This window comes from Rhinoraja longicauda, chromosome 10, assembly GCF_053455715.1.
Source record: "Rhinoraja longicauda isolate Sanriku21f chromosome 10, sRhiLon1.1, whole genome shotgun sequence".
In the NCBI taxonomy this organism is placed as follows: Eukaryota; Metazoa; Chordata; class Chondrichthyes; order Rajiformes; family Arhynchobatidae; genus Rhinoraja; species Rhinoraja longicauda.
In genome coordinates this window covers 41,464,459-41,752,816 of record NC_135962.1, presented here as the reverse complement: position 1 = coordinate 41,752,816, position 288,358 = coordinate 41,464,459, and the positions used below count along the sequence as shown (strand labels likewise).

Sequence of the window (288,358 nt, the reverse complement as noted above, 5' to 3'; positions counted from 1 at the left end):
AGTGTGATTTTGTCTTTTATTTTTTGTGAGCAAATTGTAAACTATAGATGGCAATTCATGACAGATTTTATTTTCTGCTCAGTTCATGTTACATAATTGAACTTAAAGCCTACTTTTTTAAAAAACATTTTGTCATTGTTGTCGCCTCTACTGTTTTTTTGGTGGGTTAACTTGACAAATTTGATGTTACCTGAGGATTAACTGTTTAAAAAAAGATTGCTTGCATCATTTAAGTGTTTTTGTCCATCAGGCAAGGGTGCAATGAAAATTTACGAGAATGTTGTCAGGACTCGTGGGTAGAGGTTGAGCAGGTTAGGGCGTTATTTCTTGGAGCATGGATGACTGAGTGATGATTAGTAGTTTATAAAATCAAGAAGGGGCAGAGAAAAGGGAATGTTTAGTCTTTTTCCCTGGGGTTTGGAATCAAAAACCAGAGCACGTCGGTTAAAGATCAGAGTGGAAAGATTTGAAAGAGACCTAAAGGGCAACTTATTCACAGAGTTTATAGGGAAAGAGATGCCAGAGAATGTGGTTGAGGTAGGTACATTAACAATATTTAAAAGGCATTTGGACAGGAACATGGATGTGAAAGGTTTAGGGAAGTACAGGGCTAGCTTTGATGGGTGGCATGGACTAGCTGGGCCAAAAGGCCTGTTTGAATGCTGCATGACTGATTCTATGTTTAATAGTATATTCTACACTCGAACAATGTGGTATGTGTGAATTTCCTAGTCATGCTATTCGGAATGCAAAAAAAAGTGATCTTCCAAACCTGTCTATAAATTATTTAAATTTTCTCTTGTAACATACTTAAATATTATAGCAAGTCTTTTTGAATTCAAATTAGGTCATTTTCCTTTCTGATTAGATTACCCGCTGCAAATTGAGCGAATAATAACTTGACCTAACTAAAAATAAACAAGGTGATAACACTTTCCTGAAAGATCAATTTAGTAATTTATTTTTAATTAAATGGCTGCTTAGAAAGCATGGATTTTTGTACAGATATGGGTTGTACATTTGAAATTGTAAAGTAAAGGTAGAGGACCCATCAAGCAAGGCTGGGATAGATTCTTGATTAATTTCACATGCTGCACACAATATACAAGCCTAACCTGTGCTTGTTGGAAATGTAGTAGGTCGTCATTCCATTAGTGAGTTTCATAAAGGCCTCTTTTTGTGGAATCTTTTGAGGCCTTCATATGCTCCCTCTGTGCAATGCATAAATAATCTGAACTGCATCAATTTTTTATGGCTAAAAGTTTTGCAAAACATTATTCAACTTGTATTTTGCTTCTATTCATAAAAGCACAGCTTTTCTTTGCCTTTTTAGTTGCCTTTTCAGTTTGTTCTCCCGCCTGCAAATACTTATGTACATACTTCACTTCATGGTGTCCTCCTCGCTGTTTACAACGGTATGAAGTTTTGGTTCAAGCTTTGAAATTCTGCACTGTCTGTCCAAGATCAAGTAATTAACATTATAGCATCGACTCCACTGAAAAGGAAACAGAAAATCAGATAGCGCTGCTACATGGTCTAATGTTCTGCTTCTGCCAAAGATGCATTTAGTGTTTTTGTGATTTTTGTTTGGCCATTGTTCATAGAGTTGTACAGCATGGAAACAGGTCAATCAGCCTAACATGCCAACCAGTGGGCATCTATCTACATAAATCCTATCTTCCAGCACTCAGCATAGAGCCTTCTATACCTAAACAATTCAAGTGCTAGCCTAGACTATGTGCTCGCCTAGCTAAACTAAAGCTATCTAATCAAAATATTAACTATAAAAAAGGTCTGTCGAAGGGTTCCAATTCAAAATGTTGTTTATTCATTCCCTCCACAGGTGCTGCCTGATTCGCTGAGTTTCTTATGCACTTCATATATTGCAAAATAATCTAAAATTTAAATGCCCTATTTCCTGTTGTCTCTAGCAGTATTTTCGAAAGAAAATAGTGTTTTAAAAAAATTGTGTTGTACAGTTTTGATACATTCATGATTGTGGTTTAATGTACAGTGCTTAAAATATCTATTTGTTTCTGGTCAATTTTAGCAAATAAATATTTGATATGAGCACCTAAGGTGTAGACAAGAGTGCAATATTTATAATGCTGGAAAGGCTAGAGCTTCACGCTTGCGCTACAACTCTGATCTTCTCACCAGCTGGATATCATCTAACCCTCAAATTATCAAATCGATATCATGGTTTACACAGTACTTGCTAATAGATTTATTTAAGTTATGGCTGAACTTGAATATTGGAGTTAAAACATTATAGTTCAATAACTGGTTGTTTAAAATATTAATCATCATTGAATTGGAAATTATTGAGATATCTGCAAAAGGCAGGACTATTACAGGTCTGTGTATACAATCTTTAATTGTTTGTTTTCTGAAGATATTTACTTTTCCTAATAAAAAATATATAATTTTTTCTTTTTTCTTCATAAATACCTATTTAAATGCAGCAACTGGCTATTCCGATGAGTAACCAATTCCACTTCATTGTTCAATAATAAAGATATACTTATCAGAAACTTTTACCCGAGCTTAAATTTGTTTTGAAACTGCACCTTCGGACAGAGTAAAGATTATCTTGAATGAAAATTCTGATTAACATTATGAAAAAGCAATATTTTGTCATCAATGCACTGAATTGACTTTATCAATTCACTGAATTGTTACCATTGCCAATATGAGCATTTTCATGGTGGAATATTCTCATTCCGCAATCATAAAACACTTTCAAGCCACGTTCTGTTTTTCCTTCACCGTGTACCACAACTGTGCTATAATCTTTAAAGCAAGTTCGAATAGGGAAGTTTTGGTGATTTTTTTTGTTGTATTTTGGGAAATGTAACACTAACAAAATGTGGTCAGCTTATAAATTATAAAATATATAATTATAAAATTTAACAGATAATTACAACAGAATCATTTTTATCCTACAATGATTGTGCAGCAAGAGTAAGGTCCTGTGATACTCTCCAGTATCATTGGCGTATTCCCATTTTGTAGATAACAAATGCAAATTTAATGCTAGCTTTTTAAAATTATGGTCGGTATTTATATTAAGCGCTCAATCTAGCCATGAAATTAAAATTTCCCAAAATAATCTTGGATGTGCTAAATATGATGAAAGATTAATCTTTACATTAGTTAGGAATCCAGGTTGCAGTTGAATAACCTTTGCCATAACTCGTGCCACCCAATTTTCCTAGTTTCTAATTTTACAAACATACATGTTGTAAAATAAGTTGAGGTACATAATGAAGTTACCATGTCTGCAAGAGAATATGGAAATTCAAAGTTTCTCTGTTACATGAATGATTAAATGCTCACTCCAGTTTAGCTAGTCTTCTGACTACAGAAGCTACAAAGGCATTTGTGAGACTCTGGTCACTTTTTTATTTATGTGAAGCACCTTCTGCTTGGGGTACTTTTTAAACATAACCATTACTGGTTGTGTCTTGGCTTGGATTCCCAAAGGTTTAGGCTAATATTATTCAGAAATTGATTGCAAATGTAGGTCAGAGGCTTCAATTTAATGAGCCTGAATCCTTTGGGCATATCATATTGCCAAATCTTCACTGCTAATATCATTCTCTCCCTATTTCCCATATCCTGCAACCTAGCTATGTTGATGTATTTATACCCATAAGAAAAATAATTGAATTGGATGGAGTATTGTTTTCTGACCTGGCGTATTATGACCATCATCAGTGGGGGTCTGGCAAGATAAACTAAACCTGACAAACTATACAATTTTTTTACACTAGTTATTTATATGTAGTACATTCACTGGCTTTGATTGTTGGTCTGTCAGATAAAAATGGTTTGACAACACATTACAAGTATTTTTTTGGATTTCTTTCGGTTCAGAAACATGTCTAAGTAACCTGTTAGTAATATTGATGAGGGTTATAAAGCGTGTTTGGCAATTTGTAGCAGTTTAACTGGAAAGACATAATTCACATTGTGTTTACATAATTTCTGAACATGTTTAGTTTATTTTTTCCAACTGGAAAATGACTGTTTTCTGCATCCTTCACTGTTGGGATGGTAGGAAATGTTTTTGTGGTTTGTCAACCCTTGAATTTGCAGTGAAGTTTTAAAGTGGTCATTTTTTTACCATCTAAAAGGTACAACCTGGATCTACTTGATATTTTATGCAGTTGTAATCTTCACTTTAACTAGGTTAAGCATTCTACTTGGAAACAAATTTAAGCAGCAGGGATTCCAGACTCAATATTTTTTCACAAATAATAAATAGAAATGTTTTGCTGACTGTCTATCTCCACCTTTTTCAGTTGGGCATCCTTTCCTGAATCAGAATCTAGCTGACAAAGGTAAGCACTAATTTTCACTACAATACGAATGCTGTTTTGTAAATGTTTTACTATGTGTTTTTACATTAATGAAATAAACAAATGTTACATTTCTTTATTTTCTTTGATAATGATCAACAATTCCAAAGAGCCCAGTTTTCTGAGAAATATAAATTATGCATGTGTAAATCAGTAATTCTCTCAAATCTTTGTAATGAGTAATAACCTGTATTGAACAGTGTCAATGTGCCTGGAACAAGACTAGCTAATGTGGTGATAGCATCTAAATTGAATCAATTTGCTTGAGAGCCAGTTTAAATCCGGTAACTAAAGCTTAGAAAATCTTGTGGAATTCTGCATCTGCTGGAGTTAAATTTCGGCAATCTCTCAAGACTGCATGGGCACCAAGATATGATTGCCTGCTGAAACCATTTGTGGTGTGGAGATGGTGCTAATCAAGCTGTTCAATAGTTGGATGCTTCATCAGAGACCCTAACCTTGACTGGCTAGCATCAGTTAAGGCTCAGAAACAAAGAACTGCAGATGCTGGGTAATTCATCACGACACAGTGCTGGAGTAACTCAGCAGGTCAGGAGCATCTCTGTAGAACATAAGTTTTGGGTCGAGAGATTTGGAAAAAGGGTCTTGAACCAAAATGTCACCTATCCATGTTCTCCAAAGATGCTGTCTGACCTACTGAGCTACTCCAGCAGTTTGTGTCCTTATCAGTTAAAGCTTAACTGTAGCACCTTAAAGTGAAGGTTTATCACTGGAGCAAATGCTGACAGATGTTCTACAGTGGAAGCTGACTTATGAAACTGTGAAGCAGACCACACAGAACAGCTTCGCCGTTTATATACATGGAACTACAGACCTTGGCTGAGGTGGTGGAGAAGATATATCCTGAATTCATAGAGACCTTGAGGGTCTCCAGACAGAAGATCAGTAAGCAGAATTTGGTACAAAGCAAAGAGTCTGGGCTGAGAACCTGGATATGATTATATATGTGCATATAAAGTCAGTCTCTTTTTGGGTGGGTAAGATCAGTGAATGCTATATCCTAACAACGGCACTTCTACCTTCAGTCACCACGTAATTCGCCACACTCCCAATACTCGCCTACCAACAGTCTCTCTCATGACTAGCATGGATGCATCTTTCCCCTCTCACCTTAAACCTGTGTCCTCTGGATCTTGCAAATCAAAACCTGCAGATTTGTTTTTCCACAATTCTGCCTGCATTTTATTTTGCGTTCCAGATTCCAGCATCTGTAGTCTCTTGTGTCCCGATGACCTTTCGTTTTTTAACTTTGTCATTAATCCAACCATTCCTACAATGGCAGTCATAGTTATAGAATCATACAGCACATAAAACAAGCCCATTGGCTCAATTCATTGATAATGAACAAGATGACCTAGTTCCATTTGCCCGTGTTTGGCCTTTATCCCTTTAAACCTTTTCCGATCCATGCATCCATCCATCTTTTAAATGTTGTTAGTGCACCGGCCTCAACTACTTCCTCTAGCAGGTTGTTCCATATTTCCACCACCCCCCTACTAAATCTTTCCCATCTTCCTTTAAACCCTCTTGTTCCTGATTTCACTTTGCTGAGAAAAAGACTGCTTCCCTATGTCTTTTATTTTAATGAAGGAATACATTTTTTCTCTCCGTGAATCTGTATAATGTTAAACTGTGAAGCAGCAGAACATGAGAGCTTGAGGCCCAAAGACTTTCTGACGGTGGAAATCATGATGCACAAATAGGAAAGAGATCTTGCAGGGAGTTGAAAGCCCTTTAGACATGGTCCAGGGATGATGGGAAGAATTAACAAGAGGGAGGGGATGATGGACATTTAGAACATGGATATAAAGCCAAGGTGTTGCAGATACTCAAAGCATTAAATGGAGACACAAAATGCTGGACATTTTCACCAGGTTAGATACCATCTATAGAACAAACACAGACTTTATGTTTTGTGTTGATGACATTTCATCAGAATGTAAAATACCTTTTGCAGTATTAATTTAAATTTTAAGTTCTACAAAGAAGAGGGAGGTGCATAGATAACATAAGAGAAGTCTATGATTGAGTGGACACTAGGAAAGATTGAATAACATAAGTATTGGTGGTGATGCCAGCTCGATGGGGGTAAAAGATTGTGAATGGCCCCAACAGCGAAACATTGTAGGCAATCTTGCCTCTTTCCTGCAAGAGAAGATGGCACACGATGACACCACATATTTTACATCTCATGGAGGGGAAATTACACTGACCTTTGAAAAAAGGCATTGCTGAAGCCATAACCAATGGTGATGCTGAAGCAAAGTGTGATGACAGCTCTATATCCAGTCATCTTCTTCTTTCCCTACACATCACATAAGCTATGACTTATAAGCTACAGATGGTATTTCTTTCTTCGCCCTTCTAATATCGGCACAAACCAATTATTTTTCTAATCTGGTACTGTAAAGCGGGAAGACGGTGAAGATATATTTGTGTGAAAAGTTGCTGTCACTCAAACTTGTATTCAAAGTGGCCAGCTCAGAGCAAAATGTGGAAATTATGCATAGCCTAAGATTTAAAACAAATCACTAACACAACAGAACAGGATCAAGAGGATTGGGAGAACACCAGTTCACTTGACAGTGAGATCACACACCAGTTCTGCTGCTGAAGAATCGGATGAGAACTTTGGGGTTGGTTACACATATTAGTTTAAACTGCCATATTGGTGCATTGGAAAATTTGCTCAGTGAGGAGCATGGAAGCAACTTGGCTTGAGACTGCACAGAACTTGTAGCACAAATTGCTTGTGTCAGATGCTGTGATTAGAAGCTGTTGCTTTCCGTGTATAAATTCAGACTGCTGCATTTATGTCTCTGGATACCAAAGGGTGTGTGCCATTGCATCACTGCAGTTCATTAATCTGTTTACCAGCAAATCAGTTGAACTGCCAAAGAGCCACCCAAGGAGACCAGCAATGATCTCATGAAACGCAAGTCTCCTATCTCGTCTTAGAATGACATAATTCTTGTGCCACTGCTGTTGCCTACCAACCAGCTAGTTTAGTTCTCAAACTAAAATGAAGCAGCATTGAGATCTAGAGCTTCAGGAGGGACTTTCATAAAGGCCATTTGTCGGTTTCTTAAGTGGTTGTTGAATGACAAGAGGAGTACCACTGGAATTCTGGGATGGATGCAGGGGCATTGAAGCAAAAAGGGAATGCCCAAAGGCGAGGAATTGATTCATGCATGCATCATGTAATAATTGGATTAGATTATGCAATCTCTGGTAATTTCTATTTTTTTACATTCTGTCTAAAAGTAGATGGTGTGATAGTAATAGGAAGGAGGTTATGTGGTGGAGAGGAATTAATGAAGGGGCATCTTTAGCTAAGAAAAGGGATATCTAGATTACCCCCTCTTTCCCAATTTCTAATCCTAATTACATTTCCTCCTTGGAGACATGCCTGGTAGGGAGGGAGGGGCTGTGGCCTTATTAGTATAGATTTTGTGCATTTGTCTCTGGTGTTGCACATAAACTCTCAAACCTCTGACTCAGAGTGTTGAGCTGTGGTTGATAGTTGAAATTTCTAAAGAAAGTGAATTAAAAAATATGAATAACAGCTAATGTCTTAAGGAAGGTCTTTTGAGTAGGAGATAGTGTGGCAGGAGTTTGAAGAGGGAATTGCAAAGCATATGACTTGGATGGCTGAAGAAAAGCCACTTAATATATAATAACTTGGTGTTTAGCACAAACATCACAGCCATTTACACATGAATACAGCTGCATGAAGATGCTTCTGTTTCCCCGGTTAGCTCGTTCCCTCCTGCTTGGAGTGTAATCATATTGCATTCATTATATATTCAAACAAAACAGCTATGAATCACGATTTGGATAACACTGAATCTGAATAATGAGCCAGAGGCAGCCCACCATGTATAATCAGAGATTTGGCAAACATTAGATGATACGGAGTGAAAATTTAAACCGAGAGAATTGAAGCATGGAAGCACATTCACCCCATCAAGCGCCCAGAAACATCTTCTACTTTTATCCCATTTTTAAAAATTCTCCCCATGTTCCTGTTAACTCTTTCCAGTGTTTACTACCACTTATCTACACACCTGGGGCAATTTACAGTGACCAATTGACCTACCATATTACATGTCTTTGGGATGTGGAATGGAACTGGAATATCTAATTTTGTTGCAGTGAACGCTAACACATCGGAATGCATTGCGTGGAGGGATATTGATAATGGATTCAATGAGAATCTTCTAAACTGAATTCGATAAATGCTTATAGAAAATATTGCAGAGATATGGGGCTAATGGGCAGAGTGGGTTGCACTTCAGAAGAACAGGCATAGATTCAAAGGGACGAATGTCTTATTTCTGTGCTGTCATACATCTTTAAGCATTACCCCCAAAACTATATAATGGGCTTCAGTCTAGACTGTAAGATTTGTAGACTCTTGCAAAAACTTGCAATAGTGAGTAATACCACTATGCCATCTGAAGGGCAGCGTATCTGGTGATGCAGTAAAATACCTCCCTCGGTTAAGTGATGGAGCTCTGGCTTGACAGCCTTGTGGCCACCAGGTGAGAATCAAAGCAGATTGAACAAGCTGTTACAGATACATGGTTTAATCTTTGAATGTGCAACACTGTGCTATATTTTCCTGAGGTTCTTGTTATTTAAACTCAGAGACTTCCTGGAGAGTTGGCTACTACATCAGCTTTCTGTAGTCTTGTTAACATTTTCCAGATGATAAATCCTTTCCACAAAATGTTGCAGCAGAGGTTTAAAAAAATAGTGGGATATATTATTGTTATTTTAATTTGGAGTAAAGCCATGAAGTCCCTTGTTTTTAAAGAATAATTTCTTTTCACTCTGGTCATTAACTCTAATGTTGACCAGATCCTTTACTAAAAATAACTCTAACATTTAAAAAAAAACTTTTACATTGCTGACGGCACAGATTTTTCACTTGTATTATGTAGCCCAATTAAATACCGAGCTACACTTGGTTATGAAGAATTAAACCATCAGGTCCAATTAACTATTTTAATTGTAACAGACATGTACAAGATCATGGGAGGAATAGATAGGGTAAATGTACAGAGTTTGTTACCCAGAGTAGGGGAATCAAGAACCAGAGGACATAGGTTTAAGGCGAGGGGAGGAGGAGGACGAGGGGTAGGGGGGGTGGAATTTAATAGGATCCTGAGGGGCTTGGATGGACAGGTTTAGAGGGATATGGGCCAAATGTAGGCAGGTGGATCTAGTGTGGATGGGGCATGTTGGTCAACGTAGGCAAGTTGGGTTGAAGGGCCTGTTTCCATGGTGTATGACTCCATGACTCTGCTATTGAACAGGAGACAAACTAAATCCATGTGAAGGCCTGTAATCAAAGGAGTGGGTTGAAGATATGCAATCAGTGTTCTGCTCTATTACACCAGAAATCATATACACAATTGATCTTGTTGTATAAGAAGTTGTGAGTAAATGGAGACCAGCGAGACCAACAAGAGAATTGTTTTAATTAGTTTTTACCGAATATTCACTTTTTTGGATCCTGCTTGATAATTGGATTTAGAAATGTCTACTAATGAACAAAGTTAGCCATCTGTTCAGTTCTGATGTTTGGCTTTCAGTCAGAAGACCTATCTTGTCTGAACTTTGCTAAGGTGGCTCAGGCCTGCTTGGGTATTTGGTATTTTATTTGAAAATAAAAACAAATTTCAAGAAGAGAGTTGGGTAATTTCCCGTTACAATAACTAAAATCCATCAGTAACTGGTAAATTTGTTTTAGGTTTGAACTGTCCATCCACATTGATTAAAAATGCAAACATAAATATTTATTTGAAACTGAAAAATTCTTAAATGGATCATGATTGCCCTCTCAGCATTTGTCCTTCAAAAAGAATTCAGTTTCATAATGGAAATGTTTGTATTTATATATCTTGGGAACATATTTAAGCAAAGTAGATGGGCAGTTAGAAATCTAACAATATTTGCAATTTTCATTGAATCATTGAAAGATTCAGTGTGGAAATAGGCCAATTATCCCACTGACTCGCATGTTTATAAAGGCCAATTATCCTACTGACTCGCATGTTTTTGGGATGTGGGCAGAAGCTGGATCACCTAGATGAAACCTACATTGACACAGGCGAAAGTGTGAACTCCACACAGACAGCACCCAAGGTCAGGATTGAAACTGGCACTGACAGAAGCCCTACCAGCGGTGCATTGGAATATAATGGCAGTACACTGGGTTATTAATAATGATCTAATTTTCCCTACAGATCCATAATTCAGGAAGTGCCATTTGTGCCATTTGTCTTGTTATTTATTAATGTCTCAGTTATTTCTAGCTGAGATTGATGTTTCTCAGTAACTATTGTTTTAACACACCTGGCCCACACACACCTGGCCCACAGCCCCCACCAGGCAGAGCCCCTCAGCACTGCTGGGTCCTACTGCCCACCCCCTGCTACAGGTAACTGCAGCAGGGGTTCCACTGGGTCTCCCCCGTCCCCCTCCAGCCAGTTGACCCCCAGTACTCCCCACATCGGTCCTCATGCCCCCCTCTGCCCAGCTAACCCACCACCCCCCCACCATACATCCCCTCCATCTGCCCCCCTGCCTCCATCCGACCACAACCCCCACCATTGCCGGGTGTTCACCATCCCCCCTGACCTCCCCCTTTCAGACACCGAACGGTCGGTCCTCAGCAGAGGCCTTACCTTTGTTCCCCTCCGCCCCCACATCAACGAGTTCCGCGTTCACCATGACATGGAGCTCTTCTTCCGCCGCCTCCGCCTCCGAGCCTTTTACCATGGCAAGGAGTCCCGACCCCGCACTGATGACCCCTTCTCCCGTCTCCAACGGACCCCCTCCACTTTTACCCCCCAGTATGGCCTACTACCCTCACTAGAACTTTTTATCTCAAACTGCCGGCGTGACATCAGCCGCCTCAAATTTTCCACTCCCCTGACTAACTCCAACCTCTCCCCTCCTGAACGTGCAGCCCTCCACTCACTCCGCAACAACCCGGACTTAATAATTAAACCCGCTGACAAGGGAGGGGCTGTGGTAGTCTGGCGTGCTGACCTCTACCGCACCGAGGCCAGACGACAACTATCAGACACCTCTTCCTACCTATCCCTAGACCATGACCCCACCGATAAACACCAGACCTTCATCAGCAGCACCATCACCGACCTCACCAACTCCGGCGATCTACCCCTCAGTGCCTCCAATCTCATAGTTCCCCAGCCCCGCACGGCCCGATTCTACCTCCTACCCAAAATCCACAAACACAACTGTCCCGGCAGACCCATTGTCTCTGCCTGCTCATGCCCCACCGAACTTATCTCTACCTACCTCGACTCCATCCTATCCCCCCTGGTTAAATCCCTTCCCACCTACGTCCAAGACACCTCACACGCTCTCCATCTCCTGGATAACTTCCGGTTCCCAGGCCCCCACTCCCTCATTTTCACCATGGATGTCCAGTCACTCTACACTTCCATCCCCCACAAGGATGGTCTTGAAGCCCTCCGTTTCTTCCTCGACCGTAGAACCAGCCAATCCCCATCGACCAACACTCTCCTCCGCCTAGCAGAGCTGGTTCTTACCCTCAACAACTTCTCCTTTGACTCCTCCCACTTCCTCCAAACCAGAGGCGTAGCTATGGGCACTCGCATGGGCCCTAGCTACGCCAGCCTCTTTGTCGGGTACGTCGAACAATCCCTGTTCCAGACGTACACTGGCCCCATCCCCGAACTCTACCTCCGCTACATCGACGACTGCATTGGTGCTACCATGCAGAACTCACTGACTTCATACACTTCACCTCCAATTTCCATCCTGCCCTTAAATATACCTGGACTATCTCTGACATCTCCCTCCCGTTTCTGGACCTCACCATCTCCATCACAGGAGAAAAACTAGTGACGGACATTTACTACAAGCCCACCGACTCGCACAGCTATCTGGACTACACTTCTTCCCACCCGGTCCCCTGCAAAAAGTCTATCCCCTACTCCCAATTCCTCCGTCTGCGCCGCATCTGCGCCCGGGATGAGGTGTTTCAGACTAGGGCTTCCGAGATGTCCTCGTTTTTCAGAAAACCAGCATCTGCAGTTATTTTCTTATACTAGTGAAAGTACAGCATTCTTTTCTCTCAAAGTGAATGTATTTTGGATCGATTGAAGTTTTCCAGATTAAGATTGGCAAAATTGGAACAATAGACAATAGACAATAGGTGCAGGAGTAGGCCATTCAGCCCTTCGAGCCAGCACCGCCATTCAATGCGATCATGGCTGATCACTCTCAATCAGTACCCCGTTCCTGCCTTCTCCCCATACCCCCTCACTCCGCTATCCTTAAGAGCTCTATCCAGCTCTCTCTTGAAAGCATCCAACGAACTGGCCTCCACTGCCTTCTGAGGCAGAGAATTCCACACCTTCACCACTCTCTGACTGAAAAAGTTCTTCCTCATCTCCGTTCTAAATGGCCTACCCCTTATTCTTAAACTGTGGCCCCTTGTTCTGGACTCCCCCAACATTGGGAACATGTTTCCTGCCTCTAATGTGTCCAATCCCCTAATTATCTTATATGTTTCAATAAGATCCCCACTCATCCTTCTAAATTCCAGTGTATACAAGCCTAATTGCTCCAGCCTTTCAACATACGACAGTCCCGCCATTCCGGGAATCAACCTAGTGAACCTACGCTGCACGCCCTCAATAGCAAGAATATCCTTCCTCAAATTTGGAGACCAAAACTGCACACAGTACTCCAGGTGCGGTCTCACCAGGGCCGGGTACAACTGTAGAAGGACCTCTTTGCCCCTATACTCAACTCCTCTTGTTATGAAGGCCAACATTCCATTGGCTTTCTTCACTGCCTGCTGTACCTGCATGCTTCCTTTCAGTGACTGATGCACTAGGACACCCAGATCTCGTTGAACATCCCCTCTTCCTAACTTGACACCATTCAGATAATAATCTGCCTTTCTATTCTTACTTCCAAAGTGAATAACCTCACACTTATCTACATTAAACTGCATCTGCCATGTATCCGCCCACTCACACAACCTGTCCAAGTCACCCTGCAGCCTTATTGTATCTTCCTCACAATTCACACTACCCCCCAGCTTAGTATCATCTGCTAATGGTACTTTTAATCCCATCATCTAAGTCATTAATGTATATCGTAAATAGCTGGGGTCCCAGCACCGAACCTTGCGGTACCCCACTGGTCACTGCCTGCCATTCCGAAAGGGACCCATTTATCCCCACTCTTTGCTTTCTGTCTGTCAACCAATTTTCTATCCATGTCAGTACCCTACCCCCAATACCATGTGCTCTAATTTTGCCCACTAATCTCCTATGTGGGACCTTGTCGAAGGCTTTCTGAAAGTCGAGGTACACCACATCCACTGACTCTCCCCTGTCAATTTTCCTAGTTACATCCTCCAAAAATTCCAGTAGATGTGAAAGCTAACAATAGAGGTGAGATAGAGGTCAGGCATGATCTATCGGAATAATCTAAGATGTTGCTGTCACTCATTGAATTAAAAACCTGACTTTAAAATGGGAAACGTTTCGGGTTGAGACCCATCTTCAATGAGGTTAGTGTAAATGGCTGCTCAATGGTCCTCAGAAACTTGGACTGAAGAGTCTGTTTTTTGTGCAGAATTAAGTGAGAGGGGAAAGATTTAAGAGGAACCTGAGGGGCAACATTTTCACATAGAGTGGTGGGTATACGAGCTGCCAGAGGAGATAGTAAAAACAGGTACAATAACAACATTTTAAGACATTTCGACAGAAACATACACAAGAAAGGTTTAGAGAGATGTGGCCTAAAAGTGGGCAGGTGGAACTAGTGGAGATGGGACATCTTTGTCGCATTGTACAAGTTGGGCTAAAGGGCCTGAATCCGTGAGATGTAACACTATGACCAATCTCTTTGACTCTGTATATCTGGAGTGCAATTTTGTCTCCATATCTCTGCTTCAGAGTCAGTGCAGCACAAATTTATTTGATTAATTGATTGTTGCGGAAAATTGTAGTGTTTCATTGAAGATATTTCGATTGAGATGCTGAGAGATCGTTTCCTTTTGATTGTCCAGCTGGAACAGGCTAGAACAACTTGGAATAAATTGGGGGGGGGGGGGGGGGAGGGAGGGAATATCTAGTATTGTGATCACAATTTTTTTTTTTAATGCAGAAGGCTGCAAGTGTCTCAAATTCCTTATCTCAGACCATCTAATAATGTTCACATCAGAGTACCTTCAAGGTTCAATTATTGTTTTGGATATCCATTGTCTGGGCATGTGCAGTAGGACATGACAAGACAAGACTCAATGACACCTGATCTTTTGGAAAGATGGAGTACAGGGCCATTCAGCAATAATTCTGTTTCCTCTTGTGTCCTTGTCAATGTGACTATCACATAATGCTATATCAAATTAATGATGTAATAAATGAATAATTAGGTCATCCATTTATTCTCAAACTAAAGATTTGATCATGACCGAATCCAACCAAGAGAATGCTATTTGGCATGGTACTAATTGACATTACTTGAAATGTTTGGTAATCTGCTTGCACAGTGTGACAGCCTTATTTTTAGAAAAAGGCACAGCTAGATTGGCCATGAAGAGCTACAACTGATAATATTCACTTGCCGGTTGATGTTTTTCATGGGCATGTCTTGGTGCCAATCTCAGGTAGGATACAATTCATTTTTTTGTTTGAAGATCGGTACAAATTGAGACCATTTATCTCATTGTAGACAATAATGGGAGTTCACATAAGCTGATTGGTTGTAGTAGAGCCGTTAATAATGTTGGATCAAATCACATTTGATGTATCTTTGGCAAATTACTTCATTGTCGCTCTAGGGACATTTGGATCCTAATTCCCAAGGAGCAGTTGCTACAGCTTCAGCTGGAGTTCCAATTAAGGGTTTCAATGAGGAACATCTATTCATAAGTAGAATAACAAATGCTTTCCCCCCACCCCCCCCCCCCCCCCCCCCCAAAAAAACATACACATATGTGGGCGCACACACACACCCTATCTGTTTACCATCATTAAGCCATGCACATGGTGCTCAATGCTGACTTTAATAGCAGTGGCATACAGTCTAACCAGCAGATGTCCTGGCATTAATACAAGTACATTATTATTAATGATAAAGTAGACAATGCCCCAGCTGTGTAATATTTGCTTTGGCTGAGGAACCATTCTTCAGGGTGTTAATGGTAAAGTGTATAAGGGAACATTCAACTGTTAAACAAAGATTTATGACTTTTTACTTTTTTTTAGCAATGAAAGTTGGAAGAAAAATACCTGAGAAGGTAGAATTATGACATGTTAATTTTTTAGAAATTCAGTTTATATTTTGAATGCCAGTAAACCTTCAAGAGTCTCATCAGGCACCTGAGCAAAATGGCAACCCACAATTATTTACACAAAATACAGATGTGCATCATGGCATCAATAATGATCTAAAAGTAATGTATATCAAGTTTCTATGATCAGAAAATATTGCAAACCTATTGAGAAAACAATATGCTTCAATGATATACTGTGAACTGCAAAACATTGACTGCCAAAGCCATTAATTACTGGAGCATGTGATCAACATAATAGAAAGCACACATTTTTAAAAAGGGGACATTTTAATTATAAGCCCTGCTTTAAACCTTCCAACTCATTATAAGCCTTGTTGGTGATGATTATGAAAATTATGAAAAGCTGATTGTAATGTAGGCAGATGTGAGGTCACCCATTTTTGAACAAAGAACTTGCTAAGTGGAACAGTGGAAATCAAAAGCAGCTTGTGAATCCTGGTACAAAGATCATTGAAACAGCTTCAAGGTATAGAAAAAAAAATCAATAAAGCTAATAGATTGCTGGCTTTGCCTCTCAGGAGACTGGAACACACGAGGTTAAAAGTTATTTTGCTATTGTACAGATTGAACCCGAGCATTGTAAGAAATTCTAGGCACCACATGTTTAAAAACTCTGTATTGTCCTCTGAGGGAATGTAGTGTAGATTTATCACAATGATCCTTGAACTTCACAGACTATATTTCAAGTGATGATACAAAGTAGTATTGACCCTCCTGGATATAAGAGGGTTGAGCAATACTTTGATTAAGATTTTATGATCTTAAAGAGAACTTGTTGGGGAAATGGGGGGAACAAATATATTTCCATTGGCAAGGGAATGTAGGTGAGGAATCATAAATTTAAATTAAATATAGAACTAGGCTTTTTAGGACTGATGTTAGGAAACACTACTTAAGGCAAAGAATGGCTGACATTTAAAAAAATGTCCGCCATTGGCAATGGATGGTATGGCAGTCTTCGATTTAAAATGAACAATTTAATACATTTGGGCAACACCAGATGTGGTCATAGGTTAACCATGATTTTATTAAAATTCCATAATTCGAGCCACTGAATAATTTGTATAATTTCCCACATTTCCAATGTGTATTGCAGTAGAATTAATATGCATTTATTCCAAGGTGCAATATCCACCAGGACGTGAAATCCATAGACACTGCAACCCAGGTTACCTTAACTAACATTTATTTTTAATAGTGTGATGATCAGCTTTTACATTAGAAGAAGATGGAATGCGTTTGATAAACACTACGAGACCAGCATACATTAATAGAATACAGAATAGGAAGAAGTCACACACCATCTTGGCTTAGAAATATATTATTTTTCTGTTATCGTTGGGTTTAAATCCTGGATCCCTCTACAAACAGCATAGCAACAATTCCGAGAGGCTCTTCAATTCCTTGAGGGTAATTATGGATGGGAATGAATACTGGTTTTGCCAGGGACATCCATGAACCATAAATTCAAGACCAGGAATATTCCTGCAATTTATTGTTAAATTCTTCATTTGATACTTTTTATGGATTGCTTTTAAGAATCTTCCTCTTAAGTAACTCTCAAGAATGCAGCAAAGTCGTGAAGGGTGCAACTTTTACATTTTCTCATTTATATTTTAAAAGTTAAGTAGATTAATATGTTTTATTCACAAGTCTGGGAGTCTATGGTTTCTGTGGTTATCCAGTGATGTGTTTTGCTACAGATTAGTGACATTTTGAATCGATCCAAAATAGTTTTAGATGGATATTGATGTGAAAGATCCAATGTAACTTCAGAAATTCTGATCACTCATGCTCAGAACTTCACCCCTGGGGAAGACATGTTTTAAAATTGCCCAGTCAGATCACCTGACTATGTCTCCCCTATGTAAAAAATCAGGTTTCGTAATTGATTTTAAAAATTGGCACTGATTTGTACATCCTCGAGCAAATTAATTGAATCGTATATACTCTGATATAACAAATGAATATACATGTTGCAGGGCTACCTTTTATCTATTTTCATCGCAATATTATGGCATAGAACATTGAACAGTACAGCACAAGAAGGGGTCCTTCGGCCCACAATGACTGTGCTGAACATAATCTTAAAACCTTTACTTTTCTACCTGGACATAACCCATATTCCGCATTTCCTGCATATCCATAGGCCTATCCAAAAGCTTCTAAAATGTTTTCCTCGATCACTATCCCTGACAGTGCTTTCAAATTTCTTCCCCCTTAACCCTCTCACCCCAAGTCTATGATCTCTAGTTTTGGAATCCTCTACACTGGGAAGAAGACTGAGTGTTCACTTTATCCATGTCCCTCATGATAGAATTCAATAAGATCATTCCTCAGCCTCCTAAGCTCCAAAGTAAAATCGCCCAGGCCTATCTAAACTCTCCCTACAACTCAAGCCCGCAATCCCAAGTAACATCCTGGTGAATCTCTCTTGCACCCTTTCCAACATAATGACATTCCCCCTTTTGTTAGGCAACCAGCATACAGAACTCCAAGTGTGGTTTCATCAACGACTTATATAACTACTTATATAATCATGATGTGCCAGCCTTTGCACCCAATACCCTTCCCAATAAAGACAAGCAAGCCAAAGGCCAACCACCACACTGTCCAGCTCACTCGCCACTTTCAGGAAACCATCTACCTGTACCCCTGGATCTCTCTAACATTGTGTAACAATGTCACATTCTGATCGGTGATCTGAACCATTCAAACAGTAATTCTGTCATATTTACTGTTGAAGTCCAGCCTTTGTTTGATTTACCAAATTTCAACACCTCACATGTCATTTGCCATTCCTTGATAACATAACATAACATAACAAAACTTTATTGTCACTCGGCACAACACCGAACGAAATTTCAGCAGTCACAGCAAAAAAAGAAAAGAACAGGACACACGACCCCAACACAAACATCCATCACAGTGACTCCAAACACCCCCTCACTGTGATGGAGGCAACAAAACTTCCCCTCTCCTCCCCCCGCATCCACGGACAGACAGCTCGACCCCTACCGAGGCAACCGACACGCACAGCCCCCGCAAGGGGATGGAAGGCCCCCCGGCCGAGCCGCCCCGGGCACTGAAACGTCCCGTGGCCGCACCGGGCGATGTTAAGTCCAGCGGCCGAGCCGCACCGGGCACCGAAACGTCCCGCGGCCGAGCCGCACCGGGCACCGAAACGTCCCACGGCCGAGCCGCACCGGGCACTGAAACGTCCCGCAGCCGAGCCGCGCCGGGCACTGAAACGTCCCGCAGCCGAGCCGCACCGGGCACTGAAACGTCCCGCAGCCGAGCCGCGCCGGCGATGTTAAGTCCCGCAGCCGAGCTGCACCGGGCACTGAAACGTCCCGCGTCCGAGCCGCACCGGCGATGTTAAGTCCAGCGGCCGAGCCGCGCCGGGCGATGGAAGGCCCCGCGGGTGAGCTGCGCCCCGGGGAAGAGACCTAATAAAAGAAAGGTTTCCCCCGCCCCACCCCCCCCCCCCCCCCCCCAACACACCCACCCCCCCCACACATACACAGCCAAAAACAGAAACAAAAAACCATCCCAACACCGACACAAACAAAAAAAAACAAAAAAAAGACAAACAGACTGCCAGAGAGCCGCAGCCGTTAGGGGCAGCCAACTCCTCCCATGTGCAAAGATCCACCTTTCCATCTAATCTACCATAGTAAACTTGGATACCCTGCCTCAGTATCCATTATACCACCAATTTTGGCATCAACTGCAAATTTAGTAACATTGTTAATTACATTATCAATGTAAATAACCAACAACAGCACTCATCCCTGCGGAACTGGTCACAGGTCTCCAATTAGAAAAGCAACCCTTTAACTCCTTTCTCCGAGCCAACTTTAAATCCAGCAAGCTAACTCACCTAGCATTCCATGCAAACTGGAATCTGGGGTGGCAGAGTGCCTGGCATCTCCTTACACAATTCCAATTTGAGACAGGATAATGTCATTTTGATGATATGTATTTAGAGTTTAAGGGGTTATTGTGTGTCGCTGTTCAGGCTCATAAAAATGTTAGAATAACCAATGGAAAGCTAGATATTACACTAGCTTGTTAGGGAGGATTAGGCTGATGATGTAAATCATAATCATTATATTAAAGAGCTATACATTGGCTCAGTAATTTAATATTGAGGACTATTATGAGTATTCGGGAAAAACACAATTGGTGATGAGAGATGCAAAAGACTGCGGATGCTGGAATTTTGAGCAAAAATATGCCGGAAGAACTTGGCGTGCCAGACAGACTGTTCTCCAGTCTGAAGAAGGACCCCAATCTGAAATGTCATCTGTCCATTTCCTTCTGTCGATGCTGCTTGGCCTACTGTGTTCTTCCAGAACTTTGTTTTTTGGTGCTAGTTAGTGGTGAATATTTCATGGATGATGAACACTGTCATGATCCAGCTGAGGCAAAGGGTAATCATTTGTTGCCATGTGGTAGGATGAATAATGAAGTAAGTGACTGTTTCAGCATTTGAAGGGGGGGGTGGGGAGGGCGATGAAAGCCAATAGACTGAGTTGGACAAAGTGAAGACTTCTGGGCTTATTCGTCCTTTTAAGGAATCAGCATGAAATCGGGCTGCTGTTCATCTTACATTGGCCATAACAGGCCTTCTTTTCATCAAGGGTGTGTTGTCATTCTTCCTTAATGACAGCGTAGTGAAGAGCAATCTGGCCATCTGATCCCAGCATTTTAAACCCCTCCAGACCTGTCAAGGCAGCAAGAGCTTCCCACATTAATCAGATGCTGCCAGCTGCTTTGCATTCATGCAGATTTCACACACATGATATTCCCTTTTAATATTTAGTTCATGTCACTAAACATTTGCAAGTAATCCATTTTGCCAGCCTTTTGGTAACTATCGACTGATGGGCAATTGTTAGTCCTTTATTCTTGTGTATTTTCCTGTTAATATTCAAGTATATATTTTCCAATAAATTATTCACTTAAATTATAATTTAACTTTCAGCTTTTTGCTAACCAAATTTTGTTTTAAAAATCTCTTGCCCATAGCCATATCAAGAGCTTCTTTTTGTACACAATGCAATTCTGAGTTGGTATTTTATTACTAATGACTCTTTTCCTATGATAAATGAGACTTTAAGTAAATTGATTTATGTGAGTATTCAAGTGATAAATGATTTCATGCTAAAAATATGATGTTTGAAATTTGGTGTGTGCTGTCAGGTTAAACGAGCTATTGCCATGCAAGTTTATATTGCATTATATTTTTACCAGTAAGGCATGGACGTCAGAATAAAATGAAATATATAATAAACCATCACTTATTAATCTCAGTGAAGGAGAGCAATAGTTATTGAGGCTCATTCCATACATTTCAAGAATGAATTGCGAGCAAATTAACAGGAGGTGAACAAAAAAATGATATTCTCCTTTTGTAAACCAGCATCTGCAGTTCCTTGTGGCTCCTGATGATATTCCAATTTCTTTTACGAGCTTGGTAATTGAATGTACAGAGAAAGAAAGTAAAATGAAATAAAATATATTGAAATAATTGGGGCTATAGGATGATAAATCATACATCTTAAATTAACAATTAGAACTTAAAAATCAAGGAAAATCTATATAATAATGAAAACTAGAAATAGAATTGGAAGAACATTCTTACTTTAGTGTTACAGCTGATCACTGGAGAAACTCTTTAAGATGTAGAAATGTTGATGAGCTACTGATTTATTTAAGTCGTTCTAAAATCCTTTGTGACAAACTGAGTAATGAAAAGTTTTGCATATATTATACATTGAATTTTATCTGTGCACTCCTAGTTTGGATATATACACAGCACAGTATTGCCCTTATAATATTCTGACATGCAATGACTAGGCTGGTTTCCAAAATTATATCAGCTATTGTGTTGTCATGTGTGGCTTTTTCTCCTTCTTTTCTTTGCTTACATCTATATATGTTGATTTCAGTGAAGTGGAATAGAGTTCCCTGAACAACAATCAGTTTATTTTGAGGAGAAATGTTGGTATATAAAATTATAAGAGACATAGAGTAGATGGTCATAATCCTTTGCCCAAGACAGGAGTATCAAAAACAAGAGGCCATAATTTTAAGTGAGAAGAAAGAGTTTCACAAGAGATTTAGGGGAGGGATTTTTTGTACAGAGTTTTGATATTTGCAACTTGCTGCCAGTGCTGGTGGAGTCAGATACAATCACTACGTTTAACCACCAGCTAGATATTTTAATATCCACGTCATGAAAGAATACAGGCAAATGAGAAAGGGCCCCTTTCTATGCTGTACAACTTTAGACTACACTGTGACCCACTTTGAGAATAACTGAGAACTTCTCTCAGGATAAAATCTGTCTTTGGAAATTTTCTGTCGCATTATCAATTCCCCACTGACCTGATGATTTATTTCAAATGCTACTCCCAACAACTTCATCTAGGAGAGATTCCTGTGAATCTAGAGGATCGACACTTCAAAGAAACCTCAATACCCACATTTACTTTTAAACTCTGCTTAAGAGGCCATTTGAACAAAATGTCAATGTTGGATTAAGTGCGGAATTGAAAATCATAATCACTTTTGTCACTGTTCCATGTTTTTCGCTTTCTTTATAGAAGTTACAGAAGGAATGCGTATTAGCTCAACAGGTTTTGAAGAGTATAATCCCGATATGTTCGCAGCAAGAGGAATTCCAAGCTTTGAGCCTCATTGTATGATCAGCTCAGATTCAGGAATAGAGATGACACCTGGGGATACTATTGATTTGGCCAAAACATTTGTGGATCCCATAAGATCAGAGAAGGTAGAATTCCAAAACTATATTGATCTATGCCATTCTGGTGAATCAAAAGCTCAGGACTTAGACAAGGCATACTGGGAAGAAAAGATGATCCCTTTTGTAGATGACACAGAAGCCTCCTCGGAAATTATGAAAAAGTCAACAGAGGAGGCAAAATTAATAGAAGAAATAAGCCCCAGCTTGAGCCCTGAGGAACCAACAACAGCGCCATATGTGGAAGAACCTTCAGATGAAGATATTTCAGAGAAGTGGGAAATGGGGGACACCCAACAGAGTACTCGCATGACTGTTGAATGCTCGGTGGCAGCCCAAGTTATGCTCACTGAGATAGAAACCATAGTAGATCCCAATAGTTGGAACAAATCACAGCATGAACAAGAGACTAAACCAAAGCAAGGATCCGACCTAGTACCAACTGTGACTGTATCAGAACCTGATGACGACAGCCCAATCTCACAAACACCTACTCCCTCAAGTTCAGGTAACAATTGGTTACGTGAGTTACAACAATAGGTTGGCAATGTTCATATACTTGTGTGTATCATTTGTCTTTTCATTATATTATAGTAATTGTATTGTCTGTATATTTAACATTCCATTCGGTTGCTTTTCTTTTATTTGCCAAATTGATGTCGAAAACTTTTGAGTTGGTGTCATCCTGTAGCCTTTACATATAATTTGCAGCAGGGTTTCTGTTTCTGAATTACCCGCCCAATTAATGCAGTTTTACCAGCAGGATGGAAAAGGAATTGTAATAAAATTTGTCTCTGACAGCCAAATGCGAAAAAAAGCATGTCAATTGTGAATTTCTAGAGGGAAGACTATATTCATATTTGTACTTTAGAAAATTGGCTTGTAGTGTTTGATGCACGGCTGGTGAAAGTACAGTTTTAAACTGCACGTTATGGATCTCAGTCAATAATTTGTTGTTCACCCATTCTTGCTTTTTCTTATCTTTTCCTCATGATGATTTCCCATTATTTATAAAGAGGGATTATATTGAATAATTAATAAAACCTACCTGTCTGCCTTTCTCCCTATCTTCTCTTATTCTGTTACTCTCAGTCTCAGGGGTGTCTGAATAGATCAGTTAACTGCCATCAAACCACTGACCATAATTTATATTTGGGCATACTAGTGGATTTAACCTATTAAAATTATTTGGTTAATCTCTGACACAATCATATTTAATTCTGCTGTTGCATCTCAGCAAGGCTACCAAATTAATTCCTCCTTTACCAATACTCGTCATCAGAACCATCAGAAAGACAAGTGCTTCTAAAAAACTTATGAGAACTTAGCTATCTTGAGTCAAATTGTTAATATAAAATGCAGTATAGAAATTATTTTATTTTGAACAGGCCAGAATGTGTCCGGATTTTCCATCTTTGCAAAGATTTATGTTCTTAGCCCTTCTTTATAGTTTATCCATCATTTTGCCATTTCAATATGATCTATTTTCTCCAGCAACAATGTTCCACCAGACTGTGTATTGACATCCACAATCCCAAGCAAATAGTTAGAAGTTTTACATGTAATCGTATCAAAAATCAACATAGTTTGTTTCAGGCCTTTTTGTTTCAAGATAATGTGCACTAATCTAATTTTCGCTGATTGAACGAGGAAGATTGTGATTAGGTGAATAAATAGCTTCATCTTTTATTTAGTTGCATACGGGAATGTATGCAACATTTTATTTGGAAAAAAAACATTCATCACATTGCTTCTTTCTGATTGCACTTTTTCAGACTGTAAAAACTCAATTCTCTGATTTTCTTTTTCAATCTGGTCTCTTTTCCCTGTGATTCTTGTGTGAGGTGTGATGGTTATTGGCAGAAATTTGAATCCTGCAGTGGTCCACCAGCTTGCTTGCCCATTTCATAGTTCACGGCAAATTTTAGGTCACGCTCTGGTCTGTTCATAATATATAGCATTATTTATTGTGATGGGCCTTGCATCTTTGATTTATAAATAGTGTTATTTATGTGGTGCTACAATGAATCCAATGTTATTTTAGCTTTCATTTCCCTTCATTATTTGGTGGCAGTTTGTAAATGAGAAAATGATCATTTCTTGATTTATATCACTACTGGTCACTCTGCAGCCTACTGCTGGCATTAATAGCGACCCTGTCAATTTATATGTAATTTTATGAGTAATCAAAATCATGCCTGCAATATCTGGTAGGACACCACTAAATAAGATCTAAGATCGTAGTCAATTAGGTATTTAAGTTTTTACAGGCTGAAGAACTGTAAATAAACAATAAGATTACAGAGAAAGTCACATTTGGAATAACCAGTAGGTGATGTCCTACTGTGGGGGAAAAAAAAGGCACAAAGTGTTGGAGTAACTCAGCAGTGAAGAAAAAGAAGAGTGGTGGATTTTTGGAAATGTGTTCAGGATAACTTCCTTAACCAATGTGTTAATGGCTCAGCTGGGAAGAAGAGAAATTAGAATGAGGAGAGCTGGATCTGGTGTTGGAGAATGAAGTAGGCCAAATGTTACTGGATGAATATTTGCTGAGAGTGATCATTGTATTATATAGGAAAAATAACTGCAGATGCTGGTACAAATCGAAGGTATCACAAAATGCTGGTGTAACTCAGCAGGTCAGGCAGCATCTAGGAGAGAGGGGATGGGTGACTTTTCGGGTCGAGACCCTTCTTCTATTATATGTTTTAGGTTAGCATTGGAGTGGAGCATGGCACAATTTGAAGTACATGATAGAGGGATGGAAGAGAAAGTAGCTGGGTTGACAGAATCTCAAATATAACCATGAGATCTTTGTGATCAATGAGGAAGAAAATAAAGCTGCTGGCCTAGTCTGAGGAGGTAGAGTATAAGTTGAGACAAAATAAGATGTTTGATGAATGTCAGGTCAATTCCTTAAGCGAGAACCTAATTAAATGCAGTTAATTGGAAGGAGAAAATGTTGGGAAAGAGAGGACACGAAAACTGAATGCAATTAACATAAAAGGGAACTTGAAAATCAGAATGCATATGGAAAGCAACATGAAAAGGAGAATGAGATTTATTGGAGGCAAAAAATAAAATATTTGCTTCTAAAGATGCATGGTAAGACTCAAATGCTTCTTGAACACTTTCCATCTCAGTTTTCTGAGGAAGGATATGTTAATAAAATGTCAATAGGAGCAGCACTGGCAGTGGTAATGGATGGAGTGAGATTGGATAGGGCGGTTTTACTGTATAGACTGGTTATACTTGACTATGTACTGTAAGTCACAGGGCTTTTATCACAGTTTGCTAAAGAACATGGGTTTAAAGACAGTGGAATAGTTTGGAATAGTCTTTCAATTTTCGTGGGTATGGATGGGTACCAGAAAATTGAAATAAACTGAGTGAGAATATTTTTAACTAAATGCAGTCAGTTCAACATCCAATGCTGAGGAAGCTTTTAGGAATAGTAACTTGGGAAAAAGTAACAGGTATTTTAATTCATAACAGAGAGCCAGCACAAATTAATAACTGGCAGATTATATTTGACAAACCTAATTGTATTTTTTAATGAATTAATATGGCTAATGTAGGACAATAGTGGATATTATCTATACATTACAATGTAAAAGATTGATTAATAAAATTGTCATTGTTAGCTAAAATCAAATTGGCATAGGGACAGAACAGTGGGTCACGGTAACTCATTTTTCAAACTAGGTGCAGTGTACAGTAGCGTTCCCTAGCCGCCAATGTGGGATCGCATCAGACATCCATCAGACAAGTTACAGGGATGCAGGGATTTTAGTAGCAAGGATAGTTACAGGGATTTTAGTAGCAAGGATAGATCTGAAAAACTATTTCATTTTTCCTTACAGCTGTGGTCATCAAGTCACAGAGCATGGACATGGGTTATTTCACCCAACTCATCCTTGCCAAGCAAGATGCTCCATCCAAGCTAGTCCCATTTACGTGCATTCAGCCCATAGCCCTCTAAACCTGTCCTATCCATCCACCTGTTCAAATGTTTTTACTGTTCCCACCTCAACTACTGGCAACTCATTTCATATACTCACCGGCCTCTGTTTGAAATGATTGCCCCTCAGGTTCCTGTTAAATCTTTCCCCTGTAACCTATGTCTTCAAGTTCATGAAACCCCTTCCTCGGGATAAAAGCTGTATTTACCATACCTATTCCCTTTATGATTTTTTTACATCTCTATAATAACACCCCTCAGTCTCCTGTTCTTCAAGGAATAAAGTCATATCCAGCTGAAACTCACCCTCTAGTTCAGTCCCTCGTCCTGGAAACATCATCGTAAATCTTCTCTGCACTCTTTCCAGCTTAATGACCAAAGCTGAACGTGATAAATAATATTGGGGTTTAAGATTATGACAGGATTATTGGAGGTATAGGCGATGGTACAAAAATTGGGAGCAAAGATTTAAGGAGACCCAAGGCTGCAGATGTTGGTATTTGTAGCAAAAACAGACTGCTGGAGGAACTCAGTGGGTCAGGCAGCATTAATGGAGGGAAATTGACAGTCAATACGTTGGGTCAAGAGTTATGACCTCGGGTAAGAGATACATTGGAGATGTTAGAAAGGACATTTTTGGAGTGGTAATCTCCGGTGATGATCAATGCGTTTAGAAGGAAGCTGAAGGTAAATTTACCTTGAGGTAAATAAACTTAGAACTGCAGAGCTAGACAATAGAATTATCTGGATGGCTTTCTGAATGGCATTGAGTTCTATTATTTTGATGGCAACAATTTGAAGTGCAATGGAAATAAAAGACGGGTTTACCACCCCTCTGATCTAGTTTTACTATCTCTAGTCTAGTATTCTGTCAATATTCAATGGAGTTTTAGTAATATCATTTTGATTGTGTGATAATATGCTTTTGAAACAAGTTAAAGCAACAATGCTCACGGAGCATATTTTCTGTCCGCATTTATTATTGCAGAAGAATCTGATTCGCAGATTGAAGCTGCTTACCATTTTCTGGAGGACGAACATCCCTCTACTCGCAAGACTTCAGAGCAAATGCAGTGTTTTACTTCAAATGCATCATCTGAAAAGACATCCACAAGTGATACCTTAGAGAAACTAGATGAGTTTGATCAGAATTTGCCTCAACTACCGACAACAACCTTAGACCTTGATGCCAGCAGTGCTGAATCTGGAGATTCTGAAATAGAGGTAGTGCCAGATGAGTTGCTCTCAGTTGAAGAAGCTGAAGCTTGCAGCTATATGACATTCAGACAGGTTGGTGGAGCTTCACCTTCTTCTGTTTCTTCCGTCCAGTACAGCATTCTGAGGGAGGAACGTGAAGCTGAGCTTGACAGCGAGCTTATCATAGATCCATATGATGCATCATCAGCATCTGAAGAAAGTGTCCAAAGGGAACAAGACTCCCCATTGAAAATTGATATTATGGGAAGAGGATCTGACGAGAAGGCCCTAAAAATGGACGAACAGCAAGAATCAGAGTTTCAATTGAGTCAGTCAGTTGAGTATGCTGTGTCCCAAGTTTTCAAAGGTACAAATGGAAAAGATACAGCCACAACTGAACCCCCCAGCCCTCCAAATTACTCAGCATCCTTCGTTACACCTGAGGTTGTGGTTGAAGAGCTATATCCTGAGGAGGTCTCTGAAGAAACAGCAAGAAAAATAATTGCTAGCAAATCCACAGATGGAGACGAGGCAAGAAAGGATTTGTGGAGCAGCCAGCCCATTCCTTCTGAACCGTTTCTGCTGGTATTAAATAAGAAAACAGGTAATTTAAGACATCACATTTATATTATTTAATTTTTAATTATCTGCAATTTCCATTAATTTGAAACTCTGTTTACCACTTTCATTTTTCTTGTAGAGATATTAAGAAATATTACTGCTTGATTTTGGGTTCCAGGTTGAATTAATTAATATCTTTTATTTACCGTTATTTTCGTTGACTGGAGATTGGATAGGAATCCACTCTAACCACCAACCATCTATGTCTATTTTCTTGACTGACTGGTTGCCATCCAGTTAAGTGAAATGGAACATTTTTAATATTTTGAGATGATGAGCTCTTCCATTTGCCAAGCAGCAGTTTGTTCCCTGAAAAAATATATTTTTTATAAGGTACACCTCTGGGCAGACATCATGTTATGCAGTTTTATTATTCTTTGCCGCTATGTGCCCCCTATTAAGGCGAGCTGGAATAACTGTTACTTCCTTTGCATTGGCACTAATCTCCAGAATTAATGTAGATTTATTCAATGTAGATGACCAAGGATCATTTGTATAAATAATTGGATACATGTATTATCTTAATCTGCAGTATGTGAAATTTACTTAAAAGATTATTTTGAAGTATGATTCATCTTTAACAACATTAACAAAATAAATGGGACCTTCCTTTCCACCCCTTGGTATTGTTGGAATCAGACCATTCAGCGGTTCAAGTCTGTTTGCCATTCCGTGAATCTATACCCCTCCTCATTTACATGGCACTTTATCATTTACGTAACAAATTATACATTGTGGGCAGGCAAACACAGACTGCAGATGCATGAATCTCTAGCGAAAAAAGGGAAAGCAGCTAGAAGAATTCAGCAGGTCGGGCAGCATTTTTAGATAGAAAATAGACAGTCAACTGAGTCGTCCCTTAAACTAGATGGAAAGAATAGGGGAAGTAGCCAGCATGAAGAGATGGGGGCAGTGGTGAAACAAGAGCTGGCAAGTGATAGTTAGATATAGGTTAGGAGAGGTCGATTAGCAGATAAGTCAGGTGGGGAGAGAAGGGTGGAGAATATGTGGAGAACAAAAGGCCGCAGACACTGAAATCTGTTAAGAAAGGAAAGTGAAGACTGGAACTGAATGAGGGGTGGTGGCAGATGGGAACAACAGAGGGAAGGGTGAGCAATTGGGGATGGGAAGGGGATCCAGTGGGAGGGGTGTGTGGGGGGAGACTATAATCTATTGCATTTGGTGTTCTCTGTGGGCCCCTCTACATGATGAGACCAGAGTAGATTACGTGATCACTTTACTAAGCACCTGCACTCTGTCTGCCATGGCCGTCTGGACCTCCTTGTTGCCAGACATTTTAATTCCCTTATGCACTCCCACACCAACTTGTCTGTCCTCGGCCTCCACAGGGAGGTCAAAGGTAAACTAGAGGAACAGCATTGCAGATTCAACCTGTCATCCACAGCCCAAATACATGAACAATGAACAATGAATTCTCCAATTTCAGGTGACTGGCACCCATCTGTACACTTCTCTCTACTCCTATCCATCTTGGTTCTCACTCACACTCCTATATCTCATGTAAACCGCCACCCCACCCCTTCCCCAGCCTTCCATTACCTTGTTTTCTTTCCCCTTCCTCGGGCATGTGAATTTTCCACGTTTCCGCAGATTTCCGCGTTTTTTCATCCATTTTCCACGCTTTTTGCATGATTTCCGCGTTTTTCATTTTGCCAAAATCGCGTTTACCAACGGAGAAATCAGATTAAAAAAAAGAAAATAAACTATGTATAGCAGCGTTTCTCAACTGGGGTTCCCCGGAACACTAGGGTTCTGCTAGGGTTTCCCTGAGAAATAGCCGCTAATCATTCAAATCTGGACAAAATTCCAAAAGCCCACTTGAAATCCCCCCGCCCTGAAAGTCTCTCCAAAAATGTGGCACCTAGGCTGGGCAAGGCAGCCAATCTCGATCTCATCGGGACTTCCACGGCCGATCGGTGGGTTGAATTGGCAACCTATGGCGGGGCTCTGGAACTCCAGCCCAGCTGGAGCCAGCACATCTATCCCCATAGCTGATGTCCTTGGCCAGCTGGATAAACCAGCAAAGTGGAACTGTAATGAGTAAATATTAAATTTACGTGCAAGATTATATAACTAACTTAATTAAAATAATAAAAATGTTATCAGTATACAGTGACATATTCACATTATTTTATAATGTCCGTTTTTGCTTTGAAATGCACTAAAAGAGGCTTGAAACTGGTAATTTTGTGTAAATTTTCAAAGATTTTCCAATTTTTTGGCCCCCGCTGTACGCCTCGCGCAAGCGTTCAGCTCTTTTCCTCTTTTTTCACCTCACTCACATGCCTGCTTTCTCCACACACACATTGAGTTGAGAGTAATGCAGTGTGGAAGTAAGCCATGCTATCCAATGCATCCATACTGACCAAGATGCCCTACCCAAGCTGGTCTGTTGAAAATATTTCCTCTTTGCTTCCTTTTCACTCTTTCCCACTCACCTTAAACCTACACCCTCTAGTTCTTGACTCATCAATTCTGGGCAAAAGACTGTGTGCATTCACCTTTTCTATTCTGTTCAAGAAGCTCCTATGCATCAAGAAATAAAGTCCTAGCCCACTCAACCTCTCCCGGGAACTCAGTCCTTAGAACATTGTTGTAGTTCTTTTCTGCTCTCTTTCCAGCTTAATGGGACTTTTCCTGCAATGGGTGGCCAAAACTGAACACAGTACTCCTCCCTCTACTGTTTCCATTTGCCACCTCCCCATCTCATTTATTTCCATTCTTCACCTTCCTTTTCTGTCAGTGCAGAATCTGCAGCCTTTTGTTCTCCACTTATCACCTCCCAGCTTCTGTTGCTATATCCACGCTCCTTCCCCTACCTGACTGCTATCTTCCAATTAATCACTCCTCACCTGTATCCATCCATATCTCTCATTTCCTTTTCCCCTGACTCTGTCTGAAGAATGGTCTCGACCCGAAACATCCCCTATTCGTTTTATCCAGAGATGCTGCCTACCCCGCTAGGTTACTCCAACTTTTTGTGCCTATCTATTGCTTGCCAAATCTTGTCCCATCTCATTCCCACCTCATTATGCTGGCTGCTTTCCCTCTACTCTTTCAGTGAAGATAAAAGGTCTTGAATCTAAATGTCAACTGTCCATAATATATTGTAGTCTGATTGAGGATTTGCATCCCACCACCAGTACATGTTTATCTTAAGTTAGCTTATCTACTCCTTTTCAATAATCATTAAAATCCTCAGTAAAACAGTCCTGTAATCCTCTGCATTCTGAGAAACAAACATCTAGTTAATGTATTCTTTAATCTTAATTCAACACTTAGATTGTAATGCTGATCACTTTCTCATGAATTTATACTATAAAGTTAATACCCGTTTCAAAGCATGACCAAATCTGTACACTGTGCGGAAGATATGCCATAACATGAACAGTGTACACCTGTACCAAACTTCATCCTCTTTGTATTCCAGTACTCTAGTTATAATTGCTACATTCTATGAGCCCTTTATTTCTTTTTAAAATCTAACTTCAACACATTTTAGTGATCTGTGAATGTAGATTACCTCATAACATTCAAATTGAAATCTGCCAGAGCTTTGCCTATTCGCTTAAAATATCAATCCTTTGCTATAATTTTACATTCGTATTTGCATGCCGTACTATGCTACTAATCACTACGCCATTGGTAAACATGAATGTGATTGCCTCTGTTGTCTAATCTAGTTTGTTTAAATTGGTGATGCTTTAGGCCTGTACAGATCCTAAGAAGATACCTTTTTTTTAATGTTGTTGTAATTTGAGTACATTACCCATTATCCTTGTGCTGTGACCTCTGCCAGCTAACTAATCTTCTGACCACCTTGCAATTTCATAAGTGGTACACTGTTAAATGCCTTTTGGAAATGCATTTAAACCCTATCCCTACACATTCTTCTGTCCTCCTTCATCACTTTTTCACAAAACTGTTATTTATTTCTAAAACCAAAATTTCTCTTAACTTAGGGTGGAGGCTGGAGAGAGTGCCCTTGATAAAGCTAACATCAGCTTGAAGTTCTAGAAGGACTCATGGGTAGGAAAGTGTTCAAGAGCATTACATTTTGTCTCCCTTCCATCCATACATTCTGGAAATTTAGCAGGTGCAGACTCCTCTTTCTCCATCTTTTAGAAAGGCCCAGGATATCAAGATCATATGATCGCGAAGTGATACAAATTCAAAGCATTACACAAGTGGAATGCATGTTCCCTGGGAGCAAGAGGCACTAAAATAAATATTTAGTTATTGTTTACAATGTGTCTGTTCTCTTTGGAAACAATATTATTGCCCCTTCATTTTAGAGCATAACACACAAATACTCAATACAAATAACCCCGACTTCATCAAACCAATCTAACCAATCTAAGGAATGTTGCAGTAGGATAGGTTGATTTTTAAAATTACATTGTTAGAAACCTGCAAATACTTCTGCATGGCATAACTTTGCTATCAGTGTCCTTATTTTTGTTTAAGCCATTAGGTCAACATACATTTGAGATCTTATCAAAATACAACTTTAAGTGTTCTTTTTCCATTGATTTAACTGCTGATCTTTCTGACAAAAAGCATTGCAATGTATTTCTTCAGAGTAAAAATTTGTTTAACAATTTGTTTAACAATTTAATTTTAGTAAGCCCTGTTCATCAGGATATTTCAATATCACGATCTCTGTGCCCTAGTACAAATGCTTGACAAGAATACTAGTGGACCCAATACCTGCCTTTGGGATAAATTGTTTCTTGAGCTTCTGCAGTCCAATTACTCCATTAAAATACATGGTTATGGACTCGGCAACCACTCAACTCAGCAACTAATTCAGCCAACAAAGCAATTTCCTGATGAAGTTGCAATTTAAAAAAAAAAAAAATGTCTTTAGGCTAGATAAATGTTGACATGAAAATGTACACAAGGCATCTATCAAAGTATGGAAATGGAGACTGAAAGTAAGTAAGAGTTGTTTTTTTTTGCTTGAGAAAAATGGATATTGTTCTACCATGCAGCATTAATGTTTTTCATTAACCTTTAATTCTGTGTGTTTGTGCCAAGCAAATGCACCAAAAACAAGTTAGAGTGATTGCATTATCATTGGAAGTCATATTGCTTTGGACGTCACATGCAAAATCCAAAGAAAATAAAAAAGAGCAGATCCAGAAATGTTGGTTTAAAAGCAGAAGACATTTTTCTTTTCCATTGGATTGAATAACCTTGAAATGAAGTTCTGCAGGGCGTATGTTGCATTTTGTGGAAGTCTTTTATTTCTAAGCAGATGGAACAAGAGTCAGTTCAGATCTCAAGGAAAAGGACCGCAGATGCTGGAGATTTCTTTGAGAGAGAGTAAATAGAGGTAGATGAATAAAGGCAGTAGAGAGAAAAAAATGCATGCTGAAAATATGTGAAGCAGAACACAGAATTTTCTGGAAACCCAAAACGAAATAGAATGTCAGATATACTCAGCAAATTAGGCAGCATCGTGGAAGGGGGGGGGGGGGGGGAAGTGTTAATGTTACAAATGGATGATCTTGTATCAGAACTGTCCTGTTTTGATACAAACAGGAAAGGTTGAATACTTTGGTTCAGTATCAAATCCTTAAGGTTGCAATATGCCTTGGCACAAGGTAAGATATTGTTCATCGATATTATATTGGGTTTCATAAACTAACATAATAGGTCAAATACAAATAAGTCAGAGTGGGAGTGGGATGGTGTGTTGAATTATCGTGACTGGAAGTTCAAGATCACTCTTGTAGATGAAAAGTTCTGCACCTGTGTTTGGTTTCGACAATGTAGAGGATGTTACATGGTGCGTCTTCAAATGCATTACAGGTGTTCTTCAATTTGTGAAGCATGTTTCTTTTGGTGGGAGGGGGAGCAAACATTAAACTACTATCTTATCCATGCCCTTCATGTGTGTACCTTCTTCAGAAATGACAGATGTAAGGGGAAAATATGCAATTAATGGCATAATCCTTAACAGCATTTATGTATACAGGGATCTTAGGGCCCAAGTCCATAACTCCCTGAAAGTGGCAAACACAAGTTGATAGTGGTAATGAAGGCTTATGGTAAGCTTCCCTTCATTGGACGGGGCATTGAGTGTACGAGTCAGGAAGTCATGATGCAACTTTATAGGACTTTGGTTAGGCCGTGGTTAGTTCTGGTTGCCTGCCCCAGTATAGGAAGGAACTGGAGGCATTGGATAGAATGCAAAGAAGGTTCACCAGAATGAAGCCTGAATTAGAGGATATTAGCTACAGGGAGAGGTTGGTCAGACTTGAATTGTTTTCCCTGGAAGGCCAGGAGATTTGATAGAAATATAAAAAATTATAAATAGTGTAGACAGAACCTTTATCCCAAGAGAAAAGGTCAAATACTATTGGCCTAACTTTAAGGTGAGACAGACAAAGTTTAAAGGAAATATGCGGAGCAAGATTTTTACACAGAGGGTGGTGAGTGCCTGGAAAGTGCTGCTAAATAAGGATGGTGGTGGAGGCAGATACTGTGTTCTGGATTTCAAGCAACCACTGTGTCCTGCATCTGACTATTCCAGTATGTTGCAACTTTTAAGAATTCCCATTAATCTCTCTATTCCTCTTCTGTATAAATTAAGCACCATTATTTGCACACTTTACCAGTTCTGATGAAAGTTTATCAGCCTAAAATTTTAGGTCTGTTTACGTCTCCATAGATGCTGCCTGATCTGTTCAATACCCCCAACAAATTTTGTTATTTGTTCCATTAAGATTGCCTTCTTATACTATTTAGAGATAATTTGTTCGCTGCTTAAAACTGGGTAGAAGCCGGGTGCATGTTTTCAGTTAGTGTATCGGTGGATATCTATGAATGATACATGGATTTTTTTTAAAATATTGCTATTCGTATTTGATGGCAGTGGGCTACTTTCATGGGGCAAATTTATTTTGAACCTGGTGATGCCTTAATTGTACACTTTGGATCCTATTTTGTTTAAGTGAATTTGTGAAGATAGATTTTAATGTGAATAGATCTTGTCATTTTTACATGACAAATATGTTGGTGCCACCTAGAGGATTTGCAGAGGTTTCCTTTAATTTTGGATAGGTATTGTTCCAGATTTCTATACCAGGTATCCACAGTTTGAATACATACAGGATTCCTGCCAAAATGGATCATGAGTTGTTGCTCAGTTTTCAAGGATTTCATCTTATAAACACCATAAATGTTTTAAATATTTTATAGAATGTATTTATAAACAGACTATAACAGAAATGCAATATGAATTATATTAAATATTCAAAAGTGTCATTTGACAATTAACAAAGATATCTATAATCTCCATTTTTATCTAAAATACTGCTTGGTCCTAAGGTGTTCAGATTTAAATGTTCAAATACCAAAGTATGTTCAGCCAAGAAACATTACTTGTTTCATCTTGCTTAAAAACTGTTGGAAATATCAGAGTACTATACAAATCATTTAAATAATTTTATTAGTTTAGTTTGTTGAAACATATTGCAAGGTCAAACATGAATTCAAGTGCTATATTTCCATGGCTGAGTTCTGTCCCCTTACAATGTATTCATGTCCACATTATAACCACCCATTCTTGGTTCAGATTTTATTTTTGCACAGATAAATTCTCTTAACCTTCTTGCCATAGCATAAATATCTTTAATTGTAATTGCCATATATTTGTAATTTTGATATGGGCTCCTGCTCCTCCATTAAGCAATTAACTTAAGTAGGTTGCTTAATATAAGAAAATAACTGCAGATGCTGGTACAAATCGAAGGTATTTATTCACAAAATGCTGGAGTAACTCAGCAGGTCAGGCAGCATCTCGGGAGAGAAGGAATGGGTGATGTTTCGGGTCGAGACCCTTCTTCAGACTGATGTCAGGGGGGCAGGACAAAGGAAGGATATAGGTGGAGACAGGAAGATAGAGGGAGATCTGGAAAGGAGGAGGGGAAGAGAGGGACAGAGGAACTATCTAAAGTTGGAGAAGTCGATGTTCATGAGCGAGTCTGGGTCAAAATGTGGTCGTAGAGTAGGAGGGCAGGAGAAATCACAGAGGGGAGCAGCGAGAGAGCATGTTGCTAAACTCTCGTCGAAGAGAGGAGGAGAACTTCTTCAAAGTGGACATACCTTGAGGAGAAATCGCAGTGGAGCAACAAGTAGTATAAGAAAATAACTGCAGATGCTGGTACAAATTGAAGGTATTTATTCACAAAATGCTGGAGTAACTCAGCAGGTCAGGCAGCATCTCGGGAGAGAAGGAATGGGTGACGTTTCAGGTCGAGACCTTCTTCAGACTGAACATCGACTTCTCCAACTTTAGATAGTTCCTCTGTCCCGCTCTTCCCCTCCTGCTTCCCAGATCTCCCTCTATCTTCCTGTCTCCACCTATATCCTTCCTTTGTCCCGCCCCCCTGACATCAGTCTGAAGAAGGGTCTTGATCCGAAACGTCACCCATTCCTTTTCTCCCGAGATGCTGCCTGACCTGCTGAGTTACTCCAGCATTTTGTGAGTAGGTTGCTGATTATTTTGAAAATGTTGCAGTGATCAGCACTAATAAATATGAAGGAAACACCATCTCCTTCAGACTTCTTTCCAAGTCACACACCATTCTGGCCATGAAATATAATGCTGCTCCTTCAATGTATTGGGTCTACTGTTGGAATACCCAACAACATTGTGGAAATATTTCCACCAGAAGAACTACAACAGCTTCAAGGGTCTCACCTCAACACCTTCCCCAGAGCACTTGGAGATAAACAGTCAATGCTATCTCTGCCAACGACATCCACATCCTGTCAATGATGTAAAAGTTACCAATATTTGATTTAATTGAAATGTTCCTATAGCTGCCATATAGAGAAGGCCAAGGTAGCATAAAATAGTCCTATTGCAACAAAATAGAATTTTGCATTATCTCTTTGGTAGTTATCTTTTGCAGGTGAAAGGTTTGCATTTGATGGGTGTATTGTATGAATATTGAAAATGATAATCCTGAACCAAATAGAATACAGAAAAAAAATCCTACAGCTCTGAGGATCTTTTCAAGGTTTCAAGGTTAGTTTATTGTCACATGTACCAATTAAGGTACAGTGAAATTTGAGTTACCATACATCCATACTAAGTGAAAAGCAACAAGACACACAACTACATAAAAGTTAACATAAACATCCATCACAGTGGATTCCACATTCCTCACTGTGATGGAAGGCAATAAAGTTCAATCTTCTTCCTCATGTTCTCCCGCGGTCAGGGCAGTCAAACCATCCGCAGCCGACGAACGAAGCCCCCGTCGGGGTGATCGAAACTCCCGCGTCGGGGCGGTTGAAACACTCTCCGCGGCTTGGAGCACCCGAGTCGGCCTCTTCTTACCAAAGACCTCTGGCTTCACGATATTAAAGTCCACAGGCCCCGCAGTTGGAGCTTCGATCCCTGGCAAAAGGGATCGCAAGCTCCGCGATGTTAAAGTCCCACTGACCCCTGCGGCTTGGAGCGCCCGTTGGTCTCCAGGAAAGGCCGCCAATTCCACTGCTGGTGGCGCCACCCAGTGTTTTCAGACCATTATAAGCATATGCGTCCAAAATTAGCTAATCCTGGCCCTTGATCTGTGGCACACTGTTTCAGTTGCAGCACTTAGAAATGCAATTAATTGAGGCACTGCTGATTTTCATCAGTGTAAAAGCAAATTATGAGCCTTGTTTAAAAAATTACTTGGGAAAATGGTTAGAAATCATACAAATCAATGTTGGCATTGCAAGCCAGAATCAGATTTACAGAGAGTGATTGATTATTAAAACTGCCATCTTGTGGCTGCACAGTTGAATTGCACCCAGGATCTATCATCAGTGCTGATTGATTCGCAAAACATATGAAAAAGGAGCAAAACGAGGACATCTGGCCTCATGCGTCTGCTCTGCCATTGATCAATATTTTGACTGATCTTTCTCAAGGCTATTTTTCTGCATGATCCCCAAATCCCTAGATTCCCTGAATTTCCAGAAATCTATTAATCCCTGTATTGAATGTTCCCAGCAATGGATCCTCCATAGCCAAATGAGGTCAAAGTGAATGGCGTATCTCTCCATTTCACTTAACTTTGTCACTCACCATCAGGTGTAATTGAAATGTCTAAGTGAGTCTTCTCAGTAATTTGCATCTAACTCACATCAGATTTAGAATGAAGATAGACACAAAATGCTGGAGTACCTCAGCGGGACAGGCAGCATCTCTGGAGAGAAGGAATGGGTGACGTTTCGGGTCGAGACCCTTCAGACTGGTTAGGGATAAGGGAAACGAGAGATATAGATGGTGATATGGAGAGATAAAGAACAATGAATGAAAGATGTGCAAAAAAGTAACGATGATAAAGGAAACAGGCCATTGTTAGCTGTTTGTAGGATGAAAATGAGAAGCTAGTGCGAATTGGGTGGGGGAAGGGATAGAGAGAAGGAATGCCGGGGCTACCTGAAACGAGAGAAATCAATATTCATACCACTGGGCTGCAAGCTGCCCAAGCGAAATATGAGATGCTGTTCCTTCAATTTGCGTTTAGCCTCACTCTGACAATGGAGGAGACCGAGGACAGAAAGGTCTGTGTGGCAATGGGAAAGAGAATTAAAGTGTCCAGCAACCGGAAGATCAGGTTGGTTCAAGCAGCCTGAGCGAAGGTGTTCCGTGAAACGATCGCCCAGTCTGCGTTTGGTCTTGCCAATAGACAATAGGTGCAGTAGTAGGCCATTCGGCCCTTTGAGCCAGCACCACCATTCAATGTGATCATGGCTGATCATTCTCAATCAGTACCCCGTTCCTGCCTTCTCCCCATATCCCCTGACTCCACTATCCTTGAGAGCTCTATCTCGCTCTCTCTTGAATGCATTCGGAGAATTGGCCTCCAATTCGCCGATGTACAAGAGTCCACAACTTGAACAATGGATACAGTAGATGGAGTTAGAGGAGGTGCAAGTGAACCTCTACCTAACCTGAAAGGACTGTCTGGGTCCCTGGACAGAGTCGAGGGAGGAGGTATAGCGGCAGGTGTTGCATCTTCTGCGGTTGCAGGGGAAGGTACCTGGGCAGGGGGTGATTTGGGTGGGAAGGGATGAGTTAACCAGGGAGTTGTAGATGAAACAGTCTCTGCGGAAGGCGGAACAGGGTGGAGATGGGAAAATGTAGCTAGTGGTGGGATCCCGTTGGAGGTGGCGGAAATTTTGGAGGATTATGTGTTGTATGCGATGGCTGATGGAGTGGAACGTAAGGGGGACTCTGTCTCTGTTGCGACTCGGGGGAGCAGGGGCGGAGCTGCTGGGTACTGAGGAAACACAAGTGAGGGCCTCATCTATGATGGGAGAGGCGAACCCCCGTCCCCTAAAGAATGAGAACATCTCAGATGTTCTCGTATGGAACACCTCATCTTGGGCGCAGATGTGGTATCGATGGAGGAATTGGGAGTTGGGGATAGTCTTTGCAGGAAGCAGGGTGAGAAGAAGTTTAGTCGAGATAGTTGTGGAAGTCAGGGGTTTGTAATAGATGTCAATTGTCTATTTCCTGTGATGGAGACTGAGATCAAGAAAGGGGAAGGAGGTGCAAGTAAATTTTAAGTGCAGGATGAAAATTAGTGAAACTCTTCCATAGCCTCAAGTCTCCACTTCCTTCCTGTAATGCTGCAACTAGAACTGCACAAAATAAATCAGTAATATAATAATTTAACATCATCCTTTAACTGTGATATCCTGCTGTATTTTTGTATTTAGTGCTGTATTTTAGCTCTTTGATCTATTTCCTCCTTTTTGGCCTTATTTCTAATTGTTTCATATTTCCTTTTCATTCTTTGAAAATATATATACATTTGTCTGTATATTTCTCCATGTGGCCATGTTTAGGTTTGGATTTTGCATCCATCTTTAAAAAAATGTGGGTAGGTTTCTGCTTGCAATTGGAGCAGAAATTTATTACACCATATTACTTTCCTTTCAGTTTCCATCTTGCTTTCAAAATGATTCATGCTGTAAAATGGAAAGAATAATATTAAAAATGCAATATTGACTTGAAGCTGTGATTGGATTTTCTATCATCATTGCCTCATTTGTTGTCCTGAACTTTAATGCTGTGGGTTGTTTCCCAGCCACCTACAGTCAGAATAGCCAAACAGCTGGACAAATGCAGATAGAAGCTTTGAGGCAGTGCACAATAACTCAGTTTCCTCACTCTCTGCCTCCTATGCTTTGGGGAACAAGGCCACAGGCTGTCCAGTCATTCCATGTAACTCAAACCAACTAGTTCTAGTAACGATCTTGTGACGCTTTTCTCATCCCTTTCCAGCTTATTGATGTTGTTCCTATAACTAGGTGACTTGAATTGCACTGAATGCTCCAAGTGCAGTTTCATTAATGTCTTGTACAGATGACATCCCAACACTTCAACACAATGCTCTGTCCAATGTAAGCAAGCATTCCAAATTCCTCACTCACCCTATGTCGCCACTTTCATGAATCAATGTACTTGTAACCTGAGGTTTCTCTGTTCCACTCTAGAAGCCTGACATTTACATTATAAGGTTTGCTATAGTTGAGCCTTGCTAAAGTCCATGTGGTCACTGTCTACTGCCCTGGCCTTGTCAATTCCCTTGGACATTTCTTCAAAAATGCAATAATTTGTATTTGTCCAAGTTAAATTCCATCGGCCATTTGCAGATCCAGTTTCCAAGTTGATCAAGATCCTGTTGTAATCTTGGATCTTCACTCCATTATGCCACCAATTTTGGTGCCATCTGCAAACTTACTGATCATGCTAACTACGTTCTCATTCAAATTGTTAATATATATGACAAACAGCAGGGGACCCAGCACCGATCCCTGCAGCACACCACTGGTCACATGCTTCCAATCTGATCAACAACCCTCCACTACCACCCTCTTACTCCCATCATCGGGCCAATTTTGTATCCAATTGGTGAGCTCATCCTGGATCCCATGCAATTTTGCCTTTTGCATCAGCCTGTTACATTGGATCTTGACAAAGGCCTTGCTAAAGTCCATGTAGTCAATGTCTACTGCCCTGGCCTTGTCAATCCCCTCCGACTTTTCTTCAAAAAAATCGATCAAGTCCACAGGACACAATTTCCCATGCACAAAGCTGCACTGACTATCTTTGCCTTTTCAAATGCAGAGATCCTGTCTTGTAGAGTTCCCTTCAGTAACTTTCCCACCACTGATGTTGGTCTCACTGGTCTGTAAGTCCCAAGTTTTACCGTGCACCTCTTCTTAAATAAAGGCACATCATTAGCCGCCTGCCATGCTTCAGGTACCATGCCCATGTCTAACAATGATACAAATATCTTGGCCAAAGCCCCTGCAATTTCTAGGATCCATTTGGTCAGGCTCTGAGGATTTATCTACCTTTATGTGTTTCAAAATGACCAGGATCACCACTTTCATTATACGGATTGGTTCCAATACGTTACCATTCATTTCCCTTAACTTCCATGAGCTTCTCCACAGTAAATACAGGCGAGCAATATTTCTGTAAGACCTTTTTCCCCTCTCTGATTTCCCTTTTAAGTCTATGTTTACACCTGTTGCAGTCATCAAGGGATCGGCTTGATCCTTGCTGCATTCACTGGACATTTGCCTCTTTTTCCTCGTTAGAGCCTCAATGTCCCTCATCAGCCGGACTTCCCTAATACTGCCAATCCTGCCCTTCACTCCAACAGCAATATATTATCCAGTACTCTCTTTCATACTTCGAAAAGCCTCCCACTTGCGAGACATCCCTTTACCTGCACAGCCACTCCCAATCAACCTTTGAAGGTTCCCATCTAATGCCATCAAAATTAGTCCTGCCCCAATCTGAGACTTTAACTTGTGGACCAGTCTTAACATATTTACATAACTACTTTAAACCACTGATATTCTGCATTTTATGGTGATTAGCACCCTGGAGTCAGTGGATCAAATGGTTTCTATAAATTAGCCGAAATATTGATTGGTGGTAGGAGAATATGGATGGAGCATGTGAGAATGAATACTTTGCAGGGAAATAAGTGAGGCTCGATGGGTTAAATAGATTGCTTCTCTGCCCTCAGAAATGCAAAATACAAAAGATGCGTGAAACACAAAACAGGTCTGTCGTTTGTCAAAGCCCATCATACTACCCACGTGGAAACAACAACATCAAAGCACTTTAATGCAGTCTAATGGAAAAGCTTCATTTTCCAAAATTCAAATAGACTCTCGTGAATGTACCATTCATCAGGAAAGGATTTCACCTTCTCACTCGGCATCTTGCTCACACTGTGATAATGCTGACTTCATGCTTTAATTTTAAAGCTGCCCACTATGTTTATATTCTATCAACCAAAATAAAGTGATCTGTACATCAATTTGGTTGGGTTCTTCAAGTTTCAATCCTGATAACCTTGCGTTAAAATGAGACAAAGTCCATAACGATGGAAGACTCCAAAGGATAACTAAAGAATCCTTGTGTTTCCACCCAGCCTCTCTCAGCATTCCCCCTCCTCTACTTGGCTCCATCTGGCCATCATTTTCCCACCCACCCACCCCCTTCCCCCTTCACATACACATCTGGTTTCACCTATCGCATACCAGCTTGTTTCCCCCTCTCTTCCCCTTTAATATCCTGGCTATCTTTCCTCACCATTATCATTATTTTAGGCTGGCTGGTTCATGGCATTTACTAGCAGGCATTTCTTAGACACAACCCCGAAAAAGGATAACTAAATAGCCTTGGTAGGAATATGTACACCAGAATCCTTTCAATGCAATGGAGTCATACATCATGGAAATGGGCCTTTTGGTCCAACTTGCCCATACAGACCAATGTGTCCCATCTACACTAGTCCCACCTGCCTGCTTTTGGCCCATACCTCTCTAAACCTGTCCTGTCCAAATGTTTCTTAAACATTGCGATAGTAAATACAATAGAACAGTCTACAATAGAAGCAATTTATTTTCAAATGCCACAAAATGTTTTGGAAATCTGTCCTGTGAGTGAGAAGGCATAACATTTGAGTCAGAAATGTGTATTGTACGACATTGTATCTCATATTAATTTGGTTCTCGGAGAGGTATTGTACAGTTTACTTGTCAATTAAATAACGCAATAATAAATAGCATTAAGTAAGACTTAAAGAAGCATTTGATTACCACAACAATATTCTGGTAAGCAATTTGATTTGCTAAATATTGTATAGGCAATATTGATGATCTGTAATTTGTGCATCAAGCCATTTTCTATTTTTTCCTAAGCACATAATCTTGGTTAATAAATGCTTGGATCAGCTCCAGCACTTTGACATGTTGTTCTGCACCGAACTTGGCAAAGGGAAAATGTCTAATGTTATTACTCCCAACAATGAATTTATGATAGCAGAAAATTGCTATTCAGGATCAATACTGCTGACCATGAGAAAAAGTTGTGCTCGACTGTATTGTGTGGATAATTCTTAGAAAATGGAAGACTGAAATTATTTTGCGTACAAAGAGGATGTAAGGTATGCGGAAACTTCAGAGTTAAATGCAAACTGTCACCATGTCCACTGATCATCAGCTGGCATCTGCTTCACCCATCCAACCCTCATTATTAGAAACATAGAAAATAGGTGCAGGAGGAGGCTATTCGGCCCTATCGAGCCAGCACCGCCATTCATTGTGATCATGGCTGATCGGCCCCAATCAATAACCCATGCCTGCCTTCTCCCAATATCCCTTGATTCCACTAGCCCCTAGAGCTCTATCCAACGCTCTCTTAAATCCATCCAGTGATTTGGCTTCCACTGCCCTCTGTGGCAGAGAATTCCACAAATTCACAACTCTCTGGGTGAAAAAGTTTTTTCGCACCTCAGTTTTAAATGGCCTCCCCTTTATTCGAAGGGGCCCCTGATTCTGGACTCGTGGCCCCTGATTCTGGACTCGCCCAACATTGGGAACATTTTTCCTGCATCTAGCTTATCCAGTCCTTTTATAATTTTATATGTTTCTATAAGATCCCCTCTCATCCTTCTAAACTCCAGTGAATACAAGCCTAGTCTTTTCAATCTTTCCTCATATGTCAGTCCCGCCATCCCAGGGATCAATCTCGTGAACCTACGCTGCACTGCCTCAATTACAAGGATGTCCTTCCTCAAATTAGGAGACCAAAACTGTACACAATACTCCAGATGTGGTCTTACCAGGGTCCTATACAACTGCAGAAGAACCTCTACTCCTATACTGAAATCCTCTTGTTATGAAGGCCAACATTCCATTAACTTTCTTCACTGCCTGCTGTACCTGCACGCCAACTTTCAATGACTGGTGTACAAGGACACCCAGGTCTCGCTGCACCTCCCAATTCTGGCCATCTACCCTCTCCACTCAGACCTGATGCTGCCATTGCCAATTACTCCTCCTTTTCTGCCTCTCTCTTCTCTCTTCTTTCCCCCGCGCCCCCCCCCCCCCCCCCCCCCCCACATCCATACCAGAGATGCTGCTTGACTTGCTGAGTTCCTCCAGTAGATTGTTTGCTACTTATCATCTGTATTCACCAAGGCTAAGTGGTGAGATCAGGAACAGGTATGTGGATAGTTAGGAGGAGGATGTGTTATGTTTCATGGATGCGCAAGGGTTCATCCCCAGGGCTGGCTGAGATCTATCCCAAGTCACTATGGAATGCAAAGTTGAAGATAGATGGAGCACTGATTGAGATTTTGCATCTTAGTTAGCCACGTATGGGTGTCAGAAGACTTGAAAGCAGTTAACGTTGGTCCTTCCTTCAAGAAGTGCAATGGGCATAAGCCAGATAGGCTTATATAGGCTAGTGAGCTTTGCATTAGTCGTAGGAAAACTTTTGATGAAAATCCTAAGAAATTGGATTTATATACATTGGGAAAGGCAAGCCCAGATTGGGCACAATCAGCATGGCATGGGTTTGTGCGGGGCAATTTCGCCTTATTAATTTGATTATGTTTTTTTGAGGAGGTAATTAAGAAGATCAATGAAGGTCAGGACTTTGTCTACGTGGACTTTGATGAGGCATATGACAAGGTCCTACAGGTTAGGCTGCTCTTGAACGTTAAGCCAAATGGATTCCAGGGTGAACCCATGCATCAGTCACTGAAAGGAAGCATGCAGGTACAGCAGGCAATGAAGAAAGCCAATGGAATGTTGGCCTTCATAACAAGAGGAGTTGAGTATAGGAGCAAAGAGGTCCTTCTGCAGTTGTACAGGGCCCTAGTGAGGCCGCACCTGGAGTACTGTGTGCAGTTTTGGTCTCCAAATTTGAGGAAGGATATTCTTGCTATTGAGGGCGTGCAGCGTAGGTTTACTAGGTTAATTCCCGGAATGGCAGGACTGTCATATGTTGAAAGACTGGAGCGACTAGGCTTGTATACACTGGAATTTAGAAGGATGAGAGGGGATCTTATCGAAACGTATGATTATTAAGGGGTTGGACACATTAGAGGCAGGAAACATGTTCCCAATGTTGGGGGAGTCCAGAACCAGGGGCCACAGTTTAAGAATAAGGGGTAGGCCATTTAGAACAGAGATGAGGAAAAACTTTTTTAGTCAGAGAGTTGTGAATCTGTGGAATTCTCTGCCTCAGAGGGCAGTGGAGGCCAATTCTCTGAATACATTCAAGAGGGAGCTAGATAGAGCTCTTAAGGATAGCGGAGTCAGGGGGTATGGGGAGAAAGCAGGAACGGGGTACTGATTGTGAATGATCAGCCATGATCACATTGAATGGCGGTGCTGGCTCGAAGGGCCGAATGGCCTACTCCTGCACCTATTGTCTATTGTCTATAAATTGGATCTCAAATTAGCTTGTTGATAGCAGGCAAAGGATGCTACTGGAGGGTTGTTTATCAGATTGGAGACCGGTGACCAGTGTTATGCCGCAGGGATTGATGTTGGGCCCACTGTTGTTTGTCATATAAATCAACATTTTAAATGAGAATGTATTTGGCATAGAGACATGGAATTTAACGATGTGGAAACAGGCCCTTCGGCCCAAAGGAAGGCATTAAGCTTGAAAGGTTGTTGCATTTTGATTGTTGCATTTTGAGAATGACAAAACATGCACTATGAATGTCAGGGCTCTGGGGAACAGAGAAACCTCGGGTTACAAGTACATAGTTCCATGAAAGTAGCAACTTAGGGTGAACAAGGAGTTTGGCATGCTTGCTTTCATTAGTCAGAGCATTGAGCACAGAAGTTAGGATGTCATGTAGTGATTGAAGGATGCTTTTAGATTGGAAGTGTGAGACCAGTGGTATACCATATGAATTGGTGTGGCACCCTTATTTGTAATATACATCACAATTTTGATGTGAATGTAGGTGGCATGATAAGTTAATTTGCAGATGCCACAAAAGTTGATGTGTGGATAGCAAGGAAGGTTGACTAGAGTAGGATATAGATAAGCAGGATATAGATCAGATGGATGGTGGTCAGAGCATTAGCAGACAAAATTTAATCCAGACAATTGCGAGGTGATGTATTTTGAGAAGACAAATAGGAGTATGTTATATATCGTAAATGGTTGGGCACTAATGAAGGGAGAGATTTTTTGGGTTTAAATCCATATGATCCAAAAAGTAACGACACGGGCTGATATGGTGATGAAGAAGTCATATGGCATGCTTGCCATAGGTCAGGGCATAAAAGTTGGGATAGTGTTGTTCGAAGGAAATGCAGATGCTGGTTTACACCAAAGATAAACACAAAATGCTTGAGTATCTCAGGCAGCATCTCTGGAGAAAAGGAATAGGTGACATTTCAGGTCGAGACCCTTCGTCAGACTGGAAGAGAGCCTTCTGCAGCCTGAAGAAGGGTCTCAACTCAAAATGTCAAGTATTCCTTTTCATAAAGGTTGGGATGTTATGTTACAACTTTATGGAATTTAGACCACTTTTGGAGTATCATGTGCAATTCTGGTCAGCTCACCAGAAGGATGTGCTTGTGCAGGAGAGAGTGCAAAGAAGATGATGTGGCTGTAATTGGAGGTGCCAAATGGTTAATATCTTGAACATGCTGCGAGACAAGATGGTACAATCGGGTTTAGCAACATGCTCTCTCGCTGCTCCCCCTCGGGCAAAAAGGTCAGCATTGGACGTGGCGGGTCAAAGGGCTTTTTCTGTGCCGTACACCTCTATGACTATCGCTGACTCTATGCATACATTCAAATCCAAATTTGAATCAAAATAATGTTCTAATACCCTGGAACATCTGTGATATCCAGGGAATCTTGGTAGATTACAACCACACATTGCCATCTCTGCAGCCAAGTAAGGTATTTTCAATGTTTATCAATTTGTTCACAATCAGAACTGATCAAATGTAATAACCCACAACAGTAATAATATTTCATACATGTTTAGGGAGTTTAAAGCAATCACAAGGTCTTGATCATAAATATTGCTTTATAAATGAAAATTCTTTCTTTTAGTCTCTCCGAAGAGATAACACCATTTTCAGTAAGATGGTGAATGTGCATAATGTCACGTGGCATAATTCTATTGGAGGCTGGAAGAACCTTTCATATTATCTACTTCTAGGGAGAAGGAGTGAGGGGCAGGTCAAAGAACTTTGTAATAGGTTTATTGGGGACATGCAGAAGTGTTCATGAAGAGGGATTCCAACAATGTTCTGTCAAGATCTGAGAGAAGATCAGATAGAAACCAGAGATGTATCTAATTTTAAAGGATGGATGGGAAAAAAATGGGATGTGAGCAAAGGGAAGTGGCTGTAGAGATGGGGATGTGTTGTAATCTACCAGGATTCCCTGAATACAACAGATGTTCCAAGGAATTCCAAAGACGTACAGGTATGTAGGTTAATTGACTGGGTAAATGTTAAAAAAAATGTTTAAAAAAAAATTGTCCCTAGTGTGTGTAGGATAGTGTTAATGTGCGGGGATCGCTGGGCGGCGCGGACTTGGTGGGCCGAAAAGGCCTGTTTCCGCGCTGTATCTCAAATATAATGAAAATAAATATGAATTAGAAAACTATAAATGAAATACCACAATTGTAGAGCATCTTTAATTGTAAAAATACTGGAATTTATTGTGAAGGTGGCAAGGAAAGAATATTTAGAAATATGTTTGGCAATCGAGCAGAGTCAGTGAAGCATAATAAAGAAAAGTCTTGTTGATGACTTCTTTGAGGATATACCATGCATAGTAAATTAAGGGAAATCTGTGGTTGTGCTGTATCTAGATTTCCAAAAGGCATTTGATGAGGTGCCTAATGAAAGGTTACTGCACAAGATGAGCATACAGGGCTGGGGTGATACTTTGAAATAAATAAGGGAATTATTAACTTGCAGATACAGGGAATTGAGATAAATTGTTTGTTTTTGGATTGGTAAACAATAATTAGTGGGGTGTGATGAGAATCCTTGCTGAAACATTTAACAATCTATGTTAATGACCTGGGTAAAAGGACCAGTTGTACAAGTCGGGGAAATGAAGGCTCTTAATGAGAACTATGGCATTAAATCCATAGAAACATAGTCTGGTCTAGTCTTTTCAATCCTAGTCTGTGCCTAGTCTTTTCAATCTTTCCTCGTATATCAGCCCCGCCATCCCAGGGATCCATCTCGTGAACCTACGCTGCACTGCCTCAATTACAAGGATGTCCTTCCTCAAATTAGGAGACCTAAACAGTACACAATACTGCAGATGTGGTCTTACCAAGGCCCTATACACTGCAGAAGAACCTCTTTACTCCTATACTGAAATCCTCTTGTTATAAAGGCCAACATTCCATTAGCTTTCTTCACTGCCTGCTGTACCTGCACGCCAACTTTCAGTGACTGGTGTACAAGGACACCCAGGTCTCGCTGCACCTCCCCCTTACCTAATCTAACTCCATTGAGATAATAATCTGCCTCCTTGTTTCTGCCGCCAAAGCGGATAACCTCACATTTATCTATACTATACTGCATCTGCCACACATCTGCCCACTCACTCAACCTGTCCAGGTCACCCTGCAACCTCCTAACATCCTCTTCACAGTTTACACTGCCACCCAGCTTTGTGTCATCTGCAAACTTGCTAGTGTTGCTTCTAATTCCCTCTTCCAAATCATTAATAAATATGGTAAAGAGTTGCGGCCCCAACACCGAGCCTTGCGGCACTCCACTCGCCACTGCCTGCCATTCTGAAGAGGACCCGTTTACTCCTACTCTTTGCTTCCTGTCTGCCAACCAATTTTCTATCCATGTCAACACTACCTCTAATTTTGGTCACCAATCTCCCATGCGGGACCTTATCAAAGGCTTTCTGAAATTCTAGACACACTACATCCACTGGCTCCCCTTCATCCATTTTACTTGTCACGTCCTCAAAAAATTCCAGAAGACTAGTCAAGCATGATTTCCCTTTCATAAATCCATGCCGACTTGGACTTATCTTTTTACTGCTATCCAAATGCACCAGAGGCAAGGATATGAATCGGCAGATTGATAGCAAGGTGTGTATCATGAGAATCAGGTTAGAGCTAACTTCATGAGGGGCAAAAAAATATCCGCAGTGTATGAGAAAATTGAAAGCAACCATAGGCTAGAATCAATTCAACCCAATATGATTCCGCATTTATATTTATTGTGAGGAAGGTCATGGAAGTTGTGGAATTCAGTGAAGGGAACAACGATGCTCCTGAAACATATCAATATTACGAAAAAGGAGGTGTTGGCGATCATGAGGCCTTAAAAGTGTAAAAGGCCTTAAAAATTCCTGAGCCTGAAAAAGTGTTTCCTAAGATGTTGTGGAAAGTAAGGAAAAGAATTGCTGGGCCCTGGCAAAGATTTATTTTTCTTCCTTAGCCACAGGTGGAGTTCTGGAAAGTGGCTTATAGGGTCATACAGCATGAAACGGGCCCCACAGCCCAACTTGACCAGGCTGACCAACATGCCCATCTACACTAGTCCCACCTGCATTTGCCACATATCCTTCTAAACCTATCCTATCCATATACTTGTCTAAATGTTTTTAAACATCCAGGTTGGTACCTCTGCCTCAACTACCTCCTCTGGCAGCTCGTTTCTCTGGCAGCTATGTTGTCCTTTTATTTAAGAAGGCTGCAGGGACAAGCCAGGGAACTAAAGACTAGTGAGTCCAACATCTTTGGTGGGTAGGTTACTACAGGGGATAGGATGGTTTGAGATGGTCAAACGTGAGCAATTGGGCCAAGTATAGACAGGCAATGCAAAAAAGAGAAAGAAAACTGAGTACAAAATATGGTGTTACAATTACAGAGAAAGAAAAAGTCAAGGCAGCGTGAAGTCTATGAAGTCTATATGGAATTGATTGAGGGGGGGAAGGGGAAGGCTGGTTTGAGTGATGTACTAGGCTGCATCCACATCTCTGTCATTTCTTGTGGTCTTGGAAAGAGCAATTGCCTGACCAAGCTGTGATGCATGGGATACTTTCTATGGTGCATGTTAGGAATTTAGTGTTGGAGATGCCAAATTTCCTTTGTCTTCTGAGGAAGTCGTTGATGTACTTTCTTGGCCTTGGTGTGAATGTGGTTGGACCAGGTCAAATTGTTGGTAGTATTTATGACACCAAAGTGGGTGGCATCGTAGACAGCGAAGATGGTTATCACAAATTACAACAGGATAATGGTCAGTTGATCAGCAAGTGGCTAAGGAATGGTTAATGGAGTGATAAGTGTAAGATTATGAGGTGTTGCATTTTGTGTGTGTCGTAGAACAGAAGAATCTAGGAGTGCAGATACATAGTTCCTTGAAAGTGGCGTCACAGGTAAATAGGGTGGTCAAGAATGCTTTCTGTACATGGCCCTCATCAGTCACGGTATTGAAAAGAGATATTGGGAAGTTATATTACAGTTGTATAAAATGTTGGTGAGTCTGCATTTGGAGCATTATGTTCAGTTTTGGTCACCCTGTTAAAGGATGTTATTAAGCTGGAAAGAGTGCAGAGAAGATTTACGAGATGTTGTCAGGACGTGGGTGTGACATTTAGGGAGAGGATGGACAGACATGGACTTTATTCCTTGGAGTGCAGGACGCTGAGGGGTGATCTTGTAGAGGTGCACAGTGCATTCAGAAAGTACTCAACCCCTTCACTTTTTCCACATTTTGTTACGTTACAGCCTTATTTTAAAATGGATTAAATTATTTTTTTATCATTAATCTACACACAATACCCCATAGTAAAAAAAGCGAAAACAGGTGTTTCAAAATTTTTGCAAAGTAATTAAAAAGAAATAACTGAAATATCGCATTTACATAAGTATTCAGACCCTATACTCAGTACTTTGTTGAGGCACCTTTGGCAGCGATTACAGCCTCAAGTCTTCTTGGGTATGACGCTACTAGGTTGGCACACCTGTGTTTGGGAAATTTCTCCCATTCCTCTCTGCAGATCCACTCAAGCTCTGTCAGGTTGGATGGGGAGCGTCGATGCACACCAATTTTCAGGTCTCTCCAGAGATGTTCGATTGGGTTCACGTCCGGGCTCTGGCTGGGCCACTCAAGGACATTCACAGACTTGTCACAAAGCCACTCCTGCATTGTCTTGCCTGTTTGCTTAGGGTCGTTGTCCTGTTGGAAGGTGAACCTCCACCTTAGTTTGAGGTCAAGAAAGCTCTGGAGCAGGTTTTCATCAAGGATCTCTCTGTACTTTGCTCCATTCATCTTTCGCTCAATCCTGACTAGTCTCCCAGTTCTTGCCGCTGAAAAACAACCCCAAAGCATGATGCTGCCACCACCATGCTTCACCGTAGGTATGTTATTGGCCAAGTGATGAGCAGTGCCGCTTGGCATTCAGGCCAAAGAGTTCAATCTTGGTTTCATCAGACCAGAGAATCTTGTTTCTCATGGTCTGAGAGTCCTTTAGGTGCCTTTTGGCAAACCAAGCAGGCTGTCATGGGCCTTTTACTGAGGAGTGGCTTCCATCTGGCCACTCTACCATAAAGGCCTGATTGGTGGAGTGCTGCAGATATAGTTGTCCTTCTGGAAGGTTCTCCCATCTTCAAAGAGGAACTCTAGAGCTCTGTCAGAGTGACCATCGGGTTCGGTCACCTCCCTGACCAAGGCCCATCTCCCTCGATTGCTCAGTTTGGCCGGGCGGCCAGCTGTGTGAAGAGTCCTGGTGGTTCCAAAGTTCTTCCATTTAAGAATGACGGAGGCCACTGTGCTCTTCGGGTCCTGCAATGCTGCAGAAATTGTTTTATACCCTTCCCCAGATCTGTGTCTTGACACAATCCTGTCTCGGACGTCTACGGCCAATTCCTTCGTCTTCATGGCTTGGTTTTTGCTGTGACGTGCGCTGTCAACTGTGGGACCTTATATGGACAGGTGTGTGCCTTTCCAAATCATGTCCAATCAATTTAATTTTCCACTGATGGACTCCAATCAAGTTGTACAAACATCTCAAGGATAATCAATGGAAACAAGATGATCATAAGCTTAATTTTGAGTGTCTTGGAAAGGGTCTGAATACTTATGTAAATTTCATATTTCAGTTATTTATTTTTAATTACTTTGAAAAATTTCTAAACACCTGTTTTTGCTTTTTTATTATAGGGTATTGTGTGTGGATTGATGATTAAAAAATAATAATTTAATCCATTTTAAAATAAGGCTGTAACATAGCAAAATGTGGGAAAAGTGAAGGGGTCTGAATACTTTCTGAACGCACTGTATAAGTTAATGAGGGGAATATTTTGAGTGAATACACAAGTCTTTTACCCAGAGTAGGGGAATAAAGAACCAGAGGGCATAAGTTTGTGAGAGGGGAAAGATTTAATAGGAACCTGAGGGGCAACTTTGTCACACACACAGTGGTAGGTATATGGAACGCACTGCCTGAGGAGATAATTGAGGCAGGTACTATACCAATATTTTAAAAGACATTTGGACAGGTACATGGATAGGAAAGGTTTAGAGGAACATATGGGCCAAATGCAGGCAGTGTACTGTAGTGTAGGGACTAGTGTAGATCGTGCATTTTGGTCGACATGGGGAAGTTGGGCCAATGGGTTTGTTTCCATGCTGTATGACTCTGATTATTTATGAGACTAGCTCAGGAAAGCGCCTTTGCCAGCATTGACATTTTGTGCTGAGAGCTTGTGGTGTTCTGTATAACTCTGCACTACGATATACAGTATGATCTCTGTGGAAAATGGCATTAATGGTTGAGGGCCAGAGCAGCAAAATAAAATGGATTTCTGCCCATGATTCTTTTAATGCTAATCTAGATGGTTCCAGCACCAAATAAGACTGGTGAAGACATGGCTATGTTCCTTGGAGCAAAGAAAGTTAAGAGAAGAATGGTTGGATGTGTACAAGATTGTAGGCAGTTAAGATACAAGGAGAATTTGAGGAAAAACATATTCTACCCAAAGTTGTTATAATCTTAAATTCATAGAATCAATCAGTAACTTCAAAAGAAAAGTGGGTAACCACTTGAGAGAGAATGACTACCTCCTATACTAAAAGAACAATGATTTGGTGACCAGAAAAATGAAGGAATTGCATATTTGAACCCAAGGTCTCTCTGTTCTTCCAGGTCACATGGTGTATTTCCATTCTCTCTGTAATCTCATTTCTGACTTTTCTTCCACCTCTCCTCACCTTGCCAAGCATAAAATTACAGCTGCAACTTACCTATCCTTAATTTGTTCATTAAAAGGACACAAAGTGCTGGAGTAATTCAGGGGGGCAGGCAGACTCCCTGGAGAATGTGGATAGATAATAATTTGGGTTGGGATCCTTCTTCAGACTGTTTGTGTTGGGGAGCGGGAAGCAAAGCTGGAAGAGATGAGGGGCAGGACAAAGTCTGGCGAGTGATGGGTGGATACAGGTGAGGGAGGGTTGATAGGCGGATGGTTTAACAAAAGCCAAGGATGAAAAAATAAAAGGTGTGAGGTAAGAATAGAGGAGATGTGAATTGTGAAACCAGAGAAAGGATGGTGCAAGTCCAGGTTGTGGTAAAAGGGTGGGGGAGAGAAGATTGGGGTGGGGGTTTGTCAGTAGTTACCTAAAATAGAAGAAATCAATGTTCATACCGTTATGGTATCAGCTTCCCAAGCGGAATGTAAGATGTTGTTCCTGAAGTTTGCATGCGGCCTCATTCTGGCAAGGGACGAGCCCCAGGAAAGAGAGGTTAGTATGGGAATGGGAAGGGGAGTTAAAATGGTCGGCAACAGGGAGATTCTGCAGGCAAATTGAGCACGCGGTCAGTGAAATGGTCGCCAAGTCCATGCTTGGTCTCGCCGATGTAAAGGAGACCACATTGGGAACACCGAATGCAAGAGATGAAGTTAGAGGAGGTGCATGTGAACCTCTGTCTCACTTGAATTAATTGCTGGGGTTGGCTATTATTTTTAAGCTACTTGGAATATAGAGCCACCTATGGACATTGTATGTGTAATAGTTTTTACAGTTTTTAATAGGTTTTACATTTAAAATAAAATGGTAACTACATCTCGTTTGAATTTTACATTTTTGCTTTGCGCTCTTTCTAGCTTAAAAACTACAAAGTAATAATGAAAGTTGTATTCCAATAATATATTGTTCAATCTGTTAATTAACAAAAAAAAGAGTATGCTGCATCATCCAGTAAGAATTTAGATGGAACAGATTAGTGTAATGTGATTATATTATTGTGTTTTCTGGAATGCTGGAAAGCTATTGTGATTCATGAATTCTGTCTCGCTGTTTTGTGGCGCTGGACAGTTGATTTAGAAATTGATTTCGTGATAAAAGTCAGATTGTATGATGCAATCCATGTTGTACAGGTGGTTGATGTGAGCAGAAAGATAATTGTTTGCAAAATTGAGCTGTTAATTCCAATTACTTGGTGATTGCAATTGACGTGCTTTTTAAATGTGGAAGCCAGAAATCACAACTCCTAAATATGGATGCATCAGGTCTATGCAATTTTTAATTACCCATGTTCTTGTACCATGAGGTTGATTACTTGAGTAGCTTATCCCAAGTCTTGGTGGAACGAGCTGGGCTGCTTTTAATTTGAAAAGAGATTTGCATTCTGTTTCAGAAGAAGAGCATTCCCTAGAGCAATTACATCGCAGTGCTGATTTGCTGCAGTGGAGACTGCAGCGTTTACATATTGCCCTCCCCTTTCCCCGCTCTGCTTACTACACCAGTCTCCTACCAGTATATTACTTCACCCCATAAATGCATTGGAATGCCTAACTGAAATATCCGGTGGCTGTAAAATCAGTGAGATTTTTGATGTCCCAAGATGCAGACCAGTGTGGATTCAGCGAAGATGGAATGCTTGTGGAGTTGCTGGAAGAAGCAGGGTACTCGATTATTTTTCATGTTTTGAAAGCAGTGAATCAGGAACGGTTATGACTGTACTAAAATGTGCTTTGTTCACCTGTAGCCCTTTCACTTGCTTTTTATTGCAGCAATGAAGTAACTTGTTGTGTAGGATACTGCTGTGGTTAGGTGCGGCGCAGACTAAAAATGCTGATAGAAAGCATAAACAATTTCCATTGCTTTGTGTATGACTGCACAATCTTTTCAGAGTGACTGGTTATTTAATCATCTGTGCTTCTAAATTGTGCGTGGATATTCTTGCTAAATAAGTAACAGGGTAATGCTAGAATGAATGAGGATTATATATGTTATTGTCATTCTCTTTCTGAGCAGCATTTAACAGTAGAGCTGTCGAGCATCATTTATCAAAGGGACACACCCATGGTGAAAGCAGTATTTTTCTCAAGGCTGACTATCTGTTATGTAGGACAAAGATTAGTTTCATCTTTAGTTATATTGTTTAAAATTAAGAATTTTATATTTTGTTTGTGCCTCACAGGCATCTGACAAGATATCAGCAATGATGATTGTGCTTGAAACAAAATGAAAATGAACATACTCTAGTTATGAAATATACTGTAGTGTGACTCTTACTAAAATAATTTTTACAGAGATGAGCGGAAGCATCTATTTGTATATCTATTTCAAAAGGATCTAAAATCAGCATTGGGTGTGGCATCTGCCTCTGATTCAGTGCAAAGAGGGCCTTGCAGCCATTTTTTTTCTCAGCATCATTCTGAATTCTGTCTAGACATGTTTGCAGCTGAGGTGAGCAGTAATTAAGATATCTAATAATCCTCCCAAATAGGAAATTATTTGGACTCTCAGCATAATTGTCAGCATTCTGTTTTTGAACCATATCTTATTGGGACAAATTTTATTGACAGATTTCTTTTTATGATCCAAAGCCTTCCAGCATTTTCCATACTTAACATGTCACATTTTTCAAAACAGGATAAATCTGCAGAAGCCCCCTCCCATCTTGTTCCAGTCCAGAAGTTCAAAATATAGTTAGAATTCTTAAAGGATTGAAATGCTGTTGTCGAGCCATTTTGTTGCAACATCACAGTGTATTATTCACATAAATCACTCTGTTCCAGAACAGAGTGTTTCAACAACCACATTCATAAAATGATTATGTTCTCCTTTCATCATTTTACAGAAGAAGTTGTCAGCCACTTAATTATGAATACTGTTATTGTTCGCATGCAAACAGTACAGTTTTTCTTTTAAATTTTGTGATTCTTCCTTCTCTATGTGGAACAAGTTGTCCTCATTTTGTTCTCAGTAAAATCCTATTGATGATCAATCCTGGAAAAGTAGGCTATGTGTAAAAATAAAATGCAAACTTAAAAATAAGAAAAAACCTTGTATCATAAATTGAACATGTTTGCAGATTCGATGGAAAAATTTGTTGTCCATATTAATTCTGCAAATAATCTGCGTCGCAAGGTGTACCATGGAAAGAATCTGTTGAATCAGGGCGCAATGCTTTAACAGAATGATGACATCATAAATGTTAATCTAGGTGTAAACAAAAAGAAAGCCATTTCCCACAAATCATCCGGATCCTGATGTGATGCTGCTGACTGCTTGAGATTTGATGCTACACCTATCTTTTTTTAAAAATGAGTGGCCTATAAGAAGTTGCTGAAAATTCAACTCTTTTTTTGACGGGTGATACCTTAGGATTCTTTGCAATAAATCTATTTCATAATCTTCACACAGTAAGCGACATGTGTAAGGGATTGCATAATAATGCTTTACATTTTGAGTCCAAGTTGAAGCTTTAAATAACATGAAAATGCAGAGGAAACTTGCAAGGGTATTTTGAGGGTATTATGGTAATAAGGCCGTAGATGTCATTTGACAAGGCTGGCTCTTCTCATTCAGCAGGCGAAGGCTGTATTCATCGTTTCACAAGCCAGCAGGAAGTAGAAAGTCTGACTCTTTGTTTAGAATTCTATTCAGCTGTATGAATTCATAATGGCTTCACTCGGTTTGTATATGCTTGATTCGCTTATTATTTTGGAAAACAAAGAATGAAATATCAAATTATATCTTGTGCAGTTTCTATATTTAGCAATGCTGAAGTGCAGTGGAGGATGTGCATATATGTAGTAAAGTGCAATGGCTGTTAACGGTTGCTGTCTTGGGTGCTGGAATCATCTTGGAACTTGTTCAAGAAAGCAGATTCATAACATGCATAAAGCAGATGCCGCAGTTGTTTCTCATGGGGCCAGAAATGGGGTTTTTTCCAGGTTCTTTACGATTTAAACCAATTTAAATTGAAAGAAAATAATATTGACTTAGAGATTCATGTCTTGACCTTGAGCAAAGAAACGCAATACCCTTGGTGTAATTTGATGCAAAGAAGATAGCTGAGCCATGGTTTAATGCAGGAGAAGCCTATTGGATCTTTAAATGTGACTGATTAGCATTCCTAATTTTAGACGTTGATCAGTAGGAATGACCAGATTTTTTTTCAGCATTCTGCTTTATCCACTGATCTCTGAAGAATCATGCTACAGATTTCAGACAGAAGTACAAGAATAGAATATCTTGCTACAATTGTAGGCATTTGTGGAGGCCACATCTGGAGGAAGGTGTGCCATTCTGGCAATGTGGATGCTTAGTCATTAAGAATATTCTGGATTGAGACCAATAGATTTTTTTAAACCCAGGTAACTCATGAAATAAGGATTAAGCAGGAAAGTAGAGTTGAGGGCAAAAATTGACTAATTTTGCTGAATGGTATAGAAGGCTTAGAGTCACGTGGCCTTCTCCTGCTCCTTGCATTCTCATGTCCTCAATAACCCATGTTGGTTACGCCCTAGAATTAGCTCACTTTAAAAAAAGAATTGCCCACATCTTTTCCTCTTCATAAGGTTTTAAGGACTTCCAATTCTTTCTTTTACCAAATTTATGGAATGGCTATTAGCTGCTGGATTATGAGTTTTTAAGATAAATGCTAGTGGTTACACACAGCTTGCTTAACTTGCATTTTTCTAACACATTTGTCCGCCCTCATGACATATTGCTTCAGTGGTTCCCGCTAACCACAAATAAAGCTATGGGACTTTCTCTGTGGTCGTGTAGGTATGAGCGAACATTCCACAGTTGCATGGCAGTGTGCCACCACTGCTGTCACTCTATCTTCCTCACCCTTTTTTTTCTCTTAACTTATCGGCTTGGCATTTATTCATTGAAATTGTTGAGGTAGAAGCTTTAATAGGCGACAAGTAGTAACTCGAACATCCAGTATATTTTTAGATTAAAGTTAAAGACAATAGCAATATTTTGGAGAAGAGCTAGAAGCCGAAGGAATGTTCATTGGAATTTTTTCCAACAACATCTCCATTAGATGAGCAGCAACAATTCAAGAAGGCAACCCTTCTCAAATTCACCTCTTCGGTGATAATTGCCAGCCTTAGTGACTAAAGCAACTTTCTAAGATTTTAATTCAATACATGGGAATGCAGGCGGCAGTTTGCAGATGACATAAAAATTGGTGTATGTGGACCATGAAGGAGTTTGTCTTGGGTTGAAGCAGGATACAGATCAATGGGGGGGAAAAGGGCAAGGGAAGAGCAGATGGAATTTAACCTGGACATGTGCAAAGTGATGCATTTTGGGAAATAAACAAGGGTAGAACATACACAGTGAATGGCTGGGCATTGGGGAGTGTTGTTGAACAGAGAGACTTGGAAGTCCAGGTACATAGTTCCATAAAAGTGAAACACAGGGTTGACAAGCTGATGCCATTCATCAGCCATTGCGTTGGAACAGGATACTACAGCTGTACAAAATTTTAGTTTGCACACATTAATTATTGGCATTCTGGTCACGACACTCTTGGAAAGATGTGATTATATCAGAGATTTAAGGATGTGATTAAATCAGAGATCAGCATTTGGGAGGTGACTTGACAGTTACCTAAATGAGTAGGGCAAAGAGGGATATGGAATTATGCAAGTGGGATTAATAAGATGAGCATGATTGTCAGCATAGACTGTAGACTGAAGGTCCTGATTTTATGCTGGACAACTCTATGACTCGATGTATGCCTAGAAATTAGATTGTGCAGCACTATTTATTAGAGCCCCATGTGATTAAAAATTAACTTTTCACAGAGTGAGATGCTACTGTAGCCATTGCCAGATTGTTCTGAGCCACTCTGGAAATTTGAGCATTTTCCAGAGTATATCACATGCGGGTCTGTTGTGATTTTTGCATCATATGCTCATCAAATTATGCTATTCCCTTGTGAAATTAGGCATGCCACACTGTGGGAAACATGGGAGAATTGGTTTTTTTCTCTACAGTGCTGCAATGGAATAGGACCCCAACGAGGTATATTTAATAGTCATACAGCAGGGAAACAGTCCAACTCTTCCATGCTGGCTAAGATGCCACATTTTAGCTAGTCTCATTTACCTGCATTTGGCCCTTATCCCTCTAGACGTTTCCTATCCATATATCTTTAACTTTGTGTAAACACCTTTTCAAATCCCTGTAGGGTGAAGAGTCCTACCCTACATCAGGCCCAGATCCCAATCCTCCAATTATGGGCACAGCTTAGCTGTGTTCATCTTGCACGCCTATTTGGTGGATTCGAATTACCTGGCATGAATATTTGGTGCATTCGAATTACCTGGCACACCTGTTTGGTGCATTAGCACTTCTGGACTGTGAAGCCTATATGGTCATCATAAGATCATAGGCACAGCTTTTGTTGTCAGTGCTAGTTATAATCATTTTAAAGTGTGAAACGGCAGATTATAATTACCGATTGGAAAGTGGACAAGGAGGAGATGGTGTATCAGCTGGTAGACACAAAATGCTGGAGTAACTCAGCGGGACAGGCAGCATCTTTGGAGAGAAGGAATGGGTGACGTTTCGGGTCGAGACTGATGTCAGGGGAGTTGGGGGTTAAGTGCCTGCAATATCAATGGTCCAGAATTTGGTCAGAGGAGTACTTCCGCTGCACTTGGTCGCAACAAGGTATGTGTTTTTCATATTTCTTAGTGTCATGTGGTTGGAGTCTGTGATTGTGGCATTATTTGCATTTATTAATTAGTTTTTCACTGGAGTATCACTAGATTGTAGCACCAGCATTTAACTGGGGTATTGGAAAGATATGGATGGCTCTATCGTAACTATTCCCTCCTCTTTTTCCATCAATCGGAAACTGAATATTCGTCTTAAAACTTTTTAACTACACTGATCGAATCAGCCTGTTGTTTTACATGTTATTTGGTTTTCCTTCCTGTTAAGCTTGATAGAAAATCAGCTTAGAACATAGAACAGTACAGCACAGGAATGGGCCCTTCAGCTCACAATGTCTGTGCCAAACATAATGCCTAGCTGAACTGAAGTTACCTGCCTGCACATGATCCATATCGCTCAATTCCCTGCACTTACTTCTGTATGCCTTAAAGCTTCTGGAACATCACTCTCGTATTTACCTCCACCACCACCCCGGGTAATGCTTTCCAGGCCCTGACCACCCTCTGTGTAAAATAAAAATTGCCCCGCACACATCCATTAACCTTTCCCCCTCATCTTATAGTTATGCCCTCTAGTATTGGATATTTCCACCCTGGGGAAAAAGGTTCTGGTTGTTTACTCTATCTACTCCTCTCATAATTGTATATACTTCTATCAAGTCACCCCACAACCACCATTCTCGAGAAAACAGTCCAAGTCCATCCAATCTCCCCCTGTCGCTGAAGTCCTCTAATAGACAATAGACAATAGGTGCAGGAGTAGGCCATTCGGCCCTTCGAGCCAGCACCGCCATTCAATGTGATCATGGCTGATCATTCTCAATCAGTACCCCGTTCCTGCTTTCTCCCCATACCCCCTGACTCCGCTATCCTTAAGAGTTCTATCTAGCTCTCTCTTGAATGTATTCAGAGAATTGGCCTCCACTGCCCTCTGAGGCAGAGAATTCCACAGATTCACAACTCTCTGACTGAAAAAGTTTTTCCTCATCTCTGAATTCTGGTAAGCCACCTCTGCACCCTCTCCAACGCTTCCGAGCCTTTCCTGTAATGAAGCGACCAGACCATGCACAATACTCCATTAGCAATTTCTTGTTTGGAATATGAATGGGGTACCTAATCAGATCCTTCCAGTTTCCCCATTACGAAGTTTACATCGAAATTATGCCCTCACCAACATTATTTTGTAAGTGATTTCCAGAAAGTGGATTTAAAGTAGAAGTGAAGTTCTTGGTTTGTTTATTGTATAGAATTAACAATTGTAAAAGTTTAAGCCGTGAAGAAACATTGACAACTGGCATACAACATCAGCCCAATGATCCTCCCTGCTGAATAACAACAGTAATGTGGAAATGGAATACACCTTGCAGCTCCTTGGGCCATTTAACGAGAACATGGCTGATTCCATGCATCAAATCCACTCATTCCCAATCCCCACATTCCTCGATTTCCATACATTCCAGATATCTGTCATCGAGAGGGTGGGGAATTCCAAATATTTATAAACTTTAGATTTTTTTCCTCATCTGTATCCTCTATAAAAGAAACCTTGCATTGAGAATATGGCACCTGATTTACTTTTACCATCCACTTGTTGGAGGCTGGTAAACAGATGATACAGTGGACTGCATGTTATGGTCCGTTCTCGCATTCTGTAATGCAAGGAACCTCTCTGTAACCTCCTGACCATCTTTCTTTGTGTTCTGCATTTTGGGTCACTTCCAGACAGCGACAAAAGAAAATGACATGTGAGTGTACTGAAGAGAAGAGAGCACACTTGCAGTAGAACTGCAGTGTAAAGTTGCAGCATAATATATTTCTGCCCTTTTTTCTCTGCATCTCCCCATGGAAAGTGAGTGCACTTGGCACAAAGCAGTTGCTTCGGTGCAATTCTCTTCTCTTTATCTGACATCCTTGTGTCTCCTTTTCATCTCTAGCCTTTTTTCCCTCCTCACATGTATTCACCTGTCACTTTGTCCCTCCCCCCCCCACCTCTTTTCCATCTTTCTCCCCCCCCCCCCCCCGCCCTCCCCAAAACCAGTCTGAAGAAGAGTTCCGACCTGAAACGTCATCTATCCGAGTGTTCCAGTGATGCTGAGTTACTCCAGCATTTTGTGTCTACCTTCGAGTTACTCCAACACTTTGCTTCATATTCAAGATTCCAGCATCTGCTTCTAACACTAGTTCCTTGTGACTCAGTGGAATTGTTTACCACTTGGTGTGATGTTTTCACTGCCTGCTCTGTCCAGAACCAGATTATAAATTTTAAGGGGGCCAGCTATTCTAGACTGGAGTAAAAAATGATTTCTGCACCTAGAAGCATTTGATCTAGTGGATTGTTTGCATAAGAAAGCGGTGGCCGCTCTGTCGCTGTATATATTCAAGTTGGAGATTAATAGATCTTTTGATATCAAGAAATCCAGAGACTTGGGGTTGGTCAGCAAAGTGCCTACAGGCTGAAATATTAGCAAAGATCTTAGTGCTATCAGTTTGTACTTTTTATCATTTAATATTTAAGGAGAAAAAATGTCCACCAATTGTGGACTTCGACAACTAGCTCGGCAAAACAATCTTGCTTATTTGGAAATGTTCAATGACTGTTCCTGACACTCAGAAATTATATAAAAACTAACTATGTAGTTTGGTTTAAAAAAGGAAAATGGTGCAATTCCTACTTAATCATTTGAGAGGACTGGTCACACCAATATCAGGCTTGGGTAATTTGACAAGGACCAGCCTACCTACACTTCAGGAATGTCCCTTTGATGGTGCAGGCAACCAAAGGTGTTGCTGGAAAGCGAATCATTGCTGCAGAAATAAATTAAAATTGTCCTGTTGAGAGCCCAAGGAGCCTGAAATAGATCAGGGTCACCAGCTTCAGGGCCTTGCTTCTGCTGTAAATCAACATTAGCCAGAAGACCAGCAGCCAGTAATCCTTCCTGCTGAAAAGCAGGCCACTACCAATTTTAAATCATAATAATCGAAGCAGGAACCCCTCAGGCCTTTCAATTAAGTCAGAGCTCTTACTGCATGCCAAATGAGAGCAGATCCGTGTATCCCTTGATTCCCCTAGTATCCAGATATCCCTCAATCTCCATGTTAAATTCATTCAATGGCTAAACACTGATGCCCCAATTCCAAATTTTAAATATTCCTGTGGATGTTGAACATCTCCTATCCCTAGATTGCGTGTAGTTTAAAAATAGTCTGAGTCCCAATGCATCCATACAATGGAACACATAATTTAGCTCAGTCCCAACTCAGATAGCAGAATTCAGCTGCTCTGTACCCATTAATGGGTACTTTAGATGCAGGCACACGTTTGACATTGTTTCACAATGGCTAAAATATTGGGAAGGGCATTAATACAGGCAGTGCCACAGCCACTGTTACTTGGAAGAATCAGCAGATCAGGTCAATGTACATTGTGGACTTGGTGCCAGCCCTGCCACATTGGTGCTCAATGCTCCAGACTATGCCATGTATGCCCTTTCCACAGTTGACCATGCACTCAGAGCAGGGAAAAGTCACTATTCACCCCTTTGCTGCCCCACCATTAAACCCTTAAACACCATTTTTTAAAGGCATGATGGATTACTTGCTGGTTAGTTGCTGAATGATTTCTACGGAATTTTGCTTTAATTCAGCAAGTGGTTAAAGCATTTCAAATTGTTGTCTCTAAATGGGGCAGCAACAGCCCCAAATATTTTCTTGGCTCTGAGACTTTTGCAAATAATCAGATATGGTTTATTGTTTATTCCTTTCGGAGAACAGCATCACATGGAGAATGGGCTAATGGCTTAGAGCATGGGACATATTGCTGGAACAGAGGGAGTGTGAGAAGAGATCTTGACATGCAGCCTTATGGTGTCAAGGAACAAATCTCTTAACTGAACCTCAGCAAGGAATAATGTGTGACATGCGTGTAATTCAATGAAGAATCCTCATAGCGCGACAATTTTAGGACCACCTTACTCACCTTTGACCTGTGGACACTTTCATCCTAGTTCCATTCAAATTGGTCTTATATTTTTAAAATTAGAGAGATTTTAAAGTATAAAAATTATCTTATTAAACTGAAGCTTGGCAATATGCAGCGTATGATGTCACAATGGGACCTGCCCGAGTGACGGCCAATGGGGGGGGGGCACGATGACCACCGGGGGCGGGACCCGTCAGAGTGATGGAAGTGGCGGCCAATGAGGGGGATGGGGCTGTAGGCCGACAAGCTGCTGCTAACTCACCAACTCCTTCGTCCCCTCACCCCCACTCCTTCCCCACACAATCCCCCTCGTCCCCTCCCCCTATTCACCCACTCCATCCCCTCTCAAGCACCCCTTATCCCTCAACCCCCCCCCCCCCTCCATCACCTGCTCCCCCCGCCGGGAGGACGAGCTTCATTTTCGACGTCAGTCCGCGGCGACCTACGATATTTCAACTTTGCGCAGGACCCGCCAGAGTGACAGGAATGGTGGCCAATGGGGGGGGGGGGGCTGTGGGGGACGGGGGGGGCGTGCTACATCAATGCAGGAGAGGTTTAATACGATGGGGTGCTACATCACAGCAGCTAGTACATTATAGAATTCAGCAATTTCAGATAACTCATTTTCGCTAATTCAGCTACCAATCTTCCCCTCCTAACTTGAATCCAACTATCATTGCCAGTTATTGCCCTTTCCCTTTCCCTCATTTCTCTCTACCAGCTTTCTTCCATCTACTTGCACAATCCAGTCCATCGTCCTTTTTCTCCAGCCTTTCCCATCAAAGTCATCTGTGTCCTTTTCTGCAGCAAAACTAGCTTGCAAACTCCATTTTGGTGATGTGACAACTCTGCAGATCCTGCCTTAAACACAGTGATTACTGTGGTGATTACTGTGAGCACTAAATCAAGTAAGAGTGTGTTAGTAGCTCCATTCTCTTGCTCTTGTATCATTGACGATTCAGGTTGGGGTTGTCAGCTGTTTTAAAGAAAGATATGGTTTTATTGAATGACAAAATAATTAAATTGAAGCATCTATATACCAGCTGCTGTTTGTAAGTCTGAAGAAGTTGTAGTGAAGAGGAATATAATAAGGGGAGGGGGTGTGGGAGGATAGATATTAACCATCTTCCGTAATATCTGTCATTGTAATTGACTTTGTTACTGCTACTCCAAAAATGCCATGCACTTTCTTCTGAGTTAAGATGACAAAGCAATCGGTGCCATGCGTCCGCTTGAGTACAGTTGATTGCTATTTGCACCTTTTAAATGACATAATATGTTATTAATACGTGTTGTACATTATGTATGGGTGCAGTACTTTTCATTGATGAACCATTGTCAGTTTCCAATTTTAATTGAGCTGTGTTGTATTGAGAAGGGTCAGACTAGAAGTAAGGTTGGTAAAAGATAAGACATTTTAGGCTCCATTCACAGATCTTGACTGCGTAAAAAAAATGTTCACTAATGTGCACCATTTTTAACACTTTTGCTCTGATATCTTGCCATTTTGCAGTCTTTTGCATTTTGCTGTCATGCAGAATTTATGTGTAATATATGTATAATTTGTGTTTGTGTATGTTGTCTGAGTCTGCTTGTGATGTTGTTGCAAGCAAGATTTTCATTGTACCTGTACCTCACCGGACATATAACATATGACAATAAACTTGATTAGACTTTCAACATTGTGTCCAGATACGTTATGCATCACATCTTTAGATGTATTTTGGTTTAGCAAGTGTGATATCTTTAAGTAACTTCCCATTTAAAGTGCAAATGGTAACTCTCTAAAGGGACAAATCTCCAACACCTCAGGTTTAAAGAAAACCTCAAATTGCGTGGGTAAGCTGGTAACTGTAAAATAAATGGTAATTTATAGACTGTGTTGTAGTGTACATTTGATTGAATATAAGGCAGGTTTCTAAATGATACAAGCACTTCAAATAATGTCTCAGAGTGAGCAAAATATTTTAGATATTTGCATTTTTCTTTCAAAGTATTAAACTGTCTGCCACCAATCTTGTAAACAAGTTCAGCAGCCATTTTGTAAAGGGAATTCATAGCTGTGTTCCATTGTTCCTGTTAAGTGTTTTCTTAACATGGGAGGTTATTAATATTTATGGTGTTACGGGCATTTGTTAAGCCCTTAAATTCATGATTTCTGGTTTATTTGTAGCAGGAAGCCTTCATTTCAAAGATCCTAGTTTAATAATTTTTCCTCCATGATGCACAGAATGATCTGAGTACTTTGTATTGCATCTGCTGCACTAAGATAAGGCAATTATAAAGAATGTTTGCCAAAATAAAAATTCCCCTTTGCACACTTTGTACAATATTCTTAATTGACTGTCCTGCAGTTTAGTTGATTCCACAGACAACAGATGTCCATGCATACTTACCATGGGTAATTAGCTAGAATACAATAATTTTGTTTTATTAGATGAGCTGACAGCTTCAAGACATACAATATAATTGGAAGGTAATGTTTCTGTAACATTAGGTGTATATTCCTGATTTTAGCTATGTTTCAATAAAATACCAGGTTTTGCCTTTCATGTAGGTCGTTTTTCCCCCCGAAATATCATCATGAAATGGTGAGAGAGTACAGTTACTAGCATTTTTTAAACAGTATCACAAAAAGCTGGAATAACTCAGCGGGCGAGGCAGCATCTCAGGAGAGAAGGAATGGGTGATGTTTCGGGTCGAGACCCTTCTTCAGACTGATGTCGGGGAGGGGGCGGGACAAAGAAAGTTGGAGACAGGAAGACAGTGGGTGAACTGGGAAGGGGGAGTCAAGTCAAGTCAAGTCAATTTTATTTGTATAACACATTTAAAAACAACCCACGTTGACCAAAGTGCTGCACATCTGATTAGGTACTAAGGAAAAAAATGAAACATACAGTAGCATGCAAACAGTTCACAGCGCCTCCTCAATGAGCCTCAAACGCGAGGGAGTAGAAATAGGGAAAGAGAGGGACAGAGCTGTCTAAAGTTAGAGAAGTCAATGTTCATACCGCTTGGGTGTAAGCTGCCCAAGCGAAATATGAGGTGCTGTTCCTCCAATAAATGTTGCCTCTCAACTAGCATTTTTTAACATGTATGTTAGAAATTGGAGCCTTGAAAAGGCATTAGGATGTTTGAGGACAAATTTGAGTTTATAGTGTTTTGCTGCACAAAATGGGTGCAGTCCATTGTCAAATTGGAATTTCCCCCCCAAAAATCTAAAAATTGGAACAACCATGCTTTAACAAAAATGAACTGTTGTCGTTTTCTCTCCTTTAAGAGTGTTAATTCCAGATCTGCTCATTTCACACTTGGCAGTTGCCGTATTTTTCATGTACTGATTCATGGGAAGTGGGTGAATGCTTTTAAAGTGACCTCTCCGCGGCGACCTGTCGCTGCCATGAAGATGAGGGACAACAAGGTGGAGGGAGTGTGAGGGCTGGAGATGTGGCTGAAGTAATGGTGCATGGGTTTTCTGGGAGTGAACCCGTGGACTTGCATAGAGCCCAATGGTCATGGATAGTCCTGAATCCCTGCGATCAGTGCTTCATAAAAGGCTGTAGAGAGATTTGCCAGCCCTGTTTAATTAAAAATTCTAAGCGATACTTTTTCCGTATATGAAAGCAATTGACTTCATTTTGATCAGAATTAATTACAAAGGCCGTAATTGTCAAAATTTCGATGAAATTTATTTGTTAATTATTTAACTGCATGAAGTTTCTTGTAAATGCAAGCATTTCATATAACAAGAATGGGTGCAAAACAGATTTATGTGCAACTCGTGCATAAAAAGACATGTGCATTTAGTTCCTGTTTTTCATCCTCAGTTTTGTTCCTCAGCTTTGGAAAGATGTGTTGTTCAGTCTACAGTTCTATCATCCTGGAATGAAATAGTTTATCATCATTGCAGCATTCCGTGTAATTAAATAAGATAAATGTATTCCATTTTGTTTGCCCTACCAGATCTCACATCTGTATTCATTGGGATTAAAATTAATTTATCTATTAAACCTATTAAATGCATAATGTAACTTGTGCCTTTGTATTTAGTTCTATTGACACCAGTGGAATAGCGTTTCAGCAGCCACATGTGTTGCTATATTATTTTTAGATTAAAACAATTTGGTTATCCAATTGTGTGCATTTTCTATGATGTTTCCTTCCTGATTATGGTTTTAGAACCCCATCAGATTCAGCTGCTGATGGTATAAAAAAACAAAAGGCTCTGCAAATTTCCAGCATTGCCCAGCCAATATATTGAAACAAAAGCTTTTTCAGTGTTAATGTTGTTTACTTAATTTTGGTTCTGCTGTTTAATTGAAGACACTAATTGGTGCGTCTTTGGCTCCTACTCCAGGAGGACCTTTTGTACACAATAATAGAGTGTAAACCAGAACAGATATACTCCTGTGGATGAGGTAGACTTGTTCCACTGGTACTGGCATTCATTAAAAATCCCTTGGTGTTATTCAAAAGAAAGTGTGTTGAGTTCGCTTGGACCCTGACTGTTCCCTCAAATAAATCTGATTAATCTCCACTTTTGAAATCTTATGTGTCTGGCACTTTTTGCCTTTAAAGTTGCTGTATTTCAATGTAATTTATCATGTTTCATGAGACATCTGAAATATGCAATAATCAAGAAGTGATGGATATGTTTCAAAAGCATAAAAGGAAAACTTGATTGACAGTATAATTCCAGGAGACTGAAGGGTGATATTATAGCAGTGTATAAAATCATGAGGGGCATAGGTAAGTAAATATTTTGTATATTTGCTAATTACTGAGTTTTCGTTTAAGAGCATGGAACATAGAGCAGTACAGTACAGCAAAAGGACCTTCATCCCTTATGTCTGCACCAACATTAACTGTTTTTCTCTGCCTGCACGTGATCCATATCCCTCCATTCTCTGCATACCCATATGCCTATCCAAAAAGCCTCTTAAATGCCACTGTCGCATCTGCCTCCACCATCACCTCTGGCGGTGCATTATAAACACCCACCACTCCCTGTGTGGGGAAAAAAACTTGCACCGCTGACCTCCCTTAAATGTTTCCCCTCCCACCTTAAACTGTGTGCTCCAATCTTTGACATTTCCACCCTGGGGAAAAAGGGTTTGTTTGAAATCGGTTATCCGAGTAACAGCGGTGAATTAACTGATAACTAAATACATCAATCAGGATTGGATGCATAAAACAAAAAAGCATCAGAGTAATAGATGAATGTAACAACAGTGGTTATAACTGTTTAAACCATATTTATTGCATTGAGAAACTTACCAGGACACAGAATGCTTGATGATATGGCAATGAGCTAAATGGATTTACATTATTTTCAGTTCTGCTGGTCCCAGTAGTTCAGACCTATTTTTCTTTAATAGAATTTGCTGCTACAGTTGAGCTGTTCCAATCTGATAGGACAGATTAATTCAATTTCCCGAGAGTCCTTAAAGAAATGGGGACGATGTGCTAAACACACAAATTCAGCAAGGCTGATGTCTGGTGCAGTTAAGGTGTGGAAAGCAATTTATAATCATGTGGAGAGTAACATTGTTATTAGGCATGCATTGAATGGATAAGGGGAACGTGTTAGTATAAATTATCTCTTTGGGAAACGGATGGCATTGACAAGTGTGTTAATGTAAGCGCAGTAAATATATACGAGAAAATGCAGAGGAGGCCGACCATGATGTCCATTAGTCTGTAACTAGATTGAAACAAGTTCCACCAATTTGAGTAATGTAACTGGCATTCTTGCAACCTTGCACAGGTATAGGCATAATCTGCAAAACAAAGACGGCGCACCAACCCTATCCAAAGGGATCAAAAATGACGTGTTAGCTGCAGATTGATTTCATCTGGATGATTCTACAATTGTACCAGTGTTTTTAAGTTGTAAAGGTTTACACTGATGTTATGTTGTAGTCATACTGCGATATCGTTTGTTTTTGGTACAATTTATATCTCGGTTAAATCATGCCATACATGAGTACATCAGGCAGTGCAAAAGAGAAAATAAACAAAGTGCAAAAGGTAGTGTTACAATTACGAAGAAAGTGCAGATACTAAAAGTGCAAGGGCCACAGCGCAGCCAATATAAGTTGAGTTTATTGACTTATGCACAAGTACAGTGAAGAACAGATGAAATGAAAATCCTGCAGGCATATGGACTGAATAGAGAAAAGAACGGGAGGATAGCAAGATACACATGCAGAATCAAATTATACATAAATATATTTTGCAAAATTTCAAAAAGAAAGGAAATGACAAAATATAAGACGAGTGCAAAATCATAATTGGAAGGAAAACAAGATTGGAAGATCAGGATTTCATCCTTCACATAGGAGAGTTGTGTACAAGAGTCTGATTACAGCAGGAATGAAGCAATTTTTGAATCTGGTAGTACATGCTTTCAAGCTTGAGATCTCGGCTTACCATTACTGAAACCAAAAGGGATACCACTCTCTGTTTCCAATCAGTGAGTGACCATTTCATCATCTTGATTCACTGCTGTTCCATCTGAATGGGGGAAATAAAGAACACTTCATGCCTGAATGGGACGATAGGAAGATATACATTCCCACAACACCTACTGCTTGTAATTGGAAGAGATGGAGGATGTGAGAAAAAGGATTAGAGATGAAGATTTGGTTTCAGTCATTTACTACACCACAAGCTCAGCAAGGACTATCCCTCTCATGGAGATTAACCTCTGGATATCCACCATTGTGTCCTGTCTGATTGAGGACATTTAAATACCATGTAGTTGTTATCGAGTGATACAGCGTGGAAACAGGCCCTTTGGGCCCAACATGCCCACACTGGCAAACATGTCCCAGCTACACTAGTCCCCCCTGGTCCATATCCCTCCAAACCTGTCCTATCCATGTACCTGACTTAACTGTTTTTTAAATGTGGGGATAGTCCCCGCCTCAAACTACCTCATGGGCAGCTTGTTGCATACACCCTTTGTGTGAAAAAGATAGCCCTCAGATTCCTATTAAATCTTTCACCTTAAACCCATGTCCTCTGGTCCTTGATTCACCTACTCTGGGCAAGAGGCAGTGTGCACCTACCTGATCTATTCCTCTCATGATTTTATACACCTCTATGAGATCACCATCATTAGATTATGATTGAATAGTTTTCAGCACATGCAGGTCATGAGATATTGGATGAACTTGCCACGGTGTTAAGTTTGCGAGGATGAGTTGAAGCACATGACCGTTAGCTAGGAGTTGAGATTTGATGGACATTGATTTTAGAGGAATAGTGGGTGGTGGTTAATTGAGGAGAATCTGAAACCAGAGGTACAGCTGAAGGAACCTGGAGCCTGTTCTTTCAACTGTTATACACTCCATCTCAGACAGGTTTCGCAGGTTTGCTTCTTTAACTGGAGCTGGCTGTTCATTATATTAATGACATGATAATGCACAAACTAATCAATTATGTATCGGTGCGGGCCAGTACTGAACTCATTGAAATGAACAGGCAACATAAAGTTGATACACTGCATCCATTTCATCAGTGGGTTTGGTCACGATAATCTTCACACCCTGTTTTAAGAAGTTCTGGAATTTAGTCTCCAGAGTTCCTGCAGTGCTAAATTGATGAATTATTTTGAGGAAGAGTAGAGATTTACTATTCCTCAGGAATAAATTTGCATTTCCTGATTTCCAAGAAAAACTCTGCAAAGCATCATATATGAGGCTGTTAAATAAGAGTGGTTTATATATCCTGCTTGGACAGATGTACTGGAAATGTAATCAATTAAAATTTTATAGGCATAAAATTGTCATTAATATAATCGAATGTGGCTAAGGTGTGATGTGGCTAATATGATTGAATGGAGCCTCATAACATTTGTTAATCAGGCTGCTACTGCTTCCATTTGAATTAGGATATAAAGGAAACTGCAGTTAAATTAGTATATGACACATAGAGATAAATAATTGACTCAATATTAGAAGTTTTACATGGATAAGAACAAAAATTTGGAGAATGCATCTTTTGAGCAGGATTCCTTTAATATCCCAGACATGGTGTATGATTACCATCTAACAAAGCTCAGTAATAGATATTGAGGATTATGTATCTAAACTATTTACTCTGATTGGTAAGTAGAAGCAAGGAACTGCAGGTGCTGGTTCACACAAAAAGGAGTAACGGAGTTAAGTAGAATCTTTGGAGAACATGAATAGGTGACGTTTCGAGTTGGGACCCTCCTTCAGAACATCACCTACCCATGTTCTCCAGAGATACTGCCTGACCCGTTGAGTTACTTTAGCACTTTCCATAGTTTTAGTCTGACATGACTTTGAAACAAAAAAGTGCAGAAACAAGTACGGTGGAAGTACACTTGTGGTTTAGAAGAATGACAATCTAATTTGAGGGAGGTTGTCTGTCGGGGTGAATACTGAAAGGGTGTTCACCTAAGTGAAGCTATCTGGAAATCAGGGCATCTAGTTTCAGAGAAAGGGGTTGGCCATTTAAAACAGATGATGAATTTCTCCTCTCAGAGCATCATAAACTTCTAGAATTGTCTATGGTAAAGAGCTAGGTTATTGATCCGCAAGGAATAAGAGGAAGGCAAGGGACTGTGGTGTTGCGACTAGGTTAGATCAGGGTTATATCAATGAGATTTATTGGCACACTCCAACTCCTGTTTCTGATGTTCTCATGCAAGTCGGGGAACCAGGTTTAGGTACTGTGCAGAGGCAATGAAGGGGAATCTTGACACAACCTCTCTGTAGTTCCCATCGTCAGACTTGTCCCCTTTTTTGAAGATGGTCACAATCACATAATCTCTGCGGTCCCCAGACATATCTGCCTCTTTTCTGGTAAAAGAGATGTGATTACAAATTTGTGACCAAAGTTTCTCGAAGCCATGTTTTAAAAATTCAGCACAGATACCATAGATAAGGCCTTGCTGTTTTTCAGTGTTTGTATTTTCATTGACATTGATATTTATAAATAATTATATTTTTCATTTCTATCCCTATCAATTCATCCTGATGGTTAATCTCTGAATGTGAGTGATAAATGTCTAAATCTGCACAATATTTTAAAGGTTCAAAGGTCAAAGGTCTACAGGCCCCCAAACAGTAGCCTGGATACAGGGTGCAAGTTGAATCAAGTTAAAATTGCCATGTAGCAAAGGTAATGCTACAGTTGTTATGGAAAATTTCAACATGCAGGTAGACTGGGAAAATCAGGTTGGTACTGAACCCCCAGATAAGGAGTTTGTGGAGTGCCTCCGAGATGGATACTTAGAGCAGCTTGTACTGGAGCCTACCAGGGAGAAGGCAATTCTGGATTTAGTGTTGAGTAATGAACCGGATTTGATAAGGGAACTCGAGGTAAAGGAGCCATTAGGGGGTAATAATCATAATATGATAAGTTTTAACCTATAATTTGAGAGGGAAAAGGGAAAATCGGAAGTGTCAGCATTACCGTTGAGCAAAAGGGGAGGAATGAGGGACAAGCTGGCCAAAGTTGACTAGAAAGAGACCCTAGCAGGGTTGACAGTGGAACAACAATGGCAGGTAATGCTGGGAATAATACAAGAGGTGCCTGATCAGTTCATTCCAAAGAGGAAGAAAGATTCTAAATGGAGTAAGAGGCGATCGTGGCTGACAAGGGAAGTCAAGGACAGTATAAAAATAAAAGAGAAGAAGTATAACATAGCAAAGATGAGCGGGAAGCCAGAGGATTGGGAAACTTAAAGAGCAACAGAAAATAACTAAAAAGGCAATACGGGGAGAAAAGATGAGGTATGAAGGTAAGCTAGCTAAGAATACAAAGGAGGATAGTAAAAGCTTCTATAGGTATGTTAAGACATGTGGGTCCCTTGAAGACAGAAACAGGTGAATTTATTATGGGGATCAAGGAAATGGCAGATGAGTTGAACAGGCACTTTGGATCTGTCTTCACTAAGGTAGACACAAATAATCTCCCAGATGTACTAGTAGTCAGAGGACCTAGGGTGACGGAGGAACTGAAGGAAATTCACAATAGGCAGGAAATGGTGTTGGGTAGACTGATGGGACAGAAGGCTGATAAATCCCTAGGGCCAGATGGTCAGCATCCCAGGGTACTCAAGGAGGTGGCTCCAGAGATCGTGGACACATTAGTGATCATTTTCCAATGTTTTATAGATTCTGGATCAGTTCCTATGGATTGGAGGATAGCTAATGTTATCCCACTTTTCAAGAAAGGAGGGAGAGAGAAAGCAGGGAATTATAGACCAGTTAGCCTGCCAACAGTGGTGGGGAAGATGCTGGAGTAGATTATCAAAGATGTAATAGCGATGCATTTGGATAGCAGCAACAGGGTCGGTCCAAGTCAGCATGGATTTACAAAGGGGAAATCATGCTTGACAAATCTTCTGGAATTTTTTGAGGATGTAACAAGTGAAATGGACAAGGGAGAGCCGGTGGATGTCGTGTACCTTGACTTTGATAAGATCTCACACAGGGGATCAGTGGGCAAAATTAGAGCACATGGTATTGGGAGTAGGATATTGACATGGATAGAAAATTGGTTGGCAGACAGAAAACAAAGAGTAGGGATTGACAGGTCCCTTTCAGAATGGCAGGCAGTGACTAGTGGGGTACCGCAAGGCTCGATGCTGGGACCGCAGCTATTTACAATATACATTAATTATTTAGATGAAGGGATTAAAAGTAACATTAGCAAATTTGCAGATGACACAAAGCTGGGTGGCTGTGTGAACTGTGAGGAGAATGCTATGAGGTTGCAGGGTGACTTGGACAGGTTGGGGGAGTGGGCAGATGCCTGGCAGATGCAGTTTAATGTGGATAAATGTGAGGTTATCCACCTTGGTGGCAAGAACAGGCAGGCAGATTATTATCTGAATGGTGTCAAGTTAGGAAAAGGGGAAATACAATGAGATCTGGGTGTCCTTGTACATCAGTCACTGAAAGTAAGCATGCAGGTACAGCAGGCAGTGAAGAAAACTAATGGCATGTTGGCCTTCATTACAAGAGGAGTTGAGTATGGGAGCAGAGGCCCTGCAGTTGTACAGGGCCCTGGTGAGACCACACCTGGAGTATTGTGTGCAGTTTTGGTCTCCTAATTTGAGGAAGGACATTCTTGCTATTGAGGGAGTGCAACATAGGTTCATGAGGTTAATTTCCGGGATGGCTGGACTGGCGTATGTTGAAAGAATGGAGCGACTGAACGTGTAAACACTGGAATTTAGAAGGATGAGAGGGGATCTTATTGAAACATATGATTATTAAGGGATTGGACACGCTAGAGGCAGGAAACATGTTTCCGATGTTGGGGGAGTCAAGAACCAGGGCCACAGATTAAGAATAAGGAGTAGGCCATTCAGAACAGAGATGAGGAAAAACTTTTTCACCCAGAGAGTTATGAATGTGGAATTCTCTGCCTCAGAAGGCAGTGGAGGCCGATTCAACAAGACACACAAAAACTGCATTAAAGTTAACATTAACATCCACCACATCGGATTCCTCACTGTGATGGAAGGCAATTAGTGAGTTAATATTGGAAAATAATACATTTGTTGGTTGCTATCTTCTTGAAACAAATGTCATGTTAATTTGATACTGGCATCTGCAAATCCTATCCTACATTTCCTAATAGATGTCTTGTACACTGTTCACATTTTCCCCCACTTATTATGTATCTACCTCTTCTCAAGCCATGTCACCACTTGGGTGAAAAAATTACTTTGTGGCCCTCTGAAGAAGGGTCTCGACCCGAAACGTCACCCATTCCTTCTCTCCTGAGATGCTGCCTGACCTGCTGAGTTACTCCAGCATTTCGTGAATAAATGCCTTCGATTTGTACCAGCATCTGCAGTTATTTTCTTACACTTTGTGGCCCTAACATACACATACTCCATTTTTTCTTCATTTCAACTTTAACTTCCATACTTATCAATGGACCTAGAACTTGTTCTCCACAAGGAGATTTTCATCTTTGGTTCTTTAATGTTAACAAAAGCACCTGGAATTTCTTATGATTTCTTTAATTTGTCTCTATTTTCTTTTTGCAGGTATAATTTGTAATATGCATTTAAAAAGTTGTATTTTCTCCATTTTATTTTCTCCCTACATTATGGGTGGAATGGGTCATGGTATTGAACTCAATTTAATATTTCCTTTTGGAGTATCGTCCAGTAACATGATTATTATATTTAGCCTTGAATTAGATTTTTTCTGATTTTATGTTTTTTTTCCTTTGCAGTTATTGACCTGCTGTACTGGCATGACATCAAACAGACAGGAATTGTCTTTGGAAGTGTGCTTCTCCTGTTATTTTCACTGACCCAGTTCAGTGTTGTGAGTGTGATTGCCTACCTGGCACTTGCTGCCCTCTCGGCCACAATCAGCTTCAGAATTTATAAGTCAGTGTTACAGGCGGTGCAGAAGACCGATGAAGGACATCCTTTTAAGTAAGTGCACGTTCCTTTCCTTTTTCTCCACTCCATTTGCCTATAATGTTACAACAAATAATCCTTTTGATGTGTCCAATAAAAACATTTCCTGTGGAATTCACAAATGTTATAATTGTAATTTACAAAGACTCTTATCAGGCTGTTAACGTGAGGACAGTGGCAGTGAGGCAATATTTGTAGTTCCATAATGAAGAAAACACATGAAGAAATCTCAAAGGGTCAAAATCTCAATACACCTAAGAATGGCAACCACTTTGTAAGGTAATGCAGTTATATCTCACTGAGAGACATATTTGAAACAATCATTTAATTGAATGATGACCTGTTTAACTTATTTTGTGATTTTAATTTTATTGAAGATGATAGGATACCCAGACACCATCCTATTTGTATGTCGACTGAAGAAAAGAACATTTCTCTCAGTCTTAATATGTCACATCATGAGATTTTTCTTGGCATTTAATCCACTGCTACTTCAATATAATTCTTCAAAATAAAGGTGTCAAAAGGATATAAATTCTGAATAATGATTGGGGTTATTTGGAACATTCTCTATTTCTGGTTGCTTATTATTCTTCCAGAATTTTGCCTTTGAGACTTCAATTCTACCTTTTGATCATTTTAAACAAGCCCATTTGGAAGATTACATATAATCTTTAAAAAGTGTTTGCTGGGCTAAGTAATGTTGAAAACTCTATCTTTATTTCTCATCTAACACCTGTGTTTTTTAAAAAGAGTGCAACAGAGAAAATTTTCATTTGATTTGCCATTTCTGAACATATTGGGTGTGATTATATAATTTGTGGGGGATTTCTGTGCTGAATAATATGAGGCTGTTTACTTTTGGCAAGTTTAAAGGTTTATTAAGTTACAAAAAGCTTTAATCTGTTAAAATAAAATAAATAAATTGAATTGCTTGGAATTCTTGTCCAAAAGATTCTTCTTATTACCAAAACTTTACTTTATGAATATCATTGCTAAGGAGAAAGGTTGGGTTGGTCTGAGCAAGACCTCAGAGACCAGAATGTTGCTACATCGCTTTGAAAACTCACCTATGATTTGGACGCGTGTGGAGGAAAAAACCCAATATTGTATAGCTCAATATTTTTCAAAAATTGGTTGTAGAAGAAATAATATTGCAATACTGAATGGAAAATTGCATCAGCCATAGTTAGGGATGTTAGGGATGGAATAAAACTAAAGGAAAAGATCTATAACACAGCAAAGAGTAGCCGGAAGCCGGAGGATTGGGAAACATTCATAGGACTACAGAAGGTAACAGGCTGAAAAGATGAAGTACGAGGGGAAGCTGGCCAAGAATATAAAGAAGGACAGTAAAAGCTTCTTTAGATATGTTAAGAGAAAAAGAGTAGCAAAGTCAAATGTGGGTCCCTTTAAGGCAGACACGGGTGAAATTATTATTGGTAACAAGGAAATGGCAGAAGAGTTGAACAGGTACTTCGGATCTGTCTTCACTAAGGAAGACACAAACAATCTCCCAGATGTACTGGAGGACAGAGGATCTAAGGGGGTAGAGGAACTGAAAGAAAATTTTATTAGGCGAGAAATAGTATTGGGTAGACTGATGGGACTGAAGGCTGATAAATCCCCAGGGCCTGATGGTCTGCATCCCAGGGTCCTCAGGGAGGTGGCTCTAGAAATAGTGGACGCATTGGTGATCATTTTCCAATGTTCAATAGATTCAGGATCAGTTCCTGTGGATTGGAGGATAGCTAATGTTATCCCACTTTTCAAGAAAGGAGCGAGAGAGAAAACGGGGAATTCTCTGCCACGGAGGGCAGTGGAAGCCAAATCACTGGATGGATTTAAGAGAGAATTAGATAGAGCTCTCGGGGCTAGTGGAATCAAGGGATATAGGGAGAAGGCAGGCATGGGTTATTGATTGGGGACGATCAGCCATGATTACAATGAATGGCGGTGCTGGCTCAAAGGGCCGAATAGCCTCCTTCTGCACCTATTTTCTATGTTTCTATGTAGTTTCAGATTTGTCCTTGCTACAGTTGTAGTGAACTTATTTATAAATAACAAATAAACACAGATTTAACTATGAATACATTTGTGATGATGCAGGTTTTTACTGTTTCGATATGTGATAATATAAAATATGTTGTAGTGATATTTGGGCCTAACATGTTTAATTATGGCTTAAGTGGTAAAAAGATGGCTTGAATCTTCAAGAATGTATGAATAATAATGTCTCGCCATCTCCGGACCACAACTGCCTCCCCCCACCGCTGTTAAAGTTTGTTGGTCTATTTTTTAAAAATTAAGGTTATTTTTACATTGGCAGAGCTTACTTGGATTTGGATACTACCCTCTCTGAAGAGCAGATTCAAAAGTATGCTGATTCTGCGCTGGTGTATGTAAACAGTACGGTCAAAGAACTGCGACGGCTGTTCCTTGTGCAGGACCTTGTGGATTCTCTGAAAGTAAGAGCAAAATGTTTTTCTGTTTTAAGACTCAAATGGGAAGACCCATTGGTTGAATTTCCTGTCATTTTAAATCTGGGAAGAGATTTAGCGTTACCATTTTGCCATTGCGGGATGCTCATTATCTCTCACCAAGAGCATCATTTAAAAAAAAATCTACATTCATTTGAATTCTAATCATTATTTTAATGAAATAAATTAACTAAGTGACGCATTCCCGTGTCTGTTGTTGTTATAGGACAAAGCTCCAGATATTTAGTTCATAGTGCTAAAAACTAGCAATTTGTTTTTCCATCAAATCAAAGGCTACATCTCCTGTAGAAACAACGTTTACTTGTGATTTTCAATAATGGTCCCATCATCCAAATGATACCACTTCTGGGCCTACCTGAAATACTTGTAAATAATTCTTCAGATGCGAAATGGTCATTTCAAAAATAAATTGATTCAACTGAGTAGAGTGCAGGAAATATTTTAATATTTGAGCTATTGTATTGGTATTCTTTCCCTAATCCAACCTTACTGGAAACTTATAAATTTATCATTCCAAAATTCTTTAGAGAAAGAACAATATTTCCCTACATACACTTTAAAGATTAAAGAAAATCATTTTTGGCTGAAATTGATTTTTGATCTGTGTTAAAAATAACACTAATAATTAATTTATCTAACATCTTAAATGATGCAAGACATCCTAGTGCACTTCATAGGAGCATCACCATAAACAATGTCACCACCAACCCACATAAAGAACTAATAAGGCAGATGATTCCCACCTGTCACATATCCCTATAAACCTTTCCTATCCATGAAACTCCCAAATATCTTTTAAATGTTCTTTTTGCACCTGCTTCAACTACCTCTTCTGAAATATCAGAAAATAAAAATTGTTTGGGTCTCCCATGGCTGCATAGGAGAGTGGTGTGGGAAGAAGACAGGTTGGTGGAGGTGAAAGAGCAGACAAGGGAGTTGTCAAAGGGTACAGTCCTTGTCCCTGGTCATGAAGGAAATGCTGAAAGAAGAGTGTAGAGGAAGATATTTCTGGTGTTGGAATACCATATTTTGCAAGAGTACAGGAAATGATCTGGACTACTTTTAAAAAGGAACAAAACAAATCGCAGAATTTGTAGTTCAGGAGCAGAAATGATAAATTTTAAGACATCAGAAAAATGGCTGTTGCCTCCAAATCTCTGACCTTAATTTGACACTTGTTCCATGCCAGTGGGATCGCAGAAGGTTCAGCAGACAGAACTGAACTGGAGAACATGCCTGCTGGCTATTTATACTCGTTAACCTCCTTGAAGGGCAATCTGCAACATCGAGATAATGTACTTGAAGAAAGCAGACTGTTTTTGTAGCCTTTGTACACAAAGAAGTAACTGAACAATATTTGTTTGAATGGTCTACATTAGGGCAATTTCCCATTGATAGATGGTTCAAAATTTATTTTACAATGTGAAGCCTTGATGAATCTGGACAGAAGCCCCCTTTTAAAAATAACATAAACCATTTACTATTTATGTTTTGCTATCAAAATATTTTTTGAGTTAAGAATATATTACCTGGAGTACTGTGGAGTACCTGGAGTACGGTGTGCAGTTTTGGTCTCCAAATTTGAGGAAGGACATTCTTGCTATTGAGGTTCACTGGTTAATTCCCGGAATGGCGGGACTGTCGTATGTTGAAAGACTGGAGCGGCTAGGCTTGTATACACTGGAATTTAGAAGGATGAGAGGGGATCTTATTGCGACATATAAGATTATTAAGGGATTGGACACATTAGAGGCAGGAAACATGTTCCCAATGTTGGGGGAGTCCAGAACCAGGGGCCACAGTTTAAGAATAAGGGGTAGGCCATTTAGAATGGAGATGAGGAAAAACTTTTTCAGTCAGAGAGTTGTGAATCTGTGGAATTCTCTGCCTCAGAAGGCAGTGGGGGGCAATTTTCTGGATGCTTTCGAGAGAGAGGTAGATAGAGCTCTTAAGGATAGCGGAGTCAGGGGGTATGGGGAGAAGGCAGGAACGGGGTACTGATTGTGAATGATCAGCCATGATCACATTGAATGCCGGTGCTGGCTCGAAGGGCCGAATGGCCTACTCCTGCACCTATTGTCTATATTTTATACTATAATCCATTAGAATATATAAGATTACTTTTTATTGAAACCATCAAAGAATGAAAGCAGAAAGGATTTATAAGGATCCTGCCAGAACTTGATGGACAGAATTATAGGGAGAGGCTGGGCAGGCTAGGGCAATAATTACTTGGAGTCTAGGAAACTGAGGTGTGATGTTGTGCAAGTGTATACAATTATGAGGAACAGAGATTGGGTAAATGCATAGTGAACTGTATTGTGAATGTGGGAGAACAGTGGGACCTTAGAATACAAGTATATACTTCCCTGAAAGTGATCACGGGTGGACATGTGGTGAAGAAGGCTTTTTATCACGTTGGCCTTCATCAATAAGTCATGGAGTATAGAAGTCAGGATGGTGTGTTACAATTACACAAGAAATTGGCGAGACTGCAGTTGTTGCATTGTGTTCAGTTTTGGTCAGAGTACAGAAAGGATTTACCAGGATGTTGTCAAAACTCAAGGAACTGAGTTCTAGCGAGAGGTAGGGCAGTCTCGGACACGGGGCAGAGGAGGCTGATGGATGGTCTCATAGAGGTGTGTAAAATCACAGTCTTTTTCCCAGCGTTGGGAAGTAAAGAACTGGAGGACATAGGTTTATGGTGAGAGGGGAAAGACTTAAACAGAACCCGAGGCACTAGATGGAAGCAGAGAATGGTAAAAATAAAGTAATTTAGATTGGTGAGCAATAAAAAAGTTGATGATAATCAGCTCAGGCAACAGAGCTGCTAATTTATTATTAGAAATTTCATTGCTGCTTTGCACTTGATGTTGGGTGCGAATGTAGAGTGTGAAGGCCAAAGGTCATTGTCAGTCAGTAAAGAATCTGGGTTAACTGTAGTTTCTTGGGTGATCTAAAAATAAAAGACGTTTCAACACTCTTTGAGAGGAAGAGCTTACCATCTTACTGCAATTCACAAAGGAACCAGAGTTGTGCATTATTTTCAGCAAAATAACATTGTTCATAAGTTATCACCGGGTCTCATACTTTTTTCAAACCTAACAAAATTGTGGGAAAGGATTGTATCTTTGATATGTATGACACTGCAGGTAAATAAAAATAATGTGACATTTTCAGTAGCTATCAATTAATGGAAATTGTTCATCAAAAATGTATTCAGATATTTGTTTTTGGATTGAAAGATTGGAGAAGACCTATTGGCAATAATTTAAAGATGAACATGATTGGTATTTGTGATTCAGCCTTGTGTTCTCATATTCACTTTAATTTCCATTTTCAAGTTTGCTGTACTGATGTGGCTGCTGACCTATGTTGGAGCTATCTTCAATGGCTTGACTTTGATGATAATGGGTAATTATATTCTAATATAACAGTTAATTGATTCATTTTGTTGCTCTGCTTGTTTCAAGTAAAGGATAAAATAGCAGCATTTGCTCAGGTTGTACTTTATTTAGCAACCTCGTAGGTCTTGACCTTCTAATGCCAGTGTTAAAATATCCGAACAGCAAGGTCAATCGGAGAACAGAATATATATCAGATGTTAGTAAATTGGAGTTAGGAATTCAATCTCCTCATCTCTACCTGCATCTCTGGAAAAAAGAAATAGGTGACATTTCGGGTCTCGAGCCTTCTTTAGACCCGAAACGTCACCTTTTTCTTTTCTCCAGAGATGCCGCCTGTCTTTTGTGTATATCTTTGGTGTAAACCAGCATCTGCAGTTCCTTCGTACACACTTCTCATCTCTACTTGTTCTGTTGGGTCTAATGGCTCTAAGGTTTGGCAAAAATGACTGAGTGCTTAAATATAAAGATGTAAATCAAATGTAGTGCTCTAAACTATGATTAGCCATGATCTTCAGTGGGCTTCTTTATAACACTGCTTTCATGTGCAAGTTGCCCACAGTGGATTCACCAACTGCAGGATGTCATTGGTGATATGCAAGTAGCTCTGCTGGGTCACTCTGCACAGCCTCTGCCCTTCCATCCATTATGCACATATGCTATCAAGCCAGTTCAGGTAAATCTTGTTTGCCTTGTAGCAATCTTGGAATCATTCAGAAATAATGCATTGTGCCAAATTATTTAATTGAGGGGAAGACTACCTAGGTGGTTGCTCTGAGATCCAAGCCAAGTTTTTCAGCCCTGGTTGTTGAGCTCATGGGTGCCCTTGAGCAGAAATGGAATGTGGATAGATAGCCCCATGTAGCCATCAAGAACATTTCATGCCCACTCTGTGGCCAAGATTAGTGAACCCTGCCTGACAGTTTCTCGGTGAGATCCTTTAGTATTTTTCACATGCCATAGTTCCATTCTTGCATATCAGCTTTGAAATACCTTCGGGAAGTGGGTGTGCTGTCGACGAGTTTAAGGTATTTATAAATAGTCTTAATCTAGACAACCACTTACTCTATGTCTGTCTGTGTACTGTGAAACTCCAATGAAGGGATTTACTGAAAATTAGATTACTCTCAATGTCCAATTTGATTCTAACACCATGTTGATGAGCAGAATCTACTACCAATGATGGTAGATCATTGGTAAACGGATCTAATGGTAAACGGATCATGCACAGTGGCTTAAAAAACTGTATAGTTGATCAATTATATGTGGTTCCTCTAGCAAGGCTTGTAACCCGAATCTTACTTTTTTTGTTCTGGTTCCTATCACATACTTGTGCAGAATTCCTTAAAATCTAGTTGATTACACTAGATGTATAGGGGCAAAGATATTTTGGTCATATTTGATGATTGATACAGACATTAGTGATCTGTTCTCATGGGCCTCATATCCCTTAGCTAAAAGAAACCTGATTTTATTGTTAACTTAGTACTTATAAATTACTTGCACCAGCTTTTCTCTCCTCCCCCGGAAAAGATCAGTTTCATATTCTATCTCAGCTGTCTCATTGCCTGACTAAAACCTTTTCTTATCTATCGATCTTCATACCTGTAATTTTTAATGTCGTGCATTGATCCATTATAGGAGCTCTTCAGCCCATTCTTGCATGGTTATTTATCCAGTTTCTTTTGGATAAAGTTAACTAAAATATAATCAACTGCTTCCTAAAGGGTGAAAGAAGGAGAAAAAATAAAAGTTTTCGCCTGACTTGAAATCTCCCAGTGTTATCCTCTTGTCATTCAGTTCAGCGATTATTGTCCTACATGTGCTGTCTTCCTCCTGCCTTTCAGCACATTGCTTTTCAATTATATCCTTTACTTTAAACTTTAGTGTAGCATCTAATGCAGAGAATTTTCTAGATTATTGGGTGTAATTGTGTAAGATTGGATCAATCGCCATCAATGCAACAATTAACTTGTTAATTTTTCTTTCTAGCTGTTGTTTCTATGTTTACCTTGCCTGTTGTATATGAGAAATACCAGGTAAATCTATATTTATTTTCATATGATCAAACATTAAAATTCCAAATAACAGTATTACGATAATATATTTATTTTAGTAACATATGCTTTATTTCTATCTTTGCAGGCACAAATTGACCAGTATTTGGGACTGGTGAGGACTCATGTTAACTCTGTAGTGGCAAAGTAAGTTTGACATTGGTATTAAATGTATTGAGTACAAAAATGAGAGGAAGTCGATTATGTTTTCCATCACTAAATTTGCAATCTTCCACTGTTAATTCCACTGTTAATTATTAATCTTCCACAGAACCCAAATATATCTCTGTTATCTACTCTATGGGATGTACCTCAGTTCAATACAAAAGGCAGTCAGGCATATTGAACATCCTGTACAGGGACCATATTCAGATTCTGTGTAAATAATGCAGCAATATTGTAGGCTCAAAACATTGATTCTGTGATGAACTGGGATGAAAGTAAAATTGCATCATCCAACAACGAGGATTCAACAACCTAGAGTGCAGATATTGGCACTATGACCCACCATTTCCTTGCTGACCATCAAATACCTATCTATACTCATGCCATTTCCAGCACTTGGCCCATGGCAATCTATGACATGCAATTCAAGTGCTGACCTAGGCACTAAAATCTTGTAAGAATACCTGGTTCCGCCACACACTCAGGCTGTGCATTTTAGATTCAAGCCACCCTGTGGATGAAAAATATTTTCTCAGATCCCCGCAGAACCTCTTACTCATGAAACATAAAAATCTTCAACACAGAAATGGGCCCTTTGACCCACGATGTCTGTGCCGAACATAATTTCAGGTTAAACTAATCTCCTCTGCCTGCACAATATGATAAGTTTTACTCTACAAATTGAGAGGGAGAAGGGAAAATCGGAAGTGTCAGTATTACAGTATAGCAAAGGGGATTACAGAGGCATGAGGAAGGAGCTGGCCAGAATTGACTGGAAGGAGACCCTAGCAGAGAAGACGGTGGAACAGCAATGGCAGGTATTCTTGGGAATAATGCAGAAGTTGCAGGATCAATTTATTGCAAAGAGGAGGAAAGATTCTAGGGGGAGTAAGAGGCACCCGTGGCTGACAAGGGAAGTCAAGGGCAGCATAAAAATAAAAGAGAAGAAGTACAACAAAGCAAAGAAGAGTGGGAAGCCAGAGGATTGGGACTCTTTTAAAGAGCAACAGAAGATGACTAAGAAGGCAATACGGGGAGAAAAGGTGAGGTACGAGGGTAAACTAGCCAATAATATAAAGGAGGATAGTAAAAGCTTTTTTAGTTATGTAAAGAGGAAAAAAATAGTCAAGGCAAATGTGGGTCCCTTGAAGACAGAAGCAGGGGAATTTATTATGGGGAACAAGGAAATGGCAGACGAGTTGAACCGGTACTTTGGATCTGTCTTCACTAAGGAAGATACAAGCAATCTCCCAAATGTTCTAGTGGCCAGAGATCCTAGGGTGACGGAGGAACTGGAGGAAATCCACATTAGGCAGGAAATAGTGTTGGGTAGACTGATGGGACTGAAGGCTGATAAATCCCCAGGGCCTGATAGTCTGCATCCCAGAGTATTTAAGGAGGTGGCGCTAGAAATTGTGGATGCATTGGTGATCATTTTCCAATGTTCTATAGATTCAGGATCAGTTCCTGTGGATTGGAGGGCAGCTAATGTTATCCCACTTTTTAAGAAAGGAGGGAGAGAGAAAACGGGAAATTATAGACCAGTTAGTCTTACATCAGTGGTGGGGAAGATGCTGGAGTCAATTATAAGAGACGAAATTGCAGAGCATTTGGATAGTAGTAACAGGATCGTTCCGATTCAGCATGGATTTACGAAAGGGAAATCATGCTTGACTAATCTTCTGGAATTCTTTGAGGATGTAACTAGGAAAATTGACAGGGGAGAGCCGGTGGATGTGGTGTACCTTGACTTTCAGAAAGCCTTCGACAAGGTTCCACAAAGGAGATTAGTGGGCAAAATTAGAGCACATGGTATTGGAGGTAGGGTACTGACATGGATAGAAAATTGGTTGACAGACAGAAAGCAAAGAGTGGGGATAAATGGGTCCCTTTCAGAATGGCAGTCAGTAACTAGTGGGGTACCGCAAGGCTCGGTGCTGGGACCGCAGCTATTTACAATATACATTAATGATTTGGATGAAGGGATTAAAAGTACCATTAGCAAATTTGCAGATGATACAAAGCTGGGTGGTAGTGTGAACTGTGAGGAAGATGCTATGAGGTTGCAGGGTGACTTGGACAGGTTGTGTCAGTGGGCGGATGCATGGCAGATGCAGTTTAATGTGGATAAGTGTGAGGTTATCCACTTTGGTGGTAAGAATAGGAAGGCAGAGTATTATCTGAATGGTGTCAAGTTAGGAAAAGGGGATGTACAACGAGATCTGGGTGTCCTAGTGCATCAGTCATTGAAAGGAAGCATGCAGGTACAGCAGGCAGTGAAGAAAGCCAATGGAATGTTGGCCTTCATAACAAGAGGAGTTGAGTATAGGAGCAAAGAGGTCCTTCTGCAGTTGTACAGGGCCCTAGTGAGACCGCACCTGGAGTACTGTGTGCAGTTTTGTTCTCCAAATTTGAGGAAGGATATTCTTGCTATTGAGGGCGTGCAGCGTAGGTTTACTAGGTTAATTTCCGGAATGGCGGGACTGCCATATGTTGAAAGACTGGAGCGACTAGGCTTGTATACACTGGAATTTAGAAGGATGAGAGGGGGTCTTATTGAAACGTATAAGATTATTAAGGGGTTGGACACGTTAGAGGCAGGAAACATGTTCCCAATGTTGGGGGAGTTCAGAACAAGGGGCCACAGTTTAAGAACTGAGATGAGGAAAAGCTTTTTCAGTCAGAGTTGTGAATCTGTGGAATTCTGCCTCAGAAGGTAGTGGAGACCAATTCTCTGAATGCATTCAAGAGAGAGCTCGATAGAGCTCTTAAGGATAGCAGAGTCAGGGGGTATGGGGAGAAGGCAGGAACGGGGTATTGATTGAGAATGATCAGCCATGATCACATTGAATGGCGGTGCTGGCTCGAAGGGCCGAATTGTCTATTGTCTAACCTATAATTAAACCAGGCCATTTGACACAAGCATTCAGGTTTCTCTGCAAGGTGCAATGATGTGCCACAAACTGTGTTCCCACACCGCAGAAGATGCCTGCAGCCCCACAGCACCTGATAAATCCATCCCACTGTCAAAATCCCAGTGGTATGAATATTGATTTCTCTAACTTCAAGTAACCCTTGCATTCCCTCTCTCTCCATCCCTCCCACACCCAAGTCGTACCAGCTTCAAAGTTGTCTTGTTGAGTCTCATTGTCTGTACTTGTTCTCACCTCGTGCACAGCTAACAATGGCCTGTTTCCTTTATCATCGTTACTTTTTTGCATATCTTTAATTCATTTGTTCTATATCTCTCTACATCACCGTCCTGCGTCACCGTCTATATCTCTCATTTCCCTTTCCCCTGACTCTGTCTGAAGAAGGGTCTCGACCCGAAAAGTCACCTATTCCTTTTCTCCAGAGATACTACCTGACCCACTCCAGCTTTTTATGCCTATGCTCTGTACATTAGTTGGGCATTCACTCCAGCTCATCTCATGGCTCTCACCTGAGTCGCATGATTTTAAGAATTTGTTTGCTTTCCAATTCCACTCAAACCCTGTATTTTTTTTCATTGTTCACTCAGGATTCAAGCCAAAATCCCAGGTGCAAAAAGAAAGACCGAGTAAACGGAACAGGAAGGGAGACTGTGGGCACAAGAGAGGGTGCCTGAAGCAGAAGCAGTTCTGTGTTTGTCAAATTAATTCGACATGCCTTGGAGAGTTGTTGTCCCATTTGTCAGCATCATGATTTTAGAAACGTGCAGCACGAGACAGTCCTCCCTGCTGTTTCCAAATGGTTAGAATATCTGCAATCACTTGTGTTGAGCACTAAGTATAGTAAGAAAAATTAAGTAACAATAATTGTAATAGATGTGTTTTTGTGTTGCTTCTAAACAAATGCATGACATTAAGAGTCTTAATTCCATTTACCTTTCTAGTGTTTTCTGCTGCTATAGCAGTGCTTATAACTTTTAATGTTACTTGTGGCTAGGGCATTTCTGCTTTAGTGCACTTCTGCAATAGTCTAATTGCTCCAAAGTCACTAAGTCAGTTTGGCTTTATTGAGTAAAACAATAGAACAGTGGATTGATGTTTTGGTGTTTATCCAGCACAAAAGTTCTAAGGATTCTGTACTGTTATTGTGGCATCTGGTTTTGTAAACTAAAGAAATATAAAGCTCATGTTTTTCGAACTATTGTCATACTATTAAAGGAGTATGGAAACATGAGAAGTTTCTGACTTTTTTTCCCGCCATGTTGCAGTTTCTGTTTATTTAAATGACCAATGTTTATTCATACTAGGGATGAATAACAAACCCCGTAAAAGAGATTGGCTTGAAAGATAGGCAGATTTTAACTTTAAACCCTCATTCAATAAACGTAGTCAACTGCTTGATCGTTTGTGTCAAAGTGGCCATTGCTTGAAGAAAAGGTCACAGTTTGCCCAAATGTGAAGAAAGCCCTGTGTCGCAAGGTAACTTCTGAAACCTGGAGGCTTTTAAAGTCGTTTTATACTAGTGAGGTTGCGTGCAGAAGGGAGCACTCATGTGAGCCTTTTTAAAATGAGCAAGAATGAGCTCCAGATACATCATTCATTTCCTAACAGCCTAACAGTGCAACCTTGCATGTGTCCCATTCAGATGCGAGTAAAAATACCATCGGGGCCCAACGTCCGAAAAGACAGATCAAAGTTTGGCCCAAATAATTGTTTACACAAAAATGTAAAGAGAGGAAATAAAAAGAAGGAAGATCTAATGGGTGGAATTATATAATTGAGAAAACCTTAGGAGTGAGAGGATGAGAGAAGATCTTATCGAGACGTACAAGTTTATTAAGGGGTTGGACACGTTAGAGGCAGGAAACATGTTCCCAATGTTGGGGGAGTCCAGAACAAGGGGCCACAGTTTAAGAATAAGGGGTAAGCCATTTAGAACTGAGATGAGGAAAAACTTTTCCAGTCAGAGAGTTGTGAATCTGCCTCCCTCTCATTCTAAACAAATAACCTCATGTATGTTCACAAATTGCTTTATTTAAATTGCCAATTTTCCTAATTAAGTTGTTACGACGCAGAAGAACAAAGTTTATCAGCACCTCATTTTTCTGTTGATGTGATTCTAACTCTGCAGATAGAAGTTCTAAGGTGAAGGCAGATTAGGCAATTGTACCTTGGGTTGGTCTTGGTTGTGTATAAACAATTCCTTTTGCAGATCCTCAACTTGCCGTCTGTTTCAAATGTTTATTTTACAAACGTTCAGTCACTCTTCAGTGGTTTAGGTTAAATTTTCAGCAGTGTTGATTTGGTATAGGTTCTCCAGGATTTCAATGCCTGTTGAAAAGTGATATGGGGGAGCGTCTGAGAAGGAAGATTAATGCACGGTCAGGGATGGAAAAAAATTGAAAGGAGCAACGATAGCTGCTAGAATAATTAATGTGACTAAGAAGGGCAGCATTTTTTATACATTTCCAATTGCTTTTCCGAAGGTAGTGCTGGCCTGTCTTTACAAACTGTTACAGACCTTGTGGGGAAGGTATTTTCGTATTGCTGTTGAGTACAGAGTTCCTTATAACTGATTTAGTCAGTTATAAGGAAGACACAGCAATATATTTCTAAGTCCATTTCATGTCTGATTCAGGCGGGAACTTGAAAGTGGTAGTGCTAGCATGTTAATGTTTCCATTGTCCTTCTAGATGGTAGCAGTCACAGATTTGCAAAAGTTGCCCTGGTGAATGATTCCAGTGCACCTTGTAAATAATACAATCCGTGCACCAGTGCAAGAAGTGGGTGAATGTTGGTATACTGATTTGTTTTCGTGTACTATTGAGTTTCCAGAGGTTTTTAAATCTCATATTCCACTGCACACCTGACTTCTTCCCTGAAAAATTCATGTTCATAAGTTGTATGAGCCGAATTTGGCCATTCGGCCCATCGCGTATACTCCGCCATTCCATCATGGCTGATCAACCTTTTCCCTCTCAACCCCATTCCCCTGCTTTCTCCCCATAACCCCGAACACCCATACTAATCAAGAATCTATCCACCTCCACCTTAAAAATATCCATTGACGGCCTCCACAGCCTTCTGTGGCATTGAATTCCAGATTCACCAACCTCTGACTAAAGAAATCGCTTCTCATCTAATCTCTGAAAGTGCGTCGTTTTATTCTGAAGATATGTCCTAGACTCTCCCATAAATGGAAACATCCTCTTCACATCCACTCTATCCAGGCCTTTCACTAATGATGGAAAGTGAGGAGTCATGAGGTTTGTCACTTGCCACAAAAAACACACACAAACTCTGATCTCATTGAGACTATTTACATGGCTGGCCCAGTTAAGTTTATGGTCAATGGTAACCTCCACATGGCAGGGGATTAATGATGATAATGAGTTTTAGAGACGAGGCTCCCTCTGGATCAACATGTGCTGTAGTGGCATAGGTCCTTGCGGTTAACAATTCACTGTGCGCACACTGGGTATTGTGTGGAGGAAGTAATGTTGTATCACTGGTACTGGTTGCCTTTATTTTTGCCTGAACAGTTTCTGGACCATTGAGTAATAAATATTTTATGCAATGGCATCAATTGTGGAAAACAGTTATTGCAATATTGGGGAACTAATAACAACATTAGAAATTGTGACTATTGAACACACGCACGCGCACACACACACCTGCTGTATTAGCATAGTGATATGATTTTAAAAACAAATGTTAAAGGAAGAAAAATTCATAAATATGTAAGTTACCTGTGCAAATTGACAAGCTTTACTTTAGTCTTACTGAGTTTAGTTTAGAGATACAGCATGGAAACAGGTCCTTCAGCCCACCGAATCTTCATCAACCAGTGATCACCCATACACTAGTTCTATCCTACACACTAGGGACAATTTACAGAGGCCAATCAACCTACAAACCTGCCGCCTTTGGAATGTGGGAGCAAACCCATGTGGTCACAGGGAGAACATACAAACTCCATACAGAGAGCACCCATAGTCAGGATTGAACCTGGGTCTCTGGCGCTGTAGGGCAGCAACTCCACCATGTACCATTGTGCCATCTCACTATTTGAAAGTAGAGTAAGGGTATTCTGCACTAAATCACAATGGTTATTTTGAGCCATAGAGTCATACAGCACAGAAACAGGCCCTTGGCCCAACCTTCCCATGTCGACTAAAATGCCCCATCTACAGTAGTTCCACCTGCTTGTGTTTGGCCCATATCCCTCTAAACCTTTCCTATTCATGAACCCTTCCAGATGGCTTTTAAATGCAGTTAAGGAACCTGCCTCAACTACCTTCTCTGGCAGCTCATTCCATTTACCTACCACCCTCTATGTGGAAAAAGTTACTCCTTAGGTTCAATGCAAGTTGGCGACCCATCATAAGAAAGAAAAATAGGCAAACAAAAATGTTTTCAGTTTCTGAAAAGGAGAGAACAAAAAAAAGTCTGTGGTAGAATGGAAACCAACAGATGCACAAGACACTGATGCTGCAGGTGAAAGAGTGATGACTGCTTGGCAAATGTCGCTAATCTGTCTGGACGATTATAATGAGAAGGAGGTGAATGAGGACATAGGAAAAAAAGAATGAATGCTGGAGCTCTGAGATGCAATAACATTGCAGTTGTTAAAAATTGTAAATAGAAGAACATATTTGAAATGCACAGCAGGCCATACAGCATCTGCAAAGAAAGAAAAAAGTTAATATTATTCACTATTTCAGATCATCAGCCTTTCCAGTTTGTGCCAAAACTAGCAGTTCTGATGAAATGTCATCAATCTGTAACATTAACTTAGTTTTTTCACTCTTCACTGGTATTTACCAAGTGCTGATAGGGCTCAAAACAAAAAATCAGCCTGACCTCTGGCCTTGTAGTTGATTTGGAACATAAAAACTAGTCACAATCAACTTCCAATCCATTATGTTGCTTTTTGAAATGTATTTGTTTCTATTTGAGAATATGTAAAAGAATAAGATTGGATAGGATTTAAGTAGGAAGGAACTGCAGATGCTAGTTTAAACTGAAGAGAGACTCAAAAGGTTGGAGAAACTCAGCGGGACAGGCAGCATCTCTGGAGAGAAGGAATGGATGATGTTTCGGGTCGAGACCCTTCTTCAGAGTGAGGGTCTCGACTCAAAACGTCACCCATTCTTTCTTTCCAGAGATGCTGCCTGTCCCGCTGAGTTCCTCCAGCATTTTGTGTTCATCTTGGATAGGATTTAGTTCTCTTGTCCAGCCACAGGGGGATGCTGTGTCCTCACATATCATAAAGCCTGGCTACCAGGCAATTCATCCCCACACTACATAGCTGCCTCAGTTGCCATACTCAGCCTCCAAAACCCATTCCGTTGACTTCGGCAGATACAGCTTGGAGGTGGAGTACCACACGTAAGCATTACTACAGAGCGTGTTCAGGAATAAATGGGTGATTATTTAAGCATCACTAATGCATTGAAATTAAATATCTTCAAATTTTATGATCATGAAGTTGAACACTGACGTAATGGCTGATCATATTTATCCCAGGATAATGTTGTAACTTAATATTAGATTTCACTATCGATCTTACAAATGGTACAAAGTGTACTTGTGTTATTTTTTTAAATGTCAGCTCAATGGTTCATTGTAACACAAAGTGCTGAGGTAAATCAATAGGTCAGGCAGCATTTCTGGAGAACATGGATAAGTGACTTTTGGGTCAGGACTGATTGCAGGGTGGGGGGTGGGAGAAAGTTGGGAGAGAAGAGAGGCAGGACAGAGCATGGCAGGTAATAGGTGGACACAGGTGAGGGGGTTTTGATAGGCAGATGGTTGGAACAAAGGCCAAAGATTAAAACTGAAGGTGTGAGACAGAAGGATTGAAGAGTTGGAAATTGTGAAGCCAAAGAAAGGAATGTCGGAGGAGGGGAACGGGAGAAAACACTCCAAAGACGTACAGGTATGTAGGTTAATTGACTGGGTAAATGTAAAAATTGTCCCTAGTGTGTGTAGGATAGTGTTAATGTGTGGGGATCACTGGGCGGCGCGGATTTGGTGGGCCGAAAGGGCCTGTTTCCGCGCTGTAGAATCTAAATCTAAAAAATAAAATAAAAATCTTTTTAAAAATAGGTGCGAGTTTAGGAGTGGGAGAAAGCGGGGGGGGGGGGGGGGGGGGGGGTATTGTTGGAGGTTACCTAAAATTGAAGAAATCAAATTTCATACCGTTGAGCTGTAATCTACCCAAGCAGAATTTGATGAGTTGTTCCTCCAACTTGTGTGTGGCCTTACTGGCAATGGAGGAGGCCAAGGACAGAGAGGTCAGTGCATGAATGGGAAGGAGAGTTAAAATGGTTCACAACTGGGAGATCCATATGGTATGTAGTCTGTGTGAGCTCAATGAGCCAAATGAGCTATTCATATTTCATTTTCTCATGATACTTCCCTGAGCTCCTGACAGGAGTCTGAAATATCCAACTGTCAATAGAAATGCTAGCAACCAGAAATTACACTCACTATTTTAATTATTTTCTGCAGCTAATGGAGGAGGTGGGCAAGTCAGTGCAGTATTTTTTGCCCTATTGCTTGGCCATGGAATGTGGAAACAGGGTCTTTGGCCATCTTTTTCATGCTGACAAGGTTGGCGCTGTGCTGGTCCCATTTGCCTACATTTGGCACAAAAATCCCTCTAAACCCTTCCTACCCATCCCTGTCCAAATGACTTTTGAAAGTCATGATCTGCTTTTAGTTTCCTCTACCAGCTCATTCCAGATTCCAAAGACCCTCTGAGTGAAAAAGATATCCCGAGGTACCTCTAAATTCTCTCCTCTCTCACCACACCTAGTTTTAGAATCCTCTACTCTGAGAAAAACACTGAGTGTTCTCTTTAGCCATGTCCCTCATGATTTTGTATACTTCAATAGGGATTGTTATTGAAATAATAACTGCCTCCTACACTCCAAAGACACATTATTTCTGTGAATCCATATTTAGGCAAGGATGGCAGATCGGTCAACCAAATCTGGTGCTTTCACTGTAGTATACTAGTGAAAATTCTAACTTTTTATTGCAGATTTATTTAATTAATTTAACTTCCCCAGCTGCTAAAGTAGAATTCAAACTGAAGCCTACGGATAATTAAATCAAGGCTTCTGGATGCAATTCCTTGCATTTAATCACTGTGCCAGTGTGATTAAATTCATGGACCTGTGTTCAGAATGGCCCCTATAATTCAAGGAAAGTACCATTTAGGGTGTCACAATGGTGCAGCAGTAGAGTTGCTGCCGTACAGTGCCAGAGACGCTGCTGTCTGTATGAAGTTTGTACAGTCAACCTGTGACCTCAGTGTGTAGGATAAAACGAGTATATGGGTGATCGTTGGCTAGCGTGGACTCGATGGGCCAAAGGGCCTGTTTCCATGCTGTATTTCTGATCTAAACTAAATAACCTGTGTCTTCTGCCATTGTGTGACTCAAGGTGTTGAACTTATTTAGGTACAGTATATAGACAGAGACCTTATAGCAAACAAAGTTAATTTAGTCAAAGGGAAAAGATTATTTAGAGTGGAGGGAAGAGAATTTATGACAGAAATCAAAGTAACATATCCAAACAAAAGCAAGATCAATTCTCTAGAAAAATACAGCGCCTATAGTTACGAATGATGTGCTTAAATCATAGTCAGCCGTTGACAGCAGCGTGCTCTCAACAATGGCTGGGAACACATTGCCCTAAAATGAGACCCGAAATAATAGCACAGGTGTTTATATCCAGGAAACCTCGGCTGCTGTAAATGCACTATTCAATGCAAGCACTGCTGATCTTCTTAATACTATATTTCTGCTCTCTCCCCCGACCTTGATGCATTTTGTGTCTAAAAATCTCCTGTATATTATATGAGATTCCAGATTCATTACCCTTTTTGGTGAAGAAATTTACCATCTTGGACCTAAATGTCTTACCCCATCTTCTGAGACTGTGACCCCTTGTACAGTCCTAACCTCATCATACCCACTCCTCCCCATTCAGGGGAAACATCTTCCCTGCATTCAGCCTGTCAAGTCCCATCAAAAATTTGCACATTTCAACGAGATCGCCTCTCATTTTTCTGCTCTAGAATAATCAAACAAGCCAGCTAAGGAATCAGTCTATTTGTATCTTCTGGTGCTCCTTTAATGGAGAGTACATTTTTGCTTAGGTTGATTATGCAAAGTATTCCAGGTGCATTCTCATTAAAGACTGTGTAATTGTAGCAAGACATCCTTGTTCCTGTACGCAAAGCCTCTTACAATTATGGTCAAGATACCACATCTGCGAGGTGGCTTTCAGTGACTGATGTGCAAGAATACCCAAATTTCCAAATCTCTCATCTATCTATTTCTATATATCTATATACACCGATCAGCCAAAGCATTATGACCACCTGCCTAACATGCTGTTGGTCCTCAGTGTGCAGCTCCATACGCAGCAGGGTGCGATGCACTGTGTATTGTGACACATTCCTCTCGTGACCACCATTAACATTTTCTGTGACTTGTGCCACAGTAGACCTTCTGTCGGTTCGGACCTGACGGGATAGCCTTCGTTGCCCTCGGGCATCGATGACCCTTGGTTGCCCAACACCCTGTCCCCGTTTTGTCCCTCCTCGGATCACTGTCGGCATGTACTCATCACTGCTGACCGGGAGCACCCCACAAGCCTTACCACTTCAGAGATGCTCTGATCCAGTCGTCTGGCCATAACAATTTGGCCCTTGTCAAAGTCGCTCCTGCCCATTTCTCCTGCATCCAACACATCAACTTCAAGACCTGACTGTTCACTTGCTGCCTAATATAACCCACCCCTTGACAGGTGCCATTGTAACAAGATAATCAAAGTTATTCACTCCGCCTGTCTGTGGTCATAATGTTTTGGCCGCTTGGTATATATATATATATATATATATATCCAAAACTCTCATCTTGTTGGTTTGTTAGTTTGCTTGATCCTGAAATACAGCCAAAACAGTACACTATAATCGCAACAATTTTAGGCCCACCTTACTCACTATTGTCCTGGGGTGGGCTGGAGGAAGTTTCATTCAATCAAATTGATGTTATATTTTTAAAGTTATTCACATTTTAAAGTTTTTAAAATCATTTTTCCATCTCCCCTGGCCCTCAGACGCGTTTGACGCCACAACGGAACCCAACAGGTCTGTGCATGCACAGTTGGGGCTCGTTGATCTGATACTAACATAAGATGGCCACCGGATCCGTGCATGCACAGAACAAACGGGTCCGTGCCTGTGCAGTTGGGGCCTGTTGATCTGATACTTATGTAAGATGGCCACCGGGTCCGTGCATGCGCATTTGGGGCCCGTTGATGTTGAGGGGGGTTGGAGTGGGTTAGTGGGGGGGGATGGAGTGGGTGAGTGGGGGGGGAGGGGAAGGAGGGGGGTGGGGGGTAATGCCAGAGAGCCCCTAAGAGTGGAGGGGGGGGGGGGTGAGGGGAGGAGAAAGGATAAGGGGGGCTGAGGGGGGATGGAGTGAGTGAGGGGGGGGGGGGTGGGGCAGGGGAGGAGGGGGGCAGAGGAGGAGGGGGGGCAGAGGAGGAGGGGGGCAGGGGAGGAGGGGGGCAGGGGAGGAGGGGGGCAGGGGAGGAGGGGGGTTGAGGGCGGATGGAGTGGGTGAGTGTCGTCAGTTGGGGGAGGGTTGCCGTGTCCGCAGAAGTTTGGATGGGATGGCCGCTCAGGGCCGGGACAGGGGTGAGTGGCTCCCTCAGGAGAGGTTTGGACCCAATGGGTCCACCCTATTCTAGTCATTTAAATAATACTGCATTTCTGGTTTACCTTGTCTACTGGCCTCATCAATCTTATGATCCTTTAAAACTTGTCATTCATTGTCAGGTTTGTTGCACCACTGCTATTTCATTTCAGCTTTTGAATACAAAATGTGCCACACTGAATAATGCTCAGAATCTTTTCCTTTCATACTATGTTGAAAGTAATTAGACCCATACAAGAACAGCTCAAAGGAATCTCAAATTAATGTATGAGCAGTTTATGGTTGAATGAGCCCACAAATTATTAATTTCATAAGTAAATATTTTTCTCTCCTAAATAAATGAATGGATGCAAATTCAACTGTCTGTCTGACACCTGACCTGACTCAATAATTACACTTTATGTGATTTTTTTTCACCCCAGTTGGTTTTATGAATTATTTTTAACCCTACTTCTGTAATTTATTTAAAAATCACTCATCATAAGCAGGCTAGCCAGTGATCCCAGAAGATTTCACCATTAAGCAGCAGCTGGTGGAGGACTGAGCAACTATATATCTTTTGTTGCACTTGCATGCAAGTCTCCCTGTGCACAATCCAATTACAGTAATCTGGATAAACAAAATGCAATCAGGCATACAGCCAACACCAGCTGGTGATCATTGAAAATATAAAAACCCACTCCCAAATATTCTTCCAAGAGAAAAAAAATACATGTGTTAAATTTAGGTACTGTGTATGAGGTTGATTTTGCACATCATATTTTATTCCTGATAAAAAGCAAGTGAATTTTAACATCTAACACTTTTGGCCTTTCATAAAGATTTACAAAATAAAACCAAGTCACGTTTTATAGGCTATAGCTTTGAAAAAATGTCTACAATTTTCCAAGTTAAATAAACTATCCAACACTGGATTTATACTTTGTATCTTCTTTAATAAATTTCAAATCTCAATGATTGCAAAACCAAAAATTCACAGCATTCTCATTTCTGCTTTAATATTCTGAACAATATGTATTAACATTAAATTCTTAAACATGGCTGGTGCCTTCACTTTAGATTAGATTGCGCAGGTTCCACCATCAGTGTTCAATATGTGCCTTGTAGCTCTGGCTTTTACCAGTTAGTTCTAGAAAATAATCTATGTTAGTGCTGTGCAATCTACTTAGGTGATGGACTAGTTGAAGTGGGGAAAACAAAAAACAGGGCAATTGGGTACTGAATTGAGTACTGACTTTAACCTTATGCAGAACACAACATTTTTGTAAATTATAATCACAGAGATCTTAACTGCTTAAGCAAATCTATTGTGTATAGTCCTCTAGATAACTAGTACTATGGTTTACTCACCTGCAAATACATCACTTCATCACCAATGCCACCAAGAAAAATAAGAGTTGCTCATTCCCATCCTTCAGTTTCAAATTCACTGCTTGGAAGAGTGTTTCAACAATATACCTTTCATTCAAGGAGGTACAGCCTGCTTTAGCAGTGCAGATTCGCTTCAGCTTGAGCTAGTTACACAATATTGTTTTCTGCTGTGTCCAGCTACTGAAACACAGGCCAAGAGATGACTGGGCACTTACTTGTGTTGTCAAAACAAGAGAGCAGCATAAAATCGCTAAAAATAAAAAAATGTTAGAAATACTATCTGTCATTTTAATACAGGTGGCACCTCATTTAAAATAGAGGAATATATTATATGACCGCACTATCAAAAATAATTTCTGCTTACGCATTTGTGTTAATCCTTTACCAGTGGATAAAATAATTCCTTGGTAATATTTGAGAGATGCAGGTAATTTCTTGTCAACATAATCACTCAACCAACAGCTAGTGGATTTTGCTTTGCATAAATTAACTGTCATGTTTATTTAAATTATGCAATTATGCACAGTTTAAAAAAAATTTAAGAGGGGCAATACAGATAACAATGTAAAATAACAATGGTAGTGATAAATTCAAATCAATTTTAAAATTGGGCATAAGGATTATTAATGCAGACATAAGTTGCATGCTAGACCATAAAATATAAGTTCAAAAGCAATTTTTTAGATATACAAAAGAAAGCACTGACACATCAAAATACAATAAACATACTTAAATATTTGGAAAGCAATGCATAAAGCAGTAACTGTTAAATTTGGTGATAATTTGTAGTGAAGATTCTATAATACAGTTGAAATATCACAGAAATACTAAACATTTACCTTTTAAATAAATAATTAATGAAATACAACTTGAATATTAAATGTAGCTATTAAAAATGCTACAATTACAAAGCATTGCTTCTAATTTTAAACTTGTTATTTTTCATTGTTTCACAAGTTTTCACCTTTCCAAGACCCTCAATTTTTAGATCTACTTTCAGTTAACTCCCACACCTGCTGGTCTTACCATCAGTGCCTGCAAGCCATTTTTCAAGATACACACAGTAGGGCTTTTAAGAAACTTTGTGTTATAGAAATACTTGTTATAAAAATAATTGCATCAATGAGGAAAAAGTGGTTAAGAGCTAGTGTTTCAGACTCAAAACGTTATTTTTCCTGTAGGATTTTTGAAAATTAGGTCTTTTTAATAGCAACAAGTTTATTTTTGTCACTGCAAGCTAAAAATACTAAAGACTGCGTGTTACATTATTTAATAGAGTTTAGTTGCACGGGTGTCAATACAAGCAACTCTAATGACCACCCACAGGGAAACTGAGTGTGTTCTTAAGAAACAATGGTGCAATAGAAACAGTATTTTTTCATGTAAAATTGTTTTTTCCAAGACAGCTTCTTTATATTAATTTTTTTTTTTAATCAATTTTTTTGAAAATGTTGTACAGAGAAATTCAATGAAATTACCAATGTTTATACAGAATGGGAGAAGTTGACTCCATTCAGACATTGATTCACATGCACAATGAACTAACTTATTGTCCATTAAACTACCCTCAGATTTGTCATTGCAGGATAATATTGGTCTTAGTGTTTAGTAACAATTTTAAACTGTAGTAAAATACAAAAATGAAATTATGTTGTTTTCCTCACAACAATATTATACGATCATTAGAGATTGGTTAGTTAAAGCATGGCAAAATGTTGCTGCAGTTGTTTGATTAATTGTTGAGTGTCAACATGATCTGGAAATGCATTTGCTGATTTCTGTGCAGCTATATAACTGCTCTGAAGATCTCCGAGCTGCAGGAAACAAATATAAGACCATAAGACATAGGAGCGGTTAGAACATTCGGTCCATTGAGTCTGCTCTGTCATTCAAACGTGGCTTATCTATTTCTCCCTCCCAACCCCAATCTCCTGCCTTGTCCCCAACAGACACTAATGTTCTGTAGATCATCCACTGAATGGTACACACCTCTACATTTTACTTAGCAGATCAGAAGCTTCAACGTTAAACTTTTAGATTTCAGATTTAGATGCTCATCAGGCAAATTTCCATGTTGCAGAGAACACGATTGCTTTGCGAAGCACCTCAAACCCAACTAAAAGTGCTTTCTGTCCGTTTTCACCAACCAGTGATGTTTGTGTTGAAAAACCCATTTTGCCACTAGCAGAATATAGAGACCCTGATTTTAACTTCCAGTCTGACAAAAAAGAGCCAGAAATTAAAATGGTGGCAAAAATATAATTTCTTTGCAGCTGCCAGCTGCCTTCTTTGATGCTATTATCAAGCAACTAAGAAGAGAAAGTGGACATCAAAGGAAAGGATCCATACATTTCCTAAGTTCAGATATCTACAAATATTTTCCTATAATTTTTGAAGCTCCATTATTAATTTTAAAAATTCAAGAATTTAGATGATAAAACTCCCCGGCTGAACATGTTTGTATTTATAAACACCCTTTACCTCCAGCACTTTTTAAACGACATGGGGTTCCCATGTCGTTTAAAAAGTGCTGGAGGTAAAGGGTGTTTATACACGTGTTATAGCCACACTTATCGTTTTGTGAGATAAATGGAACATTCTTTGTTCTAACCCAACTCTGCCATATATGTATGAGAAAGATAACCTGCTTTAATTACATTTCTTCCTCTCCATCTGAACGTACATTTTTATCTCTGCTTTCAATTTCTGCCATTTATTCACCTCTTCCTTCTCCTTCAACATTTCGGAATGTAATTATTCAATATTTACCATAAGATCCTAACTTTCACTAACGTTCTTTTCTTTCAGCAGCGGATTTCCCTCCGGCAGGGTTCTGTGCTTTATTTACGTGTAAACTATTTTTCTAATTTCTGTGAGCCTATTGCCCAAATCACACTTCGGTTCAATTTAATCTCATCTTCCTGCCCACAACCTCCACATACAATGGATCATAAATTGATTTTTTTGCATTTATCGTTTCTTGATCATTCTCCAGTCTGAAAAATACAAATTCTTGTTTGGGTGTAGTTATGACAATGTTATAGGTATGGCAAGGTGCTGATAACTTGCTCAAATGACAATCTGGAGAGAGCGCATTTGAGATTACAAACATAAATCAGCATCATAGGTGAATTTGATGTCAATCTCAAAATGTTTCTACATATCCTGCAGCTACTGAGAATCACCCATTTATCACCTCTGCAACTGAAGGTGCTGTAGCCATTTGCAGAGGGGCTACTACTAAATCAGAGTAGGTAATTGACTGTTGACCAAGGACAAAAAATAGCATCAAGTCTTTTTTTTTAGAATGGCGATGCATAAATTAATTTCACAATACCACCAGAACTTCTGAAATTAAATTCTCATAAATACAGAATTCACAGAGGTTGTCAGGAAAACCGAATCACCTGTATAATATCCCTACCCAAAACATGCAAGTATGCACTCCTGGTGGCAGGCATCAGTTAGCTATATATTGCAAAATTAGTGATTAAATCTCTTCAGAGAGTCATTTATTTTTCATATTCATTACCTTATCTGAAAGTGCAGCAAAATTATAATGTGGCTCGTACATGTGAAGAGCCAGAGCAGCAGCCGTCTGCAGAAGTCCCCGGGCCTTGAGATACAAATAAAGAATTAGATACTTGGAATAAATGCAATGCTTTGTTTCCAAGATAAAACAATGTTTTCCTGCATATTGCATGAAAATTCAGGTTGCTCACCTGCTCATGATGCCCTTTGCGCATCTCCAGGACTGCTAAATTGTTATAAGCTTCAGCATGATCATTGTTGTTAGCCAGTGCCAGCTTAAAACATTGATGGGCCAAATTTATATCCCCAGTTCCCTAAAATATAACAATGTCTATTTACAAATTCCATATATACTGAGGCCATAATCACTCCAAATGACAACAAATGATCAAAAATATACTTTCCTTATATATCACCTGGACATATTTTTAGGATTGGCACATACTTTAGCACTTAAAATAATTCATGGGATGTTTTAAAAATGTTGGTGTGCATTTTTGTGAGGTGTAAAAAACCCAACACATTGTGTTAAATGGGCTTTCCAAAGAATTCAATAGCAAATTCTGCTTTGATATTTAATTCATGGTTCTACATGGAATACATTGGCACATGGTAATTCTGTTTAGTGCAATCTCCTAAACCAATAATCTCTGTTTTCTAGCAGATGTGGACAGCAAGAGCACAAGGTGACAACCATATGCAAGTCCTCCTCCAAATCATATATCACCACCTTAACTTAAAAATGTAGCACTGCTCCCTATTAATTACTGGGTCAAAATTCTGGAACTCCCAGTCAACAGCGGTTCACCACTTCTCAAGGACAATTAGATAAGAATATATTCTAGTTTTGCCAGTTATGTCTAGATTCCCAAATAGAATAAAAGTATTTCCATTGATGCCCACAAGGTTATTGAACCTCTTTCTACATTGGCAAGACTTGGGGGTCAATGTTGCTAATGTAAAGTTCCTAGCTGTTGAATCATGTCTATGTATAAATGCCAAGTCACATTTCTAGACAGCGAGGACTAGCTCCCACCTTGCCCTTTTACCTTTACCAAAAGGCTGCCTGCAAGTTTGAGGACCACCTTGCAATCCATTTGAGAGAGTCCCCACTTTGTGGCCATATAGTATGGGAGAATATTATTTTATGCATGATATTATTTGCTAGTATTTTATACATTAGACATTGTTACGGCATTATTTTATACATTGTTGTTTAAGGTTTGTAACTGCTTAGGCATTAGGCGCCTGTCTGTAACTAATTAAGGCGCTCTAGACATTCCGTACCCTTGACACGTCTCTGTAACATAACACTCCTTTGTATAACACTCCTTTGCTTTAGCTTGTACCTTTGCTTTAGCCTTGATGATAAGGGTAGCAGAATCCGAAGGGATGGGGAGAATCCGAAGGGACGCATCTCTGTAACACTCCTTTGTATAACACTCCTTTGCAGCTTGTACCTTTGCTTTAGCCTTGATGATAAGGGTAGCAGAATCCGAAGGGATGCAGACATTCATCAATGAGTAGGATTTAATGGTGGCAAGAGAAGAGATAAGGAAAAACATAGGCCTTGGGGCGATGGATGGATGTGAGGGATGAACTAGCAGGAAATAAGGGAGGCAAAATATGAAGGGATGTGAGCATTGAGATAAGGATATATTACTAAATGGGATTTAATGGTGGCGGGACAAACAGGTACTACAAAGCAATGAAGGACTGAAGAAAGGAGTGTGGGTATGAGGTAATGCAAAGGAGATAAGGTTTAGAATAATCCTATAAAAATAGGCTGCCCGGTGTACTAAGTGGGCAGTCAGATGGTTGACATCCTGATTGTTCCAGCCGTTGTTTGCAAATAAAGGCTTTTAACTTCTTGAAGAATTCTCCGTGTCATCTGCTTCATTTTGAACACCGGTAACCACGATAAAATCAACAAAGTTTGTGCATGTAGAATATTATATCACTTTAGCAATGTTTTATTGTTTTAAACAGGCTTTCGGTGCCACAAACATGGGATGGCAGTTTTCTGAAGCGATAAGGAAAATAGTTAGCAAAAATTACATTGAAATAATATCCGGGAGTCATAATTGTCAGTTGTAATCAACAAAGCTCAGGGGTTAATCTCTCATCTATCTTCACACTCAGCTCACCTGGCCAAATCTGATCCACTGAAAATCTGGACAATAAATTAGTATTTAATTTGATGGTATTTGAAAATCACTTAACAATATCCATAACATACAAACAATCGAATTGCAGGTCAATATTTATTTAAGTGCATTTTAGTAATTAGGATTAAAAGAGAATTTGCAAATTCATTAGAAGGTCCTCACTGACAGTCATACAACATAATCTTCAGTAACTATGTTATAAATAAATTAATAACCATGTTAAATGTAATGATATGATGAAAAAGTTATCAATCGATAAAGAACATTGTCCATTACCATTTAGAGATTTATTGAAGAAAATATATATTTAATCGCGTTTCTTAAATTTTATGGCAAAGCTATATCACCATTGTTTCTGATTCAATTTTATTTTCCTTTCATTTTTCAGGAATTACTGTAGATCATGGGCAGTGGTGTAGCGGTAGAGCTAAAGCTTTACAGCAGTTGAGACCCGGGTACGATCCTGACTACGGTGCTTGTCTGTACAAAGTTTGTACATTCTCCCCGTGAGTTTTTTAAAAGATCATTGGTTTCCTCCCACACTAATTGGCTTAGTATAAATGTAGAATTGTCCCTAGTGTGTGTAGGGGTAGTGTTAATGTGCGAAGATCGCTGGTCGGTGCGGTCGCGGCGGGCGGAAGAGCCTGTTTCCATGCTGTATGTCTAAACAAAACTAAAATCACACTGATATTCAGTTTAACAAAGGCAATGAAAAAATGGTGTAGCACATACATACCACTGCGACATGGCCAAGGTTATACCATACATCTGCAACTTCCTCGTCATTCACAGCTAGGGAGAGTGCTCTTTCAAATGAACTCAGAGTCATGTCATACTGTTGTGCATAAAAACAGCAGAGCCCCAGGTTGTTGAAGAGCTGACAATTATAAACACCCATTTGGAGGAGTCGCCTGTGGAGAACAAGATTTTTTTAACCATAATTTTAAAGATAATAATTGGTCCATTTTGTAATTAAAAAATTGCTTCATCCGATACAATAAAAACAGCAGCATTCCCAATATTTTAAGTTTTAATATTCCAGATCGTGGATCATTACACTGCAATTACAATGCTTAATCTGAAGGATTACTGCAATGTTTCTTTGATGTGGATTTGTCAAGGAAAGAACTGATAATTACATATTTAAATATTGTTTTTATTTTCTCATTTCTATTTTAATATTATCAGATCAATGCCCACTACTTTTACGTGGCCTAACTAAAATGAGGCTTGATACTAAGAAATGTTCAGCAGAGTTTAAAGGCAATTTCCTTTTTTTCCTGCATGGGCAAATGTCATCAGAATCTTGATCTAAACCTGGAACTAGAGTGGGCAGCAATAGTTTTTTTTTTAACCACGCCAAACTTGCATGCCAACACAAGGCAGCACAAACATAAAATGTAATTAGTTTCACCAATGGCTTGGTTGGCAAAGGTTGACGATCATATTCATGAGCATAGCAATTAATATTATCTCAGGTTTTCATGTTCTCAGATTATAATGCTCACTTAGATGTGCTCCTGTCAAGAAGTTTCAGTTAATTCCAAAATAAAATAAATGGGATGGAGAGGGTGAATTCAATAAATGAAGAGGGAGGGACCTGTACTGTCAGATACCACTCAGGTGTTGAACGTGAAAATTATCCTCCATATATCAGAAGTCTAACATATCTTTTGGATGATAGACAAAGTGTTGGAGTAACTCAGCAGTCCAGGTATCATCTCTGGAGAAAAAGGATGAATGATATTTCGGGTCGGGATCCTTCTTCAGACTAAAGTATAATAGAATTCTCTTTCAGTTACTTCAGTAAGTGACCAAATAGCCATTATTTATCTCGGTATAACAAATAGTTGCAGGCTATTAAATTTGTTCAGTCTAAGTCCATAACAGCCGTCATTCGGTGCCCAGCTGGAAATCAGAATGATAATGTTAAGGAATGTGACCAATTTGTAACTATACTTGTTTATTAAAGACTGCATTTAGTGAGGGCAATAACTTGGATCATTTCCAGGTCAATAATATTTGACAACATGGCTAAACGAATGAAATCAATTTTATTCACAGAACTTGTATACCTACTGCCAAAGCAGTGCTTTTTTTCCTGGAGAATTGATCCCACCTTGGAGGGTTGATATAATTTGTGTTTCTTTTCCTCTTTCAACAGACTAAACCAAGTCAATTGGTTGGAAGTCAAGAAGGATCTCAACCCGAAACGTCTCCCATTCCTTCTCCAGAGATACTGCCTGTCCTGCTGAGTTACTCCAGCATTTTGCATCTATCCAAATTAATTGACTTTGTTTACTGAACAAAATAGTGCTTGCTACGAGACTGTGCCTTCACCTCATTTAATGAACACACTGTACCAGTGTGTCTACTTATTAAAACTGTTTTGCATCACAACCTGTAATCATTTCTATAATTAACACATGTTCTGATCTCACCTATAGAATCGTAGTGCAATCTCTGGTTGGTCGGAATAAAAATGGTTACTCCCTATGCAGGCAATGGATTCTACATTAGTATTATCTTGTTTTAAAACTTCCTTATAATATTCAGTTGCTGATACGATGTTGTTCATTTCCTGTTAAATTCAAGAATATCAATCTGTTATTATGTGGCAAAATTAAGAAAAAGCACAAGCTGGTTTATGTTGGATAGATTTTCTAAACTCTTGTATAGATATATTATCTTCATTACATCATATATGCGAGCTATTCCTGTAAGCAGTGTGACCTCCCCTGGGAAACGGTCCAGCCCTTGCTTGAAAAGGCTTAAAGCTGTCAATGGCTGGTCTAAACGAATGTAGACCTATAATAATAAATTGAAAAATATTTAAATAAGTACAAAAATTTCAAGACATTGCATTCATTTTATCCCAGAATTGACTGGGGAACAAAAATGATGAATCTTAATACTATATGGAAGCAGAATTTGCTGCCTATGTAGTAATAGTAGTTACTGTTACTTATATGCAAATGATTATAGTCAAAATATGAATATCTAATAACTGTTGTCTGATTTTCATCATTAGCTTCACAAAGACCATCTTTTATGATCACTGGCAAGTATAGAATACCATCACATTGCTGCATTTGCAAGGCAAATTGCAAGCTTTACACACCACAGATATTATGGTCTTGTAATTTGTAGTGTAAGTGGTCTTAGTTAATATTTGTCGATCACCATCTCTATTAAAATAAGAGATTTCATTTGTTCAAATTATGAAATTTTCCAGAAATTAAAAGGCATAACATTTAATTTTCTTGTACTTCCTTTATCTTTTTTTCCTCTCGATCGCTTTTATTCCATTTTTGTGCACACACAATTTCTCTGTGCGTAACTGGTTTTACTTTGATTTCATTCCTTCCCATACCTAGTGATTGTTTCCTAATCCTCAAAAGAGATTCCTCAGTGTTGGCATTGTTCACTTGGGTCTAAGACAGCCCTTTCTTTCACTGCTCATGCTTTCAGCAACTCTACAGCCAAGCATTTTGTGAGCTGAAAAAGTACTGGATGTCGCACCAGACATCTTTATGTGCTTTGATATAGCAAATACTACATCATGTAATGCTAAGTAGTGCTTGGAAGGTAGTGACTCCGATGTATACTAGCTGCTTACCTTTGCCAGATAAAGTATTGTATCAACCATTTCCTGTTGTTTCATTGCAGATTTAAATTGTTTCTCTGCTTCACGATACAAACCTAATCTTTAAAAAACAGAAATGGAAAACAGTTTGCAAAATGTAGAAAAAATGTTTAAAGTTTGCTTTAATATATCATTCTTTTTGGACACAGCTTCCAAAAATTACATTGGTTCAAATTCTGCATAGAATGGAAAAATAACAGTGCTCCCCACTGACCAACCAGATTCAGTGAAGCCTCGGAGTAAATGCCCTCTCTCCCAGAGTTTCAATTTAGTACCTTATTCATGGATTGAGCAGTGCCCAACAACAGATTTTACAGTTTGCAGGTCAATCAACCCAAAAGATAAATTCCCAAATTCAGCAAAGGAATGAAAATTGCTGAAAATGAACTGTTAGAGACATCAGTTAAACCTTAGGCGTACCAAAATCAACTGTTTGGAACATCATTGAGAAGAAAGGTGCACTCATCATTGAGCACTGGTGAGCTTGCTAATCGCAAAGGGGGATCTTATAGAAACATATAAAATTCTTAAGGGGTTGGAGAGGCTAGATGCGGGAAGATTGTTCCCGATGTTGGGGAAGTCCAGAACCAGGGGGTCACAGCTTAAGGATAAGGGGGAAGTCTTTTAGGACCGAGATGAGAAAACATTTCTTCACACAGAGAGTGGTGAGTCTGTGGAATTCTCTGCCACAGAAGGTAGTTGAGGCCAGTTCATTGGCTATATTTAAGAGGGAGTTAGATGTGGCCCTTGTGGCTAAAGGGATCAGGGGGTATGGAGAGAAGGCAGGTACAGGTTACTGAGCTGGATGATAAGCCATGATCATATTGAATGGCGGTGCAGGCTTGAAGGGCCGAATGGCCTACTCCTGCACCTATTTTCTATGTTTCTAAAGGGACTGGCAGGCCAAGGAAGACCTCCACAGCTGATGACAGAAGAATTCTCTCTATAATCCCCAAACAACTGTCCAACAGATCAGAAACACTTCAGGAGTCAGGTGTGGATTTGTCAATGACCAATGTGCGCAGAAGACGTCATGAACAGAAACATAAAGGCTACCCTACAAGATGCAAACCATTGGTTAGCCGCAAAAAATAGGATGGCCAGGTTACAGTTTGCCAAGAAGTACTTAAAAGAACAACCACAGTTCTGGAAAAAGGTCTTGTGGACAGATGAGACAAAGATTCACTTATTTCAGAGTGATGGCAAGCGCAAACTATGGATGAGAGAAGGAACTGCCCAAGAACAAAAGCATACCACCTCATCTGTGAAACACAATTGTGGGGGTGTTATGGCCTGGGCATGTATGGCTGCTGAAGGTACTGGCTCACCTATCTTCACTGATGATACAATTGCTGATGGTAGTAGCATAATGAATTCTGAAGTGTATAGTCACATCCTATCTGCTCAAGTTCAAACAAATGCCTCAAAACTCATTGGCCGGCGGTTCATTCTACAGCAAGGCAATGATCCCAACCATACAGCTAAAGCAACAAAGGAGTTTTGCAAAGCTAAAAAATGGTCAATTCGTGAGTGTCAATCACCCGATCTGAACCCAATTGAGCATGCCTTTTATATGCTGATGAGAAAACTGAAGGGGACTACCTCCCAAAACAAGCATAAGCTAAAGATGACTACAATACAGGCCTGGCAGAGCATCACCAGAGAAGACACCCAGCAACTGGTGATGTCCATGAATCGCAGACTTAAAGCAGTCATTGCATGCAAAGGAAATGCAACGAAATACTAAACATGACCACTTTCATTTACATGACATTGCTGTCCCAAACATTATGGTGCCCTGAAATGGGGGGACTATGCATAAACACTGCTGTAATTTCTACATGGTGAAACCAAAATGTTAAAAAAATGGCCTTTGTTAAAATCTGATAATGTGCACTTTAACCACGTGTCTTTTTTCTATTACAAATCTCAAATTGTGGCGTACAAGAGGCAAATAAATAAATGATGGGTCTTTGTCCCAAACATTATGGAGGGCACTGTAAATACTTAGAGCTTGTTTTAAATGTTTTAATTGTTTAAATATGCTCAAGTGTTTCTGTGTTTAAAAAATGCAAATGTTTAATTGATTCTGGTAGCTTTTAAATAAATCTGAAGGTTAGATTTTTTCAAAAGTATTCAGTCTTGATAGTTTTTCTGGGGACATGCCACTGACAGTTGTCAAAAAAAAATTTAAACAGTCATTTCATGGATAGTAATTGTTCTGGCCCATTCATCTTCCATTGTACAAGATTTGCCATTTATGATCATGATATTATGAATCAGCAAGTTGATAATGGGATACACAAAGCACAAATCCATATTTTTTCCATTATGCCCAAATTTTCTGCATTTTTAAATCTGAAAGCATTGAAGTGCAATGTAGCCATGAATTAATGATATCTTCTTGTCAACAAGAATCTTGAATAAACTTAATGTAAATCTAGCTCTCTTTACCTGTAATAACATTTTCCAATTTGTACCTTCCACCACCAGTCCTTAAATTGAGACTGCTCAGTAGCAAGTGCTGCTAAATCTAACGCCTGTTAGAAATAAAAGTATTCATTTATTATTGACAAATTATACAGAGTTAATAATGGTGGAATGGGGAAAAAATGACTGCCGATTCCAGAATCAGGAGCAAAAAACAAATTGCTGAGGGAACATGGCAGGTCAGCAACATCGGTGGAGGGAAAGGTCGGCAGACATGCTTGGCAATAGTTCCAGCCTTTCGAATACAACACACCATGAAGGTGGACTGAATGCCTTCTATGGACTGGACTGTGTTCACCACTCTGCAGATTCAGGCAGTCATGAGCAGAGCAGGTGCTATACCAGGCTGGGATGCATGTTTTTAGTGCATCTGTAGATGTTTGAGTAAATCCTCAAGGACATGCCAAATCTTCTCAGATCCTTAAAAATTTGAATACACTGAGACGCTTTCTTAATGGCTATAAATCTATAAATGACTTCAAACATTAACTCTGTATTTTGAGTCTATTAAATTAGGATGGGATAGACTTTTCAAATTTGCATGAGCGAGTATATAGAAGATTTTTATTTTAGGGTTAATTAACTCCATGCTGGTATTTGTGGCATGCACTCTTAGGACTCAAGTTCCATAGAAACATAGAAGCATAGAAAATAGGTGCAAGAGGAGGCCATTTGGCCATTCGAGCCAGCACCACCATTCATTGTGATCATGGCTGATCATCCACAATCAGTAACCCGTGCCTGCCTTCTCCCCTTATCCCTTGAATTCCACTAGCCCCGAGTGTTCTAACTCTCTTTTAAATTCATCCAGTGAATTGGCCTCCACTGCCTTCTGTGACAAAGAATTCCACAAATTCACAACTCTCTGAGTGAAAAAGTATCTTCTCACCTCAGTTTTAAAAGGCCTCCACTTTATTCTTAGACTGTGGCGCCTGGTTCTGGACTCCCCCAACATTGGGACATTTTTCCTGCATCTAGCCTGTCCAGTCCTTTTATAATTGTATACATCTCTATAAGATCCTCTCTCATCCTTCTAAACTCCAGTGAGTACAAGCCCAGTCTTTCCAATCTTTCCTCATATGACAGTCCTGCCATCCCAGGGATTAACCTCGTGAACCTACGCTGCACTGCCTCAATAGCAAGGATGTCCTTCCTCAAATTAGGGGACCAAAACTGCACACACTACTCCAGATGTGGTCTCACCGGGGCCCTGTACAACCTTTTACTCCTATTCTCAAATCCTCTTGTTATGAAGGCCAACATGCCATTAGCTTTCTTCACTGCCTGCTGTACCTGCACGCTTACTTTCAGTGACTGGTGTACAAGGACACCCAGGTCTCGTTGCACTCCCCCTTTTACCTAATCTGACACCATAGAGATAATAAACTGCCTCCTTGTTTTTGCTGCCAAAGTGGATAACCTCACATTTATCTACATTATACTGCATCTGCCATGCATCTGCCCACTCACTCAACCTATCCAGGTCACCCTGCAACCTCCTAACATCCTCTTTGCAGTGTACACTGCTACCCAGCATTGTGTCATCTGCAAACTTGCTGGTGTTACTTCTAATTCCATCATCCAAATCATTAATACATATTGTAAATAGTTGCGGCCCCAGCACCGAGCCTTGTGACACTCCACTTGTCACTGCCTGCCATTCTGAAAAGGACCCGTTTATTCCTACTCTTTGCTTCCTGTCTGCCAACCAAATCTCTATCCATGTCAATACCCTACCCCCAATACCATGTGCTTTCCATGTTAAGAAAAGCAAATCAGAACTTTTCTTTCATATATAAAATCATCTGACCTCAGATTCTTTACATTCATCGTCTGCATGCATATATTCCAACATTCAAGAGAAATTTACTCATGGCAGAAACTATATACTCTATATCGGGTAGACACAAGATGCTGGAGTAACTCAGCGGGTCAGGTAGCATCTCTGGAGAGAAGGAATGGGTGATGTTTCAGATCGAGACCCTTCTTCAGACTGATGTCAGGGGATGGAGCGGGACTAAAGGACCCAAACAATCTTTCCAGGTGAGGCAGAGGTTCATCTGCACCTCCTCCAACCTCATCTACTGTATCTGCTGTTCCAGGTGTCAACTTCTCTACATCGGCGAGACTAAGCGCAGGCTCGGCGATCGTTTCGCTCAACACCTCCGCTCAGTCTGCCTTAACCAACTTGATCTCCTGGTGGCTCAGCACTTCAACTCCCCCTCCCATTCCCAATCTGACCTTTCTGTCCTGGGCCTCCTCCATTGCCAAAGTGAGGCCCAGTGCAAATTGGAGGAACAGCACCTCATATTTCGCTTGGGTAATTTACACCCAGCATACCAATATTGATTTCTCTAACTTCAGATAGTCCCTGCTTTCCCTCTCTATGCCCTCCCCCTTCCCAGTTCTCCCACCAGTCTTCCTGTCTCCGACTGCATCCTATCTTTGTCCTGCCCCATCCCCTGACATTAGTCTGAAGAAGGGTCTCGACCCGAAATGTCACCCATTCCTTCTCTCCAGAGACACTTCCTGACCTGCTGAGTTACTCCAGCATCTTGTGTCTACCTTTGATTTAAACCAGCATCTGCAGTTTTCTTTCCTACCACTCTATATCGGGGATTTGTTAATAACTTACAGTTTTGACATCATTTTCATGGTGAAATATATATTCAAATAATGTCTGAAACATAAAATATACATACATATTAACATTAGTATACCGTTTCAAAGATAGATCACTAAAAAATAATATAACGCATCCAAAATCCACTTTCATAATAAAAAAATTACTTCCACTTGGTCTGATTGCTTGAATAAATGTTGAAGAAATCCAGGAGGAAGCCTATTCCTTTACATGTCTGAGAACCTCACCAATTTGTGGCGAGTATTTCTGACACCTCAAACCCAAAAATTAAACTACTGCTGGGTGAGAGTGATCCAAGTCACAGCTCTGAAAGTATTGGCCTGAATAGACATAAAATTCCAAAATATAGGTTCAATCTTAACTGCAGAAGCAGCATAAATGAAATATTCCTTAAGCTATTACTAACAAAACTTCTTAAAAATAAGCTGGTCCCGAAAGGCAATATGACAAGTCAATATTATGGCCTTGAGTTCCCATTTTGAGTACAATCAAAAATCTAAATCAGAGGTTCAAAGGTCAGTTTATTGTCACATGTACCAATTAAGGTACAGTGAAACTTGACTTAAACTAATGAAATGCAAACTACATTACAAATTGCACCAGTTTTGCAGTGTTTTTTTTGTTCAAATTTCATCTCAATTTACATTTAGCCAAAATTTTCCAAGAAGTGATGGATAATTATACATTTTTGTAAGCAAAATAATCTCACGTTGTTTGATCAATACAGCTAAAATTGGGCTTAAGAAAATGAGGTTAATGTGAACTTTTTATATATGAGCATTTAAAATTTGACACAAACCTTAGCTAAATTTGCTTTCCCTGCATATTTGGCTAGATTTAATCTGGATATGTTAATAAAGGGTCCATCAGGGTTCGTAAGCATGGAAGCCTGTAGAAAAAAGAATTTTGTGGTAATTATAAAATAATTTTATTCATAAAACTGAAAAATACCAGAAATTTAAAAGAAAATGTTCTTGCAGAAAGAAATATTACCGTTCCTAGCCTAACAAATCTACCAGAAGCACTTGTCACTGGTTGGGCTGTATACGCTGTTCTTGGAGTCTTGATAGCTTGCTCCATGGTGCTAGGTCTGCCAGATTGGGTGCCTGGTCTCACAAACCCAGTGATGGGTCTTCCAGACTGAGATATGGGTCTGTGAGAAGAGATAAAGTGTTTTAGCATAAATACAGGAAAACTAATGGCATAGGGGAATAACACTATCAAAGATTCGTCCAATTCTCTTTAGTGAAGCCTTACAATTTAATGCGCTTTACCAAAACTGGTAAAGTTTTGCATAAATATGTAAAGTTTGCATAAATATGCTCTTTCCTTTGGAATTTTTTGTTGGAAAGCTTGGTCCCTCCAGAAGTCTAGGTAATGTTATGTTATTTCCAGTGAAATGTTTTGGATTCTGGTACAATCAGCATGTTAGGATAGCAACAGATTATGTACTCCAGTTTTGGAGATACATTTTACTATTTGGTTTAGCGATACTACATGGAAACAGGCCCTTCAGCCCACACTGTTCATATTAGATTCATGTTATCCCACTTTCAAGTCCACTTGCTAAACACCAAGGGAAATTTACAAAGGCCAGTTATCCGGCAAATCCACACATTTTTGGGACGTGGGAGGAAACTGGAGCACCCAGAGGTAACCCAACCTTCCTGATGAGTTTGTTGATGAGTTTGTTGATTCTGTTGGCGTTCACGGCCTTCGCCCGGCTAGCCCAGCACAAGACAGCGGAGAAGATGGCACTGGCCACCACCGATTAATAGAACATCTGCAGCATCTTACTGCAGATGTTGAAAGAGTGAAGCCTTTCATTAATTAAAAATAAATAATTTTATTACCAAGTGACCATGCTTTATTTTTGTTTACTGCAGTTCGTCGGCACGATTAAAATGCTGTTAATGTACCGACATAAATAAAATTATTGTTTCCTTCCTTCTAGCAGGATGGTGAACCCTTGGGTAATCTTTCCCTATCCTTGACTACATTTTTTTTTAGAAGCTATTTCACTCCAGTTGAGATCAGCCAATGCAGTGCACATGTGAATTCAAAATGGAGCATCTCTCAGCACACCACAACATCTGGTGCATTTACTAAGTCATGAAGGGGATTCATAGTTAAACCACAATACCTGACTGCCAGGCTAGGACCACCTCCTTGATTGACTCCTGGAAGTTTTAAAGAGGTTCCTGGACCTGAAAATAATATAAATCTTCAAATCAATTCAAAACCCAAAAACTGCTTCACCAGGCAAATTGCACTTTGGACAAATTGAAATAAAAATGAATCACATTTTTGTACATTTTGATTACTGTTACATTAAACAGATATGAACAGAATATGTCACTTATAGGTTAACAGCAGTGAAGGATAACATGTAACAGTTTTACTGATTTACTTGTATCTGATTTACTTGTATCTCCGAGTATTTCAAGTCCCATTTCAGACAACCGTACAACTGATCTAAGCAAATACTTATGTGTATGATGGCATCCTGATAAAATATTCAATTATAATTGATTTTAAATATAAAACAGCATTTTTACCACAGAAAGATGTGATTTTCCTTCCTATGTCTGTTCCGCTGCATTGCTAGATCAACCTAACTCCAATTCTTTGGTAAAGCTATCGCTGCAACTTTGCGTGTTAAACAATTACTATTATTTTTAGAGAATAATTACATTGGTCCTACATAAACCACTGACTTTGCCAAATAAGCATTAATTTCTCACGTTCAGTGACAACTTTAAATTGATTTTCCTTCTTGAATAGCATTCAAACAAAACAAAATCTTCTTATTAGTTTGATTATTTTTTCGCATTATATTCCAAGAGAATCTCAATCTTCATTCTAAACAATGGTTGCTTGCCTCCAATATCAAACTCAGGACTCAGTGCTTTAACATTTTCTGTTGTTTCCAATAAGGACGGCAAGGTAAGGGAATCGGGAATGACCGAGGTTGTAACCTTGGTCCGGAAGAAAAAGGAAGCGTATGCCAAGTTCAAGAAGGTGGCATTAAACAAGGATTATGAGGAATATAAAGCAAGTAGGAAAGAACTGAAGTGGACAATATGAAGGGCAAGAAAGGGTCATGAAATGTCATTGGCAAGTTGCATTAAAGAATATGGTATGGCTTTTTATACGTACGTTAAAAATAACAGGGTGACCAGAGAGAAGGTGGACTGCTCAAAGATAAAGAAGGGAATCTATGCTTGAAGTTGAAGGATGTAGGTGAGGTACTAAACAAATACTTTACATTTGTATTCACCGAGAAGGACTTGGAGGACAGCGAGGTCCATGTGCAGAATATAAATATGGTAAGGCAGTTTTAGATCGAGAAAAAGGTGGTGCTGAGGCTCTTGAAGAATATGAAGTTAGATGTTCCCAGGGCCCAACGGAATCTACCCAAGGATATTGAGGGAGGCAAGAGTTGTGGTAATTGAAGTGAATTGAAATGGATCCAGGTCATTTCTGAGGCAGAAGTTGATTTTCAGAATAATCAACTTCTCAAAGTACTTCATTAGATGCAAGTGTTACCAGTCGGTCATCATTCAGGCGGGTCACCATGCTTTTCTTGGGCACTGGTAAAATAGATGCCTTTTTAAAGCAGGTAGTAACCTCAGGCCACAGCTAGTTGGTCTTTACCACTCAGCCAAGTATGCATTCTGGACCACTTAGCCGAGATTCATACTCTTGATGGATGCTCTGACATCATCGGGTCGTCGGAGGCTGAGGGGGCTTATGATGGTGTCATTGTTCTCCCTTTCAAAGCATGCAGAAAAGGCATTGAGCTCATCCGGAACTGATGCAGTGTTGCCACTTAATATTTTGTGTGTACACTCACATTTCCTCTCAAAAGAGTGGTGAATCTATAGAACGGCTGAGGAGGCTGCCATTGGGTATTTTTAAACCAGAGATTGATAGATTCTTGATTAGTAAGGGCGTCAAAGGTTGTGAGGAGAAGGCAGCAGAATGGGGTTGAGGGAGAAAATATAGATCAGCCATGACTGAATGGTGGTGTAGATTTGATGGGCTAAATGACCTAATTCTCCTCATATGTCTTGTAGTTTTATGGTCTTAAAAGCACCATCTTACAACTTCACATGAATTGAATGCACATTTCACTAATTTGTTATTTCTCTAACTGTCTTTTCGTCTGTCTCCTGTTTGCCAAACATCCTATAATATTGCTGTCGGCAAGTTTCAGTATCAAGACCTGATTAAATTAAAACATGACCAAAGGTAGTTATGCAACAAAATTGGTTTACTGAAGTACTTACGAGCAATCTGTGCGATAGCACTGTCATCCAGCATTACTTCTGCTATTCCTTCTTGTTCTACATCTACTTCATCCACATATACCATCTCGGTCAAGGCTCGAGTTTTCAAGCTCCATGCGGCCTATAGAATAAATAGGTGTACATTTCAAAAATGTTATAATGATTACAAATTGATATACAATACTATTTGAAATAGCTGAACAAAGCTTGTAAAGAAGGACCAGACTTTCCAGTTAGTTGCAAAGGAATTGCTTCCGATTTCCCTTCTGCAGAGAATTGTGGCATTCAGCCTCTAAAATATATCACCAAATTGCCAAAGTAATCAACTAGATTGAAAAATTGTGACTGACAACAGACTAGATGTTTTTGAAAAAATACATAACTTTCACACCATTTTCTAGATAGTAACCTGAGCAAAGACTATGACCCATAGATTAACTCAGAAGTAGAAATATCATAAAATAATCTCATAATCCATGTTAAAAATTTTTTTCTTAGATTGCTTTAGAGAATAAAATTCCATGTAAAACTAGTTTTTCAATCCCAGGTGTTAGAATTGTGATCTAGAAAGTAGTATGTATGTAGTAAAAAGCTCAGTTACACATTAAGAAAATCTTTTTTTTTAATTTTACAGCAAAACATTTGGTAAAATTTGGATTTCACTGATTTTATAGTGAAGACAACAAAGGAGGAGGGAGGGGAGGAGGAGGGGAAGGGGGCTGCACCAATGCAGGAGAGGTTTGGGCCCAACGGGTCCACTTGGTCTAGTATGTCTTTAAAGAAACAGTCAGTAGAATAGATAAAGGAAAAACAATGGTCGTATACTTGGAGCTTCGGAAGGCTTTTAATGACCCAACATGGTTCGAAACATGGGTGTCTATTGTTTATTGAAAACACAAAATTAGGGATAATGTTACATTACAAGCTTAACAGAGTCCTTCAACACTGCTAGATTCTATGATTGCACACAAAACACAGACTTGACAACATAGTTAATTTTAAAAAATCACAAATATAGCATGATCAAACAACTAATTCTGTTAAAAGAAAACAAAACAAGCACTGAACTGGAATAGGGTTACATGGTAGTTTTTATAGCAAATAATCAATTTCACAATTTGTGACAGAAAACATTGCTCTAATGGCCTTTTTAGAATGAGGTAGGAGGGAAAGAAAGATTAGGTACTGCAAATTGCCAGCCAAAACAATAGCTGATGAAACAAGAAAATCCATACACACCCAAATATGTGCCAGAGCAATGGCTGGCTGAGAGATTAGGTGAAAATGGACTCGGTGTAGGTTCCAGTGGTAACAAATTTGGACAAAGGAATCTGAGAGAGTTTAGTGTATTATTGCCTCATGTACCAAGGTACAGTGAAAAGCTTTTTGTTGCGTACTACCCATAAATCCATGACATGAAGGAATTCACTGGCAATTGGATGCTAAACAGTAGACAAATCAGTAAAAATAAATCAAAAATTGTCTTACAGATAGATACTGTAATGAAGGCATCTTTTGCACGATGACCTTTCCCGGGCAGGGAATAGAGTATGAAAAAGAGAATGTTATGTTACAGTTGTACAAGATGTTGGTGAGGCCACACTTGGGAGTACTGTGTTCAGTTTTGGTCAGCCTGCTATAGGAAAGATGCCATTAAGCTGAAAAGAGTGCAAGGAGGTCTTACTAAGGTGTTGCCAGTACTCAAGGGCCTAGATTATAGGGGGAGATTAGGCAGGCTAGGACTATTCCTTGGAGTGCAAGAGGCTATGGGGTGATCTTATAGAAGCATATAAAATCACGAAGGGATTAGATAGGGTGGATATAGTCTTTTTTCCCCAATAGCTGGGGAATAAAGAACTGGACAGCATAGGTATAAGGTGGAAGGGGAAAGATTTAAAAGCAACTAGTGGGGCAACTATATCAAACAGAGGGTGACAGATACATAGAACAAGCTGCCAGAGGAAGCAGTTGAGGCAGGTGCAATAACAACATTTTAAAATACTTTTGGGCAAGTACAAGCAAATGGGACTTGATTAGATAGGGCATCTTGGTCACCATAGACGATTTGGGCAACAGGTCCTCTGAGTGCTGCATGACTATGTTTCCAAAACTGCAACAAATCTAAAATGGAAAAATATTGGAAACAGTCAACAGGTCAGGCAACACCTGTGGAAAAAGAAATAATTAATATTTCAGGTCAAAGATTCCTTATTGGGAAAGAAAACATAAATAAATTTTAAGTTGCACAGAAGATGGGGGAGGAATGGACAGGACAAAGCAACCATCACTAATGGGGGCAATGTCAAGGTTGCTACGAGTGTTAAAGGTCATTCAGGGCATTGTTAACATTTCCTTTTGTCTCTTTACACCCACAGATGTTGCTCAACCTGCTACGTTCCTCCAGCAATTTGTTATTTTTGTTCCACGTTCGAGCATCTGCAGTCCCTTGTGTTTCCATGGCATCTCCTGCTGACGCATGGGAAAGGGCAATAAGGAGGAGGTGGGTCTCAGAAGGAAGTGGTGGTGGAATGAGAAGCAAGAGAATTTCAAATTTTCCAACAGAAAAAAACTGGCAATAATACTTTTTAAAACGCCATTATTTATTTCCTTCACTTTCCTACGAAACCGACAGGGCAGCAGGCTATTTTTGCTCTCCACTTTGCTGCTGTAACCCTGCAAAATTCCCCGTTGTGGGACAAATAAAGGATTATTTAAAGGATTATTTACGGTAACAGGTATATTCTAGCTAAGGGTAAAACAAATTAAAGAATGGCACAAACAGGAATAGAAAAGGCCATGAATTAATACAGTTGATGCACAAAACAAAACTTAACATTCAAGTCCTTTTTTTTTTACTTTAAAAAAAGGTAACTTCCTCAATGAGCAATACTCTATATTACCCTCTATGATTTACTATACTTTCACTAAAATTACTTTCGGAGTCATGCTATTTCTCAAAGATTTATTTCCCAAGGATTACACAGCTATAGAATAAGGGAAGCACGTGGGAAGGGATGCGAGGGGAACACAGTTTTGTGGGAATTGTTACAATGCTTTTAATTTCACTTTCCTTGGCAAGTGTGAAAAAGAAAATCAACAAATATATCACTTTAAATATTAAGCAGAACTGCTGTAATGTAGAAAGAGAGTCTACTGTTTTGGAGGCAAAAATTCAATCTCTATTCCTGGTAAGAAACTGCAAACCAATTTAATGCGTATTCTTACCTTGCCAAGCAGTTAATGTGCCTAGCAGTGAATTGCATTTATTGAAGGTCATAATAATTAAAAAGTCACAATTGTGTGAAGAGGCTTAAAAGGCCAGCTGACAATTTTATGTCTGGCATTTGTTCATATTACAAAAAACATCTGTTGTAAAATATTGCTGGAGATATTATGAATATACTTAGCATTGTTCTAACTGGCTTAATATTAAAATGACATGTGAACAGAATGTTGTCTGAAGGCAGTAAATGTATTTCCCAAGAAAAATATTTTTAAAACATAATAAATAACTTGCTATTATATTTTTTGTGACACAGGATGTGCAATCAAATGCAAAGCAAGACGATTTCAACAGTGGATGATATTGTTTAATGTAAAATCTCTTTTTTATAAAGAAGGTACATGGCCAAAGTCTCACACATCTCCGACCAACAACTTTGCAAAAATCATAATGTACTGCAGGAGTCCCAAGGGTATGTGAGAAAGATTGAAGTCCCAGCATTGTTACAACACTTATCAAGAGTAGAAAATATTAAGTAGAAATCGAGATGGCAAGTGACATTAGTATAGAAGGATTCATAGAGGACTTTATAGGAAGCCTGCTGCTGGAAAACAACTGATCAACAAATCTCAAAGTTATTAAAATGTTATAAATATGAATGTCTTTATTCTCGTGGTAATCAATCAATACAATTTGCTGTAATATCCCAAGATGCTTTGCAAAAATGTACAATTTTATGCCCAGTCATTATGGACATAAAGATACTTCTACCTTACAATAAATCAATGTTACAATTCAAAGTAAATGTATACATTCTAATTCATTTGAATGTATTGATATACTCCCAATATTAATAATTATTTCTTAAATCATAGCAGTGATGGAAGAGAAAACCCTGCAAAGTGCTGGTCATGGAAGAAAAACATTCTAATATAAACCCCAATTGTTTTTTGTTTGATAGAATTAGCTCGTTGCCAATTGTTTAATCTCTTGTTGTGTTCCGAATTTCCTTTCACACCCATGCATGCCAAGACTTCCAGGTTCAAGAACAGTTTCTTCCTATCAACCACTTGAACCACACTGCACAATCCTAATCACAAAACTACAATCAGCACCAAACTACAATTAATTTTGTTTAATGGTTGCACTACGTACAGCAGCTTGCACAATTATGGTCTAGTTTCCCATTTATATCCAATAAATTGTATTACTCTTTATGGTCTATGTATTTGTGTTGTTGTATTAAAGCACCTGTGCAAGCTGCAGCAAGTAAAAAATTCATTTTTCAGTTCAAGTGTACATGACAATTAAACATTCTTAAATATAGTTAACTGCCCTTTGAAAAGGCATGGCAAATCACTCAGTTCAGGGCAATTAGAAATTGGTGATAAGGTATGGTCATGCCAGAAAAATGTCAATAGCCTGCAAGTGAATATATTTTAAAATAATTTGTCTTTTTAAGATTATTCCTTCATTCATAAATTGGGCATTAGATTTACAATAATTAACCTTGGGAATGAAACTTCAATTCCACAATTGTGCCAAAGTTCAATAAGACTCAGGTTCGATCCTGACTATGGGTGCTGCACTGTAAGGAGTTTGTACGTTCTCCCCGTGACCTGCGTGGGTTTTCTCCGAGATCTTCGGTTTCCTCCCACACTCCAAAGACGTACAGGTATGTAGGTTAATTGGCTGGGTAAATGTAAAAATTGTCCCTAGTGGGTGTAGGATAGTGTTAATGTGCGGGGATCACTGGGCGGCACGGACTTGGTGGGCCGAAAAGGCCTGTTTCCGGCTGTATAAATATGATATGATATGATATGATTATAACAGGAATAAAATGAAAGTCATTCAATTAGCCTAACCAAATGCCACAAACCTACTATACACATATATTAAGAGAGTGATTTTAAAAAACGTTTAAAATAATTTCTGAATTATAACAATCTAGCATAAATGAAAACCAAAATAAGTGAAATAGAATAAAGTAGTGAAATCATTAAGTTTTAAAACTTGAGCAATTGACTTTTAACAACAAAAAAAAAGAAAATATAATTTTGTATAATTGACTGAGACAGTTTAAATTAGATCATTGTTAAATTGAGAACATTTTTTTTTGCAATAATCATATTCATATCATAACAAAGATTAGGTATCACAAAATGCTGGAGTAACTCAGCGGGTCAGGCAGCATCTCAGGAGAAGGAATGTGTGAGTTTCGGGTCGAGACGTGTCAGTCTGAAGGGTCTCGACCCGAAACGTCACCCATTCCTTCTGTCCTGAGATGCTGCCTGACCCGCTGAGTTACTCCAGCATTACGTGATACCTTCGATTTGAACCAACACCTGCAGTTATTTTCCTACGTAACAAAGATTAGCACCATTTGAACATAAAAATGACTTCTTAAGTGACCAGCGATATCAGTTAAGATATCAAATAGCTGCGTGTACACAGTCTCGAAAGATTGAGGTGTTTGTAATGTAATCCTCCATTTGACAAGGATATATGTATCCTTAAAAGTTCAGAGATTTATTTTGAAGCTATAAATTTGTTATCATTGTTCACTTAGTTTACCGGAGAACAACTCCCAGCCAAGCCGGGAATATTTGAAGCCCCTAATGTTAGTCGATCGCTTGTATTTGTTTACAACTTTCGAAATATCAATCGGAGAAACAAATCCCTTCCTGCGCTGTGAATCAGGAAGATGAGCAGAATTCGGAGCATATATACTAGAGGAACTCTGGTACATTACTAGAGTTACTCTGGTACATTACTGGAGTTACCCTGGTACATTACTGGAGTAACTCTGGTACATTACTGGAGTAACTCTGGTACATTACTGGAGTAACTCTGGTACATTACTGGAGTAACTCTGGTACATTACTGGAGTAACTCTGGTACATTACTGGAGTAACACTGGTACATTACTGGAGTAACTCTGGTACATTACTGGAGTAACACTGGTACATTACTGGAGTAACTCTGGTACATTACTGGAGTAACTCTGGTACATTACTGGAATAACTCTGGTACATTACTGGAGTAACTCTGGTACATTACTGGAGTAACTCTGGTACATTACTGGAGTAACTCTGGTACATTACTGGAGTAACTCTGGTACATTACTGGAGTAACTCTGGTACATTACTGGAGTAACTCTGGTACATTACTGGAGTAACTCTGGTACATTACTGGAGTAACTCTGGTACATTACTGGAGTAACTCTGGTACATTACTGGAGTAACTCTGGTACATAACTGGAGTAACTCTGGTACATTACTGGAGTAACTCTGGTACATTACTGGAGTAACTCTGGTACATTACTGGAGTAACTCTGGTACATTACTGGAGTAACTCTGGTACATTACTGGAGTAACTCTGGTACATTACTGGAGTAACTCTGGTACATTACTGGAGTAACACTGGTACATTACTGGAGTAACTCTGGTATATTACTGGAGTAACTCTAGTATCTGACTTTGATTCGGAGTATCGCTGACGCAGCCAGCTGCCACACGGTCGGCTTCCTACCTGGTCATACGCATTTTCGTCTAGCAGCTGCGTGCAGATGTCAGCACAAAACTGGAACTTGCGCCTCCTGAAATAACTCCAGGCCAAGAACATGGGGTCCATGTCCAACCCCATTTTAATCCAAGATAAGCAGCAGTATGTGGGACGGCGGGATGCGACGGAATGGCGACCATCAGTGGCGCCTCCGCCGTCGCTCCCAGCAACGCATCCCGGGGGCCTCGGCGGCTAAACCTGGCGCCTTCGCGGGGGCCTGATAAACAAGGCAATGTTAAGAGTATAAAGTGCAATTGCACATCAATTATATTATCGGGAAAAAAACAGTCACGTTGCAATTTACCCCTTTTCGTCATATTTTATTTGCATGCAAAAATAGAAACATGGTCGCGCTTACGACCTTCATCTGCTTTGCATCCTGCCAATCACCCTGCCAAGAAACAATGAACACTCATTTCATCAAGGAAAGCTGTAGCTGTTTGCATTATGCATCCAATAATAAACATCAATATAGAAAATCTAATAATATAATGTAAGTGTAATTGATAATTAGTACCATTTTTCAAATGTTACTACTTTTAAGTATCAATGTCATGTTACGTTTTAGAAATAACCTAGTTATATAATAACCAAAGGAGCTGTTGATTTTTTTAAATCAGCATCAGTGTTATTTTCCAATATATTATGAGTAATTTCGGGTTAATATTTTGTCTTATCAGTTAGGAGATGCAATTTATGACGTTTAAATGTTTATTCCGTGAACACAAATTGCAGCATTTTAAAGTGTCAAATAGATTCTTCAATGGTAACTGACATAAAAATGGTTTAAAAAAAAAAGTCAGATGAAAATAATGAAATAGAAATAGTGAAAACGTTCAGGGAAATGGGATATTGACTGCCGAGAAAATAAGGTGAGATTTTAACCTGTATACCCTTCCACTGGATGAAGCTATTAAACCTCCAAAGTTAACCTTTTGTCCCAGTCATTGTGGTTGACCTGCTATTATCCATTTTCAGTATTCTCTTATTCAGCCTCGGGTTTCAAGCTCCACAATAATCGTCATATCATTAGTTAATCGCTGCGCTAACAATCCACTCTTGTTTCCCCACCACCTCCCGCTGTTCATCGCCAAATGACAAGCGGCTTTGAGAAATTCGTGCAGAGCAGCCAGTGTGTGGTTTCATTGCCTGATTGACGCTGGTACGCGGCTCTCCATTGGGCTGCCGGGCTGTCCGTCGGTCCAGCGCTGAGCCGTCTTGTCCGTCCGTCGACTGGCCCGGTCTGAGCGCGGTTGCGCTGAGGGCGGAGGTGTCAAAGTGCTTCGCTCACCTGTGGACCGCGGAGGGGGGTACACTTGTTTTGGAAGGAAGGGTTGGTGGCACCCGACTCTCGGTGATTGTGAGGAAAAGAGGGAGGAGGGGAGGGGGAAGAAATGCATGACAGCTGTTGAATATACCCTGCTCTCATCTCCGTGAGGACACCGAGGGGAGGAAAGGCAAGGTTGGGAAGAGGAGATAACGCGTGCCCAGTTGAGGACGGCGCTGTGCTTTGGGAGTGGGAGGTGCCGATATGGCTGATGGAGCGGCACCCAATTGTCATCTACTGCTGGAGTGGGTTTATGGCTACCGTGGACATCAATGCCGAAACAACCTCTACTATACTGCCACCAAGGAAATCGTTTATTTCGTCGCAGGTGTTGGGGTGGTTTATAACACGCGGGAGCATAAACAAAAATTCTTTCTGGGTCACAACGATGATATAATCAGGTATTTCACTTCATATTTTTGAACTACCGTTACGTTAAATACCGAACTCCGCCTTTAATTGGAGAATTGCTGTGCTCTTTACTCCCGGTTCCCGTTATTTGTTTGTATGTGTTGGAAGGCAAAAAAAAATGTGCCCTCGAGTCCGTAAATCTGTCAAGTTTCTTTCTGATATACATTATCTGCTTCGTGCACGCTCAAAATCCGAGTTTGCTGATTTTAAAATAATCAAAAATACTAGTGGATTTTTAATCCTCTTCTCTTCCGCCCCTCCCAACCTTCATTCTTCACCTTATCGAGTCCGCGAACGATTGGAACGGAATCGTTCATCAAGGAGAGATATCATTTCAAGTCTGCTAAAATATTTTTCTCGTTTGGGTTTCTCATACTCTGTAAACGCAACTAATCTAAATTAAATTGTTCCCATAAAAAATACCTTTATTTAAGGAATTATTCGATGCTGTCATTGGACTAAAATGAATAGTTTGTTCTGTGTTGTAGAGTGAAATTATCATAAGGCCTATAAAATATTAAAACGTGTTGATGTTCGATATTTCAAGTAATTGGAAACTATATTTTGAACTGTGTGGGGTGTGTTTTATGTACACGAGCAACTATAGATTGTGAACATCTACCTACCATCATCGTGTACATGCGGACTTGAATTTGGAACCATTAACTTTTAAAAACCTTCACAGTACAGTAATCAATACGAAAGAAAACCCTTGTTCAACGCAAGCATTAGTTGACCGTCTGGTGATTGCTGTTTTATACATGCAGATGGTTTGTATTACGGGAGCGTTTCAGAACCCGAACCGCGGAATCTAGACCTTTGTTTAATAAATGAGTATACTGCTTTTGTCTTGAAGCTGCCTGTAACACGGTTAGACAGAAAATTTACGACGTATAATTTATCCGATACTTTTAAAATTCCTTGGTGGATTGAGATCCCAATTACAAAGGTTGAATCATATAAATGACAGATGGATGGGTCAGGATGTGAAGCGAAGGATTTATCCGTTCAAATCACCATTTCTAGGTAGCATTTTGGATAGATGATTAATGCTGTGCTGATGTTTTGACGAGCTGAATTTTTTTTTAAATGTTGAATGTCATGCAAAGACTAATGGTTTACAATAACGTATTGTACGGTCTTGAAACTTATGTTGTGCACAGGTATGAGCTTCCAGGCAAAGTACTGTCTAAAAAATATTTATATCTGCCTTTTAATTCATTAAATTAATCTGTGATTTGTGGGGTTTGAGAAGCAGCTGGCGTGGATATGTACCATCAGGTAAATTAGAATGGTGTATTTTATTTTATCTGAAGGATATAAATGCTATCCTACATTTATGTAATTGAAGCTTAGAGGATGAAATCAACAAATGACCCCTGATACTGGCCTATATTTCTGAGCTTGCTCTACTATTGATTTTGAAATAAATAATTATCTTTGTATTGCACTTTTGACAACTATTATTTCTCCCCTACCCCACTATGGATGTAGTGAGAAGTTAAATGTGTGTCGAATCTTTTTTGACCTTAATGACACGAGTGAAGTAAAAGGAGGATTTTGTCAGGTAGACGCAGGGAAAATGTTTCTAATGCGGCGAGTCCAAGGTTAGAGGACAAAATGTTAAAGAAATTATGAATTATTCCATCCTATACTTGGAACAAAATCGTTTGGCCTAAGAGTAGTAAGTTGGATATTTGAATCTTACTGTCAGAAATAGTTGTAGCATTGAACAGGAGAAAGTACACAAATGTGCACAAAAGCATAGAAATAACTGTTAATAGTTTAAATAATTGAAGGATAAGAGAAGAATTGGCTTCAGCACATGCACTGGCATCGACCAACAGGGCTGAATAGCTCTAAAGGCAGACTTTGTATGTATCCAAATCTTATGTTATATTTATAATATACCTATTCAAGATATTGCTCAGGTCATTTTCAGTGTCACATTTTCGAGTCAGTTCAACATTCTTATTTAAGATCTTAACCTACCTAGTCTCCCGGTGGCTCATCACTTCAACTCCCCCTCCCATTCCCAATCTGACCTTTCTGTCCTGGGCCTCCTCCATTGTTAGAGTGAAGCCCAGTGCAAATTGGAGGAACAGCACCTCGTATTCCGCTTGGCTAGTTTACACCCTAGTGGATGAACACTGACTTCTCTAACTTCAGAGAGCCCTTGGTTTCTCTCTCCATCCGCTCCCCCTTCCCAGTTCTCCCACTAGTTTTACTGTCTCCGACTACATTCTATCTTTGTCCCACCTCCTCCCTGACATCAGTCTGAAGAAAGGTCTCGACCCGAAAGTTACCCAATCCTTCTCTCCAGAGAAGCTGCCTGACCCGCTGAGTTACTCCAGCATTTTTGTGTCTACCATCCTTATTTAAAATGCTCTTTATATTGATTACTTTGGCGGCACGGTAGCGCAGCGGTAGAGTTGCTGCTTTACAGCGAATGCAGCGCCGGAGACTCAGGTTCGATCCTGACTACGGGTGCTGCACTGTAAGGAGTTTGTACGTTCTCCCCGTGACCTGCGTGGGTTTTCTCCGAGATCTTCGGTTTCCTCCCACACTCCAAAGACGTACAGGTATGTAGGTTAATTGGCTGGGTAAATGTAAAAATTGTCCCTAGTGGGTGTAGGATAGTGTTAATGTGCAGGGATCGCTGGGCGGCACGGACTTGGTGGGCCGAAAAGGCCTGTTTCCGGCTGTATATATATGATATGATATGATATGATCATGGGCATGGTCCAAGGTATGTGAAGAGGACATAAATAGTCAAGGCAAATGTGGGTCCCTTGAAGACAGAAGCAGGGGAATTTATTATGAGGAACAAAGAAATGGCAGACGAGTTGAACCGGTAGTTTGGATCTGTCTTCACTAAGGAAGATACAAACAATCTCCCAGATGTTCTAGTGGCCAGAGATCCTAAGGTGGTGGAGGAACTGAAGGAAATTCACATTCGGCAGGAAATGGTGTTGGGTAGACTGATGGGACTGAAGGCTGATAAATCCCCAGGGCCTGATGGTCTGCATCCCAGAGTACTTAAGGAGATGGCTCTAGAAATTGTGGACGCATTGGTGATCATTTTCCAATGTTCTATAGATTCAGGATCAGTTCCTGTGGATTGGAGGGTAGCTAAAGTTATCCCACTTTTTAAGAAAGGAGGGAGAGAGAAAACGGGAAATTATAGACCAGTTAGTCTGACATCAGTGGTGGGGAAGATGCTGGAGTCAATTATAAAAGACGAAATTGTGGAGCATTTGGATAGCAGTAACAGGATTGTTCTGAGTCAGCATGGATTTAGGAAGGGGAAATCATGCTTGACTAATCTTCTGGAATTCTTTGAGGATGTAACTAGGAAAATTGACTGGGGAGAACCGGTGGATGTGGTGTGCCTCGACTTTCAGAAAGCCTTCGACAAGGTCCCACATAGGAGATTAGTGGGCAAAATTAGAGCACATGGTATTGGGGGTAGGGTACTGACATGGATAGAAAATTGGTTGGCAGACAGAAAGCAAAGAGTGGGGATAAATGGGTCCCTTTCAGAATGGCAGGCAGGGACTAGTGTGGTACCGCAAGGCTCGGTGCTGGGACCGCAGCTATTTACAATATACATTAATGACGTAGATGAAGGGATTAAAAGTACCATTAGCAAATTTGCAGATGACACTAAGCTGAGTGGCAGTGTGAACTGTGAGGAAGATGCTATGAGGTTGCAGGGTGACTTGGACAGGTTGTGTGAGTGGGCGGATGCATGGCAGATGCAGTTTAAGGTGGATGTGTGAGGTTATCCACTTTGGTGGTAAGAACAGGAAGGCAGATTATTATCTGAATGGTGTCAAGTTAGGAAAAGGGTAGATCTACAACGAGATCTGGGTGTCAATGAAGGGAAGAATGCAGGTACAGCAGGCAGTGAATAAAGCCAATGGAATGTTGGCCTTCATAACAAGAGGAGTTGAGTATAGGAGCAAAGAGGTCCTTCCGCAGTTGTACAGGGCCCTAGTGAGACCGCACCTGGAGTACTGTGTGCAGTTTTGGTCTGCAAATTTGAGGAAGGATATCCTTGCTATTGAGGGCGTGCAATGTAGGTTTACTAGGTTAATTCCTGGAATGGCGGGACTGTCATATGTTGAAAGACTGGAGCGACTAGGCTTGTATACAGAATTCAGAAGGATGAGAGGGGATCTTATTGAAACATATAAGATTATTAAGGGGTAGGACACGTTAGAGGCAGGAAACATGTTCCCAATGTTGGGGGAGTCCAGAACCAGAGGCCACAGTTTAAGAATAAGGGGTAGGCCATTTAGAACAGAGATGAGGAAAAACTTTTTCAGTCGGAGAGTTGTAAATCTGTGGAATTGTCTGCCTCAGAAGGCAGTGGAGGCCAATTCTCTGAATGCATTCAAGAGAGAGCTAGATAGAGCTCTTAAGGATAGCGGAGTCAGGGGGTATGAGGAGAAGGCAGGAACGGGGTACTGATTGTGAATGATCAGCCATGATCACATTGAATGGTGGTGCTGGCTCGAAGGGCCGAATGGCCTACTCCTGCACCTATTGTCTATCAATAGTCAATAGTCAATTTATTTGTTACATACACATAAATGTGCAGTGAAATGAAAGATTACGCACAGTCCAACAATAAAACCAATAAAAATAAGCAATAAAAATATGCAATAACACACAATCATAAACCAACACCAAACAAAAAGAAACATCCATCACAGCGAGTCTCCTCCAGTCACCCCCTCACTGTGATGGAAGGCCAGAATGTCTTTTCTCTTCCCCTGCCGTGGTCAGGCTGTTGAAGTTGCAATATTGTCTATTGCCACGAGCTCTGTTGTAGATTTCCAATATTCTATGACTTTATACATAATTATACATAATTGCTGTTGAATGAGATCAATTTCTAGAATATACCATCTAAGTAAGACACTTGATGGTTTTGTAATCAATCTGCAGTACAATACATTGGGCAGAAACTCACCAGCTCTTGCCAGCACTTCTGAATGGAGCTGCTTATGTATTGTCATTTAAATGACGGTAAATCCAGCATGGCAAACATAGAAGCCTATGATGTGCTGACAGAATAGGAGCACAAACCTGCTTGCTCCATTTTTGGACCCCATGTCATGTTCACTGATGGAATGTATTACTGTCAATTTATCCTGGGCATTAGTGGTTGGATAAAAACAGAAAATGTATGAAAAACTCAAAACAAGAAATAGTTAATGTTTTGGGTCTGGGTCCCTTCATTGGAAGTGGAAAGTGAGAAATAAATAATTTAGGTAACAGAAAAGGGAGAAGAGGTCAATGGGTGGCTTAAGAGAAATTTCTCCAATAGGGTAAATGATGTGGCAGTTGAGATTAGAGCAAGCTTATTTGTCAATGTAATGTTTTGCTAATGCTTCATAGAAGCATAGAAACATAGAAAATAGGTGCAGGAGGAGACCATTTGGCCCTTCGAGCCAACACCGCCATTCATTGTGATCATGGCTGATCATCCACAATCAGTAACCTGTGCCTGCTTTCACCCCAAACAGTACATTCAGAAAGTATTCAGACCCCGTCACTTGTTCCACATTTTGTTACATTACAGCCTTATTTTAAAATGGATTAAATTCATTTTTTAAATCATCAATCTACACACAATACCCCAGGATAAAAAAGTGAAAAACAGGTGTTTAGATATTTTTGCAAAGTAATTAAAAAGAAATAACTGAAATACCACATTTACATAAGTATTCAGACCCTTTGCTATGACACAAAAAATTGAGTTTATGCCCATCCTGTTTCCATTGATTATCCTTGAGATGTTTCTACAACTTGATTGGAGTCCACCAGTGGAAAAATAAATTGATTGGACATGATTTGGAAAGGCACACACCTGTCTATATAAGGTCCCACAGTTGACAGTGCATGTCAGAGCAAAAACCAAGCCATGGAGACGAAGAATGACTAAGCTTTCTGAAAGTCTAAATACACCACATCCACTGGCTCTCCTTCATCCATTTGACTTGTCACATCCTCAAAACTCCAGAAGATTAGTCAAGCTGGATTTCCCCTTCATAAATCCATGTTGACTTGGACCAATCCTTTTACTGATATTCAAATGCGCCTTTATTACCTCTTTAATAATTAACTCCAGCGTCTTCCCCACCACTGATGTCAGGCTAACTGGTCTCTTATCAGTACCTGGGTGTTTACCTGAACCATAAACTGGACTGAACTGATAATAGTAATGCACTGTATAAGAAAGGCCAGAGCAGACTGTACCTGCTGAGGAGACTCAGGTCCTTTGGAGTGCAGGGATAACTCCTGAGGACCTTTTTTGACACTGTGGTGGCATCAGCCATTTTCTATGGAGTGGTCTGCTGGAGCAGCAGCATCTCAACTGCTGATAAGAAGAGACTGGATAAACTGATCAAGAAGGCCAGCTCTGTCCTGGGATGCCCACTCGACTCAGTGCAGGCGGTGGGAGAGAGGAGGATGATTGCAAAGCTATCATCACTGCTGGACGACTCCTCCCACCCCATGTAGGACACTGTCACTGCACTGAGCAGGTCCTTCAGTGACAGACTTCTTCACCTCAAGTGTGTGAAGGAGAGATATCAAAGGTCCTTCCTTCCTGCTGCCGTCAGACTGCACAATCAACACTGCTCCCAGCAGACCAATAAATAAAGATAATTACCATTATTTTATTTTTTTAATGAATGCTTATTTATTTTTGTTATCCACTTTGCTGCTGTAACCCTGCAAATTTCCCTGTTGTGAGACAAATAAAGTACTTATTATTATTATTATTATTATCTTAATTCCCTGTTTTCTCTCTCGCTCCTTTCTTGAAAAGTGGGATAACATTAGCTACCCTCCAATCCACAGGAACTGATCCTGCATCTATTTAACATTGGAAAATGATCACCAATGCGACCACGATTTCTTGAGCCATCTCCTCGAGTACCCTGGGATGCAGACCATCAGGCCCTGGGGATTTATCAGCCTTCAGTCCCATCAGTCTACCCAATACTATTTCTCACCTAATGCAAATTTCTTTCAGTTCCTCTGTTTCCCTAGATCTTCTGTCCTCTAGTACATCTGGGAGATTGTTTGTGTCTTCCTTGGTGAAGACAGATCTGAAGTACCTGTTCAACTCTTCTGCCATTTCCTTGTTACCCATAATAATTTCACCCGTTTCTGGCTTCAAGGGACCCACATTTGTTTTTACTAATCTTTTTCTCTTAACATACCTAAAGAAGCTTTTACTATCGTTCTTTATATTCTTGGCCAGCTTACCCTCGTACTTCATCTTTTCAGCCCGTATTGCCCTTTTTGTTACCTTCTGTTGAAATTTTCCCAATCTGCTGGCTTCCCGCTACTCTTTGCTATGTTAAACATCTTTTCTTTTAGTTTTATTCTATCCCTAACTTCCCTTGTCAGCCACGGATGCCTCTTACTCCCCTTAGAATCTTTCTTCCTCTTTGGAATGAAATGATCCTGCATCTTCTGGATTATGCCCAGAAATTCCTGCCATTGCTGTTCCACCGTCATTCCTGCTAGGATCCTTTTCTAGCTCCTCTCTAGCCTTCATACTCCCCTTTGTTCAACTGTAACACTGGCACTTCTGATTTAACCTTCTCCCTCTCAAATTGCAGATTAAAACTAATCATATTATGTTTCCTTTACCTTGAGTTCCCTTATTAAATCTGGTTCATTGGACAACACTAAATCCAGAATTGCCTTCTCTCTGGTAGGCTCTAGTACAAGCTGCTCTAAGAATCCATCTCGGAGGCACTCTACAAACTCCCTTTCTTGGGGTCCAAAACCAACCTGATTTTCCCAGTCTACCTGCATATTGAAATCCCCATAACCTTTCCTAAATGCCAGTTCTAACTCCTGCTGCAACTTACACCCTATATCCGTGCTACTGTTGTGGTTTGAGTTGTTGTACAATCTGATCTACTGGGATAAACCCAAAAGTTTTGACACAGGGGAAGGAGGAGTGCCAAATTCTGGAAGAATTCAGCAGATCAATCGGTAACTGTGGGTGGAAAGGATCAACGTTATTGGGTTGCTAGCCTGCATCAGGACAGGATTATCTAAAGTTTGTGAATATGGCGTGGAGGCTGCAACCCGTCTGGATGGAAGTTGAAGTGTTGGTCCTCAAGCTTGCATGTAACAGTGTTGTAACAGTATCATAGATAAGAAAGTGGGTTTGGGATGATGAATTGAACTAGCAAGTAACCAGAACCTCAAGGTCACTCCTGAAGACTGAGCGCAAATACTCTGTAAAGTGATTTCCCCAATTTGTGTTTGATTTCTCCTTAGAAGAGGTCAAATTGTGAATACTGAAGGCATTACACTAGATTGGACGAACTGCAAGTAAATCACTGGGGAAGACTATTTGGATTGGACCTTGCCTATATATGACGCAATTGTTATTTACGATAAATTAGTCAATACCTAAATGTTAGCTAAACATTGCTTCATTCAGGCATAGATTATTCTGAAGATTCACAAATGGGACTGCCAATTTTACTATGATTATCACATATCCTCACTTCTGAAAATGTGATGTATCAGCACAAAATAGAGTCATAGAACTATACAGGCCCTTTGGCCCACCTTGTCAATGTGGATCACAATCCTCTAAGCCCTTCTTATCCCTGTAACTATTCAAATGTCTTTTTAAAAAGTCACGATTGTACTAATTTCGTATGACGGCTAATTCCAGAAACAGACCTCCTGAGTGAAAATATTGATTTGTGGTCGCTCTTAAATCTCTCTCCTCTCATCTTAAGCATATGCCCACTAATTTTAGAATCTAATGTGGAAAAAAAACCTGAGGATTCACTTTATCCATGTGCCTCGTGATCTTGTACACATCAATAAGGTAATCCCACAGCCGTCTATGTCCAAAGAACAAAATTGCAACTTCTAAAATCTGTTCTTGTAGCTCAAGGCCAGGTAATTTTCCGGTGAATCATTCTTGCACCCCTTCAAACTTAATGACGTCCTTCCTATTGCTGGGTGACCAGAACTGCACCCAGAGCTCCAAAGTGTGGTCTCACCAACGATTTGTAAAACTGCATCATGATGTCCCCACATTTTTACTCCGTACCCTCCCTAGCTGCCTTAGTTTTGTACCTCCATAAGCTGTTAGGATTGTTTTGTTCTGCTCTAGAACTGCTGGACTTAGCATCCCACTTTTATCCACTTTGTCAGTCTCCATCTGTCTGAAGTTGTGGAAAGGCAAGATGTTGCTTTGTACACCAGTGTCAACCTTGCATCACAGATTGATCTTGGTGTTGTTCCTCTGAGTGCGGACCTTTGTGAAGATCTCTTCACGATGATATTTATCATCCAAGTTATGAACTTAAATAACCCTAACACTGAGCTCGAGGAACTCTTCATTGTGCTGTTTCTTGTGTCCAGCTCTGCAGACAGACTTTCTGCACTTCCTACAAGTAGTTCCATAGGCTGGGCAGTTGGTTTTATCACTGAAACCATGTGATCTGCCACAATTCCTGCATGTTTTATGTTTAGCTTTGGTTGGTGATTGAGACATCTTCAATCTTGGATATTTAGATCGATATATTGGGTATGGACCTTCACTGCATCCACTCTCCTGCAATAGACATTAGAGACATTTGCCTGTTTGTAGGAAACATGCTATGCCAATTGCATCTCTTTATTAGAGATATCGCGTGGAAACAGGCCTTTCGGCCCACCGAGTCCGCACCAACCAGTGATCCCCACACATTCACAGGACCCTACACACACTAGGGACAATTTACACTCAGTTACAAGCCAATTTACCTATAAACCTGTACTTCCTTGGAGTGGGACGAAACTGAAGATCTCGGAGAAAACCTACACAGTCACGGGAATAATGTACAAACTCCATACAGACAGTAGCCATAGTCGGGATCGAACCGGGTCTCTGGTGCTGCAAGCACTGTAAGGCAGCAACTCTACTGCTGCGCCATCATGCCGCCCTGTAAGAGTCTTAGAGTATCAATTTTCCATCCCTTCCAATAAGACTTCTGGACATCTTTGGATTGTGCACCGCAAGAATTGGTCAAGCACACTGTCATTCACCTCTTGCGTATCTTTTTCATCTTTGAGATTGTAATCCACACTTTTAATCATTAGCTTGTGTTAGCCCTTGAAAAATGTAGCAGCGTATGCAATGGTGGGTCTTTGGTTCAAGGTGCTGTTGAAACTTATCTAAGAGCTTTTGGCTTCTCTCTATCCTCCTCTTGCTCAGAAGTCCAACTGTTATATAACTCTAGTCCCTTCTCTCCTTTTTCAGAGAAGCAGGTAGCTAGCTTTCTCACTCCCAATGGCATCCTTTAACATGCTGTTGTTCATCACGCCACTATTCTGTCTAAATCTGGTGAAGGCATTTGCTATATTAGTGGTTTCCCAGTCTATTAGTGGCTAGAATGTGCGTATTCATCGCAGCTTCTGCGATGTGCTTAGCATTGCCGTTCCAAATGTGCATGATCGGGAAAAAAGCAGGCTCAATCAGTTACATACATTTAAGTCTGCAGTGTGGTTACTCGCTTGTTTTCACTGGCATATAACAACAAAACAAAGTCAGTCTTTTGTTGACCATTTGAATCCTTGGCAGCTGGTTAAAGCATGTTTAGCAATTGTGGGCCATCGTAAGAATAATTGCAGCTGCCGCCATGTTATATTTTATAGTTGTGAACTTCATGTAATAAGAAAGAATGGAGAAAACACTTTGTGTCATGATTCGCATTAAAGAACTTCCAACACAATGGCTTCTGCTCTTAATGGCTTCTGCAGACTGCTCCTGATCACATGATGTCAGTATGTCCTGTACTCAACTGGATTGTCACAATAACATATTTTCAAAAGATGACAATACAACAACTACCCTTTGACTCCATCCTCCAAACCAATTTTGAATCCAATTGTCAGCTCACCTTTGATTCCATGTGATCTAACCTTCCAGATTAGCTTAATATGCGGGACCTTATCAAGCACCTTGCTAAAGTCCATGTAGACAATGTGTACTTCCCTCCCTGTATCAATTCTCTATGCGACTTCTTTTTTTTAAAAATCACTTGATTTTTGAGACAATATTTCCCACACACAGTGCCATGCTGACTATTCCTGATCAGTCAGTGCCTTTCCAAATAGATCCTGTCCATAAGAATCCCCACCAACATCTTTGCCATCATTGATGTTGGGCTCACCAACCCTGGCTTGTCCTGGTTGCCCTTCTTAAATAATGGTGTAACGTTAACCACCCTCTGGTCTTCCTGAATTTCACCTGTGGCTAAAGATCCAAATATCGCTGCAAAGGCCTCTGCAAGGTCTGAGTATGCACTTAGTCAATCCTGAAGGATTATCCACCTTAACACGCTTTAAAACCATAAATACCTCCCCTTTGGGGCTAGGACACAACCCCGAAGAACTTGTACAGAGATGTTCATAGGATGATCTGATTAAGCTCTGCCCATAGTGTCTTTACTGTGAAGTATAACGCCAGCCGGTGAATAATTTCTTCTGAATCCCCTTTTTGATTTTACGCTCGGCCAAATGCTGTCTTGATATCAAGAGGAGTCTGATCACCCTGCCTAGTAAATCGGCTTTTGTTTATCCTTATTTCGACCACGTGGTCTGGAACTGAGCCACGCAAGTGAAATCCAATCTGACCATCAGTGAGCAAATTTGGATGAATGTTAGCCAGAAGGGTCTTTGGGGGCAATTTTCAGCATTGTTTGATAATTGCCTCTGTTGTAACCACAATGGAACAGCTTGGATTCAGACATGGTTATTTCTCGAGTGTAAGTCTTTATAACCCAGACGTCTGGTTCCAGTCGTTTCTTGATAACTCATGCAATTAAATTAAATTGGCTGAAGGCTGGAAGAAGCTAAAAATGCTCAAGTTATTCAACCTTGCCTTTGGCAGTCAAGAGCTGTCTTTTTTTGAAAGATGGGCATGTTCTTGGACCAACCTCCCCCTAGCTGTTTAGTTTTCTGGGTCTATTCATTGATCAATGAGGCAAGATGGCTTTGGATTTTGGAGTAACTTGGTTCTGTCTAGCAGAAGTTGTTTTTGCTGTGTAGTTCTTGTGTGTGATGCAGCTTTCAAGTTAGCACTTCACTTGGGCATGCCTGGCACTGCTGCTGGCTTTCTGAACCAGTGTTGAATGGCTAACTCAGGCTGGATCATGCAATTACAAATTATTGTCATTGTACATTCGTGAGTATTGTGACACTGGATGCAAGGTTTGAATTGATGTATGACTGTTGCAGGATGTCTGAACTAGATGGGTAATTTTATGGTTACCATCTCTTGCATTTTTAAATTCAAGATTATTTAATGAACTTTATAGAAATTCCCCCAGCGGTAGGATTGGAGTTTGAATTCTTGTTTTCATGTTGGTAGTCCAGGCCTTGGTATGAGGAGACTGGCTGAAAGTAAACTAAAGATAGGGCTAGGGATTACCAAGGTATATGATAGAAATAGTTTGTGCGCTGCAATAAAATTGCAGAGGGAGAGAGGACTTGCAAAGACCCCAACGAATGCAAACAATAAATGATGGGGAATGGTGATAATGGCTTGGTTTATTAAGGCAAATTCAAACAGGACTTGATTTTTGGCATTTGTTTTGAGTGTCTTTCTTTGGACAAAACACAACTCTATGTCCTCAAAGATGAACTCAAACTGGTTGATTCCTCCTAACTTGTAAACAGTTAAATGCAAAATATTATTTGCATATTTCCATCATGTATTATTTTATTTCTTTAATTCCAATAAATGCAAGCTGATCTCTGAGATGTAATGTTCATGATAGTAATTTTATAAAAATGGTTGGGCTGATATCTCCAATGGTTAGTGTAATTTGAATTATTGCAATTTGTTTGCCATGTAAGGATGCCCCTTTATTGACAAAACTGCAACAAGGCAAAGCATCGTTTGCAATGATTAATTGAAGTTCTACTTTTCTAAAGTAATATGTTAATGGAGGTTGAGTAATCTGAAAGCTACAAAGTGCATTGAAACTCGAATGGCCCATTTCTAAAGTCGATGACCTAACTATACTAAATTTTTCATAGCTTTACCATGGTCATCAGAATAGTTATCAATCACAGGGTCATTTAACATTTTCTTTGGTATACTGTCAATTTTTTTAATTGAGTTTGCACTTTTGTGTCACGCAGAAATAAAGATGAGTATGGTTGAAAGCAGGCTGATGGTAGAAAATATTGCAATGATGGATGTCCTTTTCATTAGTTAATGATGAAGAATGATTATAGACTGAATCCATGGAGCATGAACATTTTGAAGATTGTACAGCTGAGGATATTAAATCAGAAAACATCCATCATTTTCAACCAGTGGATTAGAAACACTGTGTGAATTTGCATACCTATTTGTGGATAATTTAAATATGCTAATTGATTAGAAATATTTTACTTATAAGCTCAATAAATTTATAAATCTTTGAGGCATATTTTGTTTTACTTGCACAACTGAAAATACAGGTGCATTTTGTTCTGAGTATTCATTTTCAATATTTTATGACTATTGGCAGTATTATTTATTCTCTATCAGTTGTAGTTCACCGCAATTAATCTCGTGTTAATTAAAATGCCTTCCTCCTTGTTTTTGAATTGCGTTGGTGTCTTTCTTTTCTAATTAAGGGCTACAGATAAGCATGAGCTCCAACAATACTTTATTTATTGTACGGTAGCCTTCACAAGAACCACATTTATACATTTATTAAAGGATGAACCGTCCTGGGACCTAACATGATTCCCTAGGGAACAGGGTCCATCGCTTGAATAGTTCACAAAATAAAACAAAGGATGATGACTTTTTTGACCCGCATTGAATATTAAATCTGCTGTTTCATAGAAACCCGATTACTCCAGGCCTGATGTTAACATCTTCCATATTTGACTTGACCTTTTCTATTTCTGTGATTACATACCCACACTGACCTTCCTGTCCTGGGTTCCTCTATTGCTAGAATAATGCACATGCCATCGGGGGGAACATGGAACATAGAACAATACAGCACAAGAACAGGCCATTCGGCGCAGAATGACTGTGCCAAACATGACATCAAAACCAACTCTTATCTGCCTGCACATAATCCATATCCCACCATTCCCTGCATATCCATGCACCGATCCAAAAGTCTCTTAATTGCTACTATCGTATTAGCCTCAACCACTATTCTCGGCAAAACATTGCAGGCACTCTCCATATCTCCTTTAAACTTTTCCCCTCACCTTGAAGCTATGCCCTCCAGTATTTGATTTTTTTTTCTTCCTGGGAAAATGGGTCTGACTGTCTCCCCATCTATGCCTCTCATAATTTTATACACTTCTATCACGTCTCCCTGTAATGTCTGATGTTCTACAGAAAACAATCTGTCTGTCCAACCTCTGTAGCTAATACCCCCTCATAGAAACATCATTCATCATTCCTGATGCAGGTAAAACACCTCTGCACCCTTTCCAAAGCCTCCACATGCTTCCTGTAATAGTGTGACCAGAACTGTATACAATACTCCAAATGCGGTCTAACCAGTCCTATAAAGTTGCTTCATGACTTCCTTATCAAAAGCCCTACTGAAATCCACCAAGACAATATCCACCGCCCTACCCTCATCAATAACTTTTGTCATCTTCTCACTCTCTATCAAGTTAGTAAGACATAATCTGCCATGTATAAAGCCATACTGACAGTCCCTAATAAACCAATTCTCTTCCAAATGGGAGTAGTTTAGAGATAGTTTGAGATACAACGTGGAAACAGGACCTTTAGCCCACCAAATCCATGCTGACCATACACTGGTTCTATGTAATCGCACTTTTGCATCCTGCATACTAGGGGCAATTTACAGAAGCAAATTAATGGACAAACCTACACATCATTGGAATGTGGGAGTGAACCAGAGCACCTGGCGAAAACCTACACTGTCGGTCACAGGGAGAACATACAAACTCCGTACATACAGCACTTGTAGTCAGGATCAAACCCGGGTGTCTGGCACTGTGAGGCAGCATCTCTGCCATTTTGAATCCTACTCTGAAGAGTCCTCACCAATAACTTCCCTACCACTGATATGAGGCTCACCGGCCTAAAATTCCCTGGATTCTCTCTACTTCCCTTCTTAAATAAAGGAACAACAATAGGCATGCTCCAGTCTTCTGGGACCTCAGCTGTGGCTAGAGAAGATGCAAAGATTTGCATGAAGACTCCAGCAATATCCCATCCTGTCCCATAACCTGGCATAGATGCAATCAGGTCCTAGGGGGTTTATCCACCCGAATGCTCTTAAAGAGCCCAACACCTCCTCCATCTTAATCTCAAACTGCCGTTGCATAATAGTAGTTTGAACAGCTTCGGAGGTTTACAACCCATCAGTATGAATATTCTCTTACTATCCCACTTCCTTTTCTCATTTTTCCCCTGTCTCCTGATTATTTCCTTTTCAAACATTGCAGGAGAGGTGATGTTGGCGATTTGATACCTGAAGCATTTTTACAGCCGAGTTTATGGCTTAGTTTATGACATGCATTTGCGGTTGCCAGGAATGGAGCACTGTTGGAACTGATGGAAGTCACACCAAGCAGAACAGAAATATTAAATGAGCAGAATAATAGTTTACATAAAGTAATGAAGTGGTTTGCGATGGATGACATAATAACCTTCTAAGGATTAAGAGATTTGATTTCAGCTGACACTGTGGCAAGTTGACGCATTGAAAAAATAGTACAAGATAAAGAGATAAAAACAAAATGATGAACAAAAAAAGTCGATTCAAGAGCAATAGGGCAACAAAAAGATTATGTTTAATTAAGCTGTTAATGCTTATTGAACATTTTCAACAGCATAGCCCATTGGCCAAGGACAACTACGTGTTCATACTATTAAGCTGCTGAAATAGAAATTCATCAACAGAACCTCGAAGATCAATAAAGCCATGTAAAGCAAATGTAACACCTTTCACCACCATAGATTGCTATAAAGCAGGGATCCCCAAATCTTTATACCAAAAGGTTGTAAACAATAGAAAATAATTCTCTTCCTAGACTTGCTAAGGAATTGTTTTCTGAAACCACTTGTTTGATTCATGTTTCTCACTGACTAATTGGCAAATGTGAAATATTTGCTCACAAATGTATGTGCTGCCAAGCCCAATAAAGGAGCTCTACATTTTTGAAGACATGACAAATTACCACTATGGAGGTGCTCATGGAGTGCAAGAAAATCACCTTCACTGCTCTTGTCCTTCAAAGTATCATTTGTCTGCAGATCAATCAGTTCACTTTGCAGAGATTCTGGTGCAGAATCAACACCAACAGCAAAAACAGGGTTTCAAAAGGCTATACATCAACTTCATGCTTGTTCTTGGGAACTGTTTTTGTGGCAGGGTAATCTTTTGCACTGTCACTTCCTCTTGGAAATTTTGTTCCTAGAGGAGAGGGGGGAGGATCAATAGGTGCTGCACCAATGCAGGAGAGGTTTGGGCCCAACGCGTCCACTTGGTCTAGTATAGCTATATAAATTGCCAATTCGCTTTTTGCTGTGTGGTTTAATGTTGAGGTTAATTATGCACTGAGATTGGTTAGGAAAGTGAGCTCCCATAGCTACTGGCTATCAGCACGTTCTTTCACCAGCCTGCTTTTTTCAATCATTTGTCGATGTTGGTGCTTAGTTCCAAAAATCCTCTTGATGATTGCCAAGACTGAGCTATTGCATGTCACCGCACATGTAGAGCCTATAGTTGTGCAGTGCATCAGATATTTTTTTTAACTTTGCAATCATCTGACTGTGTGTGTGTGCATGGTAGTGGATGAAATTTACTATTCACACCATGGCTTTCATGGCCTCAGTAAATCGCCTCATTGTACGAAGCAATTGTTGATGAATAATCAAAAGTAATCGGGTTTTATTGTATTCATTCTACACATTAACATAACATTTTTTCCCTATCGTGTTCCTTGCTTCATCAGTGGTAACGGACTTCAGATTTTTCCACTTGAAATCATGGTGCTTGGGTATTTTTTCAGATCCCTGAAATAAAAATCGCTTTGCCCCTACTGTAGGGTATTTTCGTACTTTGAACCGGTGCCAGTTTCTTGTGGAACAATTTGTCAATCCTGCAAATGAATTTGAGCAGCCAAACAGTGTCAATAATAATATCATTACTCTCAACTGAAACAACAGGAAACACCAGAATTGTGGGCTAAACCTTGTAATTGTGTCAATTTGTAATCACCCAGATCCTCTACTCTCTTCTGGGCATATATTTTCAATTACTTGTAGCATACACTGCTTAATAAATGCTCCCTTTGTAAATGACTTGTTGCCTGAAGCTCTCAGCTGAGATACTTGGCTTTAACAGAGGCAAAGTTTTCCTTAAATTTCCTCTGAAGAGTTTTTGCTGCCTGACAAGAATTTTTTTTTCAACTGCACAAATCTTTCCTTCCTGAGTTCCATCATATTCCTTCATATATTCAGAGAACCTATCTTGTAATACCTTCTATAAATATATTCCTTGCAAACAACAATGTTTTTTTTTAGCATATCAAGCAAATTATTTTATTGATGCGAGGGACTTCACAATATATGTCAGAGCACCTTTCATTAAATTTGCAACAATCTTCATTGATCATCTGTAACATTGTCACAAGAAAATGCGGGACATGTAAAGGATAATAACCGAAGTATTGAAGTCTGATGTAAGCATTCTGTTTAATAGACCGATTTGCCTTTTCCTCAGTTGTTGGCATTTTTGTGAGATATCATTGCATTTGGGGCTTGTGTTTTTCTGCAATGCATTTTCAAAGTATGTACTCCTTTTCATGGGCTGTACCTTCATGGTTATTAAATTGAACTATGCAATCATTTTCTTTTAAAATTATTCGTCGGGGGCCAATCAGAAAAATTAACTGAGCTGCAATCGGTCAATGGGCCATACTTTGTGGACCTCCATTCTACAGCATTTCATTCCAAGGAATCAATTTGTGCCAACCATAGCCAACTTTCTCAAGACAGCTTAGAGATGTAACTGGGTAACATGCTTTAGCGAAATAAGTATTTTGATTGAAGGATGAGATGAGCTTGCCTCCTCTTAATTGGGAAGTGTGGTGGATTACTTGGCATACAAAATATTTGTAGCCATTGGCAAAGCTGTGCTGTGCTGCACTATATATGGAATGAGGCTTGAGTTCAGTTTTGTCCAACAGTCAAAACTGATCTACTGAAATTATATGGGTCAGGCAGCATCTTGGGAGAGAAGGAATGGGTGATGTTTCGGGTCGAGACCCATTCCTTCTCTCCTGAGATGCTTCCTGACCCGCTGAGTTATTCCAGCATTTTGTGTCTACCTTCGATTTATACCAGCATCTGCAGATTTTTTTTTCCTACTGAAATTATATAGTTATTATAAAGTATTTAGATTTATAAACTAAATTCAACCATATCACAGATTTTAAAGAGGGCAAGAAATTTTTTGAGACACCAAAAGAATTAAATTGAAGAAATTTGTGGTTAATATTTAATTAGATGCCATAATAAAATTGTGTTTGCACATTGATTTTACAGTTGTGTACACGTCTGATCCTCCAAGGAAGTGAATGTTGTTATAAACAGACAGGGGGAAAAGAAAAATGAGTAATGAACAGAGTAATTTCTTTATGGATACGTAATGTGTAGTTTGCCATTTATTTGAATGGTTGTCATAAGAGCCCTGGCTACGTAATTTTTGTCAGAACTTTCTATGAAGTAATGGACCTGTCAATATGATGAATCTAGCAATTGTGCACTTTAAGTTCTTTTGGAATAAGCTTCGTCAATCTAAGCAATTCGCCTGTCAACTTACATTGCATTCTACATATCCACCTATCTCGACAATATTCCTATAACCTTTTCTCCATTTGGGGTTCGTGGACTAACTAGCCATGTTGAAATTTAACTATTGGCAACTTTGCTTGAAATAGTATCCTGTAAGATAAAGAGAACATAATTATTTCAGGTAAAAGAATCAATTAAGATTCAATGGAATATAAAAGAGGTATTGTCATAAATATGCAGCTACTTTCTTCTTGGCATACTAGTTGAGCAGACGTGGATGTGTGTGCCACGATTTCTCTTGCACAATTGTGCCTCAGAGATTAATGTGGTACTATAATTGGTAATACCATAACTGGGAAAATTTCTAAGACATAAATAGTGCCCCGCAGTCAGTCATTATGACTTTTGGGAGCCTAATTTGAATGAATGGTTCTAGAATGGTTCAGTATTTCAGATGTAACTATTTGCTGCATGAATATTTTCTTTAAATAAACTTTCTGTTCAATCCCCAGTTTAGCGCTCCATCCAGAACGAACTTTAGTTGCAACAGGGCAGGTGGGGAAGGAGCCGCATATATGTGTATGGGATACCTACAACGTGCAGACAATATCCATTTTGAAAGACGTTCACACTCATGGAATAGCCTGCTTGGCTTTTGATCACGATGGCCAGGTGAGCAAATTAATTGCTAGTTCTGTTAGTACATTGCAGGTGTGTTGGCATAATCATTAAATTGCTGTCCAGCTCATGTATTGTCTTGGATTGATGGTCTGGCTGCACAAGTACAAATCTCATCAAAGCAGCTGGAGAGATTTACATTTGATTAATTATGTAAATTTGGAATAGTACTGATGATCATGAAGTAATGAAATGTTTTGTTTAAATAACAACCCAATTCACCAATGGCCTTTTAGGAAGGACATCTTCCATTCCTACCTAAATGTTCCTCCAGTCCCTTGGCTAGGTGGTTGATTTTTAACTGCCCTCTGAGATGTTATTACAAGGTGCTCAGATCTGCAATCGGGACTGTTAGTCTGAAGAAGGAAACTGGCTCAATGTTGTTTGCCCAATTCCCTCCACACAGGGGTCACAGTTTAAGGATAAAAGGATAGGTCATTTAGGACAGAGGTGTGGAAAAACTTTTTCACCCAGAGAGTTGTGAATTTGTGGAATTCTCTGCCACAGAAGACAGTGGAGGCCAATTCACTGGATGTTTTCAAGAGAGTTAGATTTAGCTCTAGGGGCTAAAGGAATCAGGGGATAATGGAAAAGGCAGGAACGGGGTATTAATTTTAGATGCTCAGCCATGATCATCAAAAGGGCCTACTCGAAGGGCCGGATGGCTTACTCCTGCACCTATTTTCTATGTTTCTGCATACAGCCTGACCCGCTGTTTGTTCAGCACTTTGTTTTTTTACTCAAGATTCTGGCATTTGCAGTTTTTGATGGCAGGTGGCGCCACCAGCAGTGGCTGCCTCGCCAACAGTCCGTCTGTCCGTTCTTTTTTGTTATTTTTAATATGTGTTAAAAGTATGTTTTAGTGTTCCTTGGTTTGTTTTATGTGGGGAGGGGAGGAGTTGGGGGAAACTTTTTTTCAATCTCTTACTTTGACAGAGAGGCGATTTTTGTTGTTGTTGGTTTTTTTCTCTGTGTCGTATCTCCGTCCCCACTGCGGCCCAACATCGTGGAGTTGCTGGCCTTTCCTGGAGACCGACGGGCACACCAAGCTGTGGGAGTCTGCGGGACTTTAAAATGGTGGAGCTTGCGATCCCTTTGCCGGGGATCAAAGCTCCAACCGCGGGGCCTGTGGACTTTAACATCGTGAAGTCCGCGGTCTCTGAAAAGAAGAGGCCGCCTCGGGAGCTCCGTGCCGCGGAGAGTTTCAACTGCCCCGACGCGTGAGTTTCGATCACCCCAACAGGGGCTTCGATTGTAGGCTGCGGGGGCTTTGATCGCAGATTGGGCTGCAGATTGCTTGACTGCCCCGACCGTGGGAGAACTAAGAGGAAGAAGATTGAACTTTATTGCCTTCCATCACAGTGAGGAATGTGGAATCCACTGTGGTGGATGTTTATGTTAACTTTTATGTGGTTGTGTGTCTTGTTGCTTTTCACTTAGTATGGCTGTATGGTAACTCGAATTTCACTGTGCCTTAACTGGTACATGTGACAATAAACTGATATTGAAACCTTGGTGTCTCCATGGGCAATAATTCAGTTTTAGTGTGGAGATATAGCCGGAAACAGGTCCTTCGGCCCACCGAGTCCACGCTGACCAACGATCAACCTGTACACTAACACTATCCTACACACACTAGGGACAATTTACAACTTACAAAGCTCGCGAGAAAACTCACGCAGGTCACGGGGAGAACTGTGCTGCCATACTACATCTAAAAGTTTAAACCTGTTGTTGAACACGCATTGATTGAGCCTCCACAGCTTTGTTAGGGAGACTTCACCAGCCTCAAGATGAATCCATTTCAGCTCTCAGTGCTGAAGAGTCAATCCCTCATTATGCACCAGCAATCCCTGGTTCTAATCAACCCATTCAGAGGGAACATCAAGGCTATATTTGCATGTTTACTATATTCTATACTATATTTGCATGTTTACTATATTTCATACTATATGAAATCTATCATAAATTAACCTGTAACTATAATTTTTTGTTTATCTCCTTGGTTCCCATACATCTAAAGAAAATATTTAATCTATAATTGATAAATACTCAGTTCAACTGGTCTCACCTGACATAGAACTAGTTCTAAAAAATAGTCATTTTTGATAATTACTTGCTCTTTAAATGTTTAATATTTTGTACCCTCAAAATGATAAATCATATTAAGCGGAAACAAAGCATACCTGGACATATGGGGTTAAGTAAACAACAAACCAAATAATTTCTATTTTACTCCATGCGAGGATGGGCTCTTTGTAAAATTAAATTCCTAGACTCCTACTGTTTAATTTCATTTTATTGTAAGACTGTAAGTTTTATGCCTTCCTCCACATCTTGATCAGCAAAGGACCTGTTTGTTTTTCAAAGAAAAGCCTACTGCCTGACTCTCATTGGAAACACCGTCTATTACAGGGAGTTCTTTTCTAATTAGTGTGATATCCTACATCTCTTGCTGAGGCTTAGTCGATGTGTGATGATGTCAAAAGGTGTACAATCCTCATCTTGCATAGTGTTTAAAATTCTACTGTACATACAAGTTTGGAAAAAGATTAAAACGGGTCTTATTGAAAGGTAGAGACATACTTTGGCATCAGTTAAAGCCATTAAGTGGACTGCTGCTCAAGTGTCCAAAAGATCTTACTTCCTGTTTCTCCCGTTCACTAATTTTTTTTATCCTTAACTGAGGGACCCATTTCACTGTCCACACAACATGAAAGATAGGGCCACATCAGAGGCCCTTCATCAGGACATTCCCAGAGCAGCCATATGCCAAATTTGGCTCCTGGACATAGTTTGGGAAGTCCCATTCTGTTTCTTTGGTGAAAACTGGACATTTAGGTCTTCCATTTGTAATTAAGTTTTGATTCACAGATAGCTTGTGACATTGAACGTGCTTTCATTTTGTTGTACATAGTGGCGTTCATTTAATAGGGTAAACTTGCACCAGGAGTGGCCCAGTTTCATCATGAATAATAAATACTCATGCATACAAAGTAAACTCATTAATGAACTGAGCATTAGATTGTTTGAACATGAATGATTTAAAATTATAGTCACTAATTCTCAGTTCATTAATTGTTCAAAAGGTATGCTCTACACACATAATATGCCTTTTATGAAATTGTGGAATTATGGAGCAATTGTATTTCCATGTCAAGAGTGTTTAATTGTTAAATGTACCGAAACAGAATAATAAATTTCTTACTTGTAGCAACATAACAGGTTTGTAAACACAGTACTCAAAAGTTAACAAAACAAACAAACGATAAAAACTTCAATAAATAAAAGAAAAATCCAACATAGTGCAAAACAAAACAAAGCTCAAAGTCCCAAGTACAACCAAGACAGTTCATAGTTCAAAATTTAGTTGGTATTCGTAGTGTTCAAAAGCCTGATGGTTGTTGGGAAGGGATTTGAATAGCCATTTTCGGTGGAGTATTGCAATATTTAAATACAATATTAGTTTAAGTAGTAAGATAATTTGATGTACTTTTGAAATATTTTTGAGTCAAAATGTAATTCAACATTTATGGAAAATGTTAACCTGTACTTTTTGAGCAACAACGTGGGGGAGGGGGGGGGGATGTTGTGTTGCTAAAGATCCTTTGTAAAAGATGTAAATATTAACATATTTATGATAAGAGGAAATATTTATACCGAAACCTTACTGAAAGAACTTCTCATTTCTATTTTTCCTATTCCGCAGCGTTTGGTATCTATTGGTCTGGACTCTAAAAACACAATTTGTGTCTGGGATTGGAAGAAAGGAAGAGTTCTAGCAACGACACCAGGACACACCGACAGGGTAACTGCCTGTTTTCCCTTAATAAATGCAATGTTAGAAAACTCAGGGTACATTATAGTTGCTTGGTGACCTATAGAAATATATATTTTTTTGGAATCATTTAGGAACAGAATGAAATTCTCGTACTGAAGAAGGATCTCGACCCGAAATGTCACCTATTCCTTTTCTCCAGAAATGCTGTCTGACCTGCTGAGTTACTGCAGCTTTTTGTGTTTATCTTTGGTGTAAACCAGCATCTAAGGGTAAAGTGAAAAGTGGTTCTGATCTACTCTTCTACTCTTGTACCTCTTTCAGCAGATTAAGGATAATTTCATACATTTTGGATTTCTGGAGGAATAACCAAAAATAAGTTTATTTTTATTTTTAAAAAGGGCGAATAGGTTTTAGCATTCTGCTCTTAATAATTCAAAGGTTTGTGTTTCTAGATCTGAATTGCACTGCTATGTACATTAAGCAATGGGCCAGAGCTTGCTTGCAAACACCAGCACTTGCCCAAACTGCTAGCATTTCTCAGCATCTATGCTATCAAATTTGTGGTATGTAACATGAGCACAAACTTGCAGCAGTTGAGAATCTGCCTACTGATACCTCCAGCACCAAGTTACATCTGTTGCAGGAATGGCAAGTCAATTTGTTTCAGCAGAATTAAATGGTCACATTTTTTTGAATTGTGGCTTTTAAAGAATATTTGTTTTCTTTTTAAAATTAATACAATTTTATTGCCTTTAATATAAAATTATAAAAGGACTGGACAAGCTGGAACATATAAAATTATAAAAGGACTGGACAAGCTAGATGCAAGAAAAATGTTCCCAATGTTGATCGAGGCCAGAACCAGGGGCCACAGTCTTAGAATAAAGGGGAGGCCATTTAAAACTGAGGTGAGAAGGAACGTTTTCCACCCAGAGAGTTGTGAATTTGTGGAATTCTCTGCCACAGAAGGCAGTGGAGGCCAAATCACTGGATGGATTTAAGAGAGAGTTAGATAGAGCTCTAGGGGCTAGTGGAATCAAGGGATATGGGGAGAAGGCAGGCACGGGTTATTGATTGTGGATGATCAGCCATGATCACAATGAATGGCGATGCTGGCTTGAAAGGCCGAATGGCCTCCTCCTGCACCTATTTTCTATGTTTGAATAGTTTATTTTTGAAATGTTTGATCTGTAGAAAGATATCAACAATTTGGTGTCACGGGCTGTCAAAGTTTTCTCAGGCAGTGCTCTTTTTTATTCCCATCATCATATTATACTGCACTGGTCCAGCAGCCAAAAGACCTTAATATTTAGGATCTGATCAGCAATTACCAGTTTGTCACACCAATGAATGTGTAAAAAGTCAATACACGTGTGATCATGTGCTTCAGTGCTATTGACTCCAAGTTCTGGATGTTGTAACTTGGTGTGATATGATACATTTTAGTATGAAGAATGAAAAAGGACAGTGTAAGTGGTGGAGTTGTAAAAGAGTTTAGGAAGAAATTGATGAAACAGTTGAAAGAGCACAAAGGATTCTTAGCTTGTTGGGCTGAATGGCTTGTTTCCGTGCTGTATCCTTCAATCAATCAATTTGTGTCTTTTAATTCTAGGGAATATTCGGAAAAGAGTTTCCAAGCGACTAGAAACAATTCAAAGTGGTGTCTAGATGAACAAAACATGAACAACAAATAAACATAACCTCAGATGCTAAGCTAATGATCAAATCTTAGAATGCATGGCCACAGATTCTCTTACACTTGTGTTATGGCCGCAGCTTGGAGAAAGGAGGTCCTGAGACTTGCAAAGTTCGGGTGCTGGGGGGAGGCAAGGTGCGTATTAGTATGGCGATGAGGATTAGAGGCAGAGACTGGGTACTAGAGATCTTGCGATAGTGCCTGTGAAGGTGTAGTGTGTGGAGATAGGCTTGACAAGTAAGGTATGTTATTAACTTACCGAGTGCATATTGTAGTGTGTGCATTTGCCTCATTATAGGAATGCTTTCAATTTCTAACCTATGTTAACCTTTCAGGTGGAGAATCTAGAAATGTTCAGATATTGAAGATGAGATGGAATTTTCTTTTTTTAACTAATTAGACAAATCAATGGTTGATTACTTTTTTTCCTGTGGGAGTGATGCAACCTCTATAAATTTGTTGTATTTTTCTTGCTTTTTTGACAGATATTTGATGTTTCTTGGGACTTGCACCAGCCAAACAAAATGATCAGCTGCGGTGTGAAGCACATCAAGGTACCGAGGAAGAAATCATTACATTTTTTTTGTTTCTTCATTCCTCCGGTTCAACGTCAAAATACTATTTGCGTAAAGGTTCATCAAGTAGATACATTGCCTGCGCATTGTTTTATTTTACAAAGTGATGGTGACAGAAATTAGGCCACTGCAGACCAGTTTCTTTAACATCTGTCAGATGACAAAATAGACACAAAATGCTGGAGTAACTCAGCAGGACAGGCAGCATCTCTGGAGAGAAGGAATGGGCGACATTTCGGGTCGAGACCCTTCTTCAGACTCTTCTTTAGACCCTCCTTGTCAAAGCACAAAAGTTAGAAGCTAATATTCAGTTCAGTAAAATGGAGCACTCGAGGAAAATTGAAGGTAATCAGAACAAGCCAATAAGATTTTGTAAAGGAAAGTCTTGTTTGACCATTTTATTGGACATTTGTGAAGAAATCATACATGCTCTGGGTAAGTTACATTTCCAGAAGGCATATGTCACAGTACCTCGTGAAAACTTATTGGGGAAATCTCATGGCTTAGGAGGTAAGATTATCATGGACTGAAGACTGGATGTCAAAATAGAAAGCAGTACAGGCACATAAATGTATTTTACTAGTTAGCAAGATTGAGAACATTGGTGGCCACAAGGATCATTGCTGGAGTCTCAGCTTTTTATAATGTAGGTATGTTACAAAATTTAATTCTGATGCAAAGGTTGCTTGGAAGCATGTTGTAAGGAGATCATAAGGAAATTACAAAGGGTTACGGATAGGAAGAAGAAAGGAATAACAGAAAGAATAAAAGGAAGCATATAATCTAAATGCTGAGAGCGCTTGCATGCAGTTGGATTTGAGTCCCCTGGTGCATGGTATTCAGGTACAGTGGTACTTAGGAATGGGTGCAATGTTCTAATTGAATGAAAGAATTTGCAAGTTATGCTTTCTGTTTTGGAACCATCATGCCAAGAGAACTATGTTTGGTATTGGTCTCATTATTTCAGGAAGGATGTTAATGCAAAGGAAGTAATGTTGGGAAATTTTACTTGGCTGCTATTCAGATGGTGGGGTTGGAATGGGTGTGGTCGGGAGGTGACTGTTGAGAGAGTAAATGTGAACCTGATAAGTTCCTGTGAGGCCTTGAGAGGGCGGATGTGGACGGATTATTTCCTCTTGTGGGAGAATTTGGAATTTAGGGTGATTTTTTAAAATAAGATGTTGCTTATTTATCAGGGGAAATTGAAACCATTTTTTTTTTTGCATTTGGGGTCATGAGCTCTTCCTCCAGGAGAAGCAGTAGAAGAGAGTCTATATCAAACATGCCTTAGAATTGTTCAGATATTTAATAAACATAGGATGAAAATGACCTTAAGTAGATGGAAATATAAAGTTGAAGGTACAAATTAGATCAACCGTGATCTTATTAAATGGCCAAACAGGCCAAGGGGCCAAATTGCCAAATCTTGCCTCAAATTTATACATGTTGAAATCTTGGAGCAGCCCCTTATATTCCTAATACTGATTTATTGTATTTAAATAATGCAGCAAATTATTTTTAAGTAAACTTAATGAGCTCCGAGGTTCTTTTTAACAAGAATTTAAACTGAATTATGATCAAATTGATATGAATTAAAACTCCACTTCCATGTTCAATATTTTATAAACCTGGGTACATATTGAATAAAAAATTAATGGGTAAAAGGATTTAACATGCTTTTGTCTTCCTTTCCTGGATAAAGCAAGGAGTGGTGGATTATCTTTCATTATAGGAAACTAATTATGGAGACACAAGAGACTGCTTATTCTGAAGTCTCGATTTAAAAACAAACTGCTGGAGGATATGAACAGGATAGGGACTATCTCTGCAGATAGAGCCAAAACGCCAAATGTCCTATTGCCTGCATAAAGGCTTCTAACCTGCTGAGTTCATCCAGTGGTTTGTTTTTTAAATTTTAATTATGCCAGGAATACCTGAAAAATTCAATTTCCTTCAAAATGACTGGTGAGTTTGGCTGTTGAAATGGTCAGTTTCAAACCGTAAAGCTTCAGTCATTTGTTATTCTGTCGAATCTTTTGTCAACAGAAACTTCCTTCCCAGAATTGAGTCTTTTTGAAGATTTTGTATCTGAAGAAAGATCCCGACTTGAAATGTTACCAGGCCATATTCTCCAGAGAAGCTGTCTGATCCACTGAGTTACTCCAGCACTTTGTGCCTTTTTTAGAATTGAATATCATGGACTAAAAAATATATTGCTCATAGAAATATATCGAATTGCATTTTCTAAGCCAGCCAGATTACATTAAGCACTGCACTATAATACTCTTCTATTTATCCAAAAATGTGAAATGTCCTTTGAGAGGTGAAAGTTCAAATTAATTAAATAAATCTAGAAAATTCCGCTGGTTTACTGAATCTAGTCCAAGAGACCACTCGCATTAATTTTCAGATATTTAAAATCAAAGATGAGACAAGGCAAATCAATGCATTGAAAATTCATGTAGTTGTAACCAACTTTAACAACAATTGCCAAGAGTTTTAAGTCAGCGGTGAACATAAAGAGATTTGTGGGCATTGTTCGATTGATCTCTTTGGTGTGGGTATCCATATCCCTGTCACACAACCTTGTCGTGGAGTGGTGCAAACTGAATTCTCATTTCCATGTTACTTTCAAATTGGCTGGGTACCAAATCTTATTTTTTAAAGAAACAGGAATTCTAACAATATTTTGAATGCTTTACAAACATTTTTTTCCAATAAGATTGAAATAGAAGGATTGAATTAAAGTGAAGCTTTAACATCATAAATATATTTGTCATCTCAGATTCTGCACTCTGCCCACAAGTATTCCTATATTTAAAATTATTTACCATTGAATCTTGCAGCAGAAGCAATATGAAAATAACAATTGTTGGAGTTGCTTTTCTCCTTTTCCAGTTTTGGAGTTTATGCGGAAATTCCTTAACAGCGAAGCGGGGTGTATTTGGCAAAACTGGAGAGCTCCAGACCATTTTGTGCCTGGCCTGTGCACGAGATGAGATCACTTATTCCGGAGCGTTAAATGGTGACATTTATGTGTGGAAAGGGATTAATCTGGTGCGAACTGTCCACAATGCACATGGAGTAAGTATGCATGATTGGAACTGGAATAAAAATGTACCAAACCACAAAGTTTGTCAAATTTTATTGCTAATTAATTTTGCAGCCTCCCTTTGGAGTGCGTCATTTCATATTTGAAAGTGACTGATATTTTATTAATAATTTGAACATTATTGCACTGTACATGCAGTGTTCACATTCGAGACTAGTAATAAAAGCAGAGTATACTGAAAATACACAAAGGGTCCAAAAGTGTCCAAAAAGATTTGCTTGTGATAATCTAATGTAGGTTCAAACAATATATATTTTTTCTCTGTGACAGAGGCCAATGGATTTTCTATGTATTTATAGTATTTTTATCTTATAGCATTTATAACCCTACCTTTGTTTTGGAATTCAGTGGATAAAATGGAATTGGTATCGATTATGATCTTGCAGTATTTATCAGCGTAAAAAAGCAGCAGTCCCAATCAAGCTGGGTGAGAGGGCAATTCAAACCCCGTAGTGTTTTAACTCAACTGGCTCACCTTCTAGGTAAAACCCTTTTTCAAGTAAGTTCCTACCTAGAAGATCAGCTCTCCATAGAACAGGAATTGCTGATCCAGAGAGATCACAGCATGGCCGCAGGCAGCGAGCCTACTACTGGCATGGTGAATCTGTAAGGGATGAGCGTTGCAGAGATTGTGGATGAGAGAGGTTTAGTTTAGTGTAGTTTAGAGATACAGCACGGAAATAGGCCCTTTGGCTCACCGAGTCTGTACCAACCAGTGATCCCCGCACATTACACTGCCCTACACATGAGGGACAATTTTACATTTATACATTTATACCAATCCAATTTACCTACAAACCTGTAGTCGTTGGAATGTGGGAGGAAACCAAAGATCTCAGAGAAAACCCATGCGGTCACGGGGAGAACAGGCAAACTCCGTACAGACAGCACCCACAGTCAGGGTCAAACCCGGGTCTCTGGCACTGTAAGGCAGCAGCTCTACCACTATGTCACCGTGCCACCCTACAGGTATGCAAAGGAAGTGAGGGGGAAATGTTGCCTGCAGCCCTAAGAGGAAGGACTTCTCCTGTAGCTGTGTCGATTACTACCAAATCCTTTTGGCCAAAGTTAAACCTGATAAACTGATAACATTTGAGGCACTTGACATTACAATATTTAAATCAATCTGTTGGTTATAAGTAACAGATTAGTTTGTGAGTTTGAGAGAGATTGTTGCTAAAACTTATCTGTAATGCTTCAGTGACTACATTCAAAAATATTTTAATTTTACCAGTTTTCTATCTCCTTCTCTGTCTCTGCATTCTCTCCCCAGACTCTTGTAAAAAGAGGGAAAATATTAGATGAACGTTTTGCGTAGTTCTAGTCTGGTTAAAAAATAAGGATTGCCATTATTGAAGTAGCTGTTCTTCGTATTGTTGGTTTCCAGCGCTAAGTTTCAACGTCCTACGAATAGTAATGGTTGAATGGTGCTGTTAACTGCATCTGCAAATGAACATTAATAAACGATAGTGGCATTTATATTTCATAGTGCTCTCTTTGAAATTCTGCAAATAAAGACAGTGATGCTTGTGTTTATCTTTATGCAAATATAAATAATTAATATTTCACTTACAAATTCTTTCAGTCAGGAATCTTCAGTATGAATGCCTGTGAAGAGGGATTTGCCACTGGAGGACGAGATGGTTGTGTCCGCCTTTGGGATTTAAGTTTCCAACCCGTAACTTTAATTGATCTCAGAGAAACTGATCAAGGGTACAGAGGTAAGAATATTCTGCTTGTGTTTAATATTTTCATTCCAAAGGTGGTTGAATGAGACTGCCCTTGGATGATGCAAATGCATGTCTTGAGGAACCAGGGAATAAGTGATCTTTAAAAAATATTTGTTATTGACGCACTTAAAATGGATGTATTAATACATTTTTTTCAAAAGATCTTAACATGATTTTGGTGGGCTTTGTCATTAAGTAACTCTTCTCTTTAAAATATTGTTCTACTTGGGAGAAAGGGGCGAGAGAATTAAATCCTGAACCTGTCTTTCATCACCCTTATAATCTTTCAATTGCAGTTGAAATGATTTGCCCCGATATGTAGTTTTAGGAAATACTAGTTATTTGAGTTTGTCTGCAGAATTGTTTCTTTACACCTAACTTACTTTTTTGCAAATACTTGAGGAAGTAGTTGAGATGATTACTCTTCCCCATATGTTTTATTCACAAGAGTGAAATAACCGAGAGTCTGCAACAAAAGTATGTTGCTTCCTTATACCCATCAAAGTGAATTTCAGATTATGTATTATTAATTATTTTCAATGATAAAATGTTATATAACTAAATACTCCATGAAGGTGGGACATAACATGTTACCAACGGAGTTCATCTCAATTTTGAAGGCCACTGTAATCAGCACTTGTAAAGAGGCTCTTGGCTTCTCTGCAGAGAAAATGAAGGCATGAGAACAACAAAATGGTCCAGGAACTAGTTGGGCAGAGCATTTTTTCCCCAAGTGTATGGGTAAGATCGGGTTATAACTTGAAGTATAAACTACAAAGGCAAAGACATGATATCAGAAATTTGTAAGCCATTAGTTAGGCCTCAACTGTATTATTGTGGATAATTCAACTACCACAGCTCAGGAATGATGTAAAAGCATTAGAACCGAGGAGGATTGCTAATGTGGTAAGAAGGATGAAGAGAAATTGGAAACGTTAGGACAGAGAAAGTAGAGAGGAGATCCATTGGAGGTTTTTGAGATGAGGGGCTTTCATGGATAAATACACAAAAGCTCTCCTGCCATCAAAATGAAGAATTGTAGAATTACCCAGTGAATATAGATCTAAAATTGGTGTTAAAGAATCTACAGGGTACATTTGACTGTTATTCAGTGCCATTTATCAGGTTTTGGAATACCTTCTTGAAAAGGCTGGTTGAAAATGATCCCATAAATATATATTTTAAGTGAATTGGCCAAGTACTTGCAAGACTACAGATAAGATGTTAGAATGTGCATCCAAACTCAATTGTTCTGTCAAAGGAATCGGGCAGGAGAAATAGTCTAAAAGTTGCTTTCTTGAAGCAAATATAGAACCTAGAAGAGGACAGCACGAGAACAGGCCCTTCAGTGTACAATGTCTGTGATGATAAATTAAACTAACTCCTTCTGCCTGCCCTCACCACACTGTGTTAAAAAAAAAGCCCCACACTTCGTTAAAGCACCCCCACTCCCCTTAAAGCTATGCCCTCTCGAATTTGACATTTCCAACCTGGGAAAAATAATCTGACTCTCTATCCAATCTATGGCTCTATCTTATTTTGTTGATTTTGTGTTCTTGGCGTTGTCCTCATTACTTTTAGATTTCCATCCCTGTTATAATCCTGGTGACTCAGCTTTGCACGTTCCGTCTGATTTAAATGTAATTTCCATAACAAGAGGTAAAATTGCACATAGTACTCTAACTACTACATAAACAAGTCTTTGAAGTGGTGCCAATACATTTTGTATTCTGTACACTGTTTACAAAACTTAAAATGACATAAGCATTTTCTGCCTTTTACACTTTCACAAGATAATGCAGTGTCAGTTATAAGCAATGTTAAATGAGTGCTGCTCAAAGTTTATTCATCCGCTGTATCTCAGCCAGGGCAACTGCAATTTCTTCTCTAGCTTCCTGCTTCCTCGGATACACCTGGTGAGGCCTGTGAGATTTATCTACCTTCATACGCTTTCAAATGTCCAGCACCTCCTTGACCATAATACATACTGTCCTCGGGACATCTTCATTAACTGCTCCAAGTTTCTCAGTCGTCATGTCTTCCTCCATTGTAAAAATAGACGAGAAATGCTAATTGAAGACCTTGCCTATCTCCTGCGGCTCCACACAGATATGATTGCTTTGATTTCGACCAGACCTGCCCCTGTTAAGCCCTCCTTATGTTCCTCAGTTTCTGAACTCCTCCAGGATACACTTGATTCCAGCTGCCTATAGCTGTCCCATGCCGCCTTTTTCCTAATCACTGCCTGAATTTCTCTCATCATCCTAGCTTCCTTACTCCCACCTGGCTTGCCTTTCACTCTAACAGGAACATGCAGGCCCTGAACACTTGTCATCACACTTTTAAAAGCATCCCACTTTCTGCAAAACCTACTCCAATCAAATTAAGCAAGTTATTGTCTAACACTGTACCATCAAATTTGGCCATACTCCAATTCAGAATTTTAAATTGCGGGTCCAACCTGTCTTTGTCCATAACTATTTTAAAGTTAATAGAACAGTAGTCGCTTGTCCCAAAAGGCTCACCCACAAACACTTCAGTCATTTACCCTTCCCAATGATGTGCGGATTTGAAGGTTAATTGGCCTCAGTGACATTATCACCGATTTGCGGGAAGTGGATAAGGAAATTGGATGACATAGAACTAGTATGAAGGGGTGATCAAAAGTCGGTGTGTTCTCGGAGGGCCATAGAGCCGATTTCTATGCTGTATCTTTCAATCATTCAATTAATTCAGTTTGTATTATCGCAGTTCACAAGCTGTGTAGGTTTTTCTGGGCCTTCTGCAAGTGGCATTCATTTGTAAAGATCCTAATTCATGGCGGTTTAGTGATTTCAGCCTCACCATGCAAAACCAATGGGTGCAACTTCAAGATTTCTAAATTGAAAGCATACATGAAAATCCTTAAAATTGCATGGACTTTTGACTATGAACACTGATGGTTTTGCTGTCAACACCACAAAATTTTCACCAATGTGTCTTGTTGAGTCTCAATTGGGATTTGGTCATTTTGGGAAAACTGGGAGCTGACTAAGGACCATTCATGTATGTAACAGACCAGGTTGTGTGGAGGGGGCAAGTGATTTTTTTTTTGTTGCATAAATCTCTCAAATAGTGTGTTAATTCACCAAACATAAATAGAATTGCCTCCATTTACAGGTTCCTAGTTACAGATGGGCACTGACAGAAGTCATTGGACTATATTGCAAATGCTAATCAATTTGGTGTGTTTTGACCACCTCTACTTCCTTGATGTTTTTTTTTGTATGTTTTGATATTTTATTTTAAGGCCAGAGATTTTTGACGGTTTAACATCTTAATGTTTTGCAATCTATCTTTTTAATAAATTTATCTTCTTTCCTAGGCCTCTCAGTGAGGAGCGTATGTTGGCAAGGAGATCATATTCTGGTTGGCACACAAGACAGTGAAATCTTTGAAATCGTAGTTCATGAACGAAACAAGCCTTTCTTAATTATGCAAGGTCACTGTGAAGGAGAACTCTGGGCCTTGGCAGCACATCCAACAAAGCCGTTGGCAATTACTGGGAGTGATGATCGATCTGTTAGGTTTGTACCATTGATTGAGATCATCATTCTGCGCCGTCAGATAATATGATGTGAGCATGATAGTGGTTGATATAATTTATTCATTGTGCTTTCATTTTAACGTAACTCATTTTAACGTTTTCAAACACGCTTCTTTTTCTTATCACAGACTGCTATAATGAACAAAAAAACAGGCACATTCTACAGAGGCTCTGTGTAGTAATGCTCTGGGGAAATCTTTATATTTTTTGTGAATTTGGAAGGTGTTTTGAGCTTTTCACTTTCAGATACACATAATCTTATACTTGGACCTCAATATGTCTGAACAATACTAAAGATCAAATAACAAAACCATAGAATATTTAGCTATATAGATTTAATCGTGAGTGAAATTATCGTGACCAATCAATTCAGTGCATTCTGCAGGATGTGTCTTAAATACTGTGTATACTTGGGTTCACTAAGCTGCAAAGGTGGCAGAATAAATGTTGAGAAAACCTTATATTTTAAAAGATGGCATTTGAGAGACATTCATAGAAATATAACAATAATTAGGGAATAAATGCTGTTATCCAAACGTTTGCTACTTGTATCCCATCCTGGAATGAGTTCTGCTCCCCCAGGAGTTCCTCGGCTCCTGGTTTCCAATGCCCCCAATTTAATATTCACAATCACAATCACACAATCACAATAAAACTTTATTAGCCAAGTATGTTTTGCAACGTATGAGGAACTTCATTTGCCATACAGTCATAACAGAGCTCTTAAGGATAGCGGAGTCGGGGTATGGGGAGAAGGCAGAAACGGGGTACTGATTGAGAATGATCAGCCATGATCACATTGAATGGCGGTGCTGGCTCGAAGGACCGAATGGCCTCCTCCTGCACCTATTGTCTATTGTCTATTGACTGTGAATATAATGAGGGCACTTAAATTAATATAAGATTAAGTTCCGTTGTCTGTGTAATGTGTAACTAATGTATAGTCTCTGTCATGATGTATTGTCTGACTATATTGAAAAAAGAGAAAGGAAAGGTAGTAAAATTGGAGGGTTCCCATACAAAGGTGAGAAAGAGTGAATTTCGCTATCTAAAGTTGGAGAATTCAATATTCTTAGAGCTACAAGAAGTCCAAATGGAAAATAATGTGTTGTTCTTTGAAATTGCATTGGGCCTCATTGTAACAGAGTAGAGTGCCCCAATCACAGAGGCCAGGCAACTGGGTGCTGGGGCTCACTCATGTGGTCTGAATGCAGGTTCTCCATAAAGCAATCTCCCATTTCTCAGTACGTTTCTCCAATGTAGAGGTGGTTTCCTCTAAACAATTTAATTGTTAATTTCATCATTTTACGATGGACTAAATTTGTTTGCAGAATATGGAGTCTTGTTGATCATGCTCTGATTGCTCGATGCAACATGCAAGAACCAATTCGTTGTGTTGCTGTGAGTTCTGACGGCATTCATCTCGCTCTAGGTATGAAGGACGGTTCTTTCACTGTACTGCGGATCAGGTATGTCTAAGAGGGAACTACATTTTGTGTTTCTGGCACTTAACATTAAAAGCTGCATGTGATATGTTGAATAACATTTGCCTTGCACATTATTGTATAACAATTGGTAATATGGGGAAAAAGCAATGTAATGTGTTAAAAGATGCATTCCCTCTGGGTTGACACTGTGGACTGAGCACGGGTGCTGCATAAAGTAATTGCCCAGTATGTCTTTGGTTTCTCCAGGATAGAGGTGGCCTCCTCTAATGCTTTGACTGTTCGATGCATTGTGTAGGCACCGATTCACAGTGTTGCTGTGAGTTCCACTGTGGTTCAGTTGGTATCGTTCCATCACTATCAGTTTTAGTTTCAAGTTTTCCTTTAAGATTTAACCACTAAGCGGAAATATCTATACAGTATTTTTTTTGAATGAGATGTTAAATCAAATGTCATAAAGCAGTTCAGATGGATATCAAAAAATATTCTCACCGCCTTTTAAGCAATGTTCAGCCCATTTCTGGCAATGTTTTGATAACAAATTTTATAACTGTAGGGCAGTATTTTGTGAAAAGTTTGCCATTGTGTTTTGCTGCATACCGATTGCAGCATAAACAGTAAAGGGCCTGTCCCACTTTAGGCGACTTTAAGGTGACTGCCGGCGACTAGGCTGTCGCCAACAGTTCACCGGGTGTCGCGGGCATGATCGCGAGGAGTCTTCCAAGAATCCGGAGTGAAATTTCTCGGCGACAGCTGGCTTGTCGCCAGGTATCGTTGCTTATTGTGGGCGCTGTCGCCTGCTGTCCCCAGGTTTGCTAGGTTCTCATAGATGCATTTAGAAGCACATTATATTAAAATAAGTAAAGTCATTTCAAAATACCATAAAATGCTTGTGTTTAACCAATTTATTTACCATCAGGATATTTGACAGGTAGATTGGAGGCAACAGTTTGACGGTCAGGTAAGCGTGGGAATTTCGCGATGTTTATGGCCATCAGCCATTACATTTAAAGTGGGCTCCCAACCCAGATATGCAACCCAGAAACCAGATATGCATCTCCCGTACATTTTCAAAGAATGCCCACACACTTTTCACAAAAATCCACTTGACCACTTAAATTTTTATTTTTTTAATACAGCTATTAGTAAACTGGAAGTAAATCCAGTTTATACCTTGTTACAGTGATGCTTGGTTTTTAAGTAACCCAAGATGTTATAGTTCAAAACTCTCAAGTACTTACTGACTTGTCAGTGATTTCAGCGAAAATTAGGACGCCGGAGAAGCATTGACAGCGTGGGAATTTTGCGATGTTTCCGAAGACGGTGTAATCTCGACCTGACTCGGCATTGTCGTGGTCATTGTCGTCGGGTAAAAGAAAAGTTTGGCGATCTGCTACGACTTTGACAGTCGCCGGCAGTCGCCTTAAAATCGCCTAAAGTGGGACAGGCCCTTAATTCATTGGATGCAAGGTGCTTTAAGACTGCTGGAGGACAGGGTGAGGCACAATGCAAACAAGATCTTTCTGCAAATCTGCAAGAAAGATCTGCAGATTTGGATTTTATACACGCATTACTTAGTTTGAAATCTTTATTTAAAATATTAAATGTATGATTTTTGGCGCGTCGAAAAAGTCCGAAATAAAGGTGAGGAGCCGGGTATTTCGGGAGGAATTAATTTAATACGTTTGCTAAACCAGTAAAGTCTGCCAGAGTGAAATCGCGCTCAAAACCTTGTCCTTTATAATCGTAGCAAAGGGCTGCCCCTCTGGACCGGTCCATTCCCGTGTCGAGGGGTCAGTAGTGGTATGGCCCGACCATTGGGAGCCGCCACAGATTGAAAAATTCTCTCTGCCTTTGACAAACTGATTGTTAATAGCTTGCAAGCCTCATGCCCTTTGTTCACAAAGCTTGTTCCAGGCTGATCCCACTGCCTACATGTTGACCTTCACTTCCCCACCCTGACTAATGCGGAAGGGTAACTTGAGTTGATTCAAATCTGCTTTTACTGTCAGCTGGCAAACATCTTCATTTAGGTTCTCAGAGTGCAGCAGGAGGCAAGGTTATGTTCTTCCAGTTGGCTGCTGCAGGGCCAGTTCTACAACATTAAGTATGGAGTATCCACAGCAAAATTTTGATCGTTTATATACTGGGATTGCTATTTGTGTCAATGGCTCCTTTTTAAAAAAAAAAGGATGGGGATGTTTATGTAAATTATTTTCATGCAGATAATATGCTGTGTTATTAACTGTCATGATAGGGAGAGATTATAGTTTTACAGGCTTGTTACATCTTTATAAGGCCAGATGGTATCAACATTATCATGATATAATAAAAATTTAAATACAGATGAAAAATTATATAGTTCAATCCAAACAAATTTAAAAAAAAATATTTGGACAAGCACTTGAGTTGCCAAGCGTAGAAGGTGACAATAAAAGTAAATACATCCTTGAATGTGGTCGGCCGAAGGGCCTGCTGTTTGATTTTAACTCTGTGAAAAGGTTTTAATTGCGATTAAAGGAAACTACTAAGGCATGAGTCAAGAGTTGGCTGTGGCAAATTAGGAAACTACGCAAAGACTATGACAGTAAACCCACAATGGATAACATTTTAAAGAATTTATGCATAGTTTTCAAGAAATATATTTTCCTATGTTGAAAAGAAAACAGCAGGAAAAGTCCTCCAGCCATGGCTATCAAGAGAAGCTAATGCTACTATTGAAACAAAGGGAAAGGTTTAGAACATTGTTATGGGAGAAAATAGGGGTAAACCTGTGCATTTGGAAAATGTCAGATTTCAGAAAGGAAGAACCAAAGGAAGAGAAATTAGCATATGAGAGTAGGTATCTAAGAAATATATATTTTTAAAGATAGTGGGAGAATCCTTTGCAACGTAAAATGGAATTGATCAGCAAACATTAACACAAATATCTTGCAGATTGAAATTATAGGAAATGACAAAAATTAAACTAACAAATATTCTTCACAAATTCTGTCTTCACAAATATTTAATGTATTCTCCTGGAAATAATGGGGGATTATAGGTCTAGAGTACGTGCTACTGTATGTTTCATTTTTCCCTTAGTACCTAATCAGATGTACAGCACTTTGGTCAACGTGGGTTGTTTTTAAATGTGCTATACAAATAAAATTGACTTGACTTGACTTGACTAGAGTAAATGAGGATTTTGAAAATGTTCGTGTTAGTGAGGAGACACAGTGTATTATAGCCAAATGTGCCAATTATATAAAACTAGGAACGGTAATTATTGTGAAGATGAAGTAGGGTTTCAAGAGGGTATAGATAGGCTAACTGAATGGGCAAAGTCAGGGCAGATCAAATGATAGAGAATAATAAAAAGAGAGAATATTTTTAAGATAGTGATAAATTGAGTGGCAGTGGTGTTCAGAGAGGCCTCGGTATTTTTTGTACATGAATCATTGAAAGTTACTGTGCAGGTTTGGCAGCAATTAGCAAGGCAAGCGCTAATTCACAGAATATTTGAATACAAAGTAAGGAACATCACTTTCAAAATGTATAAAATGTAATGAGACGTCATCAGGAATAATGAGCACAGATCTCATCTACCTATTGTAGAACTAAAAACATCATGTGCAACAGCAAGAGTGCAGTGCAGGGTCACCGGATTATTTCTGGGTTTGTGGGATTGTTGTATGAGGAGAGATGCAGCAAGTTAGGCCTGTACTCTGTTGAATTTAGAAGAATGAGAGGTGATCTCATGAAATGTACTTAATTCTTAAAGTGCTTGACAGGATAGAACCACAGAAAATAGGTGCAGGAGTAGGCCATTTTGCCTTTCAAGCTAGCACCGCTATTTAATATGATCATGGCTGATCGTCCGAAATCAGTGCCCCGTTCTGGCTTTTTCCCCATATCCCTTGATTCCCTTAGCCCTAAGAGCTAAACCTAACTCTCTCAAAACATCCAGTGAATTGGCCTTCACTGCCTTCTGTGGCAGAGAATTCCACAGATTCAAACTCTCTGGGTGAAAAAGATTTTCCTCATCTCAATCTGGAATGGCCTACCCCTTATTCTTAAACTGTGACCCCTGGTTCTGGACTCCCCCAACATCGGGGGAGAATTTTATATGTTTCTATAAGATCCCCTCTCATCCTTCTAAATTCCAGTGAATATGCCTAGTCGACCCATTCTTTCATCATATGCCAGTCCCACCATCCTGGGAATTAACCCGATGAACCTAAGCTGCACTCCCTCAATGGCAATACTGTCCTTCCTCAAATTAGGAGACCAAAATTGCACACAATACTCCAGATGCAGTCTCGCCAGGGCCCTGTACAACTGCAGTAGGACCTCCTTGCTCCTAAACTCAACTCCTCTCGCAATGAAGGGCAACATGCCATTAGCTTTCTTCACTGCCTGCTGTACCTGCATGCTTACTTTCAGTGACTGATGTCCAAGTACGCCAGGTTTCGTTGCACCTCCCCTTCTCCTAATCTGACATCATTCAGATAATTGCCTTCCTGTTCTTATCCACTTTGTACTGCATCTGTCATGCTTCTGCCCACTCACCCAACCTAACCGTCACACTGTAGGCTTATAGCATCCTCCTCGCAGCTCACACTGCCACCCAGCTTTGTGTCATCCGCAAACTTAGAGATGTTACATTTAATTCCCTCGTCTAAATCGTTAATATATATTGTAAACAACTGGAGTCCCAGCACCGAGCCTTGCGGCACCCCACTGTCACTGCCTGCCATTCTGAAAAGGACCCGTTAATTCTTACTCTTTGCTTCCCATCTGCCAACCAGTTCTCTATCCATGTCAATAACCTACCCCCAATACCATGTGCTCTAATTTTGCACACTAATCTCTTGTATGGGACCTTGTCAAAGGCTTTTTGAAAGTCCAGATACACCACATCCATTGGCTCTTTCTTACCCATTCTACTTGTTACATCCTCAAAAAAATTCCAAAAGATTAGTTAAGCATGATTTCCCCTTCACAAATCCATGCTGACTTTGACCGATCCTGCCACTGCTTTCCAAATGTGCTGCTATAACATCTTTAATAATCAATTCCAGCATCTTCCCCACTACCAATGTAAGGCTAACTTGTCTATAATTCCCTGTTTTCTCTCTCCCTCCTTTCTTAAAAAGTGGAGTTACATTGGCTACCCTCCAGTCCACAGGAACTGATCCAGAGTCGAGAGAACATTAGAAAATGATCACCAATGCATCCAAGATTTCTAGGGCCACTTCCTTGAGTACTCTGGGATGCAGACCATCAGCCCCTGGGGATTTATCTGCCTTCAGTTCCAACAGTTTACCCAACACCATTTTCTGACTAATGTGGATTCCCTTCAGTTCCTCCCTCCCACTAGATCCTCAATCCCCTAGTATTTCCGGGAGATTGTGTCTTCCTTAGTGAAGACCAAACCAAAGTACTCGTTTAACTGTTCTGCCATTTCCTTGTTTCCCATTATAAATTCACCTGTCTCTGACTGTAAGGGGCCTACATATGTCTTCACTAATCTTTTCCTTTTTACATACCTAAAGAAACTTTTACACTCAGTTTTCGTATTCCCCGCAAGCTTTCTTTTATCCCCCACTTAATTAACCCCTTTATCCTCCTCTGTTGTGTTCTAAATTTCTCCCAGTCCTCTGGTTTCCCACTTATTCTGGCCAATGTATATGCCTCCTCCTTGAATTTAACACTATCCTTGACTCCCCTCATCAGCCACGGTTGAGCCCCTTACCAGTTTTATTTTTTCACCAGACAGGGATGAACAATTTCTGGAGTTCATCCATGCGGTCTTTAAATCCTTCCCATTGCATCTCCACTGTCGACCCTTGAAGTATAATTTGCCAGTCTATCCTAGCCTATTCCCATCTCATACCTTCAAAGTCTCCTTTATTCAAGTTCAGGACCCTAGTCTCTGAATTAACCATGTCACTCTCCATCTTAATGCAGAATTCCACCATATTGCGGTCACTGTTGCCCAAGGGGTCTTGCACAACAAGATCACTAACTAATCCTTCCTCATTACACAATACCCAGTCTAAGATGGCCTGCCCTCCAGTCGGCTCCTCTACATATTGGTTTAAAAACCCATCCCGTCTACATTCCAGGAAATCCTCATCATTGTTACCAATTTGGTTGGACCAATCTATATGTAGATTAAAGTTGCCCAAAGTCACCCAAAGTCAAACAAAGATTAAAGTAGATGCTGAAATGTTTGGATGTTAAATATTTTCACCGACTGGGTTATCAAAAACAGTAGTCACAATCTAAAAATAAAGAGTCAGCTGTTCAAGACCGAATTGGAGAAATTTTACAATAAATTTCTCCGCCATGGTGAATCTTTAGAATTCATTAGCCAAGTGCGCTTTCCTGAGTGTATTCAAGACACAGGTTGAGAGGTTTTTATATATTAAAGGTATCAAAGGATCCATGGCATGTAGTAAGTAAAGTGATAGAGTTTGCACTTAGTCTCTACAAATTTAAGTATTTATTTCATTTTCAAGATCTGGACATCCTTAATTACTCTTGAAGGTGATTGTGCAATACCTCAAACTTTGCATTCCTTCCAGTGAAAGTACTTCCACAGTAGTGTTAGGCAGGGTGTTTGTGGATTTCGATCCAACAACATTAAAGCCATGGTGATAAATTTGCAGGTCAACATCACGCATTGGTTGGGAATATGTACTGTAGACTCTGGTGTTTTCAGAGGCAGCAGAAAACATTTTTTTCACTAGTTCTTTTTCCACAAATGTGCAGGCATACTTCTATCAAATGTCACCTTAGTAAATTGACATCACAGGATCTGAATCCAGTTGTATGAAAGAGAAAAACAGCAATGGCTTACTCTCATTTCACTCTTTTACTGAGAAAGAAACATTCTTGCGCATTGGAAATGAATTCAACTGCTTTGCATTACAAGTTATATGTATTGTGATATATAAACCATTATGTCATTGAATAACATGTAACGTTATGTTTGTAAGGTAGACATAGCCTATTGGGGTTTTTTTTAAAGAAAGAGATGTTTGATTGAATGGACAAAAGTACATCAGATGGATCACAGGACAGGTAAATGTGAGCCATTCTCTGTGGAATAAGGCACAGAAAACACTCAGTGTTGAAAACCTGCAAATAGTGAAGATCGAAATAAATATTTGGGGGTAGATTTAAGACCCGGTTTACAGTAATTTTTCTTCTTTTTACAGGGATATGACCGAAGTTGTTCACATAAAAGATAGGAAAGAAGCAATTCATGAATTAAAGTATTCTGCTGATGGAGCCTATTTGGCAGTGGGATCAAATGATAACTCGATTGATATCTATGGAGTTCTGCAACGATATAAAAAGGTTGGCGAGTGTGTTGGATCTTTGAACGTCATCACGCACATGGATTGGTCAGTTGATAGTAAATACTTACAAACCAATGATGGTTCTGGGAGAAGACTCTTTTACAACATGCCATGTAAGGGTATTATCTTGATGAGAGCATATATCCATCTAATTGCATGTTTACTTTTTGTCTGTGTACATTGTTTTATTGATTCTAAGTGAGATTCTGAGCATTTATTTCTCTCATTAAAACATAAAAGCATCAGCAGAGAACAAATGACCATCAAATCAAAAGTATACACTTTATCCACAATGTCCAGTGCCCTCCAGAATGTTTGGGACAAAGACCCATCATTTATTTATTTGCCTCTGTACTCCACAATTTGAGATTTGTAATAGAAAAAATCACACGTGGTTAAAGTGCACATTTTCAGATTTTAATAATGGCCATTTTTATACATTTTGGTTTCACCATGTAGATATTACAGCTGTGTTTATGCATTGTCCCCTCATTTCAGGGCACCATAATGTTTGGGACACATGGCTTCACGGGCATTTGTAATTGCTCAGGTGTGTAATAATTGCCTCCTTAATGCAGGTATAAGAGAGCTCTCAGCACCTAGTCCTTCCTCCACTCTTTCCATCACCTTTGGAAACTTTTATTGCTGTTTATCAACATGAGGACCAAAGTTGTAACAATGAAAGTCAAAGAAGCCATTATGATACTGAGAAACAAGAATAAAACTGTTAGAGACATCAGCCAAGCCTTAAGTTTACCAAAATCAACTGTTTGGAACATCATTAAGAAGAAAGAGAGCACTGGTGAGCTTACTAATCGCAAAGGAACTGGCAGGCCAAGGAAGACCTCCACAGCTGATGACAGAAGAATTCTCTCTATAATAAAGAAAAATCCCCAAAACACCTGTCCGACAGATCAGAAACACCCTTCAGGAGTCAGGTGTGGATTTGTCAATGACCACGGTCTGCAGAAGACTTCTTGAACAGAAATACAGAGGCTACACTGCAAGATGCAAACCACTGGTTAGCCGCAAAAATAGGATGGCCAGGTTACAGTTTGGTAAGAACTACTTGAAAGAGCAACCACAGTTCTGGAAAAAGGTCTTCTGGACAGATGAGACGAAGATTGACATATCAGAGTGATGGCAAGAGCAAAGTATGGAGGAGGAGAAAAGGAACAAGATCCAAAGCATGCCACCTTATCTGTGAAACACAGTGGTGGGGGTGTTATGGCCTGGGCATGTATGGCTGCTGAAGGTACTGGCTCACTTATCTTCATTGATGATACAACTGCTGATGGTTGTAGCATAATGAATTTTGAACTGTATAGACACATCCTATCTGCTCAAGTTCAAACAAATGCCTCAAAACTCATTGGCCGGCGGTTCATTCTACAGCAAGACAATGATCCCAAACATACTGCTAAAGCAACAAAGGAGTTTTTCAAAGCTAAATACAGGCCTTGCAGAGCATCACCAGAGAAGACACCCAGCAACTGGTGATGTCCATGTATCGCAGACTTCAAGCAGTCATTGCATGCAAAGGATATGCAACAAAATACTAAACATGACTATTTTCATTTACATGACATTGCTGTGTCCCAAACATTATGGTGCCCTGAAATGGGGAGACTATGTATAAACACTGCTGTAATTTCTACATGGTAAAACCAAAATATATAAAAATGGCCTTTATTAAAATCTGACAATGTGCACTTTAAACACATGTGATTTTTTTTTCTGTTCCAAATCTCAAATTGTGGAGTACAGAGGCAAATAATTAAATAAAGGGTCTTTGCCCCAAACATTATAGAGGGCACTGTAATTGTTCAGTTAGCTTATTGTTTTAGTAACATCCATAGCTTGTGTTCCTCATTTTACATTAAAGCTATTTGTATTTCTTCTCAATCATCACAGTAATTATTTAATATTAAATTACAGCAGCTAGACAATTGAATGTAACTCAATTAATTTATTTTGGTGTCTTTCATACTATTTCAGATGGGAAAGAAATCACAAATAAAGAAGAAATGAAAAACACTCAATGGGCAACTTGGACATGTGTCTTGGGTCCAGAAGTGAATGGAATATGGCCCAAATATTTAGATGTTAACGATATTAATTCGGTGGATGCAAATTTCAACGATCATGTTTTAGTTACTGCAGATGACTATGGATTAGTAAAACTTTATCGATATCCCAGTTTTAAAAAAGGTATGATTTTTTTTTAAACAACATAATTATGACTTTTAGTTTTATTTGTAACCTGTCTGTTTATTTGCATCATATAACACTACCTAGGTTAATATTGGCAAATGACCCAAAACGACACCCATTCCTTCTCTCCTGAGATGCTGCCTGGCCTGCTGAGCTACTCCAGCATTTTGTGTCTATCTATGATTGTACAGAATTGATATGAGGCCGAATGGTCTGTACTTGGTTGATCCTTTTACCTTTTATAAATAATAGTACTATGTCAGCAGATTGCCAGTCCTCCAGCATCTTGTCCTTAGCCAAAGACCTCAACTAGTTCTCCACAAATTCTCTGAAGAAGTTAATTTTAATTTGGACATTTTGAAAAAAATAAAATGATACAAAACCCTTCCAGCTGAAACAGAGGTGCACATGCATTTCTTCTGACCTCGTATAGTGCATTTGGTGTGGTGAGATGAGGCAACTATTTCATCAAATACTTGTGCCCTGTATTGCTGTTGCTTCCACTATTTCATCAAATACATGTGCCCAAGGCTTGCTGTTGCTTCCAGTTGCAAACCATTTTAACCCGCCATTCTCATACTGACATTTTTGTCCACGGCCTTCTCCATTGCCAGAGTGAGGCCACATGCAAAGTGGAAGAACAGCACTTTCTCGTCTGCTTGGATAGCTTGCAATCCAACAGTATGTCCATTTAAATTCTCCAATTCCAAGCAATAGCCCTCTACCCTTGCCCCCCAACCACAGTCTACACACGTGTAAGAAAATAACTGCAGATGCAGGTACAAATCGAAGGTATTTATTTCACAAAATGCTGGAGTAACTCAGCAGGTCAGGCAGCATCTCAGGAGAGAAGGAATGGGTGATGTTTCGGGTCGAGACCCTTCTTCAGACTGATGTCAGGGGGGGCGGGACAAAGGAAGGATATAGGCGGAGACAAGAAGATAGAGGGAGAAGGGGGAGGGGAAGAGAGGAAATGACCTTTCTGTCATGGGCCTCCTCCAGTGCCATAGTGAGGCCTACCGGAAATTGGAGGAACAGCACCTCATATTTCGCTTGGGCAGCTTGCAGCCCAGCGGTATGAACATTGACCTCTCCAACTTTAGATAGTTCCTCTGTCCCTCTCTTCTCCTCCCCCTTCCCAGTTCTCCCCTATCTTCCTGTCTCTGCCTATATCCTTCCTTTGTCCCGCCCCCCTGACATTAGTCTGAAGAAGGGTCTCGACCCGAAACATCACCCATTCCTTCTCTTCTGAGATGCTGCCTGACCTGCTGAGTTACTCCAGCATTTTGTGAAATAAACAGTCTACACACGTCTCTCTCTCTATATACACCCCAGTCATCCTTTTACAAAAAGGGTGGGGAAAGTATGGCACTTTGTTATTTGCAAAGATAAATTACTGCTTTTGAAGTTCACTATTGTTTTGTATAAATAGATATTTTGCATCTAGCTTACCAAGGGATGGCAACCTCTACCTGTGAAAAGACTGAAGGTCAAACTTTCCTGTTAAATCATGCAGGGAACTAATGTTTATTGGTTATCCCTTTAGTATTTTAAGTAAAAATGCAAGATATTTCACATTTGAAAAATATTGAGTTCTGCTTGAAATCTACAAGCAGATCCTACTCTGAAAAATATTTTTTTCCCCACACTTAACTTTGAAGAATTGTTTTGAAGTTGATGGGTGGTATTTGGCATGATTAAGTAATGCAATTTTTTGCACTTTTGAAACCTTTGTGGCACATTTCTTTTGACAAAAATGTGATTTACTTCTCAGGAGCAAAGTTTAAAAAATACATGGGTCATTCAGCACATGTAACCAATGTGCGGTGGTCTTATGATTACCAATGGGTTATTTCTATTGGTGGAGCAGATCATTCCGTTTTCCAGTGGCAATTTATACCTGAAAGAAAATCTAAAGAATTCCTTCAAATTGTCATTCAAGGTAAGAAAGCACCTCAAATCTATATTCTAAACTGATTTTTTACTTCACTGCGCTAATTACACTATAAATATGTTAATTTTAACGTAACCTAACCAGCAAGCAACTGAACACATTGCACTAGTTGTACATTTTAGACTCCTACATTTACTTTCCAGTACAAAATCCTCCTCATGACCTACAAAGCCCATAACCTGGCCCCATCCTACCTGACTGACCTCCTCCACAGACACACTCCAACCCGTACCCTCCGCTCTGCTGCTGCTAACCTCCTGTCCCCCCCCATCCGGACCAAACTCAGATCCTGGGGGGACAGGGCTTTCTCCATCGCTGCTCCCACACTCTGGAACTCACTACCCCAAACCGTCAGAGACTCCTCCTCACTCACCTCATTCAAAACATCACTGAAGTCTCACCTGTTCAGCACTGCCTTCAATCACTGACCATCACCTCACCTTCTTTTTCCTTTTTCTGTTCATTTACTTATTTATCTATTTATTTTATTTTCTATGTTTTAGTAAACCCTGTAAAGCGTCTTTGAGTGTTTAAAAAAGCGCTATATAAATGTAATGCATTATTATTATTATTATTTCCATTGGACATGATGGTACATAAATAGCAAAAGAAAAGCAGAAGAAGGGTCTTGACCCAAAACGTCACCTATTCCTTCTCTCCAGAGATGATGCCTGAGTTACTCCAGCTTTTTGTGTTTATCTTCGGTTTAAACCAGCATCTGCAGTTCCTTCCTACACAAAGAAAAGCAAATGATGTGTAAACATGTTGATTGGTCTATTCAGCCAATTTTCATATTTTATTTTTTATTTTCATTTTCATATTTCAGATACAGCGCGGAAACAGGCCTTTTCGGCCCACCAAGTCCGCGCCGCCCAGCGATCCCCGCACATTAACACTATCCTACACACACTAGGGACAATTTTTACATTTACCCAGTCAATTAACCTACATACCTGCATGTCTTTGGAGTGTGGGAGGAAACCGAAGATCTCGGAGAAAACCCACGCAGGTCACGGGGAGAACGTACAAACTCCTTACAGTACAGCACCCGTAGTCAGGATCGAACCTGAGTCTCCGGCGCTGCATTCGCTGTAAGGCAGCAACTCTACCGCTGCGCCACCGTGCCACCGTTCTGCAGTTTGACTGTTATACAGGGAGGGAAGTGGGAAGGGAAAGAGTAAAAATGGGTTTCCAATGGAGCAGGATGGACAAAAATACAACATAATGGGACTAACCAGGTTGTCACTTCAAATGGGGATGACAAACGGGCCAAACAGCTGCTGTCTGTGCTGCACTAATCCGTGGTTCACCAGATTGATCCCTGGGATGGCGGGACTTTCATATGAAGAAAGACTGGATAGACTAGGCTTGTACTCGCTGGAATTTAGAAGACTGAGGGGGATCTTATAGAAACATATAAAATTCTTAAGGGGTTGGAGAGGCTAGATGCGGGAAGATTGTTCCCGATGTTGGGGGAGTCCAGAACCAGGGGTCACAGCTTAAGGATAAGGGGGAAGTCTTTTAGGACCGAGATGAGAAAACATTTCTTCACACAGAGAGTGGTGAGTCTGTGGAATTCTCTGCCACAGAAGGTAGTTGAGGCCAGTTCATTGGCTATATTTAAGAGGGAGTTAGATGTGGCCCTTGTGGCTAAAGGGATCAGGGGGTATGGAGAGAAGGCAGGTACAGGTTACTGAGCTGAATGATCAGCCATGATCATATTGAATGGCGGTGCAGGCTCGAAGGGCCGATTGGCCTACTCCTGCACCTATTTTCTATGTTTATATGTCTATATTTCTATGTGTACTGCTGCAAGGTAGCTTTCAACTTGCCTTCCGCATATCAGAGGGAATATTACAGGGGAAATGGTGATCCTCCTCTATCCCTTAATTCTTCCACCACTAAAATCTCCCCACTCCAATTTTATATTTGTCTAGTCTTAACCCCTTCTATATCCACAAACAATCCTTGCATTCCACTTTTGATAACTGATCTTTCATCTACACGGGCCACTTGCTCTAATATTTCTTACATAAGATCCTACGTGCCACCACACTTAATTACCCCGTTGTTTGGCCAAGCTTTTGGTGTCCGTTCCTAATCCTTTCTAGGCTTGGAATCTTCTTGGAAATATTGGTGTGCTTTTCAGTAAGAAAGTTAAAACGCATGTACTGTATCTGGTTCTGTGACTGATGGCTCAATGCATTTTTAGTGTGCGCTGTTCATCCTGATCTGCTGTGGCCTCATTGACCATTTTTTCGCCCGTGTTTATCACCATGCAGCTACTTTTATATTTTATTTCAGCCATAATAATAGAATAATTGAAGAATAATATGTGGTACAGTCTGGCAGCGGTAGAGCAGCTGCCTTACAGTGCCAGAAACCCTGACTATGGGTGCTGTCTGTACGGAGTTTGTTTGCTCTCACTTTGACCACATGGGCTTTCTCCGGGTGCTCAGGTTTCCTCCCACATTCCAAAGACGTGCAGGTTTATAGGTTAATTGGCTTCTGTAAATTGCCCATAAGGTGTTGGACAGAACTAGTATATGGGTGATCGCTGGACTCGGTGATCCGATGGCCTCTTTCCATGCTGTATCTCTAAACTAAACTAATCATTGAGGATTTTAGCAATGCTTTTGACAGGGTCCCACACATGTGGTCGGCTAGCGTGAAAGGTGAGATCTCATGGGATCCACAGTGAGTTAGCCAATTGAGAACAAATGTGGCCAGTGATGTGCTACAGGGACCAGTGTCGGGTCCCCCTATAATTGATCATTATAGTGCCTCATCATACAATGGAGAAAGTGATTTGTTGTATTTGAATTTAATGACCAGTTGTATTCTTTCTCTGTTTAAACACAACAGTAACAGCACTGCTAAATGTGTGTGAAGCTACTATAAGGTTATTTGAAGGTTGTCCGCATGGGTTTGGTTTGGAGTCTCATAGATTGTACAAGAATGGCAGATTTCCTTCCCTGTAGGGTATTAGGGATATTAGTGACATTTTTTGGCAATCATGTCATTTTCATGGTCATCGTTATGAAGATTTTTTTTTTTTGTCCGTGAATTCCAGATTATTAACGGAACATCTGCTATGCTTTTCATATAATTAAAGTAATTTCATCCTCAATTACTAACACATCTGTCTCTTTCAAATAATCTTTTAACCTGTGATAGTTTGTTTGCAGTCCTAACCAGTCAGCTGTCATATCTCTCCTAATCACCACCATGACAGTCATGCCTTTAAATTGTGTTTACACCTGTAATTCATTCACTTTTTTTCTTATGTATTTGAATGTGTCATGTTCGATAGGCTCTAATGCTGTTTTCAGATTTTTAGTTCTCTTAGTTGAATTACGTAAACTAATTCAGCATTGGTCATTTTAGTGGCTGTCAATTGTTTTTAACTAATCAATTCACCAATTCAAATTTTCTTGACTCTAAGTATAAAATTAAATGTCTTTTCAATTATATTGTGGATGTAGTAGAGTTCTATTGTTTACAAATGCCTAATCTCTGTTTCCATGACTTTTCAAAATAAAACAAAAAGTGTTACGGCTCATGGAGGTGAAATTAAAATTAACAGAAAAAGCAAAGAACAGTTCATTAAATATGATCAATTGGCCTGATACAGACAGAGTGGATCTTGAGTGCAAATATTCAATCAGTAACATCCAAAGTTTAAAGATCACGAAGAAGCAACTCTTCAAGAAATAGTTATAAATATCAACTGTCAACTTATCCAAGAAGTTGAACAAAAATAATTGTTTGCAAACATTTTATATACGAAGAAATCACAGAGAGTTGTGAACTCTGCCCAGTCCAGCACACAGAATCTGCTTACTAAAATGGTGCTAAAATTTACCCATGACCTACTACGGTTTTTAGGGTCGAGTGGTCTATCTTGCTCTTCTATTATCTGTGTGTGTAACTGTTTTTTTGACTGGTGGCAGACCAATTTCCATCCAAGATAAATAAAGTTGTATTGTAAAGTACTCTCCGAAACAACACCTTCGCTTTACTCTTGCTTTATAAGATACATTTTAAAGAAGAGGGATTGAGAGGCTCAGCAAGAAATCTCATAGGCTCGGGTTTGAAACTAAATGCATGATGCATTGTGGTGCTTCCTACTGAATATGATTATCTCTCTTACAGAAAGTTTTGCAGACTCGAATAGTGACCTCTCTGATTCGGATCAGTCTGATGTACCGGAACTTGATTCCGAGATTGAGCAAGAAATACAGATCAGTTATCATCGGCAGGTATCTATAAGTTGTGTTGATGCAGCAATGTACACCAGATCTAGAAATTGACAGAAACATATGTGGAATGAAGAGAGAATACCTTTAACCTTGAACTACTTTTTATACTGTTCGTCTTACCATTTCACATTGTAATCTCAGAAGAATCTGATAATCTTAATAGAATTTTGCATGATATATCATCTATGTGGAAGCAGTACAGATAATTGCCAATTGGAATAGATTACTTTCTGTTTTTGGTCAATGTGCTGAAAGCATTCATTTTTGACATTGTTAGATTTTGGCAAAATGTGTGCTCTGTTCAAACTTACCATGTACTCCTAATTTTTACGCAAACGAGGTGATGGTTTCTAGCACAGAATTGCAGAAATCTTTTTTTAAATGATGAGACCATTGTGTTTTTTGCACTTATGCCCGATTTTTAACTGGAACTATTGTTTTTGCTTCCACATCTTCTTTGCGTTTTGTTTTCTTTTGCTTTTGATGTTCACCCTTTCCCTTCTCTTTCATGTACTTTTCCTTTTTGTCTTATTATGGACTTTTCAGCCAGCGACAACCCCATTCAAACCCCAAGCATTTCTTTCTGGCTCTTCTGGGACTGTTCAGTGAAGCAGTAAATGTTGTAAATTCTGAAAGGAGTAATTGTCCTTGGATGCTAATGAACAATATCCGCCTGCCGCAATTCTAAGGGGACATTTGGGCTTTGCAACCATAATTTTTATCTTTCTTCATAATTTTACGATCAGGAGTTGCAGTGTAACTCTAATTATCCTTGCTGGTTTCCATGGCTACCTTTACCAGATGCTCTGAGCAATAGATTTATAATCAATACTCCACCTTATAAAAGTTGCTGCCTCAAGGATCATTTCTATCTGCACATAGAAATTAAATATCTATGCAACTTCAGTAAAACCATAAGCTAGGTCATTTCTTTGCTAATTTCAAAACTATATGTGTGTGGTACATCAACAAAGAAGAGGGGGAAATCCTTTCTGTCAGTATTTTCTTCAATTCCTCCAAAGACCTGCACTCTAAATAACTTTCGAATTTTTTCACTTTAACCTGTGGGTGTTGTTTTATTTCTTTTTGATGCTCTTAATCCTTTCTTCCTGCAACAGATTTATAAGGAAGACCTACCTCAACTTAAAGAGAAATGTAAAGAAAAGCGTCAAGCAGCGACTGCAAAGAAACGAGAAAAAGCTCCCGACAGCAGCTTGCGCTTGCATTTTGTTCATGGGTAGGATGTCCTTTTGGAAGCTTTTTTATTTTAAAAATCATTTTGGTTAGAGGATGCATGTGGCAAAGTTTTTCACTTAATAAACCAAACAAACTGATGGTTGGATGCTCTCTGTTGTAGTAAGTTTCTGTGTGCTGCTGGTGCTTAGATGCCTACAGTCCCCTCTCGTGTGAAAGACTGTTGGACTGGAGAAACCTGTCTGGGATTATAATTGCTAAATAACCTTTTTTTAACCTCTTCAGTTACAGGGGCTATGATTGCAGGAATAATCTATTTTACACTCAAAATGGAGAAATTGTATACCACGTTGCAGCAGTAGGAATAGTGTATAATCGTCAGCAGAATATGCAGCGATTCTACCTTGGCCATGATGATGACATTGTCTGCCTAGCAATTCATCCTTTAAAGGATTATATATCAACAGGCCAGGTATGGTATGCTTATTTGATTATCTGCCAATGGTAGAGCACAGCACGGTGGAATATGAATTCCTCTACCTATATTTTATCAACAATTAAAATGAGTTGGTTGTTACTAGAAACTATGCAGTTTATCATCGTATTCATTATTTGGACTTCTATTGAAGTTGTTGCATTTGCATGACATCGTGGTTTTGTGCTTCAGAAATTGGAACAGAGTTTCCCAAGTATGCATATCTGATTGATAACTGGGCAATTCTGGTCAAAGATATACATGTACATCAACTTCATTGAAACATTAAAACAAATTCTTGAGGTAGGTCTGTTGCTACCTGCCTTGCTGAATAATTCCAAAATGTTCTGTTTGTATTCCCGTTTTATATGATATGCAGTATTTTGATTTGTGTCCCCATGAAATATGTTCCTGGATTAATGAGGCTACTTGTCTATATTGCAGTTTTTCAGGCTATGCAAACTTTACCTTCCATCTCCTGCGAATCGAATACTGAATCGATCTTCTCTAAATCACTTTTTATACTCTATTCCTACCAGTCACATTAAATCTGTAGAGAAGTCTTTCATCCACACTGCAATGATTTTTGTCACTGCCATTTTTAAAGTTAGCATCGCATCAAACTTCAAATGCAAAATATTAATGTGGCAGTTCTTTCCATCTAATGGGAGTCTAAATTGGATACAGCAATTTTTCTAAATCTGATTTTGAAGTCCGTGTAATCTGCATTTTTATGGACAACTTGAGCGGAAGGATTGCAACACTGTAATCACTTCACTCAACGCATCTGAAATAAAAATATTTATTTATCGGTTATTGCTCTGATAAAGTTACTGATGATCTGTGCTAATAAAATTGCCATACTTCATTTTCTTCAATTTCATCAACATTCCTGTTATTGTACATGTTGTCTGACAGAATATTATTTCATTTTCAGTTGTCAATCACTTGTAAATAATTATGAACACAATTGTGAAATAAATCCCAGTTTGCTTTACATTGTAAAATTCCTTTTGTAGTTGCGCATTTTTAATACATCTTCAGTGACTCTTTCTTCTGAGATTACATTTAAATTTCTATTAAATTTTTCAATAATTAAAGATAAATGTAACAGCATCTTAGTGAATAAGGTGTCTGTATAAAAGTAAGTTATACTAAAATCAGTTTGCATTTTGTACTGAATTAACTGAACTGAGCACACATTTAGTCTTTGTGTATAACAAGGAGTGGTGGAAATGGAGTTTCTGCTATGACCTCTGAAGTATGTGAATGTGATCAAGCTGCAAGGACAGCGCTGGTCTGTGATGCACCCCATGTTTGAATAGTCAGTTGAGCTTTAAGACTTCGGGGTTATATACAAACTATGGTTGTCTGATGGAGGAGACTAAACAATATTTCAGCCAGCAAAAGCTGCACTTGGCGGGGAGAACAGCGAGATAATTGTTTCTTTATATTTAGGAGTCAAACTGCCAACTCTGAACAGATCAAGAATAACGTCATGGTATCATTGCAGTATTTCCTTTGAAAAAGCAACTGAACCAATATGCATCCTATGTTCTCAGTTTAGTTAACTAAACAATGTAGTTTTCCAGAGTAAAGGCCAAATTTTATATTTATCCAAAATTCTTTGCTTATCTGAAAATAATGATGGTAAATTGTTTGTTTTGTTTGCTTAGGTGAGCCGTGATTCTGCAATTCATATCTGGGATGTGGAGGTATTGAAGCCACTGTCAATATTGAAAGGACATCATCATTTTGGGGTTTGTGCTGTTGATTTTTCAGGTAAGGCTAACGGCATTGCTATATCAATGCTCCATTTCGAAGGCAAATTAATTCACTATATTGCAAACAACCTTTAAGTGTGATCTGATTAATTCATTCTATCCTTTTGCCAAATGTAATCATCCTTTGTACTCCCATGGCCAGAAAATGCAAGCATGGTAGAATCTGGAGTTTACAAATTCATGGTAAAAATTTCAGTAATATGTAAGTGGAGACAGAGTTGAAAAGGGTAGTTATATTAATTATTTATCATTCTGCTGGAATTATTGTTCATCCCTAATTGCCGTAAAGGAGGTGGTGGGGATCGAATGGTTGGAATTTCTGTGCCTTCCTGGTGCAGGTGCACCCTGCTGTTAGTGAGGGAGATGCAGGGTTTGGACCCAGTGATTTAGTTTAGTTTAGAGATACAGCACGGAAACAGGCCTTTCAGTCTGCCAAGTCCGCGCTGACCAGCGATCCCCATACACTAGCACTATCCTACACACTAGGGATAATTTACAATCTTTACTGAAGCCAATTAAACTACAAACCTGTATGTCTTTGGAAAGTGGGAGGAACCCGGAGCACCTGGGAAAAACCCACGCGATCAAGTGGAGAATATGCAAACTCCGTACAGACAGCACTCATAGTAAGGATCGATCCCGGGTATCTGGCACTGAAAGAAAGCAACTCTACCACTGCGCCATTGTGCCGCACTAAACATGAAGGACCAGTGACATGTTTCCAGATCAGCAAGGTGTGCAACTTGAAGAGGAACCTGCAAGTGGTGGTGTTACCATGTGTAGAAACAAACTAGAAATGGGAGTAGACCACTCACCCCTCATACCTGCTCTGCCATTCAACATGATTGTGGCTTGTTCTCTCTCTCTCTCTCTCTCTCGATACCTTTGTCTACAAACCTATCAATCTCTCTCGTTGCTCACTGACGTGGTCCCCGTCACCTTCCACAGGTTCACTACCTGAGTGAAGACATTTTTCCCCATCCTAGTTCTGGAAATCGTGCCTGCACCTTTGTATGGTGATCCCTCAAGGAAATTACCTCCTGCATACACTCTGTCTCACCCTGTCTGAATTTTGTATGTTTCACTGAAATCCCATCTCATTTGTCTTGTTTGCGTGCAGGTGCAGCAGGCAGTGAAGAAAGCGAATGGTATGTTAGCATTCATAGCAAGAGGATTTGAGTATTGGAGCAGGGAGGTTCTGCTGCAGTTGTACAGGGCCTTGGTGAGACCGCACCTGGAGTATTGTGTACAGTTTTGGTCTCCTAATCTGAGGAAAGACATTCTAGCCTTAGAGGGAGTACAGAGAAGGTTCACCAGATTGATCCCTGGGATGGCAGGACTTTCATATGAAGAAAGACTGGATAGACTGGGCTTATACTCGCTGGAATTTAGAAGACTGAGGGGGGATCTTATTGAAACATATAAAATTCTTAAGAGGTTGGAGAGGCTAGATGCGGGAAGATTGTTCCCGATGTTGGGGAAGTCCAGAACCAGGGGTCACAGCTTAAGGATAAGGGGGAAGTCTTTTAGGACCGAGATGAGAAAACATTTCTTCACACAGAGAATGGTGAGTCTGTGGAATTCTCTGCCGCAGAAGGTAGTTGAAGCCAGTTCATTGGCTATATTTAAGAGGGAGTTAGATGTGGCCCTTATGGCTAAAGGGATCAGGGGGTATGGAGAGAAGGCAGGTACAGGTTACTGAGCTGGATGATCAGCCATGATCATATTGAATGGCGATGCAGGCTCGAAGGGCCGAATGGCCTACTCCTGCACCTATTTTCTATGTTTCTATGTTTCTATGTCTACATTTTAGCCTTTAGTTTCAGTGCACTTCCTCTGAAGTAAGTATAACCTTTTTCAAGAAAAGACAGGTTACTTCAGGTATGCCCCAATTAATAAGCTGCTCCTATATTCGAAACCCCTCAATGTAGCTTGAAACCTTCTAGATGTTTGCCCCCTGTGCATGTTTGCTTTCAGTGACTGGTGTACAAAGACAGAAGGGTCTTTGAACAACATGTCACACACTCACCGTTTAAATAATCTCCCTTTCTGCTTTTTCTTACTGAAGTGGATAACTTCACATTTATCTACATCATACTGCATCTGTTGTCTCCCACTTGCTCAACACCCACTCATATTCTTGCCTAAATCACTTTGAAGTCACTTTCTGTTCTCACAATTCACAATCCCACTCACTTAAATTGAGAACAATTACATTCATTTCCATTTTTATTGATGTACATAAAGGATAGTTTGGTCTGTGGATAAAGATAAGTATCTTGACGATGTGAAAATTGTGGAAAAGCTTTGGATGTTTTGAGAAATTAGTCAATGAGACCCAGGTGGAAGCAGGTATTTTCCCAGAACTTTCTCCAGGTTTTAAATTGCAAACCTAGAACATACCCTGGGACCTGCTGGATTTCTATTCTACATACAATACTGTGAACTCAGGTTTCTCTTCAACTCTTGTTAATTTTGGTGACTACTGCTACTCTAATTATTGATTTTCTGGGTTCAAACTTCTACAGCTGTTCTCCATTTCACTGACCTCAACAGTTGGATATCGGTGCCTCAAACAATTAAGGCACATCAATGCTGCGTACCTTTGATAAATAATTGGTAGTTTCTGTCCCAATTTTCCAAAAGGATATTTAGCCGCACAGTACAATACCCAGTTTATTAGCAATCATTAATGATCATTTATTGCTGACAGGAACAATTAGTTGAAGATGATGTCATATTAATTTCTGAAATTATGCACCGTAATTATAGCTATGTTACATTTTACAGACTGATATTTTTACCAGCTCTGGCACTTATCACAGTCCTATGTGCTTGAAGATTTGCTTTTAATGTAAATGTTTGATGGGGATGTTTGAAATTCTGAGGGGATGCAGCAGACAATAGATTGACACTGCTCACTTCTCCCCCTCTGTGATTCCTCCTGCTCTCTGGCTCTATGACCTGGCACCAGCAAGCCCATGCTCTGACTCTCCTGCAGCTCTGGGCCTCACTCACCCAGACCTGCAATGGACCCAGACGTGTACTGAGATAAAGTGGTGGGCTTTGTTATGCATGTAGAGCAACCAAAACAATTCAAATTCCATTGTAGTTCCTGTTGCTTACTCGAGGTCCATCTTTTGCACCCTTGGAGAACCAGGGATTTTAAATGGGTAAATCTTGGTACTTTGCAGAATGTTGTGAACCATGAATTTTAGGTTCTGTGGGATTTATTATTACAAATATGATGTCCGGCGTAGATTTTTACAAACTGTAATATATATAATATATATTATATATTCCAGCCGATGGAAAACGTCTGGCATCAGTAGGGCTGGATGAAAATCACACAATAGTTCTCTGGGATTGGAAAAAAGGAGAAAAGCTTTCTTCAGTAAGGTAGGCATTAAATATATTAATGCAGGATCTTCTACAGGTAGTTGCTGGGCTCACCAGCTGTAACCTCATGATACTTATTTTCCTGGGCTAAACACTGAGATAAATTTAATTTCGTTGAAATTGTATTTAATAGTCATTATAATATTAAATTAATAAATTCATTCTCGCTTTCAGTTTATATAGTGTCAAATCCTATCACATGGCATGCAATGTTTTATCATGTTATTTTGTACTACTTTCCAGGAGTACTTTATTTTTTCCCCAATTCAAATATTTGTTTAAAAACTTAATTTTAAGATGTTTCCTGATTCATTGTTTAATTTCTTTTCATGAATGGGTTGTCTTAAAAAAAGATTTTTCTCAGATTTTTTCTATTTTGGCATTAATTTGTGTTTGCTTCAAATTTGCCAGTAAACTTCAAAAGGAAATAAATTGAGGTGTCGTTCGCTCTTAGTACATTTTTAGTGCCGAGGTCATGCTTTAGATTAAATATAATAAAAATGAACTGCAGATGCTGGTTTATACTAAAGAGAGAGACAAAATACTGGAGTAACTTAGTGGGTCAGGAAGCATCTCTGGAGAAAATGGATAGGTGACGTTTTGGGTCGGGACCCTTCTTTAGATTGGTGTTTCCTCAGATGAAGGGTCCTGACCCAAAATGTCACCTAGTGATTTTCTCTTGTGAGTTTCTCCATTGTTCTATCATCATGCTGTAGTTTTTCATGCACATCTATATGCAGATATGACCAAATGTTTATACAGATACAATATGGCTACAATATAATCTGTTAGATAAATGAATGTAATACTAGTATGGGAGAAATTAGTGATTTATGAGACATTGTCATCTGCACCGAAGGAATGTGAAGTCTTCCAATGGGTCAGCTGGAGTTAAATCACGCTGGGACTCGTGTCCTAGTGAATGAAAGAACTAAGGCCGTAAAAATATCATGAAACTGGATAAAAGATTTTTGGTGAGGAGAAACTTACTAAATTTTTTAAAAGGACAAGGTAATGGTGCTGAATGGGTAATGATAACTTCTCTGGCAGAGGAAATTACGAGAATTGTAGAAGTTTCTGTGCTTGCCACTCAAGAAGTAGAGAAAGTAATAATACTGTAGACGATGACTTTGTGGTGTGTAAGATAGATGGTTTTCTAGATCAGCTTTTTCAGTATGTTCTATTGTGCAATGATAAAGTTAACTAATAATCTGGCAGTTAAAGGGCTTTAGGGAAAAGTGATTGTAATATGATAGAACTTTTTCTTATAAAGACTGAAAGTAATTTAATCGAATCAGATACTGGGGTACAATAACTAAGCAGAACAAACTCTGAGGGTATACGGCTTGTGTGGGTTAGGGTAAATTGCAAAGGTTATGTCCATAAACACATAATGGCTAACATTTAAGGAATTAATACATAGTTTTACAATAAAGATGTATCCCTTTTCAAGGCATAAAATCCCAACAAAAAATGTGGTCCAGCCTTGGCTAATATGAAATTTTAAAGATAGCTTTGGTCAGTGGGAAAGGCTTATGTCGACAAAAGATCAGTAAGCTGGAGGACTGGGAAAATTTCAGAAATCTGCAAAGGATGACCAAAAATCTGAAAAGGAAAGGGATAGAAGAATACAAGAGAAAATGAGTGAGAAACAAAAACAGACTGTAAGAGCTTCCATAGATATGTAAAAAGGAAAAGATTAACTAACATCAATGCATTCCTATCAAATTGAGATGAGAAATTATATTAGGGAATAAGGAAATGGCAAAGGAGTTTAACAAATATTTTGTCTTGCTATAGACAACCATAAAAAATCTGGTCCAGGGTGAATGAGTAGCCAAAATAAATTGACATTAATTAATGGGACTGAAAGGTGATGAGTTCTGAGGAGCGGATGGCCTGCATCCAAGGGTTTTGAACAAAGTTACCTCCGAATTAGTGGATGCACCAATTGTCATCTTCCAAAATTTCATATTATTAAATGGTCCACCATTTCGGAAAGTAACACACATAATATCACTATTTGAGAAAGGAGAGAGAATAAAAACAAGGAAGAGATTACATAGCCTAATAACAAGAATTGGGGATAATGTTGGAATCTATTATTAAGGTGATAGTAACAAGACACTTAGAAACTGGATTTTGCAGATTGGGATTCATGAAAGCGGCATAGCTTTTGACTAATCAGTTTTTTATTGTTATAATCAGGGACAAAAATAATAGGTAATCAGTTTATGTAATGTAATTGAACTACCTGAAGGCATTCAGCAAGATGAGACATTATTAAACAAAGTTGGAGCATATGATTTGAGGTAATACATTGGCATAGATTGAAGATTATTTTAAAGACTTGGGATGGAAATATATGGGGCATTTTTGGTCTGCGAAGCTTTGATAAATGGAGTTCCGCAGGGAATGGTCCTGGGAGCTTGAATGTTCAGAATCAATATCAGTGATCTGGTTGATAGAACCCAGTTTAATATATTCAAGTTTTGGTCTTGTGGTGGCAGGGTGAGATGTGAGGAGGATTTAGAAACATTTTAGGGGAATTTAGATGGACTGTATGTATGGGAGCAGACATGGCAGATGGAAAATAATGTGCAGTCATCCACTTTGCTAGAAAAATTAGAAAGGCAGAGAGATTGCAAAGTATTAGTATTTAGAAATATATTGGTGTCTGTGTTAACAAATCAGTGAACATACAGGTAAAGCAAGCAAGGAGGAAGGCAATTGATTGTTGGCATTCATTGCAAAGGATTTGAGTACAAGAGTGAAGTAGCTTGAATGCAATTATGTGAAGCCCTAGTAAGTCGACACTTGGAATATTGTATTCAGACACAGTCCCCATCCTAAGAAATGACGTAATTGTGAGAGTAAAAGTGGAAGATAGGTTCATAGATTGTTCCCTGCCCTGGGTGGTTTGTGAGAGATTAAACAGATGGCCCCATACCCTCTCGAAATTAGGAAACAAAAGCTGATCTCACTGAAATATAAACAGAGTTTGAATGTATAAATAAACGGATGAAGTTTCCCTTCACTGAGGTGCCTAGAATCACAATAATGGGTTGGCTTCAGTGTCTTCAACTATGAATAGTGAGTATTTGGAAAGCACTAACCAGTGACTGAATGTTTAAGACAATAGGTTTTGGATATGAAGGAAAGCATGGGATAGTGACTGAGATAAAATACCACCAATAATCTTATTGAACGATGTATCAGGCACAAGGAACTGAATGTCCTGCTTGAATTTCATGTGTCCTCTTTCTTATGTAATACAAAAGTTTCAATTGAAAATATTGATCCATTTTTTTAGAAACGTGTTTATGTAAGGAAACAAAAGTAAAAGTCAAAACTGTTTCTTTAGAGGAAGTGCAGAGAAGATTTTTGTTGTCAAATTGAATCCCTTTCTACCAGACAAGTTGGTAACAGCTGGAATAAAACACATCAAGTTCTGGCAGCGAGCAGGTAGGACAGTAATTATTATTTTTATACCTACAAATGCTTTTTTTGTTGCTTTCTTGAATACTATTTGTTTTGCTCGTTGATGCAGATTCAATTAATCTCAAACATTAAGGTACTGGGGGAATGGCAGGTTTGCTGAATCTCAAGTTTTTTGGGATATATTTTCTGCAAATATCATGGGGACATTTAAATTCAATCAAAAACATTGCTCGCAAAGCAGTGTGAACATTAGTTTTGTAAAGCACGTCGCATATTCTTGTGAAACTGCTATCCAGTTTTTTAAACAATTTAGCTTGTCCATGCTAATGGTTTTCTATGTGTCTATAAAAATTTTGCAAAGAGCCATACAAAAAAAATACTGTCTTGAATAATACTTTTAATCAATGAAAAATAGAAAGAATGTTTTCAGAACTTTTAATGGAAGAAATCATTTGAGTTATTTTATGTTCAAAGGACACTATACTGGTCAGATGTTCTATATATCTAGAGGTAAACTTGTATGAAAGGTGAATTACTCTTGGGTGCTGTCATTCTTGCTTATTAAATATTGATCCAAACTTGAAGGACTTCCAAGTGATGATGTCTGCACAAGCTTACCTGCGGAAAGGTGATCTTTAAAAGATACACAAGAAACTGCAGATGCTAGAACCAAGAGCAAAAACAAGGTGATGGATGAACTCAACGGGTCAGGCAGCATCTCTGGAGGGAATGACAGATATTGTTTCGGGTTGGAATCCTTCTTCAGACCGATTAATTTAAAGAAATGTCTGAAACACAAAACGTCGCCTGACAATTCTCTCCAGAAATGCTACCTGACCCACTGAGTTCCTCCGACACTTTATTTTTTAATCTTTAAAAGATCTCCCCCTTACTGTGTGGTATCTGCTCCACAACTGTAAGGCAGTGTTCCACAATAAATATTCAAAGCTGCAAGTATCTTTCTTTATGTTCTGATTGTCCATCGGGGTCAGTTGTTAAAGATACTAAAAAAAAAAAATTAATGTTATTTTTTAATTTATTCTAAGGAGGTGGACTAACAGGAAGAAAAGGCTGTTTTGGAAGTCTGCGGAAGTCTGAAACCATAATGTGTGTGGTATATGGTTGGATAGATGAAATGGTTTTCTCGGGCACGTCTGCCGGTGATGTCTGTATATGGAAAGATATGTTCATTATTAAGCGAGTAAAAGCCCACGATGGTCCGGTTTTCAGCATGCAAGTGCTGGAGAAAGTAAGAAATAAAAACACTTCGACTTACAAGACTACAATTAATTGAAACAGGACTTTTACATTAAACTTCTGTCATTGTCTGTTTTGTTTGCTATTTTTCAAAGTAACCGTCTTATATAATGCAAGATCTGAATTATTTGTTCCCTAATTAAAACCTTGGTTTGAAGTTCCAAACATAATCATTTCTATTTCTCTATCCACCAGTCACAATTGAAAAAGACCTCGATGTGAGAGATTTGCCTGAGTGCACTTTGTTTAAACATAATAATTATGACCCACAGTATAATTTTCTACATTTATTCCTCATCTACTATTCTGCATGTTGCATATAGCATGCTTGCCTTCACTGATCGGGGCATTGAATATAAACGTTGGCAAGTCATGTTGCAACTGTATAAAACTTTAGTTGGGCTACTTTTGGAGTATTGTGTGGATATGGAGTCTTTGGAGAGTGTGCAGAAAAGTTCACCACAATGTTATCTGTATTGGAGAGTATTAACTATCACAAAAGGCTGTACAAACTTGGACAAGGGTGGCACAGTGGCACAGCAGTAGAGTTGCTGCCTGACAGCACTTGCAGTGCTGGAGACCAGGGTTCGATCCCGACTACGGGTGCTGTTTGTACGTTCTCCCTGTGACCTCGTGGGTTTTCTCTGAGATCTTCGATTTCCTCCCACACTCCAAAGATGTACTGGTTTATAAGTTAATTGGCTTGGTATAAGTGTAAATTGTCCTTAGTGTGTGTAGGGTAGTGTTAATGTGCAGGGATCGCTGGTCGGCGTTGACTTGGTGGGCCGAAGGTCCAGTTTCCGCGCTGTATCTCTAAAATAAATTAAACTAAACTAGCTTGGATTGTTGGCTCGGGAGCATTGGAGACTGAGGGACAACCTTATAAAGGTATATATTAGTGGCCTAGATAAGGTAGGTAGATTCTTCTTCCCAGGTAGAGAATGTCATATGTTAAATAACTTTAAGGTGAGGTGTCAGGGGGTGAGGGACGTTTAAAGGAGATGTGCAAAGATTTTTTTCTACACAGAATGGTATGTGCCTGGAATGCTCAGCCAGAGGAAGCGGATGGAAGTTGATACAATAGTGATGTTTAAGAGGCATTTGGTCAAGCATGTGAGCAGACACAGATGGAGGGATATGGATCATGTGCAGGCAGATGAGATGAGTTTAATTTGACCTTATGGTCAGTACATAGACAATAGACAATAGGTGCAGGAGTAGGCCATTCAGCCCTTCGAGCCAGCACCGCCATTCAATGCGATCATGGCTGATCACTCTCAATCAGTACCCCGTTCCTACCTTCTCCCCATACCCCCTCACTCCGCTATCCTTAAGAGCTCTATCCAGCTCTCTCTTGAAAGCATCCAACGAACTGGCCTCCACTGCCTTCTGAGGCAGAGAATTCCACACCTTCACCACTCTCTGACTGAAAAAGTTCTTCCTCATCTCCGTTCTAAATGGCCTACCCCTTATTCTTAAACTGTGGCCCCTCGTTCTGGACTCCCCCAACATTGGGAACATGTTTCCTGCCTCTAATGTGTCCAATCCCCTAATTATCTTATATGTTTCAATAAGATCCCCCCTCATCCTTCTAAATTCCAGTGTATACAAGCCTAATCGCTCCAGCCTTTCAACATACGACAGTCCCGCCATTCCGGGAATTAACCTAGTGGCCTGTCCCTGCGCAAGACTGTTCTATATTCTACGTTCTGACTCAGCTCACTGACGTACAGTGATAGCGTGTTCCTCCCCATCCTCAAATGTGAGTACTTGTTCTTTCCTTTCATCTTATCTCGGTACTTTACTAAAGCCATCAACTCTCCAAGAGCATAGTGTTACTCTGACGCTGGCTTCTTCTGCATCTTAATGTTTCTTCCACCAATCCCCAGTGCTGTCCTGTCCAATACTGGTGTTGAGGTCCAACATGGGAATTCTTCCTATCCACTTCCATTTCTTTTTACAAGCAGCAATTAAACCGAGGTACTCACAAAGCATTTAGCCGGAAAGTATTTCTTCCGGCTAAATAATTATTCCTTGGCTAGCGTCATTATTTTCCTTTATTGGTAATCTACCACTGTCTTGGATGAGCTTTGAGGGAGTGCCATAAGGTGAATAGGCAACAGCTATAGCTTGGTGATAGCACTCCGGACTTGAATCAGAGTATTGTCTTACCTTTTCACTTTGTCTTTAAAGCGAGGAAACCTCTGTACAAATAGAAATATACTGTGGAAGTCATTCGTTCTCTTTGAATAATTTTGGATTAACCATGCTAGGGAAATGTTTTTGTTACTAATACCCTTACAGTAGCTTGTGCTTCTTTCTCCAGGGGTTTGTCACTGGTGGAAAAGATGGTGTTGTTGTACTCTGGGACGACACTCTTGACAGATACCTGAAAACGTATGTTATCAAACGTTCTGCACTCGCCCCTGGCTCTAAAGGTACACCGATTTAATATAGTTACATTCGTGAGCCTGATGTTTTGTCTTTAAAATACTGATCTCTAAGTTTTTGGTGTCGGCGACACAGCATGGAGTCCACACCGACCATTCATCACCAATTCACACTAGTGCTATGTTATCCAACTTTCGCATCTACTGCCTACGTGCTTGGATAATGAACCTGCACACCTTTTGGGCTGTGAGAGGAAACCAGAGCACCTGGATGAAACCCACTCGGGTCATGGGGAGAACGTTCAAACTCCACACAGAGAGCACCCCCGAGGTCAGGATCAAACCTGGGTCTCTGCCGTTGTGAGGCTGCAGCTCTACCAGCTCCATCACTGTGCCGCTGATAGTTTTAAGATTAAGAGGAGTTGCAAAGCCGACTGATTAGATGTAAAAGCTATTTTGTGAGTTTATTGGTGGACAGCCAACTAAAGCCATCCTGTGTGACCAGGAATTATACATGCATAGAATAGAACACGGAAAATAGATGTGACACATAACCTATGCAGTGCCTTCTGGAGTACTGTATTATAGGAAGGACATTAAACCCTTTTGAGTGGGTGTGATTTTGGCTACCTCGCAAAAGAAACTAGCTGGCAGAAAGTTTGGTCAATGCACACTCACGTTAACACATAAAAGACGATACTCCAGAATGTGATGCAAGTTGAAAATATCAATGAGGAATATACTTTCTGTGAAATTAGGAGTGCGAAGTGTTTTCCAAAATTGAGATTTGCAGTGTAAACTGTTCATGTCCACCCACAAGAACCATACACGTTTCTTTCATTGCTGGACAGTAAATACCGCAGCACCATGGAAGTGAGAATATTGGTGGAAGCTACTGCAAAGAGAGTTTATCGTCTCACTGAATCTATACTGGATAATGGAGCATTCCTATCAGTCTTATTCCCCGCTTAGTTCCCTAGGATATATTCTCTCTCGTACATCTATAACTCTCGAGTCTCCTGCCGCCCACGTACGTAAAGGGTAATTGCAACAGACAATTAACGTACCAACCACCACATCTCCCGGGAAGTGAGAGGGAATCGAAACATCGTGAGGAAATGCATACCTTTTCCGAGAGAATGTGCAAACTCCACACAGACAGCACCATAGATTTAGGGCCCGGACCAAATCTTGGTCACTGTGTGACTACAGCACTGAATGTGGTACAGCCCTTGTAAAACCACTACAAATACAAAGAAGTTAAACAGAAGTCATATCCAAGCCTGAGAGGACATAAATTACTGACAAGTATGTCAAAATTGTTCAGGCTTTGATACGGGCATAAAACACTAATGTGAATAAGATGGAGTTGGAATGGGTGCTGTTGGCAAAATGCACAGTGGACTTAAAGCAAGAATTGTTGGATTATTCTGTCCGCTCCACTGAATTATTTTGCATGTTGGTTCATAATAATAACATAGTCAATGTAAAGTTGATTTATATAAAATACTCCCAAATCCAGAGAATGTACATGATACAAATGGTAATTTCTCCCAATCGTGATAGAGGCCACGTCATAATAATTGGTCAAGTTAGTGTTTAATTCATTCCCTTTTTGAATCTTTAATGTTTTTATAGGTCTGTTAATAGAAGACAACCCTTCTATACGCGCCATATCCTTAGGCCGTGGCCATGTGCTTGTGGGTACAAAGAATGGAGAAATATTAGAAATCGAAAAAAGTGGCCCCATAACCTTACTGGTTCAGGTATTTAAAACTGAAGAGTAATTTAATGATTGCTTATTAATAAGACAAAAAACTTGTTTTAGTTTATACAAACAGACCCCCTTTTGTGGCCTTTCCTCGGTTTACTGGGTATTTGTATTCTCAGGATCTCCTTGATTTTGGAATGCAATTTTGTCAAACTGTTTACAGCTCCCTTCTCGGGTTGGACCATCCACATACAGTTTCAAGAACACCAATGTGAGAACAGAAGTACAAATCACTAATAGTAGTATCACAGGTTAACAAGAGCATTCATAAAATCAAATATAGGACCAAAGATCATTTCCAGAGGGATAAAATAAAATTGCAGAGAAATTGTAGCTAATACCCCTAATCCTGGCATCATTCTGGTAAACCTCCAATCCACCTTTTCAAAAGCCTCCACATCGTTCCTGTAATGGGGCGACCAGAAGTGCACACAATGCTCAATATGCAAGCTAACCAAAGTCCAATAAAGCTGCATTATGGCTTCCTGACTATTATGTCCCAATTCTGAAAGCAAGCATACCATGTGCCTTCTTTACCACTCTATCTACTTGTGTTGCCACTTTCAGAGAGTTATTACCTTCTTGATCATTGAGTGTTGCTACCTTCTCTCTGGTTAGCTTCTTGTTTTCATGTAGGTGTAAAAATATTTAGATTTTCTTTTATCTGCCTCACTAAAGCTATTTTGTGGCCCCTTTTGGTCCTTCTAACCACCCGCCTGAGTTCTTTCCCCCTTTCTTTATATTCCTCAAAGGGCCGGTCTGATTCCATCCTCTTGGGGGCGTGGCTGTGTTCTGCAGCTGCGGCTCACTGGCAGTCTCTGTTTTTTTTTTGTTTTTTTGTCATTGTTGTTGCTAAATGTACGTTTTGTTTTATTTTTAATTCTGTGTATGTAGGGGGGTGGTGGGGGGGTTGGGGGAAACCTTTTTTCAAATCTCCTCAACGGAGGTGCGACCTTTACCGTGTCGTATCTCCGTTCGCGCTACGGCCTAACATCGTGGAGTCGGCGGCCTCCAGCTGGGATCGACCTCAAAGAACGACCTCAAAGACTCCGGTCGCAGGGCCTGGACTTACCATCTCGGAGGCTTCGGCCGTGGGCCCTGCAGACCGCAACATCGGGAGCTCGCAGGTCCCTGGCTGGCGACCGGTTTTTGGGAGCTCCAGCCGTAGCAGCTTCGACCGCCCCGAAGCGCGAGGTACGATCAACCCGCACGCAGGCCCTTCATCGCCCTGCGTGGCTCGGCCGCAGCACTTTCCATCGCCCGGTGGGGGCTCAGGACTTTTATCGGCCTGCTCAGCTCGGCCCTGGGACTTTCCATCGCCCGGTGGGGGCTCAGGACTTTCATCGGCCTGCTCGGCTCGGCCCTGGGACTCTCCATCGCCCGGTGGGGGCTTCAAAAAGTTGGGAGCCTCGATCACCTCGTGGCACCATGGGAGAAGAATGAGGAGGAGATAAGACTTTGCCTTCCATCACAGTGAGGGTGTGCCTAGAGCAATCACTGTGATGGCTGTTTTGTGTAAAAAATTATATCTGTGTGTCTTGTGCTTTTTAATGTCTACTGCCGGACCCTGACGTGAGAGGACGCTGGCGTTGTGTTTTCGCCGCTTTTCCGTCAGGATAGTTTGTCTGTTTGTTTCTATGTTAATTGTTTTTGTAAAGCGCTTTGAGCATGCGATAAGGCGCTATATAAAATAAATGGATTATTATTATTATTATTATTAAACCGGGCATGCACCCTTTTTCCTTCCGACCAAATTCACAATCTCCTTGATCATCCAAAGTTCCCTTACTTTACCATCCTTATCGCTCCTCCTCATTGGAACATGTCAGTTCTGAACTTCAACTAACTGGTCTTTAAACAACTTCCACAAGTCAGATGTGGACTAATCTGATAACAATCGTTCCCAGTTTACCCTCCCGAGTTCTTTTAGTTGTAGTTTGCCTTATTCCAATGTAATGGTTTCCTGCAAGGTCCAGCCTTTTCCCTATTCTAAATAATCTTACAAATAATGTAATTGTGATTACTATCCCCAAAATGCTCTTCCACTGAAACACCAGTCGCATGGCCAAGGCTCATTTCCCAACACAAGGGACGTGAGAAGATCCCTTCTCCAGTTGGACTATCCACATACGTTCATGAAACCCTCTTGGATACTCCTCACAAATTCTGCCCTGTCTAAGCCTTTGGCACTGAGCAAGTCCCAGTCAACATTGGGGAAGTTAAAGTCATGTACTTAAAAACCCGTTGCTTTGGCATCTTTCGGTAATCTGTGTAAATATCTGTCCCTCTCTTCTCACGCTTGCTATTGGAGAACCGTATGAGTATTTGCATCTTTCTTATTTCTATGCTCTACACATATCGCCTCAGCAAACAAATCCTCCAGTATGTCGTCTCTATGTGCTACCTTGACACACTCACTGATTAGTAGTGCAACTCCTCAGCCTCTATTTCCCTCCCTCTCGATCACGTCTAAAACATCAAAGCACTGGAACATTGAGCTGCCAGTTGTATCCTTTTCGCAACCATGTTTCCACAATGGCCACTGTATGAGCTGTTTATGTTTAGACTAGCTACTGTTGGCATATTATATTATTTTGTCTAGATATATCTTGCCATATTATTTTGGACACTTGGAGGTGGTCATTAGCTGCACAGGGTGGTGTATATATATATATGGGCATAAGGGACTGGGAGTGGCCAGATACAGGGGGGGGGGGGGGAGCATACAGTTCTTATCAGACCTGGACAGACCATCGACTGGAAAGACCTGAGTCCAGGGACCAGACAGGGACAGAGCAGCCAGCTACGACTTGTATGCAAAATAATTATAGCCTGGTATGTTCATCTCCTTGTTTGTACAACTACTTCAATAAACAACTAGTTAAACTGGAAAAAACGACTGGAAGATCTGTTCTGTTGGGTCTGCGTAAGATCATTCCTACTCCCTGGCAATTGGAAAATAAGTCACTGGAAAAGTCAGAAAGTTGCCATTACATTTTAAGTGAGAAATAGCTCTATGAATGAGACTGCAACTTATGAATCAACTGGACGGAACAAGGATTGTTTTATTTCACAAGCCTGATGCCAAATCCCACAGACTGGACAAGGTCGCTACCTGCGCTAATCTGGCTAACAGAGATTGAAAACCTCAAAAGCCAACGTGCAGGGAAAGTGAGTACGTACAGCATTAAGCTTTATTGGAGAAGCTATATGTGATAAGCTGTATTGGAAAACAGCTACTGTAATGGAGAATTGAGAACAAAGAAGTGACCTTGAGAATCGCACAATATCAGTTGTTTAGAATATTTGTGCTGCTACGACTTTTACTTCAACGTGTCTTAAAGGGATAGTGTACAAGTATGACTCTGGTCAGATCTGATGCTCGGTCACAAGATGGCGATGTTGGAAAGGATTCTGAAAAGGAAAAGAGATTTATTAAACACACTGCCAAAGGCTTGGAATCGCTCATTGAAAAGCACCAGAAGAAAAAAAAACGAGATGTAAACAAGCTATCAAGTTAATGGAAATGCTGAAAGAGTCCATGGAATCATAGGAAAATGTAAATGAAGTACAATCTAACCTGATTCAATTAATCAAGCTCTGTGATGAAGTCAAAGAAAATTACGAGTCATTGGTGACGTTACCACCGCCTGAACATGAACTTGAAAAGCAAAATCAGTGGTTTCAACAAACAATGGAAGCTTTTATCGGTTTTATACAAGATGTAAAGGTGTGGTTATCTGAGGTTGGCCAACAAACTACACTCTCCATAGCTGGAAGTGCCATACAACAGAGTGTTGTAAACTCAGATGACATTGGACCTGATGACAGTGTTTCAAATATCTTAAAACCTAAATTAAGCCACAAATCTAGTTCTTCATCATGTGCATCTTCAATGTTTTCTGCTTGCATTAAAGCTCAGGCAGATACGGCTGCTCTCATGGAACGGGCTGCCGCCCTGAAAGACAAGCATGAGATTGAGGCACACGAAGAACAATTAGAAGAAGAACAATTCAAAATAAAAGAAGAACAATTGAAAAGAGAGGAAGAACAGAAGAGACAAGAAGTACAAATTGAAAAGAGAGGAAGAATAGAAGAGCAGACAATTGAAAATAAAAGAACAATTGAAAAAAGAGGAAGAACAGAAGAGAAGACAATTGAAAATAAAAGAAGAACAACTGAGAAGAAAGAAAGAACAACTGGAACTAAATGCTAACTGGCAGCAACCAATGCAAGAATTAATGTACTTGAGGCCATGAGATCAAGAAGCAGCTCTAGAGTATCTGATGGGATGAACTCTTATTTGAGAAGAACTGCTCAAAAGGAAACATCAGCTAAATTAAATCCACATGCAGCTGAATACTTGCCTGATGAAGTGTAACAAAGACAGAATGTGTTGATGGGAACTGAATCTTCCTCCGAGCAACAGGTTGTTAGACCAAAACAAACATCTCAGGGACCATCTGTTAGAGCTCATGATAGGAACCATCTAACTCAACACTCTTTTCAAAGGCAAAATGTAAAGACTCATAATCAAAAGGGTGTGCAGGGGCATGTTTGCACTACCCCTCCTCCCCCCCCCCCCCCCCATACCGAATGATGGCAACCAAGTTGATATCTGTAACCTAATTCAGAAGCAAAATGATTTCACTGTTCTTCTGACTCAACAAAATCTTTCTTCTACTCTACCACCAAGAGACATTCCTGTTTATGATGGTGACCCATTGCAGTATGAAGTTTTCATCACGGCATTTGAGAAAGGAGTGGAAATAAAGACTAATGATAATAGTGACCGATTACATTTTCTAGAGCAATAAACAAGAGGACATCCAAAAGACTTTCCTATATCCTTCCTTTGTCCCACCCCCAACATCAGTCTGAAGAAGGGTCTCGACCCGAAACGTCACCCATTCCTTCTCTCCCGAGATGCTGCCTGACCTGCTGAGTTACTCCAGCATTTTGTGAATAAATCCAAAAGACTTAGTCCGCAGTTGCCAACACTTACCTCCAGCCCAGGGCTATCAAAGAGCAAAAGATCTGTTTAAAGAGCATTTTGGTAATGAACATTGGTAATGAATATTGCCACTGCATTATGGTCAAGGCATTTGCCTGATTAGTGATCAGATCAGAAGCATTGCAAGCTTTCTCACTGTTCCTCAGAGGTTGTTGCAATGCAATGGAATATCTCAACTAAATGGAGAAAATGAATGTCGCTTCCAATATGAAGACTATCCTTCTAAAACTGCCTTACAAGCTCAGAGACAAGTGGAGGGATAAGGCATGTGAGCTACAGGGGCAGCATGGATAGCGAGCTAGATTTTCAGACCTGGTAGACTTCATGGGGAAACAAGTGAAGATCTATCGGATCAATTTTTGGAAACATCCAGGATGCTAAGCCAGTTGCAACTGTCAAAAGTAATACCTGTAGAAGCACAGGTGCAAGAAAATCTGAAAATAAATGTATCTACCACCAAGCCACAAGGTTCTTGTTTGTTCTGTAAAGGGCCTGTCCCACTTAGGCGATTTTAAGGCGACTGCTGGCGGCTAGGCTGTCGCTGACAGTTGGCCGGGGTGTCGCGAGCATGATCGTGAGGAGTCTTCAAAGAATCGTAGTGGATCTCGGTGCGTCGCTGAGAAATTTTCCAGATAGAAATTTCTCGCCAACAGCTGGCTTGTCGCCAGGTATCGTTGCTTATTCATTTAACCACATTTGTAATTAAATTTAAGCCTGGTATGTTCATCTCCTTGTTTGTACATCTACTTCAATAAGCAACTAATTAAACTGGAAAAAGTAACTGGAAGATCTGTTCTGTTGGGTCTACGTAAGATCACTCCTACTTCCTGTGTAGTAATTGCAATTGGAAAAGAAGTCACTGGAAAAGTTGGAAAGTCGCCATTACAGCCACAACGTCATAGTCCCAAGCACTGATCCAGGCTCGAAGTCCATCTGTTTTCTCCATAATACTCCTCGCATTGAAATAAACAACTGTTCAGCCCATCAGCATCACCATATTCCCTCGTAGACTAGTTCTGGAGATAAATATTCAAAGAACATTTGACCATTCAAATCAGTGGAGCTGAAAGTGGAAAATACCAGGAGATTGTGGGGAGTAGGTATAGAGAAGATATTGGATGCACTGATCATAGTTTTCAATGGACTGGAGTTGACTTTTTAAAAATGTCTGTGATCCTGTTTATTTCTGCTGAAAACTATTGATGAGGTTACGTCAAAGAGCTCAATAACAAGCCATGCTCAATACCACTAAGCGTGCTTTGTGGAGCTGAACAGGTCAACCACAGCTAGATTTGACTGCTAGACTATGCAGTAATGATGTAGTCAGACACCATCTGTCGATAACTATGCAGAAAATATAGATAACTGACTGGCATTTTAGTCTGGTGTTTTTAAAGAATTTCAGACATAGAAATCAGTGGTGGCAGTTTAAAAAGTGAAGCTATTAAGCTGAAGAAATTAATGTTTATTACTGTGATTAAATAACGTGAAATTATACTCGCGAAATCATAATATTTAATTATTGATCCTTGACTTCATGGTAATTTTTCTCCTGCATCCTTTAAAGGTCAACATGAGCAGTAAAATAAGCATTAACATTTGTTTGGCAGGGTCACATGGAGGGTGAAGTATGGGGCTTGGCTGTTCATCCCCATTTACCGATCTGTGCTACCGTCAGTGATGATAAAACTCTGAGAATTTGGGATCTCTCCCCTAGCCACTGTATGCTGGCTGTACGTAAACTAAGAAAAGGTAAGTTGGAAATGTTCATGAACGTTAGTCTTCACTAGATGTTACCATTTATTGAATGTTTTAACTATGTCAGCAATTATCTCTACGAAGGCTGATTGTGTACTTCGCCTAGCTTTCCATTGACTGAAGAATCTGATAGTTCACTGGTTTTGAAATCCAAAGAGAATCTATTATGAACAGCATTGTTGAGATAATCAGAGTAAAACTCAAGACTTTTCAGGAGATAATTATTCTCTGTCACAGATCCGAGCTTGCTAAAAATGTGCCCTTTTTTCCATGCCCTGAATGTTCTTGCCCTGAGCCACAAGCATCTTCTGACGATAACCAAAGTGTAGGTTCATCTCTGATTCTTTCCTTGTTCTTGAGGGATGGGCAGTAAATGCAAATGTAGTGCAGAACTCACATCCTGTCTGTGAACATCAAATACAATTTCTATGCAAGTCTATGTTATTATGCTTATAACTTGTTAATCTCGTGACATTGGCAATTGACAAATTAATTTTGCTGCTTTAGTTTATAAAAGGGTTATGATATATCTAGCATTCACTGGAAATAAAACCAGAAAATGCTGAAGTACAAAAACAACAAAAAAATCCTCAGCACAGCAATGATGAACTTGGTATGGAGATAATTGACGAAGTCAGGTTGCATCTGTGGATAAAGAATTTCATCAGAACTCTTCCAGTTTTTAGTTGGTTACCCTTTGTGAGGTTAGAATTGTGTTCAAGGCAAATTATTGTTTGTGTTTTAGAACTTCATTAGTTTTGGATTGAATAAAGCAGTCAATATCCTTTCTCACCCTTGTCAGGGCACACGAGGTTGGTAAGCTACAAGTGTACACAAGGACTGATCCTAGCTTGGATAGCATGTGAATTGACCAGTTCCAAGTATTGATACTAAATTTCAACCCATTCATCTTTGCTGTGCTGATTTTGTTTTGTGAGAAATTTAGTATAAACAAGCTTTTAATCCAGCACCTGGTGTGGATGCTTGTGTGAGCTAAATGTAAGAATACTTTCTTTATGAAAGGATACAAGGCTATAGGGAGAGGGCGGCAGAGTGGGACTAATTGGATTGCCACTACTTTGAGCTAGTACAATGCCTAAATGGCGGACTTCTGTGCTGTAAATTTTGCCAGTCACGGCTTCATGCAAAATTACATATTAGTTCACCAATGTAACTAACATACAACCAACTAGAATGAAACTTGGAAAGACATGAGTAAATTCACAGATGAATATTTGTACCTTGAACAAATACTGCATATTCATAGCTGGTAGACGTACAAGTAATGTAAGTAACTGAAAATAACCAATTTTAGTGAGTGAAGCAAGTTCTATAAAGTAACAGGGAAGTAACATATCTACGAGGCCTTATCTTTCAAAAGGTCACAATTCATGATATTTTGCTTCATTTGAAATGAATTTCAATTGACTCCAAAGACGAACAGGTTTATAGAGCCATAGAGAGTCATAGAGTGAAACAGTGTGGAAACAGACCCTTTGGCCCAACCTGCCCACACAGCCAACATGTCCCAGCTACATTAGTCCCACCTACCTGCGTTTGGTCCATATCCCTCCAAACTTGTCCTATCCATGTACCTGTCTAACTGTTTCTTAAACGTTGGGATAGTCCCAACCTTTACTACCTCCTCTGGCAGCTTGTTCCATACACCTACCACCCTTTGTGTGAAAAAGTTACCCCTCAGATTCCTATTAAATCTTTTCCCCCTTCACCTTGAATCTATGTCCTCTGGTCCTCGATTCCCCTACTCCGTGCATCTACCCGATTTATTTCTCTCACGATTTTATACACCTCTATATGATCACCCTTCATCCTCCTGCACTCCAAGGAATAGAGACCCAGCCTACTCAACCTCTCCCTATAGCTCAGACCCTCTAATCCTGGCAACATCCTCGTAAATCTTCTCTGAACCCGTTCAAGCGTAACAATATCTTTCCTATAACAGTTTGTAAGTTAATTGGCTTCAGTAAAGATTGTAAATTGTCCTATCATTGTAGGATGGTGTTAGTGTGCGGGGATCGCTGATCGGCGTGGATTCACTGGGCCGAAGGACCTGTTTCTGTGTTGTATCTCTAAACTAAACTAAGCTATGTGATTTTATTTGTTTTGCTTCGATATAACAGTGGAGGAGCTGAGACTGCAAATAAATCTGAAACCTTACTCTGGCTCTTGGACACTGCATGAATGTGGGTGGTCTATATTTACTGATGAAAGAATATTATTGGAATAATTTAGACTTTTTTGTTGTTTTTGTAGTTCTTTATAGCCTGAAGTGTATCAAAGTAGACAATAGAAATCTTTTGTTAACTTCAAACAGCAATTAGCACTTGGGTATTAAGTCAGAGTCTTTGCTGTCTTATTCACAGGTGGCAGGTGTTGCTGTTTCTCTCCTGATGGGAAATCTCTCGCTGTTGGCCTGAATGATGGAAGTTTTCTGATTGTGAATCCAGACACTCTTGAAGATCTTGTTACATTCCATCACAGAAAAGAGCACATTTCGGATATTAGATTTTCCCCAGGTATCTAGGCTGAGACAGATATCAGTTCTTCTGTTCGTTTAAAAATCGACCAGCTCTAGATAATACTAGAACATAAATAAATGACCAGGCTTCAAAAGTTGTAAGAATTTCAATAGTTTCTGAAAAATCGAGGCCAAATGTCTGCATACTAATTATGTTTAAATAGTTCTTATTAGAGAAATCAAACTGAAGTGCATTAATTCTCTTGAAAAACATTAAAATGCTGCTTCGTTTTAAGTATTTAAGTGTCTTCAATGTTTTTAAGAGGTGGTATTGATGAGGAATGTTGAAGAAGGGGTGGTTTTTCATCTATCAGTAAACAAAATATTGCATCACTTTCTTTATTAAATTTGTTCATTTATAGCATGAGGCCAAATATAAAATCTGATTATGATGTTAAGTGTGCAGTACAATTAGCTCTCAATCCCTCATTACTTCTGTCATAGAATAAGATCAGTTTCCTGTGTTAATCCCACATCTACTGAAACCTTACACATGCCACATTATGCACTTTAATCATTCGAAAGTTGGATTGTACCTCCCAAGACTTTCATCTGGAAGGACAAGGGAATAGATGCACGCAATATACAATTGTAAAGATATCACTGTATCTTCTTAAGTTTAAAATCTTAGAACTCCCTACCCAACTGAGAGTAATGGTTTAAGAAAGTAAGTTGCAATTGCCTTAACAAACGGGGATGGACAACAAATACCACCATTGAAAGTGATGTCAACAAGTTATTAATAAATCATTTGTTAAAAAAAGGTATATGCCGTTTAATAGTCTGTAGAACAAAGTTCCACAGTATGTTTTATGTCAGACCTCAGAAGCCTATTGGACCCAGTGTGACAATTATCTATTTCTGTCAACTATCTTGTAATTTGTTTACTTATCAAATTCTACATGGTTTCTTCTCTGTAGCTTCCAAGCAACACTAATGTGTAATTTTAAATTGGCAGGTCCTGGGAAGTACTTAGCTGTAGCATCTCATGATAATTTTGTAGATATCTACAATATAATGAGCAGTAAACGAGTTGGAATTTGCAGAGGAGCTTCCAGCTACATAACACATTTGGACTGGGATAAAAGAGGTATTTTATGAACCATCCTTCTCATATTTAAATGTAAATAAGATGTCATCAAATATTAATATTTTGCAGGTTTTTTCTCAGACACTCGTAGTTCATTCCTGTTATTTCAACAGAATTGGAGTAGGACGAGCTGTTAAGAAATCAAGAGCTTTCAATCTTATTCATTGCTAAATATAACCAATACCAGGTACCAGTGGGTAGTTTTTGCATATGATGCGCAGCCTGGCAGTATTGCAAATCTTGAAGAGGATATATTCATACATATATGATACAAACAGACAAATGGAGTGGGCAAATGCACGGCAGATGAAGTTTAATAAGGAGAAATGGTGAGGTGATATATTTTGATAGAAAGAATGAGGAGAGACAATGTGGAATAAAAGCTAGTTCTAAAGAGGGTGCTGGTGTAGAGGGAGTTGTAAGTATATGTGCACAAATCATTGAAAACGGCAGGACAGGGTGAGAAAGCAGTTAATAAGGCATTCACCATCCTGGATTTTATCAATAGAGGCATAGTATAAAAGCAAGGAAGCTGTGCTGAAGCAGAAAACATACATTGGGATGAATTCAGTGGGTCAAGCTGCATCTGTGGAGATGAAGAAAGGGTGATCTAAGTTTCTGGTCGAATGTAAAGGGAAGATAACCAGGAGAAAGAGGAGAGAGGGAGGCTTGGGATGGGATTGTGGGTGATAGCCAGAGTCAGGTGAGGTGGGGGCATGTTGGGATGAAATCTGATAGAATACATAACTTAATGGGTATTGGTAGAGGGAACAGTGGGAGGCTGTTTCTACAAGTGAGAAGTGGAGGACAAGATTTCACATGTATAAAATAAAAGGGAAGAGAATTAAAAGTGGCACAAGGAGAAAACCTAATTCAACATGTGGTTGCAATCTAAAATGCACAAGTTGGAGATGTGATGAAGGCAGGTTCTATTGTAGTTTTGAGAGAACTGTATAAATAAATGATGAAGAAAAATTTAGAGAGAGGAACAGGGATTGCAGCAAGTAAGTTACTCTGGTGAAGGGTCAGGCAGGACATGATGGGTTGAATGGCTTCTTCCTTTACTAAGATCAGGTGTGCTGCATTTTTTCTCATGTCCAAATCAAGGCTAGATTTTGGACTCTTATACTTTGAGGAGGTAATTTAAATATTGACTTAATTATTAGTCAAAATGACTTTAATTCACATTTGAAGTACAAAATCATGTTACTGATCAAAGTGCCAAAACTTTAAGATGTCACATTTTTAAGATATCACATTTTTTGCAAATAAAAAATATCCTTTAGAATGTTACTTTGAAAGAACATGTTATCAAACAGTATAATTTTGTAAAGCATTGAGATAAATTGTCACGGTCATTCTTCATATGATTTCAAAGTAAAATCAGATTTGCAGCTGAACATGAAATCTGTGCTCCTAGATTCTGGGATTGACATTGATTGCACCTATAGCAAATTCAAAGTTGAGGCTCGTTCCACTGAGCACAATTAAGAATTAGCCCTAAATCAAAGTGACCGAATGTCATGAGTTAAGGAAGTGGTCCTTCTCAACTCTAACATCAGAAACTTGTCATGTGTGCATACTGTTGCTGTGTATTTGAGCAATGTACACTGGTGCAGAAAAATAAATGTTCACACTGTGCACACCATAAACCAGCTTAACTAAGCTCTTGGGAAATTAAAATTCAGATATTTATTTAAGCTTATTCCATGTGCATTCTGTTTCACAGAAATGGAGCAATTGAAGGAAAACTAAGTCATAAAATTAGTGGAGAAATTGCACCTGGTCTCTAAGATTGGCGAGCTGTGAGCAAAATGATCATAGAAGGGCAACTTTTTATTCATCCAAAAATACCAGTTCGCAGGGAAATAGATTTTGGAAAGGCAAATGCAAGGTTATCATCTGCTGAGATGATGTTTGAATACAAAAGTCGAAACTTTATGCTTTATTTATTTATATGGGGCCCTGTTGAGACCACAACTGAAATGTTGAGTAAAATAGTGGTCTCCTTATTTAAAGGACATTCGTGCTTTGGAAACAGTTAGACTAATACCTAATGGAGCGGACAAAATGTGTAGGAAAGAACTGCAGATGCTGGCTTAAATCGAAGGTAGACACAAAATGCTGGAGAAGTCTGAAGAAGGGTCTCGACGCAAAGTGTCACCCATTCCTTCTCTCCAGAGATGCTGCCTGTCCCGTTGAGTTACTCCGGCATTGTGTGTCTTCCTTAGACTACTACCCAAGGTTTTTTTTTGTGTAGGATAAGTTCTACTGGATCTCAGAAAAGCGAGAGAGTTCTTTATTGAAATGTAGAAGGTCCTTTGGAGTTTTGACATGGTGGAAGGGGAACACATTTCCTTGTGGTCAAATCTTGAAGTTGGGGTTGCCTATTTAAGACAGAAGAGATGAACATTTTTCTAAGTGCTGTGAGTTTTTGCAACACTTTTCCTCACAGAGTATCAGAAATAGTCTTCGAATATTTGTGAATTACAGTCAGATCAGCCATAGTTTTATTGAATGAGGGTGTGCTTGAAGGTGCATGTGGCCTCTTCCTGTTCACTATTTGTACATATTCCAGCGATATTCAGATATGATGTGGATCCAGTTCTGTAGAATGGATTTGATACAGTTTTAATATATTTGAGGTCAGTGATTCACCTCAGACTCCAAAGCTCTATTTTCACAATAATCAGATGGAAATGAGATTGAATGGAAATATGTAAATGTGGTGAGAAATATCTTTCTGTAAAGTGTAATTGACCAAATTGTCCTTTCCTGTGCTGAAACCCCAATGCGTTTCTGTGAATGGCTGCTAGGCCAGGATTGGGGGAAAAAATACCAAATGTTATCATCTGTGGAAAATGCTGCAATGGTGCTTACGCTGAGTGGCAGAGGGAAACGTGAATGGTCAAGAAAGGGATAAAGGGACAGAGAATGCAACTGATTGAAGAAACCAGAAACAAAGGCACACACCTCTTGGATGTTAGGATTTTGAGAATTAAATTAATAAGGTCAACAAATGGATCACATAATTAAAATGTGCAATTATAGTTACGTTTATGAAATAAATAATTAAATGCGGAAACAACAGCAGCAATGCTAGATACTCGGTCAGTCAAACAGACACTGGTTTCTCTTTCTACGTGTTGCGTGACTGGCTGAATTTTTCGAGCATTTCTGATTTCAGATTCCAGCTTCTGCATTTTACTTGTCTTTCAAATCAAATGCTGAAAATTACTGTTGAATATTTCAGAGTCCCACTTAGTTATTACATGTCAAACTGTGAATTTAAAATGCAGTGGCTCGTTTCTTTTTAAAGGTACTGCTTATTTAAACTGACAATGGAAAGGAATGTTATCTAAGTTGATCTGGGCATTTTGCTTTTCAACAGGTAAACTTTTACAGGTCAACACTGGTGCTAAGGAACAATTGTTCTATGAAGCTCCCCGTGGGAAACCTCAGATGATAAATAAGTCAAAGGTAAGTCGATATAGGGGGGTCACGGAATTTCCAGGAGCAGAGAAGGAAGAACAGTCTTATAAGGGACTAGAACAAGTGTGCCCGTTGGGCCCGTCCTCGTAGGGTTTCCATTGTAACCGGGAGGGGAGTGGGGGTAGGGAAGGGGGAGGGAGGGAGTAGGGAGGTGTGGAGGGGGGAGGGGAGGGGGAGGGGAGGGGGAGGGAGGGGGGGAGGGGAGGGGGGAAGGGAGGGAGGGAGAGGGGAGGGAAGGGGGTAGGGGGGAGGGGGAGGGAGGGGAGGGGGGAAGGGGAGGGAGGGGGGAAGGGGAGGGAGGGGGGAGGGAGAAGGGAGTGAGGGGGGAGGGAGGGGGACCTCCCCTTTTCCCAGTACCCCTCTTTCCCCATTGGGCCCGTGCTCGTAGGGTTTCCATTGTAACCGGGAGGAGGGGAGGGAGGGGAGGGGGAGGGAGGGAGGAGGGAGGTGTGGAGGGAGGAGGGGAGGGGGAGGGGAGGGGGGGAGGGGGGGAGGAGGGAGGGAGAGGGGAGGGAGGGGGGTAGGGGGGAGGTAAGGGGGAGTGAGGGGGGAGGGAGGGAGGGGGATCTCCCCTTTTCCCAGTACCCCTCTTTCCCCATTGGGCCCGTCCCTGTAGGGTTTCCATTGTAACCGGGAGGGGTGGAGGGATGGTGGAAGGAGGGGGGAGGGGGAGAGTGATGGAATGGTGGAGGGAGGGGGGAGGGAGTGGGGGAGGGTGGGATGGAGGGAAGGAGGGAGGGGGGGAGTTAGGGGCTGAGTGGTGATGGAGGTTGGGATTGAGGGGGGAGGGAGGGGGGGAGGGAGTGGGGATGGAGGTGGGAAGGAGGGGGGAGGAAGGGGTTGAGGGGGGAAGTGGGACCTCCCCTTTTCCCAGTACCCCTCTTTCCCCCACCACCAAGCCCCCTCCGCAACGACCCCTGTTGTCCCCAGTCCCCATTCACAGACCCCCCCCCCCCCCCATTCTCTCTCTCCCCATACACACTCTCAGTGCTTTTTTCGAAACACTTGCCCCGGTGGCCCACGAGCATATGGGCCCAATGCTGATCTGTGTATGTTAAGTAACTTGCAATAAAAAAAAATACTTTAAAAAGAGATAAGTGCTTTTTAAGTGCTTGTTTTGAAACATTCGCGGTCACATAGTGCTTCTCACTGTAGCACCCATCTCAAGTGTGCCCGTTGGGCCCGTCCTCGTAGGGTTTCCATTGTAACCGGGAGGGGAGTGCGGGGGAGGGAAGGGGGAGGGAGGGAGGAGGGCAGGGGAGGGGGAGGGAGGAGGAGGGGAGAAGGGGGGGAGGGAGAGGGGAGGGAGTGGGGTAGGGGAGGGGGAGGGAGGGGGAGGGAGGGGGAGGGGAGGGGGGAGGGAGAGGGGAGGGAGGGGGGGAGGGGGAAGGGGGGAGGGAGGGGTACCTCCACTTTTCCCAGTACCCCTCTTTCCCCGTTGGGCCAGTCCTCGTAAGGTTTCCATTGTAACCGGGAGGAGGGGAGGGAGGGAAGGGGGAGGGAGGGAGGAGGGAGGTGTGGAGGGAGGAGGGGAGGGTGAGGGGTGGCGGGAGGGTGGATGGGGGGAGGGAGGGGGATAGGGGGAGGGTAGGGGGGAGGGAGGGGGGAGGGGAGGGGGGAAGGGGGAGGGGGGAAGGGGGAGGGAGGGGGACCTCCCCTTTTCCCAGTACCCCTCTTTCCCCGTTGGGCCCGTCCCCGTAAGGTTTCCATTGTAACTGGGAGGCGGGGAGGGAGGGGGGAGGGGGATGGAGGGGGGGAGGGGAGGGGGAAGGGGTGGGAGGGGAGGGGAGGGGGAAGGGGGAGGGGGGAAGGGGAGAGGGAAGGGGGGGAGGGAGGAGGACCTCCCCTTTTCCCAGTACCCCTCTTTCCCCGTTGTGCCCGTCCTTGTAGGGTTTCCATTGTAACCGGGAGGAGGGGAGGAAGGGAGGGAGGGAGGAGGGAGGAGGGGAGGGAGGGGGGGAAGGGGAGGGCGGAAAGGGGGGAGGGGGGGGAGGGGGGAGGGAGAGAGGGGGAGGGTTGAAAGAGCATCCCTCTCCCCATCAGGACTGCCTCCTCCATCGACTCCTTTAAGTCCAGGCTCAAAACCTATTTCTACTCCCTAGCTTTTGAGGCTAATTGAGTAGGTACTGTGAACTGTTTGGGAGGGGAGGGGAGGGGGGAAGGGGGGAAGGAGGGGGACCTCCCCTTTTCCCAGTTCCCCTCTTTCCCCGTTGGGCCTGTCCTCGTAGGGTTTCCATTGTAACCGGGAGGACGGGAGGGAGGGAAGGGTGAGGGAGGGAGGAGGGAGGTGTGGAGGGAGGAGGGAGGTGTGGAGGGAGATGGGGAAGGAGGGGGAGGGGAGGGGGTAGGGGGAGGGAGAGGGGAGGGAGGGAGTGGGGTAGGGGGAGGGAGGGGGAGGGTAAGGGGGAGGAGGGGGACCTCCCCTTTACCCAGTACCCCTCTTTCCCCGTTGGGCCCGTCCTCGTAGGGTTTCCATTGTAACCGGGAGGAGGGGAGGGAGGGAAGGGGGAGGGAGGGAGGAGGGGGGAGGGAGGGGAGGGGGGAAGGGGGGAGTGAAGGGGTAGGGGGAGGGAGGGGGAGAGGGGAGGGGGGGTAGGGGGGAGGGGGGAGGGAGGGGGAAGGGGGGAGGGAGGGGGATCTCCCCTTTTCCCAGTACCCCTCTTTCCCCGTTGGGCCCGTCCCTGTAGGGTTTCCATTGTAACCGGGAGGGGTGGAGGGATGGTGGAAGGAGGGGGGAGGGGGAGAGGGATGGAATGGTGGAGGGAGGGGGGAGGGAGTGGGGGAGGGTGGGATGGAGGGAAGGAGGGAGGGAGGGAGTTAGGGGCTGAGTGGTGATGGAGGTTGGGATTGAGGGGGGAGGGAGGGGGGGAGGGAGTGGGGATGGAGGTGGGAAGGAGGGGGGAGGAAGGGGTTGATGGGGGAAGTGGGACCTCCCCTTTTCCCAGTACCCCTCTTTCCCCCACCACCAAGCCCCCTCCGCAACGACCCCTGTTGTCCCCAGTCCCCATTCACAGACCCCCCCCCCATTCTCTCTCTCCCCATACACACTCTCAGTGCTTTTTTCGAAACACTTGCCCCGGTGGCCCACGAGCATATGGGCCCAATGCTGATCTGTGTATGTTAAGTGACTTGCAATAAAAAAATATACTTTAAAAAGAGATAAGTGCTTTTTAAGTGCTTGTTTTGAAACATTCGCGGTCACATAGTGCTTCTCACTGTAGCACCCATCTCAAGTGTGCCCGTTGGGCCCGTCCTCGTAGGGTTTCCATTGTAACCGGGAGGAGGGGAGGGAGGGAAGGGGGAGAGAGAGAGGTGTGGAGGGAGGAGGGGAGGGGGAGGGAGGGGGTAGGGGAGGGGAGGGGGGGAAGGGGAGGGGGGGAAGGGGGGAGGGAGAGAGGGGGAGGGGGAGGGAGAGAGGGGGAGGGGGAGGGAGGGGGGAGGGGAAGGGCGGAGGGAGGGGGACCTCCCCTTTTCCCAGTACCCCTCTTTCCCCATTGTGCCCGTCCTCGTAGGGTTTACATTGTAACCGGGAGAAGGGGAGGGAGGGAAGGGGGAGGGGGGGAGGAGGGAGGTGTGGAGGGAGGAGGGGAGGGGGAAGGGGGAAGGGGAGTGGGGGGAGGGAAGGGGGAGGGAGGGGGGAGGGGAGGGGAGGGTGGAAGGGGAGGGCGGAAAGGGGGGGAGGGGGGAAAGGGGGGAGGGGGGAGGGAGAGAGGGGGAGGGTGGAAAGAGCATCCCTCTCCCCATCAGAACTGCCCCCTCCATCGACTCCTTTAAGTCCAGGCTCAAAACCTATTTCTACTCCCTAGCGTTTGAGGCTCATTGAGGAGGCGCTGTGAACTGTTTGCGTGCCACTGTATGTTTCATTTTTTCCTTAGTACCTAATCAGATGTACAGCACTTTGGTCAACGTGGGTTGTTTTTAAATGTGCTATACAAATAAAATGGACTTGACTTGACAGCTCTTCGCAACAATGTAGCACAGGGGCATTGTGACGTCACACGCTGAATACCGCTGGGGGGGGGGAAGGGGGGTCAGCTCGAGTCCATCTCACAGGGGCATTGTGACATCACAATCCGCACCGCAGCGCCCCCCTTCTGTCAAAACTTCGATAAATCAGGGGGGGCAGCACTTTTAAACCTCTGTAACTTAAAAAATATGCGTCCGAATTAAATAAAAATATCATTTTCCAGCAGCGAACCGCATGCTGATTAAGGCGGTACAAAAATCGTGGCGCTACGGTTCACCGTTTTGCCGGAATTGCCGTATTCAGCCGACATCAGTGTTATATATATATATAACACAAGATCTGAGTTTTAGTAGTATATAGATAATATGCAGTATGGTTCTTTCATATTAACAGAACGACTGTTTTATAAATTGATAGATTTTGTCATAGGAATTAATAATTTTCCAGGTTGAGAAAATGGACTGGTCGTCTTGGACTTGTGTCTTAGGTCCTTCATGTGAAGGCATTTGGCCTATGGTTAGCGATGTCACAGATGTAACTGCATCCTGTCTTAATGCTAACAAGAAAGTACTTGCTACCGGTGATGACTTTGGATTTGTGAAGTTGTTCCGATATCCAGTGAAGGTAAAAACAATTCTTTCTTTGTTTTGGATTGATGAAGTAATCTTGTCATCTGTTTGGTAGATGTGTTTTGCTTCGTAAATTATTTTTTAATAGCCAAAAATGGGGGAAAAAAAAAAAATTAACGTAAGAAATTAAATGCTGCTTTTCTGTTTTGCCAAGGAAGATGCTAACTAGTTTGACCCATTTCAGAGGAATATTTAGGTGTGGTGTTCCAAACGTTACATGAAACACAGAAACAGACCCTAAGCCCACAGTGTTTATGCCAAACCTGATGCTAAGTTAAATTATTCACCTCTGCCTGCATGCGATCCATATCCTTTCTTTCCCTGCATATCCATGTGCCTATCTAAAAGTCTCTTAAATGTCACTATCATATCTGCCTCCACCACCATCCCTGGCAGTACGTTCCCACCACACTCTGTTTTTTTTTTTAAACTTCCTTCGCACATCTCCTTTAAACTGTGCCCCTCTCACCTTAAACCTATGCCCTCTAGTCTCTGTCACCCCCCGGATGGTAGCTGTAATGATTGTTCATTTAATCAAGCGACAAAAGTAATTGAAAAACTAAATATTTTCTACCAAAATTATTTTAAATCATGATGTTTGAAACTATTATACATACAAAGTCGTTTTTGTGACTGTAAATTATTTGTTCTTGCTTTTCTTTGAATTAAGGCAAAGTATGGGAAGTTCAAAAGATACGTTGCTCACAGCACACACGTAACAAATGTACGTTGGGCACACAATGACAGTTTGCTCATTACGGTCGGGGGAGCAGATACATCTGTGATGATCTGGACATACGAGGTGGATGGACACAAGCAGACCAGACAGTATGAAAGTGAGGAGTCTGATTTTGATTCTGATGAAGATGGAGGTAGGTATAGTTTGTACTCTGCAGGCATTCAGTACATTAAATTAATTAGGTTTACTCTTCATGAAAGTGCAGTTAAGTAATGTAATTTCTGTACATGTGAATTTGGTATAAATTGTGTACTACGATTCGTCATAATTTTCTTTATTGTATCTATTGTAGTGATGTACTGAGAAAAGCCAAGTACATTTTTCCCTACAAAAATTAATTGCTGAAATGATTGTTAAGTAGAACGTTTGCCATAAATGTAATGCAATAAAATTTATAATTGATTATATTTCGACAAATTATTTACTTTAGTGTTGCATTTATTGAAGATGTTGCACTGTGATTTTCCTACCAGATACATTGCCACATTAGAATTAAAATCCCAGCGACTTATTATTCAGTTTGTTAATTTGGCACCAACTTTTATACACACCAGTGGAAGTAAGGAGAATGAATTTATTTTTGGTGGAGATGAAATATACGTGGGAATTATTAGTTGGGATACTGGGACAACTGCTTGCACTTGTGAAATTACCACAACTCTTAATAAGCTTGGAAGGTCACTGACTGATCAATTTAATAATCCATCAATACAAAATGGAATTGTCAATCTAGTTAAGTGCTGATTAAGTGTTAATCGTCTTTCTCAGAATGAGAGAAAGTTTACTGAGACAGTCTGGCACTGCTCGTTCTCTCAATTCAAGAAAATAGAAAAACTTAGCGAAAGGTAATTGCAACTCTGGAGTGGGTGAGCCTGGGGTTTTGCCATCATTTGTACAATTCAATAAAACTAAAACAGTTTCACACCGTTTCTCATTTTTCATATAAACTATTTCCCATTAAACATCTGGGAAAGAAAGTTTTAATCTAAGGCAATCTTTCTTTCTTTTGCAAGATCTGCATTTGATTTTCCCATTGTTTTACAATGTCGGTGTTTTTCCCTTCTATGTTAAGTCAATTTTTCAGGCTGTTTTTGTTCAGTGAAAGATAGATTGCTACTTTTTTATCGCGATAAGATCAGTGCAAATAAATTGTTTTTATTCCCCATCCCCAGCTTTTGGTTTCCTAACTACTCTGGATGTCTTCCTTATCTATCCTCTTAAAGATATTTTGAACCAATTAAAATGTATTTCTTTTTGCTTGTATTACTTCGGAGTTGCATACTGAGCATCGTTATGCATTAGAAAATAATAGACAATAGGTGCAGGAGTAGGCCATTCGGCCCTTCGAGCCATTACCATTCAATGTGATCATGGCTGATCATTCTCAATCAGTACCCCGTTCATGCTTTCTCCCCATACCCCCTGACTCCGCTATCCTTAAGAGCTCTATCTAGCATTACCAGTACAGAATGCTTGTACAGATTCTCCCCAGCTTACAGATGCTCAATTTATGTACAATCTACACATATGATCGAGCAGGATGGTTTTGCTGGCTAATGCAGGGCTGCAGGAATCTTTTTGCCATGTGGAAACTCAGTTCACAGCCAAATTTTTGACTTATAGTTCTCAAGGCAGAACCCATCTGCAAGGCAGAAACGTATGCACTTTAAAACTATATTTACAGTGATCAGGATTCATGGGTTTTGCTCTTTCTCCTATTTTCTGAACACCACCAACAAATGTAAAATGATGGATCACCTTCCCTTTAGTCTTCCGACAACACACTGATTTGAAAATTCCTGCTTGGTATCTTCTGATCCAATTACACTGTGCATATCTTAGAGTCACAAAGAGGCTCATTTAGTGAAATCCTGGAACAAAATATTTTGATTTTCCTCTTCACGGCACTCATGTTTTGTGCATTTTACTGCATGTATCTGTTTCTGAACATTTGAATTAATGGAGTGCTATTTTGACAGGTGATCGCAGTGCACTTTACAGCCCGAAATTAAATATACATTTAAAAATACTGAGACTTCTTACCACACATAGAAACATAGAAAATAGGTGCAGGAGGAGGCCATTCAGCCCTTCGAGCCAGCACCACCATTCATTGTGATCATGGCTGATCATCCACAATCAGTAACCTGTGCCTAACTTCTCCCCATATCCCTTGATTCATCCAGTGATTTAGCCTCCACTGCCCTCTGTGGCAGAGAATTTCACAAATTCACAACTCTCTGGGTGAAAAAGTTCCTTCTCGCTTCAGTTTCAAATGGCCTCCCATTTATTCTAAGACTGTGGCCCCTGGTTCTGGACTCCCCCAACATTGGGAACATTTTTCCTGCATCTAGCTTGTCCAGTCCTTTTATAATTTTATATGTCTCTGTAAGATCCCCTCTCATCCTTCTAAACTCTAGTGAATACAAGCCTAGTCTTTTCAATCTTTCTTCACATGACAGTCCCGCCATCCCAGGGATCAATCTCGTGAACCTACGCTGCACTGCCTCAATTACAAGGATGTCCTTTCTCAAATTAGGAGACCAAAACTGTACACAATATTCCAGATGTGGTCTTACCAGGGCCCTATACACCTGCAGAAGAACCTCTTTACTCCTATACTGAAATCCTCTCGTTATGAAGTCCAACATGCCATTAGTTTTCTTCACTGCCTGCTGTATCATATATCATATCATATATATACAGCCGGAAACAGGCCCTTTCGGCCCACCAAGTCCGTGCCGCCCAGCGATCCCCGTACATTAACACTATCCTACGTCCACTAGGGACAATTTTTTTACATTTACCCAGCCAATTAACCTACATACCTGTACGTCTTTGGAGTGTGGGAGGAAACTGGAGATCTCGGAGAAAACCCACGCAGGTCACGGGGAGAACGTACAAACTCCTTACAGTGCAGCACCCGTAGTCAGGATCGAACCTGAGTCTCCGGCGCTGCATTCGCTGTAAAGCAGCAACTCTACCGCTGCGCTACCGTACCAACTTTCAGTGACTGGTGTACAAGAGCACCCAGGTCTCGCTGCACTTCCCCCTTACCTAACCTGACACCATTGAGATAATAATCTCAATGATAACATATTCTCAACATTTCTGTTGATTAAAATAACAATGCTAAATTATATATTTCAAATAATGCAAAATATTTGATTTTTTTCAAATTCATCAAAATCAGTGGAATGCTGTTTCACTTTCTTCTTTTATGTTCCATTATTTGATCCCGAAATATGGCTCAATAGTATCCATTTTGTATCATTTTAGTTGGTGTAACTTTCATTGTTTGTGCTTCAGTATTGATAGAATTAGTGCGCAGGGTTGTCAGCTACACATGCTGTTCAGCTTAAGGGAGCTCAGTAACAGTGAGGCACATAGCGTTCATGACCACTGTACATGGTCCATACCCAGAATAACTGTCCCCCTCCCACCCGAAGTGAAATGTATTGTGATGCTTTGCAAGGCTTAAAGACCAAGATCCAGAGACACAGATTCTGAAATATAATAGTCCTAGAGTGATACAGTGTGAAAACAGGCTCTTCGGCCCAACTTACCCACACTGGCCAACATGTCCCAGCTACCCTAGTCCCACCTGCCTTAGTTTGGTCCATATCCCTCCAAACTTGTCCGATCCATGTACCTGTCTAACTGTTTCTTAAATGTTGAGATAGTCCCAGCCCCTCAAAATAGAGATTCGCTTTTTCAAGTTCTGGAAATTTTCCGATTCAAAAAAGATTAAATATACTAGTTATTATATAGAATAATAGTTAGCAATTACTCCAATGATAGTGTAATTTTTTTTCTTGGCAGGTTAACATTTCAAAATAGTTTTTTTTTACCATTTAATGTTACTTAAGAGTTCTCTGACCATGTTTTGCTTGTTGTAGGTTACGATAGCGATGTTGCCCGGGAAAATGAAATCAATTACACCATTAGAGCCCTTGCAACAAGTCTTCGACCAATGTCTGGAATCAAGCCTCATCTACAACAGAAAGAGCCTTCACTTGAGGAAAGGTACCTTGCATCAAATAGAAAACTTTCATTCAAACTGGAGGACAAGATTTTTAACTAAAATTTTACTTTTTTTTTAAATTTGGAAACAAAAAGGATTAGCCAAGACATCTTGTCTGCAGATTTTCCTTTAAGAAAACCTGGGTTGATATAGCATTAGTGTTGTGTTTATATCAGGCAGTGTAATGCTGTATTCCAATCTTATTTCAGGTTTCTGCACACATAATTCAGCTTTATTTAGAGGGTTCACCTGAGTGTTTTTGGTTTTAGAATGGTTAAATAATAGAATGGTCTTTCCTAATAAATACTTCGGTGGTTAACCATTAGTCTGCCTACATTTAAAGGAAAATATCTCTTTGTTTTGTGGGAATTTATGTTTCTTTTCATATCATTCTTCTAATCTGTTATTTCATTGATTGCTGGGCCCTCGGCTGCCCTCAGCTGCCAACTCAAGAATTCCCTCCACAAACCTTTTTCCCCACTCCAGCACTCATTAAACCTATTCATTTGAAAATGCTTTCATTTGAAGCATCAGGATATACCATTACCTTAAATGGGCCTTAAAAATAAAGTTGTTGCTGGTTGTAACATCAACATTACAATAGTAAAGCCTCTCATAATAAGAATAACTTGATTGCTATATGTTATTTCTGCAGACAAAACATACCACTTTAATTCTACTTGCCTCCTTTTACATTTTTGTCATCATTATGTGACATCATTGTCATCATTCTACATGTACGAGTAAATAAAAACCATAGATTTCAGAATTATTATTTTCTATTTCAGAAATGAATACATGAGTTAGGAGTTGTCCACCTAGTCCTTTGAGATGTTCATTAAAATCATGGCTGATTTTCTGCCTCAACATCATTTGCCTGCACTTTCTCTTGTTTCCATAATATCCAAAGATCTATTTATTCATAGAAACATAGAAAATAGGTGCAGGAGTAGGCCATTTGGCCCTTCGAGCCTGCACCGCCATTCAATATGATCATGGCTGATCATCCAACTCAGTATCCCGTACCTGCCTTCTCTCCATACCCCCTGATCCCTTTAGCCACAAGGGCCACATCTAACTCCCTCTTAAATATAGCCAATGAACTGGCCTCAACTGGCCGCAGAGAATTCCACAGATTCACCACTCTGTGTGAAAAAAAACTTTCTCATCTCGGTCCTAAAAGACTTCCCCCTTATCCTTAAACTGTGACCCCTTGTTCTGGACTTCCCCAACATCGGGAACAATCTTCCTGCATCTAGCCTGTCCAACCCCTTAAGAATTTTGTAAGTTTCTATAAGATCCCCATCAATCTTCTAAATTCCAGCGAGTACAAGCCGAGTCTATCCAGTCTTTCTTCATATGAAAGTCCTGCCATCCCAGGAATCAATCTGGTGAACCTCCTCTGTACTCCCTCTATGGCAAGAATGTCTTTCCTCAGATTAGGAGACCAAAACTGTACGCAATTCTCCAGGTGTGGTCTCACCAATGCCCTGTACAACTGCAGCAGAACCTCATTGCTCCTATACTCAAATCCCCTCGCTACGAATACCAACATACCATTCGCTTTCTTCACTGCCTGCTGCACCTGCATGCCTACTTTCAATGACTGGTGTACCACGACACCCAGGTCTCGTTGCATCTCCTCTTCTCCTAATCGGCCACCATTCAGATAATAGTCTGCTTTCCCGTTCTTGCCACCAAAGTGGATAACCTCACATTTATCCACATTATACTGCATCTGCCATGCATTTGCCCACTCGCCTAACCTATCCAAGTCACGTTGCAGCCTCCTAGCATCCTCCTCACAGCTAACACTGCCCCCCAGCTTCGTGTCATCCGCAAACTTGGAGATGTTGCATTCAATTCCCTCGTCCAAATCATTAATATATATTGTAAATAGCTGGGGTCCCAGCACTGAGCCTTGCGGTACCCAACTAGTCACTGCCTGCCATTCTGAAAAGGACCCGTTTATTCCTACTCTTTGCTTCCTGTCTGCCAGCCAGTTCTCTATCCACATCAATACTGAACCCACAATACCTTGTGCTTTAAGTTTGCATACTAATCTCTTATGTGGGACCTTGTCGAAAGCCTTCTGGAAGTCCAGATATAACACATCCACTGGTTCTCCCTTATCCACTCTACTAGTTACATCCTCGAAAATTCCACTGTGCTTTGTGAACTAAATATACTTCTTAGACAGAAGCTCAATATTTTTTCATGATTTTGTTTTTTTTAAAACTTTTGTTTGTTTTTGCAAATTCAACCAGTGCTGTCAAATTGTCAACATATTCATTTTCATTGTTTATTATGATGCTTTGTGTTATATAGTTACTCAGCAAGATACTATCTCTATACATTACTGAATACAATTCTTGAACCAGCTGCAATACTATCCAAGAAAGCAAAAGCAATCATCAAAATAGATCTCACCTTCCTTAATGCCAAGAAGCTAGTCCATTCACACTACAGACATTTTTTTCTGTAGAGATTTACTGCAACACATCAATAATGAGTTAATATGCAATTTCTTGCCAATTCTTCACATGCTTTAATCTACTTGCGACATGGTGGTGTGGCAGTAGAGTTGCTGCCTTACACCGCCAGAGACCTGTGTTCTGTTATATTTTCTCCCCATGACCTGCGTGGATTATCTCCGCCGCTCCGGTTTCCTCCCATACTTTACTTTGGAGATGCAGCATGGAAACAGGCCCTTCGGCCCACCAGCGATCCCCGCACACTAGCAATTAACCTACAAACCTGTACATCTTTGGAGTGTGGGAGGAAACCGAAGGTCTCAGAGAAAACCCATGTGGTCACAGGGAGAATGTACAAACTCCTTAGAGGCAGCACCCATAGTTTGGATCGAACCCGCGTTGCAGGCGCTGTAAGGCAACAACTCTACCACTGCGCCACCTTGACACCACCAATTGGCTTGATACAATTGTAAAGTGTCCCTAGTGTGTGTAGGATGCTGTTAGTCTGCGGGGATCACTCGGTGGGCACGGACTCGGTGGGCGAAGGATCTGTTTCCACGCTATATCGCTAAACTAAACTAAACTATAAGATGCCTTTTAGCCAATCATTCAATACAGCAGAGAGCTGCAGAACCCACATCACCGTGTTTTGGTCTTTCACATCTGAGCTGTAGGGCCAGGTACAAAGAGTATCTGGCCCTTCAGCTTCACGATCGCCATAACTGGCACATCATGCATGGGCTAATTCATTTGAATAGTTCACTGACATTCATTAAAAAATGTAAGTGATTCTGGGTAATTTGTTTCTTTTTCCTTTTTATTAATATTAATATATATCTTACTTGAGGTAAGTTTATTAAATTTTGATTTTGTTTAGAGAATATTTTAATTTCTTCAAACTATAATCTAAGTCAACTGTTTCTAAATCCTCCAATCAACTGAGGTAATTAGCGTGAGTTATGTAAGGACGTCAGTGCAGACCAGGGCCACAGGCAGTGCATCCACTTCCTGAGGCCTAGTTGTTTTGCAAGACCCTATCCTTTGTGGTTGGTGAATGGAGCAATGCCTCCAGAACATGAGGAGCTGTCTAGCTGCAAAAGGTTAGTGCTGCTGTGGAGCTCTGATGGGAAGTGATCAGAGCACAGCACAGGTTAGGATGAGCAAGATCTTTTTTTCTCGCAGATGTCTGGCCACTTTTAAATGCCCCATTCAAATTACAATAACATGTCAGTAAATGATACTCTATAATTTATGCAGCCACCTTCAGTTATTTGCATTTGGGTTACTCACAAGTGATGGAGTGGATGCATTGAAAATGCTGACTGGTTTGTGAGGGGTATTTTAAGTGTTCACAAAACTGTACGGTTTATTCTTCTTAAGTATATCAAAGAATGTTTTTAATGTATTTAAGTTTTGAAACACTCCCAAATTGTGCTGATTTATAAATGAGTGTTATTAGAAAGAGAACTTTGCAGCAGCCTCTGTTTAATCGTATCGACATGATACATAAATAAAACCCAATTTGAACCCAATTTTGCCTAGCTTGCCTAAAACAGAAACACTTAAAAACTACATATTTTGTTGTGTTAAATGGTTTTTAATGCTATAGCATCTCTTTGACTTTTGGGACTTTCAAAGCATAACTGTAGGGCCAGGAAAATTAGTTTGGCATGAGTATGATGTTCCATGGTGCTGCTATATATATATATATATATATATATATATATATATATATATATATATTATATATATATATATATAGCTTTATACTGGATATTGTATTAATTTATTTGAATACAACAACATAAATGCATTTTTTTTGCAAAATATATTTCCCTGTATTACAGAAACTGTATTGCATATTCAGTAGGAGAAAGTAATTTGTGTAAAATACTTTGAAACCTTTTGATATAAATTGCTTTGTATAAATGTAAATTTAGTTATTATGCCCAGGAAATATTTATATTCCTCATCTCATGACAGAAGTTGAACATTCCACTTAATCTATTCTCAAACTTTTCTGCTAATTCTTGCTCCTTCCCTTTTTCTGTGTGTCTTGCTTTCTCTGAAGGCAGGGAATAGTCAGGTAAGCATTCCTAAAGCAGGGCACCATCATCATTCTCTTTGTATTTGCTTCTAAATTAAATCGTTTATGTTAAACCGCGGAACTTGGAACATTAAATCCACATTAACACGGGTTTCTTTGAAAATCAACTGACAACTTTTTTTTTTTTTTTTCCATTGAGTGAATAGAAGTGTATACGTAGGTAGAATTAGCTCCAGAGATGTTTCAGGCAAGAACCCTCTTAGTGGAAACCTCTTGCATAACTGCAGAAGAAACCAGGCTCCAAAGCAATCATCAGATAGTTCTGACACCATTCCAACCACTACAGCTGCATACTAACCAGCCCATGCAATATCTAAATAACTCGCCGGCTATATGGGTGCAACTCAGACCTAGATATATTGAAAATACCTGCAATTTTTGAAACCTTCTTTCCAGCAATCCAGCTTGAATTTGGACATTCATTCCTACTATTAAATGACAGTGTCCACAATCTATTTTCCTTATATTTTAACCATACGATATTTTGATTTCTCTGGAATTCTATCATTAAAAGCTGTTATAATGTTTGTTGCTATACGTTTCACCCCTTCCCCATTAATTCTTGAATACTATACTTTTAATTATGAAAGGAAATGTCCAAGAAACCTAATGATATCTCTGTATGTGTCAATATGAACCTATTAGTCACTAAATTAGACTGCTGTACTTAATTATGTAGCCATCAGGCACAGAGGGGGGAAAAAAACAACCTGGATCCATGTTCAATGTGTCTCTTTCTGAAAATAATGTTGCCAGATGTCAATGGTAGGTGAGCCTGAGCAGGGGCCCAATTTCTACGACAATCAAATAAATTAATATTTGTTGAATGAACTTGCTTGAATAGGAATTGGAGAAATATCACTGTTCAAGAAATTAATGGGCAATGATTACGTCTTAAGGAGAAGATTGGAAACTTAAAAAACACCATTGTCTGGCTATTGTGTAGGAAGAAACTGCAGATGCTGGTTGACACCGAAGATAGACACAGAATACTGAAGTAACTCAGCGGGACAGGCAGCATTTCTGGAGAGAAGGAATAGGTGATGTTTCGGGTCGAGACCCTTCTTCAGTCTGAAGTAGGATCTCGACCCAAAACATCACCCATTTCTTCTCTCCAGACATGCTGCTGTCCGGCTGAGTTACTCCAGTATTTTGTGTCCATTGTCTGACTATTCCCAGAGATGTTCTTTTTGGCGTATTAACATTTTAGCCAAGCTTGGAATAGTAGGCTGTCCATTTTTTCTTTCTACCAACACTTCTATGATTATAGATCTAACACTAATTTTAACCCAGAATGCATAGATTCAGAAATTTAAAGATGGGTATATTTGCAGTGGCCTTCATTATCTGATTTTGGGTTTACATATAATTGTCACCTTGTGCTGTACTATTTAATTTGTGTACACTCCAATCCTGAAGTTTCCAAAGCCAAAGGGAAAACCCACCAGTTATGCTGTCTGCCAGTGATTATTTCTCAGGACATAGCAGGCACTTAATTTCACATATGAAGTCTAAACAAATAATTTTTGAATAAGTAAATTCCTTTCTGGTATGATATCTCTAAACATGAATTTGTAATTGCTATCTGTGTGCAGTTACTTAAAGTCATTTTGACATAATTTAACATATTGCATTTACTTTTGGCTGCTACTGTGCTGTCAAGGGGCTCAAGGTAATTACATATTTTATACATTAATTGTTTTGTGTATTGTGTATTTACTTTCACATCCAACTGATATAAAATGACAAATATGACTGCATTTTCATATAATTTAATGGAAGGACATAATGAAAGTATAAAAAAATTAAATAGTCCAGACATACCTGATGCACATCATTGAATTTTTCACTACTAATTAATGACATGAAACCTGTGATTGTGATTGATTAATGCAGACTAACAGCTTTGCATTCCCAGTCGTATTAGTTTTAGCCAAGCTCATCGCACTAGTTCAATCATAAACTCAAGTCTACGGCACCACAAATGGGAAATAAATATCCTTGATCAGATTTTAACAGAATTTTTACCTAAACTAACAAAGTAAAAATATTATTCAATTAAAATATCCCACTATAGGAATTAGTGAGTGCACAATATTGATGGAAAAACACCTTTAGGTTTAACACTAAATGTGTAGAATTTGCTACACGGTACCTCTGAATCTTCAGTATAAATGCAGGTGCAATTACTGACCCACTTTTGAGCTTGAACAAGGGTCCTGACCTGAAACATCACCTATCCATATTCTCTAGGGATGCTACCTGAACTGCTGATTTACTCCTGCGATTTGTGTCTTTCTTTGTAAGGAAATGATGATTTTGTAAATGCAAATGTTTACAAAGGTGGTATTCCCACCTTTGTAATTTTTGTAAACATTTGCCGTTATATTTTGGGGGATATGTCAACGATTACCCTTATAATTATCTACATTTCCCGACAAACAGCTTTTCCACGATGTAGGCAGCAATCTACCATTGTTCTTCCAAAGGTCCTACTCCAGCAATGTGTTCTTGAAAGGGTACAGCAAACGAGACTGAAGTTACAGCAGTTCCCGGCCCCTCCATTCGAATAGTAGGGAAAGTGCGCAAACACATGGCACCACATTGAATCTGGCACATGGGCTGCTTCACTATTGATTTCAACAGCAGAGAATAAGTTGAAAAGCACTGCAACAAATGTTTCAAGTTTTTTGTAGATGAGGCTTGTATTCCACTCATCCCCAACAAACACAACAAGATCCATCAACAAGCAGGGCCTATCAGTGAAGCAAGGAGTTGGGTTTTGGTGTAGACTGCAAATTCCTGCTTGGGAAACTGCATTAGGCAAAGCTCATTGAGGTATATAAAATTATGAAGAGCATGAGATGTTTTATGATTTCTCTTGGATGGCAATAATTCCATTACAGCATGACATCATTTGTAGATCTAAAAATAAAATCTAAATATGTTTTTAATTGTTTTTTTCTGGAATGTAGGAGATTGAAGGTAGACTTGATAGAAGTATATAAAATTATGAGAGGCGTGGACAGTCAGAACACTTTTCCCAGGGTGGAAATGTCCAACACTAGATGGGAACAGCTATAAGGTGAGAGGGGGAATGCTTAATGGGAGACAAGTGTTTTTACACACAGGATGGTGGGGGCCTGGAAAGCATTGGCAGTGGTGGCTGATATGATAGTGGGATTTAAGAGGTTTTTAGATAGGCACATGGAAATGCAGGGAAAAGAGGAATATGGATCATGTACAGGCAGATGAGATCAGTTTAACTAGGCATTATTTTTGGCACAAACATTGTGGGCCAAAGGGCCCATTCCTGTGCTGTACTATTCTATGTTCTTTATCACAAAATATGTTTTTATATTTTTCTTTCACAATATAAACTCAGGTCTTCAATTATCCACAGTTGGAAAAAGTAAGTTAAGGCATTGAGTTGCTAGTGTATAAGTTACATTTGTTTTAAGTCTGGAATGGGTGACAGACAGGCTTTTCTTATTCACAGTTCTTTGTTTCAGACCACCTGTTAGTAGGGCTCTGCCTCAGCCTGAGAAACTACAAACAAACAACATGGGCAAGAGAAAGAAACCCATTGAGGTATGTGAGTGAAATTTGGTTTTAAGTGAATGGTTTATCTGTATTTTTACGCTATCTAAATACTGGCAGTTTTGGAGAATCGTTATTCAAGATCTTCCGATGCTCTGAACATAGTTAGATGGTGTGAAGTATTGGGAATTTGGAGGAGAAATACATGATGTTGCTGGTAACAAGTGACTTCAGAGAAAAATGTAGTTTGCATCAAAGAGGTTGGAGAACTGCAAGATTCTAGGGATGATAAAGAACTGAATACCTGCTGTGCGAAAATAAGGTTGAGCGACAAAGCACTTCTTGCTCAGAACAATAAACATGCAAATAAGACTGCCTTAATCGTGGAAATGCACCACTCAAAAAAAATCAAAGTATACCTGTAGATGCAAAAGGGCAAATTTTGTGTGTGTGCGCACGTGTGCATGTGGGACATCTGGACTGTATCATTTAGTATTAATTAATGTAATTTGACCAGTCTTCTCCCCGTACCTATGGATGATTGGCTTCTCAGAAAAGCATTGATAAAAAAACTGAGACAATACAACATTTCAGAAATGTCACCCTCTGTTTATCCAAGTAGCATATTCTGGTAACTTTTTATTTGTCAGGACCTCACGTTGGTGTTGGCATTTGGATATCGTGGTAATGACTGCCGAAACAATGTGCATTATTTAAATGATGGTATTGATATCATTTATCACACAGCATCAGTTGGAATTGTCCACAACATTGCCACAGGTAAAATAATTTTCTATTTGTGAAAAAAAAATAAAAAAATACTAGAGGACATAACTTTAAAATGAGAAGGGCAAAGTTTAAGAGAGATGTGCAGGGCAAGTCTTTTTACACAGAGGGTGGTGCCTGGAACACAGTGCTGGGGGTGGTAATGGAGCCAGATGCGATAGTAGCATGTAAGAGACTTTTGGATGTGCATATGGATATGCAGGAAATGGAAGAATATGGATTATGTGCAGACAGATAAGAGTTGGTTGGCATAATATTTGGCAAGACATTGTAGGCCAAAGGTATTTATTCACAAAGTGCTGGAGTAACTCAGCAGGTCGGGCAGCATCTCGGGAGAGAAGGAATGGGTGATGTTTCGGGTCGAGACCCTTCTTCAGACCCGAAACGTCACCCATTCCTTCTCTCCCGAGATGCTGCCCGACCTGCTGAGTTACTCCAGCACTTTGTGAATAAATACCTTCGATTTGTACCAGCATCTGCAGTTATTTTCTTATACTAATTGTTGGCCAAAGGGCCTTCCCTAATGCTGTACTGTTCTATTTTCTTTGGGATTTTTTTAAACAGAAATTAAGCAGTAATTTTCTCAAATTTGTTTGGAATCATTTTTCAGAATGTCAATCAGAAATTCAATTCAGAATTTTTTTTTTGGAGATGTGTACCATAGTGCTACCTTTAATCAAAGGATTTCCAGCACACAATAGAAAATGTCATTACATTGCACACAATAGAAAATGTCATTACATTGAGATAATGGCCTCAAATATCCTTTGGACCAGTGAAGACTGCATAGTTTGTAACATATAGCAGCATGTGTTTGTAACATATATAGCAAGTGTTGTCATCCTAGCTGTCCATCACAAAGGCCTGATATAAATTACATTAAGTGCATTGGACACTTTAGTTACTTTAGCAGCTGTCTGTATCTCATTCAATTGAATCGGGTCATTAACCATCATATGTTTAGTGATCAATACATTGTGACAATTGCTCCTTTACTCTTTGGTTAATTTCTCACGACAGTTGACGAAGTCTGTAAATTGTTACTTGTGTTTTATCAATTTTACACCAGCAGTCTGGTGGGTTATTAAAAATCACCAGAATGTTTTCTGGACTGAGTCTGATTGGGATCTGAATCACCTGGGTCCCATTTTACCACAGTACAGAATAGCAGGGATAAATTGCTTTGAACCATGGTGCCTACACTGAGCAGTGAAAATTATGCAGTATATTTCTGTGCCCCTTAGCAATACCTAATGTCCTCGCTTAGGAGTTCCTGACGTGTACTCCATGGATTGGGATGGTGTGGGAGGGGGGGGGAGGTTGGAGCGTGGGGGGGGGAGGTGGGAGCGTGGGGGGGGGGGGAGGTGGGAGCGTGGGGGGGGGGGTTAATGTTTGAAGTTTGAAATTTAATCAGAATCTGCTGCCTTATTGCCATTCTTCATAGAAATCCCAAAGTTCAGATCTGCCACTGATTTTAGTACCTTTCACCATGCTCTAATGAGATGAATGCAGCCTTCCACATGTTTTCCATCTCTTATCCTGGTAAATCTGACCACAAAACCTGGATAACCAGCCCCATTCAATTCAATAGGGAGAATCATCTGTCATAAGAGTGATTAGGAGATCGTTTTAGAGTCATAAAGCTGTACAGAATGGAGGTGGGTGCTTGTGCCAACCTTGTCCATGCTGCCCAATTTGGCATACTGGGCTAGTCCTATTTATTGGCATTTGGCCCACAGCCCTCTAAACTCTACAAGAGTATGTATAAAATGAATTATCAAGGGGATGTTAATTCACAGCAAGTTCAAGTATCATGGCAAGAAAGGTAAATTGATGTTTATAACTTGGTTGCTGTATGGCTCCAGTAATTATGTGGTGGAAGGATAGAATATAGCCAAGAGCCTTTACTTATAGTGGAATGCGAGCCTGAGCAAAATAGTACAAAATATGTCTGAGTTGAAATTTCTCTACGTCTGTTTTTTTTTGTATTACAAGAATTACCCAATTTAATTATTAATCCTTTTCCTTAAAACTGACTTTAGGGATTCAGTCTTTTTATCTTGAACACACGGATGATATTCTGTGCCTGACTGTTAACCAACATCCCAAATTCCAAAAGATAATTGCAACAGGACAAGTAGGTATGTGCTAAAGTAGAAGAATACATTTATCAGCACTGATCTCTTTCCGTGGCTTGTTTGCTGGATGTGATTATATTTATCAGATCATCATATTCTGTTCTCAATTTATTAATCAGGATCCAAAATAGTCATTTTCCTTTTTGAAAGAAAATATTTTGCAGAATATAGCTCATTTTAATTTCATTTTGTCAGTAATGCATAAAATATTCTATTAACAATTAAGATATTGTAATTGAAAATGGAAAAAATAGATTTGCCAGAATGATAAATTTATTAAATACTAGACGGGCGTGGACCCGTTGTATTTGATTTAATTTCAAATAATAAAGACAATTTTACCCCGTTCAAATATCAATTTTGACTTTTATTTCCTCCAACATATTAAAATAAGCCTTATTTACAATAATATCTTTAATAGCTTTTGAACATTGAATCAATTTGTATCCTATGTTTCCATTTATTACATCAACCTGATCCTAAGTAATAACAGGACTCCTAGTAGCTTTTCAGAGAAGGTAAACCAGGGTTGGCCTGTTCTGTCGGCCTTGAATGTAGTCCACTGTTTCAGGTGAGAAAGATCATTGTTCAGCAGGAGCTTCTCGTCACAGATCGTGCATACGTTTTCTAAATATTTATTAAACATTTATATATGTTTCTGTGCTATTCATTTCAATGTCAAATGAACTGTATGTTTGTCTGTATATGGAATTTGAGTGGTCATTTACTTAAATGTGCAGCGCTATCATCCATTCAGAATAATTGGCAGTAAAAACCTTCAGTTGAAAAACACAACCAAATGTAAAACATGGAATAAAATATTCCAGAGATGTGGAATTAAAATATCGATATAATTTTTACCCGTTACTTCTGCTGTACTCCCCAATAGCCAATCTCCAGCACACTCTTCATTTTGAAATATTAATTCATTTTGTAAACGCACATCACAGAAATTGTTTCTCATTAGAATGTAAACTAAAGAGGAATGTGTTGGCATGTCTCCCAACTCCTTCAGAAAAAAAATCATTATTCACTGCATGTGTGTGGAATTGAGTGTGGATTGCAAACATTTATCATTGTTATTCTTGTTTTTATTTAATCTACTTTAAGTACTGATACATATCCCAAAATAGCAGTGCCAAACATAAAGCACTGCCAAATACAGTTTAAAGTGAAATTACGCTGTTGTGTATTTACCAGTACTTATGTTCATTGTATTATTGTGATATTTGTTTTATTTTGTATTGCATTTTGTTTCTGGCTTTGACTGTGATGTATCTTAAAGGTGATTCTGCTGACAAACCAGGTAAGGAATCTCAAATATTTGGCCTACACCCTTACTTTCTCTCAAACAAAATAATAGATTGCCAGCTTTAAAAAAAAAGTTTGGCAACAAATAAAATTGAAGCCCGCTCAAAACTAAAGGCTACAAACACACTAAGATTAATCTATTAGAAATTGTAGTTGAATTTCAAGTTACATTTCAAAAGTAACTTTAATGCTCTGAATGTCACCCTTCATCCTTCAAGGCTGAACAAAAATTTCATAGTGATCTCTGGGACTGATCTTTTTCTTTCTGATTATAAAGCTTTGTTACTTTACAAGTTATATTGAGGAATGGCCATTGTAAGACTAAAAACAATCCACATTCGGCAAATCTAAAACATGATAAAATGGTTTTTTTTTAAATCATTGTTATTTAGCTAATACGGTTAAACTAATACAATTAAATCTGTTTTTATGGTATGATGCAGCTCAATAACAGAAGTAGAAATTGAAATGAATATCCATACTGGAATGCCATGCTGATTTGTTAGTTATGTATTAACTGAAATGCCTTTATAACAAGAAAGGGGAGCTGAATCAAGCTGAAACAATTGTTGCGTTTTGCAAAACACCTAAGGGTTTTCGACGGTAAACAGACAATATAAATTAAAGGTATTTCATCTGATTGATATCTGGAATCAAATTATTACATTCCAACAATACTAGTACATGCTCATATTACAAAATAGCAAAAGGTAGACACATGGAAAAAGTTTTATTATGGAATCCTTATATAAGTTTTGTTTGTTTCATGTGATTGATCATTGTTTCTCGATGAACATTGCCACCTGCTCTGAATCAGGGAGATTAACTGAGCCAGAAAGCTCAGAGGTAGAGATAGAGTTGGAGACAAAATCTATTATGATGTTAAATACCAAGTGATACAAAACAGTTATTCACAACGCCTTTAAGAGTAGGTTACCAGTGGCGCAGCAGTAGAGATGCTGCCTTACAGCGAATGCAGCGCCGGAGACTCAGGTTCGATCCTGACTACGGGCGCCGTCTACGGAGTCTGTACGTTCTCCCCGTGACCTACGTGGGTTTTCTCCGAGATCTTCGGTTTCCCCCCACACTCCAAAGACGTACAGGTTTGAGGGTTAATTGGCTGGGCAAATGTTTAAAAAAATTGTCCCTAGTGGGTGTAGGATAGTGTTAGTGTGCAGGGATCGCTGGGCGGCGCGGACCCGGTGGGCCGAAGAGCCTGTTTCTGCGCTGTTTATCTAAATCTAAATCACAAAATCAATAACCTGTAAATGGTGACAATCTGAAATAAAAACAGAAGATATTGTTAGCACTTAGCAGATTGGTGATATAGATATATAGATGGAAGGAGAAACAGGGACTGCTTCATTTTGAAAAACCATCAGAACTGGGAAAGAAAAAAAAAATCCGTTTTAAGTTGAAGGGTGGGGAAGGGGCAGAAAGGTCAACAGGGATATCTGTGACAGAATAGGAATTAGCTGTCTTAGCAAGTTCTCTGCATGATTAAATGTGCTAAACCATTTCAGTAGCATTCAAATAGATAAATGCTCAAGCATTTAATTTGATACCTTAAGAAGTAGGGTAAAAGGATTTCAGAATTAGAAAACTCATTTTTTATGAAAATTGCTGTACCTTTCTGTTGATTTTAAGTGTATTGTGAGTGTTATTCAAAGCAATAGTCAGAAACCGCTGCTGAAGTAGCAGATCATTATCACTCCCCAAACCTACCTGGGGATATCCATCAATGCACAGTTTAACACATGACATGCGGACGTTAGGATTGTTTAACAATTGCACTATCATAGATGCCTTATATTAATGCGGGCCTGATGATAATAACCACCTTGTTTGTTTTAAAGTTAATTACAGCATTCTTTCCCCAGGGACTGCCCCGTTGATTCATGTTTGGGATGCCACAACCAAGCAAACATTCTCTGTGCTGCGCTGTTACCATTCAAAAGGTGTTTGCTGTGTCAGTTTTAGTGCAACAGGTAAACTCCTCCTCTCCGTTGGACTGGATGCTCAATATACCATCACTGTCTGGAGATGGCAAGAAGGTGAGATGAAAATGAAGAGCAGTGATCATCTAATTGTTTTTGTGCATTGTTTAATGGATCAATCATAGAGTCATAGAGTGATACAGTGTAGAAACAGGCCCTTCGGCCCAACTTGCCCACACCAGCCAACATGTCCCAGTTACACTAGTCCCACCTGCCTGTGCCTGGTCCATATCCCTCCAAACTTGTAATTAATCCTAATTATTTACATACTGTGCATAATTTAACCACTGATAATGCATTTTTAAATTTTATTTGAACACAGACAAGTAACGTAATATACACAAGAAATATATGTATGGTTGCATAAACATAATAGAATAAAAAATCTCCCCTTATTTTTGCTACTAAACTTGTTTTTGCTCCACAAGGTACCAAAGTTACTAGTAGAAGTGGCCACACCAAGAGAATTTTTGTGGCAGAATTCAGGCCGGATTCTGATACCCAGTTTGTGTCAGTGGGGGTGAAACATGTTCGGTTTTGGACCATTGCCGGTAAAGCTTTGCTGAGCAAAAAAGGCAACTTAAATTCAATTGAAGATGCCAGGATGCAAACAATGCTTGCTGTAGCTTTTGGAGCTGTAAGTAGTTTTCAATAAAGTGAATGTAAAATTGCATGGTTTTTATGAATAATTAGGAGAAATTATTTTGCTTTTGAATGAACCCAAATATACAGTGTGTTTAGAGATCAGCACATGCTTTTATCCTGGGTTCACAAAATAAATTTTGTTTATTAAAATCACTATTGAGCAATGTAATCAGTATTGTTTATTAAAATCACTATTGAGCAATGTAATCCACAGTGACTCTATATCGTCAGTCCCTATGTCACCCCTCGCAAGGGACTGAATTTCATCCCTCACCAACAGAGTAACCCCACCTGCATGTTCTTTCTATAGGACGTATAACCCTGAATATTTAGTTCCTAGTCCTCCTGCAGCCACGTCTCTGTAATCCCCACAATGTCATATCTACCAATCTCTAACTGAGCCTCAAGCTCATCCACTTTACCTCTTATACTTCGCGCATTCATATATACTTTTAATCCATTACTCGCCTCACCTTTCACATCGATTCCTATTTCACTTGGCCACACTCTCCTATTCATTCGTGAGCTTTCTGTCCCATTAATTCTGGTGTCTTTCTTAACTTTTTGTATACTCTCTTTCCCTTTAACTCCATCCTTGTATTTCCAATTTGTTCCCCCCCCCCAACTATTTAGTTTAAACCCACCTGTGTAGCAGTGACAAACCTGCCTGCCAAATGCTGGTCCCCCGCCTGTTAAGTTGCAGCCCGTCCCTTTTGTACAATTCACCCTTACCCCAAAACAGATCCCAGTGGTCTCAGAATCTAAATTCCTGCCCCCTGCACCAGCTCGTCAGCCACACATTCAGATCCCCTATCTCCCTGGTCCTGCCCTCACCAGCATGAGGAACTGGAAACAAACCACCCTGGAGGTCCTACTTTTCAGCCTTCTTCCGAGCTCTCTAAAATCACGCTGCAGAATCTCTTTCCTCTTCTTCCCAACATCATTTGTGCCGATGTGCACTACCACTTCTGGCTGCTCACCTTCACCCTTGAGGATGCCCTGTAATCAGTCCGTGACATCCTGGATTCTGACAATTCTGCTTTACATTATAACACACCTTAAAATAATCCTATAGATGTAGAATTTAATTAATATATTCTTTATTAATATTCATTTCCCCTTGCATTACCATTTTATTTTACCAATTAAAAATGACACGTCATGCCAAAATAACTTTGTGAAATGATTATTTGTTTGCTTTTTGTTAAATGTGCTTAATTGTTTAAAAAGATGCAATTCCTTTGGTGACTACATTAATGTCAGATTTTCCTTTTGCAGAATAACTTGACATTTACAGGAACCATCAGTGGAGACGTTTATGTTTGGAGGGAACATCTTCTCATCCGAATCGTAGCCAAAGCACATAATGGACCCGTGTTTACAATGTATACAACGTTACGAGATGGCCTGATAGTTACAGGAGGCAAAGAAAGACCGTGAGTACATGATATGACAGTGGCATTTAAGAGCATTTTGGATAGTCGCAATATGCAAGAAATAGAGGGATGTGGAGCACGTGCAGGAATTAAAGATTAGTTTAAGTAGGCATCATGCTTGGCACGAACATGTGGGCCGAAGGACCTATTCCTGTGCTGTACTGTTCAATGCTCCATACATTAGCAATACATTCCCGTTCTTTAGTCTTAGTGAGAAATAATGAGCTTGTTTTGTAATTGTAATGATATCCAACACTTCTATTCTTCCATTAAAATTATCAAAGGAAGCTAATGTTGTTGGCTAAACCCTAAAAAGTGGTCAGAAGAGTCTGATCTTTTTGAAATGTAGATGGTGATTTTGCTTTTTTAGCTCCAAAGAAGGTGGAGCAGTGAAACTGTGGGACCAAGAATTGAAGCGATGCCGGGCTTTCAGACTGGAAACTGGGCAGACGATGGACATTGTGCGTTCAGTCTGCAGATGCAAGGTATGTCTAGCCCCCCCAAAAATACCTTCCACGCATTAGGGTAAATTAGCTTGGGAAAACTGGAAGGATACAAATGCAATCTCACAGTGAGAAGGAGACCCTCTGAAGGAGACGGAGACAGTGAGCAGAAAGGAGGTGCTACGCCTTCGGGCAAGGTGAACATTTTCAAACATTGGCGCTATTACCTTATTCAAAACTTAAAAGATCATGTGTTTAATTTAAGTTTTTTTTCTTGCTTTTCCTTCTTCTTAATTCAATAAGGAAATCCAATTGGTTTATCTCTTTCTGTACTCAAATGATTCTTGAATCGTTCCTGCTTCTTTGCTAATCTTTAAATTTTATAGGATATGGAGATATTTTTGATCCCATCCCACCCTTCTCTAAGGTTCTGAATGCCCCAAAACCCTGGCACAGCAATACAAACTCATACTTGCAGCATGTCACAGGGCAAATCCAAATCTGCTGCAAGATACAGGTGAAGGTCCAATTAACTGAATGTGGTGTAAATGCGACCCAGTTACTTGGCTGATGGACAAGAACGGAACTATTCATCCCGAGAGTTGAATTCAAATCCCAGCACTGTGGCTGGTAATTTAAAGAAATTCCATTTGCAATCAAGATGCTAGTATCAGTAAAGGTGACTACAAAACAGTCAGATTGTTATACGGTTCAAGTAATGAACCAATACCAACATCATTATTCAGTCAGATCTATGCGATTTTAGAGTTGATATGATTTGACTCTTTTCATTGCTGACTGGGGAAGGGCAGAGGTGGAATGAGGAACTTTCTACCAGGGAGTAGGGATTCGTGTTCTGTGGTTTTGAATGAACGCAAATGGCATCAGGTGAGTGGGATGTTGGGGACTTAGCCTCTGAGTAGGTTATGTGTGCTCATGCTCACAGGAAGTAGGAGTTGGCCTCAAATTCATTCTTAATGGAAATGATGCCATAAATCGGGCATGAACACAAGGAAGAAGCAGGTCAAGGATTGGTGGAGACAAGGGGAAGGTTTGCACAAATAGCCATGTTTTGTCTTCAAGAAGAGGATGACAGGTGAAATCAGCCTTTAACAGAGGCAAATATCAGGTTTGTCTTTAGGATAGGATGGATATTGGAGGTGGTTTTACATTTCAAGTCAGTCGAGACCCATGTTAAAGGGTCTGCGTTTCTACCTAACTGTGTTAACTGTACTGCCAGAAAAGATGAGAGTGATGATTATTGCAGGATTGCCATAAATACCTAACCACAATTAGGATCTGCTTGGGTGTGAAACTAAAAAAAAAACTGATCTGCTGAATCCAAAGCTATACATGCAATGCTATTGATGAAGATAATAAAACCTTTGTGCTAATAGTTAGTAAATTATTCTACTTGAATTAAGTGAGGAGCTGATGCAGTCAGGTTCAGCCAGTCTCTAAGTTGCACACCACCTTGGATTGGACATATTGTTATTCCTCCTCTTTCAATGGATCATTGCCCTCAATTTCCCAACATAACACTATATCAAGGGGAACCTTCATCACAAGGATTACATAATCCATAAGCACCTTTTAAGGATGGCTTGAAATAGTCATAAAGCACAGAAAAGTTATATCTCAATGCCAACCAAAATGCCCCATCCAAGCTAGTCCCATTTGCCTGCTTTTGGCGCATATCTCTCAAAACATTTCCTATCCATGTACCTGTCCATGTGTCTTTTAAATGGTGTTATAGTATCTGCTCAACTACCTCCCCTGGCAGTTCATTCCATATACCCACCACTCTGAATGGAAAAAGTTGCCCCTCTGGTTTATATCAAATCTTGCCCTTCTCACTTTAAACCTATTCCCTCTGGCTCTTGATTCCCCTACTCTGGGTAAAGACTCCCTGCTCTTGATTCCCCTACTCTGGGTAAAAGACTCCCTGCATTCACCTTATCTATTTCCCTTATGATATTATGCACCACCATAAGATCACCCTCAGCCTCCAACACTCCAAGGACTAAAATCCTCCCCTGCCCAACCTCTCCCTTTAGCTCTCCCACAAACAGTTGATAATCTTGCCAAGATTACCAGTATCTTGAGGCTCAGTTACAATGGCAGCAAAGTGGGGTAGAATGTATTCTAATTTTCTTAAGAATATGGTACTTTTATGCTGAAGAAAACATCTGGTAGTTAACAACTTTGGATTTATTCTGTTGAAATCTTCAATATTTTAGTTTTATTGTTATCCACTGCTCAACATAAGTAAAGTTTAAGTTACGGATTAGGCACTTGTCACTGCAAATTAATTGAATGATGGGTGGTGACATTCTTTTGAAGTTTATTTTATTAACAGGGAAAAATTTTGGTTGGAACGAGAAATGCAGAGATCATTGAGGTTGGTGAGAAGAATGCTGCATGCAACATTTTTACTAATAATCACATGGATGGACCAATCTGGGGTCTTTCAACTCATCCCATCAAAGATATCTTTCTGTCTGCAGCTGAAGATGGGACTGTTAGATTATGGGACATTACTGAAAAGGCAAGTGAATAATTTAAAATTAGGGGTTTTAAAAATATTTTTAAAGTTTATTCGCTATTTAGTTGTATGGAATACTATAATCCTGCATCACCAAATCATCACCTTACATTAAAAAATTATTCATATAGGAGTCAGAAATCAATGATGTGTTTCACCCTAAACTTTAATTACAAGTCAAGGCGTCATTTTCTGGCCTTATTTACAAAGATATACCAGGAACCTTGGTCACACTACAAAGTGCTTACTAATGGTTGTTTGAATTTTTTATTATCCATTTTATTATTTCCGGTCAAAAAGATTTAAAAAAAGAGCAGAGAATTTAGCTGGTGTCAGATTTGTTGGGATAAGATGTCCTCTGAAAGACCAGCAACTAAAAACATCCCTTTGGTGCAAACTGGCTGTAATTAATAATTACTAGGATCTAACAGAAAACTGCTCTATCTGCACAGAAAAGATCTGTATGTATTAGGTTACACCAGCAGTAAATAATTAAACCACATTAATATGCATTTTAAGTCCTAAATTGTCCTCATTGTAATTGTGTAACAGAAGATGCTGAATAAAGTAAACTTGGGTCATCCTGCTCAAACAGTTGCCTACAGCCCCGAGGGAGAAATGGTAGCCATTGGCATGAAAAATGGCGAGTTCATTATCCTTGTGGTAACATCATTAACAATCTGGGGCAAGAAACGAGACAGAAGATCTTCCATTCAAGATATCAAGTAAGCAAATAAAGATACTCCGAAGAATATTGATCATTTCAAGTTGAAATTTTTAAGTTAGACTTTAAGAAATAATTGTATTTAGTCAATGCCTTTCCATGACCTCCAGACATTCCTAAACATTGTTGTAATATTAGAATGAAAGGATTTAATACTACAGTAAACTCCGATCATCCAGCACTCAAAGGATTTAGCTGCCCGATTGGAAGATTTTCTCAGCTACTGGATATTTCTCCTATTAAAGCATCAACACAATTCCATCTTGTTTTAAATGTTACACCGTGGTATAATCATTTTTCCAATGACGGTGCTGGGAACAGAGCCCCAAGCCCAGTGGGTTTAGTGTGTGGGACCCTGGTAAGCCCAACGCCAACCATCGTAATTTCCAAATTTGGATAACAAATTATTGCAGTTTTACTGTACTCTGAAAATACATTTGAATAGTTTTTATTCATCTGAATTTTATGAAAATTGTGTATTCATGATTTGTTTAGAAGGTGGTCACTGAGTATATAACAATGGAATTTTGGGATGGTTACATTGTTATGAGAGAATTGCTACATGTGAGAAATGTTGCAGTAACATACCACATGCATTTATCCTTTGGAATTGCATGTGGATGATGCTGTCTGCATAATTGGCACATCGATGAACTGGTCATCCAGAAATTTGGTATGTTTTAAAATATTTATTTTTTGAAAATACTTGAATAAATATTTTAAATTAGTTATCTCAAACAATTGGGGCAATGTTTATCTGCATTATTTCTTTGAATTTATTTTGATGGCTGACATCCTTTGTTTAGGTTCAGCCCAAACGCTCAGTTTTTGGCCGTGGGAACATGTGAAAATGCCATAGACTTTTATGACCTAAGATTAGGACCATCTCTAAATCGAATTAGCTATTGCAAAGATATTGGCAGCTTTGTTATCCAAATCGACTTTTCAGCAGACAGCAATTATATCCAGGTACGAATTATAATCCATACGTTTGACCATAAATATATTATAACATGCTGAAATCCCGCAAACCAGTATTCAGCCAAATTTAAAACACTTTTTAAAGAAACTTAAAATAGATGGTGTGTTTGTAATTGTTAAACTCTATCTTGCATTATTTTAAATGCTATTTATGAAACAATCTTTAAAAATTGAAATCTTTTAAGAATCCTAAATGGGATTTCCCTAAATATGTAAACTGGATTACCTTTATTTTTTCGGAGCATGTATGGAGTAGTTTTGTCATAGTTAGTCAATCAATAAGCTTGCTGTTATAATTAAATTATAAAAAATAATGTGTTGTGAATCAAGATCCCAGATATTAATTTCCCAGGTTTCAAATGGATCTTATAAACGATTGGTGTACGAGGTGCCTTTAGGAAAACAAGTTACGGAGCAATCTCGGATTGACAGAATAACTTGGGCTACTTGGACCAGGTGATTTTTGTTCTTAAATTTAGTTTGAATTTTAATTCAAACATTTATTTGATACCAATGTTACATTTGAGTTTTAAGACTATTTGACAAGGCCAGTTTCAGCTCCAACATCATCAATATTACACACAAGATGAGCATTTAGATTATCAATTTCAAGTAATACAGACACAGAAAAGTCTATTTGCTGTTGAATTTCCAGTATAAGCACCCCAACTCTTCCATTACATCATTCTACTCTGAATAAAATTCTTGATTATTTTTCAATGTATTTTCCAAAAAATAGTCTCCTATCCCACTTTCTAGATGCACTCTGCAGTAATAATCTGTGCATATCTTGTGCATAAATGGTTCTGAAATCTATACCATTTAACAATTATCTCGAACACGCTCCATTTACAAGCTGCACATTCTTTGTTACCACAACATTGCTGCTCTTTTCACATAATTTGTTGTTTTATTCCTATCTGTCATTGCTAATCCATGCTTTTCTCATGGTGTGGGAGCAAAAAAAAGGCCATGTTCAGTGATTTAATAAAGATTTGCACTCCACTTTTATGAGAAAAGATACAAGTTTTAATTGTTTTGCTGAAGTGAACATAAAATGCGACCTGCCTCATTGCTTATTAGATGGGTGTGAGTTTCAAATGACTGTGCCCACCTTCGGGCTTTTTAAAGATGGCTTATTATCGGTGTAACTCATAAGCAGTTTAAAGAGGCTCTTCAATTTATTGGCTTATTATCGGTGCAACCCATAAGCAATATATATTTTAAATCACACAAAGATCTTTGGGTCACAACTTGATGTAAGAAAATTGAAATTTAAAATGAACAATTATAGGCATAAATTGTAATTCATTGGGAATCATGGCTTCTTTGGAGTGGATATTGCACTAAGCAGAAGGAAACGTGCCGTCAGAAATGTAAAAAAATGAAATTTACATATCTAGTTGTTCTAGCTGCATTAGAAGATACAAATCTTCTAATGAGGCTAGAACAACTGGACATGTGCATTCAAATTCGGAACAGATGGAACAAAAACTGGGAGGTTTATATGCAATTTACAAGCTTTCATTGTTACAGTATTCTAGGTGATGAAGTCCTTGGAATTTGGTCTCGAAATCTTGATAAAGCTGATGTGAATTGTGCCTGTGTGTCTCACTCTGGACTCAACATTGTAACAGGAGATGACTTTGGCATGGTGAAACTCTTTGACTTTCCCTGCACAGAGAAATTTGTAAGTCCCTTCCTACTTGCTCATATGACAGAATTGCTCCTCACAGATCCTTCATTTGATAATTGTTTACATTTTAGAATATTTCCCTTAAAGTTTTGGCTAAGGCATCAGGAATAATTAATCTCTCAATCAACACAAGTTTTAAAAAATAAGATTTTGTTCTGTGTAAGCACTTCCTGTGTTTACTACATCACAGTAGTCACATTCATTGAAGTATTTTTAATGTTTGTAATGGGCTTTATTGAGAATCAAAGTTGTTATATAAATGCAAGTTTATTTTTTCTTACTCTGGTTGTTTATCTGCTACGGTTAAACCCAAATTGCATGTGTTTTCATTCTCCTAACTACAAAATTTCTCAAACTTTTCCTTCCCCATCCCTTCCCTTCCAAATTCAGGGAGCTCCGGTCTACTGGCTTGCACTAATGCTTTTCCTTTTGCCATCAAACCCAACCTCATTCTAAGATTCCACTTCCTTTGCTTAGAAGCTAGGCCCATTTCCAGATTCAATTTTTCTAACCTCACCATAACTGTATTTGAACCTACCAAGATTCCATCACTCACACATCATCATTTTAATGAAACAATCTCTACCTATTTCACCAAATTAAAAAAGCTTTCTCTGACAGCCATCTTGGGCAGTTCCCATGCATGGTTTCCCTATTTAAATGCATGGAAAGATCCAAAGTTCCTTTCCACCTATATCATTATCCTTCAATATATCTAGGCTCCCTGCTGCACATGCAACCCCTACTGATGAAATTTCCATCTATGTATACATACTGTACTTAAGCCTACCTCACCACCATCCATTTTATTCCCTACTGTGTGCCAATTGTCCATAGGCAACCATAACTGCCTTGAATTGGTTTATCTAATCTATCGTACAGATTCTACTGCCTGCCAATGTTTAAAGCAAACCATTTTAAAAACTTTATTACAAAAAGTATCCCTTCAACATTAAAACAGGTAGTTATTAAAATATCACCAAGTTTCCAATGACAAGAAATTCAAAATTTGCTACACATAATTTAAAACATTAACCTAAGAAAAAAACTATTTTAAATGTGTGTCTGAATGGGGAATGGGTAGTGGTAAATTTATTTTGTCCCCACCACCAACATATCCTCAGCACCAATTGCATAATTTTTCATAAACTTTACAACCCAAGCTGCTTGTACAACATGTACAATGTAACCTTTTCATCAAAAATACATAATCTGACTCAACTTGTTTGCTTCTTTTGAGGACTTTCGGACTTGTTCTTTAGATTAATGATTACATTTATCACAGCTTTTATTTTTACACACAGGCAAAGCACAAAAAGTATTTGGGTCACTCTACCCAGATCACCAACATAAAGTTCACAAGTGGAGACAGATACGTTGTCAGTGCTGGAGGACAAGATTGTAGGTATGATTTGCAAATTTTATGACTAAAGTGTTGACTTTATTCTTAGCATAAGGATATATATATTGGCAATAAACAAACAAAAACTTTAATTTCCACTTGTTTAAGCAGCAAAATTACACTCCCAGAATTTACAATTCATTAAACAACATTTTCTTTTCTCTCCCCTCTGATTCAAGTTTGTTTGTCTGGAAGTGTTTATGAAAATAGCAATTAATCAAAAGAAAGCAAATGGCCATGGAGCAGAGCCTGAATCGAGCAGTCACGAAGCTCAGTTTAATGGGAAAACATGCAAAGAGCTCAACATTTTAAAATAAGGCAGCTAACACTATCTACAAGCTAAATTTGGAAGGCATTTTGGTAAATGCTTAAACTATTTTTGTTTTAAGGCATTTTATCAGATTTTCTATTGCACAGCTATGTGTATATTGATTGATGCAGTTGTAACAGTGTTCAAATCACATTCTTGAATTTTAGGCATAGCTTTGTGTTCTAACTTTAATGTTGACTTACAAATTACTTTGACCATTTTACATCTATGGTCCTGTTGTCAAGGACAGAATTTCTAAACAATCATGTGGCAATGCCATGAAAATGGTTAATTGAGTTCTATCAATATACTAAAGTAAATATTGTAAGTACACTGCTAAATGTAACACAAACTTAATATCTTCAATCTTGTGCTGTAGCTGATTTGGTAAGCAGCCTTAGGACATTTATAGTAAACAGATGCTTTTACTTTTTTTTTAAAATGCTGGTGAGTGTTCTCAATAAAACTATGTAATATCTGATGGCCTTCATCTTGAATGTACCTAACCATTTAAATTGAAAAGCTGAAGCAAGCATGCCAAAGCATACTATGCACTATTGTACCAATCACTGTGGCTACCTGAACAATTAAATTTGGTTCGATGTAATAAGTTTAATTTTTAACTTGTACCGTTTGACTTTTAAGTGTCAAATTTGTGATTCTGCAAATTATCATTTTTTTCATTTATGTACACAAAAATAAAATGTAACTTTTTGAAGTATATACAGTAAATGTGTTATACTTTGACTTACACCCTGGGTTGAAATACAATATACATTTGTTTTATTCAAAGTAATCAAATCACTAAATACTAATTTGTTTAATTTACATAAGTCAAACAATGTCTGTAAATGTAACTTATAAATTAAATATTAAACAAAATTAAATACATGTAATTAATTTAACTCCAAATATTTTATTTAATCATGATTGAAGTCCGTACAAAATGATTTTTAAGTCTACTGTCAAATGATAGCAATTATAATGAAAGGAATCACCTTTGTTCCACCTTTGTTCCAGAAAGTCTACTGGTGCTTTGATAAGATTTACCGTGACATATGCATAACTTACCAATGCACCAAGCTGCATTATTGTAACTTGAATACTTTGCACTATGTAGTCTGTAAACAGCAATATTTCTCAATTTTTGTTATAAAAATTCTACTAAATTCAGTTACTTAAAATCAAAATAAACTTCTGCGTGTGATTTTGTTTTGAAAAACTAATTCAGATTAATTACATTCTAGTATTAGACTAACACAAAAACTCACCATCGACACCCTCATCTTGGATTACTGTACAATGAAGTGATGGAAAAACTTCATTTCATGAGATGTATGTTAATTGATAACGGATTATGCTTAGAAAAACTAAAAGCTATGCTCACACGTAATGTAAATCTGAAGTGTAACAAAATGTAATATGCACAAAAATACTTAACACAGTACTTGGGTGTCTCTGAGTCATTCAAGGGGTTATAGAGAATTTGACAACCTGATTTATGCAAATAATAAATTCTACATCCCAATTTTATAGTTTATAGGGAGAGCTTTCAAATAAACTATGCAACCCCTCTTGAAAATGATTTACACGACCACTAACCACAAAATAATTAATTAAAAAAATCAAGATTCCATGTGTATTCCTTCACAATAAAACAACCAATATTTCCACTTCAAACTTCTTTTCATTTAAAACTCAAACTTTGCAAATACATTCACTGTTTGTTTTTGAAGCATCAAAATTGAACATCTTTAGAAAAGGAATTGAAAATGAATATCAAGCATTACATTTTTTTCAACTGATCTTTGTTTTAGCATTTCTCAAAGGTTCTACAGCTAATTCTCATGGGGTAAAGGAGAGAGTATGCTTTGCACACCTGGTTTTAATTTCCCCACGTAAATTACAACTCCTGGGGCCATGCTGTTTTTTCACAGGAGGGTGATAGGTAGAAAGCAGCAGAATATATATACACGTAAAATTGTGTTAAGGATATAAAACACCTAAATTACAAACAACAATATGGTCATGAGAAAATAATGTGAAGGAGTGCCATTGAAAAGAACAAAACCAGTAACTGATTCATGAAACAAACTTAATTATTTTACTATAAACTCATCCTCAACAGAAGTGGTCTTACATCAATATGATGTTCTTTGAAAATTTCCATTGAATTCAAGATACTGTCTCTAACAGCACAAAATACAAGTCACACAATGCACCTTACAAAACCCATTGAGAAATGACATGTCAATATCCAAATTATATGCAAAAAAAATTAGTCAGTTCATGTTGGGGAGAAAATTACATTTAAAATATTGGATACTCAATGTTGAAGAAAATTGGAAGAGGGAAAATACAAATTTGTAAAATGCTATATTAAACAGTTGCAGTCTTTTATCCACAGTAGAGATTCTGCACGATTCAAACTGATCATTCACTGAAAAAGAAAGTAAAGATGTCTAAGATTTTATGAGTAGTATTAATCCTATAAAATTGGCATTTAAATTGTGATTAAGCACAGATGATAGAGGCAAATTAGCCTTTAATATTTACAAATTGGTTAAAGTTATTATCTTGCTTTACCTAAACATATTACCTATTTTGTTGAGATCTGGTCCATTTTAGTGCATGGCGTGGAGGTAATGCAATTGTAGGATGGTAGAATGTGCAGTCAGCTCTCTTACAGTGTGAACTGAAGCGGCAAGGCTGGGAAAAATGAAGGTGAAAGTCATCACTTGTGCAAATGCATCACTTGCAATAAATTCTGAAGATTTCAAACAACGTTGCATACCTTCGGATGAATAAAAGGGCACTCCACCTTTTTGCAATCTGGAAAAAATCGACATAGAGAACTGCTCACGTTTATCACAGGAGCTGTAAAATAAGTAAGATTTAAGATCAACTGTTCTCATTTCAAAAATGAGTTAACATCCAAGTAAAATGTCAGTGATTTTCCCCACTACTCCTACTCTACATATAATTTTTTTTGCTGTTACTCAAACGTTGTCAAGTTTTCCCTATACAAATTCATATTCCCCAAAACTATAATGCACACAACCTATGTAAAGCAGAGGTGGCAGCATCACACTATCCCAGCCCAATGCAGGGGCAAAGTGGAAAGAGGTGTGGCAGCCCAGTTTCTATCAGGATACCTATAAATTCTGTGGAAGATATTTTCATTCTTATGCACACACAGTAATAGCTATGGTGATTTAAATTACACTTACACCTCATGATTGAATTAAGCCATGTTTTCTCATACAACTACCCTTGCAGACCAAAAAAAGTTTCCTTTAGTGGACTTGGGCAGGTGATCATAAATATACTCCACCATCTCAAATACTAGAGCTGGCTGGTTGGTAGTCTATAGGAGATGTCAAATTCAGATTAGAGCCTACTTCCAATATGCCAATCAGGGGTTTTAATCACACAAGGGACTAATTTTAGAAAGTGGCACAAGGTACTGAATAGCCTCATTATGTTCCAATCTTGAGGTACTAAATGGCCAAGACACAAATCAGGCACTTTTCATCTTTTGATATCTGTTGCAGCCATCTTTACAGTAGCCCTTAATTTGCAAGTTACCAAAACTTTTTACTTTCGCTTTCCATAGTGTGGAATACTGTGGTAAGGAAGAGTAGCATAAGTCTTCTTCATTTTACCTTTATTTATTGGGAGCCACAAAAAAGTAAAACATCATGCAGATGCTAGTCTTTCATGTTTTATGGGACAGAGAGAAAAAGGAAGTTGTTTAAAGAAACACAGTATAACCAAGCCAAAATTACATTCCAAACAGAATATATAACAAAATTCTGTACATGACAATACCTTGAGTCTATTTTTCCTGAAACCTAATAATGATTTGCTGTACAACAGTCAACATTAGGCAAAGTTTAAGGTGCTAGAAAATATCAGATTATAAAATGGAGCAATGTTGCAAAATAACAAATCAATTTACTCATAAGTCATCTATATATTTCTTGAAATTTTCCTCATACATGTACTGCTCTACATATGATAGTATTCCAGTAGCTTACCTAATGGTCGTATTTCATGTGTCAACCAAGACAAGGAGCAACATTTCATCATGGGGACATCATTGCCAAGACTGATTGTGGACACATGGATGAGTAGATATGTGCATTGCTTTTTAAAAAATCTCCTGTCCTGAAGATTAATCCAGTTTGTATTGATCAAATGGATGTCCACTTGCCAGTTGTAAAGGTCTTAATTGATTTGGGTGGCCACACCCGATTATAAACATGCTTTGATTAACAGCACAAAGCTAGCCAAAAATCAGCACCATGCAGGGGTGAAATACTGTTAAAGAAAGTATTAAAGATGCAGCAAGTTTGCTCTTGTAAAAATTTAAATGATACAGCTTAAATTTGCAGCTGACTGTAGACATGGCATCTTGGTGCATGCCAATCAATGTAGATTTAAACTGCTCAAGATTATTTCAGAATGAACAAGCTGGGTGTTCATGACAAGCTGATGATTGTCATCATTACTAAGAACAGACTTATAAAACCAAATTCTAAATATTCATGAAATTTAAGTCGTGTGGTGTGATTTGAACTCTTCTATTTTTTTAAATTCAGGATTCTGGAGTACCAGTCTGGTAGTTTCAACTCTCGCTGAGAATCTCTTTTGATTTCAGCAGTTACAACATTCTCCCTCCCTGAAAAATTACCTTTTAGTAACCACCTCAAGTATTGAGATTCAATTCTTCATTCATGAATCAATATTGTATTATACAAACCTGGCTGTTTTGGCACCACAGCAGTCCGTCTGCTTGCGTGTGTGTATGGACAATCTGGTCTAGTACACTTGGAATCATATTTGCAGTTTGGATGGATAAATAGGCATTTGTCCCCAAATTTACACTTTGGAAAGGTTCTAGGAAAGAGCAAAGATATTACTATAGTACAAGAACATCACAAAAACGTTATACAACGTGTGGAAGTTCCATGTTCTTTGAAAAAACTCAAAAATTGAATTTTACAATATAAACAAAAATGCCAATTTTCACACAAGCACAATTGCATTGCTTATATTTTTCTCATTTAATTTGAAACCAAGAAGACTAGCATCAAAAAAGCCAGATCTTTGCAATAACACCGCTCATGATTTGCTTACTCAAAGTTTTGTTGGGTTACAAGTTTTCTTCTGGGAAATAGAACATCAGAATTACTACATGAAGCAAGGGGAATTTAGGACACATATGTGTCCTAATTTAGGATACTTAAGGATAGCAGAGTCAGGGGGTATGGGGCGAAGGCAGGAACGGAGTACTGATTGAGAATGATCAGCCATGATCACATTGAATGGCGGTGTTGGGTCGAAGGGCCGAATGGCCTACTCCTGCACCTATTGTCTATATGCTAGAAATACCCAAAGGGTCAGGTAACATCAACGGGGAAACATTACATTACATTTAAGACTGATCCACTTCCTGCAGGTTCCAAAAACACCAGAGTTTAAAGTTGAGCCAGGCATCATGTTTGGCATGGACATTGTGGGTTGAAGGTCTGTTCATGTGCTGTAGTGTTCAATGTTCATTAATTTTACGGTGCATTTTCTCAACCTACATAGGTTTTCTTAGCACAAATATTATGGTCAGCATAAAAAGTATTAGAAAAATCGGGCGTAAGAAGTAAGATTTCATTTTAGGGGAGTCAGGGGGTATGGGGAGAAGGCAGGAACGGGGTACTGATTGAGAATGATCAGCCATGATCACATTGAATGGCGGTGCTGGCTCGAAGGGCCGAATGGCCTTCTCCTGCACCTATTGTCTATTGTCTATTGAACCTTTGGAATACTCTATCCAAGAGAGCTCTAGTGGCCCAGTCACTATTAAGTGAATTAAGAAATATGGGGTTAGGACAGGGAAGTGTTACTAAGATACAAGATTTTATTGAATGGTAGAGCAGGTGTACCTATCCAAAAGCCTCTTAAACATCACTATCGGATCTGCCTCCACTACCACTCCTGGCTGTGTGATCAAGGCTTCCACCACCCTTGGTGTAAAAATTTGCCTCACACATCTCCATTAAACTTTGCCTCTTTCAATAGACAATAGGTGCAGGAGTGGGCCATCCGGTCCTTCGAGCCAGCACCGCCATTCAATGTGATCACGGCTGATCATTCACCTTAAAGTTATGCCCACTAATCTTTGACATTTCCACCCTGGGAAAAAAGGTTCTGACCATCTATTCCATCTATGCCTCTCATAAATTTATATACTGCTATCAGATCTCCCCTCAGCCTCTGCTGCTCTGGAGAAAACAATCCAAGTTTGTCAAACCTCTCCTTATAGCTAATACCTACTAATCCAGGCAGCATTCTGTTAAACTCTTTTGTACCCTTTCCAAAGCATCCACATCTTTATTGTATTGGAGTGAGCAGAATTGTACTTGATACTCATCAGCTAGAGTGCCGTCCTGACCTCCGATCCATCTCATTGGAGACCTTTGAACTATCTTTAATTGGACTATCGGATTTCAATGTTATATCTTTCACTAAATGTTGTACTCTGTGTACCTCGGTACACATGATAATAATAAATTAAACTACTCCAAATGCTGCATCTTGACTTCCTGACTATTATTCTCAATGCCCCAACTAATGAATGCAAGCAATATAATCTTTCCATGCCACTCCATCTGCTTGTGATGCCACTTTCAGGGAGCTATGGACCTGGACCCCAAGATTTCCCTGTATGTTAATCTGTTAAGGATCTTGCCATTAACTGTATACTTTCCCCATGCAACACCTTACACTTACTTAAATTATTGATAAATACCTTGGACTGAAGGTACTCACTTGCATGAAGCTACAGGATGATGGTACATACAATCATCACCATTTTTACAGGCAGGCCAGTACTTGCATCGCTCTAGAAGTTTCTGTCGTTTTGGTTGAAAGCTGCTGTTATCAATCTCTTCTTCTAAAATTGGAAAAAGATGATTTGATATATTCAATAGAAAAAGGATCCAACACTAGATATGTTCTTTTACACAGATTAGAATTCTGTCAATTTCAATTCAATAATTCCTTAGCCAAACATCAAAGGGTCATCAAATAAACAATATTGGTTTAGCATAAATATATTTTAATGATCCAAAGTGAATTCAATATTAAAAAGTTAACATGTATTTACTGCTTTTTGTCTTGACTGCCACCTTTGGACTAGTCCCAATCAGTTTATCATATCATATCATATATATACAGCCGGAAACAGGCCTTTTCGGCGCACCAAGTCCGTGCCGCCCAGCGATCCCCGTACATTAACACTATCCTACACCCACTAGGGACAATTTTTTTAACATTTACCCAGCCAATTAACCTACATACCTGTACGTCTTTGGAGTGTGGGAGGAAACCGAAGATCTCGGAGAAAACCCACGCAGGTCACGGGGAGAACGTACAAACTCCTTACAGTGCAGCACCCGTAGTCAGGATCGAACCTGAGACTCCGGCGCTGCATTCACTGTAAAGCAGCAACTCTACCGCTGCGCTACCGTGCCGCCAGTTCAGAATGAGTAACTGTTACATGTAACCAGTGCACCAACAGACACCAGCTGTGACTAGAGTACAACACACATATGATCTTTTCCCCTTTTGCCTAAACCACCAACAAAGCCACAAGAACAAAATAAACTTTGGCTCTTTATCCATTCCAACAAATGCCAGGATCTCATGAGCCTCTTTTGTCACCAAGAGTAACAAATAAGCTACTTTTTTTATAACCAGTAAGTGGCAAACATAACCCCAAATCCTAGCCATTTTAGCCCTCAATCTGCAACTCGCTACCTTTCATGCTCTCTCAAAACTCAACCTGCTGTGCGAGATCTCATTCTGAACAACCATACCCACATCCCCTCAAGACCCTGCAAACTCTATCATTGATATCTTGCAAATGATCATTCCCTCTCCATACTCTCTTCCTTCAGAAGGCCTTTGAATAAATCATCTCTGGCTTTCATACCCAGTTTTGTCACAACTCCGTGTTTAATTTACTCCACTTACATTTTGATCAGGCCACAGGGTTGAAATACACTTCCTCATCCTTTCTGCAGCATTTGAAACAGATAACACACCACTCTCCTAGAATTATTGATTTCCATTATCAGAAGTGGGATACCCTACCTTGATTCCACTATTACTTCTCTAATAGGCCAAAACACCTCCAGCAATGTCTTCTTCTATCGCTCTCACCTGCCGATGACATCTCATGGCAGTTCTATGTGGTCACACTCTTCTAATGTACTAGCAGACTCCATCTCTCTAATGTTTCTCCATTATCTTTATTCAGTTAGTCTACTTTTTCAAAATGCAGCCTGTTAAGTTTACAACTAAATATTGGGAAGATAGAATACATCACCTTCACATCTGGAACAAGCCCCTTAGCTTATATTTGAGTCTGTTGCCATTGACTCAGAACAAAACCAGAATCCTATTTAACTGCAGATGGGATTTTGATACAACAGCTTAAGAAATTTGGCCTACTCCTTCCATTTCTTATGTTCCTGTATCAGAATCCCACAAGACTGCTATCCCATTCAGTGAAATCATTCATAACCATCTACCTGATTCACTTTCTTGCCAAAGTCCCTTCACTTGTTTACCAATATGCCTTAAATTTACTTGAATATAATCAATAACCGAATATTCACAGGCCACTGACACAATTCCAAATATTTACAGATTCCGAGTAAAAGGAAAAAAATCTGATTTAATCCATTATCCCATCTAGTTCCAGACTCTCCAAAGGAAATGGGTTATCAGCATTAAACCTATGAGTCCCTCTCAGATGGACAAAAAGATCATCTCCCATACTTCCATATTTTGATGAGGAAATACAAATTCTATTCATTTGCTTTCTCAAGAACACCCTTGTGATCTCAGAAAATCAATCACACTAACTCCAAGTAATGTATGCTCTTACTTAGGAATGGACCAAAACTGCAGGTGAAACTTTCAGGTTGCATACAAGGCTGCAATATGAACACATGTGTAATCAACAAAGCCCCAGTACAAATGCAGCAAAAGACGCATCATTATATTCCAACTCCCTTGTTACAAAGTACTATTTGGCTCCGTAATTGCTTATCACTTTTCATGAGAACTTGCACACCAAGATTTTCAATATTAGTAGACCAGTTTCTCTCCATTCTCATCAAGCAAGTAATCACACACTTTACTGCAATATACTTCACCTGTCACTTTCTTGCGTGCTCATTTAACCAATCCATATCAATTTGCATTACTAAATAGCTATTTCCCATGTGGTTTTTGGTCAATAAAACTTGGATTTATTACTCAATAACCTTACATGCCCAAGGATCTAATATGCATCTTAGTGGTGTCTCACTACGACCCTGAAAACAATCCATTTATTCCTATCAATTCTCTCTTTCCCCCAAATCCATAAGCCTTTATTTTATTTAGTAACATTAGGGCACTTTACAAGATGCCTTTTGAAAATCCTTTCACATTATATTTTCCTTTAACTATCCTGCTGGTTGCACCAAAAAACCTTTATGCTTAAACATATTATGATTTTCTAAATGTCTTGTTTGTCTGCCCAATGGATAATGGATTCTAGTATTTGATCAACAAGTGGGATCAAGCTAAGAGGGTTTGTGATTCATCTTCTCTTGCATGGTATTATATCTGCTACCTTTTAATCTGTTCCAGAATCTCTGACATTCTGAAAGATCATCACTAGTGCATAAATATCACATTTCCATTCCCTTCAGAACATTGTTTACTTTGACCACTTCTGCTGAAACCCACATCCATGTTTATTCCCCCCCAACACTTCCCCCACTAGGACGTTACGGAAGAAAATTAAATAAGAAATTAACAAAATGTGCTCATTGAGCTGAATAAACGTTTCCTCCGTCTGGAAGCTTTCATGTGTAATTATTAACTCTAAAAATACCAAATTAAGCATTTACCATCCGATTCAATCGATGTGTGAGCAACAGGTTGTAATGATAATCCGTATTTCCTTCCAGGCTCTTGTAAAGGAGTCTCTTGCTCCACTGGCTCAGTCTCCTCATCTTGTTCTGAAATAGATCCAGGAGGACTTGGAATGCCATCCAGTGTCACAATAAATTTAGGACTTGATTCCTCGGAGTCAATTTGATCTCTATCAAGAAAATATAAAAACAGTGATTAATAATATTAAGCCTCCTTCAATTATAGATTAAAACAGGATAAATATAACCAAATATGGATGGAACAATATACAACTTAAGGAATCCAACTACAGAGAAACTTCCATAATGAACCCAGAAATTACTGTAAAGATATTTTAATAGCTACTAGAGTTCTTGGTCAGCAACTACAGATAATACATCCAGGTTAGCATAGTGCATCTTAAGTAGGTATTTACATGTGGTAGAGTCCGCAAGTAATTGTTGCTTTTGGACGTTAAGCAATAAAGGTTAAGATTTCAGGGATGATTTCAAAGCAGCTTTGGTGAGTTGCTGCTGGATTTCTTATAAATGTCACACACTGTAAGTGAGTGTGCTACTGATGAAATGAGTGGAAGTTTAAGATAGTGGATTGAATACAAGGGAAAATGATGGAATTGAGTTGTGAGAATTCTGAAAAGTACTTGAGAAGGTTCTACATAATAGACTTGCTGCAAAAGTTAAAAGACAAGCAATTATATTAGATATGGCCACATGAGCAGATGGCCAGCTGAAAGAAAGCAGAGCACAAAAGTCAAAATATATGCCCCAAAGATTATTGCTAGGGTCTCTTTCCTAATACAACTGACAGAAAGTTCAGAGGAGAGATTAGGAAGTCCATTAAGTTTTAATTTGGCAAGGATACAGACATAATTGAAATGATCTCCTTCTATGCCCCAGAGTTACATACAAAAAGGACCTTGAAGTTTGAATATAATATTACTCTGAGAAAAAAAAACAAATCAGGCATTTCAAGAAAAGCAAAGAATTGGCTGCCGGTAAAGAGGATGAAAGAGGGACAGATAAGGTTTAATGTGGAAAATTGTAAGCTAGAACATTTCTCGGTGGGGGATTGGTAGAACAGAAAACATTGAAACTAAATATCCTTTTTAACAATTGGAGCATTTAAATATTTGACCTAAAAGCAATTCCATTTTAATTTATTATTTGACATTGCTCTGAAGGAATGTACTACATCTATGATTAGAATGCTTATTGCCCATTTGAAAATCTGGTAAAAGTTTGCATGGTGCATTAGCTTTCAGCCAAGATTATCAGTTCGCCTGTATCCCCTATCAAAGGAATTTAATTTGCGGTGCCCAGCGATCAGTTTACCAGATTCTAAGTGTTCCCATATTGAATGAGGAGCATGTCTTTTAAGGTCATGATTTGGAGCACAGGCTTGATGGCTGATTCAGCACACAAAATTGGGAAGGATCTAGAAGACTTTTTCATTTCAAATGCAAAGTCAAGTAGGAAATGCACAGATTTATTCTTGATGGGGTTCGACTGATAAGCAATTAAGTTGTATCACACACAAAAACCTGACTAACTGATGGAATATACTGAAATTAAATATAATGAAAATGCAATCTCGCAGAGCAGCCATTAAATCTTGCAATACATGAAGGAGCTACTCACTTCGTCTGCACCATATGTTCTTGTTCAGCTGGCACACTTTCCACATAAACTGCAGCTTTTTCCTGGAGCTGGGGTTCCACTCCTCCTAATACTGGCTTCTTCAAGATAAAGGATCTTGTATCACCACCGGGTTTTGCTTCTACTGGTTGCACTATAGAAATCATAAAAAGTTATATTTTACAACAATTAACAACTGTGGAATCCATTTGATTTGTTCATAGTACCTGTACCTCACCATACTAGTGCACATGACAAGCAACTCAAATTAAAACTTGAGTTGGAGACAGTGCATAAAGTGAGATGACGCAAATTATTGCCGTAATAATATTTAAAGAAAAGATGCACTCCGTCTCCGTCCAAGCTTTGAGATTGAATGCTTTATGCAAATATAGGCTTCAAATATGCCTAGAGATATGAAACTGTATATACTGGAATCTTGCACAAAAAAAGTGGTTGAGGAACTTAGTAGATCAGGCAGCATCTGTAGAGGGGCTTTTCACTCCACCGCCACGTGATTAGTCCAAAAAAAAAGGGTCATCTGTCCATTTCCTCCATAGATGGTGCCTGACCCGCTGAGTTCCTCCAGCACATTGTGTTTTGCTTCAAATATGCTTGCCCAGCTGGCTGTGAATGAACTGATGAGACAAAAAGTACTTATGCCCTCAAACAAATAACAAATGCACAATGAATGAAAACTACAGGACAATACAATTCAATTACATAGACCATAAAGACATAGGAACAGAATTGGGTCATTTGGCCCAACAGGTCTGCTGCACCATTCTATCATGGCTGATCTATTTTTCCCTCTTCATCCCATTCTCCTGCCTTCTTTCCGTAACCTTTGACACCTTTACTATTCAAGAACCTATCAATCTCCGCTTTAAAAATACCCAATGTTTGGCCTCTACTGCCATCTGTGGCAAAGAATTCCACAGATTCACTAAAGAAACTCCAACTCATCTCCATTCTAAAGGTATGTCCTTTTATTCTGAGGCTGTGCCCTCCTAGACTCCTGCTATTGGAAACATCCTCTCCACATCCACTCTATCTAGGCCTATCATTATTTGCTTTGAGGTTTATTTTTGTGATCAAAGGCTAAAACGATGCAATATTTCTAAAAACAGAAAATGCACTAAACTTGACTGCAGAAAAGATTCAGCACCAACATGTTTTGCCAAAAGTAACAAGTAAATGATCCACCTTGGCTTTCACCCAAAAACTTAGCACCACAAAAGTCATTCTGCAGCCAATCTGATTTACTTCATATGATATTAAAAAAAACAAAGGGTCAAGTCATCCCAGTTGAAGGTCCGCAGTCCAGAATTAGTCAGATCTTTGGCAGCTACCAAACATGGTGGAAAATTGCCCACATACTCGCAGAAAAAAATGACAAATCTAATCTAATTACCAACCAGCTAACACTCAAAGTGACGGAAAACGATGGATTAAAGTGACGGAAAGCATTGTCAAAGGCTTTATCAAATGGTTCTAACTCACTATTAAGCCTTTCAAATATGCCTATTTTGGATTTCTCCAGAACCACTTAGCTCTGAACCTCAACCTAGTGTTGGTATAAATATTGAATAAAGAGGTGAATTCCAAAAATCACTGTTCCCATCATTAATGTTACTTTTAACTGATTGTGATGTCAACGAAAAAAAATCCTTATGTACGGGAAATGATTTGGATGAAAGGCAATCACCCAGCCGCAGTTCATTGCTTCAGGAGCTCTCCAGGGTAGTACCAATAAGACAACAATTGGCATTTGTTTCTTCAATGATGCCCTTCCATCATGAGAAAAGCAGGAACTATTACTGATGATTACAAGATTCAATTTCTCTTACAATTTAGCTGAAAATAAAACTATGTGCCTGCATTCAGCATGACCGAGGCAATAGCTGGGCATGAACCATTAGATGACAAATAATAATCAGATCCTACAAGAGAGAATCTAACCATTTGCCCTCAGCATTCAGTGGCATTACTATAATCAAGTGCTCCATATTCACTTTTACGCAAGTTACGGATGACAAGAAAGTAAACACTACAACCAGGTTGACAGGTTCGTATTTTGTTGCGAGCGATTGGTTTCTTGACATCCTAATGCCTTTCCACCATTTTACAAGGTATACATCAAGAGTGAATATTGGAATATTTTTCACTTTCTTGGATGAGTGCAGCTCAAACAATACCCAAGACAGTCACCAGTCATGACCAACCAACTCTCTTGAATGCCACCCTATCCACACTCTGCACCATTACACACCAATAAGCCATCAGAAAACTTCAACAGTATTTTCCCAACGTATAACATTTACTAACAATGAAGAAAAGGACAGCATGCATGTGGAAATATGTCACCACCTTCAAGTTCTCTTCCAAGAGAAAAATACTGAATTTAGTACAAAGAAGAAAAAAGGGAAAGCTTTCCAGTGTAAATGTAAAATTAAAGTTTTAGAAAGGTTGAAAGCGAGGGGAATAGAAGTAAGGAAAATTAATTTGGGGATTGAGGTCTATAAAGTAAGAGTAATCCAACAGCTAGAGATGGGGTATAATCTAGTGTTCATATAAATCAACTAGATGAGCAAAGAGCAAAGATTATTATTAAACTGAGAAAGAGCCAGGGTCCCAAGTAACTATAACTTGGTCATTATTGGCATATTGAACGGAATGTGGGTGGAGATTTGATGTTAGGAAGGAAGTCATTAAAATAAAGGAAATATGTATTTAAAGAGGTGTGGGGAGGGAGGGGTGAAGGGGATGGGGGAGCAGGGAGGGGAAGAGGGGGTGCTGTACCAATGCAGGAGAGATTTGGACCCAACGGGTACACTTGGTCTAGTGTATTTTAAAAGCCAAGATAAAGAAAACATTAAATCACAACATTATCTGCCCAATAAATACATAAACTTCCAATAAAGGCCTCTATAATTGTATTCCTCTGATGTCAATCATTTTGATTCTTACAGAAATACTTTTGCACTGGTTGTTCAGCTTCATTGATCTGTAATTGTAAGGCTTGCTGATGTATTTTGTCTACCGGATTAATCACTTCAATTTCACTGCTTTCACGTATGGCCCGAGTTCTAGGAGCCACAGGTACCATCTGTTTCTGTGAAACAACTGCACAAAAGAAAAAATTGCATTTTTTTTTTATCCACTCTTCAAACAATTTAATCTCTACTCAAACAATTTTAAATGCACTTCCAGATAAACTAAGCAGAAAATGTGATTGAAATTTCAAGTTATATTTCTTCAGTTTTACAATGTAAAAAAATCAATGTCGAGTAACAAGTGAAAATTGAATGTTTTGCTATGATGAAACGCAGCTTTTAATGCAAAGCGTCCAAGATGGAATTTAAAAAAATATTCAAACATAGCAATACAAAAAATAAAATACTTAGGCATTTGTTTAATTCTTGTTAAAATAATACCTACTTGTCAGATACAACTACTGTCTGTCAGGTCCATGCTGGCTAACTGCAAAAAACTCCAGCAGTCCCTCTCCTTATTTCCAGGTATCTATAAAAGTTTATACTCTCTGGCAACCTCATCAATTCCCTTTTTAATTATTTAGCCACTTGTCTATACTAATAGGTAACTTACAGTATCCATTTAAGCACATCTTTGGAATCGGAGAGCAAACAGTTTATCTGGTGGAAACTATAAGGTTAAGGAGCAAAGGACAAGCTCCACACATTCAAAAGGTCAGGATCAAACCCAGTGCCTGGAGCTGTGAGGCAGGAGCACCACCTAGTTTGCTACCACATGAATGGTCAAACCAATTCATCCGAGGACGTAGACAAGTTACTAAATGATACTTTGCATCTGTTCTCGCGAGGATTGGACATGAAGGACAATGAGATAGGTGTAGAGAATACTAATATGCAGAGGTAGTTTGAGATTAAGAAGGTGGTGGTGTTGAGGCTCTTGAAGACCATTAAGGTGGATAAATCCTCAGGGCATGGTGGGATCTACCCCAGGGCATTGAGAGAGGCAAGAGAGGAGATTGCAGGAACCTTGACAAAGATCTTTGCGTCTCATCTAGCCACAGGCGAGATACCGGAGGGCTGGAGAATACCTAACATTGTTCCTTTGTTTAGGAAGAGAGGTAGGGAGAATCTAGGGAATTATAGGCCGGTGAGCCACGTCAGGGATAGTATTTATTCCCATTTGGAAGGGAATGGGTTAATTAGCGACGGTCAGCATGACTTTGTACACGGCAGATAATTGATTGTTTTTATGAGGTGGCAGCGAAGGCGATCGATGAGGGTAAGGGGGTAGATATGATCTACATGGATTTCAGTAAGGTATTTGATAAAGATAAAGTAAGCTGATCCAGAAGATTACAATGCTCAGGATTAACAATGATTTGGTGATATGGATTCATAACTAGCTTACTAATAAAAGACAGGGTTGTTGTGGAAGGACAATTTTCAGGTTGGAGGACTATGACCTGTGGAATTCTGCAAGGATCTGTGCTGGGACCTCTGTTGTGTGTAATATATAAAATGAGTTGGATCTAAACATAGATGGGTTGGTTAGTAAGTTTGCATATTACACCAGGATTACTGGGATTGCAGACTGTGAGAAAGGTTGTCCAAGTATACAGAGGGATATCGATATTACAGAAATGGGTGAAGAAATGGCAGATGGAGTTTTACCAAGCAAGAGCAAGGTGTTGCACTTTGGAAGGTTGAATGTAAAGGGAAAATATACAATTAGTGGCAAGACCCTTAACAGCATTCATGTACAGAGGGATCTTGGGCTAAAGTCGATAACCCCCTGAAAATGGCAGCACAAGTAGATATAAAGAAGGCATGTAGTATGCTTGTCTTCATTAGTCGAAGCATTGAGTATGAGTCAGGAAGTCATGATGCAGTTTTATTACAGGAAGAATGTAGAGGATTTGGAAATGGTACAGAGCGGGTTAAACCAAATGAAGTCTGGTATTAGCTACTGGGATAGGTTAGACAGACTTGGAATGTTTTCTCTGGAACACCAGAGGTTGAGAGAAGACCTGACAGAAGTATATTAAATTATGAGTCATAAATAGGGTAGACAGTCAGAATCTTTTTCCCAGGATAGAAATATCAAATGTCAGCGAGCATAGCTTTAAGGTGACTGGGGAAGAAGGGCAACGTTTAAAGGAGATGTGCAGGGCAAGTTAAATGTTTTTACACAGAGGGTGATGAGTGTCTGGAACGCACTGCTGGGGGTGATGGTGGAGACTGATACTATGGCGGCACTTAAGGGACTTTTGGATAGGCATATGGATATGCAGGGAATGGAGATAGAGCTTATATGCAGGCAGATGGGAATTGGTTGGCATCATGTTTAGCACAGTCATTATGTGCCAATGAGCCTGTTCTTATGCTGTACTGTTCTATGTTCTATCTGGAGCATCAGGTGCGACACTGAAAATAAATAGGATCTAAAAATAGCGATTAATGTGTTACCTAGTCTTGCTTTCAAAAAGATCCGTCTTAGGAAGGATCCCAACACAAAATGCAGTCTGCCCATTCCCTCCAGAGAAGCAAATATCAATTAAAAACTAACAGCAAATTCCAACAAACGAATGCTAATATTTATCAATTATATAATTTACTGTAGCCATGACAAAGAGCACAAAATCCAAACCACCCTGATAGGGCATATTGATAAAACAACATATTACCTGCTGGGTAACTTGTCGTCTTGCATACAGATTTCTGGGCCTCTGTGATAGCTTTTAGTATTAGATTCTTATTGGCCTGTTTAGAAGGTGGCAAAGTAGGCCTGAAGGAAAAATTATGATATATTTCACTTAATTTTACATATTAACAAACTACAAAATGCTGTCTGTTATAAAGTTCCTCTTTCCCAGGGATGCAGAATCTTTATAACATTGACATGAGAAGACAAAGTCCTTATGCCACTTTCCACAAGGGAGGACATAAGTGATTTGTTATTTTCTTTCAGAAAACTCATGAAAATAGCTTGCATGTTACTCATCAATTATTTTATAGAATTGTTTAAAGATCACATTACATTTCTAACTTTTACGTTTGGTTTATTATATGTTTTCACAAAATTTAAGCGTAGGTCTAGATCACATGGTTTATATAAATGAAACTTCGAGAGTTTAAAAACACTTCTATCTTTCTGCTCCATTTCACGCAATAATTGAATTAGATTTATAATAGTATCACAGTGCATACAACTCTTGACAATCAGTTAAACCAAAAATTAGATTTTATTTCTTTGAGATGTGAGGATTTCTGAAAATGCCAGATTTTACCCATGCTTCATTGTCCTCAATAAGGTGCTGCTGAAACACCTTCTTCAATCACTGCAGCCGTTCTGGTGAAGGCACGTCCACAACAATGCAGGAAAGGAAGTTCCAGAAGTTAAACTCAGTAACAATGAAGGAACAATACATCGGGATGATGTGCCACTTGGCCAGAACTCTGCAGGTGGCGCCATACCCATGCAGCTGTTGTCCTTGCTCTTCTCGAAATTAGTCATACGGCACAGAAACAGATCCTTCGACCAAACGTAGAGCAATAACTGTAACTGTAATTCTTTTTGTGCACAACCCGCAGGCATTGCCACTTTCATTTCACTGCACATCGAGTATGTGTATGTGACAAATAAATTTGACTTGACTTGACTTGATATCGATCTTAGTCCCATTTTCCTGCACTTGGTCCATGCCCTTCTATGCCTTGGCAATTCAACTGTTTACCTGGACTCTTCTCAAATGTTGTGAGAATCTCTGCATCCACCAGACACCATCGCAGGCAGAGGACCCCAGATTCCAATCACCCTCTGGGTGTAAAAATTTCTTATCCATATTTCCTCCAAACCTCTTAGCCCTTTTCCTAAATCTATAGTTTCTAGTTTTTGATTCCTCTGCTATGGGGGAAGGTTTCCCATTAGCTACCCTATATACACCGATGAGCCAAAACATTATGACCACTGACAGGTGAAGTGAATAACATTGATTATCTTGTTACAACGTTACCTGTCAAGGGGTGGGATATATTAGGCAGCAAGTGAACAGTCAGTTCTTGAAGTTGATGTGTTGGATGCAGGAGAAATGGGCAGGAGTAAAGACCTGAGTGACATTGACAAGGGCCAAATTGTTATGGCCAGACAACTGGGTCAGAGCATCTCTGAAAGGGCAAGGCTTGTGGGGTGCTCCCGGTCAGCAGTGGTGAGTACCTACCGACAGTGGTCCGAGGAGAGACAAAGCACAAACCAGCGACAGGGTGTTGGGCCCCCAAGGCTCATTGATGCGCGAGGGCAGTGATGGCACCAGGAAGCACTGTGGGAAGATGACAAGTCGGTGGAGGGAGTGTGATGCTCGGGGCAATGTTCTGCTGGGAAACCCTGGGTCCAGCTATTCAAGTGGACGTCAATTTGACATGTGTCACCTACCTAAACATCGTTGCAGACCAGGTACACCCCTTCATGGCAATGGTATTCCCTGATGGCAGTGGCCTCTTTCAGCAGGATAATGCGCCCTGCCACACTGCATACATTGTTCGGGAATGGTTTGATGAACATGAAGTCAAGTCAAGTTTATTTGTCACATACACATACACAATGTGCAGTGAAATGATAGTGGCAATGTCTGCGGATTGTGCAAATAAAATTACAATTACAGCATATAAATTAAAATTAATACAGAAAAGAAAATTTAGTCCCTGGATTTATAATAGTTAACAGTCCAGATGGCCTTTGGGAAGAAACTCCGTCTCATCCTCTCCGTTTTCACAGCATGACAGCGGAGGCGTTTGCCTGACCGTAGCAGCTGGAACAGTTCGTTGCTGGGGTGGCAGGGGTCCCTCATAATCCTGCTTGCTCTCGATCAGCACCTCCTGATGTATAGGTCCTGTGTAGTGTAGGGGCGAGTGTAGTTCCCATGGTGCGTGCTGCCGAATGCACTACTCTCTGCAGGGCCTTCCTGTCCTGGGCAGAGCTGTTCCCAAACCAGACTGTGATGTTGCTGGACAGGATGCTCTCTACAGCCCCAGAGTAGAAGCATTGAAGGATCCTCAGAGACACTCTGAATTTCCTCAGCTGTCGGAGGTGGTAAAGGCGCTGCCTTGCCTTACCCACCAGTGCGGCAATGTGTGTTGTCCATGTCAGATCCTCTTTGATGTGGACTCCCAGGTATTTAAAGCTGCTCACCCTATCCACAGTAGACCCATTTATTTCCAGTGGCGTGTACGTCCTTGGATGTTGAGTCCTTCTAAAGTTCACAATCAGCTCCTTAGTGTTCACGGTGTTGCCCTGGCCTCCAAATTCTCCAGATCTCAATCCGATTGAGCATCTGTGGGAGGTGCTGGATCGACAAGTCCGATCCACGGCGGCTCCATCGTGCAACTTACAGGACTTGAAGGATCTGCTGCTAATGTTTTGGTGCCAGATACTACAGGACACCTTCAGGGGTCTTGTAGAGTCCATGCCTCGGCGGTTCGGCACTGTTTTGGCGGTACACAGAGGGCTAACAGCATATTAGGCAGGTGATCATAATGTTTTGGCTCATCAATATATGCCCTCATGTTACAACTTAATTTGCACAAATTGTAACAATTTCAGATGGAAGAAAAATGCCAACTACATATTGCAAACAAAATCCTAAAAGTTAGAATTTATAGATATAATTTCAAATGCTTTCCATACCTTCTTTCAGGTTTTGCTGGGACAGAAATACTGCTGGAAAGACTTCCTGTTCTTGAGGCAAAGTCATCATCATCTTCCTCACCATCGCTAGTCTTGTTTACTTTAACGACAGAACTTATGATATTCGCCTTTCTCTTTTTGGAACTTTCATCCTATGACACAAGAAAAAGCAAAACCCTTGACCCTTAATTATCCAGCCTGCATGTGATTACCCTAAGTAGCTTTCATTTCTTGAGTGGGGCTTTTTAATAATTTACAATTGAAAACAACCCTCTTGCAGAATGGCACTTAAATCTGCAACCCCCCACCCACCTGCGGGGGAGGTGGGGGTGCGGGTGGTGGTCGGTGCGGGTGTGTGGTGGGTGGGGATGGGGTGAGGGTGGAGGTGGGGCCCATTGTGATGTCAAATGCGGCTGAAGGGCAAGGCAAGTGGAAAAGTGATTTTTTTTTTAAACTTTAAAATGTCAATGACTTTTAAAATATAACACCAACTTGAACGAAACTTGCCACTGAACACCCCAGGACAATGGTGAGTAAGGTGGGCCTAAAATTGTCGCACTATCGTGTACCATTTTGGCTATATTTCGTGATCAACCAAACTGACAAACAAACAAACAAGATGAGTGTTTTAGTAATGTATAGATTACTGGCCTCAATATAGTTACAGAGACACCCAAGGTCCTGGAGAAAATAAATAAAGTGTTTGCATTATCCAGACATCATTATCGTGGTTATAAATTTATACTCACATCTCTACTTGATCGATCAGAGTTGGACTTTGTTGGCCTGTAGACTTGTACTCCACTTTCTGATAATTTGTTGTAAGCTTGCAAGGTGTTCTCATATGATCTGTAAACATTGCTGGTATTTTCTAATAGTCTGTAGCCATGCACGGAACCATCTCCTAACTTACATGGCTGAATATTATTCTGAGCCATCCTTAAAGACTGGGTGCTAGTTTCAGTTGCTTTGTACACTTGTGAAACGTTTTCTTGTGGCCCAAAAGCACCAAAAGAAGGGCACGATACATTATACAAAACTGTTACTATAGGTTTCTTCTTAGAAGATGATGGAATTTCCTGTAAAATGTTAAGGTCCCCATCTATAAGATCATCCAGTTCAGGTTTAATGTCAATTACTGCTTCAGAGGAGACCAATTCTGTTGAAGGCTTCACTGTTGGTGGTAAATGAGATGAACTTCTCTCCACAGTTGCTCTATGTATAAATAAGATAAAAGTGGTTGAAGAAAGCATCAGAGGTACTCTTACAGAATTTTACATATGTTTCTGAATTAAACTTGTGTTACATAACAAAGAGAGAAACCTAATTCATCTGGTTGAATATCAAAGCAATTTTGTTAAATCATCTCTAAAGTCAGAATTCGTAATGCAGTATAACTAACTTTAAAAAAATAATTTTCAAGACATTACAGTATTAAACTAGAAACAGTACTGGAGTAACCAGAAAAAAAAATGTTGAAAAACGAATCTATACTATTTGGTAAAAGATAAGAGTAGCAATCAAAACAAAAATATTGAAGATATTCTCCTCGACCTGAACCAAAACATCATCTGTCCATTTATTTCCATAGATGCTGCCTGACCTGCTGAGTTCCTCCAGCAATTTGTTTTTTCCTTAGGGTTTAGGTATAATGCTACCATGTCCTTAATAATGTGTTTTAGCAATTTTCCAATAATTACATCAGGGTCCGGAAAAAAAAGAGAGCTGTTAGAGGAACTCAGCGAATCAGTCAGCAACCATGGTGGGAAATGGACAGTCAATGGTTCAGGTTTAGACTATTCATCTGGGCAGATAGAGTAGAAAGGACATAGCCAGAATAAGCAGGTGTGGCAGTTCGGCAAGCTCTAGCAAGCAATAGGTGGGTATGGGTGAGGGCAGGTAGGAGCAATTTGGGTGACGGAAGAGTGAAAATAGCGATGGAGGCTGGGAGGTGATAACAGGAGACAACAAAAGGCTGCAGATTCTGGAAACGGATAAGATTGGAACAACAGGAAGAGGGTAGAGGTGAGCAGGAGAATGGGATGGGATTCATAGAAACATAGAAAATAGGTGCAGTAGGAGGCCATTTGGCCCTTCGAGCCAGCACCGCCATTCATTGTGATCATGGCCAATCATTTACAATCAGTAACCTGTGCCTGCCTTCTCCCCATATCCCTGGATTCCACTAGCCCCTAGAGTTCTATCTAACTCTCTTTTAAATTTATCCAGTGAATTGGCCTCCACTGCCTTCTGTGGCAGAGAATTCCACAAATTCACAACTCTCTGGGTGAAAAAGTTTCTTCTCACCTCCATTTTAAATGGCCTCCCCTTTATTCTTAGACTGTGTTCCCTAGTTCTGGACACCTCCAACATTGGGAACATTTTTCCTGCATCTAGCTTGTCTAGTCCTTTTATGATTTTATACATCTCTATAAGATCCCCTCTCATCCTTCTAAACTCCAGTGAATATAAGCCCAGTCTTTCCAATCTTTCCTCATATGACAGTCCCTCCATCCCAGGGATTAACCTCGTGAACCTACCTTAATAGCAAGGACGTCCTTCCTCAAATTAGGAGACCAAAACTGCACACAATACTCCATGTGTGGTCTCACCAAGGCCCTATCCAACTGCAGAAGGACATCTTTGCCCCTGTACTCAAATCCTCTCATTATGAAGGCCAACATGCCATTAGCTTTCTTCACTGCCTGCTGTACCTGCACGCTTACTTTCAGTGACTGGTGTACAAAGACACCAAGGTCTCGTTGCACTTCCCCTTTACCTATTCTGACACCATTGAGATAATAATCTGCCTCCTTATTTTTGCCACCAAAGTGGATAACCTCACATTTATCTTCGTTATACTTCATCTGCCATACATCTGCCCACTCAATCAACCTGTCCAAGTCACCCTGCAACCTATTAACATCCTCTTCGCAGTTCATTCTGCCACCCAACTTTGTGTCATCCGCAAACTTGCTAGTGTAACTTTTAATTCCATCATCCAAATCATTAATATATATTGTAAATAGTTGCGGCCCCAGCACCGAGCCTTGCGGCACTTCACTCTCCACTGCCTGCCATTCTGAAAAGGACCCGTTTATTCCTACTCTTTGCTTCCTGTCTGCCAACCAATTCTCTATCCATGTCAATACCCTACCCCCAATACCATGTGCTCTAATTTTGCTCACCAACCTCCCGTGTGGTACCTTATCAAAGGCTTTCTGAAAATCCAGGTACACTACATCCACTGACTCTCCTTCATCCATTTTACTTGTCACATCCTCAAAAAATTCCAGAAGATTAGTCACGCAGGATTTCCCCTTCATAACTCCATGCTGACTTGGACCAATCCTTTTACCGTTACCCAAATGCGCTGTTAGTACCTCTTTAATAAATGACCCCAGCATCTTCCCCACCATCGATGTCAGGCTAGCTGGCCTATAATTCCCCGTTTTCTCTCTCGCTCCTTTCTTGAAAAGTGGGATAACATTAGCTACCCTCCAATCCACAGGAACTGATCCTGACTCTATTGAACATTGGAAAATGATCACCAATGTGTCAGTCTGAAGAAGGGTCTCGACCCGAAACGTCACCCATTCCTTCTTTCCTGAGATGCTGCCTGATCCGCTGAGTTACTCCAGGATTTTGTGATACCTTCGATTTAAACCAGCACCTGCAGTTATTTTCCTCTACCAATGCGTCCACAATTTCTTGAGCCACCTCCTTGAGTACCCTGGGATGCAAACCATCAGGCCCTAGGGATTTATCAGCTTTCAGTCCCATCAGTCTACCCAATACTATTTCTCACCTAATGCAAATTTCTATCAGTTCCTCTGTCTCCCTTGATCCTCTGTCCATTAGTACATCTGGGAGATTGTTTGTGTCTTCCTTAGTGAAGACAGATCCGAAGTACCTGTTCAACTCTTCCGCCATTTCCTTGCCACCCATAATAATTTCACCCGTTTCTGCCTTCAAGGGACCCACATTTGCCTTCAGTAAGAGGAGTGTGTGGGTGATGGGCAGATGTGGTAGTGGGGAGTGGGAAAAGAAACAGAGTGATAGGGTGCTGTGGGTTACTGTGAAGGAGGGGTTGTGCAAGTGGACCAGGGTAGGTAAGAGGAGAAAGAAAGAGACAGAGTTACCTGAAATCAGAGAATAAAATGTTCCTCCCATTGGGTTATAAACCAATACCTGACTGGGACTGCACTGGGAGGCCAGGAAATGGAACTGAAAGCCATATGGAACAAAATGGCAGCAAAGACAAGTACCAAGGAAAGACATGTGGCTACGGTACCAAGTCTGGGTGTGATCGTGGTTGAAGAGTCAGAGTGCAGTGGAAATCAGAGGGGGAGAGAGAGCCTCACAGAACTCCCGTCAAAGAGAGGAGAAAATCTTCTTCAAAATGTGCCTACCTTGAAGAAACATTGCAGTGGAGTAGTAAAATGAAAACACAAGAGACTAGAATCTGGAAAATAACATTGTTAGATTTGCTACCTGCCTATTTGCTGGAACTATTCACAATCTATGGTAATTTGAAAGGTCGCAACTAATCCGTTTCTCTGCAATCATTGCAGGGTATCAGATCCAAAGGATGTGTCAGATTATCCTACCCAAGGAAACCGAATGAAGTAAACTGGAATTTTAGGTTAATTAGATTTATCGAACTTTTGAGTATGTAAACCAACAGCCGTGCTATAAATTGAATGAGGTGCTCGTGGAGGATTCAGCTGAGCAAGGCTTTCTTGGCATCATTTATTTTCTAAGGACATTTCAATTTTTCCTACTATTATCTTGTTATCTGCGAGTTATATACTCAATGATAGAATTTTAAATGGCATTCCTACCTGATACCGGATATTGACCGCTCTTGTAATGAGCTGGTAGAAACTCGAGAATCATTTTTCTCAGAATGTGTGCTGGACACAGCAAGAATACGAACATCTTCACTAGTTTGATCACCACTTCCACTGACGGCTGCTTGAATCTTCTCGGAGGGAAATATATTACAATCTGTGTAGTTTGGCTGTTTCTTCACAGTGGTGGGTTCTTCAACTCATAAAAAAAACAAAATAATTTCTGACGATGCAAACTTTAAATATTGATTTCCAGTATTTGCTGACTATTTTAACATTCAATTTAAATTTGAAAATTAAAATTTGCATTGAAATTAAAATGCAGAATTTAAATTTGAATAAAAGTGATCTGGATATACTTACCAACCGTTACAGAGCGTAGCTTGTCAAGGACACCATGCAGCCTAAGTAAAAGGAGTACATTAAGTTCCCAGAATACTGAAATTCTTAAAATTAAAATATTATTTAATTTTACATACTTTTACTCGAGGTTAGGTTTCTACATAATGCATCAAATTTCCCACAGAATTTCGCAACCTAACTCAGTCACGCAATGTCAAGCACCCCTGATGTTTCAAAAATGTGTCTCCAAAAATGAACATTTCCACCAATAGATATTTTCTTTACAGAGTTACACTCATACGGCACAGAAACAGGCTCTTTGGCTCACTACAACCATGCAAACATTTTTGCCCCCATTAGAATCAAATCCGTCTAAGTCTTGCCTCTTTAAGTACCTGTCTAAATGCCTCTTGAATGGAGCAATTGTAGCTGATTTCACTACTTTTTCTGGGAGAACATCGGTATATTTTTTACTGCACACGAGTTGATAAAACTAATATTGATATAGCTCCGCTGTGATTGTGATTAAACTACATGATGAAATGTCCCATGGGCTGAATGATATTTTCTTGATCTTATGTTCACAGCATAAGGCTTAACATTTTGAGTATCTGTCATGCAAATCAACTAATCTCCTCAAATCATTGACTCAACAGAAAACTAGTTTGTCAGGGAAAGAAAAGGAAGGACAGACAGACAGACAGCCAAGACAGACAGACATAGATAGATATAGATAGATAGATGGATGGATGCAGGAGGCCACATGGCCCTTCGAGCCAGCACCGCCATTCATTGTGATCATGGCTGATCATCTACAATCAGTAACCTGTGCCTGCCTTCTCCCCATATCCCTTGATTCCACTAGCCCCTAGAGCTCTATCTAACTCTCTTTTAAATTCATCCAGTGAAATGGCCCCCACTGCCTTCTGTGGCAGAGAATTCCTCAAAATTCACACTCTCTGGGTGAAAAAGTTTCTGCTCACCTAAGTTTTAAATGGCCTCCCCTTTATTCTTAGACTGTGTCCCCTGGTTCTGGACTCCATCAACATTGGGAACATTTTTCTTGCATCCAGTTTGTCATAAGATCCCCTCTCATCCTTCTAAACTCCAGTGAATACAAGTCTAGTCTTTCCAATCTTCCCTCATATGACAGTCCCTCCATCCCAGGGATTAACCTCGTGAACCTATGCTGCACTGCCTCAATAGCAAGGATGTCCTTCCTCAAATTAGGAGACCAAAACTACACACAATACTCCAGATGTGGTCTCACCTAGGTCCTATTCAACTGCAGAAGAACTTCTTTGCTCCTGTACTCAAATCCTCTCATTATGAAGGCCAACATGCCATTAATTTTCTTCACTGCCTGCTGTACCTGCACGCTTACTTTCAGTGACTGGTGTACAAGGACACCAAGGTCTCGTTGCACTTCCCCTTTACCTAATCTGACGCCATTGAGATAATAATCTGCCTCCTTATTTTTGTCGCCAAAGTGGATAACCTAACATTTATCTACATTATACTGCATCTGCCGAATCACTCAATCTGTCCAAAGTCACCCTGTTTTCCACTTACTGCAAATCTCAACAAAACAATATCATAATAATTGAACAGATTGGTTTCCAAAGATGCATGAGGGATAAGGTAGGGTTCACATTTTGGGTCACTGAACTTTTATCCAAACCAAGAGATGTCACTGTGACAAGGAAGGCGATCAGGTATAATCAAATAAAAAGATCTTTGGATAGGATAAGGAGAGAAATGATTGAATGATTGAAGTGAAATGATGAAATACAAAGGTGAGCAATGAAGATGTACGTCAATAGTTACAGCAGAATTATATGTTCCCACATTCCAAAGATGGCAGGTTTGTAAGTTAATTGGTTGCTGTAAATTGCCCCAAGTGCATAGGGAGTGGATGAAAAAGTAGGATAATAAAGAACTGGTATGAATGAATGATCAATGGTCAGCGGGGACTCGGTGAGTCAAAGGCTCAAGTTTAGTCTCCAAACTAAATTACAATTGAAAAATTGGTTGGGTTTCAAATGAATATGCCTTAAGTCCACCTTTGGAACTCTGAATGATTTGAATAAGTTCTATGTTTTAGAACATACTGATTTTTATTTCGGCGGCCACCATGTTAGGTGGGGGAGGGGACGAGGGTACATTCCCAGAAAGCAGATCATATTACGATTTCACAAAGTTGCACCACCTGCACAAGCGTCAAGAATTACAAGATGAATAAAAATCTTGCATTTATTTACTTTGTTTCCCCATACAAATTCCATAAGAGCAAATTTTATTTCCTATTTCAAATTTTTGGATTGTGTTTCTCTACTCGAATGGTTCGAACATGTATTTTAAAGCACAAGTATCAAAACATATAAAACAGTTATATAATGGAACAGAAAAGAAACTGAAGTTTAATTAAAATATTAAAGAAATGCTTACCACACAGTAAATTTTTGGGTATTACTTCCCAGAAACAGAGCAAGATCTTCTGCCATTTGCTCTTGACTCTTTTTATTGGCTACCATAACCATAATGTAATCTGGTAGCTCTTCATCTACAGATGGGAAGGAAAACAGACTACACATTAGAATCACAAAGTTAAAGAAAATTGTACACTTAAAGTTGTAGTTATTCTATTCCACATTCCACTGTCACATCCTATTGTGTAAAGTTTCAGAAGATTGAATGATGGCTAATGTTGCACTGTTATTTAAGTAGGGCAGCATGGAAAACCCAGGGACCTACAGGCCAGTGAACGTGACATCAATGGTGGGTAAGTTATTGAAGTGGATTCTAAGGGACAGAATCTACCAGCATTTTATAGACAAGGACTCATTAGGAATATTCAGCATGGCTTTGTTCATGCGAGATCGTGTCTCACAAGAGTTTTTTGAAGAGGCAACCAAGCAGATTGATGAGGAAGGGGCCCATGTGGTAGAATAGATCACATGGGATCCAGGGAGCTAGTTAATTCGATAATTGGTAATGTAGGAAGGTATGCAGCACAACATGATGGTGGAAGATGGTGCTTTTCAGACCAGAGGCCTGTGATGTGGTGTGAACAAGGGTCGGTAATGGGTACATTGTTGTTTGTCATTCACGGAAACAATTTAGATGAAAATGTACAAAGCATGGTTAGTAAGTTTGCAGTGGCACTAAAATAGGTGGTATAAAATTGGCCCAGTCCATCACAGGTTCTGACCTCCCCACCATCAAAGGGATCTACAAGAGTCGCTGCGTCAAAAAGGCAGAATTACCACTGGATTATCCCTCCAACACCGTGTTTCTTCCCTCAAGGCCTCAGATTAAACTTTATTCCCTCACTTGGTTATATTGGACAATCGGCAATAATGGACACCGTACCCCCCTGACCCCTTCCCCTTGTGGTCTGTTATTGTGAGAGATGACTGTACTTGGATAGGAAATGTTTTGCGGTTTAGGGGGATATGGGCCAAACATGGGCAAATGGGCCAAACATGGGCAAATGGGCATCTTGGATAGTGTGGACAAGTTGGGCTGAAGTGCCTGTTTCCCTGCTGTATTATTCTATAACTTTTTTTTTTACTCACTAAAATCAACCCGAGAATCTCGTTCCTTGATCTCCCCATTTCACTGGTATCAATGTTGAACACAACCTCCAGCAGTTGCTCAGTGTTGGTAAGCTGGGTCAAAGGGCCTGTTTCCACACTATGAATTCACTGAAGACACAAGGAACTGCAGATGCTAGTTTACAAAAAAAGACAGAAAATACTGCAATAACTCAGTGAGTCAGACAGTATCTCTGGAGAACATGGATAGATGATGTTTTGAGTCTCTTTGGAGAACATAGATATGGTGACGTTACGGGTCACCTATCCATGTTCTCCATAGATGCTGCCTGACCAAGTTACTCCAGCACTACTCCAAGCAGTTAACTCTGCCCCCACAGATTGCTACAAGAGCTCAGCGATATTCTTGTTCTTGCACCAAATTCAAAATAATCAGAGACATGTAATACAGAATCTTTTGGCCCACTGTGTTCATGTCAAACGAGGCAAGTTTAATTCCATTTTCCAGCTCATAACCTGCATCTTCACAGATTCTTCAAATGTTCCCCTTTTAAATGTAATGAGGGTTTAAGGCTTTAACACCTTTTCAGACAACAAATTCCACACCCCACTACTCTTGGGGTGAAGACCATCTTCTTTAACCACAGGTGAGAATCCGGAAAAATAGTTGGTGGCTTATGTTATATCATTATTTAAGAAGGGCAACAACGACAAGCCATTGTTGACATTGAGTCAGGTGGTGCTTCAAAAGGTCATCTATTGTAGGAATACCCAAGAAGAGCATGACGACCTGCCTTAATGACTACCATATTGTAGCACTTCCATCCACCGTAATATAATGCTTCAGAGAAATTGGTTATGGAAAGAATCAACTCCTGCCTCAGAAATTACTTGGATCCACTTTGCCTATAGCCACAATGGATCAACAGCAGATGCTATCTCACTTGCTTTCCACTGTGCTCTGGACCATTTGGATAACAGGAACACAAATGTCAGCTCCTGATCATTGAGATGCCCCTGTGTAATGATTCTTGAGGAGTAAGCGCTGTTGCCAATTCGTACTGATTATGGTATGCTGATGAGAAAGTAGAGGATTCAATTATGTCTGGATGAGTAGGGACACAGTTCGCCGAGTTTGATGATAAGTTTGTAGGGGACAATGGGGTTGAGCTGTAGTCAATGAACAAAGAGACTGCTGTTGGGAGTTAGGAAGTGACCTTCGAATTAGTTTTATGAAGTCCCCAGTTATAATGGGAAAAGTGTTGGGGTGCGCAGTCTAGGGTTTGTTGACCATGTCATGCAGCTTCTCCACTGCTAGCCAAACCTCTTCCCTGGGCAGATGTAGACTGCAGTCAAGATGAATTCAGGCGAATTCCCTTGGGAGATGGAAGGAACAGTACTTCACTGTTAAATGTTGCAAGTGCAGGGAGCAGTAGTTGCTACAACGAAAGGTTTATCATTAAGCTGACGCTGCTGCCTCACTCATTACCCAAAGACATTGTTCAGTCCATGTGATAGATTAAGAAAACATCAGGTTGGAGGGCTGCTCTGGCAGGTCGAAAGCTGCAGATGAACCATGTCTCTGTGAAATGGAGTTCCTTTATGTTCCCTTGGTAAAGCAACCACATAGCAGATTTCCAGTTAAAATGTTACATTCCTCCCATCAGCACGAGGGAACTGAATTATAATTCAGAAAAAAATGGAACTTTTCCTGTTGCGCTGGAGTTTCTCTCCAAAATGGTGCAGAGTTTTAACATTTAGAGAATGTGCATTAGTACTAACGGTTTAGATATGAAGCATCATTATATGCTTACCTGCATAAGCCCCAAGCTCTTGCAGTTTTCCCTTAATGGCAGTCTGAAAGTTAAGTACGTTAACATATTTGAGCAGATCTAATACCAGAAGTCTACATAACATTATAAACAAAATATTGCATCTATGAATTATATATAAAAGAATACTTCTTGTATTTGCACAATACCTTCAAGAATTCACAGTCTCAGTCATTGAGTACTGGGTGAGGGAACAATTCCAGAAAAAAAATTGGGAAGTGAATTTTTGCCTACACTCTTGGACATCATTTAGGAAAACTTAGAATTTTTTTTGAATAGAGTTATAATATTAAGAATTTCTGTACGTAGAAATTAATCGATTGAAACGGAGTGCAATGTTTGCTCTATTCTGGACAACTCATAAAATTTTACTTTTCACCACCCTTTACCAAGGATCTCACACTATGTAAAATCTAAACTGCTGGAACAATTAATTCCTTACAAAACTGACATGTTTGCAAAAATAAAACATGAGGCCAACTTAAAACATAGGCATTCGCTCAAACATTCTACCACCTCAACTTATGTGTAATAACAGCACTAAAAATGGATGAAGAGATGAGTCTTAGTAAGGTCTTTAATCAGTGAAGTGACAAATACATGCATATTTGGCATTTAACGGAGGACCGCTGTCAAGTCACGTTCAATTGGTAATTATACCTCGACCATCTAGTCTTCTGATCAGACGCCCCACCCCCTATCTGCTTTTCCACCTACTCTCATAAAACCCAACCTTCTCACCTGGATGTTCATCTTCTTCCCTTAAGTACATTACAGGGTTTCTTAATTAAAGTATTACTTGAAAGCAAGCTGTTGAAAATTAATGCTGATGTTGAATGTAATGCATATAATGCATCATTTCAAATAAACTATTTTTCATTATAATACCAACATTCATGGATGCAAACATTTTTTTTTTTTGTAATAGAAACAGATAAAATTATTTGAGTTCAATATTGGCACACTTATCTTCATTGACTTGCAACAGTTGTGTGTCTGTAAATTTATGTGCATGCTTTTCTGATGTCAGTTAATATCCTGTTCAATTACTACTTTGTCAAATGTGGTCTCATGTGCAAACTTTAAAACTATATTCAACAATTTTTTCAACATTTTTTTCAAAAATTGGAGCAGCTCACTCCATTTTTCTCAAGTCAGAGCCAATACATTCTGTTCCTGCTTAATTACACCCTTAACTTACCAACATCCCTTTACATATACCAATCAAGTCATTAAAATGATAATATATGCATAGTTTTCATACTGCTGTAAAAGCACTGATCTTGGGAGAAACAAAAACTGTCAGGCAGCATCTGTCACTGCAAACAGCAGTTTACAAAGTGCAAATAAATCAACAGAAAGGTACAGCAAACCAGATAAGCATAATGATGAAGAAAGATCAATAAAATAGTTTGTAAAATGTTTAAACCATAAATATAATTAAATAGAATTATGAAGATAAAATAATAAATTGGGGAAATAACATAGGAAAGACAGATGACAAATCGTAAAGTAAAATCTGTTGATAGAGAGCATTAGCCTTGTGAATTGCACACATGTTGATCCATAAGGTATTGTAATGGGCACCAATTATGATCTTAATTCATTTTATTTAATTAACTTCCCATGGTTTGATTTGAATATGCCTCTGGAACAATGGTCCTGAACTACAGTTGCTTGTCCGGTTGATAAATCTCAATGTTTCTTTGCTCCCAGTCTAATTTGATCACACTCATTAAAGGCCTTTGGAAAATTTGTCATTTGACAATTCCTACATAAATATATTGTTGAATAGCTGAATCCAGATAAAATGCTTATTTAGAATGGGGGTAGAATAGCAAAGCAGTTTTTAGTGAAAATAAAAGTGATGTGCTTCTTCTGTAAAGTACCCAAGTGTGACTGTAAAATGAGTTTCAACTCTTTTTGTCCAGCAGGCATACAGACCAACGTGTAAAAATCCAAGCATTTGCCACACAGCTGCTGTTGGTGAATCTGTACCCACACCAAATCATGGAAACAGTACCAGACGAAATGGTTTAAACTTAAACATAGAACATACGTGAATTAAGACCAGCCAGTTATTTTAATATCAAGCAAAACTATTTCGGGCTAAATTGGAAAAGGGCTATTCGCCGTGTTTCCCACCCCCCACTTGTACCCAATATCTTTACTATTTCGACAACCACAGACCTATCTATCGCTGAAACGCCGAACCCCGAAATGGATACCAAGCCTCGCCGTCAGTGAAAAATATCTTCCCGCAGACGGCGTGGAGTTAGTAAATTCGCTGGAGTTTAAGCCAGTAGTGTCGGCCCCGAGAGCGGGCCCCGGCCGCACCGGTAACTTGCCTCCTAATGGAGGCTCCGGCCACACAAGCAGGAGCTGGGCCTAGGCTAGGGTCGCGGTGAACCGTCACATTCTCTCCGCAGCACTTACTCTGATCTTGCGGCTGATTTCTGTCCCTATTTCCATTCCTAGTTACGAATCGTCGGCGGCGGCGGCGGCCACTCACTCGCTCTCGCAGCAACGGCTCACCAACCGGCTGCCCCGGGAAGGACGGAACTGCATTCAGGTCAAACTTACCCCCGCCACTGCAACCGGATTGCGCTCAGTTAACATTTCGAAATGCAGCAACGTTTCGCGAACACATTTCAGTTATGATAAATTCGCCAAATATCAAATGAACTAAACTGAAAATACGGGTAATGTAGAATGTTACACATCTGCGTGAGTGGAGTTGATCCAGAAGTACTGCAGAAATTAGAAATAAAACAAAAGGATAGTGGTACTACTAGCAGGTCAAATGGCATCTGGAGTAAAACAGTCAGTGATGGTTCAGGTCTGAGGTTTTACATCAGTCATGAAATTCAGAGTTATGTGGCTGGGGTTGGAAGGTGGTCTTGAAGGTTAGATCGACCATGATCGTATTGAATGGTAAAGCAAGTTTGAGGGACCCACCTGATCCCATACTTATGCTCTTTAATCGGAACATTAAAAGTTTTTAGGCCACGTGTTCTGACAAACCAAACTCAGTAAGTCTAGATATTTGATTATGAATTGGGCAAGTAATACAAAAAATATATACTAACATATATTAAAACATGAAGATTTGTTGTGCAAATTTATTTGTCCTGTTAAATTATTAACTGGCAAATAGAACCACTATATCCGTTTTTCGAGCCGTTATTTATACTTGACCTATGCAATATGTGGCCCAGTTTGTGCAGGTAATTTCATGCAGAATTGTTCACATTCCCAGCAAAATTGTTGCCAATCTTTGAACTCTTTGAATAACTGCTCTTATAATTTAAGACAAGTGCTAGAAATTCTGCTCTTATAACTTGTGCTATGTCAGACATAAGATCAATAAACTCATTTTTTAGATGAAGATTACACAGGTCTGGGGTGAGTTACATATTGTATGTTGTATTTTTTTGCTTCTAAGTGTTCATTTAATTCAATTTTTTAATTTATTAAAATATTATAACCTTTTTCTTTTAATAGTTTTTGTATGTTTCTGATGGTCAGAGACATTCAAGAGCATTGAAAGTCTTTGACTTTTGGAATAAGCGAGGATTGGTCTTTTACGGGCAGTGCTTGTTATGTCACCAGATTAAAGGCTTTGCTTCCACTCAGGACCTGGCCACTCATTTTCATGCAAGTGAGATTGGTGAAGGTGGGTTCACAGGAATGGAATGTAAGTGGCAAGGCCATTCAGGAAAATTGAAGCCTATTTTGCCAGTAACAAGAATATTGCATTGTGACTGGGTTTGTGAAAGATAGTAACACAAAATGAAAAATTGTTTCATGTGGCAAGTCGTATTCTATGGTAGCCAGATTCAATGAAAAATACTAATTTATTGCAATTCATAATTGGACTGTTTTTCCATCACATTGCAAAGTTATTTAATGTTACTTAGTAGAACATAACATTTATGTTATATTTCTTGCTGCTGTTACGTTTAATAGGCCTGTAAAACTGCAGCAAAAAAGAAAGAATTTCAAGAGCTGGAAAGATTTTTTAAAAACATTTGCTAGATGAGAAACAATACAGGCACAAATATCTCCTGGAGATCTGATCATCTGTCGAACCATCGTTGATGTGTTTTTTTAAATTTAGCGAATGGTGTTGGTCTATTGTAATTTTGTTAATGCTGCCTGTCTACTTTTTGTCAAACTATCCTGGTAGCTTTTGAAGTGACTTATGAAATGACATTCCTTGAGCTTGCAGTGAGCTTGATTGGAACAATGTAATTGGCAAATTTCTCATCCCATCTGATCTCTAACGACTCTACTCTTCCAGTTTGCATGGCTCCATATTTATTCAGATGATGCTACTTTCTGCACCAAGGCTTCTGAGATGTTTTGCATTTTTCCTCAATTGTGGTATCCCCATCACCACAGTTAATGTCTGTTTCATTTTCCACTCAAGCCCCTACTCCCTCTTTAATCCCATTACCTTTCACATTCAACAACTCATCCTCCGTAATTTCCACCACCTCTAAAACAATGCCATCATCGGGCACAACTTCTACTTTTTCACACAACTCTGAAGCAAGTGCTCCATCCATAATTCACTATTCCTCCTCCACCAACATTCACTCCCCGTGTCATGACCTCCTTATCGCTTCCGTTTACATTATCGATTAAACATACTACATTCAGTGTTCATAAGACACTCTCTTCTGTGTTAGAGAAACTAAATGCCGATTGGGTGGTACTTTGCAATCCACAAGGATGACCCTAAGCCTCCAGTTGCCTTTGATTTAATATGATACTGCAGCAAACCAGATTTTCATTCTACCTGCATCTTACCAAAGTTGTGTATGTGATAATAAATACAACTTGACTTTATTAACAATGATTATAGGTGCCATCATCATTTTCTGAACATTATGACCAAATCTTCTTATCACCATATCATATCACAACTCAAGTATCAATATCATTGCACTTCTAATTTGCATGCACAGCTATACAATTGATTAAAATTCATGACAAAAGCTAGCATGTTAAATGCGAAGTGCACGGACAGTCACAGAATGCATTCTACTAGGTGCAAAATTCTATTACAGAATTCAAAACATTGATGTAAACATAAGATACTAGAATCCATTTAGCCTATCTTATTCATACCTCTAGCACTTGATCCACAAGCTCTTTAAATGTGGTTGGGGTTTTTGCCTCTCTCACCCTTTCAGGCCAAACTCAAAGCCCCAGCTCCTCTGGTTGGAAAAAAATTCTCATCTCCTCTAATGCGTCTCCCAATTACTTTAAATCCTGTGCAATAGCAAGATCAAAAGACCTTTACTTCCACGCTCGTTGGAGATAGCTAATCCCTAGCACTCGTCAGATTGAACGTCATAGACAATAGACAATAGACAATAGGTGCAGGAGTAGGCCATTCAGCCCTTCGAGCCAGCACCGCCATTCAATGCAATCATGGCTGATCACTCTCAATCAGTACCCCGTTCCTGCCTTCTCCCCATACCCCCTCACTCCGCTATCCTTAAGAGCTCTATCCAGCTCTCTCTTGAAAGCATCCAATGAACTGGCCTCTACTGCCTTCTGAGGCAGAGAATTCCACACCTTCACCACTCTCTGACTGAAAAAGTTCTTCCTCATCTCCGTTCTAAATGGCCTACCCCTTATTCTTAAACTGTGGCCCCTTGTTCTGGACTCCCCCAACATTGGGAACATGTTTCCTGCCTCTAATGTGTCCAATCCCCTAATTATCTTATATGTTTCAATAAGATCCCCCCTCATCCTTCTAAATTCCAGTGTATACAAGCCTAATTGCTCCAGCCTTTCAACATACGACAGTCCCGCCATTCCGGGAATTAACCTAGTGAACCTACGCTGCACGCCCTCAATAGCAAGAATATCCTTCCTCAAATTTGGAGACCAAAACTGCACACAGTACTCCAGGTGCGGTCTCACCAGGGCCCGGTACAACTGTAGAAGGACCTCTTTGCTCCTATACTCAACTCCTCTTGTTATGAAGGCCAACATTCCATTGGCTTTCTTCACTGTACCTGCATGCTTCCTTTCAGTGACTGATGCACTAGGACACCCATATCTCGTTGAACATCCCTTCTTCCTAACTTGACACCATTCAGATAATAATCTGCCTTTCTATTCTTACTTCCAAAGTGAATAACCTCACACTTATCTACATTAAACTGCATCTGCCATGTATCCACCCACTCACACAACCTGTCCAAGTCACCCTGCAGCCTTATTGCATCTTCCTCACAATTCACACTACCCCCCAGCTTAGTGTCATCTGCAAATTTGCTAATGGTACTTTTAATCCCTTCATCTAAGTCATTAATGTATATCGTAAATAGCTGGGGTCCCAGCACCGAACCTTGCGGTACCCCACTGGTCACTACCTGCCATTCCGAAAGGGACCCATTTATCCCCACTCTTTGCTTTCTGTCTGTCAACCAATTTTCTATCCATGTCAGTACCCTACCCCCAATACCATGTGCTCTAATTTTGCCCACTAATCTCCTATGTGGGACCTTGTCGAAGACTTTCTGAAAGTCGAGGTACACCACATCCACTGACTCTCCCCTGTCAATTTTCCTAGTTACATCCTCAAAAAATTCCAGTAGATTTGTCAGCATGATTTCCCCTTCGTAAATCCATGCTGACTCGGAATGATCCTGTTACTGCTATCCAAATGCTCAGCAATTTCGTCTTTTATAATTGACTCCAGCATCTTCCCCACCACTGATGTCAGACTAACTGGTCTATAATTACCCGTTTTCTCTCTCCCTCCTTTCTTAAAAAGTGGGGTAACATTTGCTATCCTCCAATCCACAGGAACTGATCCTGAATCTATAGAACATTGAAAAATGATCTCCAATGCTTCCACTATTTCTAGAGCCACCTCCTTAAGTACTCTGGGATGCAGACCATCAGGCCCTGGGGATTTATCAGCCTTCAGTCCCATCAGTCTACCCAAAACCATTTCCTGCCTAATGTGGATTTCCTTCAGTTCCTCCATCACCCTAGGTTCTCCGGCCCCTAGAACATTTGGGAGATTGTGTGTATCTTCCTCAGTGAAGACAGATCCAAAGTAACGGTTTAACTCGTCTGCCATTTCTTTGTTCCCCATAATAAATTCCCCTGCTTCTGTCTTCAAGGGACCCACATTTGCCTTGACTATTTTTTTCCTCTTCACGTACCTAATCATCTTGATCTTGCTGCAACTTTATGTGCTTGCAAATGGAATTGAACATGGTGTCATCGGCAGTGAATATCTGTGCTTTTGACCTTATGATGGCAGGATGGCCATTGATGAAGGATTTGAATACGATTGGGTTAACGGCATTGTTTTAAGGAGTTCCTGCAGCAATGTCACAGGTATATGATGATTGGCCTGCAGCAACCAATCATTTTAATTTGGCATTAATTTTACAGGGGCTCTTTGATGTTGTATCCACTGCAATTATGGCAAGGGTCATTTTTTGAAACAATGGTATAATGAAGCCCATAATGATGTGGCCCAGGCAGGATTTTAACTGACTGGTTCACAATTACTCAAATTGGATTTGTCCTTTTTGTCATGGGAAAATGTTCCCATTTATTAGGTAGATGTTAGTATCGGAACTGAATGGAACAGTGACATGAGGCACAGCAAACTGTGCAGTGTACACCTTCAACATGATATACCTCTTGCTGCATTCAGTGTTCTCGGTTATTTTTAGTTTAGTTAATTGTCACGTGTATCAAGGTACAGTGAAAAGCTTTTATTACGTGCCAACCAGTCAGCGGAAAGACAATATATGATTACCACCAAGCCATCCACAATGTGCAGATGCATGATAAAGGGAATAACATTTAGTGCGAGATTAAGTCCAGTAAAGTCCGATTAAAGATAGTCTGAGGGTGTCAAATGATGAAGACAGTAGCTCAGGACGGCTCTCTAGTTGTTGATAGAATGGTTCAGGTGCCTGATAACAGCTGAGAATAAATTGTCCCTGAATCAGGGGTGTGCATTTCACACTGACTCGCCTTTGATTATGCTGGTGGCCTTGCCAAGGCAGCATGAGGTGTAAATGGAATCAGTGAAAGGGAGGACGGTTTGTGTGATGGTCTGGGCTGTGTCCACAATTCTCTGAAATTTCTTGCGGTCTTGGATGGAGGTGTTCCCAAACCATGCTGTGACACATCCTGATAAAATGCTTTCCATGGCACATCTGTAGAAGTTGGTGAGAGTTGTTTGGGACTTGCCGAACTTCCTAAGCCTTCTAAGGAATTACAGGTGCTGGTGGGCTTTCTCAGCCATTACTTCAATATGTGTGGTCCAGGACAAGTTGTTGGTGATATTTACTTGTAGGATTTTGAAGCTTTCAACTATCTCTACTTTGGTGCTGTCATTGCATACCTATGCAGATATGTGTACCGCTTCACTTTGGCGACACGGAGGCGTAGCAGTAGAGCTACTGCTTTACTGCGCCAGAGACCTGGGTTCGATCCTGACTACAGGTGCTGTCTGTACGTAGTTTGTACATTCTCCCTGTGACCTGTATGGGGTTTCTCCGAGATCTTCGGTTTCCAAAGACGTACAGGTTTGTAGGTTAATTGGCTTGGTATATAAATTGTCCCTAGTGTGTGTGGGATAGCGTTAATGTACAGGGATCGTTGGTCGGTGCAGACTCGGTGGGCCGAAGGGCCTGTTTACGCACTGTATCTCTAAGCTAAACTAAACTAAACGTCCTAAAGTTAATCACTATCTCCTTTGTCTTGCTGACACTGAAAGGTTGTTGGCTTGACACCAGGTCACAAGGTTCTCAATCTCATTCCTGTACTCTATCTCGTCATTATTTGATATCTGGCCCACAATGGTGGTTTTGTCCACAAATTTGTAAATTGATTTGGATTTGTTCATGGCTGCAGAGTCGTGGATGTACAAGGAATAAAGAAGGGTGCTGAGAACACATCCTTGTGGAGCGCCAGTGTTGAGAATTATTGTAGAGGATGATTTGTCCTCTATCCTCACCAATTGGGGTCTGTTGGTCAGGAAGACCAGGATCCAGTTGCAGAGATGAGTCCCGAATCAAAGTTCGGTGATGGGCTTGGATGGGATTGGATGGGATAATGATGTTAAAAGAACTGTAGCCTATGAATAAGTCTGTCGAAGATATCTCTTATCCAGGTGTTCCAGGGATGAGTATGGAGCCAGAGAGATGGCATCAACTGTGAACCTATTGTGGCGGTGGACAAACTGCAGTGGGTCAAGGCTGGATTTATCGCATTCCATAAGTAGCCTCTCTTTTATGTAATATGAAATCAAATGAAAAAGCTGAAGAATGGCATCTGATATCCCTGATAAATCAACTACTTGGGACTTTTTGCTGAAAAGAAAACATTTTAGCCAACTATTTGGCATGTATGCTGAACCATTTAAAAATTGAACTATTCTTAGAGCTTCTTCCTCAGTAATCGTTCATGACAGGTTTAGAGATTTTATCTGATCCATTAGTGGCATCACAGAACTGTTTCTTAAATACTGTTTTTATTGTTTAGTATGTAGCCCTCAGTTGCAGCTTACTGAACACTGCATGTAGGAGCCATTTATGCTTAATTTAGTTACTGTCATTGTATTATGGCTATGTTTAATATTTCTAGTTTCTGTCTTTTTTGTATGCTTGTGGGTGTGATTTGATACGTAATGGGGAGTGTCTACTTTGGAGGAGGCTAGCGTAGCAACAGAGATTGTGGGTCAGTTTAGTCTCGGAGGATGGAGAGAATACAGTTTTTTTACCACACTCACGTCTGCCACACTCACAAGGACCACATGGTAATGACTACACGATTTTTACTGTATTGTTTGAAGAAACAGTTGATTAGAACGAAAAGTTATGAATTACTCTTGATTTGTGCTACTTTAATAAAGACCAGTTAATCAAGAAACAGCGTTTGGAAGATTCGTTTTTGTTATCTCAGAGTGCGGTGTGTGCGTAAGCTATACCTCCATTCCATCCCCGAGAAGTAATGGCTATCGAAGTTGGACTTTGAGAAGGTATAGAAACTGCCATTACATTAGGGTAAAAAACTCTTCTCTGAATGGATTAGAGTAAAAAAACTTTTCTCTGAATGGAGCAATAGAGTAAAAAACATCTCTGAATGGACTAGAGTAAAAAAAGCTATTCTGACAGAAGAATCTAAGAAAGACTTGTTCTACAAGCAAAATCCGATTCAACAGTGGAATTGAAGAAGAAGCTGAATCTCTGCCAGAGATTAGAGCTGAAATCAAAGGAACAAAGAATCTGCCGGTCGAAGGCAAATTGACACGGTCTACACCTGGATCATTAGAAGATTGAAGACTTAATTGACTGGGTGCCGTTTAGTCGTAATTTTAAGTCAAGAAGTTTTAAAAAAACTTAAAAGCCTGTGAAAATTCTGCAGAAGTACTATTTGATACAAGAAGCTTGTTTATGCTACGAGGAGATAGGAATACCAAACTCGCAGAGCACGACCTTGAAAATTAGCGATGTTGTGAACTTCTACAAGATAAGGTGCTCAGCTAGCGATTGTTTACCATAGGTACTGGCCGAAGACTCTCAGCCTTGGAATTAATGATGTGTTTTGAAAAAATACTCATTCTGTTTTGAATTCTTCTAGTGTTTCTGGAACATAGTGATATGCACCAAGTCATCATGGATCTTCCATCAGGTAAGTATGAAGAACCGCCACAGGAGGGAGATGCGGAGCAAAAATCAAGAAGATATGAGAAAAGAGATATTAAACTTTCGGAAAAAGGAGAGCCAGCCTATCTGGAAAGATGCCAGAAGGAGAGAGACAAGCTGTGGAAGCAGGTCATCAAATTAATTGACTGTCAGAAGGAATTAATGGAATCAGATGAGAATGCGAACATTGTACAATCTAATCTGGATCAACTACTTAACCTTTGCCATGAGGTTGGAGAAAACCAACACTCAATATTGTGTTTACAACTACCAAAGGAGCAACTCGAATGGCACGCTCAGTGGTTCCAAGAGAGAGTGGAATTTTTTGATGGTTTCATGGCTGACGCGGAGAAGTGGTTGTCTGAAACCACAGCTCAAACATTGCACTCTACAGTAGAAGGTGCGATGCAACAAGGTGTTGAAGTGTGAGAAGAAATTACACCTCAGGATAGTGTCTCAAACATTTCAACGCGAAGATCCAGACGTAAATCTGGTTCTGTAGCCAGTTCAACTACGAGGGTCTCTGCTCAAATGGAAGCTGAAGCTGAGATGGCTGCTCTCTCGCTAGAAGCTGCTGCCTTAGAGACAAAATATGAGATTGAAGGACAAGAAGAACAGCTGAAAAGACAAGAAGAATAGCTGAAGAGAGAGGCTGAGAGACAAGAAGTACAACTGAAAAGACAAGCAGAACAGCTGAAGAGAGAGAAGGAACGATTGGAAATAGCCACGAAGCTGGCAGCTGCTGGGGCAAGGAGGGACATACTGGAAGGCCAAAGATCAAAATGCAGCTCGAGAGCATCTCAGAAGAAGAGTTCCTTAATCCAAGAAGGAGCTACTAAGCTGGAAACAACAACTAAAGTCAACCCACAGCCAGAGCCAGTCTGGTCTCGTGACGCCAAACTGGCACTGAGTAAGTGGATGGCCGACAAAACTTCACCAAAGCAACCGGGTGCTAGACCGAAGCAACCTACCTTTGGGATGTCTGTTAAGGCTCAAAAAGAGCCAACCCAGCACTCTTCTCAGAGGCCTGTTCATCAGCTATCTGCACCCAGCCAGAGACAAACAACTGATTATGGGGCTCGTGACAAAATTTATCCGGGTCGACCTGCACTAAGCCAGGGATTTCAAAATGAATTTTATGAATTGGTAAGGAATCAAACGAGACTCAGCGAGCTCATGGTTCAACAAAATCTTTCTGTCACCTTACCCCCAATGGAAATTTCTAAATATGATGGTGATCCTTTACAATATGAAACTTTCATAGTAGCGTTTGAAGGAGGAGTGGAAATGAAAACTACAAGTCACAGAGATCGCTTACGATTTCTGGAGCAATACACACGCGGATATTCAAACCAGCTTGTTAAAAGTTGTCGACATCTGCCTGCGGATGAGGGCTACCAAATGGCAAGAGAGTTGCTTGAAGAGCATTTTGGTAACAGACAGAAGATTGCTAACGCATACATGAAAAAGGCCTTTGCTTGGTCAGATATCAAGGCGGAAGATGTGAAGGCTTTGCATGAGTTTGCGATATTTCTTAGGGGTTTTTGTAATTCAATGAGAAATAGCATCCACATGGAAGAAATGAAAGTCGTTAGTAATATGAAGGCTATCATTCTAAAACTGCCCTATAGGCTTAGAGAAAAGTGGAGAGATAATGCAGGCGGTTGATGATAGAGGCCATGCTTCCTGACCTGGTGAATTTCATGGAAAGAGAAGTGCGGTTAATGTCAAACCTACGCTATGGGAATATTCAAGATCCTAAACCAGCAACTGTCAAAGGCTCTACCTTTACTAAAGGAAAGGGAAGATTAGGATCTAAGGAAAGCAGTTTTGCTGCTGCCGTAATACCCGTAGAAACGAAGGACGGAATAAAAAAAGGATGTATCTACCGTTAAGCCACAAGGGTTTTGTTTTTCATGTAATGAAGTTGGTCACAGTATAAGATGGTGTTGAAAATTCAAGAAAATGGAATATAAAGATAAGATTGACTTCTTGAAGGGGAAAGGAATCTGTTATGGATGTCTGAAGAAAGGACACATGGTCAAAGACTGCAGGAATCGGATAACTTGTAATATATGCAAACAAGATCATCCTGAACTGCTTCACTTTGAACCGAGGAATACGGACGAGAAGCAGGAGCAAATGGAACAAAAGAAGCCAGCTACGAGTGATGTTGTTGCCTCACCTCAGTTAAATGCACATATTGGGGCCGGGGTAGAAACCTGTATTTTCTCCATCTTACCAGTACAGGAAAGCAGAGTATTACCTGAATGGTGACCGATTAGGAGAAGGGGAGATGTAACGTGACCTGGGTGTCATGGTGCACCAGTCATTGAAAGCAAGCATGCAGGTGCAGCAGGCAGTGAAGAAAGCGAATGGTATGTTGGCATTTATAGCAAGAGGATTTGAGTTTAGGAGCAGGGAGGTTCTACTGCAGTTGTACAGGGCATTGGTGAGACCGCACCTGGAGTATTGTGTGCAGTTTTGGTCTCCTAATCTGAGGAAAGACGTTCTTGCCTTAGAGGGAGTACCGAGAAGGTTCACCAGATTGATCCCTGGGATGGCGAGACTTTCATATGAAGAAAGACTGGATAGACTAGGCGTTTACTCGCTGGAATTTAGAAGATAAGGGGGGATCTTATAGAAACATATAAAATTCTTAAGGGGTTGGAGGAGAGGCTAGATGCGGGAGGATTGTTCCCGATGTTGGGGGAGTCCAGAACCAGGAGTCACAGCTTAAGGATAAGGGGGAAGTCTTTTAGGACCGAGATGAGGAAACATTTCTTCACACAGAGAGTGGTGAGTCTGTGGAATTCTCTGCCACAGAAGGTAGTTGAGGCCAGTTCATTGAAGTAAACGGAACTGAACACTCCTGTATAATTCATTCCAATAACTCTCAGCTTATCAACTTGTCTGTTTTGCCCATTGCACTTACCGATGTCTCTAACATAGTCTTGCTCTTGAATTCAGCTTTTCAACTCAACTGCAATTTCAACTTCCAGTATTACTTTGGCTTTCGTCTTAACCTCAAATTCAGCAGCACATGTCATCCATCAAGCCTACCCAACTCTATCCACTGTTCTTCAATCTTGTTGAAATTTCTTTCTCTGGTAAACAGTGGCGATGGCAGTGTATGGTACAGCATTGGCCGAGGGATTGAGTAGAGAAGATGGGACGTCATGTTACATTGACAAATTGTTGGTTTTGCTACACTTGGAATATATTATATTTAGTTCTGGTTACATTATAGGAAGGTTGCAATTATGCCAGAGAACATGTAGAAAAGATTCACATGAATTTACTTGAATAGCTAGGCAAGTGGGCAGACTGAAGGTTCCCAAACCGAAACGTCACCTATTCATTTTCTTCAGAGATGCTGCCTGACCCGCTGAGTTACTCTTGCAATTTATATCCGTCTTTGGTATAAACCGGCATCTGCAGTTCGATTTTATTACGTGAAGGTTTGAATCTTCAAATATATATCATTAATTTAGTCTATATAAATCGTAGAACATTCAAAAGGTGTATTTTTCCAAAAACAATTTAACAGAAAAGAACAATCAATTGACATAAAAAACATTTTTATAAACATTGTTTTCTTCGTAAACATCACCAACAAAATCATAACCCTAAGTGTTGTTGTTCTGTATTTTGCTCTACACACTTGCTAATGAAAACCAACTTGTTTACAACCTCACTGAAATGAGAGTCCAAAACAAACGTTTAAAAGATTCTCTCTGGTTTCATTTTAAGCCTTTTGTGGCACCTTCCCTAATGTTTTCCACACATACACTACACATCTACAGATTTCTCTTTATTCATCTTGATTGCTACAACCTTCATGAACTTTAGCACGACAAACATGATTTCCTTATCATAAAATCACATTACCTCTACTAGATTGTCTGAGATTTGCTTGACTAATTTTCTGGAATTTTTTGAGGATGTAACAAGTAGAATGGATAATGGAGAGCCAGTGGATGTGGTGTATCTGGACTTTCAAAAAGCCGTTGACAAGGTCTCACACAAGAGAATAGTGTGCAAAATTAGAGCACATGGTATTGGGGGTAGGGTATTGACATGGATAGAAAACTGGTTGGCAGACAGGAAGTGAAAAGTAGGAATTAACAGGTCCTTTTCAGAATGGCTGGCAGTGACTAGTGGGGTGCCGCTGTTGAGAACCCACAGGTGCTGGGAACCCAGTTATTTACAAAATATATTAATGATTTAGACGAGGGAGTTAAATGTGACATCTCCAAGTTTGCGATGACACAAAGCTAGGTGGCCGTGTGAGCTGCGATGAGGGAGAGTGGGCAGATGCATTGCAGATGCAGTATAATGTGGATAAATGTGAGGTTTTACACTTTGGTGGCAAGAACAGGAAGACAGATTATTATCTGAATGGTGTCAGATTAGGAAAAGGGGAGGTGCAACGAGACCCGGGTGTGCTTGTCACTGAAAGTAAGCATGCAGGTACAGCAGACAGTGAAGAAAGCTAATGGCATGTTGGCCTTCATTGCGAGAGGATGAGTTTAGGAGCAAGGAGGCCTACTGCAGTTGTACAGGGCCCTGGTGAGACCGCACTTGGAGTATTGTGTGCAATTTTGGTCTCCTAATTTGAGGAAGGACATTATTGCTATTGATATAGTGTAGGTTCACCAGGTTAATTCCCAGGATGGCAGGACTGACATATGACGAAAGAATGGATCGAATGAGCTTGTATTAGACAATAGACAATAGGTGCAGGAGCAGGCCATTCAGCCCTTCGAGCCAGCACCGCCATTCAATGCGATCATGGCTGATCACTCTCAATCAGTACCCCGTTCCTGCCTTCTCCCCGTACCCCGTTCCTGCCTTCTCCCCATACCCCCTCACTCCGCTATCCTTAAGAGCTCTATCCAGCTCTCTCTTGAAAGCATCCAACGAACTGGCCTCCACTGCCTTCTGAGGCAGAGAATTCCACACCTTCACCACTCTCTGACTGAAAAAGTTCTTCCTCATCTCCGTTCTAAATGGCCTACCCCTTATTCTTAAACTGTGGCCCCTTGTTCTGGACTCCCCCAACATTGGGAACATGTTTCCTGCCTCTAATGTGTCCAATCCCCTAATTATCTGATATGTTTCAATAAGATCCCCCCTCATCCTTCTAAATTCCACTATTCACTGGAATTTAGAAGGATGAAAGGGGACCTTACAGAAACATATAAAACTCTTAAAGGATTGGACAGGCTAGATGCAGGAAAAATGTTCCTGATGTTGGGGGAGTCCAGAACCAGGGGTCACAGTTTAAGAATAAGGACATCTCATTTAGGACTGAGATGAGGAAAAACTTCTTCACCCAGAGAGTTGTGAATCTGTGGAATTCTCTGCCACAGAAGGCAGTGGAGGCCAATTCACTGAATGTTTTCAAGAGAGTTAGATTTACTTCTTAGGGCGATAGGAATCAAGGGATATGGGGGGAAAGCAGGGACGGGGTACTGATTTTAGATGATTAGCTATGATCATATTGAATGGCAGTGCTGGCTCGA

General features: G+C 39.9%; 4 protein-coding genes across 19 annotated transcripts in view; 2 read left to right on the top strand and 2 right to left on the bottom strand.

Annotated features, from left to right (window-relative positions):
* rtn1a (reticulon 1a) overlaps nt 1-89,355 on the top strand; it is a 128,562-nt gene extending 39,207 nt beyond the window's left edge. The window contains exons 2-10 of one of the 6 annotated variants that reach the window (XM_078406744.1): nt 4,308-4,346; nt 22,380-23,045; nt 27,487-28,299; nt 76,854-77,061; nt 79,376-79,514; nt 82,892-82,961; nt 84,944-84,990; nt 85,097-85,155; nt 88,694-89,355. In XM_078406744.1, coding sequence (XP_078262870.1) covers nt 4,308-4,346; nt 22,380-23,045; nt 27,487-28,299; nt 76,854-77,061; nt 79,376-79,514; nt 82,892-82,961; nt 84,944-84,990; nt 85,097-85,155; nt 88,694-88,736 — 2,084 coding nt within the window. In that variant the 3' untranslated portion in view covers nt 88,737-89,355. Of the gene's footprint in view, nt 1-4,307; nt 4,347-22,379; nt 23,046-27,486; nt 28,300-55,373; nt 55,613-57,510; nt 57,631-76,853; nt 77,062-79,375; nt 79,515-82,891; nt 82,962-84,943; nt 84,991-85,096; nt 85,156-88,693 lie in introns of those variants that run through there. The other 5 variants (XM_078406745.1, XM_078406746.1, XM_078406749.1 and 2 more) reach the window with 5 other exon arrangements.
* Nucleotides 89,356-99,915: 10,560 nt separating this feature from the next.
* Nucleotides 99,916-125,825, bottom strand: ttc8 (tetratricopeptide repeat domain 8). 3 transcript variants are annotated; one of them, XM_078406741.1, is made up of 15 exons: nt 125,658-125,807; nt 124,740-124,989; nt 117,986-118,106; nt 115,837-115,900; nt 114,687-114,846; nt 114,493-114,582; nt 113,685-113,729; nt 111,014-111,099; nt 108,533-108,620; nt 107,611-107,721; nt 107,355-107,494; nt 105,650-105,824; nt 102,937-103,059; nt 102,747-102,830; nt 99,916-101,028 (listed from the first exon to the last, which is right to left on the bottom strand). In XM_078406741.1, exons 2-15 carry the CDS (start codon nt 124,851-124,853, stop codon nt 100,912-100,914), a joined length of 1,518 nt encoding a protein of 505 aa, XP_078262867.1. In that variant the 5' UTR covers nt 124,854-124,989; nt 125,658-125,807; the 3' UTR covers nt 99,916-100,911. The 3 variants fall into 3 exon arrangements, with proteins under 3 accessions (XP_078262867.1, XP_078262869.1, XP_078262868.1); XM_078406743.1 differs by lacking the exon at nt 124,740-124,989 and having other exon boundaries at nt 99,917-101,028; nt 125,705-125,825; XM_078406742.1 differs by lacking the exon at nt 124,740-124,989 and having other exon boundaries at nt 99,917-101,028; nt 125,658-125,804.
* Nucleotides 125,826-125,941: 116 nt separating this feature from the next.
* On the top strand, nt 125,942-242,399 carry LOC144597399 (echinoderm microtubule-associated protein-like 5). 8 transcript variants are annotated; one of them, XM_078406725.1, is made up of 42 exons: nt 125,942-126,500; nt 145,870-146,029; nt 149,745-149,843; nt 151,998-152,066; nt 154,986-155,171; nt 156,785-156,920; nt 160,294-160,495; nt 161,847-161,984; nt 169,169-169,425; nt 171,311-171,523; nt 173,301-173,468; nt 177,636-177,742; nt 178,861-178,979; nt 179,222-179,408; nt 181,088-181,193; nt 184,501-184,594; nt 187,959-188,059; nt 189,082-189,284; nt 191,619-191,730; nt 193,321-193,448; nt 200,078-200,219; nt 202,610-202,762; nt 203,723-203,854; nt 207,246-207,334; nt 211,761-211,937; nt 212,613-212,814; nt 216,581-216,707; nt 224,799-224,877; nt 225,477-225,606; nt 227,655-227,753; nt 229,036-229,056; nt 230,942-231,115; nt 231,487-231,695; nt 232,982-233,139; nt 233,510-233,624; nt 235,942-236,130; nt 236,680-236,852; nt 237,658-237,820; nt 238,185-238,288; nt 239,369-239,522; nt 240,833-240,933; nt 241,110-242,399. In XM_078406725.1, the coding sequence occupies exons 1-42, from the start codon at nt 126,304-126,306 to the stop codon at nt 241,132-241,134; spliced, it is 5,898 nt and encodes a 1,965-aa protein (XP_078262851.1). In that variant the 5' UTR covers nt 125,942-126,303; the 3' UTR covers nt 241,135-242,399. The 8 variants fall into 8 exon arrangements, 7 of the variants coding, with proteins under 7 accessions (XP_078262851.1, XP_078262852.1, XP_078262855.1 ...); XM_078406726.1 differs by lacking the exon at nt 229,036-229,056; XM_078406727.1 differs by lacking the exon at nt 145,870-146,029 and having other exon boundaries at nt 126,405-126,500.
* zc3h14 (zinc finger CCCH-type containing 14) lies at nt 242,046-274,699 on the bottom strand. Of its 2 annotated transcripts, none has more exons than XM_078406739.1 (16): nt 274,564-274,699; nt 272,110-272,152; nt 269,187-269,301; nt 266,760-266,800; nt 266,388-266,595; nt 262,293-262,758; nt 261,544-261,695; nt 258,548-258,648; nt 255,838-255,993; nt 252,871-253,021; nt 251,209-251,402; nt 248,069-248,192; nt 246,006-246,142; nt 244,035-244,117; nt 243,840-243,949; nt 242,046-243,680 (listed from the first exon to the last, which is right to left on the bottom strand). In XM_078406739.1, the coding sequence occupies exons 1-16, from the start codon at nt 274,597-274,599 to the stop codon at nt 243,674-243,676; spliced, it is 2,124 nt and encodes a 707-aa protein (XP_078262865.1). In that variant the 5' UTR covers nt 274,600-274,699; the 3' UTR covers nt 242,046-243,673. The 2 variants fall into 2 exon arrangements, with proteins under 2 accessions (XP_078262865.1, XP_078262866.1); XM_078406740.1 differs by having other exon boundaries at nt 266,388-266,589.
* Nucleotides 274,700-288,358: the final 13,659 nt, after the last annotated feature.

What these genes read in the sequence shown, in the direction of transcription:
- ttc8 (XM_078406741.1), bottom strand. Translation starts at nt 124,853, where the DNA reads ATGGGGTTGGACATGGACCCCATGTTCTTGGCCTGGAGTTATTTCAGG. An exon ending in GGAAAGCAAATTTAGCTAAG is followed by an intron (nt 113,730 to 114,492) that starts GTTTGTGTCAAA and finishes TTTATGTTTCAG; the next exon opens with ACATTATTTGAATATATATT. An exon ending in ATTGCACTACGATTCTATAG is followed by an intron (nt 105,825 to 107,354) that starts GTGAGATCAGAA and finishes TGTTCTCCACAG; the next exon opens with GCGACTCCTCCAAATGGGTG.
- LOC144597399 (XM_078406725.1), top strand. Translation starts at nt 126,304, where the DNA reads ATGGCTGATGGAGCGGCACCCAATTGTCATCTACTGCTGGAGTGGGTT. An exon ending in ACTTGGGCTACTTGGACCAG is followed by an intron (nt 238,289 to 239,368) that starts GTGATTTTTGTT and finishes TCATTGTTACAG; the next exon opens with TATTCTAGGTGATGAAGTCC. An exon ending in GCTGGAGGACAAGATTGTAG is followed by an intron (nt 240,934 to 241,109) that starts GTATGATTTGCA and finishes CTCTGATTCAAG; the next exon opens with TTTGTTTGTCTGGAAGTGTT.
- zc3h14 (XM_078406739.1), bottom strand. Translation starts at nt 274,599, where the DNA reads ATGGAAATAGGGACAGAAATCAGCCGCAAGATCAGA. An exon ending in GAACATATGGTGCAGACGAA is followed by an intron (nt 251,403 to 252,870) that starts GTGAGTAGCTCC and finishes TTTTCTTGATAG; the next exon opens with AGATCAAATTGACTCCGAGG. An exon ending in CACATCGATTGAATCGGATG is followed by an intron (nt 248,193 to 251,208) that starts GTAAATGCTTAA and finishes TTCCAATTTTAG; the next exon opens with AAGAAGAGATTGATAACAGC.